Source organism: Sus scrofa, chromosome 11 (assembly GCF_000003025.6).
Source record: "Sus scrofa isolate TJ Tabasco breed Duroc chromosome 11, Sscrofa11.1, whole genome shotgun sequence".
Taxonomy (NCBI): Eukaryota; Metazoa; Chordata; class Mammalia; order Artiodactyla; family Suidae; genus Sus; species Sus scrofa.
The window spans coordinates 16,516,008-16,743,952 of NC_010453.5; the positions used below are offsets into that span (position 1 = coordinate 16,516,008).

At 45.3% G+C, this 227,945-nt stretch overlaps 1 protein-coding gene, 3 long non-coding RNA genes and 1 pseudogene across 7 annotated transcripts; 3 read left to right on the top strand and 2 right to left on the bottom strand.

Annotated features, from left to right (window-relative positions):
• LOC110255752 lies at positions 2,534-56,161 on the top strand. Of its 4 annotated transcripts, none has more exons than XR_002336542.1 (4): positions 2,534-2,810; positions 3,080-3,177; positions 3,839-3,909; positions 7,062-7,400. It is a non-coding gene; the product is annotated as an uncharacterized LOC110255752 (long non-coding RNA). The 4 variants fall into 4 exon arrangements; XR_002336540.1 differs by lacking the exon at positions 7,062-7,400 and adding an exon at positions 55,171-56,161 and having other exon boundaries at positions 2,537-2,810; XR_002336541.1 differs by lacking the exon at positions 7,062-7,400 and adding an exon at positions 32,630-32,859 and having other exon boundaries at positions 2,537-2,810.
• Positions 56,291-142,087, bottom strand: FAM124A (family with sequence similarity 124 member A). Its single transcript, XM_001925721.7, has 4 exons — positions 141,910-142,087; positions 132,860-132,891; positions 108,760-109,493; positions 56,291-60,097 (listed from the first exon to the last, which is right to left on the bottom strand). Exons 1-4 carry the CDS (start codon positions 141,972-141,974, stop codon positions 59,300-59,302), a joined length of 1,629 nt encoding a protein of 542 aa, XP_001925756.5. The 5' UTR covers positions 141,975-142,087; the 3' UTR covers positions 56,291-59,299.
• LOC110255754 lies at positions 77,508-81,759 on the top strand. Its single transcript, XR_002336544.1, has 2 exons — positions 77,508-79,651; positions 81,129-81,759. It is a non-coding gene; the product is annotated as an uncharacterized LOC110255754 (long non-coding RNA).
• LOC110255768 lies at positions 155,361-160,084 on the top strand. The gene is made up of 3 exons (XR_002336578.1): positions 155,361-155,611; positions 158,076-158,119; positions 160,004-160,084. It is a non-coding gene; the product is annotated as an uncharacterized LOC110255768 (long non-coding RNA).
• LOC110255773 lies at positions 161,697-162,220 on the bottom strand (annotated as a pseudogene).

A 227,945-nucleotide genomic window follows, 5' to 3' on the forward strand; every position in this document is an offset into this window, starting at 1 on the left:
CACAGCAGGGGGCTGCCAGGTACTGAAGATGAACTGGTCTGGATTATCTGACCCGGCAGCTTAGCGGGCCCGAGGTGCAGCAGCTGAGGGTCCTTCGGCTGAGCGGCACTAATTGTAAGGTCAGGGCAATGGCAGGTTCGGCGGAAGGTAGAGGTCTGGAGAGAAGGCCCCTCTGCGCCGTGTTATGTGAGTGTGTCCGTCTGCGGAGCTGCCATAGCAAAGGACCACAGACGGGGCTTCAGCGACAGAAACTGATTTTCTTACGATGCTGGCGGCTGGCAGTCTGAGCTCACGGTGTTGGCAGGGTTGGTTTCTCCTGAGGCCTCTGACCTTGCCTTGTAGTTGTCTGTCTTCTCCCTGTGTCTTCAGATCTTCTTTCCCTGGATGCATCTGTGTCCTAATCGCTTCATATAAGGACACCGGTCAGTTTAGTGCCCACTTGAAACGATCTTTAAATACTGTGAGATTCTGAGGGACTGGGGGTTAGGGCTTCAGCATATGAATTTGGAGGGGGTAGGACACGATTCAGCCCCCGTAACAGGGAGATCATTGGCGTGGTTACCAAAAAAGGCTTATCGCAGACATATGCCCTGTGCTGCAGCAGTAGCTGTGACATTTGGTATTTGTAAAATGAGCCCTTTCCCATCCTGGCTGTCAGTAAGCTTTGGCTTGGGGACCCGGAGTGAAAGTTATGCCCCAGGACTTAATAAGGAGCATGATTGGTACCCTCCAAATCAGGAAACTTTGGAGAGCGATAGACTATGGGGGTCAGCAGATAGGCTGGTCTGGCAAGCTGGTCATTGGTCTTTTTATTTATTTATTTATTTATTTGCTTTTTAGGGCCACACCTGTAGCATATGGAGGTTCCCAGGCTAGCGGTTGAATCAGAGCTACAGCTGCCAGCCTATGCCACAGCCACAGCCACGCAGGATCCAAGCCGTGTCTGCGACCTACACCACAGCTGACAGCAATGTGGGATCCTCAACTCACTGGGCGAGGCCAGGGATCGAACGCGCATCCTCATGGTTCCTAGTCAGATTTGTTTCCGCTGCGCCGCAACGGGAACTCTGGTCTTTTTATTAATAAATCATGTTACCATGCTTTTCTGATTCCAGAATCCTACACTGAGCTATGTCCCTGTATCACTTGCCTTAAACACACAAGAACTTCTGATTTGTTTGTTACGATTTCACGATATGCTTAACCATATTTGAATTCTTAGTGACAAGGAATAGAATCCAACCCTGGCTGCTCTGAGCAGAAATAGGATTTATATAAAGGGTATCAGTGGCTCACAGCATCTCTGGGCAGGGCCAGAGAATCAGGCTGTGGTACGGAGCCAGGAACAGTGCTCCCAGTACCACCACCGACCTGTCGTGAGGGTTCACCGGGTGCACAGAGCAGCTCGTGCTTGGATACTGCGCATCCTGGACACTGGGCACTGCCTCTGGCCTGGACCATTGTGCCGGTCACTTTGCTTCTCCCCTTCCTCCCTGTATTATGTTCTATTCTACACACAGCAGTCAGAGCGATGTTTAAAAACTGCAAACTGGAGTTCCTGTCGTGGCGCAGCAGAAATGAATCTGACTAGGAACCACAAGGTTGCAGGTTCGATCCCTGGCCTTGCCCAGCAGGTTAAGGATCCGGCATTGCCGTGAGCTGTGGTGTAGGTTGCAGACGTGGCTCTGATCCTGTGTTGCTGTGGCTCTGGCGTAGGTCGGCAGCTGTGGCTCCTCTTCGACCCTAGCCTGGGAACCTCCATATGTGGTGGGTGCAACCCTAAAATAAACAAACAAAAACTGCAAGCCATGTCACCTGTCACCTCCCTGGGCCTCCTGTGTGTGGCCTATTTCCTACTCCTCAGCCCCCTACTATTGTTCCTTAGATCCCAGCTGCTCCCGCTCCCAGGGGGCCAGGTTCTTCTTATATAATTTAGGTTTCTCCTTAAACGGCACATTCTCAGAAAAGAGGCCTTTTCTGACCGCGCAATCCACAGAAACCGTTCCCTCCAAATGTCTCCAGTCAAGATAATAACATGCTGGGTTATGGCTGCCCTTAGCCACGAAGTCTTTCATTTATTTGCTCACACGTTGGTGTCTTTCTCGGCTCTAGGCTGTTTGCCGTAAGCACCCCTGCTGTTCCCGGCTTGTCTCCTCCGCTCCGACACTGCCCAACCCAGGTGTTTGCTAAGTAAATGCTAGACTTCTCCTTCCACAAATGTTTGCGGAATAAATAAGTGAAGGGGCAGCGTTCATCCGGAGTGGGAGGGGCTGTGTGCGTCCTGCGGCAGCGATGCGGGAGCAAGTTGATCCTAAGGATGCAGGAGGCACAATTTTCTGCGGGAGGAAGGATGACGGTGCCTTCCAGCGCGCCGACACCCGTGCCCCGCTCCCAGACAATGGCTCAGGCTGGGAACAAGACCCAATGGAAGGCGTTTGGTCCGGAGCACAGAATCCTCACAGGCCCGCAGGCTCGGAAAACAAGGTGTCTGGCCCCGCCCTCTGGGTTAATTGCCCTGGGCGGGGCTTGGGCGGGGCCTGAGCCGCCCTGGTAGTAAAAGCAGGTCCTCGGCCATCTCAGCCTAGGCTGGAGGAGCAGGGTGGAGGCCAGGCTCCTCGGACCCTGCGGGCGCTGGTTGGTCAGCAGGGCTCGTACCCAGCCGAGCTCCCTGGGGAGTTGGCCTGCTCTCCGACCTCTCCTGAGTGGCCAGGATCTAGATCTGCTGAAAGATGTAATTTGATAGGGGAGTAGGGGCTCCATGTTGGCTTTTGTTTCCAGCAGCTACTTCTGGAGGGCCCCGCATCTCAAAGGTATGGGACTTACTCAGGCATGAGTGAGATTTCCATTCTGGTTTTGCTGGTGTGATGTTCGTGCGTGTGTGTGCGTTTTCTCTGATGGCCAGAGTTTCCCGGTTGAGGGGGTACAGCAGGGTGGGACACCCCCGTGTATCTGGTTCCCTGTCAAGATGTAGTCCCATGGTAATATATCAAAACCCCACTTCCCACCTGACACACGTGGGAAGCCCCTCTGTTCAGGCATGCCCAATCAAGCTGTTTTCCTTTCCTGGGTTTGTGTGTAGGTCTCAGATGCCTCTGCTCCCATATTCGCCTCCGTTCCTGCATTCAGTGACTCGGCTTTGCTGGGACCATGGGATACCCTGGACCTGGAGGATGCCAGGTAGGTCCTCTCAGTTCTGACAGTGTCTTAGAACCAAGTGAAGTCTTGTTCCCCCTCATTTGTGTCCTTCTGATGTTCACAGCCCCCAGCTTCTGCCTTTTGGGCCCTCACCTGAAAATTTCCAGCAAATTATCCTGAAACTATGGGTTCCATCCATGTAGAAATGGTGCCCTGTCTATTGTTAGGTCCCCAGCACTTAGTATCGTACCTGGAATGGTCATCTGTCCAATAAAGAACTGGAAGAGTGAGTGATCACCTGCCGTCTGCTCTCCAGTTCTGATGCCGAGCACATGGTCTAACATGGTTGTTGGGAGTAAGAGATAGGCTTCTGTTTTACCCATAAAGATGCTGGGCGGAACTGGACTTCAGTCCAGTAAAGAGGCAAACCTGGTTCCTGGGAAAACCTCAGTAATTAGAGGTTGGACCTCTGCAACAACAACAAATTTTTGGTTGAATTTACCAGCCATGCTCCCAATCAGTGATTCTTAATCCTGGTTGTACTTAAACATCACCTGAGAAGAGAAATTGGCACAACATTGTAAATCAACTAGACTTGAATTAAAAAATCCCCTGACAAATATTTTAAACTATAGATGTTGGGTTCCCATGCAAATCAAGGGAAACTTAATCTCTGAGGTCTGCGTCTTGGGTGTCTTTGCAGGTGATTCTGCAGCCCACTGATGGTTGAGAACTGCTGTTGTAAATAAGAATGAGATTGCCAAGATCTGGAGTGTGAGTTACTCTAGAAGCATCTTACAGAAAAGCCTGGGGGTGGGTAGGTTGCTTCTAGCAGGCCTTTTGGATTGTACCTGATGACTTAGAACAGTGGTTCTTAACGTGGGGTCCCAGGACCAGGAACTTGACCATAACCTGGAAACCTGTTGGAAGAGCCACTTCCCAGGCTCAGTCAAACCAACTGAAGCAGAGACTTGGGGGGTGGTGCCCAGCGGTCTGCAGTTTGACCAGCCCGCAGGTGATTCTACTGCAAACACAGGTTCGAGAACTGCTGGTTTAGGGCCCATCGATGACACCTGCAGCCAACTCTGCACCTCAGGGCAGGGGGTGGGGTGGGCGGAGCGGGGACAGGTCTGCTCCCCTCCACCTGTACCGTATTTTGACTGGGTTCATTATCAGATGCAAATCCATTCATGCAGCCAATATTAATCAAACCTCTACTATAGCTGGAGATGCCACGGTGGGCAGATTAGACAAGGATCGTGTCCTCCTGGGACGGACAGTCCATTGGGGAGGACAGATATTATTTCAAAACAATAGCCTGGAAATAAGAAACGGGAAACTGCTGTGCAGGAAAAATAGCCTATTCTGGGGGATTGGACCTCCTTTAAGGGGACAGCCTTCCCCAAGGAAGTGACTTTTGAGCTGGGACCTCAAGATGAGTAGGAGTTAGTGGGTTAGGGGTGTTTGTGAGAGAAAAGAGTGTCAGATACGGGAAGGGCAGGTGTAGAGGCTGTGCAGGGGGTGACAGAGGCCAGTGTGGTGGGAGTAGGGGGGCGGTGGACCCTGCACAGGCCTCAGCAGAGCAGGGAGCAGCTGTAGTGGCCATGGTGTGTGTGTGCGCATGCGTGTGCACACACACCCTATTGATAGTAGGTATATGTAGTGGTGTGTACGGGGCTGTAGTGCGCATATATATGTATAAATGTGTGTGCATGTAGTGTATATGTCAGATGTGTATTACATAATGCATAGAGCAGTATATGTATATATGGTGGCTACAGTAGTGTGGCCCCTGGGGCTCACTGGTTAGCTTCTAGTCTGATCACAACCCCCCATTATGCCCTAGACATGATCTGGCCTCACTGCCAACTCCACTACCTTGCTGCTTTTCTCCCACCAAGTTCACCTCATTGTGTAATAAAGACAGCCCCCAGGAAAAGCCCAGATCGGATTAGCACAGGGGGGACTGTTATTTCTTCTCCCTGGGGATCCACAGCTTCAAAAAGATGCTGCTGCCCCAGGCCCTCTCTTTAAATCAGCAACAACCTAGGCAGACCAACCCCACTGCTCAGGAAACGGGGCTGGAGTCAGTGCTCTGAAAATGCAGAGGTACTGGGTAAGAAAGAAAAGTTGATGAGTCTCAAAAGCTCCAACAGAAAACTAGAATTTATTGATTTTTTTTTTCCCACCTAGCCCTCTAGAACTCAGATTTCTCAAATTGCTATTAAAAACTGCTCAAATGCAAATACTGTAGTATTTCATCTTCCTGGAGTATTTTACTTTGTCAGGAGATGAAGTGGGTGGATCTTTTCCTCCTCTAAAAGTCTTTGAATCAAACTTTAAGGCTCTGAATTTTGAGCTCCTAAGAGTTAGGTGCAATGCCAAGTTCTAAGGAATCCCTCAGGGAAGTCGCAGAGAGGCAAAAGAGTGGTCAGAAATTCCCAGGAGCCCACAGAAAGCACTCACAGACACGCCTGAATGAAATATGTGAGGAGGACCTCCTGCTGTGGTGCAACGGGATGGACGACAGCCAATTGGGAGACCCTGGGACACAGGTTCGATGCCCGGCACAGTGGGTTAGGTTGCAACTGTGACTCCAATCCCTGGCCCAGGAGCTCCATATGCTGAAGGCCAAAAATCACCCCCCCCCAAAAAAAGAAATATGTGAGTATTTGGGAAGGAGGATAATAACTCTGATGTGTGTGTGTGTCGGTAATAAAGGAAGCATCTTTCCTTCTGGAGAGAATAGGGAACTGGATCTTGGCAAGCTCGATTTCCTCCATTGTTTTGAGTTGCCCTTTGAACCCACAGGATGTGGAGGGGAGGGGGGGAGAGCCTGCCGAAGGAAATTTCTGTGGCTTCTGTGCTTGAAAGGGTGATACAAGCAAGGAGAACAAAGAGTGAGGCAAAGCTGCCGAAAGATGCTAAAACAAAAAGTACTGGAGACGCGATAAGGCAGGAATCACCTGTTACTTCTTAGGTTTGAGAGGGCTTTTCTGTAGGGAATCACGTGGTAAAAGACAAATGGGTGGAAACTCATCATTGAAAATAATCCATTGATGGAGTTCACCTCGTGGCTCAGCAGAAACAAATCTGACCAGCATCCATGAAGACAGGTGTTCAATCCCTGGCCTTGCTCGGTGGGTTAAGGATCCGGCGTTGGCCATGAGCTGTGATGTAGGTCACAGATGCGGCTCTGATCTGGCATTGCGATGGTATAGGTCAGCGGCTACAGCTTCCAAGTCAACCACGTAGCATGGAAACCTCCATATGCCATGGGTGCAGCCCTAAGAAGACCCAAAAAAAAAAAAAAAAAACCATTGCCCCAAATGATAAACTGTTAAAAATGAATATTGCCACTATTTTTTCAGATACGCTTGTCTTACTTTGCTAGAGAAGCAATTTAGCAGTATTTTATGTTAGTAAGCAGTTCTGCTGACTTTGTACCATATTGAATTGTTTGAATAGATAGGGATTTTATTGCTTTCATAGTTCCAGTTTACTTTCAGGCATCTGTGGCTCTTTTACTTGTCAGTGTTTTCATGAATTCTTAAAATTTTACATTTAGCCGTTAGCGAATTCTCGATCCAAAAAAAAAAAATTTGTCACAAACCAATGTTTCTAACCACCTGCTCATATTTTTGTGCCATCTACAAAACTCTTGAATGCATGTGAAAGAAATGTTGTCCATTTTCTAAGTTATTTTAGAATGTTAATTCACTTTCAGTTAACAGGGTGACAGCTATCCCAGTTTGCCCAGGACAGAGGGCTTTCCCGGGATATGGAACTTGTGGTGCTAAAGCTGAAAGTGTCCAGAGCAGAAGGGGATGGTGGTCACTCTAGGCAGCAACGCCTGCAGGGCAGAGATGGCCAGGTCTCCCCCAAACACTCACCTGTTTCTTTCATGGTGTCACATCTTTGCCCAGACAGGGACACCTTTTGCAGCCTCCCTTGCATCCAGGTGAGACCATGTGATTGGAGTTCATCCGTGGCTGCAGTGTTAGCAGAAGTGATGCAGAAGCAGGTGTTTGTCTACCTGCTTCTCCTCTGTGACCTGGATGTCGACACCCAAGGCAGCCTTGGAAATGGGTGGCAGGGCCACTGTGGACCTGATTTAGTGGTTGTCCTTGTGTGACCAAGACCCCACCCCAACTATCCACTTTGCCACCACCGCCATGGGGCAGGTAGGACATGAGCTTCTGTTGGGTTAAGTCAGTGAGGTGCCAAGGTTCTAGCAATTGGTGCTATCAGAGTGAATAGAGCTGTCGAACCTTTTTTTTTTTTTTTTTTTTTTTTTGGTCTTTTTGTTGTTGTTGCTATTTCTTGGGCCGCTCCCGCGGCATATGGAGGTTCCCAGGCTAGGGGTTGAATCGGAGCTGTAGCTGCCGGCCTACGCCAGAGCCACAGCAACGCGGGATCCGAGCCGCGTCTACAACCTACACCACAGCTCACGGCAACGCCGGATCGTTAACCCACTGAGCAAGGGCAGGGACCGAACCCGCAACCTCATGGTTCCTAGTCGGATTCGTTAACCATTGCGCCACGACAGGAACTCCTGTCGAACCTTTTACACTTCTTTTTAAAAAACCATTTTGATTGTATAGTCTTTAAATTGAAAGCTAGGGAGTTTTACCATAAAAGTATTTTTTTTTTGACTACTCCATGATGCTCTGTAGTTGGCATGTGACAACTATAGAATATCATGACTTTTTGCTGTCAGATTTGATGGCTGAAACTGCCCAGTGTGGATTCAGAATCAGTCTGGACTTGGGCAGAGAGTTCTTAGGACAAAGTGGTGGCATCTCAGTGAAGGAAATGCCCATTGGCAGATTTCTTGGCTGAGAAGGAAGGTGAGGAGATGACTGCAGGAAGTAGTCTTTATTCCTACAACTGACGGTGTAATGCATTTGTTAGCCCTTACCCAAGTCTCGTGAAAACTACATCTTGACTCCAAATCTAGAATTTCTCTAGAAAGCTAATCGGAGGCTGGCAGCTCAGCAAATACCAAGAGTACCCTGTTTTAAAATCTGAAATAATCGTGCTTACCTTTATGAATTAAGTGAGATAATGGATTTTAAATAGTTAGCAATGCCTCACACTTAGTAGATGCCCGGTAAATCTTATTTTCCATCTTCCTTTGCAAAAACAACAATGGCTTTATTATTTTCTTCCTTTTACTAATGGGAGCCAGGTGGTTGAGGGTTGTGTATCCATCTGAGTTCTTGAGAAGCAGATGCTAAGGTGAGATGAGATGTGTGGGAAGGCAGGAGAGGGGAGAGCCTGCAGACTGAGCTGCCGGTCTGACACTTGGGAGAGGGTTGGGTAGGAAGAGCCTGAGAGTTTGGGGGCAGCTTTGAGAAGCTCTTGGCCAATCAGCAGGGAGCGGAGGCCTGGCCCTGGCGCTCTGCTGGTCGCAGGCTTCATCCTAACAGCCAGCTGCGTCCCCTGCAGCAGCTTCTCTTTGGAGGAAAGAATTGCATGGTGCATTCCCATAATTGCTAGATAGGGGCTCCCTCCCCCCAAATGTACAGAAAAAAACCTAACCATCAAAACACTTCAATTGAGGACTTCTCATAGATTTTAGTCAAGGCTGTAACCAAATGTTCAGCAGCTGAATGGAACAAACTGATGGAAAGTCTTGCTAAGAAAGCTTGGTTTTTGTGAAATAGCCAGTAGCGGGGAAAAGCCTCTGCTGAGAAAATTCAAAGTGGCGCAGCAGCCTGGGAATCCGGGCCCCCTGTCACAAGGTGGCTTTGGGTTGGGTCCTCCTGGGATGAGCTTGCAGTGTGTCCCTCCATGGAGGTCCTTGTCACCGAGAGAAGTAAGTCTTACGATGAATTCTCTGCTCTGAAGATCTAAAACGCGAAGTGCCCTGCCGCCTTGAGCGGACCTGCAGACTGAGGTGGAAGAAGAGTGGGGTGGGGGGGACCCCTTTTTGTTTTCTGTGCCCCAAGGAGACAAAGGTTGAGAAGCGTTAATGGGAGGTGTAGAGACCCGGGCTTTGCTTCCACCGGTTTTTCACTGGCTCCAGTTACGTGGCTGATGCGGGTGTCAGTCTTGAGTATAAAATCCAGATCCCCTGGGCCGCCAGTTCTAATCTTCCTATGAGAGACGGGCAAATTCATATTTTACATTCAGGAAGTTGCTGTTGTGGTTCTGTGATAACGAGCTCGACTAGCATCCATGAGGATGAGGCTTCCATCCCGGGCTTCGCTCAGTGGGTTAAGGATCTGGCCTTGGCCATGAGCTGTGGTGTAGGTCGCAGATGTGGCTCAGATCCCGGGTGGCTGTGGTGTAGGCCGGCAGCTACAGCTCTGATTCGACCTCTAGCCTTGGAACTTCCCTATGCCATGGGTGTGGTCCTAAAAAGCAAAAAAAAAAAAAAAAAAAAAAATTTACATTGATTGTAGGTGTCAGGTGTGAGTCTGGAGCCCGAGAAAATATTGAAAACAGATTAGGTAAGAAAGTACTTAGAATGAAGGAAAAAAATAACAAATCACAATTTGGAAATACTGGACAAATATTCCCACATCACAAAATCCAGGAAAATAGTCTAACATGTTAATGAACTCAGGACCCGTCCCACCACTGTGCTACTTTTTCCCTGCATTTTTTTTCACCCCTCATAACAATGATTTTGTAGTATTCTACCAAATCGTGTTCTTTTTTTTTTTTTTTTTTTGGCTTTTTAGCACCCACAGCATATGGAGGTTCCCAGGCTCGGGGTCTCATCGGAGCTACAGCTGCCGGCCTACACCACAGGCACAGCCACGCAGGATCCAAGCTGCATCTGCCACCTACACCACAGCTCACGGGCACATGACCTTTCTATGGAGAGAGTGGAAAGAGAATCCAGATTTTCCTCTAGCATGACTGATCACCCAAGTTTTCCAGTTTTATTGACACATGGCAGATATGTAAGATCAAAATGTTTTCCATTGAGAGTTGGGAGGCACAAACCATTGCCCTCACCTACTGAAGTATAAAGTATTTGTGCTTTTGCTATAGGTTTGTGTTTTATGGACACAGGCATTTTCGTAAATTCTGTTTTGTATGATTCCCGGGGAAATAAAAAAATCTGTGGTATGTTTATAACCGCCCCCATGAGCATATTCCTGACAAGAGAACCTTCTGTTTTGACGAGGCATCTGTGGGAACTGAATTCTCTGCTCACGTTTTTACATGTCTGGGGGATGAAAGGATTTTCACCAGGCAAGCTCCTGGCTTAGGACATTTCAAGCCTTGTTTCTCTTTGACCACCCAAGTATTTGAAGTGTCAGGTGCCAAAAGAACATGTTCTGATGCCAGGAGGGACCCCTGGTCCCGTGAGCTGATGGGCACTTTCTTGGAAGCCATTCCTAGCCTATGACCACCGGCTATGACTTAACATGGAAGAGACTGAAAAACAACACATAAGTATATCCCACTAGACCCAATGCAGTGTATCCCCAGTTTAACTCACTTCATTGGTATCCACTGAGCAGTAAAAGTGTGAGATCTGTGGGTAGAGGAGGCATTCGTTTCAGAGGGCTCAAAAATAATAAAATCGCAAGTCACATGTTTTTTCAGGCACAGTCTTTCTGTGCACACACATGTATATGTGTGTTATATTTTTTATTTTATTTTTTTGGCTGCATTTGTGACATTGGGAAGTTCTGGGGCTAGGGATCGAACCCATAGCACAGTGGTGACAATGCCAGATCCCTAACCTGCTGTGTTACCAGGGAACTCCAATTTATAGTTTATTTTTAAAAAAGGTATTATACCATTGTGAAATAGGCACAAAACAGCATACAAAGAAAATATTCTCTCACTCTTATGTCTTTCATACCCAGGTTTGCTCTTTTGAGAGAGAGAGAGCCAATAGTACTGGTCTCTTGTGTTTCACGTCTATTCATGCCAGAAATGGTGTGTATGTATGCATGTGTATCTATATAAAATCCTATTCGTACTTGCATTTAAATTTTTAACCATGTGCGTTTTAGTCTTTTTTCCTTCTTAAAAAATCAAGCGTACTGGAGGCACCGTTCTGCTCCTTGTTTTTCTCCTTTGATGTATCTCAGAAATGGTTGCCTGTCAGTAAAGATCCTCCTTGTTGCCTTTTTCAGGTGCATAATATTCCATTGTCAGAAATCATTTAACTAGTACCCTATTAATGGACATTTGGGTCGTTTGTGGTGGTTTTCCTTTTTTTTTAGGAATGCACCCATGGCGTGCGGTAGTTCCTGGGCTAGGGGTTGCATGGAGCTACAGCTGCCGGCCTATGCCCACAGCCACAGCAATGCCAGATCCAAACTGAGTCTGTGACCTACACCACAGCTCATGGCAACGCCAGATCCTTAACCCACTGAGCAAGATCAGGGATCTGACCCACATCCTCATGGATACTAGTCGTGTTTGTTACTGCTGAGCCGCAAAAAGGAACTCGCAATTTTTTCCTGTTACTATAGACATTGCTTCAGTGCATGTGTTATTTCGCATATGTGCAAGTATGTCTATAGGATAAATTATTTGGAGTTGCTATTTGATAGCAATACATATGTGTGATTTTTATTAGATAATGCCAGCCATCCAGAGAGGTTGTAGGAGTTCCCTCTCACCTTCGGGAATGACAGTGCCTCTTTCCCCACATCCTTGCTCATGAGGTTTGTCTTAAACACGTTGATCTTTTCCTCTGTGGTAGATAAACAGGGAGGTCTGCGTGTGGTTTTTAATGTGGATTTCTTTTGTTCTGAATGCATCTCTTTTATTCTGAACGCACCTTTCTGACCCCGCTTCTGTGCTGACCCTCTTCTGCCTCCTCCTACTTTTAAAGACCTTTGCGATGAGTTGGGCCTGCCCCAATTCTAAAGTCAGTGGAATAGCAACATTAATTCTGCCTGCATTTGGAACTTTTCCTGTGTTTCATCATTTGCTTTTGCTCTGTTGAATTTGTTGATATGTAGGAGATCTTAGTATATGAGGGAAATCAGCTCTTTGAGATTTGAATGACAGATGGTTCCTGGCCCTCCTTACAGTTTGTTATTGGGTTTGGTATTGCTTCTGATGATTTTTGGCTTGAAAAGTTTCAAATTTTACCTACTATTTCTTTTTGGCGCTCTTCTTGGTCCTGCTCCTGGTCCTCTTGCTCTGACGTTAGGAAGGAATTCTCTGGTGATTTCTTCTGCTTGATAATTTTATGTTTCGCATTTGACTGTTGTAACCACCTGGAATTTATTTTTTTTATTTTATTTTTTTTTTTTGTTTTTTTTGTTGTTGTTGTTGTTGTTATTGTTGCTATTTCTTGGGCCGCTCCCGCGGCGCAACGGGAACTCCTGAAACTGGGTACAGTCTTTAAAAGAGCTCTCACTCTTTTTTTCTTTTTTTGTCTTTTTCAAGGCCACACCCCCAGCACATGGAGGTTCCCAGGCTAGGGGTTGAATCGGAGCTGTAGCCACCAGCCTATGCCAGAGCCACAGCAACGCGGGATCCGAGCCGCATCTGCAACCTACACCACAGCTCACGGCAACGCCGGATCGTTAACCCACTGAGCAAGGGCAGGGATCGAACCTGCAACCTCATGGTTCCTAGTCGGATTCGTTAACCACTGCGCCACGACGGGAACTCCATGGAATTTATTTTTGCATGAAGTATAACATACGGCTCCAACTTTTTTTTTGCCCAGATAAGCATCCAGTTAATTTACCATTATTTTTTCCACACGGACTTGAAGTTTGTATTATTACAGAATAATTGCCTCTTGTATCTGGGTTCATTTCAGTTCTGTCTGGTTATTTATGTACCAGGCACACTGTTGAGTAGGCTTATGTTTAAATACCTGACAGGGATGGTTCTCCCTCATTATTTTCCTGATTATTCTTGTTCATTTGTTTTTCCATATGAACTCTAGAATCAACTCATCTGTTATAAAATCCTATTGCTATTTAATTGGAATCACACTAAATTTATGCACTAACATAGGAAGAACTGACGATATCTTTATGTTATAGAGACTTCCAATCCAGTAACACCGTAGACATTTCCATTTATGCAAATCTTTTCTGTCCCTAAGCAGCGATTTAAAATTTTCTTTATGCAGAGTTCCTGTCATGGCGCAGCAGAAACGAATCCGACTAGGAGCCATGAGGTTGCGGGTTCGATCCCTGGCCTCACTCAGTGGCTTAAGGATCTGGCATTGCCATGAGCTGTGGTGTAGGTTGCAGACGTGGCTCAGATCTGGCTTTGCTGTGGCTGTGGTGTAGGCTGGCAGCTGTAGCTCCAATTTGACCCCTAGCCTGGGAACTTACATATGCCATGGGTGTGGCCCTAAAAAGACAAATAAATAAATAATAAAGTTTTCTTTTATATAAGTTTTATAGTTTCCCCCTTAAGTTTATTTCTAGGGATTTTAAAATAGTTGCTATTGGAAACAGGATCTTTTCTTCCAGTTATTGGTGGTTTGTATACATGAAGGCTATTGATTTCTCTGTGTTAATATTGTAGGCAGCTACCTTACTGAATTCCTTTTTTCCAGTTTTGTTGATACCGTAGACATAGAACATTGTAGAATTGAAGATGTATGACATGATGATTTGATCCATGTATGTATTGTGAAATCACCACAAGCTTAGTTAACGTCTATCCTCTCACATTTAATGTCTGTCATCTCACATGGTTACGGAAATGTTTCACACCTGATTTCTGCTGGGTGTGCGGGTGCTTCCACACCACCAACAAGCAGGCAGTTCTTCAACATCAGCTGGGTATTGTACAATTCAACACAGTTCTGACACATCTACCTGGAGATAGAATCAGATTCCCCAGGTAGAGGGCGCAGAACCGCAGTTGAGATGCCAGTCACAAGCCCAGACTGTTACCTGTGCTTCTGATTGACCAGCTATTGGTTGGAGGATGCCGTGGGTTGAACTCATTGGCTTGAGCAGCTCACCCCTCAGGAAACCTGTTAACTCACTAGATTAATGATTGATTACAAAGGCTGGTAAAGGACATGAATCTACAGCCAAATGAAGAGCTACATGGAACAAGGTCCCAAACAAAGGAGTTTCTGTCCTTGTGGAGTTTGGTTCCTGATACACCTGATACATTGGGGCACATGGAAGTGTTGTGGTTCCCCAGTCTGGAAGTTCCCCTCCTCCCTCCATTTGGCTTTTTGTAGAGGCTTCAGTGCATGGGCATGATTAAATCACTGGCCATTGGTGATGAGTTCCACTTCCAGCCCCTCCTCTCCCATCTCTGGAAATCAGGAGGTGGAATTGAAAGTTCCATCCTTCTACTTATGGTTGGGTTTCCCTGGCAACCAGCCCCACCCTTAGGTGCTTTGCAAGACTCACCTCATTCATGTAAATCCAGTTGTGGTGGAAAGGGGCTTGTTATGAATAACATGATACTCATGTCACCTTGGTGGCTCTGGAGCAATTTCAGGAACAAGAGACCAAATATTATGACAAAAGATGCTCCTATGGCTTTAGCAAATGTCGAGGGTTTTAGGAGCTTGAGCCAAGAACCAAGGATGCAGACCCAATAAATATATGAGAAATCTACTTTGGTCATTAAAATGACCAAATTTATATGTCTTATAATTCAAAGTATCACAGTAACAATTTTTTTTTGCCTTGTGATGAGAACTTTTAAGATTTACTCTCTTGGCAACTTTCAAATATACAACACAGTGTTGTTAAATTCAGTCACCATGCTATACGTTACCTCTGAAGAACTTACTTATCTTAGAACTGGAAGTTTTAGCCCCCTTCACCCATTTCCCTCACCCCCATTCCTGCCTCTGACATCCACCAACCTGTTCTCTGTGTCTATGAGTTTGGGTTGTTGTTGTGTTTTAGATTCCACGTATATCTGAGATCATACAATTTTTGTCTTTCTCTGGGTGACTTAAACTTCACTTAGCATGATGCCCTCAAGGTCCATTCATGTTGCTGCAGGTGACAGGATTCATTCATTTTGTGGCTGAATAATATTCCATTGTACAAATACATATACACATATATACACATTTTCTTTATCCATTCTTCTGTTGGTAGACAATTAGGTTGTTGTCATGGCTTATTTATAATAAACAATGCTGCAGTGAATATGGAGGTGGAGATATATTTTTGAAGCTAGTAATTTTGTTTCCTTTGGATAAATACCCAGGAGGTGGAATTGCTGGATTATATGGTAGATCTGTTTTTAATTTTTTGAGGAACCACCGTATTGTTTTCCATAGTGGCTTTATGATTTACATTCTTACTAACGGTGTTCAAGGGTTTTATTTTTTGTGTTTCTGTAATATTCTAACAAGTGTGAGGTGATATCTCATTATGGTTTGGATTTGCATTTTTCTGGTGCTCCGTGGTGTTGAGCATCTGTTCAGGGACCCATCGACCATTTCTATGTCTTCTTTCCAGGGGTTTATGGTGACAGTGTGTCTCAACCTTTTTACCTCTTTTTGATGTCAGTTTGTTTTTTTTTTTTTCTCTCACCTGCCCAATGTGCAGAGTCACTCAGCTAGTTTCTGGATTTCTTTCAGAGAGAATTGTTCAGTGTATAGCTATAGATTTGGTGAGTTTTGGAGGAGGTGAGTTCAGGAGTCTTCTGTGCTGTTATCTTGGACCAGAATCTTTGCATTCTCTCTATTTTTTTTTTTTTTAGGGCCTCACCCACAGCCCTAAAAAAAATATATGGAGGGCTCCACATGGAGGTTCCCAGGCTAGGGGTCCCATTGGCGTTCTAGCCGCAGGCTTATGCCAGAGCCACAGCAACTCGGGATCTGAGCCGCATCTGTGACCTAACCACAGCTCACGGCAATGCCGGATCCTTAACCCACTGAGCAAGGCCAGAGGTCAAACCGGTGTCCTCATGAATGCTAGTTGGGTTCATTAAGCACTGAGCCATGATGGGAACTCCTCCATTCCAATTTTTTATACCTCCATGTTTTTTCTATTGGTTGATTGCATTGGCGAATGCGCCAGAGCAATGTTAAATAATTGAGGTGATAGTGGATGGCCTTGTCATCTTGTTTCTAATCTTTATGAGAATGCTTCTAGTATCTCCTCATTAAGCTGGCTTTGGGCTGAGAGAGCAAGAATGAGTTATTGAAGACATACCATCTGTTCTTTAAGAGTTTATATCGATACTAGGCATTGATGAATATGTAGCCTGGCTGTGTATTTGCGCATTTGATTGAGATGTCTGATTTGAAGTGAATCTTTATTCTTGAGTGGTGGCATGCCAAGTCTTCCTAGTATGTAAAACTAGGATGCTTGTACTTCGTATCTCTAGGGAGCCAAGAGGATTACACACTGTGCCCGGCCTGCCTCCCCCGCCCAGTTGGTGACAAGCATGCGCATTGCTCAGTAGAAGGATGATTATCAGTGGGGGGCGGGGGAGAGAATGGTGTCCCGGTTTCCTCTTGCTGCTGTAACAAACACCACACATCTAGCGGCTTGAAACAACGTAAATGTATTAGCTCACAGTGCTGTAATTCAGAAGTCTGAAATGGGTCTCACTGGACTACAAGTAAGACGTTGGCAGAGCTGCATTCCTTTCCAAAGGCTCCAGGGGAGAATCTGTTTAGCTTGTCTTTCTAGCTTCCAGCTACTCTCCCTGTTTTTCACTTAAGGCCCCTTTCTCCATCTTCAAAGCCAACCACGTAGCATGTCTCTGATGCTGCTTTCATCATCACATCTCCTGCTCTGATTCCTTTCTGCTTCTTTCTTCCACTTACATGGCCGCCTGTGAATACAGTGGGCTCACTCCAACAGGAAGGTCAGTTGATTGGCTACCTTGACCTGCAACCCGAGATCCCTTATACATGTAGCCTAACGTATTCAGAGAGTTTGAGGATGAGGACAAATTTGGGCAGCATTTTGCTCCCTACCACAGTGGCAGAAATTGAGGAGGGTCTGTGGGATCTGAGTGGAGGGGAGCAAACCTAGGCAACTGTACAGGGAGGAGAGGATGTGACCCAGCCCTGGTGCATCATAGACCCCAGGACGCCAAGTGGGGACCCAAGCCATACCTAGAGACTTTCCACTGACTGTAAAAATTGATAAATGTAACTTTTTTTTTTTTTTTTGGTCTTTTTAGGGTTGCACTTGAGGCATATGGAAATTCCCAGGCTAGGGATTGTATCAGAGCTGTAGCCGCCAGCCTATACCACAGCCACAGCTATGCCAGATCCGAGCCACATCTGCAACCTACACTGCAGCTCGCGGCCACGCTGGATCCTTAACTCACTGACCAGATCAGGGATCAAACCTGTGTCCTCATGGATACTGGTCTGGTTTGTTAACTCCTGAGCCACAACGGGAACTCCCTAGATTTAGTTTCTGTAGAGCATCTTAGGTTCACAGCCACATTGAGCAGAAAGCCCAGGGAATTTGCATTTGCCCCCATGCCTCCCCATACAGCGTCCTCTGGCCTTGAGGGAGCCCAGCCTCTCCCCTGTGCTGGGGAGGAGTAGTGGTTCTTCCTGTCACGACATTGGGGGTGAGTAGACAGGAAGCCTGCCCCAGCCTTGAGATCAGGATTTTATCCGGCCTTCGACATGTGGCCTTCCTTTTTCTCGTGGCCCAGGACCCTTGTCAGGGCCCTGAAAACCATGTATTCTTATTCGGTAGGGTGGGTGGCGGCAGTGGTGCTGAAGAAAAAGCCTCCGAAAAAGCCTCCAGTGCCGGTACTGGCCAAGGTCATTCCTACGGCACTCACCCCAGCATTTAAATCCCTACTTCCCAGGAGCTGGTGTGAGATAAAGGCGGAACGCAGTCACATGCCAAATAGTCGCACAGCTTGCCAACGAGCCCAGGTGACATCCTGGCTGAATTGCCTGGTAGTGGCTTAGAACTGCTGGTATAAGCTCCAAGTTCAACTCGAAGGCCACATCAGGCCTGGGAGGGGTTTAGGAGGCCCAGGGTTAGAGTTTGGATTGGACGAAAGTCAAACAGAGAGATGTTGAGGGCCTGGCAGGGTCTCGAGGATGCCACATGGAAGGCTTAGGGAGCCAGGTGCTCTGGCGATTGGCCGTGTGACATGAAAGGCCAGCTGGCTTGAGTCAGCCTCCCAAGGGGCAGCTGCCTTTGCGGATCCTTGAAAAGAGAGTGTGCGCCAGTGGAGCGTCGCGGGGTGCAGGGGCATGTGCTATTGGGGCGAACTCCGAGGGATGGTTTGGCTTCTCGGCTGCCCCTGCATTTGATTGCTTTTAATGCTACCCAACATGAATGGACTACTGGCTGGGGTTGTTTTTTTTTTTTTTTTTTTTTTTTTTTTTTGTGCTACTTGGAGATTTTTATTGTAATTGTTTTTGTGAAAAAGACTGTTTACAGTGCTGCCTTGAACCTATACTCCTTTTTTTCATCTTGGTATCTCTGTCACTTCTGAGACGGTCTGGTTGGTGACAGTGCGCTTTAACTGCTTTATGATGTGTCTTACAGGCTTTTCCTTCTCTTTTATTTCACAGCTTTGGCGGGCGGGGGGGGCGATCCCTGAACTGCACATGGAGGGAACAATCATGGTCTGTGGCTAAACGTGATGATCTTGGGTTGTTCAGTTTGCCTTTGATCTCCAGGAGTCTGCACGATGCTAAATGTTTTATTAATTGTTCATTTAAATTTGGGAGTAAGTGTTTTTTTATTGTTTGTCTTTTCAGGGCCGCGCCTGCAGCATATGGAGGTTCCTGGGCTAGGGGTCTAATTGGAGCTGTAACCGCCGGCCTACACCAGAGCCACAGCAACTCGGGATGTGAGCCACATCTTCAACCTACACCACAGCTCATAGCAACGCTGGATCTTTAACCCACTGAGCGAGGCCAGGGATCGAACCCACAACCTCATGGTTCCTAGTCAGATTTATTTCTGCTGCGCCACAACAGGAACTCCGGGAGTAAATGTTATACCTCATTAAACAGAGATGATGTTTAAGGATTTTACTTAATCCTTTCCTTCAGCCTGTCAGAGCACAAAAAGGAACAAATCATAGCTTTCTGGGCTAGGTTTTTGTTTGTTTGTTTTGTTTTGCTTTTTAGGGCTGCACCTGCAGCATATGCAGGTTCCCAGCTAGGGGTCGAATCGGAGCTACAGCTGCCAGCCTACATCACAGCCACAGTGATGCTGGATCTGAGCTGCGTCTGGTACCTACGCCACAGCTCACGGCAACACTGGATCCTTAACCCACTGAGAGAGGCCAGGGATTGAACCCATAACCTGATGTCTCCTCGTCGGATTTGTTTCTGCTGTGCCATTGCAGGAACTCCTCCTTGGGCTAGTTTTCTGAGTCCAGTTTATCAGAATGGCAAAAGGTTGTGGGTTCCATCAGGCTCTCAGAGTCCGTGCCATGTGAGCGTTTGGCTTGTCAGTGCGTCTGTCTGTCACTTTCTTGCCTGATGCCTCTGGTGGGCAAGTGTGGAGCAGAGGCCCCATTCAGGATGTAGAGCCTGCCTTGATTGAAAAAAAAAAAAAATCAAATGAGGTCCTACCCTACAGCACAGGGAACTCTATCCAATCTCTTGGGACAGAACATGATGGAAGATACTATGAGAAAAAGAATGCATATATGTATGACCTGGTCACTATGCTGTACAGCAGAAATTGACCCAACACTGCAAATCAACTCTACTCTAATAAAAATAAAAATTACAAAAAAATCAAAATACTGCCTGCTTGCTTGTTCCATGTGCCTTGTGCTTTAGCGTTTACAAGGCATCATTATGTATGATGTCTCGGAGACCCTTCAAGGCAGGAAATTCCTCGGTGCTCCTGGGAAGTCTTAATACACATTAATATGTAAGCAGGAAGGATGCATCCATCTCTGTAGCATTTGCATGATGATTTATAATTTACAAAACACGCATACAAATCGATCCTCTCCGAGAGGAAACTGCTTAGTGCCCCTGCTCCCTTTGGTATAAATAAATAACTGAATTGGGCTTCATAGCAACTGGATTGCTTTCCTCTGTTAAATTAGATCTTTTACTTAAAACGTGGACACCAGCGGACTTGGAGTTCGACTGAGGACCACGGATTTGCGCCCGGAAGGCCGGCGTTTTCCTGCTGTCACAAGACCTCTCATCAGCTCTTGCGAAGTTTTCCCTTGATGTGCTGATGATTTCTAGCAGCTGGAAGAATAGAAAGTGAAGCAGTTGCTCTTTAGCAAGCTGTCATTGCTCTGCCTGGATTCCTGCCCAAATACCTTCCTCTTCTTTTTTCCATTTTCTAAGCCACAGGCAGATGACTATCCACCGCAGATACCAGTCGCCGCTTGGTGAATCAGAGGTCTGGTGGAGGGACGTGCCTGCCGTAGGACTTCTTACACCTACAGGAAGCTTAAAAATTGTTTTTATTGGAGAAGAGTTGACTTACAATGTTGTATTAATTTCAGATGTACAGCAGAGTGAAACACGTATCCATGTACACATACCCATTATTTTCCCATATAGGTTATCACAGGCTAGTGCATGTATTTTCCTGGGCTGGATGGTACGTCCCTGTTATCTGTTAAAGATAGAGTAGTGTGTATATGTTATTCCCATCCACCTAATGCATCCCTCCTCTCCACAGTTTGCCCTGTGAAAACCATGATTGATCACAAGTTTCTGTTTTACAAATAAGTTCTTTTGAATCCTTTTTTTATTAGAGTCCACATGTGAGTGTTATCATATAATACTTGTCTTTGTCGGGCTTACTTCACCTAGTGTGATAATCTCTAGGTCCAGTCATGTTGCTGCAAGCGGCGTTACTTCATTTTTTTGGTGGCTGAGTAATATTCCATTGTCTCTGTGGACCACATCGACATGTCTGTTGAGAGACGTTTGAGTTGCTTCCATGTCTTGACTATTATAACAGTGCTGCAGTGAACATTGGGGCACATGTATCTTTGTGAATTAGTTTTCTCTGGATAGATGCCCAGGAGTGGGATTGCTAGATTATGTGGTAGTTCTCTACTTAGTTTTTGAAGGAGTTTCCATACTGTTTTCCGTAGTGCTTGTGCTAATTTACATGCCCACCAACAGTGTGGGAGGGGTTCCTTTTCTCCACATCCTCTCCACTATTTATTGTTTGTAGACTTTTTGACTACAAACCCGTTATGACTGATGTGAGATGCTACCTCATTGTAGTTTTGATTTACATTTCTCTAATAATTAGTGACATTCAGCATCTTTTCATATTTTTGTGCTTTTGTCAATCTGTGTGTCCTCTTTGGAGAGATGTTTCTTTAGATCTTCTACCTTTTTTTTTTTTTTTTTTTTTTTGGCTTCTTAGGGCTGCATCCACGGGATCTGGAAATTCCCAGGCAAGGGGTCAAATCAGAGCTGTAACTGCTGGGCCAAAGCCACAGCAACATGGAATCTGAGCTGTGTCTGTGAGCTACACCCTAGCCCACAGCCACACTGGATCCTTAACCCACTGAGCAAGGCCGGGGATAGAACCTGCATCCTAATGGATGCTAGTAAGGTTCGTTACCACTGAGCCAGGACGGGAACTCCCTGCCCATTTTTTGATTAGGTTGTTTGATATTGAGCTGCGTGAGTTGTTTGCACGTTTTGGAGATGAATCCCTCGTCAGTCACTTCGTTAGCAAAAATTTTCTTCCATTTTGTGGACTTTTTGTTTTGTTTATGGTTTCCTTTGCTTTGCAGAAGCTTTTAAGCTTAGTTGGGTTCCATTTGTTTATCTTTGTTTTTTGTTTTTGTTTTTGCTTTTTTTAGGGCCGCACTTGTGGCATTTGGAAGTTCCCGGGCTAGGGGTCGAATTGGAGCTGTTGCTACCAGCCACAGACACAGCAACGCAGGATCCGGACCGCGTCTAAGACGTACACCACAGGTCACAACAACATCAGATCCTTAACCCACTGAGCGAGGCCTGCAGCCTCATGGTTCCTAGTCGGATTCGTTTCCTCTGCACCATGACGGGAACTCCTATCTTCGTTTTTATCTTCACTATTCTAGGAGCTAGATTAAAAAAAGATATTGCTGTAGTTAAGAGCGTTCCTCTAGGAGTTTTAGAGTATCTGGTCTTATGTTTAGGTCTTTAATCCATTTTGAGTTTATTTTTGTGTGTGGTGTTGGAGAGTGTCCTGATTTCATTCTTGGGCATATAACTGTCCAGTTTTCCCAGCACTGCTTATTGAAGAGGCTTTGTTTTCACCATTGTGTATTTTTGCCTCCTTTGTCATAGAGTAGTTGACCGTGGTGCCTGGATTTGTTTCTGGGCTTTCTATCCTGTTCCATTGACCTATATTTCTGTTTTTGTGCTGGTTCCATACCATTCTGATGAGCGGTAGTTTCATAGTATAGCCTGAAGTCAGGGAGCCTGATCCTCCAGCTCCATTTTTCTTTTTTAGAGATCGATTTGGGTAGCTGGGGTCTTTTGCATTTCCATATAAATTTAAAATTTTTTGATCTAGTTTCTTGAAAAATGCCATTGATAATTTGATAGGTATTGCTTTGGATAGTGTAGTCACTTTGGTAATGCTGATTCTTCCAAAACAAGAGCATGGTGTAGCTTTCTGTCCATTTGTGTCATCTTTGATTTCTCTCATCAACGTCTTAGTTTTCAGAGTGCATTTGTCTCTTTAGGTTTATTCCCAAGTATTTCATTCTCTTCGATGCGATGGTAAATGGGATTTTTGCCTTAATTATTCTTTCTGATATTTCATTTTCAGTATATAGGAATACAAGAGATTTTTGTGTTTTAATTTTGAACCCTGCAACTTTACCACATTCATTGATGAGCTCTAATATTTTTCTGGTAGCATCATTAGGATTTTCTATATATTGTATCATGTCATCTGCAAACAGGGACAGTTGTACTTCTTTTCCAATTTGGATTCCTTTTATTTATTTTTCTTCTCTGATTGCCATGGCTAGGACTTCCAAAACTATGTTGAATAAAAGTGGTAAGGGTGGAATCCTTGTCTTGGTCTTGATCTGAGCAGGAAAGCTTTCAGCTCTTCACTGTTGAGTATGATGTTAGCTGTGTATTTGTTGTATACAACCCTTATTATGTTGGGATATGTTCCCTCTATGCCCACTTTGTAGAGTGTTTTTTAAATAAAAAATGCATGTTGGATTTTGTCAAAAGCTTTATGTGCATCTGTTAAGATGATCATATGGTTTTTATTCTTGAATTTGCTAATGTGGATTATTGCCCTGATTGACTTGTGCATATTGAGAAATCCTTGAATTCCTGGGGTAAATCTCACTTGATCATGGTGATCGTTTTAATATACTTTTGCATTCCGTTTGCTTACTCTTTCATTAAGGGTTTTTGCATTTATATTCATCAGTGATACTCAGCTATAACTGTTTCTGTGATATCTCCAGTTTTGGCATCATGGTGGCAGTAGCCTCATAGAATGATTTTGGAGAGTGTTGTTTCCTCTGCAAGTTTTTGGAATACTTTCAGAGGGATGGATGTTAACTCTTCTCTAAGTGTTTGATAAAATTTGCCTGTGAAGTCTTCCAGTCCTGGACTTTTGGTTGTTGAAAGTTTTTTCATCACAGTTTCAATTTCAGTACTTGTGAGTGGTTTATTCATATTTTCTTTTCTTTTTTTTCTGTTTCTGTCTTGAAAGGTTGCACCTTTCTAAGAAATTGTCCATTTCTTCTAGGTTATATGTTTTATTGGTGTATTGTTGCATGTAGCAGTCTCTTACTATCTTTTGTATTTCCATGGGGTCAATTGTAACATTTCCTTTTTCATTTCTAATTTTATTTTATTTAAAGAAATTTTATTATAGTTGATTTTACAATGTTCTGTCAGTTTCTGCTGTACAGCAAAGTGACCCAGTCATACATGTATATACATTCTTTTGTTCACGTTATCTTCCATCATGTTCTATCACAAGTGATTGCATATCATTCCCAGTGCTATACAGCAGGATGTTACTGCTTTTCCACTCCAAATGCAATAGTTTGCATATACTAAATTTCTAACTTTATTAATTTGCGTCCTCTCCTTGGTGAGTCTGGCTAAAGGTTTATCAATTTTGTTGATCTTTTCAAAGAACCAGCTTTTAGTTTCAATAGAGTCTTTTCTCTTGTTTTCTTTGTGTGTATTTCATTTATTTGTGTTATGATTTCTTTGATTCTCCCAACTTTGGGTTTTGTTTGTTCTTTATGTAGTTGCTTTAGGTGTAAGGTTAGGTTATTGGAGATGTTTCTTGTTTGCTTAGGTAGGCTTCTATTGCTTTAAACGTGCCTCTTAGAATTACTTTTGCTCCGTCGCATAGGTTTTGGATTGTGTTTTTATTTTCACTTGTCTCTAGGTAATTTTTTGATTTCCTTTTTGATTTCTTGAGTGATCCATTGGTTATTTAGTAGTACATTGTTTAGCATCCATGTGTTTTTTTCTTGTAGTTGATTTCTACAAATGTTGTTGGCATTTTTTTCTTTCAATTGCCTTCTAGTCTCAGAGCATTATGGTAGAAAAAGATGTTTGATAGGATTTCAGTTTTCTTAAATTTACCAAAGCTTGATTGATGGCTCAGAATATGATCTATCCTGGAGAATGTTCCACAAGCACTTGAGAAGACTGTATATTCTGCGGCTTTTAGATGAAATGTTCTATAAACATCATTTAAGTTCATCTGGTCTAATGCATCATTTAAGGCTTCTGTTCCTATATTGATTTTCTGTCTGGATCATCTGTCCATTGCTGTAAGTGGGGTGTTAAAGTCACCCATTATTACTGTGTTATTGTGGATTTCTCCTTTTATGGCTGTTAGGAGTTGCCTTGTATACTGAGGTGCTCCAATGCTGGGTGCATATTTACGATTGCCATATATTCTTGGATTGAGCCTTTGATCATCATGCAATGTCCTTCTTTGTCTCTTGTAGCAGTGTTTATTTTAAAGTCTCTTTGTCTGATAAGAGTATTGCTACTCCAGCTTTCTCTTGATTTCTATTTGCATGGAGTATCTTTTTCCATATTTTCACTTTCGGTCTGTATGTATCCCTAGAACCGAGGTGGGTCTCTTGTAGACAGCATATATAAGGATCGTGTTTTTGTATCCATTCAGTCAGTTTATGTCTTTTGCTTGGAACATTTGATTCATGTACATTTAAAGTAATTTAAAAATTTTTTTATTATTGTTGATTTACAATGTTCTGTCAATTTCTGCTGTACAGCAAAGTGAGACAGTCATACGTATATATCCATTATTTTTCTCTTATTATCTTTCATCATGTTCCATCATGATTGGATATAGTTCCCTACACTATACAGCAAGATGTAATTGTTTATCCACTCCAAATGCAGTAGTTTGCATCTACTACCTCCAAATCCCAGTCCATCCCTCCTTCCCCCTCCCCCTTGGCAACCACAAGTCTGTTCTCTGTGTCCATGAGTTTGTTTCTCTTCTATAAATAGGTTCGTTTGTGCCACATTTTAGATCCATATATAAGTGATACCATGATATTTGTTTTTCTTTCTGACTTACTTCACTTAGTAGGAGAGTCTCTAGTTCCATTCGTGTTGCTGCAAATGGCATTATTTTGTTCTCTTCTATGGCTGAGTAGTATTCCATTGTGTAAATGTACCCCCATCTTAATCCATTCATCTGTCAATGGGTATTTAGGTTGTTTCCATGTCTTGGCTATTGTCAATAGTGCTGCAATGAACATAGGGGTGCATGTATCTTTTTTAATGAAAGTGTGGTCTGGATACATGACCACGAGTAGGATTGTTGGATCATATGGTAGCTCTATATTGAGTTTTCTGAGGTATCTCCGTACTGTTTACCATAGTGGTCGTACTAATTTACATTCCTACCAACAGTGTAGGAGGTTTCCCTTTCCACACCCTCTCCAGCATTTGTTATTTATTTGTAGACTTATTAATGATAGCCATTCTGACTTGTGTGACGTGGTACTTCATTGTAGTTTTAATTTTCATTTCTCTAATAATTAGTGATGTTGAACATTTTTTCATGCACCTGTTGGCCATACATATAGACATTTCTGTTGAGGTCTTCTGGCCGTTTTTCAATTGGGTTGTTTGTTTTGCTGTTGAGTTGTATGAGTTGTTTTTACATTTTGGATATTAAGATCTTGTCATTTGCATCATTTTGAACTATTTTATCCCCTTCTGTAGGTTGTCTTTTTTTTATGATTTCCTTTGCTCTGAAAAAGTTTGTAAGATCTATTAGGCACTATTGGTTTATTTTTGTTTTTATTTCTATTGCCTTGGGAGACCTAAGAAAACATTTGTATGGTTGATGTCAGAGAGTGTTTTGCCTGTGTCCTCTTCTAGATGTTTTATGATGTCTTGTCTTATGTTTAAGTCTTTAAGCCATCTTGAGTTTATTTTTGTGCATGGTGTGAGGGTGTTTGAATTTCACTGATTTACATGAAGCTGTCCAGTTTTGCCAGCACCACCTGCTGAAGAAGCTGTCTTTTTCCCATTTTATATTCTTGCCTCCTTTGTCAAAATTTAATTGACTGTAGGTTTCTAGGTTTATTTCTGGATTCTCTATTCTGATCCAGTGGTGTGTTTTTGTACCAGTACCATACTGTCTTGATTACTGTAACTTTGTAATATTGTTTGAAGTCTGGAGAGTTACGCCTCAAGCTTGGTTTTGTTTTTTTTTCCCTCAGGATTGCTTCTGAGGATTCCCTTGGGTCTTCTGTGGTTCCATATACATTTCTGGATTGTTTGTTGTAGTTCTGTGAAAAATGTCATAGGTAATTTGATAGGGACTGCATTAAATCTGTCGATCACTTTGGGTAGTATGGCCATGTTAACAATATTAATTTTTCCAATCCAGGAGCTTGGGATATCTTTCCATTTCTTTGAATCCTCTTTATTTTCCTTGATTAATGTTTTAGAGTTCTTGGCATACAAGTCTTTCACCTCCTTGCTCAGGTTTATTCTTAGGTATTTAATTTTTGAGGGTGCAATTTTGAAATGTATTGTTCTTTTATGTTCCTTTTATATATTCCCTTGTTAGTATACAGAAATGCAACCAATTTCTGAATGTTAATCTTTTATCCTGCTACTTAGCTGAATTCTTCAGTTTGAGTAATTTGTGTGGAGTCCTTAGGGTTTTCTGTATGTAATATCATGTTATATGCTCAGAGTGACAATTATACAACTCTGCTCTTGGAGTTTGGTTACCTTTTATTTCTTTTGTTTGTCTGATTGCTGTGTCTAGGACTTCCAATACTATGTTGAATAAAACTGATAGAAGTGGGCATCCTTGTCTTGTTCCAAATTTTAGTGAGAAGCCATTCAGCTTTTCTCCATTGAGTATTATATTAGCTGTGGGTTTGTCATAAACTGCTTTTATTACGTTAAAGCATGTTCTCTATAACCACTTTTTTTTTTTTTTATCATGAATGGGTATTGGATTTTGTCAAAGGCTTTTTCTGCATTTGTTAAGATGATCGTGTGGATTTTGATTTTTCTTTTGTTAATGTGGTATATGACGTTGATTTGCATATGTTGAACCATCCTTGTGAACTTGGGCTGAAACCTGCTTGGTTGTGGTGTATGATCTTTTTTATATGTTGTTGGAGTCTGTTGGCTAAAATTTGTCGAATTTTTGCATCTATATTCATCAAAGATAGTGGCTTGTAATTTTCTTTGGTAGTATTTTTGTCTGGTTTTGGTGTTAGAGTGATGGTGGCTTCATAGAACGTCTTCAGGAGTGTTCCTTCTTCAACCTTTTGGAAAAGATTAAGAAGGACGAGTATAGGTTCTTCTCTGTATGTTTGGTAGAATTCACCTGTGAAGCCAGCTGGTCCTGGACTTTTGTTTGTAGGGAGTGTTTTTATTACATACTCAATTCACATCTAATGATTGGTCTGTTCAGATGATCTATTTCTTCCTAATACAGTTTTGATGGGCTGTATGTCTCTAGAAAGTTGCCCATTTCTTCTAGGTTGTCAGATTTTTTGGTATATAATTGTTCATAGTATTCTGTTGTTTATTGTATTTCTGAAGTATCTATTGAGATTTCTCCTTTTTCATTTCTTATTTTGTTTATTTGGGTCCTTTATCTCTTCTTGCTGAGTCTGGCCAGAGATTTGTCAATTTTGTTTACCTTTTCAAAGAACCAGCTCTTGGTTTTATTGATTTTTTTTTTCTATTGTTTTTTTGAATCTATTTTATTCATTTCCTCTCTGATCTTGATGATTTTCTTCCTTCTGCTGACTTTAGGTTTTCTTTGTTCTCCTTTTCCTAATTGCTTTAGGTGGTAAGTTAAGTTGTTGATTTGAGGTTTTGTTTTGTTTTCAGGAAGGCCTGTATGGCTGTGAGCTTCTAAGAGTGGCTTTTGCGGCATCCCATAGATTTTGAATGGTTGTGTTTTCATTGTCATTTGTCTTGAGGTATTTTTTAATTTCTGTTTTGATTTCCTCCTTGACCCATTGGTTTTTTAGTAGCATGTTGTTTAGTCTCCATATAGTCAGTTTTTTCTCATTTCTTTCCCTGTGGTTGATTGCTAGTTTCATGCCATTGTGGTCAGAGAAGATGCTTGAAATAATTTCTATACTCTTAAATTTGTTGATGTTATTTTTGTGCCCTAGTAGGTGGTCAGTCCTTGAGAATTGTCCATGTGCACTTGAAAAGAATATATATTCTGATTTTTTGGATGTAATGTCCTGAAAATATCAATTAAGTCTAACTGTTCTATTTTGTCTTATTGATTTTCTGTCTAGAGGATCTGTCCATTGATTTGAGTGTTATTCTATTCCTATAAATTTCTCCTTTTATATCTGTGAGTATTCGTTGTCTGTATTTGGGGCTCCTTTATTAGGGGCATTCCTATATTAGGGGTGTATATATAGACATGTAGTATTTTATTTTTGAATGGGTCCTTTTATCATTAAATAATTTCCTTCTTTGTCTTTCTTTATGGACTTTGTTTTAAAGTATATTTTGTCTGATATGAGTATTACAACTCCTGCTTTCCTGTCTTTTCCATTTGCATGAAATATCTTTTTCCATCTCTCACTTTCAATTTTCATGTGTCCTTTGCTCTAAGGTAAGTCTCCTGTAGGTAACATATTTGAGGCTCTTGTTTTTTTATCCAGTCTGGCACTCTATGTCTTTTGATTGGAGTATTCAGTCCATTGACTTTAAGGTAATTATTGATAAATATATATTTATTGTCATTTTAAACTTGGTTTTTCAATTGATTCTATGTTTCTCCTTTGTTCCTTTTTTTTGGTTGGATGATTGCCTTTTTATAAGGTAATTATTGATGTGTATGTTTGTATTGCCATTTTGTTAATTGTTTTGGATTCATTTTCTTTTTCTTTCTTTTTTTTTTTAAAGGCTGCACCTGAGGCATATGGAAGTTCCCAGGTGGTGGTTGAATCAGAGCTACAAATACCAGCCTCCACTACAGCCACAGCAATGTGGGATCTGAGCCATGTCTGCAACCTACACCACAGCTTACAGCAACACCAGATCCCCGACCTACTGAGTGAGGCCAGGGATCAAACCCGCATCCTCATGGATGCTAGTTGGATTTATTTCAACTGAGCCACAAGGGGAATTCCTGTTTGGGGTTTGTTATTGTTGGTTTTTTCCCCTGCCTGCCTCTTTAGTTCTCTTCTCTTTTAGTTTGATGACTATCATTAGTGCTGTGGATTGCTTTTTCTTATTTGTGTGTGTATCTCTTTATTTTTGGTTTGTGGCTGCCATTAAGTTTTGATAAAGAAATATATATATATGATTGTTTTTAAGTTGCTGGGCTTGGCTCTTATTGCAAATGCATCTCCAGTATCCTCCATTTGTAGCAGCCTCTTGTCACGATTGCTGCTTTTGATAGCGTATTTGTGTGTGGATGATTTCCTGTCTCTGCTGTATGTTTGCCTTTACTGGTAAGCTTTCTCATTTGTAGTTTTCTTGTTTCTAGTTGTGGCCTTTTCTTTTCTACCTAGAGAATTTCCTTTAGTATTTGTCATAAAGCTGGTTTGGTGGTGCTAAATTCTCTTAGCTTTTGCTTGTCTGTAAAGTTTTTGATTTCTCCTTCAATACTGAATGAGAGTCTTGCTGGATAAAATATTCTTGGTTGTAAGTTTTTTCCTTTCATCATCTTAAGTATATCATGCCATTCCCTTCTGGCCTACAGAATTTCTGCTGAAAATCCAGCTGAACCCCTTATGGGGGTTCCCTTGTATATTATTTATTCCTTGACCTAGGTGCTTTCAATGTTTTCTTTGTCTTTAATTTTGGTCAGCTTGATTAATATGTGTCTTGGGATATTTCTCCTTGGATTATTCTATATGGGACTCATTGTGTTTCCTGGACTTGAGTGATTCCCATGATAGGGAAGTTTTTGGCTCTTATCTCTTCAAGTATTTCCTATGGCACTTTCTCTCTCTTTTCTCCTTCTGATGCACCCCCTGTAATGTGAATGTTGGTGCATTTAAAATTATCCCAGAGTTCTCTTAGATCATTCTCATTTCTTTTTATTCTTTTTCTTTATTCTGTTCCACGTCAGTAATTTCCACTGGTCTGTCTCCCGTCTTATTTGTTCTTTTGCCTCCTGTATTCTGCTATTGATGCCTTCTAGAGTAATCTTAATTTCAGTTATTATATTTTTTATTCTTTAAATCTTCTAGATCTTTGTTAAACATTTCTTGTAACTTTCGATCTGTGTCTCCATTCTTTTTGTAAGATCTTGGATCGTCCTTACCATTAATACTCTGAATTCTTTTTCTGATGGATTGCTTATCTCCTCTTTATTTAGTTGTCCTTGTGGGTTTTTATCTTGTTCCTTGGAAACATAGTTCTCTGTTGTCTCATTATGGCTAATTTGCTGTGTTTGTGGTCTCCTTTCCACAGGCTGCAGGATTATAGTTCCTCTTCCTTCTGGTGTCTACCTCATGGTGGGTGAGGCTGGAACAGGGCTTGTGCAGGCTTCCTGTTGGGAGGTACTGGTGCCTCCCCCTTGGTAGATAGAGCTGAGTCTTGTCCCTCTGGTGGTCAGGGCTGTGTCAAGGAGTGTGGTTAGAGGGGGCTGTGAGCTCAGGATGCCTTTAGGTAGTGTTTAGGTTTAGTGTTTTGTTTTTTGTTTGTTTGTTGTTTTTTTGGTATGAGGGTTTTTATTTTGGATGCCTGTCACCTTTTTCCTCAGTGTATGCTGGCTGTTATCCCCTTGATAGGAGGTGTGACTGATGTTGTGGTGACAATAGCCTGCCTTTTCTTTGCTCTTTGGTTGTCACTGCCCTGCCAGGGCCAGGGTCTACTCCTAAGTTGTTGGGACGGGGCCCCAGATCTGTTACTGAGCTGTGTTTCTGCTCTGTGGTGCAAGGTTGGTGGGATTAAGTCCTTGCTTACCTAATAGTAGTACAAGTCCTACTCCGACTAGGAGAGGAGTCTCTGAATATCCCTCCTCTAGAGCTGTTCACCTGTGAATGAGCTCTGTTGTGTCACCCTTCACTCGTTGTGTGAGTACAGTCTTACTGGCACTGCAATGCCAGCAGTTGGCCCTGGTGTCTCTCAGGCATTGTTTTCGCCAGGCCATCAGTGCGGATCCACCAGGGTCAGGTCTCAGGGCTGTAGTAGTTGTGTCCCTGGGCCTGTTGTGGGAGCTGTGGAGATAGCTCAGACTCTGGCCTGGACCAACCTCTGTATGTATGTGCCCATGGATGCTAAAAGCAACACCCGTCTCAACTGCAGGAGCACTTGTCGCCCTTTGGGATGTTCCACAGGTGCTGGACTTACAAAGCTAGCATCGTAGCTGTAAATCTGCAGTTCGCACAGCTGGGAGGAGAGATTCAGCTCTTCTTCCTTATTCACTGGGCTCCTGGGTTTCAGCCTCACCTCTGCATGTGGGCAGCCCCTTGGAGACTGTTCGGGGTTGTAGCAGCACAAGAGCCTGTGTAGGAGGGAGGCAGGTCTCAGGGGGGCGGGTGGTGCAGCAGTCAGACTCACAGGGCTCGTTCCAGTGGGAAGGGGCAGAACAGAGGTTGGGTCCAGCAAGCCTCCCCGAATGGGAGACCCTCCCGGGGTCGGCAGGGGCAGGGGCCTGCATGGGGAAAAAGGCTGCAGTGATGGTCCCACCCCTTGCGTGGCGCTTAGCCTCTGTGGCCATCTGGGACTCTTCCTTGAATATTCCTGGTTGTTTGTGGGCTCTGTCCGCCAATCCCTTCAGACTGCTTCTGCATAGCCAACTGCAGTTCTCTCCGTGGGTCTGTTTTCTAAGCACCATGTTCCAGCCCCCAGCCCCCACCCATATCATCAGTCTCGTGTCTCAGTCTGGGACACGCAGGGCAGTCGCAAGGACCATCTGTGTAGATCTCATTCTGTCCTGCCTGTTGCAGACTGGCTGCCGTGTTCCTCCAAAGTTCCTTTCTTTTCCCAGCTGATGTCCCTGCTGGTGAGGGGGCTCCCCGCTGATGGTGGGAACCTTGCCTTCCCTTTGTCTCCCTCCCTGAGGTGCAGGTCCTGATCCATTTCTGCTTGTCTTTTCTTCTTCCCATTTTTTTTTTTTTTTACTTCCTTTCCCTCTGGACCTACCCAGTTACGTGGAGATCCCTCTTGGCCTTTCAGGTGTTTGAGTTCTTCCGCCAGAGTTCAGCAGGTGTTCTGTGAAGATGGCTCCATTTGCAGATAAGTTCCTGATGTATCTGTGAGAAGCGGTGAGCTCCACCTCCTCCTCTGCTGTCTTGTCCTCTGGGGACCATTTTTGAATTCAGTTGTATTTTGGAAACATCTTTTCCTGGCATTTCTTTTTTATGTCACCATGGTTTGCTAGAGATTGAAAGCATGATCAGATGCCAGATCTGCTCACATTCCTTGTCCCCCCACCCCCGTGCTGCTTACTGGGGGTGCTGACCCTATACCAGTCTCTCTCTTCTTTTTTCTTCCTGACACATTGAGTCCAGTTCAATCTGTATGTCATTGAATCTAGGATAATAGTATGTATTCAATGAAATCAGAATTATTTCAAATATATACCTCTCAGAGTGTTACATCATCTGTTCTACTGTTATGATTGGGTAACTTTAAGGAAAATTTTTTTTTGCTTTTTAGGGTTGCACCCACAGCATATGGAGGTTCCCAGACTAGGGGTCAAATAAGAGCTACAGCTGTTGGCCTGCACCACAGCCACAGCAATGCCAGATCTGAGCTGCGTCTGCAACCTACACCACACAGCTCACGGCAACACTGGATCCTTAACCCACTGAGAGAGGCCAGGGATTGAATCCACAACCTCATGGTTCCTAGTCAGATTTGATTCTGCTGCACCATGATGGGAACTTCTTTTTTTGTTGTTGTTGTTGTTATTTTTTTTGTTTTTTGTTTAAGTAAATCTGATGCCCAATCTCAAGAAACACTTTGAATTATACTTGTGGATAGTTTTGAAACAAAACATCCTCTGATAATCATTTTTCCTTCTTCCTTTCAGTAATAGAGCTGTGTGAGTTTTAGCTGGGCACCTGGCCACCAGCTCTAAACTACAATTCCCAGCCTCCTTTGCAGTGTGTACAGCCATGTGACTGAGTTTGGGCCACTAGGAAATAAGTGGGAGTGATGTGTGCAGCCTCTGCATTTGTACCTCGTGCTTCTTGCTCTAGCTTCTTTCTTTTCTCCTTCTACCACCTGGGAAAAGGCAAAAAAAAAAGGAGCAACTTTGCAGGCTGCATGTTGTGAGCTGCAGAGTTGACCCATCCCCCTTCTCCCCATCCCCCAGGTCACTCACCCATGGACTGCAGTGTTTGGCACAGCAGCTCGCTCTGTCCTTTAACTGATGGAATTGTTAAAATTGAGCGGTAATGTTAGAGAATACAATACATTGCAGTGAAAGCTCTGTATGCGAAGGTAGGAGTTACCATGACTAGTGATTGTAACTGCCCCCTGCCTTTATTCTCTGTTTTCTCCAAATGGCTGTCCAAGACGGGCCACTCTGCTGCTACAAATCTTAAAATCTTCTGTTGGCTCCCAAGGTACCTAAAATCTCAAACCTTTACCCTAGAGTCAAGATTATATTAGAATTGGGGCCGAAAATAATAGAATTTCTGACTAAACATAAGGTAAACATGATGGCTTTGGTTTTCTCTCATAACACAGAAGCTGGAAGAAGGCGTTTCCAGGGTGGGTGCTAAGCTCAAAAATGTCAGGACTCTGCTTCCTTTTGCGTCACTTCTCTTCAGTCCCCTCATGTTATAAGATGGCTGCAGGCGCTCCAGGCTTCACGTCCTCTTACCCATCCTGATGCAGGAAGGAAGGAACATCTTCTCTAGAACCCCCTGGCTAACTTCCTCATATCTCTTTGGCCAGGCTGAATCATATGCCTATGCTTTAGCTGCAAGCTGGCTGGGAAAGTGAAAATCTACAAGTTGGAAGGAAAACTTTTTTTTTTTGCCACTCCTGTGGCACATAGAAGTTCTCAGGCCAGGGACTGAACCTACTTCAGAGCAGTGACCCTGGCCGCTGCAGTGATACTACTGGATCCTTAAGCCACTGTGCCACAGGAGATCTCCAGGAACCCTGCTTATGATAGACAGGGAGCAGGCCTGGCTGTAGGGCCAGCAGTTGAGTGTGTGCTTTGAGAGACTTACTTTGCTGAAGCAAAAAAATATGATCTTAAGTCAAAATATAAAAAAAGTATTTCCTGGAGTTCCCGTCATGGCGCAGTGGTTAATGAATCCGACTAGGAAGCATGAGGTTGCGGGTTCAGTCCCTGCCCTTGCTCAGTGGGTTGACGATCTGGCGTTGCCGTGAGCTGTGGAGTAGGTTATAGATGCGGCTCGGATCCAGTGTTGCTGTGGCTCTGGCGTAGGCTGGTGGCTGCAGCTCCGACTCGACCCCTAGCCTGGGAACCTCCATATGCCGTGGGAGCGGCCCAAGAAATAGCAAAAAAGACCAAAAAAAAAAAAAAAAAGTATTTCCTGTGACCGTAAGGCCCATTACAAGCATTTCTTTTGAATTGTTATTGTGATGATTTATTGGTCAGAACACAGCTGACCAAAACAACACATAATACACATTTTGATAAATAATGAAATAGAGCAAATCGGAGTTTATTGGAAATAAACTTAATGCTATTAAAACATTTACAGCAGAAGAATATTATTGCTGAATGGGTTAGGGTGTAGCTTCAGTTGCATTCTGGTTTTTCATGTTTTTGGATTGAGGGCTTGAGTAATCTCACTTAAAAAATTAGTTGATGGAAACAGAAGGCATTTGATTGATTGATTGTCTTTTTAGGGCCACACCTGTGGCATATGGTGGTTCTCAGGCTAGGGGTCGAATCGGAGCTGCAGCTGCCGGCCTACGCCACAGCCACGCCAGATCCAAGTTCTGTCTGTGATCTACACCACAGCTCACGGCAACACTGGATCCTGAGCCCACTGCGTGAGGCTAGGAATGGAACCCGTGTCCTCATGGATACTAGTCATGTTTGTTACCACTGAGCCATGATGGAAACTCCCCGAAGGCATTTTTATAATTGCAAGATTGATCAGTTCTTTGGTCTCTGAGTTACATGCTAAAAAGCACCCCGTGATCCACAATAAAAGATAGGAGGTTTGGGATGAGGGAGAGGCATTCCTTTCCCTTGCAAAGGAGGTGAAGGCGGGGATGGGAAAGGGAGCCCTCTCTGTAGCTCTGCCAAGGGGCTTGTAGGGCAGATCAGCTGTGGGGAGCGGGCAGAGGAGGGTTGAGAGCTGAGCACTGATTCCCTGAAAACCATCTACGTGCAGTGCTGCTCTGGGAGAGCCCCCAGCATCCGTGTTCGCAGCTTCGAGACTGCTGGTGGCGAGGATGGAGTGAGGTACCGTCCACACCGCCGCCGTCGTGTGCTGTGAGCAATGTTACAAGTGACCTTCGTGATCATCACAAGCTTTGTTTTTCCAAAACAGTGATGACAGCCCCCGAGGGCTCTGAGGACATCGTGGTCTAAGTCCCGAAAGCTGCCCACTAACAGGTTAGGCAGCTTCCCGTGGGGCTTGCTGAGGACACCCCTGGAACAGAAGGGGGAAGGAAGAGAGGCAGAGGTCGCCTCTTGTGGCGACTGTTGGGTGGGACTGGAGAAGGTGGCGGTGGTTGAGGCAGGTACCTGGAGAGGGTGTCCTGTCCCCTGGCTGGAGGTCTGCTCTTCCGCAGTGATGGCTCGTCAAGTCTGTCTGTGGGAACAGAGGGTAGAGCCCTGGAGGGAGCCACTGTTACCCCCTTGCGGTCCCCATTTTAGGACATAGAGAAGATGTCATCTCCCCAGGAGGCCAGACCTCACTGGGGGCTCTAGGCTTCTTGGGCTGCAGAGTGGGCCAAATGCCTGCTATTAAGTCACCAGTAGGGACAGCCATGCCACAGGGTCACTGCCAGTGCTTGGGGGAGGTGCCTGGGGCTCTGACCTCTGCCAGCAGGGTTGGGGGACCGCAAGTTAGAATAGTGGTCATGACCAGTTGGGGGGGGGTGGCATCCTCAGTGCTGCTACCATGTAATTGCTGAGGTTGGAAAGGTCCTTGGCTTTTTTGCTTTCCTCTTGCTCTGATACCTGAAGAGCAGGCCCAGGCAAGGGGATGGGAAGGTGGGCCAGGCACCGCCCTCCGTGCAGGCCCTGCAGTGCTGCTGGGGTGTCAGCTCCACATTCACTGACTCGGTGCCAGTAGCTCCCCATCCACCTGGTGGGAGGGTTTACGCCGCAAGAGGGGCAGAAGCTACAAAGCTCTGTTTCCCCACCTCCCTTCCCAGTTGAGAAGGGTGTCAGGGGGTCTCAGTGTTCTTGGGTGGCTGTGGGGTGAGAGCACTGACCCCCAGCCAGTAGACCTCAGGGACCACCAGCAGGCTTGGTGTTGGTCCCCAGTCCTTGTCCCTTTGGAGAAGAAATTTGGCAAAGAGACTGAGAGTAGTGAGGTGAATAAAGTGTTAATTAAGAGAGGCAATGTGTGCCGAGAAAGCGAGGAGCAGGCTGGAGTTGGGGGCAGAGAGACAGACAGCAAGAAAGAGAGAAAGTGCCATGTGCTTTGGAGGTGGTTTCGATGGCTTGTATGGGGCCAGTGCTTCCAGGGTTCCCCTGGCCAGTCGTCTTGCTTTGTCTGGCCTTGAGTCCATATCTGGCCCAGCTCAGGGCCCTCCCCCTTGTGCATGCCCGTCTTTGAGCCACGATGGCTTCTAGCAAAAGGCTATTGGCTGTGGTCTGGGACACCTCCCTTCCCTGACACCTGAGGAATCTTTCTGTGCATGTGTAGTTTGGAAGGTCTCCTGGACCTCAGGAGGGAGAAATACGTGATCTCTTTATCTTTTCTCCAAGTAGGATGCATCACTTCGTTGCTTTTATCCAAGTAGGATGCATCACCTCCTTGCCATCATGTTTACCTTGAAGTATCTGTCCACAGGGGACAGATTTCAGTTGCTCAGTCTGGGATCCGTCTCTCTCCCCTCCACCTGCACACCACTGATTCTAGGGTGCTGGACCCAGATGCTGAGCGCATGGTGCTGGGGAAGGATGCGAGTCAAATAGGAGTCTGAAATTTTTTTTTTTTTTTTTTTTTTGGTCTTTTTAGGGCTGCACTTGCAGCACATGGAGGTTCCCAGGCTAGGAGTTGAATTGGAGCTATAGCTGCCAGCCTACACCACAGGCACAGCAACGCCAGGTCTGAGTCGCGTCTGTGACCTACACCACAGCTCACGACAGTGCCAGATCCTTAACCCACTGAGAGAGGCCAGGGTTGGAACCTGCGTCCTCATGGATGCTAGTCAGATTCATTTCTGCTGAGTCACGACGGGAAATCCAGAGTCTGAGATTTAAAAAAAGACAAGGCTGAGGCTGAGTAACCAAGATGAAACTATGTTCATAATTAAGTGATTGAAAAGCGGTGAAGTGGGATTAAAATGTCCTTTCAGGAGCCGACTCCCCAGCAGAAGAGTGGAGTTTGGCACAGTGCAGGGTGTGTTAGAAAAGTAATCCGTCTCCTGTCCTCATTCTGCACGTGGAGGCGCCTCAAGGTTCGCACCTCCACACAACCACAGACAGCAAAAAGGTCCATTTCAGTCAAGAGTGAACACGATGAAGGGTTGGGGTTTTGAAGGGTTTCCCAACAGGATCCAGTTGGCCTCAAGCTGTTTCCTTCCCTTGGGTTTTGCCACTGGGGCCTCTTGACCCAGTGGCGCTGGTGGGGTCAAGAGGCCTCGTGTTGCCTCCAGTCCTGGGTGGACAGACACCTGCCTTGGCCAGGCTGGTTCTGGCCTGAGAAGCAGATTCTGCAGAAGGGTCACCCTTCTTCCAGTACTTAGGCTGTTTCTAAGGATGAGCAGCTGAGCAGAGAATTAGTTCTTTTGTGGAACAGTATCCTTTAATGAGACTAATTGTTTTTATAATAGGACTTTCACAGGCAATGGGAAAAAACAAAACCAAAAACCTGTCTCATAAAAGCAAATGGATTCTCTGCTCAGAACACACATCCGCTGCCCAGCAGGTACCGAACTGCAGATGGTGTCTGCACACTCCCACCTGGGACTGAAGGAGGAAGGAGCAGGGTCCCGCTCCCCTCCCCTCTCTCCACCCTGAACACTGGGGATGCGCTTTCTCTGTTCATTAAGGTTCACGGGGTGGAGGGGGGATTCTATTTTAAACAAAGGTGAAAGATTGTAGATTTAGATGGAATTTCAATCAAGGGGAAAAAAGACGGCCACACAGTTGTTCCAGGCTGACGCTCTTTTATGAACCGAGCCTGTTGCCTATAAGCTTCCCACTCCAGGTGTGGACGGAGTTTGGCTGAAACAGTCGTTTAACCAGAACGGGATTGGTTTTTTTCTCATCTAACGTAGTCTGCCATGGGTGGTCTGGGACCGGTGTGTGGACCCAGGTCCCCTCTAGCTTCCAGAGCCTTCCTTAGCCTGGAGCACCTCTCCTTGGATTGGCAGGGTGGCTGTCCTTCCTCCTGCCATCTCGCCCCCGCTCCAGAGGTGCAGGCAGGAAAGAGGACGTCGAAGTGATGGGCCACCGTCTAGGGTGTGCGATCCTTGCCTTTTACCCAAGTGATGTTTTTTTTTTACCCAGACTTTGGTCCACACAAAAATCTGTACACAGATTTTGATGGCAGCTTTATTCATAATGGCCAGTTGGAACGAACCAAGCTGCCCTTTCGTAAGTGAAGGGATGAACTGGTACATGCGGTCAATGGAATATTATTCAGCTCTAAACAGGTGGAGCACAGGATTTGGGGGCAGTGGAACTACTACCTATGCTACTTTTAATGGTGGAGACCTGTCCCTGTTTGTCAAAATCCATAGAAAGTACACCACCAAGAACTAAACTGTAGATGCTGTGTGATAACGCCGTGTCAGCATAGGTTCATCAGCTGTAACAAGGGTACCACCCTAGGGGACCGTGTTGATAGTAGGGAGGGGGTTCATGTCTGGTGGCAGGGGGCTTATGGGAACTCTACTTCCTTCCTTTTTTTTTTTTTCCTTTTAGGGCCGAATCTACAGCATATGGAAGTTCCCAGGCTAGGGGTCCAGTCGGAGCTGCAGCTGCCAGCCTACAGCACAGCCACACCAGATCTGAGCTGCATCTGCGAAACCGCAGCTTGCAGCAATATTGGTACTTCACCCTCTCAGTGAGGCCAGGGATTGAACCTGCATCCTCACTGACACTAAGTCAGGTTCTTAACCTGCTGAGCCACAACAGGAACTCCAGAACTCTGTGCTTGGGACTCCATTTTGCTGTGACCCTAAAAGTTCTCTCCAACAAACAAACAAAAAAATAATAAAATTTCTGTCAAACAGTAGAATCTAGTTTTACAAAAGTGATGGGCCAGCTGAGTCTGTCCACTTTCATCAACAAAATAATAGCTTCCCTAGAAATGCCACATGGTGGACTGTTACTTGTACCTCCTGGCTGAAACTGGGCCACGTGATTACCCCAGGCTGTAAGAGAGTGACTGTTTTTATTTTTTTATCTGTTTCTTAGCAGTACTTGCCCCCAGTTTGAGATTGAATTGATATACAGCTCTGTATTTGTTTAGTGTACTGCGTCATGACATCTGTGTATTGTGAAATCATTACTGTAATACATTTAGTTATCCTTCTCATACAGTTACCAAAAAAAAAAAAATTCCATTTTTCCTGTTGTGATAAGAACTTTCACGATTTACACAAGCAACTTTCAAATACACACCATGTGGGAGTTCCCGTCGTGGTTCAGTGGTTGATGAATCCCGACTGGGAACCATGAGGTTGAGGGTTCGATACCTGGCCTCACTTAGTGGGTTAAAGATCTGGTGTTGCTGTGAGCTGTGGTGTAGGTTGCAGGTGTGGCTTGGATCCCGCGTTGAGGTGGCTGTGGTGTAGACCGGCGGCTACAGCTCTGATAAAACCCCTAGCCTGGGAACCTCCATATGCCACAGGTGCGGCCCTAAAAAGACACACACACATACACACACACATACACCCCATGTGGCAGCATTAACTCTAGTCATCATGCTATACCTTCCATCCCCAGTACTGATTTATCTTACAACTAGAAGTTTGCACCTTTAGAACACCTCCTTCCAATCCCCCCCACCCTTCGGGCCCCACTTCTCATAACCACAAATCTGGTCTCTTTGTGTGTGCATTAAGACTTTTTTTTTTTGTCTTTTTGCTATTTCTTTGGGCCGCTTCTGTGGCGTATGGAGGTTCCCAGGCTAGGGGTCGAATCGGAGCTGTAGCCACTGGCCTACACCAGAGCCATAGCAACGCGGGATCCAAGCTGCGTCTGCAACCTACACCACAGCTCACAGCAACCCCAGATCCTTAACCCACTGAGCAAGGGCAGGGACCGAACCCGCAACCTCATGGTTCCTAGTCGGATTCGTTAACCACTGCACCACGACGGGAACTCCAAGACATTTTTTTTTTTTCTTTTTGTCTTTTGTCTTTTTAGGGCCGCTCCTGCAGCCTTTGGAGTTTCCCAGGCTCGGAGTCTAATAGGAGCTACAGCTGCCGGCCTGCACCACAGCCACAGCAGCTCAGAGTCGGAGCCATGTCTGCAGCCTACACCACAGCCACACCAACGGTGGATCCTTAACCCACTGAGCAAGGCCAGGGATCAAGCCCACGTCCTCCTGGATACTAGTTGGGTTTGTTCATCACTGAGCCACGACGTGAACTCCTGAAACTTTTTGTTAGATTTCACGTATAAATGAGATCACACTGTGTATCTTTTCTCTGTTAGACTTCACTTAGCACGGTACCCTCGAGTTCCATTCATGTTGTTGCAAATAGCTGAATGGTAGTCCGTGTGTGTGTGTGTGTACATTTTCTTTATCCATACATCTGTCTGTAGACAGGTTATTTCCATGCCTTGGCTATTATAAATAATGCTCCCATGAACACGGGGGTGCAGACACTTCTGTGATACAGTGATTTCATTTCCTTGGATATATACCTAGAAGTGGAGTTGCTGGATCATATGGTAGTGTTATTTTTAGTTTTTTCAGGAACCTCCACACTGTTTTCCATAGTGGCTGCACCAAGTTACATTCCCACAAACAGTGCACTGGAGTTCCCTTTTCTTCTTCTTCTTCTTTTTTTTTTACAAAGTGATAGGCAAGAAATAGATTTATTAGGATAGGACACTTGGGAGAGGTGCAAGTGGGCAGGCAAGGAAGCTCTGCTAGAATTCCCTTTTTTTTTTACTTTCTTACCAGGATTCGTTGGCTCTTGTCTTTTGGCTAAGAGCCATTCTATCAGGCATGCATTAATCTCTCATTGTTTTGATTTGTGCTTCTCTAACAATGGGTGACATTTAGCATCTTTTCATATGCTCGTTGGCCATTTGGATATCCTCTTTGAGAAAAATGTCTGTTCAGATTCTTTGGCTATTTTTAATTGAATTTTTTTTTTTCTGCTATTGAGTTGTACCGGTTCTTTACATATTTCAGACATTAACCCCTTATCAGACATACGATTTCCAAATATTTTGTGTAGGTTTTCTTTTTGTTGACCATTTCTTGCATTGTGCATAAACTTTTTAGTTTGATGTAGTCCCACTTGTTTTTTTATTTCGTTGCTTGTGCTTTTGTTGTCATATCCAAAAGAATCATTGTCAACACCCATGTCAAGGAAACTTTTTCTTATGTTTTCTCCTAGAGGTCTTATGTCTTAAGTGAATATCCAGTTTCCCCCAGGAGTATTTCCTTTCCTTTTTTCTTTTTTTGTCTTTTTAGGGCCACACCTGTGACATATGGAGGTTCCTATGTGAGGGGTTGAGTCAGAGCCACAGCAGTGTAGGATCCAAGCCACGTCCGTGATCTACACCACAGTCCATGGCAACGCTGAATTCTTAATCCACTGAGAGAAGCCAGGGATCAAACCTGTGCACGTCCTCATGGATACTAGTTGGGTTCATTAACCACTGAGCCATAATGGGAACTCCTCAGGAATATTTCTTGAAGAGACTGCCTCATCCATTGAGTTTTCGTAGATCCCTTGTCAAATATTAGTAGACAGTATATGCCTGGGTTTATTTCTGGGCTCTCTCTTCTGTTCCATTGATCTATGTGTCTGTTTTTATGCCAGTGCCATACTGTTTTGATTGCTGTAGATTTATAATATCATTTGAAGTCAAGTAGTATGAAACTTTCACCTAAATTCTTCTTTCTCAGGATTGCTTTGGTTCTTCGGGTTGTTTTTGTATGTGTATTTTCTTTAAAATTTTAGGATTTTTTTCCTACTTTTCTTAAAAATGTCATTGGAATCTGGATGATATCTGCATTGAATCTATAGATGGCTTAAGGTAATATGGACATTTTAACAATATTAATTCTTCCAATTCATCTTTGCATTTATTTGTGTCTTTTCAATTTCTTCAATCCATGTCTTATAGTTTTCAGCCTGGAGATCTTTCACCTCCTTAAATTTATTTTGAAGTACTAAAAGTATTGAAGTATTGTTTTTGAAGCTATGGTAAATGGGATTGTTTTCTTCATTTCTTTTTCAGATAATTTATTTTGGGGAGTGATGATTTTAAAATAGCATGCAGTGGAGTCCCCACTGTGTTCAGTAGTTATGAATCCACCTAATATTCATGGGGATGTGGGTTTGATCCCTGGCCCCACTCAGTGGGTTATGGATCTGGTGTTGCTATGAGCTGCAGTGTAGGTGGCAGATGTGGCTTGGATCCCACACTGCTGTGGCTGCAGTGTAGGCAGCAGCTGCAGCACCAATTTGACCTCTAGCCTGGGAACTTCCGTATGTTGCAAGTGTGGCCTTAAAAAAAAAAAAAAGCAAGCAAATACTGTCCCTTCCCACTAAAACTCAAATATCATTAATAAGAAAGAAAGGGAAAATGGATATTAGGTAGGCAGTCTGAAGTTTGCTACACTTCCCCTCCTGCCAACTAGAAATACTTTCCCAACTAGCTGCCTGATACCCAAAATTGCCCAGTTAGTAAGTTATCACTTCTACTCAAATTATTGACTATTAAGGTACAATGTCTATGAGCACATAGCATGTAAGTCACGTTACTCATTTATTCAAGATGAGTAAAATTTCAGTTCTCCTAAAGGTTCAATTGCCTAGAAGCCCCCCACCTGGAGTGTGGAAACCCTTGAGCCTCCCTCTGTGGCTGTAGGACTGTGCCTCCTGGTCAAGGGATGCAAACCCAAGACCAGTTTTACTGCCCCCTAGGCTGGCAAAGAGGCCAGGTCACACTGAGCCTCTGTCGTGGACACTTGTGATGCATGTGGCCACCCAGATCATTAAACAATATTCTTGCAGCCTTTGCTTCCCCAAGGGAGAAGGCAGGGCTCACTTGCCAAGCTTTCGTTGGAAGCCAGGGATGGGCTGTGACAAAGACACCCACAAAGGGCTGCTCCCCATCAGGTCAGTGGGAGGAAACAGGGGTCCATTCCCTGGAAGAGACGGCGGTCAGGCTTTGGGAGCCGCGCTGTGTCTCAGGGCAGCAGCGGAGAGTCTTTGCCATAGCTGTTCCCCCGGGAGTCTGGGCTTGGCTTTTGGCTGCACGACCCCCTACCTGTCCTCTAGGAAATTCCGCAGAACTGATTTCTGTCACGCATCCCGGCTATTGAATCAAGCTAGAGTGGGTCCCGTTGTTGGTCATTTTAACCCCCCTGTGGCACCGCTTTCCAACCTGTCCTCCTCAGCCACTGTCCAGAGTGTTCTGTCCTCGTCCATGCTCAGGTGGTCACCGTGCTCTGCCTTCTCTCCCACCGGTGGCCTCCCCCCACCATGATTCTTAAAGAAACAGTGCTCGTGATAAGTAAGTTCCTGCCTCTCTGGCTCCCTACTGACCGGAGTGGAATCCGAGATTCTTCCAGCTTGGCCAGGACATGCGGTCCTTCTTCCTGCCCCAACACCTCGAGGCCAGTGTGTTTGAGCAGGTGTGGCCTTTCCACTCTCTACCTTTGTGGATGACATGCGGGCTTTCAAGTTCAAATCATCAGGTCATATCTTTTTTTTTTTTAAGGCCGAACCCAGAGCATATGGAAGTTCCTTAGCTAGGGGTCGAATCGGAGCTGCAGCAGCCAGCCTACACCACAGCCACAGCAGACAGGTACTGCACCTGTGACCTACGCCTCAGCTCACAGCAACGCCAGATCCTTAACCCACTGAGCAAGGTCAGGGATCAAACCCGAATCTTCACGGACACTGTGTCTGGTTCTTAACCCACTGAGCCACAACAGGAATGCCCATCTGGTCATATCTTTGTGTCCATCACAGCTTGATGCCCCAGCTCACGGGACTGCATGCACCTTGCTGATGGCTCGTCTGGCTGCCTTGGGTGGTTGATCATAGACTTTAGTCAGGCCCCACTCTTCCAGGGACCAGCTCCCAGACCACTGGTCCTCGCACTTGAAAGCCCAGCACTCTGCACTGCATATAGTGGGCCCTCAGGAAATGCTTGTTTAATGCTGTTTTTAGTGGATCTAAATCTTTTTGCTCCCCCTCTCCTTGTTTTCATCATTTTTGTATGGCGAGTCTCACCCTACCTTTCCAAGAAGAATATCCCTGCATGACATCTCCCAGCCCCTCTTTGCAACGAGGTGCAGCCACGTGATTGAAAGTCTACTACTGAAAAGCACTTGGCTGGGACGTGAATGGGAAGTGAGCAGTGGTAGGCGATGCAGGGAGAGGTCTCCTGGCAAGTGTGGTGGCAGAGCCTCTGAATCTTCTGGGGCAGTTTTAGTGGAGAATCTGATGGCCAGTCCAAGACACAATTGGTGGTTTTTCCACTAGAAAAATGCCCGAGAGCTCTTAGGCATCATTCCTGGCCGTGTGGCTGGCAGGCCGGGGCTTCTGCCCCTTGCGGACACTCTGGGATCTTCGCAGCATCTTTTAACAACTGTCTTTCTAGATTCAACCAGGAGACGGAATTCACTTGTTTGCAGCTGAGAATTACATCTGATCAAGTGATGGGGAGGCAGTGCATTGTCCTGATGAAAAGCATGGCCTTGGGAGTCAGACAGACCTGGTTGTCTTGACCCACCTGTTAGCTGGCTGTGTGCCGTAGGTCAGCTTACTTAATCTCAGTCCTCTCGTGGATACATAAGATGAAACCTATCCCATGGGGTTGTTCAGAGAATTAAAAAGCGAATATCCAGAAAACATGCAGCACAGTGCCTGGTATATGGCTGATGCTCAGTAAATGAAGGAGAGCTGTTCCAGGGAGGCAGGCATGCGTTTCCTCTTTTCACCTGTTCCATATTTTTTTTTCCTGTCATAAAGATGCAAAATAGAAGGTGGGAAATGGCTGGAGTTAGAAACTTCTCCTTGTGTCTCCCTCAGAGGCTGTTTCCCCATCTATCCTGTTTCTTGCGACATCTGGAATCCTCTAGAGCCAGCAGTGGGGTCAAGCGCTGTCTCTCCAGAATGTGGTGTGATCTTTCTACAGTGGGTGTTGGCTCTGTCACTGGCTCTAGTTAGGCTAATGCTACAGTGACCCTGCAGACAGGGACAGGAGTGGAAGACTTTTTAAGAAAATTCATAGCAGGCATGATTGCAGCAAGATTTTTTGCAAAGATATCACTTTCCCCCCATGTAATAGAAAAACAGAATATTAAGGTTCTGCTTAATTTATTTCTGTTTGTTCTTTCATCATACCTTTTTCCTTGTGTTCATATCTTTTGGGAGTTCCCATTGTGGCTCCGTTCTAATGAACCTGACTAGTATCCATGAGGATGCCGGTTCAATTCCTGGCCTCCCTCAGTGGGTTAAGGACCTGGTGTTGCTGTGAGCTGTGGTGTAGGTCACCGACGCAGCTAGGATCCCGAGTTGCTGTGGCTGTGGTGTAGGCTGGCAGCTGTAGCTCTGATTTGACCCCTAGCCTGGGAATGTGTATGTGCTGCAGGTTCGACCCTAAAAACCAAAAAAAAAAAAAAAGGAAAAAACCCAAACTTTCATCCTGGCCTTCCACTCTCTGTGCTCTAAATATCCTCTTGGGTTATTTCTGGTTCCGCTGTTGGGCACATGCTGATTTTCGGCACTTTGCTGGACGTCCGTGGTGGGGGAGGGAGCTGTCGGCTGCCATGGGGGACGTTTGCGATGCAGCAGCATCGCCTTGACCATGGTACCATCTTTGTGCTCTCGAGAGGTGACAGGATGCAGGAAGGACTCTCGGACAGTGTGGTTAAACAGACAACAGTCCAGACAGGCAGTGTGCTTGCTTTGAAGCCCCTACATGGGTTGCGTGAAAAACAAGCACTCACAGTCCCCCATTGATTGTACTTGGCGGGGGAAAAGCTGGGACTCGAGGGACCTCTGTGACCAGCTTGAGCCGTGCAAATGGCCCTCACTCAAGGGTGAAATCCACATGTGGGGCCAGGGACCCATTGACCTGCCCGCTCCAGACGTCTCGTCCTTGGTGCTTCATTTGTTCTGACGACCCTGGGGCTCGGCGTCATCCTCCCAGCCTTTCCCATCCCCTCCTTCCACGGGGAACACTGTAAATTAATACTAATTTTGTTTTGGAAATGGCATGGCCTTCTTTGACCTCATTGAAAATGTCACAGATCTGACTTCGGCCAACAGCCTGGGGTTCATACCGTCTTCCTTTCTGTGCCTGGCTGTCCTTGCTTTTGCTAAGAGTTTGGAAACACCTTGGCCTCCGTGGGGAGCTGGGGGGATGTCAACCCTGCCTCTGAAATCGAAGAGGATGCAGAGCGCTTGACGGGGGCGGAAGGCACAGGCCAGCGTCAGGGCCTCCCAGAAGCACCTGGGGCCCCGCAAGGCCCCCTCCCCACCTTGGGGGCCACAGCAGCCAGGCGCCCTGGGGCAGCTTCTGATTTCTTTGTCTTTCTTGCTCCTCTTACCTTCTAGGTGTTTTTCTTTTCTTCTTTCCTTTTGCTCTGAACTCGGGGTGGTGGGAAAACGCTCTGCTGGGGGTGGTGGGGCGGCAGAGGGTCATCCGCTTGCCCAGACCCCCTGGTTGCAGAGGGGAGAAGCTGGTGTCCTTATCAAGTCACAGGTGTGACAAAGACACTTCAGGGGGCCTCGGTGGCCCTGGGCGCTCTGACTGCCATGGTGAGGCCTGCAGTTTTGTACGTTGGACTTTCATAGAAGCAGGCCTTTCGTATGTGACCTGTGGACAGCCCCGACTGCTTTCCCAAGGCAGAGTCAGCCTCTTCCCCTGGCGGACTCCCGCCTCTATCTGATGCAAGCAGAACTTTCGCATTTCATAGGAGACCCTTCTTTATTGTTAGTCTTGATAATGCCCGTAATTAAATCATAGGGATGGAATTTTAATAGAATCTGTTTATAATTTCTGAAACTTGAATTTAGTCCCTGAGTTCCCGTCGTGGCACAGCGGAAACGAATCCGACTAGGTACCATGAGGTTGTGGGTTCGATCCCTGGGCTTGCTCAGTGGGTTGAGGATCCGGCGTTGCCATGAGCTGTGGTGTAGATCGCAGACGTGGCTCAGATCTGGAGGGGCCCTGGCTGTGGTGTAGGCCAGCGGTTTCAGCTCCAGTTAGACCCCTAGCCTGGGAACCTCCACATGCCGTGGGTGCGGCCCTAAAAAGCAAAAACAAACAAAGAATTTAGTCCCAAACAGCTACATGCTAATCCTGCCAGATTTTCTGTCTCCTCTCTCTCTCTCCCCCTCTCCTCCTTCCCCCTCTCTCCCCGCCCCCTCCCTTTTTTTTTGCCACAGCTTTAGCTTTGGCTTGGTATGGGATCTTGGTACCCAGGCCGTAGTGGTGAAAGCGCTGAGTCGCAGTCACTAGACCACCAGGGAACTCCCTAATTCTACAAGATTTTTACCCTTAGATTCATTAAGGAGTTGTGTCTGAGAAGAGTCTTGTGAATTGTGCTTACAATTACATATGCAAATAAGGTAATGTGATAAATTAATATTTTATTAATCATAAATGATAAAATAATAATGAAATGTTACCTTGAATGTTGCTGGTTTAAGAATTCCTCTTTGGGGAGAGTGTGACTTAAATGTTTTGGAGAGTTCCTGTCGCGGCTCAGCAGCAATGAACCCAACTAGTATCCATGAGGATGCAGGTTCAATCCCTGGCCTCAGCTTGGTGGGTTAAGGATCCAGCGTAGCTGTGGTATAGGTTGCAGATGCAGCTCAGCTCCTGCCTGGCTGTGGCTGTGACTGTGGCCGGCAGCTGCGACTCCAGTCTGACCCCTGGCCTGGGATCCTCCTTATGCCGCAGGTGTGCCCCCCTGCCCCCAAATACATGTTTCAGCTTGGAAGGACATTCTCACATTTTATTCTTTGCGCCTTTTCAAAACCCAGCTCGTGTGTCCGTTGCTTTCCCGGGAGTGATTCTGCCCTTGTCCACGGGAGAATGGTGCCCAGAACTTAGGTCACACACCTCCCTCCTCGTTGGGATGGGAGGTGAGGTTGGATGGGAGATGATGTTTGTATGTTGTTATTTTTTTAAACCTACTGTGCCGTAAACGCCTTAGGGGAGAGTTCCAGGTCTGTATAGCTTGACGTGTTCTGATAGCCCTTAACCATACCCAGTAGATTTATTTAAAGGAAATTTATTTATGACGACGTGATGAGAGTCTTCTCTTGGCTCGTTGTGGGATCGTGGCCGTTTCTTACTCTCTTCGCTGGTTTCCTCCTGCGTATCATGGGGATAACTCCACCTCATACACTCAAGATGAAAGGACTTAAAGAGCATGTATATCAAGCACTTAGCGCAAGGCCAGGTGCATAGAGTTCTCAGTCAATGTCAGCTGTTTGTTTTATCGCGATGTACCGGAGTGGCCTTTTCAGGAGGTCCCTTGAAGCAGGGTGGTTTCTTTGCTGACCAAGGGCCAAGTGGTAAAAGACGGGTACACAGGAGCCACCGTATTTTGGAAGAGCAAAGTGACGCCCATAAAGCTGGAGTGGCTTCAGCTGGGAGAATGACGCTCAGGTCCCATATGCAATAATGAGCAGGTGTCCGGAAGGACCCACTGTGCCTTCAGGCAGGCGTTCAGCATAAAAAAATCAGCTCGTCCTCGTTGCGAATTTGATCGACAGCCAAGAAAATATGTCCGCTATCAAGTGGATGCATCTTGTGCTGGTCACCTGCAATACAGGGGGCACATTGAGTTGCCTGCTGTTGTAAAAAGGACTCTCCAAGGAAGGTTAAATTCCTGCCTTATTTCTCTCTGCCTTGGTTCCCTAGAGCCGCCGAGGCCTCCGCCATCGGTCTCTCCCGCCAGCAGCCGAGGGAGGTTCGGCCAATATCTATCGGCAGTGATGCTGAGTCAGTTTCTTTCATGAGAGATTTCTTTACTCACCGTGAGAGCTGGATGCAGCGTTTCTCCCCTCCATGTTTTCCAACTTTTCCAGTTTCACCAAAGCTACTCCTCCGTGTCCCTTTTCTCTAGCATCGTGAAAAGCGTTCACTCATCGTCCCAAGCATTCTCCTCCTCCAGGACGCTTTTCCTGGTCCTTGGGAAGAGGTCATTGTCTTTGTCCACCCGTCTCTACCTCTGGACAACACAGGATGGTTCTTAATTGTGTCACTGTTACGACCATGATGTGGGGCAAGTGTATGTTTAAAGGCTTGTTTCTATTAGTTGACTGCGAGCCAGTCAAGGTGTAGCTTCTGTTGGTTGTAAGTTTCATGTCTTAATGTTGTAACAGGAAGGTTTGGGGACAGGGGGATGGGCAGCCGCGGGGCCTTCCGTGAGCCTGTCACACTCAGCACCAGCGTTTGATTCCGCTGGCCATCACTGCCACCACCGTGGACCTGGACCTGCCCCAAGAAGTCTGGTGGGATTGAAGCAGAGTCAGGGAGGCAAAGAGCAGATGGGAGATGAGGCTGGGTAGAGATGGAAGAGCCAGATCATGTAGAGCTCTGTGACCTGGGGGACAGGCAGTTGAGTTTTGTAGTCTAGAGGCAATAGGAAGCCACCAGGAGCTTTTTTTTTTTGTTGTCTTTTTGCCTTTTCTAGGGCCGCTCCCACGGCATATGGAGGTTCCCAGGCTAGGGGTTGAATCGGAGCTGTAGCTGCTGGCCTACGCCAGAGCCACAACAACGCGGGATCTGAGCCATGTCTGCGACCCACACCACAGCTCACGGCAACGCCGGATCCTTAACCCACTGAGCAAGGCCAGGGATCGAACCCGCAACCTCATGGTTCCTAGTCGGATTCGTTAACCACTGTGCCACGACGGGAACTCCCCACCGGGATCTTTAAGAGGGATGGTGACATGGCTCAATGCAGAGTCCATCACCAGCTCTTCTTCTTCTTGTTTTTACTGGGCTGTGAACACACTGCCAGCTCCTGCGGTGTCTGTCTGATTGCAAGGAGCTTCACTGCTTCCGGCTGGCCCCAAAGCCGTGGCCATGTTGAGAGGAAAGACGGGCGCTTTCAGCACAGAGAGGGAGCAGCATCCTTGAAACAGGCCATCGGCCCCCTCCACCCGCCTCTGGCCTTGCCCAGAGGGTAATCACACCGCATTTCCCTGCAACCTGATGTTGCAGAGTCTGAGAGTTTTCCACTTGGTTTTAAAAATAAGCAAATCAAAAAAATAAATAAAAATAAGCAAATAATTGCAGTCAGTGCACAGATATGATGAAAATGCAAAGAAAACGATGGAATTTGGGCACCGCCGCTCCAGGAGCTGCAGCTCCGAGATTCTTGGAGCACACCCGTGTCTGAAGGGACCCACTGCCGCTTTGTGGTACACGTGTGGCTTTGGAGGTCCAGGAGGCCACCCCCAAGGGACATTTCGGAAAGTGGTGATGGAAATGATTTTTGGTTCAAGGTAAAGAAACAGGTCGGCCCCCTGAACTCCCAGGCCGACCTTAAAAGGTAGGCTCTAATTCTATCCTGACAGACATTAAAGAGAGCACATGCCATGTCCGCGTTCTTCTTGAAACATGTGGATTTAAGCCAGTTGGGTCTGGCAGCCATTCAGTTTGTGCTTTTGCCAAAGAGTTTGGTGGGTGTAAAGTTTAAAAATAGCTGCGTACACATAGGACGCCTGTGGGGAAATGTGGGGAAATTCTAGGTTGGAAAAAGGTTCTGTGAGCAAGTGCCCTCAATGTTTAGCTCCAAATGTTTGCAAAGACGACACACATTTTGGTGTGTAACAACCGTGTCTCGCCCTCGATCTAAACAGGGCGTGTCTGGATCCAGATGTGGCAGTGGGAGAGTGACTCAGGATGGGGGGAACTAAGGCCCTGGGGGAAAATAAGTAACATGTAAGAAGAGGTTGGGGGGGGGGGGGCGACGGGGGGAATCCATACAGGTAGGCTTGCGAAGTCAGGATTTTTCATTCTGGAAGCATGAAGGCAGCAGGAATTAAAAGTGACAATTCAGTATGTGGCTGAGGTTCGGGTGAATGTTGGCCCCATGAGCTTTCCTCTCGCCGCAGTTTCTCCCCTGGGGCGTTTGGCTTGAGTAACTAACTATGGAGCGAGCAGCTTGATCGGTCAGGGGCTTTGGGGACGGGGCGTGAGGACGGGGCTGTCTCAGGAAAAGAGCACCAGCCAGGCCAGCCACGAACAAGCGCATCCCTCTCGCACCTACTCCTGCTGATCTTGTTGATGGAGCTACTGCTTGGACTAAGGACTCGTTTCTCATTTGTCTGGGTGGATAACCTTGTCTCCAAACAACTATAGGACTAAGTTTCCTGTGATCTATCCCGGGTCAGGGACAACCAAGACCAGCCCATGACAGCAGTAAGAAGGGTGTGCTGGCTTCCAGGAGGCAGTGTTTGCACTAGACTTTGGTGGACGGTGGGATTTTGATGGCAGAGAGTGGGAGGAATAGTTGGAGCTTTGGGGAGTTCCCATCATGGCTCAGTGGATAATGAACCCGACTGGGATCCATGAGTACATGGGTTTGATCTCTGGACTCACTCAACAGATTAAGGATCTGGTATTGCTGTGGCTCTGGCGTAGGCCGGCGGCTACAGCTCCCATTCACTCCTAGCCCGGGAACCTCCATATGCCGCAGGAGCGGCCCAAAGAAATGGCAAAAAGACAAAAAAGGGGGTCAAATGAGAGTTACAGCTGCCGGCCTATACCACAGCCACAGCAATGCCGGGTCCTTAACCCATTGAGTGAGGCCAGGGATTGAACCCACATCCTCATGGGTTCATTCCTGCTGAGCCACAATAGGGACTCCCATGATACTTTTTATCGTTTTAATTACTAGGTACTTTAAAGGTACTTGGCACTCTATGAAAAGCGGTCGCTGGAGGGCTGGGAGTAGGGTTAGTTCCCTGAGGATGAGATGACGTTTCTCCCCTTCAGTCCCAGGTCCCCTTGGCTGACATGCAGTTGTTCTATGAGGTTTGCTTATCAACTCATTTGACCCAGGGATCAAACGATGCAGTACTTGGTGCATCCTGGATTTTAAACTTTATTATTATTGTTAGTGAGCATTATATCAAATTTACCAGCATGTGAGTGGAAATGAAGATGTTATGTAGTTTTTATATGTTGCACTGTTTCTTTAAACCATCGTGGGACTCAGTAAATACTTGTTGAATAAATAAATCCACTCAGATCAGTGAAACAAGTGGAGGGAACTGAATTCCTGTCAGTTTTCAGGAATCTCAGTGGAGGGTAGGCTGAGGGAATTTATGACTTCTCTGGAAGGGCTTTGAAGTGCCAGAAGCCTTTTTAACCAGTGGGGAGTGAGGTTAGAGAATTGGATTGGCTTTGGACCTGCAGACTGTAGCCAGGGATGCAGGGGGCCTCTAGGAGCTGTGGGCTAGGACTGTGGGTGGGAGCCTGAGTCTCCCAGGAGGGTGCCTGCCTCACCACTTGTCCTCTGCTTGCCAAACTCTGCAGATCTGGTCTCAACGGACTGGAGGAAGCCAGCTTGCATGCTTTCTGCCCAGGGCCAAATTTCCCTCTTCCCACTACAGCTGGAGATGTTCAGGGAGCTTTTACAAAGCACGTGGCCGTGTCTTCTCCTCCGGGTCTTAGAAATGCCATCCTTCAATCAGGAAAGCTACCGACTTGGACCAAATTGGTCACCTACCCTACAGAGAAAATCCCTTATGAAAACCCCCTTCTGAGAAAGCAATTTTAGACATCTGTGCTAAGAAAAACCTGGTTTCTGTTGAGAAGGGGCATTGAGGCAAGCTAAATTACAATGAAATAAGACAGTGTCACTGACAAGGAGATCCTGCTGAATAGCATTGAGAACTTTGTCTAGATACTCATGTTGCAACAGAAGAAAGGGTGGGGGAAAAATGTAATTGTAATGTATACATGTACAGATAATCTGACCCCCTTGCTGTACAGTGGGAAAATTAAAAAAAAAAAAAAGTCAACTGCGGGAGGGAAAAAAAAAAAAGACAGTGTCACTGGATTCTCTCATCATCAATGAGAACCACTAAGCTGGTCACATTTCCCTTTTTGCTTTGGCTTCTAGGAAATTCATCTGCAGCAATTTTCCTTCATGGTTGGCGTTTTTTCTAGGCTCTTTTTTCTTTAGCCTGGATTTTCTCTTTCTGTTTGCATCGTCTCATGTCATCGTTATTTCAGTTGCCTCAGCACGTTGTGGCAATAAAATAATCAAATACAGAATAATTAGTGGAGGTGCAATGCCTCTGCGCGTTGATCAGGGCGGAGTCTTCTGCAGGGAAGAGAGCTGTTGCTGGCCCTCCCGCATGGCGGCCACTAGGTGGCACCAAAGCTTTCCCACGGCCACCCTCCGCCAGGCAGTTTGGCCTGAAAGTGTTTGTGTAACTGACCATCTCTTGGACTGCTTGATACATGTTTAGGTTGCTCCTGTCCAAAATGCTCTGGCTTTTGTTCTAGGGACTGGGCAAAGCCGACCCTAAGGGAGCCTGGCTGGTTTCTTTCAGATGCTCAACTTGTAAGATCCATGTTTCAAATAAGGCAGGGCAGCTCCCAACCAGAAGGGACCAGCTCTGGGCTGTTCATCTTCCTTGGAAGCAGCTCCGTTTTCTCCACCATCCGAGGCAGTGGCAGGAGGAGACTTACCCACAAATGGAGAGTTGAGGGTGTGAGTCGAGGGAGGGGGTGGGGGAGTACTTTTCAGCTTCCCCAAGCTTTTCAGACTTCTTTTTGGAATGAACATACTGCTCCTGGTTTGAGGCACAGAACTGGACAACAGTGAGCACACCCCTAAAATAGAAACTGTTAAGAACTGGTCGTGCTGACATTACCATTAACGTTTGCCTCTGTTATTCACTCGGGGAAATTAGGTCCTTTAAAGCTCTTCTGTATCTCGGCCTCTATGCCCAAGACGAGAAAAAGAGCCTTCAGGAGTTCCCGTCGTGGTGTAGTGGTTATCGAATCTGACTAGGAACCATGAGGTGGTGGGTTCCATCCCTGGCCTTGCTCAGTGGGTTAAAGATCTAGCGTCGCCGTGAGCTGTGGTGTAGGTCACAGACGAGGCTCGGATCCCACGTTGCTGTGGCTCTGGCGTAGGCCGGTGGCTACAGCTCCGATTCGACCCCTAGCCTGGGAACCTCCATATGCCCCAGGAGCTGCCCAAGAAATGGCAAAAAGACCAAAAAAAAAAAAAAAGAGCCTTCAGTAGAAGCTGGAAGAATGTAGTTATATAAAAATCTTTAAATTCATGTCCTCCCTGAACCCAGTTGTGACAGTAGTCATGACAAAAGCTGTTTCCTTTGAGAATCCATTTTTACTCATGGTGATTTCTTGTGTTGTTTTCTCATGCCTCTAATAGGATCTGATCAGTTGTATTTTCAGAGAATGAAAGAGAAGCTGAATCCTACAATCATGAGGGGGCATTTCCGTCCAGACCCGGAACGTGGCGTGCTGTGGCCCTGGGCGCAGAGGAGGAGGTGACCTGTTCAGCTCTTCCTGCTGCTCTCCTGGAATTCAGACTTGGAATCACTGCCAAGAACTGGTCATCGTTGTGTTCTGAAGACATAGGAGGGAGAAGCTCTCAACAGTTTTCTTTGTTCTGAAAAATCTCTTCTAGGAGTTCCTGCTGTGGCCCAGTGGGTTGAGAACCTAACTGGAGTGGCATGCGGAGGCACAGGTTCAACCCCAGGCCCAGTGCAGTGGGTTAAGGATCCAGTGCTGTCATAGCTGCAGCTCAGATTCAGTCCCTGGCCTGGGAACTTCCATAAGCCGTGGATGCGGCCACAAAGCAAAGAATCTTTCCTAGGAATGCTGAGTCTACTTGGGTACCTCCTACCTGATGGATTGGAGAATTCCTTCATCTACAGAAGGCCCGGTAGGCGGGTAGGGAGTACTTGCATTTCTCTTGGGCTTACATGGGGCTAAAGAGATCAGCCATGGACTCCACAGTCTGCTCTGTACAAGTGAACATGTGGCCGCACCCGGAGAGCACTAGACGGTGGCAGACCGATAGTCTTCCAGGTGACAGCTCCCCGTCTAAGGGTCTCAGGGTTCCAGCAGCACCCAGGGCTCCATCAGCCCTTCCACCATCACAAAAGCCTCCTCAGTGGCTCGCCACCCTCCCCCACAGACACCCCAACTGAGAGGGACCCCAAATCATTTCTGTAGGGCTTGGTAGGCTTGGGACCCCCAGAAGCACCTGCTGTTTAAAGCAGGTTCCAGGTGGTGTGTAGGGTGAGCCATGGTGGGGCCATGAGCTGTGATGTGGAAAAGAGGCAAGTAAGGGATGGGTGTGAGCTAGACCAGGGCACTTGGTACCAGCGGCCCCCCCCGCCCCAGGGCGGGGCTGAGGGAAGCGCAGGGTCAAGGAGACACGGCTTTTTGTCCATCAAATAATAAACGAGGGCTAAAATCTCGATATCCTCCACCACAGCTGAGTCCAGGAGAAAAATAATTTGAGACAGCCTCCGTGTTTTTTAATTAAAGAAATTTATTGAGCATCTACAGTATGCCGGCCTTCATCACAGTAATAACTCAAGATTCAGGATCCCCCCGTGGGTCTCCGGGCCCTCCTGGATGAGGACAGTGCTGGTGGGGGGTCAGAAAGGGAAGCTCTGCCCTGTCAGTAGTGTCTCTGTGGCTCCTTCTCCGTCTCTGACCAGAACACAGGGAGGGGAGCACCTGAATGTGGTCGGGGGTGGGCTTCTGTCCCCTTCTCCCCTCATGTCACTATGGGAGCATCTTGCATTTTCTGCTTTTAAGGGGTTCGCTACCATCCTTTGGGGCCACTCAGTTTGGTAGACTGTGCTGTGCTGAGGCCGGGGGGTGGGGGGGCAGTGAGAAAGGATGGGGTCGAGGCGCATCAGAGTTGGGCTCTAAAGCATCCGCAGGGGCGCGTGTGAATATTCTGGACTGAGGGTACTGCTGAAGGGTGAGGACCAGAGGTGCCATCACTTGGCTGCTGGTCCACTTGTTGATGCTGCAATGACTGTGCTACTCCTGAGCTGGCCTCCCGCGTGTTGGGGGCTGAGTCAGCACCTCTGAGTGATTAGCATGTGGTTTTGCAGGATCTGCCACTTGCTGTGAGTCATGTTTCTGGGCAGAAGGTGGACAGCCAGTGGCCTTCTAGGAATCATCTCTGCAGGAAGAAGCTCTGTGGTTCTGTCGTCAACAGCTTGGCTCCAGCGGCACATTTTCTTGGTCTCAGGCTCCACAGGAGCAGAGGGCTGCAACCTCCGTTCTTTATCATTGACCGCAGCTGGGATCTCTTACCAACCGCAGTCTGGCGCAGGGGTTGGCAACTGCGATACTTGGGCCAAATCTGACCCTCCACCTGTTCTTATAAAATACATTGTCTTGGAACTCGCCACCCCCGTTCCTTTACGCATCCTTGGCTGCTCTCGTGCCATGATGAAGACAGAGACCACATGGCTGGCGAAACCTAAAATATTTATTATCAAGCCCTTTAAAAAAGTCTGTTCCCTCTTGGTCTAGAATTTTAAAAGACCATATTTTTATTTACTTAAATCAGAGCAGAATATTATAATTCAATTCAGAGGCCTGGAATATCCAGGATGTCCGGGGTAGGAGGTAAGATTCTCATTACAGAGGCAGCAGACTTGAGGCTTCAGCTCGTCTGAGGACTGGTTACAGCTGCCGGGAGAAATGTGTTGACGAGGATTCTGAAGCTGTGTCTGGGCTGGTGTGGGTACCTTCAGAGGGCTGTGAACTGGGCACTGAGTGATGCAGGCAAGGAGCCCCAGAGAGGGAAGTGAGCAAGGCCAGTCCTGCCCTTCCTCCCCAGAGGTACAGAGCAACCAGGGACAGCTTGGCGTTGCCCCCAGTGCCAGCACTTGGCACTGCTGAGGTTGGAGCTGTAAACATACCCTTGCTGGAGGGGGAGAGAGGTGAGATGTAAATACCATTCACTCTGTGACAGAAGCAGGCAACGGCAGGAAAAGACAAGGTCAGGTTAGAGCTCCAGCTTTAATTAAGGCTCTGCGGCACTCGTGCAGCAGCGTTGGTTCAGGACAGCATTTTGTGTAAAGCTTCCCATTTGGAGAAGAAGAGAGGGCGTTTATTAATCTGCTCCATCAAAATGCCAGTTAAAATGGTTAGGAATTACTTAAAAATGAAAAAGGGAGTGTGACGATGCATGCTTACTGGAGAAAGCAGTATAAAATGTGGTTCATGTCATTTACATAGATCTCCATGTACAGCCCTTAGATTGTGGTTTTAAAAATTGAAGCATTCTGGAGTTCGTGTTGTGGTGCAGCAGAAATGAATCCGACTACTATCCATGAAGATGTGGGTTTGATCCCTGGCCTCACTCGGTGGGTGGGGGATCCAGCATTGTCGTGAGCTGCAGTGTGGGTGGCAGGCAGGGCTGGGATGCTGCGTTGCTGTGGCTGTGGTGCAGGCCAGCTGCTACAGCTCCGATTACACCCCTAGCCTGGGAACTTCTGTATGCCGCAGGTGTGGCCCTAAAAAGATAAAATTGAAGCATCCCAGGACTACCTACCCAGTATATCTAAAATCCTACTATTCTGTAACTCCAATGAGTTACAGAATGGTTCTTCCTCAGTGACCCAAATAAATCCAAGTAGTTCTGTAGACCCCACTTGCTACAATGAATGTGTTTGAAAGGTGTATGCAAATCTAGGTTTTAGAACTCAAATTGGATTTTTTTTTTTTTTTTTTTTTGGCCACACCTGAGGCATGTGCAAGTTCCTGGGCCAGGGATCTAACCTGCGCCACAGCAACAACCCAAGCCGCTGCAGTGACAACGCCAGATTCTTACCCCACTGCACCACGAAAGAACTTCCTCAAATTGTATTTTAAATGCACCAAGAGTCTGCTAGTCATGCGAAATCCTCATAAAGCATGTTAGCCTCCTTTCCATACATGCAGATTTTCCGATGCTGGGTGACATCAGAATGCGGCATGGCCGTGGTCTGATAGACGTTCCCCCTTCTATGGGGCTGCCTCCTTTCCTTCTGGACTCTGATGGTACCTGGAAATTCTCCGGGCCACTGCTCCCTGGTACGGTAAGTCCATAGGGAGAATCCAGTAAGCTGGACCTTATGTGCACGAATTGCTCTCCTAAGTCACTTGCTATCTTTCTCACAGTCAACCTTTTGGCTTTAATTGTTTCTTCTTCACAGCATGAAAAATTACCACATCAGCTCCAGCTGACTAGGTTTTCTTTTCATTTCAAATAATTATGTGAAGCATTTAAATGACACAAGTGCACTGGAATGGAGTATTCAAAAATATTTTATGACTTAAGTTTGTTGAGAATTGATTTGCATATTTTTCCACTGAGTCCCTAGACAGAGACCACCCGTCAGGTACTAGTGGGCGGTGTGGCCAGTGTGCTAACACCTCGGTGAGTCAGGGGACGGGATTCCAGACGGACCTGGGAAGCGGAGCGCAGACCGCGGGTGGGAGCCGACTCCGGGGCGGCGGGGAGCCGAGGCGGAGGGCGTTCAGATGTAGAACTCCTCCGCGTCGCTGTGCGCCGGGCCCGCCGGCGCCGGGACGTCTCTGCGGGTCTGCTGGGCGTCGGGCACATGGTAAGGGTGCTCTGGGGGGGACTCTGTGAGCGAGGAGGCGTCAGAAGCTGGGGGAGCGGCGGCAGCTGTCGCTGAGGAGCTGGAGGACCCTTGGGTGAAGAAAGGGGGCGCTGCCCAGGAGGCCTCCGCGGTCCCCGCGCCCCCCGCGGGCAGGGGTCCTTCTCGGGAGTCCCTGCGCTCCGACCAGTGGCTGCTGCACCTTCCTGAGGGCGGCGGGGCTTCCTCGGGGCTGCAGAAGCGACTGGGGGCGGAGTAGGCCGAGACCACCGACAGGTCGGAGGAGGAGAGCCGCAGCCCCGTGTCCACGTCGGTCTCCTGGGCCCCCTCCAAGTCGTCGATGGAGACGGGGTGGCCGGGCCGGCGCTCCGACGCCCTCGGCCCTGGGCCGCCTGCGTTTGCAAACCACTGTGGTTCAGCGGAGGAGGCCGGGGAGGGGTCGCCTGTGGGCAGGCAGAACAGGGACTTGCTTCTCTGGAAGGACCACGGGAGGCTGGGAGGGCCGCTGGCTTGGCTGGCAAATTGCTGCGGGCGCCCGGCAGCCAGGCCCGCCCGGCCCAGCCCTGGGTGCAAGCTGTCCAGCGTGGGCTGCGGGCCGCTGCCTGGTGTCCGGCTCGACGCGGGGGCGCTGGGGGAAGGCGTGGAACCAGCTTTCTGCTCCGAGGCGGGGTGAGCTCTGCGGGGTTTCGGACCCTTCCTGTGTATCCTCTGTGCCTGTAGGGGGAAGAGGGCACGTCACGTTAGTCCAGGACTCGGGGGTCACCTGGGGACGGGATTCATTGTTAAACACGGCAGGAAATACGCTTTCCGACGATTGGAAACTTCTGACAATGTTGGGGCAATAAAACATCATCAGAAGCTCCATTCTCCAAACTCTGAAGCGAAAACAGAGGTAGCGGAGCTTAGGAGGATACGGATCAGACTTCTACCTGAGCAGACATCCCAGAACCCAGGAGGAGATATCACACGAGGAGACAATTCTTCCTGTGCACACGTAAGGACTCCCAACAGATGAGCCACAAGCCCAAGGGCCTGGCTAAGCAGCAAAGAAGACAACAGTTATCATGAAATACAAAAAGGATGTTAAAAGGTTTGTTTCCCTCCAAGCTAAGCACCACTTTTTGGAAATACTGTTGATGGCAGCATGGAAGGATCAGGTGGGACTTGAGGCCCGTGCATGTGTGACTGTCAGGACACATCCTAGCAGTGGCCTATGATTCAGGACAGTACGTCTTCAAGGAGGGAGGGGCTATCAGAAGATGAACATTTATTTACTTACTTGCTTTTAGGAACCATTGACTCCTCTATTTTGCCTTTCAGAAACTGGGAAAGGGGGCAGCTGACTATTGACTAATGGCATGGATCCCCCCATAGAAAATGGACAAGCAGCCTCACCCTTGAACCCCTCACCCCACCCTCCTCCTCCCCCACCCTCCCTGCAGCTCCTCAGGAACCTATTTCTGCTGCAGAGAACTGGGGACCCTGCTTCTGATGCATCCTGGACCCACCCAGGGCTGCTGTGCTCAGATTCTCCCTCTGGTCCAGCTCACCAAGCCTCAGGCCGACCTTACTATGCAAGGTTTCAATTAAATAATGGTTTGGGGGCAGTGGGTCTGGTTCTCTTCAGTATAGGGTCATCTGATTTATGAATCCCTAAAATAAGAGCTCTGAGTACAGTTTACTAGAAGGGTTATTTCCTGGCACCCAGCAAACAAGACTCTGGCCCTCCCTGGACCACAAACACCCCCACGTCCCTGTTAAGCAGGAACCTGGTTTTCCCACAGCCCATTGGGAAGTTTAGTTCAATGTAATAAACACTTACTTGTACCTATTCCAGGTAAAGGAGAGAAAACATCAATGAGAAGGGCTGTCCTCAAGCACATGAGACATAGCATCCAAAGCAGAGATCTCAGATAAGAGAATGTGGTGAGAGGTACAATGATAAGGCTGGGATGGGGGAGACCACGCCTGCCTGTGGGAACAGAGGAGTCTTAGGGGAAGTGGCCCCACAGGTGAGCCTTCGAGATGGGCAGCTGCCATCCTAGTGGGTGGAGAGGAGGCTCTGCTCAAAAGAGAGGCCAAGGCTGTTGGCAGGTAAGCAAGGGACTGGCAGGGGGACAGGGGTGGTGGGCATGCGTTTTGGCTCCGTTAGACCCCAGGTGCATGGAAAGCAGTGTTGGAAGGTCCAGCTGGGAAGGGAGTCTAGTATTGGGGTCAAGGGCATCCTGACCACCTGGGTAAGAAATCCACACACTTCACCTTCTGCTGGGGCCATACTCAGTCTTCATTCTGTCTTTTTCCTGTATGCTCATTCCTTTCATGGAGTTCTATGATCTTTCTTTGCCTAATTTCAGAAATCTCTTAATCCTATAAAGATCGATTGACTCATTTTTTTCAGTCGACATTAACTGTGAGGATCTTTTATGCAGAGCTTCTCAACTGATGTGTTTCAGCCTTGACAGGGTTATTAAAGCTGGGGTGAGATAGGGGTCTCTCTGACTAGCAGCCTCTTGCCCGTGGCTCTGATGGGAAAAAGGTCAGGAGGACGAGGCGCAGATGATTTGGGGTAAGACAAGATCTTAGCCCCTCACGATGAACAGTGCAGCGTGCAGGTGTGGACAAATGAGCCACAGTGACAAACTGAGTGGCAAAACACAGGGCGTGTGGGGGCACAAAGAAGGGAGGGGCTGGTTTTACAGAGGGTGGGCAGTACAGGGAAAGGGTAGAGAACTTGCCTGGGGAAGTCATGCTTAGTCAGCAGCTTGGAGGTGGAAGCGGGGTTTGCTGACGTGGAGGGCAGTCGGGCGTGGCAGGGATGGGCACACAGGCCCAGAAGCAGCTTGAGCAGTGGCTGCAGGCATGAACCCAGAGCAAGAGGTGAGCCCTGAGCAGTGAGAGGAGCCTCGTCACTGGGGGGCGGGGGTAGGGGAGGTGCTGAGTTATGTGTAGACACGAGGCACCACCGCACGTCACAACCCGAAGGCTGGAAAGCAGGACGGTGGCTTGGCTAGATGTGTGGCAGTGGAGGGAAGGAGAAGGGACCAGAGGGCGTGTGGGCAAGGCTGGTGGGAGGAAGACCATTTAGAAGGTGGACACCACCGGGGACTTGCATATTTTAAGATTCAGGACAAAGGAGCCACGTTTTCAGCTCCTTGAATGACTTTCTTCTTACCAATCGATTTAAATATTCCGGATTTTCTGTAGATTCCCTATCCAAACTTCCTGATGCTCTTTTAAATTTTAAAAATAAAAGCAGAGTTGATTTATAATGTTGTATTAGTTTGAGGTATATAGCAAACACACACACATAAATACATATGTACACACACATTCTTTTTCAGATTCTTTCCATAATAGGTTACTGTAAGATACAGAATATAGTTCACTGTGCCGTAGAGTAGGTCCTTACTGTTTACCTATTTAATACAGGGTAGTGTAAATATGTTCCTCCTAAATTCCAAATTTATTCCCTCATTCTTGCCTTTCCCCTTTGGTAACCATACATTTGTTTTCTATCTCTGTGAGTCTGTTTTGGTTTTGCAGATAAGTTTACCTGTATTAGTTTTTTTAGATTCCACATGTAAGTGATATAATATTTTTCTCTGTTTGGCCTCACATCATAGGATAATCTCTAGGTCCATTCATGTTGCCATAAAGACATTATTTCATTCCTTTTTATGGCTGAGTAGTATTCCATTGTGTACCACATCTTCTATATACATTCATCAGTCAGTGGTCATTTAGGTTGTTTCTGTGTCTTGGCTTTGTAAACAGTGCTGCTAGAAACATTGGGAGTTCATGTATCTTTTTGAATTAGTTTTCATCTTTTCTGGATTTATGCCCAGGAGTGGGAATGCTGGATCATATGGTAACTCTAGTTTTAAATGGAGCCTCCATACTGGTCTCCATAGTGGCCGTATCAACCTACCAAGGATGTAGGAGGTTCTGCTTCCTCTACACCCTCTCCGGCGTTTATTACTTGTAAGTTTTTAATGGTCATTCTGACTAGTGTGAGGTGATACTTCAATGCAGTTTTGATTTGCCTTTCTCTAATAATGAAGGATGTTGAGCATCTTTTCATGTGCCTGTTGGCCATCTCTATGTCAGGAGAAATGTCTGCATAGGGCTTCTTCCCATTTTTTCATTGGGCGGGTTGTTTGTTAGATATTGAGCTCTATGAGTTGCTTGTACCTCTTGGAAATTAAGCCCTTGTCAGTCGCATCATTCACAGATATTTTCTCCCAGTCTGTAGGCTGTCTTTTGCTTTTGTTAATGGTTTCCTTTGCTGTGCAAAAGCTTTTAAGTTTGATAGGTCCCATTTGTTTATTTTTGATTTTATTTTTTTTGCCTTGAGAGAATAACCTAAGAAAATGTGACTGTGATTTATATCAGAGAATGTCTTGCCTATGTTCTCTTCTAGGAGTTTTATGATGGCATGTCTCCTATCTAAGTCTTGCAGTCATTTTGAATTTACTTTTGTATATGGTGTGAGGGTGTATGCTAACTTCACTGATTGACATGCAGCTGTCCAGCCTTCCCAACACCACTTGGTCTTGCCTCCTTTGTTGAAGATTAACTGACTGTAGGGGTGTGGCTTTATTTCTGGGCTCTCTATTCTGGTCCATTGATCTGTATATCTGTTTTTGTGCCAATACCATGCTGTTTTGATTATTTTAGTTTTGTAGTATTATCTGAAGTCTGGAAGGGTTCCTGGTCCTTTTCTTAATCCTCAGTCTCTAATTCTCTGTGTGGGGGGGTGTTTGTGTGTGTGTGGGTGTCCCCATGACCTGTTGATTCTTTTCCTGCCCATCAGGCTGTGTACAACCTACTCAAGTTCTGAAGCTTTTCTGCCAAGAGTGGCTTATGGAGCTGAAGGCGAAGCAATGATAGAAATTTCTGATGATCTAATTTACAAGTCCTTAAGGAAAATGATGCAAAGTGCTTTTAGTACAGGTTGCAACTGGGTAAGGTGTGGTTCTCCTAAAGATCACAGTCTACAAAGGCCGTTCCGTGTGCATTTTATGTGCCTGGGGGACATGCTGAATATGGTGAGGATGCTGGTTCCTCATCAGGGCTTGCTGCTCTGTGGTCCAGCGTCCCCTGGACGCCCAACCCAGCTGGTCTGATTCTGTGATGTTCTGCTCTGGTTAGTGACCCTTTTCCTTGCAAGGCTCTGTACTTCACGAGGGCGATTTTGCTCATCACGTGCCCTGCCCAGTACCCGACACATAACAGGAGTGTAGCCTGAATGAAGAGTCACAGCTTGAGGATGGGTAAGGAGCCGCCCACGTGTGCCTGGGAGGTGTTACAGCTGGGCAGCTATTGAAAAGACAAACTAGTTTTCTCCATTGTTTGAGTTTGGTTAAATATAAGAGAAAAGAAGTCATGAACGAGGCTCTGTAGAGAAGGAAGTTCTCAGGGAAGGAGGCTGCTTCCAGTGGTGGGTGGGGGCGGAGAATGTTTATCAAGTAAAATGCCTGACTTATTTTTCCCAAAGGCAGCTTCCCCTGAGTGCCCCAATGTCATTTTTCCATCTTTCTTTCTTTCTTTTTTTTTTTTCCTTGTCTTTTCAGGGCCACACCCTCGGCATATGGAGGTTCCTAGGCTAGAAATCAAATGGGAGCTGCAGCTGCTGGCCTGTGCCACAGCCACAGCAGATCCGAGCTGCATCTTTGACCTACACCACAGCTCACAGCAATGCTGGATCCTTAATCCACTGAGCGAAGCCAGGGATTGAATCCCAATCTTTATGGATTCTAGTGGGCTTCTTAACCAACTGAGCCACAATGGGAACTCCTCCGATGTCATTTTCTTACTTGCTAAGTCTGCACCTGAAACTTGAATCTTCAGAGTGTTATTCAAGGAGCACACTCTAGATGAGCATGTCTGCTGTCTGAAGCTGCCTGAAAAAGGAAGCCTCTGTGAATACTGCTCCCTGAGAACCAAAAGGCCAAGGTTCCCACACGAGGCGCTGCTTGGAGACATGTGAATCTTTCCACTGTCGGAGACAGAGCAGCATTAATTTTGACTTCAATTCAGGAACTACTGGCAGGGGACGAATACCTGGTGGTTTGGTAGAGATTTTCTTCACTGTGCTTATTTAACAGAAACCTATCTGTGCTGTTTTATTTTTACTGCATCATGAAGGCAGGAGTCCAGATAAACCCTAAAATCTGCTTGGAAGAGAGGTGGTACCCAGTGTTTTTCACTGGAGGGATGCCCATGGCACTGTGGAAGTGCCTGCTGCGTGAGTGCAGTTCTAGCTGGCATAGCGTCGGCTGGTAAGGATGCAGGGGTGGGGAGCTGGAGCAGGTAGCTTTGGAGGCTCTCCCCCAGCCCGTGGTGGGCTCAGGCTAATGCGCATGTGGGACGTGCCTGCAGCAGATCCGGTGGTCTTCTCCAGCCCTGCCCTGAGGCAGAGAAGTCAGCATCTCAAAGCAGGGTCTTGTCTGTCTAATGACAACTCATATATGCCAAGGATGATCCTTCTTTCTGTGCCCTTCCCTTGGCGGTCACTCTATTCTGGCCTCTCTTACCTCCCTATCTGACCGGACAAAGAACAGCAGAAGCTGAGAATGAACCATCACATTGATGCTTTCAAGAAGCTCTTTTCCAGAGTAAAGCAAAACCCTGTGCCTCGCTCCCCCATAGAAGCCCCCTGCCCCCACTTTTGGCTCTCAGGGCTGCCCTCTGGAGCTTCTCCGTGTGACAGCAGCAGTGTCCCACAGGGATGGCTTCTCACTGAAGGAGTGCAGGCTGGCTGAGTCACTGGCATCCTGGAGTTCCCTCTTTGCTATTTATGGAGCTTTCTCTAAGGAACAGAGGAGCATTACATCAGCGAATGTGCCAAAGGCAACCGGCCAGGGAGGTCTGATTATGGGCCTGAAATCACCACAAAGCTGAAATGCAGGAAGTGACCCATGAGCTTTGAGCACAGGCAGTTTGCAATGGAAGAAGTAAGCGGTCTGTTTCAAGGATCTGGCTGTCTATAGACGGTGGACAGAATCTTTAAGAAGGGTGATTCTGTCCCTGACCCAGGGGCCCTGGGTGTACATATATACATCATGGGTCGATCACCGTCAGGGAATTCTCCCACCCTTACCCCACCTCTTTCTGAGAAAGGTCATTTCCACTTAGTCTGTCCTTGGCAGAAACAGAACCAGTGTGGCATTGCTGTGCAATGAGCCAGTAAAGACCTTTTAACCCAGGGCCCAATAAGAATTAGGTAGGCTGACTTTGCACTTTGTTGCTGGTTTCCTTTTGCTGTGCTTTTTAGTTCGATGAGGCCACACTTGTTTGTTTTTTGCTTTCGTTGCCTTTGCTTTCGGTGTCACATCCAAATTATTATCATCAAGACTGATCTCCAGGAGCTGGCTGCTGTGTTTTCTTCCAAGAGGTTTATGGTGTTTCAGTCCAAGGAGCTCGCCCATTTTGAGTTCACTACTGTATATGGTGTAAAAGTGGTCTGTTTTCCCATGCCATTCATTGCCAAGACTGTCCTTTCCCCATTATATATATTTGGCTCCTTTGTCATAGGTTAATTGACCATATACTGGGCTCCACGTTCTGTTCCATTGATCAGTGTGACTCTTTTTATGCCAACACCACACTGTTTTAATCACTATAGCTTTGTAATGATAGTTTGAAATTAGGAGGCATGATGCTTCCAACTTCTAAAGTTGCTTTGGCTATTTCACGGTCTTTTGTGGTTCCAACAAAATTTAGTGTTGTGTATCTGTGAAAACTACCATTGGGATTTTGATAGAGATTGTAATGAATCTGGGGTTGCTTTGGGTAATACGGACTTTCTGATAGTATTGATTCTTCCAGTCCATGAGCGTGGAATACCTTTCAATTCATTTGTGTTCATCCATTTCTTTCATTGAGGTCTTAGTTTTCACTGCATAGGTCTTTCACCTGCTCAGTTAAATTTATTCCCAGGTACTGTACTCTTGATGCAATTGTAAATGTGACTGTTCTCTTAATTTCTCTTTCAGATAGTTTATTAGAATATAGAAACAAAACAAAATTTTATATGCTGATTTTGTATCCTGCACTTTATTGAATTTATTAGTTTTAAGTTTCATTTGTTTTCTGTATATACTATCATTTCACCTACAAACAATAACAGCGTTCCTTCTTTCTTTTCAATTTCAGAAGACTTTTTTTTTCCCCCCATTTCTTGGGCTGCTCATGCGGCATATGGAGGTTCCCAGGCTAGGGGTCGAATGGGAGCTGCATTTTTTCATGTTGAAGTACATTCCATGATTTCCCAGTCTGTTGAAAAGCCTTGTCATAAATGTTGAACTTGGTCACATGCTTTTTCTGCAAATATTGAGATGATCATATGATTTTTAGCCTTCATTTTGCTAATGTACTATCATATTGCCTGATTTGTAGGTGCTTAACTGGGCATGCATCCCTGGAATAAATTCCACTAGAACATGTATGATCCTTTTTTTTTTTTTTTTTTTTTTGTCTTTTTGCCATTTCTTGGGCCGCTCCTGGGGCATATGGAGGTTCCCAGGCTAGGGGTCGAATCGGAGCTGTAGCTGCCAGCCTACGCCAGAGCCACAGCAACACGGGATCCGAGCAGCGTCTGCAACCTACACCACAGCTCACGGCAACACCGGATCATTAACCCACTGAGCAAGGGCAGGGACCGAACCCGCAACCTCATGGTTCCTAGTCGGATTCGTTAACCACTGCGCCACGACAGGAACTCCCGATCTTTTTACTGTATCACAGAAATCACTTGCTATATTTCATTGAGGATTTCTGCATCTATGTTCAACAGGGATATTGACCTGTCATTTTCATGTGGCATCCTTGTTTGGTTTTGATATCAGAGTAATGCTGGCTTTGTAAAATAAACTTGGAAGTGTTCCCTCCTCTTCTGTTTTGTTTTTGTTTTGTTTTGGAAGAGTTTGAGGAGGATTGGGTTTAATTTTTCTTTAATTTCCTTTAAATTCACCAATTGAAGCCATTTGGTTCTGGCCTTTGGTTGGTTGGGAGGCTGATTACTTGTTCAGTTTCCTTGGTATTAATCAGTTTGTTCAGATTTGCTTCTTCAATACTGTGTCTTCATGAGTCAGTCTTGGAAGGGTGTACATTTCTAATGTATCTACTCATTTGAGGTTGTCCAAATTGCTTGCATATAACTGCTCATGGCTGTGTCTTATGATCCTATTTCTGTTGTGTCCATTTTAATGTTCCCTCTTTTATTTCTGATTTTGAGTCCTCTCTTTTTTCTTGGTGGGTCTAGCTAAACAGTTACCAATTTTATCTTTTCAAAGAACCAGCTCCTAGTTTTGTTCATCTTTTTACTCTTTTTCCGTCTCTATTTATTTCTGCCCTGATCTTTATCCCCTTTCTTCCACTAAATTTGGGCTTCATTGTTCTTTTCCTGGCTGCTTGGGGTGTGACATTAGGCCATTTATTTGAGATCTATCTCATTTCTGGATGTGGGCATTTATTGCGAAGAACTTCCCTTTTAGAACTTATTTTACGCTGTTCCATAAGTTTGGTATGTTGTATTTTCATTGTCATTTCTCTCAAGGGCTATTTTCATTTCTCTCAAGGTATTTTTTAATTTATCTTTTGGTTTCTTCTTTGACCCATTTTGTTGGTCAGTAACATGTTGTGTAATCCTTACCTACTTGTTTTCTTTCTTCTTTTAAAAATTTTATTGCAGGATATGTGACTTACAAAGTTGTGTTAGTTTCAGGTATACAGCAAAGTAAATTAGTTGCACAGTACATATATTCATTTCTTTTCAGATTCTTTTCCTGTATAGGTTATTACACAGTATCGAGCAGATTTTCTTGTGCTGTATGGTAGGTCCTGTTTATCTGTCTATTTTATATATAGGAGTGTGTGTATGTCAATCCCAGCCCCCTATTTTATCCCATTTCCCCTTTGGTAACCATAAATTTGTTTTCAAAATCTCTTGAGTCTGATTCTATTTTAGAAGTTCTTTTGTATGATTTTTTTTTTCTTTTTGTGGCCACACCTGTGGCATACAGAGTTCCCAGGCGAGGGGTCGAATGGGAGCTGCAGCTAAGGCCTGTGCCACAGCCAGGGCGACACCAGATGGGAGCTGCATCTGTGACCTATGCCACACCTTGTAGCAATGCTGGATCCTAACCCACTGAGCGAGGCCAGGGATCAAACCTGCATCTTCATGGAGACAATATTGGGTCCTTAACCCACTGAACCACAATAGGAACTCTTTTTGTGTTAATTGTATTAGCGTCTACATATTAGTGATCTCATAGGCTACTGGTCTTTCTCTGACTTACTTCACTTAGTATGATCATTTCTAGGTCCACCCATGTTGGTGTACATGGCCATTATTTCATTCTTTTCTATGGCCGAGGAATACTCTGTTGTTTATATATGTGCCACATCTTTATTCAGTCTTCTTTTGATGGATATTTAGGTTGCTTCCATGTCAAGGCTACTGTAAATAGTGCTGCATTGAACATTCAGAGGCATGTGTCTCTTTTTTCATTTAGAGATGCTGAAGTATAGTTGATTTACAGTATTGCGATGATTTCTGCTATACAACAAAGTGATTCAGTTATGCATGTACATGCATCCATTCTCTTGCAGATTTTTTTCTCCCACAGATGACCCAAGTATTCTGTGATAGAGTTCTCTGTGCTGTACAGCATGTCCCCACTGGCCAGTCATTCCATATACCACAGTGTGCATATTGCCAATTCCAAACCCCTAGTCCATGCCTCCACCCCTACCACCTGTCCTCTTTGGTAACCATTAAGTTTGTTTTCAAAGTCTGTGAGTCTGTTTATGTTTTGCAAGTAGGTTAATTTGTATCCCTTTTTTAGAATCCACATGTAAGTCATATCATATAATGTTTGTCTTTCACTAACTTTTAATATAATAATCTTTACATCATCCATGTTGCTACAAATGGCATGATTTCATTCTTTTTAATGGCTGAGTTAATATCACATTGTATATATGTATCACATCTTTTTTATGCATTCCTCTGTGATGGACATTTAGGTTGCTTCCAAGTCTTGGCGATTGTAAATAGTGATGCAGTGAACATTGGGGTGCATGTATCTTTTCAGATTATGGTTTTCTCTGGAATGATGCCCAGGAGTGGGATTGCTGGATCATATGGTAGTTCTATATTTATTTTTTTGAGGAACCTCCATACTGTTCTCCATAATGGACATACCAATTTACATTCCCACCAACAGTGTAGCAGGGTTCCCTTTTCTCCACACTCTCTCCAGTATTTATTATTGGTAGACTTTTTAATGATAGCCATTCTGACATGTGAACTGGTACATCCTTGCTAATTATTAGAGAAATGAAAATCAACTACAGTGTTGAGCATGTTTTCATCTGTTTTTTTTTTTTTTTTTTGGTCCATCTGTATGTCGTCTTTGGTGAAATATCTATTTAGATCATCTTACCAGTTTTTGAATTTTTTTTAATATTGAGCTGCTATTGTGTTGTTTGTATATTTTGGAGATTAATCTCTTGCCAGTCATATCATTTGCAAATATTTTCTCCCATTCTGTCAGTTGTCTTTTTTGTTTTGTTTATGGTTTCCTTTGCTGTAAAAAAGCTTTTAAGCTTAATTAGGTCCCATTTGTTTATTTTTGTTTTTATTTTTATTACACTAGGAGGTGGATTTGAGGAAATACTGCTGTGGTTTATGTCCAAGAGTGTTTTGCCTGTGTTTTCCCCTAAGAGCTTTATGGTATCCAGTGTTGTATTTATGTCTTTAATCCATTTGGGGTTTATTAGCATGTATGGAGTTAGAGAGTGTTCTGATTTCATTCCTTTACATGTAGCTGTCCAGTTTTCCCAGCACCATTTATTCAAGAGACTCTCTTTTCGCCATTGTATATTCTTGCCTCCTTTGTCATGGATTTGTTGACCGTAGATACGTGGCTTTATTTCTGGGCTTTCTATCTTGCTCCATTGATCTGTAGGTCTGTTTTTATGCCAGTACCGTATGGTTTTGATGACTATAGCATTTTAGTATAGTCTGAAGTCAGGGAGCCTGATTTCTTCCAGCTCCATTTTTCTAAGGATTGCTTTGGTTATTTGGGATCTTTGCTATTTCCAAACAAATTACAAAAATTTTTTTGTTCTAATTCTCTGAAAAAGGCCATTGGTAATTTGATAGGGATTGCATTGAATCTGTGGATTGCCTTGGGTAGTTATAGTCATTTTGATTCTTCTAATCCAAAAGCATGGTATATCTTTCCTCCATTTGTTTGTGTCATCTTTGATTTCTTTCATCAGTGTCTTGTCTTGTAACAGTCTTAAGTCGATTTTGTCTGATAGCAGTATTGCTACTCCTGCTTTATTTTGATTTCCATTTGAGTGGAATATCTTCTTCCTTCCCATCACTTTCAGTCTGTATGTATCTCTAGGTTTGAACTCTTATAGACTGCATATATATGCATCTCATTTTTGTGTCCATTCAGCCTGTCTGTCTAAATGTTGGAGCATTTAATTATTGACATGTATGTACTTATTTCCATTTTCTTAATTGTTTTGGATCTGTTATTATTGGGCTTTTTTCTTCCCTTCCTCTTGTTCTCTTGTGATTTGATGATTATATTTAGTGTTGTATTTGAATTGCTTTTTCCTTTTTATGAGTGTGACCATTGTAATGTTTTTGGTTTGTTCTGTCAGGTTTTTATATAGTATTTTATATATATACAAAATTGTTTTAGGTTACTAGTATTTTTATGTCAAATGTTTTTTCAGTATTCTGCATTCATCCCTTTTTCACGATTGCTGGTTTTGGTATATTTGTCTATAGATGAGTTCCTACTTTTATTTTATGTTTGTCTTTACTGATGAGCTGTCCCACTAGAATTTTCTTTTACCTAGTTCTGGCCTTTTTTTTTCTTTTCAACTTACAGAAGTTCCTTTATCATTTGTTGTAAAGCTGGTTTTGTGGCACTGAATTCTTTTAGCTTTTGCTTGTCTTGTGAAGCTTTTGATTTCTCTGTCAAATCTGACTGACAGCGTTGCTGGCTAGAGTATTCTTGGTTGAAGGTTTTTGCCTTTGATCACTTTAAATTTATCTTGCTACTCCTTTCTGGCCTGTAGAATTTCTGCTGAAAATCCAGCTGATAACCTTATGGGGTATTTTAGTATGCTATTTATTGCCTTTGCCTTGTAGCTTTTTTTTTTTTTTTTTTTTTTTTGGCTTTTTGGCTTTTTGGCTTTTTCTTGAGCCACTCCTGTGGCATATGGAGGTTCCCAGGCTAGGGTTTGAATCGGAGCTGTAGCCACTGGCCTACGCCAGAGCCACAGCAACGCGGGATCCAAGCTGCGTCTGCAACCTACACCACAGCTCACAGTAACACTGGATCCTTAACCCACCGAGAGCAAGGCCAGGCATCGAACCTGCAACCTCATGGTTCCTAGTCAGATTCATTAACCACTGCACCACGACGAAACTCCCCTTGTGGCTTTCAATTTTTTTTCTTAGTATTTAACTTTTGTCAGTTTGATTAGTATGTGTTTTGAGGTTTTCCCTGGGTTTATCCTGTATGGTACTCTTTTTGCTTCCTCTGTTTGACTATTTCTTTTCCCCTATTAGGGAAATTTTCGGCTCTTAATCTCTTCAAATATTTTCTTAGGCCCTTTCGCTCTTCTCCTGGGAACCTTATGATTTGAATGTTGGTATGTTTGATACTGTCCCGGAGGTCTCCTAGACTGTCTTCATTTTTTCTTATTCTCTTTCCTCTTCATTTAGTTCTTTTTGTGGGTTTTTTTCTTGTCCCCTTGTCTGATGCATATTTCTGTCATTTCATGTTGTGTGACTTTCTATGCTTGCGGTCTTCTTTCTGCAAGCTGCAGCTTTTAGTTCCTCTTATTTCTGGTATCTGCCCTCTAGTGGTAAGGTTGGCTTTTAGTTCCTCCTATTTCTGGTATCTGCCCTCTAGTGGGTAAGGTTGGCCTGGGGGCTTGTGCAGGCTTCCTGGTTGGAGGGACTGGTGCCTTCTCAGTGGTGGGTGGAGCTAGGTCGTCGTCTTCTGGTGGTCAGGGCCTTGTCAAAGGGTGTGTTTAAAGATGGCTGTTGGCTCACTGTGACTTTAGGCAGCCTGTCACTTCTTTTCTCCATGTATACTAGCCTTTATCCCCTTGATAGGAGGTGCGCTTGATGCTGTGCTGACCTGAGCCCGAGATAGGGCCTCCTGTTTGCTCTGTGATTGTCAGTGTCCTGTAAGGGGCAAGGTCTGCTCCCTAGATGTTGGAGTAGGAGCCCCCAAGTCTGTTTTGGAGCTGTGTTTCTGATCTGTAGTGCAGGGTAGGTGAGTTTCGCACTCCTGGGAAAGGAGCCACTGTGTATTCCTCCACTGAAGCTGTTCACCTGTGAGTGAACTCTCTTCTGTCACATTTTCTTCCATGTGTGGCTTCATAAAGTGCACCATCGTTGGCACTGCTCTCAGCCCCACCTTAACTGTGGGTCTCTCTGTAATTGGCCCTGGTATGTCTCAGGTGTTGTTTTCATTAGGTCAGCAGTGCATATCCACTGAGCTAGGACTCAGGATTATATTATCTGTACTCCTGGCTCTGCTGTGGGATTTATGGAAGCAGCTTAGACTCTGGCCTGAACCAGCCCCCATATGTATGTGTCCACAAAGCCCACAGCTGCTCAAGCCAGACACATCTCAGGTGCAGGAACACTTGTCTGTTCAGATGTTCCACCAGCACTGAATTTATAAGGCTAGCAGCAGAAGCTGGCAGCAGAGTGTAAATCTGCAATTTGCATTGTTGGGAGGAGAGATTTTAGTTTTTGTTGGTTGGTTGGTTGATTTTTAGGGCCTCACCCGAGGCATATGGAAGTTCCATGCTGGGAGTCTAAGTGGAGCTGTAGCTGCCAGACTACACCACAGCTCACAGCAACACCGAATCCCTGACCCACTGAGTGAGGCCAGAGATCGAACCCAAAACCTCATGGTTACTACTTGGATTCATTTCCACTGTGCCACAACAGGAATTCCTTAGAACAGATACTTCTGTTTCTTCATTTTCTTTGACTTTCAGTGTTGGCGTCTATGCATTAGAGAAAGCAGCCATCTATCCCATTCTGAAGTAATGGCCTCATATAGGAGATAAAATTATCATTCAGCTCAGCCCTACTATTGGTTGTCTCTCAAACCTTTACGCAGCCTACTTTATTCTTAGTGGCTCCAGGTAAGGGAGGGAGTTCCAGACCCATCAATGTCCCAAAGTGGAGAATCGCAGCAGCTTATAAAGAATGCAAAACAGATCTCTTTCAGGGAAGCCAGGCAATGGGCATTTCCATCTGCTCTCTCTGGACTGAGGCTTGGGGTGATGGCCATTTAATAACTGTTTTTTTGTTTGCCACTGTTCCATTAGCTTGTGAAACGCAAGCTTGGTTGACCATCAGAGCCAGACTATCAAAGGATGTGTCCTCAGGATTGCAATCAGTATTGATGATAGTGATTCTTTCAAGCCAAGAGCATGGTATATCTTTCCATCCACTTGTGTCATCCTTGATTTCTCTCAGCATCTTACAGTTTTCAGAGTACAGGTATTCTGCCTCCCTAGGTATTTTATTCTTTTCAATGTGATGGTAAATGGAATTGTTTCCTTAATTTCTTTCTGCTCTTTTGTTAATGTACAGAAATGTGAGACTTTTCGATGTATTAATTTCGTATCCTGAAACTTTACTGAATTCATTGATGAGCTCTAGTAGTATTCTGGTACCATGTCATCTGCAAACAGTTGACACTTCTACTCCTTTTCCAATCTGGATTTCTTTCTCTTCTGATTGCCATGGCTAGGACTTCCAAAACTATGTTGAGTAACAGTGGAGAGAGTGGACATCCTTATCTTGTTCCTAATCCTAGCAGAAATGCTTTCAGCATTTCACTGTTGAGTATGATGTTAGCTGTGGGTTTGTCATACATGGTATTTATTATGTTGAGGTAGGTTTCCCTCTGTATCCACTTCCCAGAGGGTTTTTATCAAAAATGGGTGTCACATTTCATCACAAGCTTTTTCTGCATCTATTGAGATGATGATACGGTTTTTATTCTTTGTCAAAGGAGTGTATCACACTGATGGATTTTTGTACAGTTTAGAATCCTGGCATCCCTGGGTTAGAGACCACTTGATCATGGTGTATGATCCTTTTACGGTATTGTTGGAGTCAGTCTGCTAGTATTTTGTTGAGGATTTTTGCATCTGTTGTTCATCAGTGATATTGGCCTGTGATTTCCTTTTTTTGTGTGTGGTATCATTGTATGGTTTTGGTACAGAGGTGATAGTGGCCTCATAGAATAAGCTTGGGAGTATGCCTTCCCCTGCAATTTTTTTGGAAGAGTTTCAGGGTATGTGTTAGCTCTTCTCTTAAGTGTTTGACAGAATTTGCCTGTGAAGCCATCTGGTCCTGGACTTTTGTTTTTTGGAAATTTTAAAATCACAGTTTGAATTTCAGTACTTGTGATTGGTCTATTTGTTTTCCTATTTCTTCCTGGTTTAGTCTTGGAAGGTTGTACCTTTCTAAGAGTTTGCCCATTTCTTCTAGGTCGTCCATTTTATTGGCATATAGTTACGGTAGTCTCTTACGATGTTTGGTATTTTCATGGCGCCATTTTTAACTCTTTCATTTCTAATTTTATTGATTTGCGTCCTCTCCCTTTTTTTCTTGATGAGTCTGGCTAAGGGTTTATCAATTATGTTGCTCTTTATCAAAGAACCAGCTTTTAGCTTTGTTTATATTTTCTGTTGTTCTCTATGTCATTTATTTTTGATCTTTATGATTTCTTTCCTTCATCTAACTTTGGGTTTGGTTTGTTCTTCCTTCTCCAGTTGCTTGGGGTGTAAGGACAGGCTGTTTGAGATGCTTCTTATTTCCCGAGGTAGGACCATATTGCTATAAGCTTCCCTCTTAAAACTGCTTTTGTTCCACCCCATGTTTGGATCATGTTTTAATTTTCCCAAATGTTTTGGATTGCATTTTCATTTTCACTTGTTGCTAGGTATTTTTTTTTAATTTCTTTTTTATTTCCTATTTCTTGAGTGATCCATTGGTTGTTTAGTAGTATATTGTTTAGTCTCCTATATGTTTGTATTTTTTACAGTTTTTTTTTTTCTTAGAGTGATTTCTAGTCTTAACATGTTGTGGATGGAAAAGATACGTGATATGATTTCAGTATTCTTAACTTACCAAGGCTTGATTTGTGGCCCAGCACATGATCTGTCTTGAAGAATGTCCCATGTGTGATTAAGAAGAATGAGTATTCTGCTGGTTTTGGATGGAATGTTCTTTAAATATCAAGTCAGTCCATCTGGTTTAATGCATCATTTAAAGCCTATGTTTCCTTGCTGATTTTCTGTCTGGACGATCTGTCCATTGCTGGGGTGGGGTGTTAATGTTACCCACTATTACTGTGTTATTGTTGATTTCTCCTATGGCTGTTAGCAGTTGCCTTATATACTGCAGTGCTTCCTATGTTGGGTTCATATATAGAATTGTTATGTCATCTTCTTGGATTGAGCTTTGGATCATTATGTAGTATCCTTCTTTGTCTCTTATAACTGTCTTTAAAGTCTATATTGTCTGATACTTATACTGCTACTCCAGCTTTCTTTTGGTTTCCATTGGTGTTTTTTCCTTCTCTCCTCTTTTGGTTTGATGACCATCTTCAGTGTTGAGTTTGGATTGCTTTTTCTTATTGTTGTGTGTATCTCTTGCAGATTTTGTTTTACGTTTCTGGTCTCAATTCCAAATGCCTTTCCAATAGCCTGCATTCATACTCTCTGAAAGATTGCTGATATTGATATCATATTTGTGTGTGGATGATTTTCTGCCTTTTTACATGTTTGTCTTTACCAGTGAGCTTTCTCATTGGTAATTTTCGTGTTTCTAATTTTAGCCTTTTCTTTTCTGCCTAGAGAAGTTCCTTTAGCATTTGTTATAAAGCTGGTTTGGTGGTTCTGAATTCTCTTAGCTTTTACTTGACTGTAAAGCTTTTGATTTCTCCATCAAATCTGAACAAGAGCAGTGCTTATTAGAATATTCTTGGTTTTGTAGGCTTTTCTTTTTCATCATTTTAAATATATCAGGCCATTCCCTTCTGGCCTGCAGAGTTTCTGCTGAAAAAATAGCTGATAATCTTATGGGGGTTCTCTTGTATATTGTGTTGCTTTTCCCTTGTTGCTTCTAATATTTTCTCTTTGTCTTTAATTTAGGTTAATTTGATTAATACATGGGTTTGTGTGTTCCTGCACAGGGCTAGCTGTGCTTCCTGGATTTGAATGAGTATTTTCCTTTCCCATCCTAGAGAAATTTTTGGCTATTATCTCTTCAAATATTTTCTCAGGCCCTTTCTCTCTTCTCCTTCTGGGACCCCTGTAATGCAAATATTGGTGTGTTTAATATTGTCCCCAAATGTCCCAAAAATGTTTTCTTTCTTTATTCAGTTATGCATTGGTAATTTCCACCAATCTGTCTTCCGTCTTACTTATTCACTCTTCTGTCTAATGTAATCTGCTATTGACTCCTCTAGAGTATTTTTCATCTGTTCCTTTGTTCTTTAAATCTTCTATTTCTGTGTTAAACACTTCCTGTAATTTCTCAATCTGTGGCTCCATTTTTTTTTTTTTTTTTTTTTTTTTTTTGCCTCCAGTGTCTTGCCCCCACAGTGAGCTATAGCTGACCCCTCCTTCCCCAGGAGACTCTTCAAGGCCCACAGGTACATCTGGCCCAGATTCTTATGGAGTCTCTGCCCTGGGACCCAGTGCACGTATGAAACCTTGTGTGTCCTCTCTAAGAGGGGAGTCTCTGTTTCCTCCAGTTCTGCGGAGCCCCTGCATTCAAGCCCCACTGACCTTCAATACCAAATGCTCTGGGGGCTCCTTTTCCCAATAGCAAACCCCCAGGCTCGGGAACCTAACATGGGGCTCAGAACTTACTCCTGTGGGAGAGTCTCTAAGATATAGTTTGTTTCCAGTTTGTGGGTTGCCCAACCAGCAGGTATGGGATTTGCTTATATTGTGAGAGTGCCCCTCCTAGCATCTCATTGTGGTTTCTTCTTTGGTAGTTTATAGTCTGTTTTGTCGATGTCTGTTCAGCTGTTAGTTGTGATTTTGGTGTTTTCGTGAGAGGATGTGAGCTTGAGTTCTTCCGCTCTGCTTTCTTGTCTCTGTGTTCTTGGATATGTGTTAAATTAGAAACCTCCTCCTCAGGACAAAGCTTTAAGGTAAGAAAATTGGTCTTGAGTACTTTTTAGTTTTCTGCCTCTGCTCAGGTCCTGGTATTTGGTGATTCTGCATAAGCCCTTTAAGAACTGTTGCTGAGATCACTATAGGTTTGTGGACACAAACCCCAATTGCTTTCAAAGCTAACAGAGTTAGGGGGTACTTGTCTCTCAGGTGCAGGTCTTAAAAGTTGAGGTTCAAACCCTTTCCTCAGGGGAAGGCTTAGATTTGTAAGGGCCTCCTGATGGTGGCTCATCATGCCAAGGTTCACAGCAATATTGAGTCCAGCCTCTCCTACCTACGCAATGTAGGAGTTGCTCAGCTAGTTCTGGTGTTTTCTTCAGAAGACATTGTTCCATATGTAGCTATAGATTTGGTGTGTCTGAGGGAGGAGATCAAGATCCCCCTATGTCACCATCTTGAATGGGAACCTTGGGCTTTTCTGAATGGGTAGTAGAAAGAGAGGAGGAGGAGGACTTAGGGGAAAAGGCAAGATTCACTCTAAAAGTAAACAAAGCCTTTACACATTTTGTCAAATCAGTAACATTTCTAGGTTGGAAGTCAGAAAGTTTTCAGAAATTTTAGGCCATATAGGATGGTGGTTTAAGCAAATCTTGGCTGGATAGTTATTTATCCATTCTTTTCCTCTTTGCCACAACGGAATTCTAAGACTGCCTGAAGAATTATCAGAGCAACATGCTAATTCTGTTCCTCACACAGAATGAAAGATAGGATAATGGAGAATCTAAGAAGAGTACTTACTCTGTAGAATTGGCAAAATGGCAGCAAAGTGATAACTAGCCACCTGGACTGGCTTCCTGCCAATAGTTACAATAGCCTCTCCAAATTCAACCCACATCTCTCTGAGTGACTTTTCTAAATACAAACCTGACCCTGTTTCTTGGCAGAAGAGACTCACTAGTAAGCTATTCAAGACCTTATCTACTCCATCAAGCCTTGGCTTTCTGGAATTGCAAGCTGCATCCTCCAGCCATTTGGAGCCTCCATCATTCCCAAGTAAACCAGGTTGGCTTATACCTTTATGACTTGATGCTACTCCTGATCCTGTCTGCCTAGAAAATACCTGCCCACCTTCAGAGACCAAGCTAAGGGTGATGCTATGAAGCCCCATCTGACCACTTCCACTCCCTTGTAAACAAAATGCACTCATTTCTCCTGGGCATGTAACTAGGAGTAGAACTGCTGGGACAAAAAGAGCAATTTTTAGTTTTAGTAGGTACTTCAAAACAAATGTTCCAACTGATTGTATCCATGTATAATTCTCCCAGGAATTTATAAATACTCCAGTTGTTTCACATCCTTACCAACATTTAGTATTATCATTCTTTTTAGTTTTAGTAATTTTGGCGGGTAAATGGTATTCCGTCATGACACTAATTGGCATTTGCCGAATGACTAACAACATTGATTATCTTTTTATTATTGGGCATTTTAAGATCCTCTTTAGCAATGTACTTTTTCTTTGTATATATTCTGATTTAATTCTTTTTTTGGATGTATGCATTGTAAATAGCATTATGGAGTCTGTGGCTTGCCATCTTACCCTCTTTTGGTGTCTTTTGATGAATATAAGTTCTTAAGACTAGTAATATTTGCTGTTCCACTCAGCAGCCATTCTGAACCAGAGGGTGGAGGATAGAATGAAAAGAAGCTTAGATCCCTGAGGGCTGTTATATATCAGAGAGGGAAATCTATCATTATTAAGCCTTTTTTAAGCTTATGTTTTTCTCAGTTGAACCCTAGCTTACAAATCACCACAACAAACAAGAAACATTTTGCAGAAAAGTACATTTAGCTATTTAAAGCAACTGGGTTTAACTGTAAAATTTTTATCTGGTACTTTAAGTCCTTTAGGTGCTGGGTTCATTGACCTCTAGCACCTGTATTTCTATCTGTATTTAAACAAGTAACAGGCACTTAATAAAATCCTACTGAATAAATACAGAAATACATAGTATATATTTTTACCTCATAAGATTATTTATGATTAAGGGAATTTTAAGGTGATTCTATATAAAAATAAGTTACAAACACCAACAGTTACCATTTGGTTTTGATGGGGAAAATGACTTCAGTATTATGGGAAAGTGGTGGCAATATCTAATGATGAAAAAATTTTAAGTCAAGAAATATCTGAGGGGCTGCCTTAGGAACCAGCTTTGTTTAAAATCAGTAGCAGCTCTTGGAAAAATGTGGCAAGCATCACAGAAGATACTAAATAGAGGGACTGTGAACAGCCCAACTGCTGGGACACAATCAGACTACTGCTCTCATATATATTTTAAAAAGCTATCCATTTAAGGAGGAACAGCAGAAAAAAGCAAGGTCATAGATCTGAGGATTAGGAGCTGAGGCCGACAGATCAAATGACAGAAGTTGTAAAACTGAAAAAGATGACTCAAAAAGTACAAACATATCACACCCCAGTGCAAGGCTTTCTCTTTGTATAAATTCTAAATTTCCCCCAAATATTTTTTTTCAGGATGAATTATGAATTACCCTGCCATTGGCTGTAAAACACAGAGACTGAACTGGGTTTTATATCAACAAAGGAGGACCAGAACTTAAGCATCACTGACTTAAGGAGTGTCAAGAGCAATATTCCTTGCCACAGCCTAATGAGTATATCTTACAAGTAGCTGACTGAAATAATTAGCAACAACTTAAGCAAGAATTTCATTTTTGAAATTAGAATGAAAAGGAGTGAAAAAAAACCATACATGAACTATGGGACACAATCCAAAGAAATAATAGCCTCACTTGAGGAGTCCCAGAAAGAGAAGAGAGAAAAAGAATTGTTATTCAATCTGGGGAGAGAGATGGCCACCCAGGTAGAGGAAACTCAAAGATTCCACCCTAAGATATCCTCAACCTCTCAAATAGCAAAGTCAGAATATTGAAAGCAGCAAGAGAAAAAAAATCACAATCACACATACCGGGACTTCTGATGAGGCTCTATATTTCTCCACAGAAATCTTATAGGCCAGGAGACAGTGGGATGATATATTCAAACAGAAAACCTCATTCAAGTATACTTTACCCAACAAAGCTGTCATCCAGACATGGAAGAGAGATAAGACTTTGGAAAACAAAGGTGTGAGGGAATTTATCACCATTAGACCTGCCCTACAAGAAATGCTAAAGGAAGATCCTCAAACTGAAACAAAAGGATGCTAATTCGTGATATGAAAACATACTGAAATATAAAGTTTACTGATAAAGTTGATATATAGTCAAATTCAAAATACTTCAGTAGTGGTGTGTAAATCACTTTGAAATCCAGCATCTAGGTTAAAAGACGACGGTGTTGGAAGTAACTATAGTTATGTCATATAAGTACATTATTTAAATATTTAATTGGGACATCAACATAAATCTGAGGGGAGCAGGTAAATGGGTAGAACTTTCTAATGTAGTTGAAGTTGTTATCACCTTAACATAGATGGTTGTAACTATAAGAAGTATTATGAAAGCCTCATGGTAGTCACAGATCAGAATGAGGTAACATGTAAAATAGAGATGACTAAGCATAGTTTCAAATGTATCTATTCTACTTGCAGATCTACATGCAGTGAAATATATCTGTGTCTTTGGGTCACATTAACAAATATAGTTAGCTGGCCCACGGTAAGAACGTGACTGTAGAAGGTTGGTTTATGTATAGTCACGAACTTGGCGAGTCTGCTAAAATGCTTGTAGGTGGCAGATAGCCTCCCCCACCCCAATGGCATAGGGAAGTTCCCAGGCTAGGGGTCCAATCGGAGCTGAAGTGGCTGACCCACAACACAGCCACAGCAACATGGAATCTGAGCCAGGTCTGCAACCTACACTACAGCTCACAGCAATGCCAGATCCAGCAACACTGGATCCTTAACCCACTGAGAGGTGGGTGGGGGGCCGGGATTGATCCTGCATCCTCCTGGATACTAGTCAGATTCGTTTCCCCTGAGCCATGACAGGAACATCCCTGCAGATAGTTCTCAGTAATCATTTTGCTCTGTGAGATAGACGTTAGTTACTTTGGTAAAGTTATCATTGCTATGAGCTTTGAGGTTATACTGAAAACAGTGGTGTCAGACAAAGATAACTGTGTAGGCAAAGTAATGGGGTGTATTTTTGTTAGAGTTTTATCTTAAAAAAATGAGGTAACATACAAATACCACATAATGATAAAAGAGAAAAGAAGCAAAGCAAATGACTACAAAAAATCATCAACTAACAGACAGCTAGAGGAACTAAGGAATGACAAAACCACCAGAAAGTAATGAACATACAAGTGACAGTAAGTCCTTAGTTATCAGTGATTAATGTAAATGGGCTAAATTCTCCAATTAAAAGACAGACTGGCTGAAGAGATGAAAAATAAGACCTATCTATATGCGGCCTGCAAGAGACTCTCTTAAGCACTATGGACCCTCATGAACAGAACATGAAGGAATGGAAAAAGATCCTTCAAGCAAATGGAAACCCAAAGAGAGCAGAAGTGATTAGACAAAATAGATGCGAAGTCAATAACTGTAAAAAAGACAAGGTCATTATATAATAAAGGGGCAATTCATCAGATGTATTCATTGTAAACGTATGCTTTAAACAGTGAGCCAATCTGAAGGGAAAAAATAGACAGCAATGCGATAGTAGTAGGGGGGCCTCAATGCACCACTTTAAACAATGGATAGATCATTTAGGCAGAAAATCAATAAGGAAATAATGGATGTGAATGATATGTCTGCAGGTCCACTTGTTCTAAAATAACAGGATATTCCATCCAACAGCAGCCAAATATGTTTTCAAGTGCACACAAAACATTCTCCAGAGTACAACATAGGACAGGTCACAAACCTGTCTTTGAAATCAAACCATTTATCTATTCTGACCACAGTGGTATGAAACTAGAAATCAATAATAGGCATAAAGCTGGAAAATTCACAAATATATGGGGATTAAATGACATACTCATGAAAAACCAGTGGGTCAAAGAAGTCAAAAGCAAAATAAAAAATACTCAGAAACAAATGAAAGCATAACACATCAAAACCCATGGGGTGCTGCAAAGGCTGGTTCTCAGAGTTTATAGGGATAAACATCTCAAACAGCCTCACTTTATACCTCAAGGAACTAGAAAAAGAAACTAAACCCAAACTTACAATAAAGGAAGGGAATAACAAAGATCAGAGCAAGTAGCAAATGAAGTAAGAGACGGAAAAGATCAATGAAACCAAGAGCTGGTTTGTTGAAAGATAAACTGACATTCATCTAGACTCAAGAAAAAAGACTCAAAATTAGAAATGAAGAGATACTAAAGTAGACATCACAGAAAAAGAGACTACTCTGAAAAACTATACACCAACAAACTGGACAACCCAGAAGAAATGGATAAATTCCTTTGAAACATAAAATCTACCAAAGACTGAATCATGAACAGACAGAAAATATGAACAGACTGATTACCAGTAAGGAGATTGAATTAGTAATTAAAAAAAAAATACCCTCCCAACAAACGAACGTCCAGGACCAGATGGCTTCACTGATGAAATCTATCAAATGTTTAAGGAATAATTAAAGACAATCCTTCTTAAACTCTTCCAAAAAACAGGAGAGGAGGAAATACTTACAAACTCATTTTATGAGGCCAGCAGTAACCTGGATACCAAAACCAGGAAAGAGGAGCAGAAGAAAAGACAATTGCAAGCCAATATCCCTGATGAACATAGATGGACAATTCCTCTATAAAATATTAGCAAGCCAAATTCAACAGTGACATTAAAAGTAGGAAACACTATTATCAAGTAGGATTTATCCCAGGGATGCAAGAATGGTTCAACATCCACCAATCAAGGTGACACACTTATTAACAAAATGAAGATAAAAAAATATGGTCATGTCCACAGATGCAGAACAATGCACTTGACAAAATACAACATCTGTTTGTGATAGAAATCTCAGGTGGATATAGAGAGAATGCACCTCAACACAATAAAGGCTCTATATGACAAGACCATAGCTACCATAGTCAATGCGGAGAATCAGAAAGCTTTTCCTTAACAATCACCATCAAGACAAGAATATGTACTCTTTCTACTCTTAACATAGTAGTAGGAGTCCAAGCCAGAGAAATCAGACAAGAAAAAAGAAATAAAAGGTATCCAAATCAGAAAGAAGTAAAACTGTCACTGTTTATAGATGATAATATTATACGATAATGATATGTAATGAAAATATTAAAGATGGCACCAAAAAACTATAGAACTAATAAATTCAGTAAAGTTGCAGGCTACAAAATCAACATACAAAAACCTGTTGCATTTCTGTTTAGTTCTAATAATGAACTATCAGAAATTAAGACAACAATCCAATTTATAATTGTATCAAAAAGAATAAAATGTCAGAGCTCCCATGTGGCTTAGCAGGTTAAGGATCCAGTATGGTCACTGCTGTGGCATGGGTTTGCTCCCTGGCTCACGAACTTCCATATGCCACAGGCACCACCCCCCCCAAAAAAAAAGCTGCTTTGCTCTTAAAAAATTTAAAAATAGCCAGGGAATAAATTTAACCAAGGAGGTTAAAGACCTGTACACTGAAAACTATAAAACATTGATGAAAAAATTGAGACACAAATAAATGGAAAGATTTTATGTCCTGGATTGGAAGAATATTGTGAAAATATAGCACCCAAAGAAACCTGCAGTTTCAATGCAATCTTTGTCAAAATTCCAATGACATTTATCACAGAAATAGAACAATCTCAAAATTTGTCTGGAACCACAAAAGGCCTCATATAGCCAAAGCAATCTTGAGAAATAAGAACAAAGAAGCACCATGCCTCCCAATTTCAAGCTATATTACAAAGCTTTGGTAACCAAAATTGTGCCAGTGGCATAAATACAGTCTGATCAGTGAAACAGGATAGCCCAGAAATGAAGCCATGTGTACATGGTCAATTAATTTATGTCAAAAGAGCCAAGTATATACAATGGGGAAAAGACAGTCTTGTCAATTTAAAAAAAAAAAAGTGTGTGGAAGCCTGAGATGACCACTTCCAAAAGAATGAAACTGAACCACTAATTTACTCCATACACAAAAAATGGACTGAAGACCTGAATGTAAAACTTGCAACCATAAAACTCCTAGGAAAAAAAATATTAAGCTCCTTGAGATGAGTCTTGGTGATAATGACTTGGATTTGACACCAAAAGTAAAGGCCACAAAAGCAAAAATAAAAAGAGAATACATCAAACTAAAACCTTTACACAGCAAATCAGTCAACAAAAGGAACATAAAACCTACCACATGGAGAAAATATTTGCAAATCATCTGATAGTGGATTATCCAAAAAATACAAAGAATCACAATAGCAACAACAACAAAAATCTGATTAAACAGTAATCAGAGAATCTGAATAGACACTTTTCTAAAGACATTCTGAAGGCCAACAGGTGCACAAAAAGGTGCTCCTCACTGATATTTGGGAAATGCCAATTAAAACCCCAGTGAGATAATCATCTCACACCTATTAAAATTGCTATGGTCAGACAATGATGCTGGGGAAGACATGGGAAAAGGGGTACCCCTGTGCACTGTGGTTGGGAATGTAAATTGGTATAGACACTATGGAAAATAATGTGGAGCTTCCTTAAAAAATTAAAGACCCTACCTCGAAAAGAGATCTTCACCCCATGTTCACGGTGGATTTATAACAGCCAAGACATGAAAGCAACCTAAAGACGTGGTGTTGTATACACACACACACAAACGTACATACACATGATGGAATATTACTTAGCCATAAAAAGAAAGAAATCTTGCCATTTTTGACAACATGAATAGACCTCTAAGGTATTATGCTAAGAGAAACATGTCAGAGAAAGACAAATACCATATGATCTCGGTTATATGGAGAATCTAACAAACGAACCACTACTTACGAAAAAGAAAACAGAGTGCATTTGATACAGAGAAGAGGGAGTTTATTGCCAAAGTTAAATTTCGGGGGTGGGGGGTAGGTGTGGGTGAAATGATTAAAATGGGCCCAAATTTATAAAATAAGTCCTGAGAATGATATGCACACAGCATGGTGCCTATAGGTAATAATACTGCATTGCATATACAAAAGTTGCTAAGAGAGTAGATCTTAAAAGTGCTTATAGAAGAAGAAACAAGTTGTAACTGTTAGGTGATGAATGTTAACCAGACTCACTGTTGCAATACATACAAATATTGCATGTTTTATACCTGAAACAAATATAATGTTATATGTCAATTAGACCTCAATAAAAAGAAAAGCCAGAGTTCCCATGGAGTTCCTGTCGTGGCTCAGTGGTTAATGAATCCGTCTAGGAACCATGAGGTTGCAGGTTCGATCCCTGGCCTTGCACAGTGGGTTAAAGATCCGACATTGCCATGAGCTGTGGTGTAGACTGCAGACACGGCTCAGATCCTGCATTGCTGTACCTCTGGTGTAGGCTGTGGCTACAGCTCCGATTCGACCCCTATCCTGGGAACCTCCATATACTGAGGGAGTGGCCCAAGAAAATGGCAAAAAGACGAAAAAAAAAAAAAAAAAGAAATAAAAGCCAGAGTTCCCATCCTGGCTCAGTGGAAATGAATCTGACTAGCATCTATGAGGATGTAGGTTCAATCCCTGACCTTGCTCAGTGGATTAAGGATCCAGCATTGCCATGAGCTGCGATGAGCTGCGGTGTAGGTTATAGATGCGGCTCAGATCTGACATTTCTGTGGTTGTGGTGTAGGTCAGTGGCTGCAGCTCCAGTTCAACCCCTAGCCTGGCAACCTCCATATGCTGCAGGTGCAGCCCTAAAAAGACAGATAAATAAAAAGAAAAGCCTAAAGACACCACTAAAAAACTATTAGAATAAGCAAACACATTAAAGGTGCAGGATACAAAATCAACATCAGGTGCATTTCTATGCACCAAGAATAAATTGTCTGGCAAATAAATTAAAGCAATTCTATTTACAATAACACTATAAACATCAAAATACTTAGGAATAAATTTAACCAAGGAGGTGAAAGACCTGTATACTCAAAACTGTAAGACATCAATGAAAGATTTGAAGAAAACACAAATAAATGGAAAATATCCTGCGTTCCTAGATTGGAAGAATATTGTGAACATGTCCACAACTGCCCAGAGTGATTGACAGATTTAATGCAATCACAATCAAAATTCCAAAGACTTTTTTTTTTTACAGAAACAGAAAAAATTACCCTACAGTATGTCTGTAACCTTAAAAGACCCAAAATAACAGAAGTGATCTTAAGAAAGAAGAACACAGCTGGAGGTACCACATTATCTGATTCAAGCTATATTTCAAAGGTATGGTAGTCAAAACTATATGTTTTTATGGTATAGCATATAAACAGACACACAGACCAATGGAACGAAATGGCGATCCCCGAAATAAATCCATGCATATATGGTCACCTAGTATTTGACAGAGAAGCCAAGAATACTTAATGGAGAAGAGACAGTCTCTTCAATAAATGGTGCAGGGAAAACTGGACATTCACTTGGAAAAGAGTGAAAGTAGACCCCTATCTAATAGCACTCACAAAAATTAACTCGAAATGGATTAAAGATTTGAACATGAATCCGAAACTATAAAACTCCCAGCAGAAACATAGGAAAAATCTCCTTGATTCTTGGCAGTAATTTTTTAGACATAACATCCATCTAAAGCACAAACAATAAAATAAAAAGTAAGTGGGACTATGTCAAATAAAAAGCTTCTGCAGAGCAAAAGAAGTGACTAACAAAATGAAAGGACAGCCTATGGAATGGGAGAAGATATTTGCAAAACATACATAAGGGGTTAATATGCCCCAAAATATAAAGAACTCATACAACTTAACAAAAACAACCAACAACCCACACAATCCAATTTTAAAATGGGCAAAGGCACCACCCCCACCTCCCTGGGAGTGTGCATGGGCCATGCACCTGTACGCCTCCTGTCAAGGGCATAGCATCCTCCACACACTGAGGAAGGAGACAGCAAGCATGCAAATCAAAAGCAGCCCTCAACTAAAAACACAATAAACACAAGGAAAAGCAAAAGGATAAACATGAAGATGCAACAACAACAACAAAAAGTCATCAAGATCATAAAATGTGGGGAAGGAGAGTAAGAAAATGTTGACTTTTTTAGAATGTGTTTGAACCTATATGACTATCAGTCTAAAACAAGCAGATATAGGAAGGGGTTGACATAAACAGGACCATCACAAATTGAAAACATACAATAGATTCACAAAAACCAAAAAGATGAGGACACAGGCATAAGATGACAAATCATCAAACCACAAAAGAAAAAGGAAGAAGAAACATAAAAGCACCGGAAAACAAGGTTTAAAATTGCAGTAAATACATGCTTATCAATAATTAAATGTCAATGGACTGAATGCTCCAATCAAAACACATGGAGTGGCAGACTGGATTAAAAAAAAAAAAAATGAGCCCAGAGTATTCTGCCTTTGTCTCTCGTAGGGCAAAGGACACACATAGATTCAAAGTGAGGGGATGGAAAAACATTTTGTGCAAAAAGAAAGAAAAGAGTGAGTGGCAATACTCCTATCAGACAAAATAGACTTTTTTGTCTGTTCTGCACAGCAAAAATTGGCAACACTGTAAATCAACTATAATTAAATAAAATATGAACACATTTTTAAATAAAAATGGGCAGAGAACCTGCATAGACATAGAAGCTAGGCAAATGGCCAGTAGGTACATGAAAAGGGACTCAACATCACTAATCACTGGGAAATGCACATCAAAACCTCAGTGAGATAATCCCCTCCTGCTTGTTACAAAGGCTGTCATCAAAAAGACAAGATAACAAATGCTGATGAGGATATGGAGAAATGGGAACCCTTGTGCCCTGTTGGTGGGAATGTAATCGGATGCAGCCACTATGAAAAACAACATCAGAGTTCCTTCCTTTAGTCTGGCCATCTCCCTCCTGTCCTTTCCTCAGGGCTCTGGCAACGGTAGCTGTGGGGCATCAAGTGCTGGCCCCTCAGTGGCTCAGAATGGCAGAAGGGACAGTCCCTAGTCCCCTAGTTCATGCAATCAGAAAGGGAATATGGTTGGGGACCCTCAATATTCTGGGAAGCAGAGGGGGTGTGTTCTCCCAAATACAGCTATTGTCCCAACAGCACCCCCCAGCCCTCTTAGATGGAGGTGGGGGTGCAAGAAGTTCTGGTTCTGCTGAACTGGGTCACCCGGCATGCCTTCTGGAGGGAAATGACTGGTTTTATACTCGGAGCTCCTGACCTTCAAGTGTAGGGTGCTTAGCACCTTTGTTTTTCTGCCCAGACTCCAATGACTCATTCAGAGATAACTGGGCACCCGGCACCACTGTCTGGCATAAATACAAATGAATTATTAAAACTCAAAGGCAGTGCTAGTGCAAGGCTGAGCTAGCTGCCCATCAGAAAAGCAACCACCCTTGAGATGAGGCAACACCAACGAGCCCTGTTTAGTGAAACCTTCAAACCTTCAAAACCTTCCAGTGGACTTGGCCGAGGTTACAATACTACCAGATTACTGCCTGTCATCACGGTCCCCTCCTGACAGCCTCAGCCTCGGCTGCCCCTCCCCACCCCGCCCCCCTTGTCATCAGGGTGGTGAACACACAGATGTGCCAGAACAGATACTGGCAGAGTCCTCGAGACAGAGGCTGTCATGAAATCACAGAAGTGAGAGCAGAAGTTATTGTATCGGGCAGGTCAGTAATTTGCAATTCTGGCTGCACCGAAGAATCATCTGGGAAGCTGTAAAAAACAGCCCACTTTAGAGTAACGGTGACAAAAATCTCCAGGGTAGGTCCCAGGCATCAGCTGAAAAACTGCCCAGGTGATTTTAAAGTCCAGCCAGAACAAGGACCTCTGTTTTAGGCCAGCTTCCCGACTTCCCCTTGGGCCTAGCTTTATGTTTCTCGCGTCTGGGGCATGTAACTATTTTATGGCTACTGAAAGGGATATTCTGAATGACTTGATTGCATATATTTTCATGCCTATATAGTCTTCAAACTTTAAAAGCCCTCTTTTTTGCTTTCTGTGATGTAAACTCTAGCCACCTTCTAGCTACAAATCTCTGATGGTGAAAACCGAGACCTAGAACACGGTGCCTCGTGTAACTGACGGTGAGAAAGCTGGTAGGAGAGGCAGAGCTGGAACACAGGAATGTGCTTTTTTCTCTTTGTCTTACCCCGTACCATGATAATTAGATTAGCATTCACTTTTTCCCCTCATTTTATACAATTATTTTGGCTAAAGTACACTGAACCTGTCCTCTCAATTAACCTTGGTCTGGAAAACGATACAGATAATGGAAATTCCACAGACTTTCCACTGCCACGTTCCCCTCTCAATAATTTTTTTACTTTGTTCTTATCTGCAAATATGTTTTAATAACAAAACTTGCCTTTTAAGCCTTGAATCCTCATCAGTTCCAATCACTGCTATGGCTTACATAAGCTTCCTCTTGCAGAATTATCTGTTAACTCACTTAAAAGAGACAGAAAGCTATTGAATATATCTGTAATGCTTCGGCCAGGAACACAAGGCTGCCTACATCAGAAGAGATCAACTAACTGCCCCACAGAACAAAGACCCGGGCTGAACAAAAGCTCAATCTAGGCTTCCCCAGAATACATGGACGTCACTGTCGCTGCAGATTCTAAAAGTGCAAAGACGATCTAATCTTTTTCATAAATCTGCCTCACTGGGGAAAAATGCTGATTGTTGAGATTAGTCTTGTAATAACAATGCCTCTACTCAGCAAACAGAATTGAGGACAGTGCCTCCAAGTTTCGTGAGTTAATAAGAAGCATGCCAGGAATATGTCAGGAACACACTGTGGCTATTATTCGCAAAGCAGCAGTACTCATTATGTCCTCAGGAGCTTTCCCAGCCAGAATTACGTGTGGCTTTCTTGGGTGGTGAAAAGTAAAAATATTTTCTAAAAAAATTCAGTCTTTGAAGTGCCTACTATTCAAGACACAGATGCAAAACAGAAGGATCTAAAGATGGGACAACTTGATAGATGTGCAATGAATATGTCAATTAAATAAGCATTTTCACTAAAGACAAGATAGGATGCAAGTATCTTCATATGCTGCAAAGGATGACTTGTTTCTGGTTTGCATATTCAGATGTGGCAACAACCTGAAGTGCAGTCACAGGCCATTTGCCTAAAGAAGCAACTGCCACTCTATCCTACTGGGATATCAGGGCTGGAAGACGAATATGGGTCACTGCTCTGGGCTGGCTGGGCCCACCCTGGAGGGGCAGAGAACCACTGAGAGGATAACTGGATCCCCGTTTCCATGTGATCTGAGAGAGCCCTGAGTCAACAGAACCTTCCCCAGTACACTGGAAGACACTCCAGAACTGTCTCACTGGTCCCAGGCTCATCTAGTTCAGTAGCTGGGTCCGTGGCCCTTCTACTCTCTTGGGGACCAGCCCTGGCTGTACTCAGACCAGCTCTGGCTGGGATTAAACTAACATTCCATTTGTCACTCAGTTAAAATCTGGACGATCCATGTAGGTTTTCTGATCTGCTTTTGTGCATAGAAAAACATCTAAAAACTGCTTTTGAAAAATTAATATCCAGTTACCCATTTCAAGCCCAAATTTTCCTTAAATTTACCAATTTGAGTTCAATTCCCAAATCTTATTACTCTACTAATAAATCTAGTAAATGTTAATAATTAACATGTATTTCTAAAAGGGCTCTTGCAGCTTCATTAATTTCCTTTAACATCTTAAATCACATTTATACATTTAATGTATTGATTTTCTTTTTAAGTAGTTCAGTGGTCTAATTAATAAACAAAACCTTTAAGTCCTTAAATAACTCTTGTAAATCTAATCAGTTAAGCACAGAAATGTGGAATATTAAATCCTCTTAAATGTTTCATGTTACAGATTTACTAACTTTACTCTTATATCCTTCAACTTAAAACTGCAAATATAAATCAATTCTAAGCTACATTTTAAGTTGGAATCAGAGCACTGATCTCTTGTTCTATAAACCAAATTCTCTAGAACACAACAAATTCTTTTTTTTTTCGGTCTTTTTAGGGCCACACCCATGTCATATGGAGGTTCCCAGGCTAGGGGCCGAATCAGAGCTATAGCTGCTGGCTTATACCACAGCCACAGCCACGCAGGATCCAAGCTGCATCTGTGACCTACACCACAGCTCATGGCAATACAGGATCCTTAACCCACTGAGCGAGGCCAGGGATTGAATCTGCAACCCTGCAACCTCATGGATACTAGTCAGGTTCATTAACCACTAAGCCATGAATGGAACCCCATAACAAATTCTTAAACTACCAAACAAAAAAAAATCAGTAAATCTGACATCACCAAAGAAAACTAATAAAGCTCTAATAACCTAAATAAATGGATATCTATGAAATGTCAGACAAAAATTCAGAATAAACCTCTTAAAGTTTAAGTGAACTACAGGAACACACAGACGACTACATTAAATTAGGAAAATAATACATGAACAAAATAAGTTCACCAAAGAAATAGCATCAATCAAACAAACAGAAATCCTAGAGCTGAAAAATACAATGACTGAAGAATTCAATAGCTTCAAAAATGGTCTCAACCACGCAGAAGAAAAAAAATCAGTGAACTAGCAGACACGATACTTAAAATTATCCAAAGGAGCAAAAATAAAAAATAACAAAAGCAACAATAGAGAAGAGTCAAGTTACATACAAGGTAACCTCCATAGATTACTGGTGGGTTTTGCAACAGAAATTTTTCAGGCTGAATTGGATTATATACACAAAATAATGAAAGAAAAAACCTGTCAACCAAGAATTCTATACCCATCATAGATTTCCTTCAGAAAATGGAGTAGAGATAAAAATGTTACCAAGCAAATGAAAGCTTGTATAAGGAAGATCACACCACTAACCCTGCCTAACAAGAAATGCCAAAGGTAGATAATTGATTGGAAGTAAAAGGATGCTATGGAACATTACAAAAGCATAAGGAGGTAGCGTGAAATTCACTGGTAATGGTGACTACATCCTCAAAGTTAGATTCTGTAATATGGCAATAGTGGTGTGTAATTCACTTACACCTCTAGTTTAAAAGTTAAAGAACAAATGTAATAAAAAAAAACTATATCTACAATGATCGGTTATGGAATACACCATATAAAAATAAGTAATGTGTAACACTGAAAACCTAAAATGTGGTGTTCCCTTATGGTGCAGTGGGTTAAGGAACCAGTGCTGTCACTGCAGCAGCTCAGATCACTGTTGTGGCATAGTTTCAGTCCCTGGCCCAGGACCTTCCACATGCCACAGGTGGAACCAAAACACACAAACCAACCAACCCTAAAATGTGAGGGGGGGGAGAAAGAAGTAAAATTATAGAGTTTAGGAATGCTATTACAGTTGAATCATTATCAGTTTAAAAATGAGGTGCTTTAATTCTAAGACATTTTATGCATACTTCATGATAACCCCAAGGAAAACCTATAGTAATTACACAAAGGAACATGATAAAGAAGTCAAGGCATACTAATCCAAAAAATATCAAAACCCAAAAACATAGCAGAATAAGAAAATGAGGAACAATGGATCTACAAAACAGCCAGAAAACAATTACAAAATGGCACTAAGTCCTTACTTGTCAATAATTACCTTAAATGTAATTATATTAAATTATTTAAACAAAAGACAAAGAATAGTCAAATGAATAAAAATATAAGATCTAAAATATATTGCCCACAAGAGACTGACTTCAGTCTTAAAAGAAGCATATAGACTGAGAGAAAAATGATGGAGAAAGATATTGCAAGCAAATGCTAGCCAAAAAAGCAGGTATAGCTATATTTCTATATTATATAATGATAAAGAGCTCAATATTTCAAGATATAACAACTTTAAAATTTAGGCTCCCAACACTGGAACACATAAATACATTAATTAAAAATAAAAGAATAGGAGTTCCCATCATGGCACAGAGGAAACGAATCTGACTAGGAACCATGAGGTTGTGGGTTCAATCCCTGGCCTCTCTCAGTGGGTTACGGATCTGGTGTTCCCCTGAGCTATGGTGTAGGTTGCAGATGTAACTCAGATCTGGCGTTGCTGTGGCTATGGTATTGGTCAGCAGCTACAGCTCTGATTAGACCCCTAGCCTGGGAACCTCCATATGCTGCAGGAGCAGCCCTCAAAAAGACAAAAGACAATAATAATAATAATAATAATAATAATAATAATAATAATAAAAGAAATAAACTATAATAAATAATAATTTAGATTTTTATTTTTATTTTTTGTCTTTTTAGGGCCACACCCATGGCATATGGAGGTTCCCAGGTTAGGGGTCCAACTGGAGCTGTAGTGCTAGCCTATGCTACAGCTACAGCTACAGCAATGCCAGATGTATACCACATCTCCAACCTACACCACAGCTCACAGCAGTGCTGTATCCTCAACCCACTGAGCAAGGCCAGGGATTGAACCTGCGTCCTCATGGATACTAGCCAGATTTGTTTCTGCTGAGCCACGATGGGAACTCCAATAGTTTAGATTTTTAGTAAAACACTCTCAACAATGGAATGATCATCCAGACAGGGCATCGACAGAAAAAGCCAATTTGAACAACACTGTAGACCAAATAGACCCAACAGACATATACAGAACATTCTGACAACAGCAGAACACACATTCTTTTCAAATGCACATGGAACGTTATGTAAGACAGACCATATGTTAGGTCCTAAAACAAATCTTAGCAAATTCAAGAAGACTGAAATTATACCAAGTATCTTCTCTGACCACAATAGCATGGAAATAGAAATCAATAACAGAAGGAAAACTGGAAAATGCTCAAATGTATGGAAATTAAACAACACTCTTCTGAACACCCGTTGGATCAAGTAGGAAATAAAAACAGAAATTAAAAAGTATCTTTAGAAAACTGAAACACAACATACCAAAACTTATGCAGCAAAAGCAGTTATAAGAGGAAAGTTCAGAACAATAAACCTACATAAGCAAGGAGAAAGCTATCAAATAAACATCCTTACTCTATGCCTCAAAAAACTAGGAAAAAGAAGACTAAGCCCAAATTTAAGTGAAGTAAGGTAATAATAAATATTATGGATCAGGGGTCAAGAAGGTAGAGGAGTTTCTCCCAGAAACACATCAAGAAAAAAAAATCTACATGTGGAGTGACTCTCACAGAAATCTACTGAACGTTGGCAAAAGACCTCAGACTTCCAAAAACGAAGTAGAACAAAAAGAAAAGAGAAAAGAGTGAAAAAAAGGATCAGGACTGCACCAGCACTCCTGAGATGGAGCTGTGAAAGTGGGAAGGAATCCACAAACTGGGAGGCCACCTAACTGGTGAGATCAGATGGGATAGAAGGGGATCCCCAAAGTCTCAGAGAAAAGTGCAGCAGCTAGTCTGAGGAGGGCAAAGCAGAGAAAGAGCTTCGAGAACCACTGGCTGGAGCACCCAGGCCTCAGACACCAAGGCAGGGGTTTGCTAAGATCTGGGCTTCAGAAAGTAAGAACAATATAAGCAAAATGAAGAAGCACAGGAACCATTCCCAGTTAAAAGGACTGGGAATGGTTGCCCTGAAGGAGCAAACAATGAAACAGACATAAAAAAGATCGTACAACACAACCAAGTGGGATTCATCCCAAGTTCACAAGGATGGTTCAATATATGCAAGTCAATGTCAAACACCACATTAACAAAAGTCAAAATCCACATGATCATCTCAATAGATGCAGAAAAAAAATTGGCAAAATTCAACATCCATTCATGATAAAAACGCTTACCAAAGTGGGTATAGAGAGAATATATATCAATATAATAAAAGCTGCTAGTGCCAAACTTGCAGCCAATATAATATTTAATGGAGAAAAGCTGAAATCCTTCCTGCTAAAATATGGAACAAGGATGCCCACTCTCACCACTTTTATTCAACATAGTATTAGAAGTCCCAGCCACAGCAATCAGACAAAAGGAGAAATACAAGGTATGCAAAAATGTAAAGGGAGGAAATGTAAACTGTTAATCTATGCAGATGACACGATACTGTATATAGAAAACCCTAGGGACTCCATACAAGAACTACTTGATCTGATAAAAGAATTCAGCTAAGTAACAGGACACAAAATTAACATTCAGAAATTGGTTGCATTTCTGTATACTAACAATGAAATATTAGGAATACCAAAAAATACCTTTTAAAATCACGCCAAAAAAAAAAAATACCTAGGAATAAACCTGACCAAGGAAGTGAAAAGATGTCTGTGCTAAGAATTAATAAACAATCAAGGAAATTAAAGAGGATTCAAAGAAATGGAAAACTATGCCATGCTCTTGGATTGAAAGAATTAATACTGTTAAAGTGGCCATACCACCCAAAGCATCACATCTGCAGATTTAATGTGATTCATATCAAATTACCCATGACATTTTTCACAGAACTAGAAAAAATAATCCAAAAATGTATGTGGAAATAAATACAAAAGACCCAGAGTTGCCAAAGCAATCCTAAGGGAAATAAAAGCAGGGGCCATAACTCTCCCAGACTTGAGACAATATTATAAAGCTGTAGTAATAAAAATAGTGTGGTCTTGGTACCAAAACAGACATATGGATCAATGGACAGAATAGAGTCCAGAAGTAAACCCACACACCTCTGGTCAATTAATCTTTGACGAAGGAGGCAAGAATATAAAATGGGAAAAAGACAGCCTCTTCAGCATGTGGTGCTGGGAAAGTTAAACAGCTGCATGTAAATCAATGAAACTAGAACACACCCTCACAGCATCCCCCAAAATAAACTCAAATGGCTCAAAGACTTAAACATAAGACATGACACTGTAAAACTCCCTGAAGAGAACATAGGAAAAACATTCTCTGTTTTATTAAGTTAGTCTCCCAAGGCAATAGAAACAAAAACAAAAATAAACAAATGGGACCTAATAAACTTACAAGCTTTTGCCCAGCAAAGGAAGCCTTATAAGAAACAAAAAGACAACCTACAGAATGAGAGAAAATAGTTTCAAGTGATGCAGCCAACAAAGGCCTAATCTCCAAAATATACAAATAACTCAAAAACAAACAACCCAATAAAAAAATGGGCAGAAGACCTAAATAGACATTTCTCTAATATGATGGCTATAGTAGATATTTCTCTAGTATGATGGCCATATGGATGGCCAGTAGGCACATGAAGGATACTCAACATCACTCATTATTAGAGAAATGCATGTCAAAACTACCATGAGCTACCCCCTCAAACTGGTCAGACCAGCTATCATTAAAAAGTCTACAAATAACAAATGCTGGAGAGGGTGTGGAGAAAAGGGAACCCTCCTACACTGTTGGTGGGAATGTCAATTGGTAAGACACTATGGAAAATGGTATGGCGTTTCCTTAGAAAACTAAAAACAGAATTACCACATGATCCAGCAATTCCACCCCTGGGTTTATAGCTGGACAAAATATAATTCAAAAAGATACATGCACTCCTATGTTCATTGCAGCACTATTCACAATAGCCAAGACATGGAAACAACCTAAATGTCCATTGACAGATAAATGGATTGAGAAGATGTGGTACATATGTAACAATAAATATTATTTAGCCATAAAAAAGAAAACAGTACCATTCTCAGCAACATGGAAGCAACTAGAGACTATCATACTAAGTGAAGTCAGAGAAAGACTATTTCACTTACATGTGAAATCTAAAATATGGCACAAATGAACTTATCTACAAAACAGAAACAGACATAGAGAAGAGACTTGTTGACAAGGGGGAGAGGGGAGGGAGAGGGATGGGCTTGGAGCTTGGGGTTAGCAGATGCAAACTATTATATTTAGAATGGATGAATGTGCACTAAATATAGTTACCTGTGCTACTATATAGCACTATATACATCTTGTATAGCACAGGGAACTATATCCAATCTCTTGGGATAGACCATGATGAAAAATATTTTAAAAAAGAATGTGTGTTTGTGTGTGTGAGTGAGTGTGACTGAGGCACTTTGCTATTTGGCAGAAATTGGTACAACATTGTAAATCAACTATATTTTAATAAAAGCAAGATTAGAACAGAAAGAAAGGAAATAGAGAGCAGGAAACAATAGAAAAGATTAACAAAATTCAGTGTTGTTTCTTTGAAAATATAAACAAAATTGACAAAACTTTAGCAAGACAAACCAAGGAAAAAAGAGAACCCAAATTTAAAAATTATAAATGAAAGAGGAGACATTATAACTAACAGTACTGAAGTACAATGGATTATATGCCAATTAACTGGAAGCTGCTATGAAAAACTATATGCCAATAAACTGGACAAGCTAGAAGAAATAGAAAAATTCTTAGAAAATACACTCTACCAAGACTGAATCAGGAAGAAATAGAAATCCTGAATAGACCAGTTTGGAGTTCCCGTCGTGGCGCAGTGCTTAACGAATCCGACCTAGGAACCATGAGGTTGCGGGTTCGGTCCCTGGCCTTGCTCAGAGAGTTAATGATCTGGGGTTGCCGTGAGCTGTGGTGTAGGTTGCAGACGCGGCTCAGATCCCGCGTTGCTGTGGCTCTGGTGTAGGCCGGTGGCTACAGCTCCAATTAGACCCCTAGCCTGGGAACCTCCATATGCCGTGGGAGCAGCCCAAAGAAATAGCAAAAAGACAAAAAAAAAAAAAAAAAAGAAATCCTGAATAGACCAGTTATTAGTAGGGAGACTGACTCAGTAGTTAAAAATCTCCCAACAAAGACAACTCCGGAACCAGAAACCTTCATTGATGAATTTTACCAAACAGTTAAAGAAAAATTAATGCCAATCCCCTTCAACCACTTAAAAGGGAATACCAACTCATTTTGCAAAGCCAGCATTACCCTGATATAGAAGCCAAAAAGGACACCACAAGTAAAGAAAACTACAGACCATATTCCTGATGAATACAGATGGAGAAATTCTCAATAAAATACTAGCAAACCAAATCCAGCAGCACATTAAAGGATCATTCACCACAATCAAGTAATATTTATCCCTGGGATGCAAGGATGGTTCAATATATGTAAATAAATCAATATGAGACATCAAATTAATAGAATGAAAGGAAAAATCATAATATCAGTAATAGATCCAAAAAAAGCATTTGACAAAATTCACCATCTGTTAATGATAAAACCCTGGTGCCCACTCTCACCACTCCTATTCAACACAGACTGGAGTCTTAGCCAGGGCAATCCAGCCCGAAAAAGATGAAAGTTATCAACTTTGAAAAGTAAGAAGTAAAATGGTCTCCCTTGGCAGATGATAGGTATTTATACAAAAAAAAAAATATACATTAAAAAAATCACAAAACTCCAGCTAAAAACTGTTAGCGCTAATCAGTGAATTCAGTAAAGTTTCAGGATACAAAATTAACATACAAAATTAGTAGCTTTTCTATGTATTAACACTAAATTAACTGAAAAATAAGGAAAATGATGTCATTTACAATTGCATAAAAATACAATATTAGTAATAAATTTAACCAAAGAGGTGAAAGTTCTCTACATTGAAAACTATAAGGCACTGATGAAAGAAACTGAAGAAGGCACAAATGAATGGAAAGGCATCTCATGTCCAAGCACTGGAAGAACTAATATTAAAATCCCCATACCACTCAAAGAGATTGCAATGGCATTTTTTACAGAAGTAGAAAACATAATGGTAAAATCCATATGGAATCAAAAAAGACCCAGAATATCCAAAGCAACCCCGAGAAAGAAGAACAAAAACTGGAAGCACCACACGTCTTGAGTTCAAGCTATATAAAAAGCTATAGTAATCAAAATGATATGGTACTGGCCTAAAAACACAGGCACAGACTGATGGAATAAATTTGAGAGCCCAGAAAGAAATCCTTGCATGTACATAGTCAACGAATACTTGACAAACAAGCAAGATATTTTTAGAAGGCAGTATTTAAAAGTGTCAAATAGAAACACTAAGAAATATTGAAGAAAAGAATAAACAGCATTATGTTATATTCTCATTAAGCAGATGTGAAACGAAGGCTGCTGCTGACTTGCTTCATTCCGGAGGTGGACTGCTGACGTCTGTGTGCCCAGGTGGAACGTCACGCTTGTTTTCACCAGGTTCCCCCTGCTTCCAAGTCACTGAGTCTGAAGCCCATTTAGAAAAGGCTCACTTGGCCAAGCAAGAGCCCTACCATAAGACACTATGGAGATGTGGCTCCATCACTTGTTAATCATGGTTACTCTTCAACCAGGAGATGCAAGCTTCTTGCATTTGTCCACATAGGGACTTGGCAAAGAGGCATCGTCAGGGGTGCAGTGAGAACCAGGGGGCAGGGGGTAGGCAAAGAACCCAGGAACCATTCAGGACCTTTTAGGGCTAGCTCAGCCATTTCTCCTTCTCATGCTTACAGAGTTTGGAAAGCACTGTCTGACTGATCTAGAGTCACACGTGGTCTCCTGGGAGCAGGGACAGCTTTGTGGCACATACGCCAACAGCTTTCGGCAGCAGATGGACAGAGTAGCAAATAGATGTGCATGGACATTGTCCAGGCTCTGCCTCTCATGACTGAGGCCCTTCATTCCTTCCTGCCTCCCTTTGGGGCCACTGTTTATCCCTCCCCACCCTTGGTGCACACAGCACAGGGAGAGGTCACAGCCAGAGGCTGCTCAGCTGGAAAGGTTAGGTTACCCCTGGCTACAGCAGAGGCAATAGTGGGTCCAGGAGCCCACTCCCCACGGCCAGGGTGGGCAGTTCTAAAATTCTGAGGCCATTTGGTGCTTGCCACACGGGGCTGTTGTTTTAAAAGCAGGTGTTTACTGCGTGCCCGCTGTGAGCAGGCACAGTGACAGCTGCATTTGGGTGCATATTAACTGGATCCTCATACACGTCCCATTCCAGACCACCTCGGGAAGAAAGGGACTCCTTTGAGGTGACAAAACCCAAACTAGTGGAACTCAAACTTTTTGGGTGGCAAAACTGTATCTGAGTACAAAGAGGGCAACAGAGATTCCCTGGTATAAAGGTCCAGAAGGTCCAAGGGTTCATTCTCCCAGCATGAAGCCAAGAATCCAGTAGAAAGTTCTTTCAAGTCAAAGCAATGTGTGACCTTCCATTTGAGTGGGTGGAAGGCTGCTGATGGGAGACGGAAGACTAGGTCTGAGGCCCTCTAGCAAAAGGTTCTTTTCCTACATTTTTGGGAGGAACAAGTGAGAAAAATAAGGGGGACATTTTTTTGAAAGAAAGCTGACATACTAACATATACAGCTTATATGACAAAAGAAAAACCAAAAAACGAAAACCCTGGAAGAAAATGTACCAGAATGCTCTGTTATGGTGTAGTAAAAGTAATTTTTTAGAAAAAATCACTAACTTCCAGAAATATTTTTGGTAATGTGGTTTGAATACTTTCTAATAAAAGAATTTTAAAAACAAAACTACCAAACTAAAAAACTAAAACTAGAACTACCATATGATTCAGCAATTCCATTCTTAGGTATATATCTGAAAAAAAAAAACAAAAACAAACCGAAACCACTAATTCAAAAAGATATGCACCCCATTATTTACAATTGCTAACATATGAAGGCAACCTATGTGCCCATCAACAGATAAATGGATAAAAGGAGATGTAGTATATATACACACAATGGAATACTACTCAGCCATAAAAAAGAATGAAATTTTGCAACTTGCAGCAACTGGGACGGACTTGGAGGACATTCGACTAAGTGAAGTAAGACACATACTGTATCATGTCACTTATATATGGAATCTAAAAAAATGAAACAAACTAGTGAATATAACAGAAAATGGAGACTCACAGATGTAGAGAACAAACTAGTGGTTACCAGTGGGCAAGTGAAGAGGGAGCAAGATAGGGGTAGGGAATTAAAAGGTACAAAGTATTGGGCATAAAATAAGCGACAAGGATATACTGTGCAACATGGGGAGTACAGCCAATATTTTATAAAGAGTATAAAGGAAGTGTACCCTTTAAAACCTGTGAATGACTATATTGTATACCTATATATCACCTATACTGCCATAAAAAAGATGCCAAATTGGAAACTAACAAAAAATAAATTCACACAGAGGGCAAGTTCACTGGACATTAAAGTAGGTGTTTTAGCCTAGAATTTGAAGGCTTGGCCAACCTCTCAGAGCCAGCAGGTCAGCAGGCAAATAGATTTGCTCTGGATCTGTGGGATCTTGCTTCTCAACTCCTATCTGTGGGCTCCCAGAAGGGCCTCCTGTCTTTCTGACCCTGGAGGGAGGCAGCCTCTGGAGCACACCCACCGCAGCCCACTTGGCTGTGCCATGGCTGCCCACATCATAGTCCACAAGATGGTCTGAACCAGCTGTGAACTTGCATTGCAGCGCAGGACTCTCTTTCCACCGCTGGCCCTGGCCAGAGCCACGTCTGGCTGAGAGGAGCTCACACAAAGCGTTGCTGACTTGAGCCGCTACGCACAAAGCGTTGCTGGCTTGAGCCGCTCCGCAGTGCTGGACTCTCCCCTTTGGTTGCAGTTTACTTACAGGCGCAATGCGGTTGGCCTGCAGGGGACCCGCCCTACCTGCTGGGAGCCGCTGGCCACGCACAGAAACAGCAGCCCTTTCTTCCAGATCCACCACCAAACCAAAGCCCTCTGGAAGCAGAGCCCTGCACAGACCAAACTAAAAGAAGCTACATGAGACAGGCAGGCCAAGGGGGGAAGCTGCTCTCAGGTTGAGAACAGAAAACTCTGCTTAAAATTCCTGTTTCCTTCCTCTGCCTCAAAGATCTGATTCCAAGTTCTGCCAAGGCCCATAATCATAGTTCACTTCTTTTTTTAACCTAGGAAATTACTCTTCCAGGCTTGAAAGAGCTATGATGTCATTTACACATTCTGCTGGAATATCCAACTCAGACGATGCTCTGGGAAGTGATTTTTGGGAGGCGGGGGAGGGGGGCGCTTTCAGCCACTCTGGGCCATCTGCACAGATAAAATCACCCCGGACAGGCAACGTGGTTGGTTGAAAACAGCAATTTTCTTCTGAGTCTGGACCAGGAGCCACAGACCCTGGGCGGGTGTAGCGAGCTGAGTGGCAGGACCTGGGACTCCCTCTTTTACCAGCTGTGTGGAATGGGTGTCCTCCAGGGACTTGGCTGGGAATAAACAAGCCCCAGTGACTGTCACCCATGATCCACCAAAAGCTTGGCTGAGGTTATCTGAAGGTGTATCCTGGCCTCCTGGACTAAGCCAAGGCCCGGGAGCTGCAGGCGGGGGAGCACCCTGTTCCACCCAGCCTCCCTGTGTGCGGGCACCCTGCCCACCCTGCAGGCTCCGGGAAGAGGTCTGGCTCTGGTGGTTCACGGTTGAGGCGGGCGATGACGCGAGGAGGTGGGGCAACACTGTCCCCAGGACTCAGAACCAGGAATAGCCGGGCATCTACGGCGCGGTTTATTTTTGCCTCTCGGACATCAAATCATAGTGCTGCTGATTTTCCGTTTTGTTTTGGCTGCTGGAGAACTCGAAATCAAATTGGGGGCCTCTTTCTGGGAGAATGCTCTCCAAGAGAACTTTGTGCCACGAAGCAGACGTTCTGCAGGTGTGCCCTCCCGCAGGGGGCCACCTGCCGGGCGCGGGGACTGCGTTCCTGAAGTGTATCCAGTGAGACTGAGGTTCTGAATTTTTATTTGAATTCACTTACATTTTCCATTTAAATGGCTACCTGTGGCTCGTGGCTACCAATTAAACAGCACAGCTCTCATGGAGGAAATGACAGGCATTCTGGAGGTTGCACTTGGTTTACCTGTCTCTCCTATCATGACTTCTCCTCTCCTTCAAGTTCCGTCGGTATCTACCTTTACTAACCTGTTTGTATGATCTATATCTGTCAGCCAACCCAAGCCATTTTTTGTTTGTTTGTCTTTTTACCTTTTCTTGGGCCACACCCACGGCATATAGAGGTTCCCAGGCTAGGGGTCCAATCGGAGCTGTAGCCGCTGGCCTACACCACAGGCAAAGCCACGGCCACACCAGATCCAAGCTGCATCTGCAACCTACACCATAGCTCATGGCAACGCCAGATCTGTAACCCACTGAGCAAGGCCAGGGATCGAACCCGCAACCTCATCGTTCCTAGTCGGATTTCTTAACCACTGAGCCACGACGGGAACTCCCCTTTTTTCTTTTTCAATGTGGGATCTACTTATAAATACAGAAAATAGACAACTTAGCCATATCCCCAACTTTTTTGATTGGGCACTTCCTCCCCCGCTTTGTGCTATACAGAGTAATTAATACGTTCATTTAAGGAAAGGGAGACCCAGGAGTTGGGAAAGAGAAGCCTTCTTCTGTTTCTGTCCCTGTTCTGTTTCTTCATCTGGGTGTCACTTATGCAAATAGTCAATTTGTGAAAATGCACTGAGCACATATGAATAGATCGTGTATACATTGTGGAGAGCTGCCAATCAACTAAATACTTTCACTCCAGTAGGAAGAGCAAGGATTACTGCAGCGGATGGAAAATATGCTGCATGTCAACGTCTATGCCTGTGATAAATACTTGATGAGCTCATACAATAAAACCTAAGATGCCAATAGATAGGATGGCTCAAACGATACCCATAACCCAAAAGGTTCTTTTCCTCAATGAAAAATAAAGAAACATATAAAAAGAATCTATTATGTTCAAAGTACAGCGTTAGTTTAGTTCTAGTTCACACAGGTCTTGGCTCCAGAAAGCTGAGGTTTCATTTCATCAACTTTTAATGCAAATCTCTAAGATGTGTTTTCTAGCGGGATCTTGGGTAGCTTCTGATGCTGGCAACTCCCCCTATCCCCACCCCCCAAATCAGGGAATTCCAAGAAAGGAGAGGTGAGTTTTTGGAGGTGGAAGGATTTCTTTCCATCTAATCAGATCTTAAAAACATTTCCAAATTCTTATAAGAGGCTGAGTAGTTTCCAGAAACAAACCTCTCAGCTTTTCACCTCCAGAGGAATTAAATGCCTAAAGGAGGTCTCTGAAATACAGAAAGTTAAGTCTATGGGGCAAGATGAAATGAAATGCAATCTAAATTTTAAGAAAGCAACTAAAAACTACCCAACCAAGACTTCCTTCAATGTATAACTACCCAATGTATAACTTCTTTCAACTATGCAATTGAATAAAAGCCGTATGTTTAAAATGAAACTTGAGAAACATACTGCTAAGGAGAAGGTGGGAAAAAGGGGAGCCTTCTTTCAACTCTGTCCCACCACCCCCCTCCATGACCAAAATGTCTTAATTTTGCTAAAGACTGAAACATAATTTTTTACTATAAAAATTAAAGAGGCGAGCAGGTGTATATCTCATGCTAGAGCAGAAGGCTGCTTTCTGCAGTGAGGCAGTAACAGTATCTGGCTCAAACAGTCATAATCAAGAATTATGAGGGAGAGTATTAGTCATTTCTGCCCACGTTAAATTAACTCTTTGACATATTACTGTTTTGAACAACGGCTTGAATTCCTGAGACCCACGATACAAATCTTTTTTCTTACTCTTTTCATACTTTGATGTTCTAACTTCAAAAGCCTGCATCTATACAGATTTTGTAGCCATTTAAATATGTCGCCCTTCTTTGAAATATTCTTTCAATGGTTCTTTTGACTGGTGTTCAGGCCCGCTTTCCTACTTTATTCTTTCATTTACGTTGTTACAGGGATCAAGAGAAAAAGAGTATTTTAAACACTGCAAAAAGGAAGAAGTCTCTCAGAAACAATCACGTTCATTTTGGTCTTTCAGTATAAAAAATCCTTTCATTAATTTTTTACTTATGCAACTGCATTATGTTGTGCATGAAGACCTGGCAGTCTTCAAGCACAGAAGAAAAAATTCCTCACATTTCAAAAGGGATTATAGAAAAATGCTAGCTAGCATGTAGTTCACAGAATAATAAGGCAATATTATGTAGTTTCTCATATGCATAGTTCAAAGGGGACTCTGAAAATTATCTAGTTCCAATAAATGTTAAATATCTCATACAGAGTGCTAAAAAGCACTTGGAAAGATGCTCATCACTAATTATTAGAGAAATGCAAATCAAAACTACCATGAGGTATCACCTCACAGCAATCAGAATGGCCATTATTTAAAAGACAACAAACAATACATGCTGGAGAGGGTGTGGAGAAAAAGGAACCCTCTTACATTGCTGATGGGAATGTAAATTGGTGCAACCACTATGAAGAACAGTATGGAGCTTCCTGCAGAAACTAAATATAGAACTACTATGTGATCCAGCAATTCCACTCTTGGACATATATCTGGAGAAAACCATAATTCTAAAAGATACATGTACCCCTATGTTCACAGCAGCCCTATCCACAGTAGCAAAGACATGGAAGCAACCCAAATATCCACTGACAGGACCTGATAAAGAAAATGGGGCCCATCTATACAATGGAATATTACTCAGCCATACAAAGAATGAAATAAGGCCACTTGCAGCAACATGGATGGGCCTAGAGATGATCATACTGAGTAAGACAGAGAAAGGAAAATAGCATATGATATCATTTATGTGTGGAATCTCATTTAAAAAAGGATACAAATGAACTTATTTATGAAACAAAAACAGACTTCAAACACAAGCTTATGGTTACCAACGGGGAAACACGGCAGGGAGGGATACACTGGGAGTTGGGGATGGACGGGTACACGCTATATACAGAGAAAAGGTAACCAACAGGGTCCCTAGTGTACAGCACAGAGAACTCTGCTCAGTATTCGGTAACAACCCATATGAGGAAAGAGTCTAAAAAAGGACCAGATATAGGTACATGTAGAATTGAATCACTTTGTACATCTGAAACTAATACAACATTGTAAATCAACTATACACCAATCTAAAATAAAAATTAAATTTAAAAAACACCTCAAGATGACCTTTCTGACTTGAGCGATGTGGTCTGGCTGTAGTTTGAACCGGGTATCTGTTGTGTGCCAAATTCTCACTTCACTTTGCAATATGTGGATTTGTTCTCGTGTTTAATGCCAAACCTAACAAAAACCATGAAACTTGACCTGCGACTGAAGAAACGCCAATCAGCACCTTTCAAGACAATGTCCCCTAATTTGCTATCAACTTTCTCCTCTCAGGTAGCCCTATGTGAAAACTGAGACGCTAGAGGCAGAGGTATTTCAGAAAGACAAAATCCTATACGCCTGGAACTGATTTACCTGTAAATTCTAGAAAGCCTGGGTCTGGAAAGCAGGATCAGGTAGGGCAGGTGTAGGACATTCTTAATTCTCTATGCTGAATTTTATGAAGAGCATATAAATCATGACCTCTAAAGAGTTTAGATGGTCACTGGAAGGAGGAGAAAAGGGTCCAGTAATTGAGCCAAGGTATTAACCACCGAAGCAACAGGACAACCTACTGCATCAAGTTCCTTCTACAAATTCACTTAGCCCTTCCCAAGCTTCATGAAACCAGCAACTCCAAAGGCACTATTTACTCCTTAAAAGGCTTATGAGAAAGTCATTTTCAAGAGATCACTGAATTTTAACAACCTACTGTCCAGTGGCAGAAGGGCAGAAGGGCAGAGGCACCACAGAGAAGAAAACAGCTATCTTCGCTACTGAATGGCGATATATTTTACAACTGTCGTAGATGGGTGTTCCTGAGGTTCCTTTGTGGAAGTGAAGAATGCATTGGTAAAAACTCCCTACTGGTGAAGGAGTAGAAGAAGGAATCTTTAATAAATTCTCTGGATGTCAGCTCATTCGAAATCCGAGGGAGCTGCAAGCACTTAGTGGCTGCTCCAACAGGTGGGTGTGGAGGCACTGGCTGTGGCTTGCCTGGGGTGTGTGGCCCCGGCAGCAAAGTAAAAATCATTTAGTTCAGAGTATGGACACCTTGACTTGGCCTAATAGCCAAGAGAGTCACTGATCCCACCTTTTTCTTAACCCATTATTCTGTAACAGGTACTAACTAGGGTCTCTAGCTGAGCCAACCTCCTTGTTTCTCTGTTCTCCGCAAAGCGAGACAGACAAAGACAGACACGGCCTTCCCCCAAGGTACCTGCAGAAGGATCTTGTTCCCGTCGTGGTCCTCCGTCTGCCAGCGCCCCTCACTGATGGGGCTGCAGGGATTGGGCAAGAGCGGCACCAGCTCGCCGATGTCCTTGACTCGGAACTCCAGCACCGAGGAGTCGGTGGGGACCGGGGTCTGGTCACAGGGCAGTCTTTTCAGGGAGAACTGGATGTCCACATCCAGATTGGAGAAAATAGGGAAGATGCAGAAGTCCGTCTTCCTCTGGCTGGGGCTCCGCCTGAGGATCAGCTCGTAGAACTTGAGGATGTCGGCGTAGTTGTCATGGCGACAGTAGATGGTGAAGCGCACGATTTCCTTGCCGTAGTGCACGGGCCGGATGGCCCACAGCGGCGTCCCGGGGGCCAGCGTGAAGAAGTCCTGGCTGCAGGGCAGGTAGGGCAGGAACCTGCCGGGCACGCGCTCCGTGTGGTGGTGGCGCCAGGGCGGCCGCTGCAGCGTGCGGTGCAGCTGCAGGATCTGCTCCTCGCCGTACTCCTCCTGCAGGAAGAGCACCACCGCCAGCGCCGGCTGCGCCGCCTTGGGGGCCTTCCTCCGTCGCCGGGACGCCCGCCTTTCAGAGACCCTGAACAGCTGGAGGTCCGGGTGGATCCAAGCCAAGACCTTGTCGATGGCCTCCTGCAGGGGCCGGGATTCCCCTGGGTCTGCGATTATGTGGATGCTCACCAGGAACGGGTCCTGTGCGTCCTCCACGGACAGCTCACCTAGCAGCACAAAACAAAAGCCCCAAACCGAATGGTTACTAGGCTATTAAGGTTTCCCATGATGACAGGCAAGACCTGGGCAGAAAGAGAAGCTAAATCCTAACGGAGCTGACACCCTGATCCCAAGTTGAACACCCTCGCAGCCCAAAACTTAAGAACTCCCACTAACACTGGCTCCCAAGCTGGGCAGTGTTAGGACAAGCTTGGTGTGGTGCATCACCAGGTTGAGTGTACATTCCATGGGAGAGCACAAAGTCAAATCTCCAAACCTCCATTAGCAAAGATGCTGGAGCATTAAGTGTTCGCCACTTAGAATTTCCTGAAGTAACGGCAGTGCCCTCCCCCACAAATGTTCCCTATATCACTACACTCTTTGGTTGGCTTATTTCACTGGTTTATTCATCAGTTTGTCCATTCAGGTAGCATTTATGGAGGTACCACTTCACACTGGTCAGAATGGCCATCATTAAAAAGTCTACAAAGAACAAATGCTGGAGAGAGTGTGGACAAAAGGGAGCCCTCCTACACTGTTGGTGGGAGTGTCAATTCGTAAAACACTATGGAGAACAGTATGGAAGTACCATAGAAAACTAAATATAGAACTACCACATGATGCAGCCATCCCACCCCTGGGCATGTATCTGGACAAAACTCTCATTCAAAAGACACATGCACCCCTATGTTCACTGCAGCACTATTCACAACAGCCAAGACATGGAAACAACCTAAATGTCCATCAACAGATGACTGGATTAAGAAGACGAGGTATATATACACAATGGAATACTACTCAGCCATGAAAAAAGAACAAAATAATGCCATTTGCAGCAACATGGACGCAGCTAGACACTCTTACACTAAATGAAGTAAGTCAGAAAGAGAAAGACAAATACCATATGATATCGCTTATATGTGGAATCTAAAATATGGCACAAACGAACCTACCTACAAAACAGAAACAGACTCACAGACAGAGAGAACTGACTTGTGGTTGCCAAGGGGGAGAGGGGAGGGAGAGGGATGGACTCGGATTTTGGGGTTAGCAGATGCAAACTATTATATTTAGAATGGATAAGCAATGAGGTCGTAAAGTATAGCCCAGGGAACTATATCCAGTCTCTTGATGGAAGAAAATATAAGAAAAGTGTGTGTGTATGTATATAAATATATATACATACACACACACACACACCTGGGTCACTTTACTGTACAGCAGAAATTGGCACAACACTGTAAATCAACTGTAATTTAGTTTTAAAAAAATGTTTAAAAAAATAAAAATCATTTTAATTGAGAAAAAAACATTTATGGCATCTTTTCTTCACAAGGCAGTGACTCTGGTACATCAAGCCCTGGCTGGTGGGGCATCCTGCCAGCTGTGTCCTGATGGTGCGGTGGCCGGGTGGTGAGCATCTTGGTGCTGGAGACACAGGAAGGACAACCCGGGGGGAGGGTGCGCACAGTGTTCTTGCTGCCAGAGCTGCCCGGGGCTGCAGGGCTGTGGCTGGGGGCAGGGGGAGCACATGGTGAGAGCATCCCTGCCCGGGTCGTGCTGCCTTTTGGGCCTCTCCTTGGGCCGTGTCCACCCCGAAGCCCACACATCCTGAATGGGGCAGTTCCCCTGTGTCCCCTGGCAGAACATCAAATTCCAAGTGTGAAGCTGACTGTTTAGCTTGGCAGCATTCCCCATGGGGTGAACAGTGCCAGCCACACTGGCCTATTGCTACTTCAGAAATATTCAGCGTATTTTATCAGATAACTTGTAAAGGCTAGTTCTTGTTCATGAAGGCTCTCTTTGCATTCATTTACAGTGTATGACCACCCAAGGGAAATCAAGGCATCTTTAAGTCTTTTGTGACTAGAGGGTGAGATTCATCTAGAATCTAGACCTGGCTCCACACACATGCCTCAGGATGCCTGCTAGGGCAATCGTGTGGTCAGTAATATTTGAGAAGCATGATGTGCTTTTAGGAACCATTATCTCGATCAGTTCACAGGATGAGAGGTGATTTTTTTGGTGGGTAAACAAGACATTCTAAGTGGACTTACGGGTACATTTCGTCCCAGGCACCCACCATAACATGGTCTTGATTTTGCTGAAACAAAGCCTGCCTGAATTTTCATCCCAACCCTGGTGATTAAATATCTCAAGTGGGAACAGTTAATTCGGCTTGTTGCCTCCTTCTTTCTCCCTCACTCATTTATCCACACATTTCTTGAGCAATGGATATGGACCAGGCCCGGGAAGACGAGGAAGCGGGCATCATGACTCCTCTGACTGGAACAGTGCCCCATAGAGTTGCACACGGTATGGGCAGCATGGTCAGAGGCAGCAGTCCTCCAAAGAACCATAAGCCACCCACGAGAACCTCATGACATAGCCGGGAAACACCGACATAAAAGACTAAAATTCCATCTGATATATGTCTATAGGAAATATGATAGAGGAGCATCTTAGGTTGGGGTAGATTCTAAAGTCACCATGACATAAACGTGAACTATAGACAATGTTACCACTGAAATCTGCAGTAGAGAAATGGAAGGTCTTAACTGGGAATAAGACTACATGGCCAGGAGTTCCCGTCGTGGAGCAGTGATTAACAAATCTGACTAGGAACCATGAGGTTGCGGGTTCGATCCCTGGTCTTGCTCAGTGGGTTAACGATCTGGCGTTGCTGTGAGCTGTGGCTACGGCTCCGATTAGACCCCTAGCCTGGGAATCTCCATATGCCAAGGGAGCAGCCCTAGAATAAGGCAAAAAGACAAAAAAAAAAAAAAAAGACTACATGGCCAGACAGATGTTCCTTTGGTTGAACACCAGATGAAATAAAGCCTTGCGGCATGGCTGTGTTACAAAAGAAGAGTCTTGCACCTTTAAAGCCCTGGCTCAGAAGGTTGTGCCTTGAGTGCTATGAGAGGCTCTTGGGAGCTGCAGAGGCTTTTGGAGCTGAAGGGTGACTAAGGTAACAGCTAAGTCAAATCTCAGTACTCCCACGATCACAGAGCAGAAGGGTGGGTGGAATTGTTTAAAATCTTTCTCTCCCCCTGGCTGAGCATGTATCCCTGAATTTGTATGTGTTAAATACGAGAATAATGCAATTTCCACTGACTAGCACATCACAAAGGAAGGAGCAACTTTTTCTCCAGAGGGCTCCTGAGAAGGCTTTCTGGAAGAGGCGCCAGGTGAACTGGGTCTCGAAGGGTCAGTGACATCTCACTTACAATGACGGCAAGTGTGGGGGAGATCCCTGCGGGAAGAAGGAAGACTGTTTACAAAGGCACGGAACTGTGCAAAAAACAAGCACATCTGCAAGGGTTGATTCTGAAACATGGCAATAGATGCAGCAGGAAAAATGGATTGCGGCTTAGTTGTACAGGGCTTTGGCTCAACTTGGTAGCAATGGGGGGCAATGGGAAGTTTGAATAGAGGTGCGCTGAGATCAAGTCAGGGGAGGCTGCCTATGGGCAAAGTAAGAAGTTACAGGATGAGTGAAGAGGCAAGGTCAGAGCTAACAAGGACCCGGCAGCGTGGGAAACTGCATTGCTGGCCCTGGTTCTTTATGCTGCTGCTTCGTTCAGCCATGTGGCTTTCTAGTTCCCCCCACTAAATGGCTGAAGGCATTTCCCCAAACTTTGACTTTGAATGAGACCATATGCCTAGCATTGGCCAACAGAAAAACCCAACGGTAGCAAGTGTTTTGGCCTGACTTCTTATGCTTTTGACATTTCCATGAGAAGAACATGCTCGACCCAGCCCACCAGGGCCAGAAAGGAAGACAAGCACAACGCAGAGAAGAGCTGGCCTAACTGGACCTGGCCTCCATCGGCCAGGCTCAGACAACCAAAGACACATGCTAAGAGCTACCCAGCTGAGCCTGGCCTGGATAAGCTGACCCAAGACACACGGGATATGATACTTGACACATGTTCTGAGACACTGTTTGGGGGTATTTGTTACACAGGGATACTTATAGATGCAGGCAGAGTCGGTGGGCATACAGAAGGGGCATAGTCTCACGGGCTATTGAGGTGGCAATTCAACAAGCCATGAAGCCCACAGGCCTGGAGGGTGGGAGCAGGAAGAGCAGAGAAGTTAATCTTCATGCTTTTGGCTTGAGCAACTGGGCTAATGCCGATGCTTAACTGAGATAGAAAACAGAGGAAGCAGGGCAGGCCTGTGGGAGCGAGAAGGAGATTCCCCTTAGCCAGGCCGGCTGGGGATGCTGGAATGACCTCCAGGATGGAGGTCCTATTGGCAACTGGACCTGTGTGTTGCTGAGGTCATGGGCTGAATTTAAGGATGGACCAGTTACCTTTAGGCCTGCTTTCCTGCAGTTATCTCGTTAAGTGTGTGCCTCTGTGTTGATTTGAATCCGTGAAAATTCCTCTTGATGGTTTAAAAAACAATTGGAATTCATGGATTATGCTGGTCCTTTTCTTTGCTCTTTCTGCTCACCTTTCTGTTTCACTGGGTATAAGCTACACTACAGGCAGAAGTGCAGCTGAAGCAGAAGTAGTGAAAACACAAACTGATGACACTTCCGGCCAGTCGGGAGCCCCAGTGGAGGCAGAGAGAGATGCCACAATCGCCTACAATGCCTATCTCACTTTTCCACGGCGCCCTCATTGCCCTCCCAGTGGAGACACGTGATTTCGCTGGACAGTAACGACCGCTCCCTCTCCCTGGACAGGGCAAAAAGGCTTTGAATAACTTGGGGGATGACGACATTCACTTGAGAAAATTACCAATGACTATCTACGAGGGGGAAAGGGACCCGTGGAACCGAAAGGGTGTTTGGGAAGAAAAGCTGTCAGAATGTAAGGCAGTCCCACCGAGATCCTGACCTCAATCTCAGGGTGCGCATGTGGCCACACACCTGGGGGTGGGGGGTTACACACAGATGGTATTCACTGGGGCCAGCGCCTTCTCCTTGTCCCTCGTGTATGAGCTCTTGGGATCCTCACAACACCCCAAAAAGGGGGGTTCGGTGCTGGTCTTGCCCTCGTATTAGAGGGCAGGAAATTGAGCCACACAGAGGTGAAGGGACCTGCCAGGGGGCACAGAGGGAGGGGGTGAGCAGGCCTTCGGCTGGGGCATCCAAGGTCTGCACACAGCCCCCCGCTCTTCTGCACAGAAGCCCCCGATCCCCAGCACAGGAGCAGCTGTCCCTCTCCAGCCATTTCTGGCCACCCAGCTGTTCTCTCGCCTCCCTCTCCTGCCCTCCTGCCTGCTTCTGACTGGCTGCCTTCTCGGCCAGCAGTCTGTAGCATCCTGCTGTGGACACCACTCGCATCTCTCTCTTCTGGCCTTGGGGCTCCGAGGAGAACATCCCAGAAGCCCCCTCCCTGGGTGCCCACGCCCAGGTCTCTACCGGGAGGCCTGCCTCAAGCGGAACTGAAGCAGGTCAGCACAGACAGCGACAGAAAGGCACAAGAGCGACACAGGAAGAGCAGGCCTGTGTGAGAGGCCCAAGGTAAGGGGGCTTCTGAGTCTTCCGTTGTCAGGGTGCTCAGTGCCGGGCCACCTCTATCAGCCACACAGAGGTTTCCCAGGGAGCAGGAACAAAGCCCAGGCTGGAGCTGCACGGATGAGTGAATGTGTCCAGCTCTGCAGAAGGGCAAGATGCCAGGCCTCCGAGTGGGCAGGGGGCTGAGAGGCGCTTGACCAAGCCTGGCTTGCCCAGCAGCTCGGGATGCACCCTGATCAAGCAAGAAGGGGGGACACCAACCCCACAGCTCCGTCTCCACTGTGGGAGCCACGGAGCCATAGGTGGCTAAGATCTTCCCCAAGAAGAGCCGCAGAATGGGTGGGGGTGTTAGCACGCTCCCGCTGTCACCAGTGTGTGCCCACTGCACGTGACCCTGAAATACAAAGGCACAGAACACAGCGCCAAGCTGTCACTGGGTGCTGGGATGACCCACGTGTGAGAGAAAACCTGCCTCCATGGAGCTAGTTGGAAATCAAGCATTTGAGGCGAAGGAGAGAAAATGTGAATAATTAATTGTCATGAAAAGCCTCTCTGCCTCCCTGAAGAAGCAGAAACGCCAGGACTGTAGGATATGCTGTTATCAGATCCATTACACGGCTTCCCAAAGGCCCTCAGAGAGCACCTGTTCCGTCAGGGCAAGACACAGACCAGAAGCGGCCCCCAGGCGGGGAGAAGACGGAGCAGCCCGTGCTTCCCAGCTAGCCTGTGCCTCCCAAGAGGACAAGGACCATTCTTTCCGTGTTGTATATATTAGATTTCCCCTGAGTAACGTACAGCACTGTAGGAGTTCCCGTCGTGGCGCAGCAGAAACCAATCTGACTAGTATCCCTGAGGACGCAGGTTTGATCCCTGGCCTCGCTCAGTGCGTTAAGGCGTGGCCGTGAGCTGTGGTGTAGGTCACAGATGCGACTCAGATCTGGCGTTGCTGTGGCTGTGGTGAAGGCCGTCAGCTACAGCTCCGATTAGACACCTAGCCTAGGAACCTCCATATGCTGCGGGTATGGCCCTAAAAACCAAAAAAAAAAAAAAAAAAAAAGGAAGAAAAAGGCACTGCATCAGTCCAGTCCAGGCCTTCTTATGAAGCAGAAACCTGCAGATCTGTTCCTTTTTCCCTAATATTTCACTCTCCTGTACATCCAGTTTGTTTGTTTTTTTTTTGGGGGGGGGGGGGGTGTCTGGTAACAGAAAATAGCATAGACAATAATAATCATGTACTAAATCCTTAGAATTTGTCGCAGTCATAAAAGCTTAATACATATTATTTAATATTTAAAACTCCACCATGACAAAGGCGTATTCTTTCTCCCCATCTTGCAGGGGAAATGTCCCCGGACTTGCCAAAGGCAAGGCTCTGTGCTCCTCACCATGTGCTTTTTCTCGCCTCGAGTCCACCAACGTCATAACCAGCCTGCCCTGAACCTCAGCCTGCCGGTGGAATGTGGGTCCTTCAGGAAATGTGGGTAGGGGATTTGCCTTGGATGGACTGACGGTTACCCCGGGGCAGTGTCTGGCAATCTGACCTGTGTGGACGTCCTAAGCGTCAGGCTGGTGGACGACGGGGAGGGGACCGAGGTCCTACTGCCCCTTGACAGATACCCTGATGCTGGCCCTCCCACACAGGTAACTCAATGCTGCCTGCGCTGGGACCCCCCCCCCCACTGCCACTCTCTGCACCCTGGGGCTTCACGCCAGCCTTGCCCGCACTGTCCCCTGCTGTCCAGTGCCCGCCAGACTGGCCCTCCTCCCAGACACTGACTTCCCCAAAGCAGGCACGTCCCACTGCAGGTCCAGATCTCTCATTCCAAAGGGAATGCCTGGCCAAGTCTCAGGACATGGCAAAGCTCAGGGACCCCTTTCTAGAATTTCTGGGCAATGGTTGACGTCTCTTGTCATTTTATCCCACGTTTATCACTGACAATTTGCAATTCAGTGGCAATTGCTTATTTAATCAAGGAATGTTTATTGAGCGCCTACTATCTGCCAGGCACCGAAGGATATAGCTGTGAACAAAACCATCTCTGCCTTCACAGAACTTATAATCCAGTGGGGGAGGCAGACAATAAACAATATATAAGAGGAAGCCAGGAACCCAAATGCAGTACACTCTTCACAGATCAAACCCATGCTCGATGAGGGGATAACAAAGGGTTTTCAAGGCAGCAGCCACAAACCGCTGCCATTGGCTGAATAAGGGGCCATGGACCACTCCGGTGCCGTAAGTGGTCCCAAACAACCTAGGAGGGCTCCAAACAACCCAGGAGGCCAGCAGAGTCTGCACAAAGACCGCTCCAGCTGCTGCAGGCTGACCGTTTAGGGAATCTGGTCTGCAGCTTAGCTTGAGCCCCTCTAACCTCAAATGCAGGAGGCTGAATAAACTCCTCATCTGCATTTCTAAAGCCTCACTCCGGGGCACCCAACAGTTCAGGGGCTTCCGTCCACCCGACGCAGGCACGTGATCAAGTGGCAGAAAACCCACGTGAGACAGTGGATCAGGTGTGCAAGACATGCCCAGGGCACAGGCTGCCACTGTAAGAAAGATGAGGTCAGAAAGCAGGAGGGAAAGAGGCTCCAGAACAACAAAGACAAAACCTGCTGTGCTGCCAAGTGCCACACAGGGCCAACCTCTCACTATTAAGCTGCAAGGTCTTCCCAGAATGCCTGAAGTAAATGCTCTCAGAAAGGGGCTTCCAAATTCCTTCCCAGGAGAACCCATTCATCCGGAATGTAATGCATAACCTGCCTTCAGCTCTTTTTACAGTTTTTTTTAAAAGCCAGTTCTTCAAATCCCTGAACCATTAAAAAATTGAAGCCATCTCCCTTGCCCCTGAACACACTTAAGATAAAGTCTCAGAACATTCTCAATTTTTAATAATTTTATCATTTTGACAAGGCCTCTGACTGGCTTGTAACTTTGAGCTGTGACAGGGGCAAGGCTGGTCCCCCATGCCAGCCCCCAAAGAGCAGGCAAAGTCAGACGCAGGGATGGGTATCTGGGGAGCCTGGTGGCGATGAGGTGACGTGCAGAGTATTTAACACAGGGGGTCCACACTGTGCTTGCAATATGGATAAAATGCTTCTCCTCTCGGCCTGAGTGCACAGGACATTCCTGTGATCGAAGACTAGAACACAGCTGAAGTGGCTGAGTCAAAACCTCTCTTCATTTGACAGAGGAGAGCACCACGGAAGCGTTGGGACTCTTAGGCCCTCTGGAGCTTTTGTAAGAAGCAGGGCTCTGGGAGTTCCCCTTGTGGCTCAGGGGTAACGAACCTGACTAGTGTCCATGAGGATGCGGGTTCCATCCCTGGCCTCACTCAGTGGGTTAAGATCCAGCGTTGCCATGAGCTGTGGGGTAGGTTGCAGACGAGGCTTGGATCTGGCCTTGCTGTGGCTGTGGTGCAGGCCAGCAGTTGTAGCTCTGATTCGACCCCTAGCCTGGGAATTTCCATATGTGTCAGATTCAGCCCTTAAAAAAAAAAAGACAGCCCCCTCCTCAAATAAATAGAAGTGTGGCTTTTCTATCATTGTACTGATTTGCTCTCTCAATTTTCATCACTGATAGCAGAAACAATGTCAGGAATCGGGATTCATATCCTTGAACTCATTCCAAAACTATTACGAAAGAAATAAGACGGGAAGTAAGGCAGATGTTTTTCCACTTGGAAGTGTGACAGCCACTTGACTTGCAGCGTATTCCTGGGCTTCACTGTGCTTTGCCCCTGGAAGGGAAGCAAAGGCCAGACACTAACCAGAGAGGGAGGACACAGCTTGACATCCATCCTGGACGAGGACATGGAAATTGATTTGTAATTAGTCTGAGATGCTTTAATTCAGCTAGAAACACCTAAATGGATCTAGCACAGACAGGGGCCCCAAGTCTTGGGGACCGTATGATGTTGCAGGTTTATGAGTAGGTGAGACAGGTCTGACGCACACCGGCGTCCAGTCCAATGCTCGACGGTGTACTAGGCCCCTTGTGCATAAAAGTTACAAGATTCAAGACGGCTGAAGAGACTCTAGTATGTTAAACAGAATCCATTCTTTTGCACAGTAACCACCACTCTTTCTAAACTACATCGTGCCCTGTCATTTCCATTGATGGCTCAGCCATCCTGAGAGTGGCAGGACCTCAGGAACATTCTGTAGGTTCAGAGATGAGGCAGCAGGGCTTGCAAAAAACAAGATTAGAATATTCGTCTTGTTTTAAGACGGGAAATATATCAATCAAAACAAAGCAGACAACGGAGGAGGATGTTAACCAAACCTATCCCAAGGATTTGTTCATCAAGGCTGCTCAGACTTAACACTGGAGCTAGCAGAAGGAATCCTCACAATTACAGTAATTAAGGTTTATTTTAGAAAGGGATTTGTTCTGGCAGGATGGAAATGAGACAAACCACGATTGGCTATTACAAGGGTTCTAGGAAAAAGCACTACGAATGGGCTTATAAAATATATCGTGGATGCATCACAGAGAAACCAGTGATTAAATGTGGCACTGATTTTGCTCATAAGCAAACTAGCAATGTGGGAAATGGAGCCTTTGGACTCATTTTTTGGTCTTTCCCTAAAATTTCATGAAATATGCAAAGGTGTGGCCAACTTGAGTAGGATACTGATATATCCCTGGCCTGTGTTTCCATGTTTCCTTAGAAAATATGTATCATACAGCCCATGGGAAGAACAAGCTTCCTGGGCATGATTAGAAAATTAAAGTGGGGAGGCAGGGAGTTCCCACTGTGACTCAGTGGAAACACATCCGACTTGTATCCATGAGGATGCTGGTTGGATCCCTGGCCTCGCTCCGTGGGTTAAGGATCCTGCATTGCTGTGAGCTGTGGTGTAGGTCACAGATGTGGCTTGGATTTGGCATTGCTGTGGCTGTGGCACTGGTCAGCAGCTGTAGCTCTGCTTTGACCCCTAGCCTGGGAACTTTCATACGCTGCAGGTGTGGCTCTAAAAAGCTAAAAAAAAAAAAAAAAAAAAAAAATTTGGTGAGGCATTTAGTCCAGCCCCTCGGGTTACAGATGACCTCAGGCTACTTGCCCAAGTTGACCAGTTAGTCATCAGCAGGTCTAGAAAGAGAACGGCCTCCTCAGCTCCCACTGTGGGGCCCTGGCTAGCTCTGAAGTGCTCACTCGGCTAAGGGCCCCAAGGAAGACACAGCAGGAGGGTCCCTTCGAGAAACCACAACCTAACTGAGGAAGCAAGGCGTTCACACGTGAGAAATATAGGAAAAGCACAAAATGGGAGACTTTAAGTTCTGAGTGACAGAGTGGTTGAAATTCAGCGCTGATAAGCGAAGTTTCCCTCCCCCACGCTGTCTCACTGCCTGGGGCTCTCCACCTGCCAACTCTGCTCTGTTCGGTGCTTCAGGGAGGGTGGGGTAGGGGGAAGATGGACCCATTTACCAAGTTTCTGAAGTTAGATTTTTTTTCAGATCACAGCAGAGGAAACAACCTGGAAGGGCCAGGCTCTCTATTGCAAGGGCTGGGATTCGGGAGATGGAAGAGGCTAAAAACCTAGAACAGAGGGTTCACCCACGAACCAGCGTGCCGAAGAACGTGTGATGCTATGGGGGTGGCTTTTCCAGCTCAGACAATGTCCATTCTGGGCTTCTGGTGGGAGGAAGAAGCCTGGAAGGGACCCGGCCAAAGGGTGGATGCCAGAAGGCTTCTGAGGACAGATGATGTACTGAACTCCTGGGATGAGTCCTACATGGGAGGGGACCTCAGAGCAGATCAGACCTCTGCCTTCATTTGCCAGCGGGGGAGGGAAGGGGCTCAAGAGTGAAGCTCAGCTGGACTGCAAAGATATAGAGCAGTTCCACTTTTACCCCTGAACAGGTTACTGTGAAAAGTCATATTCACTATAGTAGGAGGTTCTAATACAGAAAGTGTTATAATCCAACGGATGGCGACCCCCCCAAAGTGCCATCTCATAGAAAGACCCCCCAACTCCTGAGTCTAGGTTATCTGTGACCCACACATTTTAGGCTCCCTATGCTCAAGCTTGAGGCAATGGAATATTAAAGATGGAAGCACAGAGGAAGCCCAGTTCTGCCTGCCACAGACAAAGCAAAGACTTCTCAGGGCTCTTCTTGCTACGAAGAAGGAAAGATAAGTCTTTCAAGCACAGGTTGTACAGCCCAGCCTCCCTCCATTTTGGTGCCAGTATTCATGTCAGAAGGTGTCAGGGTGAGATAAGGATAAAAGAGTGAGAGCAGGTGGAATGCTCCTTCCCTCCCATAAGCAGTGTGCTGTGCAAAGTTTAAAAGTTTAGTAAACGTGGAGGAAGGAGAGAAGGTTTACAAGGAAGAAAGGAAGGAGGGCCCATGGGACCTCTTCGCTTTCCTCGCTGGTTCTGACGCTGCGGCCATCAGTGGATGTGACCTGGCTTTCTGCGCAGCCTTCCCTGAATACTTCCAACTTGTTTTCCCCTCAAAGGTCAAGAGCAATAATACTGATACTGAATAAAGACAGCAATTGGCTACGGGGTTGGGGGGGATACTTTCCATGAAGCCTGTGCAGGGCACTGATGGTTTGGGAGCCCTGTTACTGCTGCCTGAGGTTGGAGTGAGCGTATCGTCGAGGCCGTACTTTTAACAGGAGCTATGGAACAGACTTCAACTTGAGGATGTCCAAAAGCTGAGTCTTGGAGTTCCCATGGTGGCACAGCAGCAAGGAATCCGACTAGGAGCTATGAGGTTGCGGGTTCGATCCCTGGCCTCGCACAGTGGGTTAAGGATCTGGCGTTGCTGTGGCTGTGGTGTAGGCCAGCAGCAACAGCTCCAATTCAACTCCTAGCCTGGAACCTCCATATGCCGTGGATGCCGCCCTAAAACAAAGACAAAAAGACCAAAAAAAAAAAAAAAAAAAAAGCCGAGTCTCCCTATTTATAATCTGCTCTTCAGAGCACTTTTGCCCATTGTTACTGTGTCTGTTTGTGTGTATGTATGTGTGTATCCATCTTGGTTTTTTGTTCCTAAAATCCCAGTTTTTATAAGACCCCTGGCATTCTCATCCATGCCAACGGGAGAGTCAAATGGTGCCTTTGGAGAATGACCTCGCAGTAGGGATCTGGAGTTTTAGAAAGTAAATATGCTTTATACCTTGGCAATTCCACTTGTAGGGATTTATCCTAAGGAAATCATGAAGGCCATGCACAAAGGTGTATCATAAAAATATCCCTGGCAGTGCCAATTATCATAGTTAAAAGTGAATATAACCTATAGGATTAATAAGAGGGCGCTGGTGAATAAAGTATGGTGCAGACATACAACAGAATACCATATGGATAGTCAAGCGATTATAGGACTAATACTTTCTTATAGAAGTTTACTGGCACATAAACAACTTCCTAATATACTTAGAAAATTAGACTATAAAACTATCCAATACCATTTTTGGTAATAATATTCATATACAGGAATATAGATGCTCAGAAAAAAAAATCTATGAGGGTGGACATCAAATTATGACTTGTTTCTGCTTGGTAGCATTCTGCATTTTCTTCTTTTTGCTAATCTGTATTTTCTGGCTTTTCTACAACGACTATGTATTATTTGGATAACAATTATTTTAAAACTGAGAAAAGCACCAGACATGTCAGGGGACTGTATAATGGCAGATACTCACTTCTGTTCCCTCCCTTGGGATGGGGGGGGGGTGGTCCCTGACAACCCTGGTAGACCAGATGTCCCTGAGGTGTCACTTGAGCCTCTTGGGGAAAATGGGATTATGGGAAGCCTGCCTCTGTTTTTCTTTCCTCTCCTGGCTAGAAATGGCCACCTCCTATGTAGTTGAAGTCACACAATTAAAGTTTATCTTTGAAGCCAGAAGGACTACACAAAATTTTTTCTTTTTTCTTTCTTTTTTTGGGGGGTGAGGGAGAACAGATGTCCATGTCACAGAGCATCAGAGGAGTCGTCCATGTGGGATATTGGCCTTGGCCTTGGATTTCCTGATGAGTATCTTTGGTTATTGCTTTTTTCTTATCAACTGTCAAATAGTAATACTGTCTAGTTTTTCAGGTTCCCATTCAGAGGACTCTGAAAATACAGACCCTACATAATCAAATAACAGTCTAAGTGCACTGCCACGTTCAGCTCCAGTAGCTTCATTCATCTCAGGGTTCATTTGCTAATTTCATGATCCTACAGATAAGGCTGCCACCTGCTTCTCAAAAAAACCCCAAATACCTCTAGCTTGCCTGATAAAGAACAACGCTCATGTTTTAAAATAAACTGCTCTTAGAGGAGGAACACAATTTTCTTTTAAATTACCTATAAAATAACTTAAATATTAAAAGAAAATTTTTATCTATATAGTATACATATCCTAGAGCCTAGAGATTACACCATTAAAAATTAGCCTCTGAGGCAAGAATATACAATGGAAACAAAGACAGTCTCTTCAGCAAGTGGTGCTGGGAAAACTGGACAGCTGCATGTAAATCACTGAAGTTAGGACACACCCTCACACCATGCACAAAAATAAATTCAAAATGGCTTAAAGATGTAAATATAAGATAAGGCACCATAAAACGCTTAGAAGAGAACACAGGCAAAACATTCTCTGACATAAATCACACCAATGGTTTCTTAGGTCAGTCTCCCAAGGCAATAGAAATAAAAGCAAAAATAAGCCAATGAAACCTAATAAAACTTGCAAGCTTTTGCACAGCAAAGTAAGCCATACATAAAACAAAAAGACAACCTATGGACTGGGCGAAAATAGTTGCAAATGATGTGACTGACGAGGGTTTAATTTCCAAAATATGCAAACAGCTTATACAACTCAATATCAACAACAACAAAAACCCAATCAAAAAATGGGCAGAACATAGTTCCTGTCTTGGCTCAGCAGTTATCGAACCCAACTAGCATCAGTGAGGACGTGTGTTCGATCCCTGGCCTCACTCAGTGGGTTAAGGATCCAGTGTTGCCGTAAGCTGTGGTGTAGGTCACAGACACGGCTTGGATCTCTTGTTGCTGCAGCTCTGGTATAGGCCAGTGGCTACAGTTCCAATTGGACCCCTAGCCTGGAAACCTCCACATGCTATGGGTATGGCCCTAAAAGACAAAAAAAAAAGGGGGGGGGCAGAAGATCTAAACAGATATTTCTCCAAAAAAGTCATACAGATGACCAGTAGGCACATGAAAAGATGCTGAACATCACTGATTATTAGAGAAATAAATGCAAATCAAAACTACAGTGAGGTACCACTTCATACCAGTCAGAATGGCCATCATTAAAAAGTCTATAAATAACAAGTGCTGGAGAGGGCGTGGAGAAAGGCAAACCCTCCTACACTGTTGGTGGGAATATAAATTGGTACAGCCAGTATGGAAAACACAACGGAGTTCCTTAAAAAACTAAAAATAGGAGTTCCTGTTGTAGCTCAGCAGTTAGCCAACCCGACTAGTATCCATGAGGATGTGGGTTTGATCCCTGGCCTTGCTTATTAGTGGGTTGGGGATCTGGCGTTGCTGTGAGCTGTGGTATAGGTCACAGACTTGGCTCGGATCTAGTGTTGCTGTGTCTGTGGTGTAGGCCGACAGCTATAGCTCCAATTCGACCCCTAGCCTGGGAACCTTCATGTGCCATGGGTGCAGTGCAAAGAAGACAAAAAAACAAAACTAAACTAAACAAAAAATAGAGTTGCCATATGATCTAGCAATCCTGCTCCTGGGCATATATCCAGACAAAACTGATTTGAAAAGATACATGCACCCCTATGTTCATAGCAGCACTATTCACAATAGCCAAGATACAGAAGCAACTTAAGTGTCCACTGACAGACGAATGGATAGAGACTCTGTGGTATATATACACAATGGAATACTACTCAGCCATAAAAAAGAAAAATGCCACTTGCTGAAACATGAATGGACCTAGAGATTCTCATACTAAGTGAAGTCAAAGACAAATATATGATATCACTTACATGTGGAATCTAAAATATGATATAAATGAACTTGTTTACAAAACAGAAACAGACTCAGACATGGCAAACAAACTCATGGTTACCAAAGGGGAAAGCGTGTGAGGGATGAACTAGGAGTTTGAGTTTATCAGATACAAACTGCCGCATATGAAATAGATAAATAACAATGTCCTATTCTATAGCACAGGGAACTGCATCCCATATCCAATAATAAACCACAATGGAAAAGTATATGAAAAAGAATGTATATATATGTATAACTGAATCATTTTGCTGTACAGTAGAAATTTACACATTGTAAATCAACCATACTTTAATAAAATAATTTTTTTTAATCAGCCTCTGACAGCAAGAAACTTGGATAGACCACATCAATCAGGGATGAGTTAAGAGCAGTCTTATTCCTGAGGAGATGGGCTAGATCAGTGTTCTGCAAAATTTCAGTACAGACAACTCGCCTGACTCAGAATCTCTGGGGGTGGGGCCTGGGAGTCTGCATTTCTAACACGTTGCAGGGTGGTGCTGATGCAGTGGTCTGTGGACCACACTGTGGGTAGCAAGTTTTCTAACTGGCAACTTTATGTGCTCTGCCAGGCCAAGAATACCTCGTCGGGGCAGCTGACGAAAATGCAGACTGAGTAAATACCCCTGCCTGCACCAGTTAGCATTCTGTGGCTCTCAGCTTCTGCTAAGACCCAGACCTGCCAAAGATGACACTCCCCAGACTGCGGGCTTTCTATTGTGTTGCCTCCTAGCTGCGTGCTAAAGGGCTCCAGCCCCAAGAGGAAGGTCCAGGAACACAGAGTATCTCAAACACGAAGCCTTACTTGCCCCAGAAAGTCTCAATGCCTGGGGGCATGGGGAGAGCCCCAACACCAGGGCCCTTCTCCATAGGCAGGAGAGCCAGCTCCTATCTGGAGTGAGGCCAGGGCCTTCCCAGGAGGAGAGAAGCAGCCTTCCAGGTTCTTTCCCACTTGGCTACGCAAGCAGGAGCTGTCGGTATCCCGGATGCCCCACGCCAGGGAATGCACTAGATACTTTTGGGTAAAAGCTCTAATCCCACAGCCACTTTGGAAGGCAGGGCCACAGAGGGGGAGACTGGACAAGGAAATCAGATGGATATGGCCATGTGCATGACGTCTTAAAAGGTTTCTGAGGGGTCTCTGCAGCCATAGCCACTCAGCAGGAAGGACTATGTTCTCAGAGATACCTTCGTCCAGCACAAGGCCACTCACAGAGAGCTCGTCTTGGGCTGCAGAGTCATTCCAGCCACGCAGCCGCTTGCCCTGAACGTCCTCGAGAACAGCCCTGCACGTGAACATGACTGTTGTGCCAGCAGAGGGCCTGAAGAATAAAAACGGAAGGAGTTTTTATTTGGGGTTCGTTTGCTGGATGTTGCACTCTCCATCTCTTGTGGCACATCTGGAGAGTGGAACAGAAATTCAAAACCTCAGTTACCCTCCACGGAAAATGGGTATGCATGTCCCTGATGCCTTAATCTGCTTTATGTCAACGGCTGCATTTGGAGAAGAATATCAAAAAAAACATCATTAGTGTTAATAAGGCCTTGGGAGAGGAAGTAAAAAATGAATGAAAGGAGAGATGGCCATGAACTGAGATACTTTAGATACCTGTCAGGTTGGTCTCTAAAGACTATATTATTATCTATAAATAACTTTGTCTGAAAGGCAATATAGTCATTGAGAGAAAACTGGACTTTTTTGAGCTTTTATTGCAATAGGAGTGTGAAGCTGGGGATGGAATGGGTGGATTTTTTTCAGTCTTTCTGCAAACCTGTGTATATTGCCAACTGAATACTGACCACAAAATTAAGGAACTTTAATGGCTGAAATTGTTTATCATCAGAATTAGTGAAGAGATTTGAGTTCCGCCTAGATCTTACGGAGTAAGATTCTGAAAGATATTTGTTCTATAATCATAATGGGGAAAGCATCGTACACAGAAGCGAAAAATGCAAATCATGACATTTACAAATGGATCAAAGCAAAATTGGCTCCTACCACCTCTTCCAAAATACTGATATTCTTAATATCTACACACAATGGACTATTACTCAGCCATAAAAAATAACGAAATAATGCCACTTGCAGCAACATAGATAGACCTAGAGATTATCATACTGACCCAGACAGAGAAAGACAAATATCTCATGATACTACTTATATGTGGAATCTAAAAAAATTATACAAATGAACTTTTTTACCAAATAGAAATAAACTCACAGACATAGAAAACAAATTTATGGCTACCAAAGGGGAAAGGGTGGGGAGGAATAAATTAGGAGTTTAGGATTAAAATATACACAGCACTATGTATAAAACAGATAACCAACAAGGACCTACTGTACAGCACAAGGAACTCAATATCTTCTAATAACCTACAATGGAAAAGAATCTAAAAAAAGAATATATATATATATATACACACACACACACACACACATATATATAAGTGAATCACTTTGCTGTATACTTGAAACTTAACATTGTAAATCAATTCTATTTCCATGAAAATTTTTTCTTTCTTTTTTTTTGTCTTTTTAGGGCCACATCCAAGGCATATGGAAGTTCCTAGGCTAGGGGTTGAATTGGAGCTGTAGCCTCTGGCCTACGCCACAGCCACAGCCACTCCAGATCCAAGCTGTATCTGTGGCCTACACCACAGTAGTGCAGGACTCTTAACTCACTGAGAGAGGCCAGGGATTGGACCTGCATCCTCCTGTTTACTAGTCAGATTCCTTGCCACTGAGCCATGATGGGAACTCCTCAATGAAAATTTTTCATCTTCCTTTTTTGGATGTATGTGATAAAATCTGTCTCTAAAATGAGCAAACTCTGTCAATAAGTTATCATCTCCTCTGATAAAAACAGAAAGAAAATAATGAATATTTCATATTCCAAGTCTCAATTTAGCTCTTGGATATGGAGACACAAATCACATATATTCAAATATTCCCTGTCAGTGATATGTTGTATAGTATACAACCCTATCTTCCGAATGTGCTGCTGCTTTTAAAGCTCCCCATTTGTTTATTAATTAAATCACAATGGAAAAAAAAAAAAAAAGAGTTCCCATTGTGGCTCAGTGGAAATGAATCCAACTAGCATCCACGAGGACACAGGTTCGATTAAGGATCCAGCATGGCCGTGAGCTGTGGTGTAGGTCGCAGACGAGGCTCAGATCCAGTGTTGCTGTGGCTGCGGTGTAGGCCAGTGGCTAGGAGCTCCTGATTCGAGCCCCAGACTGGGAACCTCCATATGCTATGGGTGCGGCCCTTAAAAACAAACAAACAAAACCACACAATGGGCTTATCTTTCCCTCCACGGTGAGGGAAGGCACAGATGTGGCCACAGACAAAACCAAAATATAACATGCTTTGGTATCCTGCAACAGCAAGGACGTGATGACACTACTGAGGCATGAAAGAGAAAAGACAGCATTTACGTGGAAAGATGCGCCTGGGAAGAGAGGCAGCCTGAGGAAGGGAGAGTCCTCCTGTCACAGCGGCGAGGCAGACCTGACCAGGGCCTTGCAATTAACCAGGACACCCCGATTTTCCTATTTAAAAAACACCTGCCAGCCACCTGACCCTTCTTCCTGGAGATGGGAGTGTGTCCGGAGGCGCACGGCACCAGCCAGGCTCCTCGGGGCTGCCCTCAAGGGGCAGCTCATGTCCATGGCAGCCCCAGGAAAGCTGAGGGCACAGAAATCCACTAGACCTTCAGCCTGGGGAAGCTCAGGGCCGGGCAGGAAACAAGAAGGATGAGTCCCTGGGAGGGAACCATCAGGAGAGCAGGAATCGAGGCCAGTGGGAGAGGGACAGCGATAATCCTCGCCCACCAGGATATGTGCCTTTTTTCGCACAGCCTGCTCCATGCTCCTGGGCGCAAGTGAACAGGACACACTACCTGCTGCCACTTCTCCAACATTTCAGACACAGAGAATTCCGCAGGGCATTGCCAAGCGCCCTGTGGCTGCAACTCAGCTCCTCCCACATGTGCTTTGAAAACCCGCAAGGCGTTCCTGCTGTCACTGGGGGTTTAAAGGGCCGGGTGAAGCGCTAATGGCTCTCCTGGAGTTAGGAGGAGAAACAAGCTTCGGGCACAGTAAGGAAGGCAAATAGAGACAGAGACAGACAGTGCCTCAGACAAAACGAGTTAGTTCCCTGACCACCTCCTACTGGCATTTTCCTGGGGCTCGAGGTCCTCAGGGAATGTTACACTGTCCTGAAAACATCATTTTTCAGCTCCCAGCGTCTTCTAAGAGGAATTCTCCAAGTATGATTACAATCTTTCTTTGGATGAAAATATTCAATCACACATCATGGGAATTTCATTAGCCTTATGGGAGCACAGTTGATTCCAGCACCCTCCCCTGGCATAATTATTGTTTTTCTTTTATCCCATTTATAAAATTTCCCCCTTTTTATTTCAATCACTTAAGAATGCAAATTGCACACTGTGGCTTGATGATCTTCCAACCAGGTTTCTGGAAAAAAAACACCTAAAATTCTGAGTATAAATTAAATTCGCCTTCCTGAGGAAGTATTTTTGCATTACTGAGATCTCCCGAGTGCTAACGGTGTGTTTGGTTTTGCAGAAAACACAAAGATAAAGCCGGTGTGCCCAAGAATCTAAAAAAGACAAACGGACCAGTAGCAACTAGAAACAAATTCACCCCCACAAACCAAACCATCCATCGAAGACGACCCCTCAGCTGCTCCTCTGAGTTGAAAGGGACATTGGACACAGTTGTGGAAATGCAATTCTTTCATCCTTGAGGTCCAGGAGAAACAGGATGCTGGAGGAACCTCGTGCCCTTCCCCCCAGTTTTTCCTGGGGATAAAATGCAGCAGCTGCCCCTCATCACGATGCCTCTGCCACCACCAGCCTGTAGGCAGCCCACAGTGAGAAGATCAGGCTGATTCTCAACAGCCCTCTGTTTGGGGTTAATGCCACCAGAGAGGCGGCCCAAACCCTGGACAGTTATTCTGGGACCAAAGAAAAAGGGTATGGATTCCTCCAGCCTTCATTCCTTCTTTCCTCCACCCCTCCTTTTTTTTTTTTTTTGGTCTTTTTAGTGCCACACCAGGGCATATGGAAGTTCCCAGGCTGTGGGTCAAATCGGAGCTATAGCCACTGGCCTACACCACGGTCATGGCAACATCGGATCCTTAACTCACCGAACAAGGCCAGGGATCAAACCCGCATCCTCATGGATACTAGCTGGGTTCATTACTGCTTAGCCATCATGGGAACTCCCCCTCCCTCCCTTCTTCTCCCTTTTTAGAGGAGTTTTTAAGACAGTCACATCTTAGCATCCCGAGCTTCTGGAGAGGTCCTTAGAGGTCATCCAGCCCAATCATCTCATTCTCCGGAGGGGGAAACTGGGGCTCAGAGAAGGTAAATGACGTGCCTGAGAGCACACAGCAAATTCAGAGTGGAACCAGGACTAGGACCTGGACCCCTGGACCCCACACCACTGCCCGGGTACCTCCCCTTGGTGATGACCTCTCTTCTTCTGCCCCGGGGGTAGGTGGCATGAGGAAGCAGCCCCTGTGTGCCGAGAAGAAAACCAGCAACTAAACAGCGTGGTGCTCTTGCGGGGCGCTCTCCTGACACACCTGGTGACGACGAAAACCAGCTCTGGACAGACTCACCCTGACCCCAGAACACCCCAAGCAAGTGGTTAGGGCCCAGGGAACTCAGGAACACACGAGCATCATGAGAAGGTTCAGGGAGAACCACGCAGACAGAGAAAAGGCCACTTCCTAGAAGCGATCAAACCCCCATCAGGACTCCCTCCGAAACAAGCCATTTGGTGGCGAGAGGCTGACCAACAGCAGCGGAATGACAATGAGGGAAAGGGCTGCTTCCAGGACTGATCCTGGGCACCTGGGACCACCGGTCAGCCCTCCGGGCCCTGCTGGTCACACGGAGGGCAGCGGCATCAGGTTGGCTGTGACCGTGACAGGGAGTGGGCGCCCGGCACTGCACCTTTCAGAGAAACAGGACCTACGTTCACCTTCTCTCTGCTCGGGCCTCTGTGCAATTATCTAGGTCGTGGGGCGATGCCACTGTCAAAAGCTTCTTAGAAGATTATTGTTATTATTGCAACACGGTTGAACCTATGTTTTAAAGGACAGATTTAAGACCTCAGACTTCAATTTTTTTTCTTTTCAGAAAGGACCCCCAAGGTAACAGACTGCCTAAGGGGCCTTCTCCTGAGTGCAGCTGTGGCCAGGATCGATGCTCCTGGTGGGGAGGAGAGGCCGTTCCGGCAGCACACAGAGCCAAGAGAGCCAGGGGCCCACCAGTCTCACTCACCTCTTCCTCCCCCCAGAATGAGGACGTGATGGCTGTGGCAGAGACGGTCCCTCTGTAACTCTGAGGCACCCCGAGGATGAAAGCCAAGAGCCGCCCATTGTCTAACAGACCTGCACTGCCTCCTCTGGACTTCTTGTTTTTAAATTAGAGAAAAACCAACCCAAACTCTTCTTCTCTGTTACTGACCGTCAAATACGTTTCCTTACACATGAAACACTTCTACACCCTCGCTCACCAACAGGCCCCAAGAATGAGGCAGAAATCGCCCAATATTGAAAGAGAAAAGGGACCAGCCATAAAAGCCTATTGATCCCAGTTGCACTAAGAGAAATTCCAACTCCGAGATCCCAATTAAAATAATGGCGAGAAAAACATCCCAAACCAAATTACCGGTTTCGCTGACAAGAGAGGTGCTTTGTTGTGACCCAGAGGACTGCTTTGTGAGCTACAAATTGAGCAAAGGCTTCGGGCAAGTATTTTATAAAAATCATTCTTAGAGAAATGTAGCCTCTGGGCAAAACGGAGTGGAGTGAGAATGGCAGCGCAGGGAGCGAGTTCAAGGGCGCGGTCTCGGATTTTAGGGCGGCAGAGGCTTCAGGGAGTGAATGCAAATCACTGGAGCATTATTCTCATTATTACTAATGGTTCTTAATAACCAAGGGGCAATGCCGGGCCTCCAGTTGGCTGAAATGATCAGAAATTGCTCACTGCCGTTATACTAATAACTCAATATAATTTGACAGTAAATTACCATCCCACATATACTGCTTTCCACACAGTCTCTTATTGCAGAGGAAAACTAAGCCGGCACATCAATAAACAGAATAATGCAATTAAGTGTCTTTGCATTTGGGAACTCTTTAGAATCAAGAGCTTAACAGGATAGTGAGATAGGACAAAACCATTCAGTATTTACCGATTCCAAAAGTCAGGGCTTTTAGTATAAAAGACAATTTTTTTGTTGTTCTCTCATCCATCTAAACGGCTTTGTAGTGCCTGCCATCACTGTCAACTGCTCCTGGAGAGAAGGCCTAATTTCCTATAAACAGATTTACTTGTAATTCAATAAGCCACCTTCTTCTGTATGTGCAGCGTATGTTTATAAATACACACTCCTATTTTTTTAAACCATATATAATCACCTATGACATCTGCCTGCAGCTATAGCAACACAGGAGGGAATCTGCCCAACGGAGGGGTTGAGGCCACTTCAAGGATCCACTGAACACACTCGGAGCTGCTCGTCTGTGACCAGCAGGTAACTGATACATGTCTGCTGAATGCATGAGTCACCAGCTTTTTCAGAGAAGGTGTTTTCCAAGCATCTGTGTTCATAGAGCCTGGGCTAATTCCTCCAGGCTGAATTTCCATAAAAGTAGTGGCACGTCTAGCCCTGAAATCAAGGGACAGTCAAAGTCCCCAGGAAAAGCCTCCCCTCGCAGAGTCAGAGGATCCTGCATCACATGCCTTGGCAAGGACACCCTCCGGGAGTCTTACTATCAAGGCAAGGGTTCCGAGGATGGTCCTCTCTACATGCAGAGCTGGGGCTGAGCCCAGGGCTGAAGGACAATTAAGCCGTACTTACTGCTGGTGGAGGACATGTGGCTGTAGTCGGACCTGAAACACAAAACCTTCGTATTAGTAGGATTAGACATTGTTTTTCTCTATTCAAGTGATTTCTTCAAGAGAGAATTTTAGTCCGTGGTAAGTAGCATTTTACTGGTCAAGAAATGTCACCCATCAAACCCTGTCATGCTGAGGGCTGTTTTGTGCAAAATCAGGTTATGTCTGAATTCGAAACCACAGCTTTTTTATTGATTGATTGATCTGTTTGCTTTTTAGGGCCACACCTGTGGCATATGGAAGTTTCCGGGCTAGGGGTCGAATTGGAGCTGGCTGCTGCCGGCCTACACCACAGCCACAGCAATGCAGGATCGGAGCTGAGTCCAGGACCTACACCACAGCTCATGGCAATGCTGGATCTTTAACCCACTGAGCGAGGCCAGGGATCGAACCCACATCCTTATGGATACTGGTGGGATTTGTTTCCACTGTGCCCCAACGGGAACTCCCTGAGAACCTAACTTTAAAGGCATCTGAGAATCTGGGGTCCTTCACAGGGGCTCTGTGAATCTCCCAGATGGGAGGCCAGATGAGTCCCGAACCTTCTAACGTTACTGGCAAATTTTTGAATGGAAGCTTATTTTTTTTAGGGAGAAGGCTCCAAGTTTCCAATAGATTCTCAAAGGGATTCACAACTCCCTGAACGGTTAAACCACAGCCAACAAGCGCCTTTCAAATGCTAGCGCCACTCCACGGGGAAATGTGTCTTTGCTGATGTCAGCAGGGGCAGGTGGACCCTGGCGAGGGATTCCAAGGCCTGGCTGGGGGGGCTTCCACTGTCAAGGGCTGGCTGACCGTCAGGAAACACAAGGCACAAGGAGGGCTGATTTCGGTTCCATCTGGGGAGAAATCCTGCTAGATATTAGAGTAACAGGATGAGGGCTATGATCTGGAAAAGGAAAAGTCAGGGTTAGGGCCAGGGTGAAAATACCCATCGGTGTCTATGCTGAAAAAACCCGCTGCTGGCATTCGGCCTCTGTGAGAATGGGAATCTGGCCAAGAGCCTGCCTGCTTAATCTCCACTAAGTTCCTGCTCTGCTTGTGCGGCTCTTAAACTGGCCCTCTCTGGCAACACACGTGGTATGGAAGCTATCGGTTTTGTCCCCGCTAGTGTCCCTAAGTCCTCTCAGTAGGAAATGAATGTCTCTGGCGAGGATGGATTTATCCTGCCAAAGTGGTAGTGAGGGGATGTGGTTCATTACGTTTAATTTGAAAGATATACACTCCTTTTATTTAGTCTCATGTTGCCTTTCTTGAATCATCCAGTTTTCACTGTATTGAGTTTCTTAAGCCACATTAAAAAGGTATATACAGAACTTTAAAAAAAACACCATAAAAAGCATGGCGTCTGCTAGTTAACCTACATCTCTCATACAAAACGATGCATGGACCTGTTGGGAGAGGAATAAAATGGAAGAAAAACAGCGTGTGGTTTCCCTCTTTTCGAATGAAATATTTTAGTCGTCAGAGAATCACTGAAGTTTAAAACTGGAAAGAATAACAACTACTACCATTTGCATATCCTTCTATGTATCACCAACTGCGTTCACAGAGATCTCAGCCAATGTTTTACATTACTGATCAGGAAACTAAAGAGAGAGTATTTGTAAGGAGACCAGGAGGTAGGAATGATAAAGGCAAGAACGGGGGTGGTGGCAAGGGAGGCGTTAGAAGGGAGACTGGGTTGGCTGGGCTTGGAGACGCACTGGCTAAGGGAAAAGGAAGGAGACTGAGCAAAAGATAGCATCAGGGACCAGTAACATTCTGAAACACAGCATTTGTAACCCCAGCATCAGTGCATTAAATTCTTTCTGGGACCAGGCAGGACATAAATAAACTTTAGGACAAAACTTAGTAATGCAACTCTATATACATGCCGCGGGTACTCAACCAATATCCACTGCGGTAGATGCAACAGCAAAACAATTCCATTACAATGTGGTCATCCTAAGATGGCCAGGCTTCAAAGAAATTTCATGACAACTCAAATAAGACATTCAATAAGAATGTGTGATCGTATTTATTTAATTATTAAAAACTTGTTGTCATTTTCAGCTAGGATTTTCCAAATACTCTTGAAGCATATGGGTTTCACACATGCATACATTTGAAAGATGTGCATCCAGATGGATATGTATGTAGGATGAAATTTACATTTGAAACATACTTCAAGAATCTTAAAGTGCAAAGGGAGTATAATAGGACAGGTGCAGCATAACAAGTGTCCCTGCCGTGAATCTCTCCATATTTCTTCCACGTTTCTTGTGACAAAAGGCACAGCCCAGGTCAGGCCTGCCAAATGGTCAGTCTTCTGACTCTCACTCTTGCTCTGCTCCAATTCCTGCCTCATATAGCAGCCCATCTTTGCAAAGCACAAAGCTCTCTGGATGAAATTCAAGCTCCACAGTGTACAACATAAACCCCTCTTTCTATGACTGATGGCCTCTGCCCAGCTCTGCAGTTTCACTTATCACCCCAACTTCCACCCCTGTCCACCATCAAAACAGAAATCAAACAGAAAGACACGTCACCTAAAACCTCCCACCCCTCTCCAGCCTCTAGTCCTGATGATGTAATTTGTACCCAGTTGCCATAATGACAGAGATACAATTTTAACCTGCTCTTTTCACTAAACTCCATCATAAAACACTACTACAAGGTTCTTCTAATTATAATTTTAAATAAAGTGATGTACTATAATTTAATGAAATATTTCCCTTTTGTTGACTATGTGGTGGTTCCTGATTGTTCACTTTTGCAAAGCACATGGTGATGAGGTATTTATAAATGCAGTTTGATACTTAATTTCCTTAGAAAAATTATCATAACAGGGAATAGGGAGGGACTGAGTCAAGGTATGAAAACTTTTATAGATCTTAAAATACATTCCATGAACCACCCCCCCAAAAGATTATTTACTAGAAATATGGCCCGGGGAAGACACACTGGAAAGCGTGAAACAATTTTCTGCATAAAGAGGGTCAAACAATTTCAGATACTGACTACAGTTCTCTGGAGGGGTGTGTACTCTCAGCTTTTTGAGGGAAGAGGAAGCAAGCAGCAGGGTATCTGTCTTGGGAACCTTGTGTAATTGGCCTCACATCCTAAGAATTTATCCAGCTGGCTCTGCATAAGACATTCAACTCTGCCTGAATGAAGCTGGAAAGGTGAACCCACACATTTTAGGATGAAAAGTGTATGGACACGTGCTACAGATGAGCAGAAGAAATACAAGGATTAAATATATATACACACACCTGACACGCATGTAGCCATGAATCCAAACATTACCTTGATTTAGCATCTGCGTCAATAAGGAACAGAAAGTAAGATCTGGTCCCTTGGTTGTGCTTTCATTCTAGCTACACATGTAGGGATTAAATATAAAGGGGTCTGCACTTGAGAGAGCTTAACAACTGTCAGCAGCCTACTTGGCAATTTAGGTATGTAATGGGCACCTTCCTAAATTCTCCTTTTCAGGAAAATTCTCAGCTAAGACTTGATCTTGGCATTTCAGGAAAACTGATCTTGACACTTCTGTAAGACATCAGCTCAATGCACCATGGACCTACCTCATCTGTTAACTCAGAGTCCCCTGAACCCGCTGCCATGGTAATTTAAAGCTATCTAACTCCACCCTGGACACAAAGATAATGCAGCACCTAATGGATCATTTGTCATCTATGCAAGAGTTCCCCATGTACTGTTCTTTAAACTTAGCCCTTTTTAAAATGCATTCCGCCCATCCTTCCCATCCACCTGTTCATAAACTCTAGCCCTGTGAACTGTTTGTTATCTCTGAAACTGCAGGACGCATCAGATGGAGGTCCCCCAAAGATAAAGGGCAGGGTATGACCCTATGTTTGCAGACGCTCAGGGACAGCTGACACAGATGCAGAGATCCATTAATGCAGGTCAGACTTGTGAATGAAAATAATCCATCCGCTCCGGTCATGTTTGAAAGAGTGACTTAGAGGCCAAATCTGGGAGACACCACTAAGGAAACCCTCTTTATAAAGCACGCATCCTAGCCTTCTGTTTGGATCACAACACCGCTTGTCCCCTTAAGAGATTCTGTTTTGTAAGACAGTTGACCATAGTCAGTAGCTGACCTGCCAGTTTTTTTCTAACAGAAAGTACACAGAGGCACAAGGCTTGCTTTCAAGTGGATTTGGACAGTGGTAATTTCAAAATGACATCCATCACTACGGAAGGATGCTAATTTGCCTTTCGTCTTAGCCTGTGTTGGGGGATCAGGCAGCCAAGGCAGCATTTCAAGCAAAGAAAATGAGCAGAAAACAAGAATTAACAACAGACCGAACAGGTCCTTGAAAGGCAACTTCACTAGGTGGGAAGCGTTCTGGAGACCCTGGCTTCAATCTATGCCACCGATTAGGCACGCATGCTCTGAACCTCCGTTTCCTCATCTTTCAAATAATAATTATCATATAGAGACATGTCCTAGAGTCCTTCAGATGTTCTCAACAATGATCGTATTGATTAAAGCATCTAAAAGCATGAGTGCCTCCCCTGTGATGAGTGTGAGAACACGCGGTCTTGGTGCACCTAGAGATGTACATTTCTATTACATAAAACTCTAAGTCCACCATACAGAGTGTTTTGCATGAGAAACAATAACGTACTGACAATTTACTTACGCCAGGCACCGTTCTAGAGGCTCTAAATGTCTAGGATCATTTCATCGTCACAAGCGCCCAATGAGGTATTATTACTGTCGTCCCCATTCTACAGATGGGAAAACTGAGAGCAGAGAGAGGTTGAGTACTTGGCTCAAGGTTCCCCAATGCCTAAGTGGAAGAGCCAGATTTTGAACCCCAGTAAGTTGGCTCTTTTGACTGTAACTTTTGAACTGATCAAGCACAGTCTGCTCACTGGCAGCAGGACCCACAAAGGTTCTTGGGACCATCTCGGCTAAGCTCTGGAAGGATCAGTCTTCAGCTCAACCCACAGCCCCTCCCTCCTTTGCTCCCATATTCTGTTCACACCAGCCTGGCAACAGTCCCTCTCCCCCAAACCTTGATGATCCAACTCCCCCCCCCCCCCCCCCCCCCCCCGCCCCAGCTCTCCTCGCCTGCCCCGAGGCGGTTGAACACTGCAGCGGGAAAATAAAGAGCGAGGTAGACTGCACCTTCCTGTCAGGGAAGCACTAATCACTCACCATTGCCCCCACATCATGTCAAGTCTCCATTCTCCTGGAAATGGGGGCTGCATCTGCACCCAATAGAGACCCATCTTCCCTTCTTTCCTACGGTTGCAACAGGGAAGAGGATCCAAAGCCAATCTAGCCACGAGGTCTGGAGTCCAGCCACCTCCACCTTCTCAGAAAGGTGACATTAACGATGGCGGTGCTCCTCCCATGCGTGTACCCTTTCCTGCTCACAGGACACCTCTGTGAGCGTGTCCTGCCCAACCACTGCCTCCATTTCAGGCAACCCCTGCCTCAGCCCACATGCCCTCCCAGCTACCGCCTCTCCTCACCCCTCCCTTCCCGGGACAATCGGCTCCACCTTCGCTTCCTCCCCCTGCTGTGGCTTCTGCCTCCACCTCTCCTGGGGCAACTACGACCCTGCCAGCTCTTCATCATCTCCATTTAAAAAGAAGACACCTCCCTTCCTCATCCTGACTCATTCCACACGTATTTTTTGTTCATTCCGCACCTATTTTTGCTCAGGCTCCTTTATCAACTGATCCTCCTTTACCTGGTCTTTGTATGTTGTAGTTTTTCAAGGCTGGTCTTAAATAGAACCTGCTTCCCAGAATTGCTAAAGGATTAAACGAGTTCATGAAATATGGAGCATCTTAGAGTGGTGCCTGGCGCAGACCAAATGCCAGGCACGTGTTTGCTGTGACCTTTAGCTGATGCAGTTCATGCCTTGGGCGCCCATGGCCTTTTCTCAGCTGACAGCTCCCAGATGCAAAGACAGGGTGCAGACTTCCTGGCTGACCTCCCCTCCAGGCAGGTGACTTGACAGCTGACTCATCATCTTTACTTGGATGTCTCCTAGTGCCTCAGATCAGCATGCTGAAAATGAAACTTCTTCATTTTTGAGAGAACAGGTTTGGTTTCGAGGGAACAGGCTACTATGAGAATCGGACGGAAAAAAAAAAAAAATAGCATCTTCTCCTAAACCTTCACAAAGCCCATAAATCTGCGTACAACTTGAAGCAATTTGTGGACCCTAAATTAAGGGCCCCTGCTTTAGTGGATGTGTCACTTGAGCTGAATCTTCAAAGAAGAGTAGAGTTTCACCTGGCGGACAGACATGCCAGGTGGAGAAGGGCCTACCTAGCTGGCAAAGAGGGCAGCTTGACACAAGCAAGGAATGAGAAAAAAATCCAGCTGATATGGTCAGATGCAGGGTGCACGGATGGGCCTGCCAAGGCCAGAGACAGAGGCCGGGGTTGCAGGGGGAACGATCCCATAACATTGAGGCTTGCAGGCCATACTAAACTCTTTGTACTTTATAGATGACAGAACCACTAAAAGTTTGCAAGGCAGAGGGATGTGATCAGATTTGCATTTTTAAAATGATGATGATAGCAAACATACTGAGTGCATTCTGTGTGCTTTACACACAATATGAAAGCTGGATAGGATAAGAGGGTGTAAGCTCTGAAAAAGCAGAGGAACTATGGACAGGTTTTTATTTTTTGTTTTTTTAGGGCTGCACCCTCTGCATGTGGAAGTTCCCAGCCCATCCGAGCCAAGTCTGCGATGTACACCACAGCTCACGGTAACACCAGATCCTTAACCCACTGAACAAGGCCAGGGATCGAACCCACATCCTCATGGATAGCAGTTGGATTCTTAGCCCACTGAGCCACAACAGGAACTCCCTGGACAGCTTTTTAATAAGTAAACTCAACTTTAAGGGATATATGAATCTGTGGCAAATACAAAACTAATAAGCATACGTTCAAACCATTCCGTTTAAATGCATGCCACTTTACCTTTAGCTTAAGAATGTGACTGAGGCAATAAGAATTCTTCAAGCAATCCTGGCTTGTTAAACTACACACTTAGTAATAGAGGCAGAGAACAGAAGTGACAGTGTGAGTATGCTCGCTCAGCAAGCCCCTCCCAGGAGCCCTGGCAGCTACCATGCTGTTTGTAGGGATCCCGGGGTGATGTCACTCCTGGGTCAGAGGGCTTCCCCTCCATTTCTCCGAGAGAGGGCCCTTGCAAAAAAAGATCTGTTTTACGTGAGCTCTGCAAATTGAAAACCAATGGACCAGCCGGTGCTTTATTTAACCCAGCTGAAAATGAGCTGGTTAATTTTGCTTTGTTCCTTCTATGCATGGTCCAGCTAACTGGGGGTGGAAGAGCCACAGATCTTCAATTAAAAATGATACATGTGGAGTTCCCGTCATGGCACAGCAGAAATGAATCCGACTAGGAACCATGAGGTTGTGGGTTCCATCCCTGGCCTCGCTCAGTGGGTTGAGGATACGGCGTTGCTGTGAGCTGTGGTGTAGGTTGCAGAGGTGGCTCAGATTTGGTGTGGGTGTGGCTGTGGTGTAGGCCGGCGGCTAGAGCTCCAATTAGACCCCTAGACTGGGAACCTCCATATGCCCCGAGTGCGGCCCTAAAAGGACAAAAGATCAAAAAAAAAAAAAAGGACATATATATGCCGCACATACAAAATGTGGGAGAAAGCCAGAGAGTTCAGTATTTGGTCTCAGGCTGCAACACTGGAATGAAGTTTGGTTCTGTAGTGAACCATAAATGATGACAAGTGAGGATAACTGGGAAAGCCCATCGCAGAGTAAATGCCCTGGGCTGTAACATCCCAGATCCTGGCTGAGAGTGGGTGGAGGCTTCAAGGAAGGAAGGGATTGGGCGCCCAGGATGGGCCGCCCTTGGGAGCCTGTCTCCAGGTCAGGTCAGACACTGGGCCCATTCTGGGCCTAGACTCTTCCTGTCCTCACAGGGTTGCCAAATCCTCAGATTAGTCTAAATCTCCCCACACTTCCAGGAACGAGGCTTTCTATGGTCTGGGCAGTTCCAGGACCCCGCCCGGGGTTACAGCGGATAGGAAAAGACACCCTTTCCTTCTGGGTCGGTACCGGCATCCTGGATGCAGTGCTGACTCTGCACAGGGAAATCCTCTCGAGATAGGGGCTGGGCGGAAGCCTTTACAATGACATTTGTCTCCTGAAAGACATTCTGTCTTTTGTCCCACTCAGGAAAAGTGTTGTTGGGAGAGGGTTAACGAGGCTCCAAAGCTTTAACTCTGTGAGTCCGTTGAAGCGAAGAGGGTATTTTTTAAAAACGGTTAGGGCTAGGACACAGCACCATCTTCTTCCCACCTGTGCCTAAGGCAAGCGGTTCCAGCTGGGACAGGTGCGCAGAGCCCTAAGAAAGTTGGGCGGGGCAGTGGAGGAGTTGGCGACAGGGTCTCGGCCAGCACATTAAAGTCATAAAGTGAAAAAATGCCATCCTCTTAGACGACTTCTTTAAGACTTTTAGGTCTCGAGCGTTGTACCCGCCTCCCCGCTTCTCCTCATCCCCCAACCCCCATCCCCAGGCTCCAGGGGGCTCCGGAGCTGCAAGAAGAAAGTCCTCGCCTCAGGCGGAAACAAGTGCAGGCGCATCCCTGGTCCAACACGCTCATGCGGGGGACCCCGCAGCTGCCTGCACTTGCAGCAGCTCAGAGACAACGGAGGCCAAGAGGGCTGGGGCGTGGGGGGTTACTCTGAACTGGAGTCCTTCCACTGTCCTGCCCTCCGGGGTGGGGCCCGCCCAGACCCGGGCAGCCGGCACCACGCGGCTCTGCCCTCAGGGCGGGCCCGGGAAGGAGCGAGCTCGCCACGGCCCCTCCGGCTTCCCCGCGGGACCCGGGCAGGAGGGGCAGCCCCGGCGGCCGCGTCCCGCCAAAGCCGCTCCGGCTTCGGCTCCGCCTCAGGGTCCAGGAAGGTCCCGGGTCGGGCAAGGGTCGCCGCGTCACTCGGAGACCGCCCCCCGCCCGCGGCCGGGCCCGTGCGGCTCACCCTCCGGTCTCGGCGCCAGAGTCCACGCAGTCCTCCTCCTCGCCGCCACCCGCCTTGGGGTCCATGGCGCGCTCCCTCCGGGCCGCCCAGCGCAGCCGGGCCCGAGCTGGCTGGGCTCCCTCGGAGCGACGCGCGGCCCGGCGCGCGGGGAAACAACTCGGGCACCACCCCTCGCCGCGCCCTCTCCTGGCCGCGCCCAGCCGGGCACCCAGGCCGCTGCCGCCCCGCCCCTCGCCGCTGGGCCGTGAGAGCGGGTGCGCGCGAGGGTTTGTGCGTGCGCAGGAGGGGGTGTGCACGGAGCGTGGGCGCGCGGGTCTGTGCACGTGAGGCAGTGTGTGCGCGCGCAGAAGGGTGCGTGCGCCGGGTGTGAACCTGTGCGCGAGCTCTCGCGGGCCCGCGTGTTGGGCCCCTGTGTGTGACGGTCGGTGCATGAGGGGGCGAGGTCTGTGTGCTCGCGTGCACCTGTGTGTGTGGTTTGCTGTGGGTGGGTGGGTGGGGTATGTAAGGGCACGCTTCTGCGTGTGTGATGAGTGCGTGTTCCCGTCTGTGCTTTGTGATCGCGTGTGATGTGTGAGTGAGCCGCCCCTTCTCTCCCCTGGGGGCACAGTCCCGGAATTCAGGATCCTAGGGATTGCCCAGAGGTTTCTCTCCCAGGCGTTCCGAGCCCCGCCGAGAAGCACCCACGTCACGGCGAAAGCAAGGAAGAATCTTTTACTTTTGGATCAGTTAGAACACCTAGGTGCTTTCTTTATAGTTTCCTCTGAATTGCCAACACTGAAGTCAGTATCACCTTTCTTAGCACGAGTCTGAGTGGCTTCCCATTACCCACCTGCCGGTTTACAATCGGTGTCAAGCATTCTTCTGCTATTTAAAAAAGGATGCCTTTAAAAATAACTTAAAAGACCATTGCAAGTACCTGCTCTGGGTGGGTGGTGCAGTAGGGGGTAATGGAGGTGTGTGAGGACCCCACCTCAGCACCTGGGGTGAGTTAATGATCTCTATTGGAGGGCCTCACCTCTCCTTAATAGAGGCTGGACAGAACTTGGGGGGCAGAGAGTATCAAAACAATTTGGATTTAATTCTGACAGCCCTGTCCAAGCTGTTGAAAGGCACTTCTTTCTACTTCCTTCTGTTTTAAGGCAAATTATTTAACCTCTTTGAGCCTTAATTTACTTATCTGTAAGATGGGACTATTGATATCTACCCCAGAGCCTTATTGGGAGTTTAATGAGATCACACGTAAAAATACTTAGCACTGGTCCTGCCCTAGTCCCAGGCAGCTACCATTACTTTAAAAGCATGAGCTAGCTACATCCCAGCCTCAATTTGCAAAGCAGTGACAAGTGGTGTGTGAAGGGGACTCTTTCTTCCCTCCCTCCCTCTCCTCTTCCTCTGTTCTTCCTTCTTACTTACCTAAATGTCACTCCTTTTGATTCTTATCTTAATCAAATTACACAAAAGAGGAATCCAACTAAACAAAGGACTAGACATGCAATCTTTCATCATTAAGAAAAAACACAAGTAAATATGCCAAGCTCAAATCTCAACTGAATTGTCCTTACTGAGCATGAAATTCTTAGGCAAAACAACTGGATATATTCCACTCAATTTATGCTCATTAGCGGAAAGCAAGGAGCATGCCACTTCTTCAAAGGAGACACCCCCCCCCCGCCTCCCACCCCATATACTGATTTCTGAAAGAAGACTCTCAGATGAGGCAAAAGGAAAGTTGTAAGATATTTCCATCACAATGCCAATAATGACCATCTTAAATCTGTCATTACATTCAATAACCAAATATCAGACAGGAGGTTGAATTCTGAACATATAAATAAGGGAAAACCACAGCAGATATGATGCCTGCCCTTGTGAAGCTTATAATCAGGACAAGGAGACTAATTAAGCAAGTACATCTTAACATATAAAACACAAATGGAGATGAATGCTAGGAAGGAAAAGAACAGTGTGCCCCGAGAGAACAGAATTCAAGTTGGGATGTCAGGGAAAGTGCTCTCAGAAAGAGATATTTAGCCCTCTGCAGTCTCAGGGCCTTTGCACTTGCTGTTTCTTCTCCCTGGAATAATCTCCTCCAGATTTTCTGCAAGGCTCCTGCCACATGTCTTTCAGGATTCTGTTCAAATGGCCCCTCAGCAGAGAGCCCTTCCCAGCTCAACCTACACCCCAGTATCCCCTTACCTCGCTCTGCTCTTTCTTCTAACTCTACCAGCCTCTGACACATGACAGGTATATCGACTAATTGCCTGCTCTTCCTTCCCCAATCCTACCCCCGGAATGGCAGCTCCGGGAGAGCAGGAACTCTGTTTTGGTCACTGCTGTAGCCTCAGCACCTGGAATAATCCCCGAGCAATAAATCTGTGCTGAGTGAATGAAAGGGAAGCAGCCCCAGAGTGGAGGGGGTAGTGAGGAGAGCTTCCAGGTGGCAAGAGCAGCAAGTGTGAGGCAGGACAGGGCACTGGGCACGGGATTAGAGGGGGAGGGAAGGCGAGCTGGGGGAGCGGAAGAACACGGAATGGCAAAGATGTCAGTGAGGCGTGTCTGTATGAATGTGACATCTCCGTGAATTCAATAGACTATTATAGCCTATTTGAAAAGTAGAAGAACAAATGCAATGTCAATGAAACCAGACGAAAGGGAACGATAAAAGTGGCCAGAGAGGTACCTATAATGAACATCCTGCCATCTTGCTATCCTTACAGCCATGAGGGAACCTGCCTTTGTCTATTCTGGGCAGGAGCAATTCATATGTCTCACCTCATTTAATCTTCAGCAAAGGTCTTTGAAGTAGGTTAACTTTTACATTTTGCAGTCAAAGAAACCAAATCCTAGTGAGGTCAGGTGCCCTACCCCAGGCCACCCAGTGAGTGAGTGGAGGAGACAGGTGGCCCGTTTAATGTGGGTGGGGTCCTTGTCATCTACCTAGAAGGCTGATGCTGGGTCCAGTCACAGCCTCAGGAAGATGACACTAAGCAAAAGGGCAGAGAAGAAAGAGTGAAATTAGCATGGCCTTTAGAAAATGAGATGCTGGAATTCCCGTCATGGCTCAGTGGTTAACGAATCCGAACAGGAACCATGAGGTTGCAGGTTCGATCTCTGGCCTCGCTCAGGGGGTTAACGATCCAGCATTGCCGTGAGCTGTGGTGTAGGTCTCAGACACAGCTTGGATCTGGCGTTGCTGTGGCTGTGGTGTAGGCTGGAGGCTACAGCTCTGATTCGACCCCTAGCCCGGGAATCTCCACATGCCGCGAGTGTGGCCCTAAAAAGACAGAAAGACAAAAAAAAAAAAAAAAAAAAAGAGAGATGCTGCTTAAACTACTTTAGTCTCGCTCAAGTATCCAGAGAAAGATCAGTCCAGCAAAAACCTGGCCTCCTTGCAAAATGATACGTTGATTCAGGTCTCCTCACCTGCAGGGGGCAGTTTTTTACCACTGGCACAGTCTAGTGGTGCCTCAATTTTAGGAGCCTCTCTTTGTCATTGTTTTGGTAAAAGAGCTATTAGCAGCTATATAAAAAGAGCCCCTTGTAGTGATCACCTTGTGTATTTCACCCAGGAGCTTTCCACAGTTCCTGGGCTCCCCTTCCAGATATTGAATGGTGATCACTTTAATTATGGGGGTGTAACAGCCTCCCACCCACTCCCCTATAAGAGGAGGGCAGAGGATTGTCACCAGTCAGCTTAGAGTGCCCTGCCTGCTGCCTTAAAGATGTTGCCATCCGGGTCTGAGGCCCGTGCCAGGGGCACTGAGGTAGAGTAATAGGCCAGGAAATGTGAAAGCTGAGTTCTGAACCAGAATCCATCCTGTCACTAGAGGAACAGGGTAGGGCCTCAGCTGTCGCAGAAACTCGAGGTGGGGGCCTTATGCACACGCTCTTTTTAATCCTCACAAAAACCTGGTAAGGCTTCCAACTGTCCTTAAAATGGGGCATGGCTAGCATCAATCTCACAGGAGACTCGAAGCCCTCTAGAAACTGTGAAGCATACAGATACAAGATGTCACTGATTTTTAAATGGCTTTTTCTCAGACAGAAACGAGGACACTCTCATGTTGTACTTCACCTAGAATATTCGCTCCAGCCTCTGCGGATGCTGTCGCCCACTGGGATGCCTTAAAAAACAAGAGCACTTGTTTATTCGTTGAGCATTCGCAGTGTGCCAGGCAGTGGCTGGGGCCAGGGACACACTGGGGGAACAAGTCAGAGACAGTGGCTGGCCTCATGGAGCTTTTGAGGTTGGGAGAGGGCACTTTATCTTGTTCCAGACCCTGTGGGCAGGGCTGGCCTTCCCACCAAGCCCAGCATCCTTAGAGGAAGCCCCACATGCCCCTGACAGGCACCCTTGGCCATTAGAGTAAAACTGGAATATCAAGGCCTTTAGAGGAGGAAAAAATTCGAAATAATCTCATAGTAAATAGTGTCAGCTTTGCAAGTGAAAGAGGTACACTCGTAATCACGAAGGCCCAAAGTTCTAAACAATAGACTTTACCTTCTACTTACGTAGCTTTAAGATAAGGCATTTAAGGGCTAGCGATTGGAAACACAGAAAAATCTTCTGGGCACGGGATTTGCTTGGGCTTGAGTTTCAAGATAGAGGGAGGCTGGGCCCCTTCATTGTGTGAGTCTAAACCTTCTGGATCATTTGCTGTCAGGCTAGCCTCCTCTAATACTGCTCTTTAAACGAAATACTAGTTTAAGGTATCCAGGAGCAAATCAAACTGGAAGATGTGTTGGTTTGGGAAGTGTTGTTCTTTTGTTTTTATTTCATTCTGTATTAAAAAAAAAAAAAAATACATTTCCCAGACTTAAACATTTCAGGTTAAAGAGAGACATGAAAAAAAAATCTCTTTCTTCCAAGTCTCCAGAAGAGTTTGTCTGATGTGAAAAATAAATATTATGATCATGACGAGAAAAATTATAAACTATTGACAAATCTACTTAGACAAAGAAAGCCACTAGCCTTACAGGCAAGCATAAGGGGACCAGATGGCAAAGGGATAAATGAAACTAAAGATAAACTGTTGAGTTGGAAAATAATCTTATTAAAATATAAATGACTCCGCTTGGATAGGGGAGAGCAGAGAGAGTGGTCCTGCCTTGCAGCCTTAGCCTGCAGTTTATGGTCAGATCTGAAGTCCAAGGCCAGAAGCCCCACTGCGTGCCCATGGCTACCCCTCCAACTGCCAGGTGGTGGGCAGAAAAAAAAATAGATGGGAACCCAGAAGACCCCTGGAAAAGTGCTGTGGCAATTTACAAATACAGGGCAATGCTAGACTCAGGACACGGCCTCCCAGCCCCTGAGACGATGGACTTGCCCTCTGGGAACTGTGGTCAGTCACCTATTTGTCATATGAACGTTGTAGACTCACAAAGGCTGGCTCTCCGCCCTCTTCTTATGCTCACACTTTCCTTCAGGGACCCAGTCTTCCACTGCTCCAGGTGCCTGGGCTCATGTCTTAGGGCTGCCGGAACAAAATGCCACACACCCGGATGGTTTCAACAGCAGGAGTTTACCTTCTCACAGTCCTGGAGGCTCCAAGTCCAAGATCAAGGTGTTGGCAAATTCAGTTCCTCCTGAGATCTCTGTCCTTGGCTTGCAGGTGGCAGCCTTCTCATTGTGTCCTCACGTGGTCATTCTTGTGTGAGCATCCCTGGTGTCTTTGTCCAAATGTCCTCTTTTCGTAAAGACACCAGTCAGACTGACTCCCCTAATGGCCTCAGTTTAATTTATTTTCCTGAAAACTTCATCTCTAAATATGACCACATTCTGTGGTAGCGGGGATTAGCATTCCCATATGTGAATTTGGAGGCATGATATTTAGCTCATAACACTCCTTTGAAGATGCCTCATGTAGGAGGCAGGATAGTCTGCGTAGTGAGTGGGTCTGAGTTTTGATGCTGGCCAGACTGCTTGAGTTCAAACCTCTCTTACCAGGTTTCTGATCTGGGGCAAGTTTTGCAACCTCTCTGAGAGTCAGTTTCCTTGCTTGCATCACAGGCACTCTTGCGAAGATGAAGTTATTACATAGAGTGCCGAGCTAGTGCTGGGCACGTGGGAAGTGTTGCATATTAATTAGCATTTGCTCTGCCTTCAGTCTGCGGATCTCTCTCTCACTTTGTGAGCTCTCTCGGGTTTTGTATCTGACTGTCCAAATGCACCTGCCCTTCTCCACACCAAAGCCACGCATGCACGCTCTCCTCAAAAGATACTGACTTGGGGATCCTGCTGGATTTGACACAAAGAAGATAGAGACCCTGCCCTTGAGCCCTGACATCATGACTGGGGAGTCCAGGCAATTAAACTAAAAACCTCGATACAATGTAATTCATGTTATTATGATAGACACGTGACAGTTTGGTTTGGGAAGATGTGTAGAGTGCGGTTAGAGCCAGTGGAAGCGAGGAAAGAGTACATCCTGAGCCTGGTGGGAGGGGAGCAGGGGAACGAGAAGAAAGGGATGGGGCAAAGTTTCACAGAATAGAACAAGACTTAAGGACTGAAGAGAATTCACCAAACAGAGAGAAAGAGGAAGGGCAGCGACCTTTCTTCTTTGAGGTTCAAGCTATTCTGCCTTCCCTTCCGCCTCCTTCCCACCCCAGCCCCGTGCCCTTGCTTCTGGTGGGTTGATATTACAGACCTCCTAGTTCGTCTGCAGGCCAAGGAGGACGTTGGCCTTTGGCTCACAATCAGCCTTTCCACCCCAGTACGGCCTTTATTTTACAGCTGCTCCAGCCGCAGCCTAAAACTCCAAGACACAAGTTTATGTTCCAGTCCTTCCTACTCCTGTTTCCATCTCCCTACCTGTTCCTTAACCTCATTCGGCCTTCTATTTACGCATTTCAGAGTTGAGCCACCCTGAAAAGTCTCTGGATAGATCCGCAGCTTTAAGAACATCCATGGCTACCATCTACTCACAGAATCTGGGCAAACACCTCAATCCCGGGCTGATCCTCCATCCAGGCTCCCTTTCCGGTCTCATTTCTCTCTCCGCGCCCCTTCTTTCCACTGCCGTGAGGGATCCTATCCTCCTGGTCCGTCAGTTAATTGCTCTGTATCCGGAACAGCGATAGGTACTGGGGACCCAAATAAAAAGGCATGATTCTTGCCCTTAGCAGCGAAAACGTAACCCGACAGTTTGAAAACAATGTGATAACCTCTTTCCAACCCAAAGTCAGGAGAGGGTCCTCCTCACCCCCGTAAATTTCTGGACCTTTTATGTAACACAATTGGTCACCTCGTTTGCTAGCTTCTTTGCCAGAGCTGTCTGGGCATCCAGAGCCCCTTTTCATGCTATAGGTTTCCAAGTACTGTGGGTCCCTGAACGAGAAGGCTGCCCCGCTGGGCAGGCTGCAAGGTGGCTGAGCAGAGCCTCAGGCTCAGATCCCCACTCTGCTGGGTCGACCAGTAGGCAGCACCCTGGCTAGAGCAGACGCCTTAGGGTGGCAATGAGAAGAGATACTGACTGCGTCTTTGGGACTCTGATGCTGGCAAGAGCGCTGCTTGCTGTGGCACTTGTGTGGGTTGTCAACACCCACAATGACTGTCCTCAAAATAAAATCCCTCCACCTACAGCTCTTATCCCTTCCAGAAACTACTGCTTAGCCCTTCTCTCTGCTGTGTCTTCAGCCTCTCCCAAGGTCTCCCCCACTAACATTTAAATAGTCATCTCTCTCATGTTAAACAAGCGGGGGGCAGGGGGGGGCGAGAAGCTTTTGATCCCCGTATCCTCTGTCATCACCTGCCACTCCTTCACTCTGCACATTTCCCCAAAGCACCGACAATATTTGCCCTCTCTGCTTCCCTCCCTTCCAGATGGGTTACAGGTTCCTGAGACGCTGGTGCCACCCTTCTTCTGGGGACAGTCACTTCCCTTGGATCCCAGAGTATAACACTCCTTGGTTTTTGTCCCATCCTCCGGTCCCATCTACTTTGTCTCCCACGCAGCCTCCTCTGCCGTCTTCATGGACTGTGTCCTCGAAATCTGTTCCTAGGCTCTCTTCTCTTCTTTGTACTCTCTCCCTCAGCGCACGATTTCAACTGATGCACGTAGGATTCCCATTGTAACCCCCGGCTGCGCCACCTCTTCTGTACAATGGATTCGTTCATCTTACCATCTCCTTGACATACGTTCTTAGATGCTTAAAAGACTTCCGATTAAAGTCAGACAAAACTGAACTCGCGATGGCCACTTCCATCCCCTGCAGCCCCTCACCCTGCCGTGATTCTCGTCTCTGTCTCGCATCTCAGTAAGTGGGATCATCACTAATCCTAGGATGCAAGCCAGAGGTTTCATCCTTGAAAACTCCCTTTCCCCTGAACCATTTATCAATCCATCACCAAGTCCTGCCATTTCTGCTTGCTGCATGTGCCCTGAGATTGTCTCCTGTCTTCATCTGCACTGCTGTCATCTTGGTCCATTCCTCCCTTCTCTTAGGCTCGCTTATTATGCTAATCTTTCAAACGGCTCCCCGCAACCATTCTTGTCCCTCATCCAGCCAGTGTTCTGTAACCAGCGTGCTCATCCTGAAAAACAAATCTAGCTGTGGCAGTCTCTGTACAGCCTGAAGGATTGCAAGAGCTTCCTGTTGCTCTGAGGATGGAGACTAGAACTGTACCAAACCTCCAGCCATGTGCGATCACAGGTCCCCACCCCAGTTCTCTCTGCATTCTCTGTGCTCAACCACACTGGCCCATTTTAGTTCCTTAAATGACCAAGGCACTTCCTCTCCAGGCACAAAGTCCTTGTCATGCCAGTTTCTCTAGCTGGGATTCTTTTCACCTGCTTCACTTGGTCATCAGATGGCCTCTCAATCATTGCTTCCTTCCTCACTAGATGGAGCTCCCTATTTATGCTTTCTTAACAAAGTGGCTATTTTGTATTTGTTTATATGCTGCTTTGATCCTTCCCTCTTTCCACCTCTGAATAATACGTGTCACCAAGATCAGACGATTCCACTCTCCACCATACTTTCAATCAATTATAGTGATTGACATAAGATGTTATTACAGAGGCATCTATGTCACACAGATGCCTCTATGCCTAGCACTTAACAGTGAGCCTAGTATACCGTAGGTGTTCTGCCAGTGCTGCTGAAAGGGTGATTGAGCACATGGTTGGGCTGTGGATGTTCTGATGCCTTTTCTTATTCTTTGGCTGTGCCCACTCACAAAAAAGTTCCTGGGCCAGGGATTGAACTCATGCCACAGCAGTGACCATGCCAGGTCCTTTAACTGCTAGTGGCCTCTGATGCCTTTTCTAATCCCTTGGAGGAAACTAGAAAAATGTTCAAAGTTATCCACTCTCATTTAAAAAAAAAAAAGACTTAGTTTTATTAAAGCATTCATCATGGGCACAGCTGAATATGTACCAGAGCAGACACAGTTCAAATAATTTTTATCCCACTGGGAGATCTATTTACTGGAAGAAGCATGAAAAAAGAGTATACTGAGTGACAGAAGTTAAATCCCACAACTCCTCCAGAACTGACTTAAGTGATCTCTGGACACTTCCTGGCTTGAGTAATCTAAAGTGGAAAATATTAGATTGTGAACTGGCTGGGTTTTGATGCTTTCACTTTTCTGTAATATTTTCCAGAATTCAAACTATTCTATCTGAATCATGTGTAAGTGAATCTGGTCATTTTCTTCCCAGTGTGTTTTTGACTAGGCATCTCCTCCTCTGATGGGAGTTGATGCCACGTCACCCAGGATTCTCACAGGGAAGAGGTTGCCAAGCCCTGCCAATTGTTTACTGGAGGTGGTAGAATCTCCTCTTCTGGAGGGGAAAGGAGCTGTCTTTTCAACGCAAGGATTCCTTAGTTCTTCAGGATTACATTAAACGCTCTCCTGCTGATGGGGAGTGAAATGAGTCCATGACTTCCGTCTCCCTCTGCATCATGATTCCGTGATCCTATTAACGTTTGACAGAAGGGCAAGTCTAAACGCGCAATTCCGTATAACCCCTGAGTTTCCTCCCGGGGATGAAATTGAATAGAAAATGGAATATATCATAGTGATGGGAATCTGGCTGTGTGCTTTGGAATAGTAACTAGCTGCACAGCTTGGTCACCTAGGAAACAAGCAAAGCCCCATGTGAGGATCTCGGAGGGCTTATGCTACTGACTCAAAATGTATCTGGATTTGGCTTCATGGTGGGAGGGAATGCATGTGATATTTTATCTGTGAGTCTGGGAACACTGACAAATGGTGTTCTAAGTGATTTAAGAAACCATTGGTGCATAAACCCAAAAGATCATGGTGCAACCACCCGCTTTATGTTAGAAAGGTGGCAATGTGGGTCAGTGAGCTGTGTGCCAAGTTTTAGGTTGCATTGCACATAATGCTAAATATCCAGATGATTCTTGGGGAAGAAAAAAAAAACAGCCAAACATCTGCCCATGTGGTTTACATGATGCCAAACACTGAAATATTTGGAAACATGCAGATGTCTGACTTTACAATGATGAACTTTTTGGATGAACAATTATGTGGGTTTTTTTTTTCCAATTCTCTACTTTGATGCTGCATAAATCATTTTTGAAAAGTTTCCTTATTATATATAATTTGGATATACATTGCATTTCAAGCCATAACCTATGGCTATCCAGAGAGTTGTTTTTTTGGTTGGTTGGTTGGTTGGTTTGGTTTTTTGGTTTTTGTAATAAACATTTTCCAATTCTCTTATGGAATTTTTCCCAAGAGAAAGATTAGAGGCACTTCAACTTGACCTCTTAGCCACAGGACACACAGTGGCCCTGCACCCGCCCTAGAGCCTCCCCTTCCTTCGACATCAGCCCTTCTGGTCCTCCTCCCACAGCTCTGGACCCTGCTTCTCAGATTCCTTTGCCAGATCCTACAGGACAGTCTGGCTTCTTGCATCGGACTCCCTCTGTTCTAGTCCTCTATTGCTTTCTTTCTCTTCTCATTCTCTAATCATTTCCTGGATGACTCTATGCATGCCCACGAACCCAAATACCATCGACAGGCTGACAAGGTCTAAATCTGTGTCTCGGACCCATTTCTCCTGGCTAAGCTCCAACGCTGACGCCAATTCCCTACACAGAATCTTCTCTTGGATGTCTCAGAGGTGTGTCAAATCCATCACGTCCAAAAGAAAAATTATGACCTTCCTCCCCAAACCTGCTGCCTTTTCATTGTGAACGATCCCATCATCCACCAGACACCAGGGTCACCTTTGATATCTTCATCTGTCCCGCCTTTCACATCCAGTCATCACAAATAGACCTCATCTATATCTCGTAATTGTTTCTTCTCTCCCTCTCCAATGGCATCCTTTGGTCTGGGTCAGCATCACGGCTGATCTAGGTGACTGTCGTAACCTCTTGCCTGGCCCTCCACAGCCACTTCTGCTCTCTAACAATCTATTCTCTACACTGGATAGAGAACTCTTAGAGAAATGCAAACTGGATCATGTTTCTACCCTGCTTAAAGCTCTTCCAGCATCCCCTGTGCCTGTGGGAGCAGCAGGAAGAATGGGCTGGCAGGGCGAGAGACTATGAACTACGTCTTAGAAACACTGAACCTGAAATGCCTATGGGGCATTCAGTTAGGGTCTGCTAGGCAGATGCAGATAGACGTCACAGTAGCAGATGTAACTATGGTAATTGCTGCTATAACTAAGAACCAAGGGGATATGTTATAAAGGTAAACTAGCAGGTGCAGTCAGGGGTCACAGAATGGCAACCACATTGGGTATGACCATAGCATCCTAGAGGCTGTAGAGGGTGGGGAACCCTCATTTGCTTGGGCTCCCAGAATTAAACTAGTGTTTTAATGGCTGTGTTATATACATATAACTCACAAGAGATTGATGTGCAAACCACCATGTCAATTCATTAATTTAGAGTGAGAAATAGAAATACTCAATTCTCCCCCAAGACTTAAGTTCCCCTCTCAATACATACTCTACCTGTAAGACGGATTATAACTAGCAGGCTGCTTGGTGAGCATAAAATCCAAGGTAGGGAAGTGAATGAATGATTCCTATTGATTGTTAGTCCAGGATACTCATGAACATGTTTCCAGGTACTGTCGAGACTGTGCCTTTTTTGTGCATTGCTAAACTTGTGGTTGGGATTAAAAACAACAGAGCTGTTTTGATTTATATATGAGAGTTATTTTCTACTAATGGTTTTTGCTCCTTTATTTTTTTTTTTAAAAGGCAAACAAATAACTTAAGGAAAACACAAGGCTATGGAAGTGTTCAGGATTTAGATAGAAATATTTAGCTCAAAATATGTCATAATTCAAAAAGTAACTTTGCACTCTCCATAGGAACCAGCCGGAAGAATGTTCTCATTAAACTTTTTGCCCTGAGGAAGACAAACCATTTAGCAAATAGTCATTTGATTCCTCCTTCTGCTTGGGTCTTAGAAAAAATAACCAGAGAGAGATAAGCCCCATGCTTCTGATGCAATTGCCTTGGGGGAAAAGAACTGATGCGAAGCAAGCTTGGTTCTCGTAGTGGAAATTGGGTGAGGCGAAATGAAGTTCCTCGGAACTGGGACCATGGTATTCCTCCTGCTTCTTCCTGCCCATTATGATGATATTGAGAATTTAACTCGCAGCCAGGCACTGTCCTGGCTCATTGAGTGTATTTACCCATGGAGTGCTTAAAACCCTGTGAGTTAGGTGCTCTGTTTATCCCCAATGTGCAGGTGAGAAAATTGAGGTACAGGGAGGCAGGAAACTCTACAAAGGCACAAACCAGTAAGCGGCGGAGCTGAGATTTGAACCCAGTTGGTTTGATTCCCAAGTTCACGGTCTCAAGGTCCCAACCTCTTCCTTTTGCTCTCCCTGGAAGCGAGACTCCCAAGTTGATGGTCGCAGACGAATTGATAACATCGCATCTGTGCTAAGTCACAGTCAGCTTGTGGAGCCTGTGCCTGCTCCCAGGGAGGGTCCACCTGAGGACAGGGTAGGAGAGGGGCTGGGATGGGGGCTGGGACATCAGTGGCTTTTCTATTTTTCTTTTTTACCCACATACCCCAAATGGGATTCTTTCCTTAAGCCTCCTGGCTAAGAAAAATAAGCCACTCACTTCAGGCGAACCGTGGAGAGGGGCTGGAGTGGGGGCGGGGAGAACAGAGCATGAAGCCTGGAGGCGAGCTCTTCGGTCAGAACACAGGGGTTCCCTCCCCTCCTGTCTGCGCGGTGGACACAGGGCTGCCCGGATTTGTTAGTTTTTCTCGAGGCCGCCTTCTGACCACATCTTTCTATTCAAGTCTTTCTTTGGGAAGAGCAAAATATGATTGTTCAGATTTCAGCTTCCTTAGCTAAAAACCCCACTCCAAGCGTGCCTCTTGGAGGAGAAGTTACTCCTACGCCACGTGGTCTGGGCTTGGACAGACACAAATAGCATCAGTTTTGTATTTCTTCACAGTCTCCTCGTTTTCTTCTGTATATGATTAACATTATCCACAGCAGGTGACATTATTACTTATAAATTACAAGGATGATGGGAGAGGGGATGGATGTGGAATGAGCCTCCCTTCTCCCTCTGGATTAATGTAGCGAGAGTGTGATGAGCATTTAAGTGAGAACCAGTGCCGGGAGAGAGAGAAGAGTCAACGCAGACGCTGCGAACATCACTGTTAAGGGAGAGACAGGGGAAGGAGGAAACGACGAAAGATCTGAGTTGAGTGGGAAACTATGTCATGGAAGCCGGAGGTGAGAGTTTGGGGAAAGGGTTTAGTCATCAAGAGTGTCAGATGTTATGTGAAGGTCGAGTCAGATGAGATCCATGAAGAAGGATCTAAGAATCAGAAAGCCCTGCAGAAAAGTGAAATGAGGTGTCAGTACAGTGACAGAGATGCTATGGCTTAAGGTCAGACATGCTGAGAAGCAGGTGACAGGGAAGTTTATGGATTCCAGACCCGGGGTTGCAGACCCTAATCAGACTTTAGAATCAGGCAATGTGAACTTGAGGCCAAGTGTATGAGCTGAAAGATGAATCCATGAGACAGGTGTGAGCTGTGTGTCCTCACTGGGGTAAGGCTTATAAAAGGGCGCTTGGGTCTCAAGGCTCAGGGTTGCCCTGCGTATCTGCACCTTGTGAAAAGCAAGTTTGTCAGAGGAATCACTCAGGCTTTCTTGGAAGGGTCATCTCAATTCTCTTGGGTATTAACCTCTGCTCCATGTCCGTTAGGGCCGTCATCTCCACTGGCTTGAAGTAGCAATATAATCGTTTGCTTGGTTAGTGTCTTTAACCCTGGGAATTAAAGAAATGGTGATATTGATCAAATCTATTGTGTTCATATTCCTGTGTTAAGCTCAGGAACGATCTATGTGTATTTGAAATGTGTAGTGTAGATGAACTGAGCATGTTATTTGATCAACACACCCCGTCTCAGGGCCTTTGCACTTGATACTCTTCTGCCTGGAAATCTCGTATTCCCAATAGCCTTGTCGCTCGCTTTGCTAATTCTTTTAAGTCTTTACTCAAATATCAACTTATCAATCAAACTTACCCTAACCACTTTTTGAAAAAATTACACCTCACCCCTCTGCAACTCTGCTGAATTTTTTTCACAGCACCAGCCACCCTCTTACGTACTATATACATTTTAATTTTGTATTTGCCCCCACTGTGCACCAGTTACTGCTCTAGTGCTCAATATACAGTGACAAAAAAAAAAAAAAAAAGAAAGAAAGAAAAAAAGAAAACACTTTTTGGAGCTGCTTGGCATCAGGGTGAATTTACATGGGCATAGTTGACTAGCAAAAGATGACTGAAAGAGCTCAAGAACAATGAAACCGAAGAGGAATAAAATTGCCTAAAAGGATTTCAATCATCTTAACACAAATTATTTTATTAAGTTGTATTAAGTTATTGAGTTAGGGCTATGATTTCACACACATGACACTTATAATGTTATAAACAGATGTTACTTCAATTTTTAAAAATGATATAATTGAACAAATGGTGTCATCAGAAAAAAATATATGCATATGGTAGCAAATTTCAAGCAGAGCAAAACCATTTACGATGAAAAGTGAGGCTCTTTTTCACTCCAAATTTCTTATCTTTTCACCCTAACTCCCTCCCAACAGTTTTTCCTGCTTCCTTTCAGAGATTTTTCCATGCATATACTCACATACACGAATATATTCTTTTTGACCAATTTGCAACATTACAGGTTGCATTGCCATGATTTTTCTCACTTAAGGTATTTTGGAGATATCCCTATAAGAAAACACACAGGCCTGACTCCTTTTTTAAAAGGCTTTCTTTTGATATTTCATTTCATGAGTGGCCACATTTTAAGCTAGTAACATTGATTAACCCTAACAATACCTGGGTGAACATCCTTATAAAGCTATCTGTTCATTTGTCCCTGTATAGGTCTAGCTGTAGGATAAGTAGTTAGAAGCTGAATTGCTGATTATCTGAGGGGGTATGACATGAGTTTAAAGTCTTTCTTCCTCAAATTCTAATTTGGCGAAACTAACTTTGGTTTCACTTCCAGCATATCCCACTCTGTTTGTCAGACACAGGGCTGGATACTCATCCCTTGCTGCCCAATTTCCTATCCTAATAACGGAGATATTTAATAGCTATGCAAATACACTAGAGACATAATGTATTAAAATAGCAGCAGAAAGTACCACTTATGCGTTGGGAGAATTGACTTAATAATGGAATTCCACAAGCCTTTATTAAAGGCTCAATCCGTAGGCCCACTTCATCCTTTTGGGCACATCGAGGTCACATTCGAGGTTTTCAGCCACTGCAGACAAGAGAACGGAGGGTGCCTGCCCTGACTTTCTACCTGAAAAGGCAGCAGTGCTGGGCCTGCTGCACATGGTTTTAATGGCCCAGTGGTGGCCAGCAGGAGAGCTTTCTATGGATGCACATTGAGTAGAAAAAGGAAAACCTCTCTTTCTTGGGGGATCGTGGGGACCCTCAGCCCCTCCTGGAACATCTGGGCTTGCTCCACCTCTACCTGTAACTTGGTGGCAGGGTCACTGCAGGGATGGGACAGCCCATGTAGAAATGCTAGAGGAGCATATTAGATCAGGGAGAACCCGCCTATGGCTCTTGGAACATCACAGACAGGCCCTGAAGGAAACTTGGAGGACAAACTGCCAAAAATTCAAACTTTTTTCTTTCTTTCTTTTTTTTTTGTAATAGGGCAGAGAGATTACTATCAAGAGGGAAAGCCACATATTTCACTGGTATGTTAGTAAGCCATTTCTCTGGAGTGTGTGTGTATGTGTGGCGGGGGGGAAGCCCTGATTTTTACAGTGCTTGCCAATTTCCATGGTGTAAATACTTCCACCATGGCTGGTTGGGAAGAGATATACACCTTGGGAACATGTGCATCGTAAGCCAGTGTGAGCTGGCCCTGGCTCCCCACAGCTTGTTACTTTTGTACAGAAGTAAGAGAACTGTCCATTTCTCTATTTTCAAATATTCCCAATTGTGTCAATACCACCACCTGTCCAAATGTTTGAGAAAATAGGAATCTTTTTATAACTAACATTAAAGAGTCTTAGTGTTCTGGTTACTGCTGCTGCTAACAAAACCCCAAAATGTAATGGTTTCAAAAACCCATCGTGTTATGCTTGTGGGTTTTGTGGGGCAGGAGTTTGGGGAGGGCAGATCTGGGGATGGCCTATCTCTGTTATATGATAGAGAAGACTCAGAGGCTGGGTTTACTTGATAACTGGAGCATGGGAATCAACTAGAAGTTTCCTTGGTCACTGTCTGATGGCTGATACTGGCTCTCATCTGTTATAGCAGCTGAGGCTGTTAGCCAGAACACCTACCCAGGGCGTCTCCATGGGTCTACCTGGGCATCCTCATAGCTACATGCTAGCTGCCAAGGGCACCAGGTGAAAGCTGTATTGCCTTTTATGATGGAGCCTCGTTTCTTACTTCTCTTTGTTCAAGGGAACTTGTAAGACAGCATCATTTCTGCTAAATTTATAATATCACCTGGATTGAAGGGGAAGAATAGAGACCCTATCTCTCCAGAGGAGGGGTGTCAATATCACTTTTAAGAAGAGCATGGGGAATGGGAGGTGTTTTGTGGCCATCTTTGGAAATGATAACTGATCAGAGTTGTCTCTTGGGGCACTCTTCAGAGAAGCAGACTGAAAATAATTCCCATGCAGCTTTTCAGAGAGACATCCAAGAACTTTAAGATTCACTTTCTCGAGGTGTTCTAGACTCCATGTGTTCTAGACCCTGTCACCAAAGAACAGTGTAAAGGGGTCTATTAGCTTAAGAAACCAGAAGAACCATATTCCTCCACCCATTCATTCAACAAATATTTCTCAGACACTTCTCTGTGTTCAGCACTGGGTTAGGTACTTAGGAGAACAGATAACTATGATGGTCCTGCAAGCTCAGTGCTGGGGTTTTGTGGAGGAGACAAATAGCAAGTAAAGTAACAAATAAAGAAGCAAACTATTGCTAGCTTGTAACAAGTGCTACAAAGACAGTAACTGTATGTGACTGAAAATGATTGGCTGGGTGCTTCTGTTAGGCAGGGTGGACAGGGACAGGCTTTCTGTAGAAGTGACTTTTAACATGACAAATGAAAGAGTAGGAAAAGACGTTAAGTGTCTTAGAAACCCAAGACAGCGTTTCTAAAGTCCCCAAGGTAGGGAGGCGTGAAGTGTGTTTTAGGGGGTGTAGGGAGAAAGGGGAAGCGAGACAGCAAGAGGGCTGCGTGGAGATACTCTCAGCACAGAGATGCATTTCATGCTGTGGGGAAGGAAAAGAGCCCCTGGACAGGGTGTATGCTGGTCAGACATGAGAAGAGCCAGTGCACAGCGGAAGGCGTGCAAGCCCAAGTCATTTATTTTTATTGACTATTTCTTCTCCCACTCTGTCACTTGCCTTCTTGTTCTCTCCGTGGTGTCTTTTGATAAAGTTCTTAATTTCAGTGTAGTTCCATTTATAATTTTCTTTCTTTCATATGCCCAAGCTCATGAAGAAATTCTCTAATATAATCCACCAGAGTTTTATAGTTTGCCTTTCACATTTAGATCTACAGATGATTTTTTGAATATGGGTAGTCAGGTCATGAATTTTGTTTGTTTTTTCCCCAGATGGCTATCCAGCTCTCCCTGGCAATTTATTAATGAGACTCTTCTGGTGTTCCCGTCGTGGCGCAGTGGTTAACGAATCCGGCTAGGAACCATGAGGTTGTGGGTTCGGTCCCTGCCCTTGCTCAGTGGGTTAAGGATCTGGCGTTGCCGTGAGCGTGGTGTAGGTCACAGATGCAGACTGGATCCCGCATTGCTGTGGCTCTGGCGTAGGCCGGGGGCTACAACTCCGATTCGACCCCTAGCCTGGGAATCTCCATATGCTGCGGGAGCGGCCCAAAGAAATAGCAAAAAGACAAAAAATAAAATAAAAAATAAAAAAAAATAAAGAGATTCTTCTTTCTCTCTTCTCTTTTTTCCCTCTGATTTAATGCAGGTGAGACTTTCTTACTGTAGATTTTTCCTATTTCTTTCTTTTTTAAATTTCCCCAGTACATTATTTTTTTTCTACTGTACAGCATGGTGACCCAGTTACACATACATGTATACATTCTCTTTTCTCACATTATCATGTGCCATCATAAGTGACAGTATGGAGGTACCTTAAAAACTATATATAAAACTACGATATGACCCAGCAATACCACTCTTAGGCATATATCCGGACAAAACTTTCCTTGAAAAAGACACATGCACCCGCATGTTCATTGCAGCACTATTCACAATAGCCGAGACATGGAAACAACCCAAATGTCCATCGACAGATGACTGGATTAGGAAGATGTGGTATGTATACACAATGGAATACTACTCAGCCATAAAAAAGAACAAAATAATGCCATTTGCAGCAACATGGGTGGAACTAAAGACTCTCATACGGAGTGAAGTACATCAGAAAGAGAAAACAAATAGCATATGATATCACATATCTGGAATCTAATATATGGCACAAATGAACATTTCCACAGAAAAGAAAATCATGGACTTGGGGAATAGACCTGTTGTTTTCTCTACTAAACTTTTTTTTTCAGGCAATGACTGTATTTTCAGTGACTATAACCAACTTACAGTACAGCAGACTAAATCATAAAGACTTTTGTTACATACAAATTGAGGGAAAGTAATAACTTCCTGAGGTTACAAAACTTTGGCAAATTAATACAGTCCTTGTGGATATAATAAAACCATATTTAGTGATCATTTTCACTCCCAAAATATCATCTAAGTACCAAATCAAAACACTGTGGTTTTTAATGGTAGTTTATAGCAGGGCAGGTTATATTATACAAATTAATGTGCCTTTAAAACTATACAATCTCTCCTCTGAAAGGAAGTTCCTTCAAGCAAGCTGTTGAAGTTAACCACAGTGGAGTGATGGTGTGTATATGAGAGGTGGCTCTGCTTTGTTCTGAGGTTGGTCCCAAGCCAGATGAAGTGCCAGTGTGGGAAACGCTTTAAAATCCTACCTTAAGAAGATTAACTACACCAATTTGAAGATATTATTTCAAAAACTGTTAAATTTTTCACATGGATCCTGGAACCCTCAAAATTGGATAAATATTTTGGATTACACTAATTTTGGATGATCCCTGTTATATAAAAGGTTTGCACCTGTTCGTTCTGGTCAGAAGTCATATAGCCCTTCTTTAGGTTATTAAAAAAGTTCTTCCTAAATCGTAGTTGTATTTTTAAAATAACAAATACATAAATTGCCAGCTTAAAGACACCTGGGGGACCAGATGTTGTAAATCAATTTTCATGATGATTTCTCTGCAAATGCTGCAGCTGCCATGGGACTCCTTATCTTCCTCTTGCTGAAGCGGTCAGCTCTTCCAGCTTAGCATTCGATTTATGCGTTACCCATTCCACGGCCTCTCAGCCTTTATTAGCATTTGAAGATATCATTCTTGCCCTAAGTCCTTCTGTGTAACTGCTAAGACTGACTCCTTTCAGATATTATGACTTCTTGAGTGAAAATAGTTTTTCCTGGGTCTGGAGGATGTGGTTTGTGTAGGTCCCAACAACAGAAACCGTATTTGCCAATGAAATATTTGTAGACCTAAGTTCCATTATTTACTTTATAGGATCAACTACATACTGTACGCATGTTTTGGTTCCTGCTGCACCAGTAAATGAATTCACAATGGAAGGCAGCTCCCACTCTGAAGGGGTCTATATGCCTGTCCATACATCAACCCCAGGTGTACTTGGTTTCCTAGGGTTTCAATGTATCTGCATTGCAGCCGATGTAGCAATTTCCCACGGATGGCAAAAAGACATGCTGTGAAGCTGAAGTTCAAATATGCATGGTACACACTGTTTTTGTGTGTTTTCCGTTTACTGCCTCTATGTAACATCAAAATATGCAGTGCTAAGGGACCATGAGCAAAGAGGTGACACCTGCTCTCATCTCCTCACCTCCACCTCCGCCCCCCTGGTCTTTGTAGCTGGTACCACTATGCTATGCTTTTTAATCATGTCTCCTCCAGTTCACTAATTCTCTTCAGTGGTGTCTACTCTGCTGTTGAGCCCATCCATTTAGTTTAAAACTGTATTGTTTTAATTTTTAGAAAATTCTGTTTTGGTCTGCTTTATCACTATGTGTATGTGTGTATGCATAATATATATATTTACTATTCCTTCAGCGATCCTCGAGTTTGTTTTTTATGTATTCAAACACAGTAAGCATACTTACTTTAAAGACTCTGCGGTAATTCCTACATCTAAGTGTTATGAATCTGTTATCTGCTGCTTCTGCCGGTTCTTTCTAGCTTCCTTGTGTGCCTACTTATTTCTGACTGGATATTGGATGTTTTATTTTTTTTTAAATGCCAGAATTATATTTAATTCCTTAATTAATTAAGAGCATCATCCAGATAGGATTTGTCATTGCTTCTGCCAGGTAGCAGCGCACCACCAGCTTCGGATCCACTTAAATCAAGTTCAAGGCTTGAGATTCACCAGATGAAATTCACCACGTGGTGAGAGATGAGCTTCACCAGATTCACCCAGAAAAAAAGCTCAGGTTCTCCCCTCCTCAGTCCCAGGGCCTCACCCACAGACTCCTCTCTCTGACCCTCTCCCTCCTCTCCTACTCAAGACTCCTCTCAAGTTCCTCCCATCTTTGATGCAGGCAAAGTCCTCAGGTGTAATTCTGTATGAGGACTGACCCGTTCCTGGAATAGCCTTACCCTGGAGAGCCTTTAAGTTCTCAGCTTATTGTGGGGAGAATTTCTTGTTATATCCCCGTAATGTTTACATTCACAAGGAGAACCTTCTTTCGGAAGGTCTGGGCTTTGGAGAGCTGTGATATTTTACCATATGCACCTTTTTTGGTGCTCTTCCATAAAATCTTCAGTAGGAAGCTCAGATGTGATGGCATGCTTAGGTAATTTGATTTCCTGTGGCAACTGCTGAAAGGCCGAGTTGATATTTGGGTGGATTTCAGCCTGAATTGGGGTCAAGAGGCATGGATGAGAGAGACTACAATGCTGACAGACAAAAGATTTTTGCTTACACAGCGGGAAATTGGCCTTCAGGGTGTCAAACATGAACAATTGCTGCTGGTGGCCTAGTCCAGGGTCTCATCATGGGAGAGATGACTGAAAGGGACTGGCAGTGCAGGTGTTTGGAAGTGAAGACGCGGAAGCAGAATTCATTCAGAGCAGCCCTCACACTCTGATTATCATTGCTGACTCCCTCCCGCTATCACTACAACAAGCCAATCACTGTTTTTGTGTGTTTTCTATGTACTGCCTCTATGTAACATCAAAATACGCAGCTGGAAAGTGGAAAATTGAGGATCCTTAAGAAGATGGTTTGAGTAACGCCAAGCATCCAGCATTGGGTAGATAAAATGTCAAGGTGATTGATGAATTGCCTTTATCTAGACATTTTGAAGTCAAGCAGGAACAACCAGAAAATGGATATTGGCAGGTAATTTCCTAGAAATGAAATTTGAAGTTGGACTAGGTCATTGCGTCTAGCCTGAGAGCCTACAGAAAATGGGTCTCCATATTAGCCAAAAATTAAGGCTGGCCCAAAAGACGAAAGGCAGACAAGAGCCTGAGAAGTCTGTCAAAGGAAAGATTTTGAAAATTTAGGTAGCAAGAGATGAATGACAAGGTCACAACTAAAATGAAATAGCCTCAGAAGTAAAACCTACATGGGAAGCAAAGGTCAAGAAATACAGGAGGCAAAAGCTCAGGGTACTCACACAGTGCAAGCCTGAGGGGAATATGCTTCTGAAAAGAAAATAAAAGGGGACATCAGAGAGGCCTTTGCAAACATAAAGCCTTATTCTTACCTGTGGTCAAAGATAGGATTTCAGTTTTATTGGAGCCAAGTACAGATGAAGAATAAATCAAATTTAAGGGGACTAGATAACCTTCTTAATGATGTAGAAGAAGTCAGAATTTTGGATAATGGGAAGGGAGAAAAGAGGAATCAGTTCTGTTGACCATGCTCTGCAGATGCTTCTTCGACCCTCATGTGCATAGAATCACATGGGGATCTTGGTTGCAGGGTTTGATTTGCTACGTCTGCCATGGAGCAGGACAATCTGCATTTATAGGAAGCTCCCAGGCGATGCCTGTGTGGCTTGTCCTCAGTCCACATTGCGAGGGACAAGGCTGTAGAGCAGAGGTTTCCACATCTGGAATCCCAGGAAAGCTCCACAGGGAATACTGATATGCAGCAGGATTTGGGACCAAAGCTAATTGTAAAACTTGTTGGAAATTAATTAATGCAAGAAACAGAGGAATCAGGACCGTCATAAAGTTTCTTCAAATAAAACTTTTTTCCCCCTCAGCAACGTGTGCAAAAATAATATCGTCGATGTTTGTAGAAAATATCTAAAGCAACCATCAAAAATTTGGGGTGGGCATGATATGTTTTTAATAAATCGTAGAGTATTTGTTTTAAAGGTGTTGAAGGCCTGGATTACAGAGGATAGACGAAATCTACAGACACATGAACACTTTTGTAGCTTCTTTAATCATACTTTCGTTTGGATAATAAATATGGACAGTAACTTCTAGGTATTTAAGGAGCTAGAGAGAGAGAGAAAATGAGAATCTGAGTCCATGCATGTATGAGTGTGTATGTGTGTGAATTCTGTGTTTAAAAGCATGCAAATGCAAGTGTGTGTATGTGTGCTCACGCGCACACATGCACACACACACACACATCCACTGGGAACCCAGAGCCAAGAAATGCTGGCATCCTGCCTGAGTGTCATATTTTGTATTACATTTGGAGGGTGAAAATAGGACACTCTTCAAGCACCTACACTCTTCCAGCTTCGCCAGACTCTTCCTCTAATTTTTGTAGACTCCTGTCTCTCTTCAGGATTCAACAGGGTTCAGTCTCTGCTACATCCATTTTTGTCCCTTTTAGTAAAACGTAATTAGATGCAAATACAAATCACAACTATTGTCAGAATTCAAATGGGTTCTGATGAGAATTAATATTTTCCATTCATAGAAGCACTGATTCAGAGCACACAATAAGGCAAAAATTCAAAATTAGGCAGAAACCATTCATTTCTCAAGCAGAAATAGCCGTATTATATTCATCTTATAGAGATCAGAGTTTTGCAATCCAGATATCAGAGCTTTATGTGATAAATGATTTCTTATCCTCCCTCTCAGGTTTTACCCTCCATAATGACAAGTGACTAAATGAATATGTGAATGAATTAATTGAATGCTATTGTCTTCACTTTACAGTTTTAATTTCAGATCTTGTCTCATTAACACAATTATCCAGGATAACATTATGTTAAAGAAACATACAACTGTGATGTACTCTATGTATTAATCAGAATTTTTGTGTTTGCAAGTGACAAGCTCAACTCATACTGATTTAGAAACAAAGGATAATGAACTTATTGACTCATGTAACTATAAAACTGAGGTACACTTCGGGTATAATTGGACCCAAAGAGTCAATTTTTCACTTTCTCTCTTCTTTTGTTTCTTTTGAGTGTTGGTCTTATTAACGTCTATAGAAGACAGATTTTTCCAATCAAGAAATGTGTCTCAAAGCAGCTTGAACTTAAAGACTTTAGGACTGGAGATCCCAGAAGAAGAAAAAGACCCTTTCCCCTTATCCATGGCAGGAACATCCTTGGGCAGCCCATGATTTCAGCCTGGCTTACATGCCCATCTCTGAAACCATCATTATGACCACAGGGTTGGAAGCTTCTATTGGCCTTACTTGGGCCACATGCCCACCTCTGAGACTAAAGTGGTCAGTATTGTTCCCACCTCGACAACCTTGGATGCAAGAAGGATGTTTCCCCTGAAGGAAGGGGTGATGGGCAGATTGATCATAGACTCCCACTCAGTTACAGGTCTAGCTTAAATGGTGGGTAAGATGAGACTCACGGGGCTGCTGTTGAGGACAGGAAGCAGGAAGAGAAGTATCTGGAAGGGACTCAGGGAAGTTTGATGGACAAGACATGTAAAGAACTGAGGAGATCTCAAATTAGCACATATGTGTATGTGTGTATAGTGAGATTTGTCTTTCTTGCTAGTGGATGTCAGACAAGCTATCAAGGCTATAGTGACCTGTATTAGAGTATAAAGTTATCTGGCTGCAGTGCGTGGTCCCAGGAGATTTAACAAACATGAAAGCATTTATTATTAAGTGCAGAAATAGTTCACTTCTTTACCGTAATAGGATAAGCAGGTGGCCAAACCCAGAGTAAGCTCCCACACCCCTCTCCCCCACCCCATTCCACTTTTGCCCATGGAATGTGAGCCTGGCAGGTTCAAGTGGATCAGTGCAGACCGGGAGCTCCCAAACACCTGGTTCCTGCAGTTTTGTGGCTCCTACAGTTTGATGGATCATAAATAAACATGATCAGAGTCACATTTAACCTGGGGGTGGAGGGAGAGGGAAAGGGAGTACCCAGAGTGGAAAAGTACTACATACTCAAGTCAACCTCTTGCTCTGTCTCTTGTAGGTCCTGCATATGGGGAGTTGGACCCAAAGCCTTGATCAGACACATCTTTAATCCTTTTGGCTAGACTACCGGGTGATCCTGTGTTCTTCCCCGCCCCTCCCCCCAGCTTATTGAAATACGATTGACCTCTAACATTGTGTAAGTTTAAGGTGTACGTTGATACACGTACACATGGCAAAATGACTATCACCACAAACGTAGTTAAACACCTACATCACATCACATAATTACTGTTTATTTTTTGTGGTGAAAACAATTAAGATCTCCTCTGTACTGTCCCCACTATGCTGTACATTAGATCCCTAGAATTTATTTGTTTTATAAGTAGAAGTTTACACTTTTGAGATGGTGCTGTGTTCTGTACTTAGATCCATGAGTTCACTAAGGTTTGGGAATAGTTGGTATTTTAGTTCTATCACTTCTAGCAATTTACTTATTGTAGAACTCTTCATAAAGAGATATTTCTCACTTACGATTTGGTTACAGAGTGACATAGTTTATACAGAAGGGCAGGATGAGCTTTTTTCTTTCCCTTTACTTAGTTTTTTAGGATGATAAATTGGTTTCCTATCATTCTTGAAGGTGAGCAATTAGATTTTTAAAATACCATTATGAACCCATTGATTTAATGGACTTAGCGAATTGCAATTGTTCCTTTAAAGCACAAATGGAGCCTCTTCGAGTAAGTTTCTGCGTATTAAAAAAAAAGTTTTATTGAAGTATAGTTGATTTACAATGTTGTGATGATTTCTGCTGTAAGTTTCTGTGTATTTTTTAAAATGACCTTGGTCTTTGGTAGCCTCCTTGTTACCTGGTATTCTGGGCTCATCTTATTCATTTCCCACTCTAGACCTAGAATCAGTAATTTTCCCCCAATAAATTCTATTATGACCATACTCTGGGTGTTAATTCTTCCTAGGTTTTTAGTAGTCAGAATTAATACATGTCTCTGTATACTACATGTTATATAATCTCATGAGTTCGTACTGACGTTTATTTATTTTTAATTTTTAATTTTTTTAATTAATTAATTAATTTTTTTTTTTTTTTTGGTCTTTTTAGCTATTTCTTGGGCCGCTCCCGCGGCATAAGGAGATTCCCAGGCTAGGGGTCGAATCGGAGCTGTAGCCACCGGCCTACACCAGAGCCACAGCAACACAGGATCCGAGCCGCGTCTGCAACCTACACCACAGCTCACGGCAACGCCGGATCGTTAACCCACTGAGCAAGGGCAGGGACCAAACCCCCAACCTCATGGTTCCTAGTCGGATTCATTAACCACTGTGCCATGACGGGAACTCCTATTTTTAATTTTTTAAAATGTTTTTGTCTTCTTAGGGCCACACCTGTGGCATATGGAGGTTCCCAGGCTAGGGGCTGAACAGAGCTGTTGCTGCCGGCCTACGCCACAGCCACGCCAGATTCAAGCTGCATCTTCGACCTACACCACAGCTCAGGGCAACACCGGATACTTGACTCACTGAGCAAGGCCAGGGATTGAATATGCAACCTCATGGTTCCTAGTTGGATTCATTTCTGCTGGACCACGATGGGAACTCCACACTGACTTTTAAAATTACCTGCTCTAGGAGTTCCCTGGTGGCCTAGTCTTCAGGATTCAGCTTGGTCATTGCTGTGGTCAAGAACCATCCCTGGCTCAAGAAATTCCACATGCGTGGGTGCAGCCATAAATAAATAAATAAATATTCACTGACCACTTTCTATCTGTAAATGACTATGCTAGGTATCATGGGATAAACAATGAGGGACGAGATGGCTAATTCACAGTCAAAATGATGCCAGATCACTTAAGATAATCTCTTTGTATTGTTTTTTTTTTTTTTGTTTTGTTGTGTGTGTGTGGCATTTTGTCTTTTTAGGGCCGCACCTGCAGCACACGGAGGCTCCCAGGCTAGTGGTCCAATTTCCACTGCACTATGATGGGAACTCCTGTATTAGAGTTTACACCAAATTTCCAAGCTCTGCGTGGGATTTACTGGGTCTATAAAGAACTAACTGAAAACAATACTGTAATTTATCCCTGAAAGCTGCTGTGAGAGTTGAGCTTTAATGTTCTCACCATAACAACAGCAATGAAATGGTAATTATGTGAGGTAAAGAATGTGTGAACTCATCTTATTGTGGTAAACATTTTGAAATATACACCCGTATCAAATCATCATGTTGTACTCCAACTCACACGAAGTTGCATGTCAATTACGTCTCAGTAAAGCTGGGGAAAAGGAGTGAATGTGAGATATTGGTTATGAGATACAGATTATTTTCCATGAAGTGATCCATCAGAAGGACAAAGCAATTATACATTTTGGCAGTGTTTATCATTTATTCATTTTTTAATTAAATGGGCACTTATGTGTCAACTATGGTGTGCCAGGAGCTCAAAAGAGAGTACTAACCCTGAAGATGTGTCTGGGGAGCTCTTGGGTGTGTGCTAGTGACTGAAGATACGGCAGTGTTCACGGAGAGGTTGTGGAGCAAGAAGAGGAGCGAGCTTCAAGGACCGTCCACACTGAAGATGAAGAGTGTAGGGGGAGCTGGCAAAGGAGAGTGAGAAACTTGGCCAGAGAGGAAGGGAGAAACAGGAGAGCGTGATGCCACAGATGCCCTGTGGAGAGAGTTTTCCTAGCGACTGTCAAGATGAGTATTAAAAAGTGTCCCCTAGATTTAGTGAGGTCACTGGTGAATTTGGTGGGAGCAGATCTGAAAGAACATCTCTCACGGGGAGTCTCGGGCATCTGCATTTAATGCATTTCACAGATGGTATGAGAGCCACTGGTCAAGCCCTTTCACTTGTTTCCTCCTTTGGACAGGCTGCCCAGCCATTTGATTCTCTCTCACTTGGCTCACCCCTTTGCTAAACCCTCCACAAGCGAGGCCCTCTATTCGAGGCCAGTTCAGGTGTCCTCCTTATCAGATTTAAGTCAGCATTCCCAAGTCCCACTTGTTAGGGAGTAGAAACCTGATACAGGAAGAAGTTAAAGATAATGTTAGGATCCAGCTAGCTCAACTGAGTGGATGGTGATACCATTAACCAAGATTTGGAAATAGATTTAGGCAAAATTTTCATTCAAAAAGATACATGCACTCCTATGTTCAACTGCAGCACTATTCACAGTAGCCAAGACATGAAACAACCTAAGTATCCACTGACAGATAAATGGATTTAGAAGCCATAAAAGAGAAGGACAAATACCATATGAGAGCAGAGGTAGTATACCTTCATTTTATTTGGATTCTGTGCCTTCATTATATCTGGAATCTAATATATGGCACAAATGAACCTATCTATAGAAAAGAAACAAACTCATGGACATGGAGAACAGACTTGGGGTTGCCAAGGGGAGTGGGAGGGAGGGAGATGGACTGGGGGTCTGGGGTCAGACCCCCAGTCCATCAATAGATGCAAACTATTCCATTTAGAATGGGTGAGCAGTGAGGTCCTGCTGTACAGCACAGGGAACTATATCCATTCACTTGTGATGGAACATGATAGAGGATAATGTGGGAAAAATAATGTATATATATATATATATGTATAACTGGGTCACTTTGCTGTACAGCAGACATTGACAGAACATTGTGAATCAGCTATAAGAAAATTTAAAAATAAAAAAGGAACATAAAAAAAAATAGATTTAAATTTTTTTAAAAAGTGACCTAAGAGGAGCAAAGTGATGGGCTAATGTGTTCAAAGAGTTCAGAACCAGGTAAATTGTAGAGTAAGTATTTTCTAACATCTCTCCAGGGTAGAAGGTGCCATGATAAGGAGATAAATCTAATCTGCGGAGGCAGGGTCATCCTTGTAATAGAGAAGGTTGATGCATTGAAGTCACCAATGATTAGCAAATATGACATAATTTTATATACTATCCACATTCACGCTTAGTCTACCTTTTACTAAGTAACATTCTGATTGTTGAATTTACTTTTTTTATGATTAAAGCAATAGTTGTTCATGGTAGAGAACTTGAAAAATTAGGGAAATATATCAGAAAGAAAATAAAATCACACGGAAGCTCACAATCCAAATAAAATGAAAGTCTATTACTTCTGAGTCTTTTAATAATATTATACTTGGGTTATTTGGGTATACATATATTATCATTCATCAGATAGTATATTTTAGTGACTATAAAATGTTGTATTTTGGATATATAGATAATTAAAATGTTTTGTTATTGTAACCGATATTGACATGAACATTCATGTCACAAATTTGTGTCTGCTTTTCTGATTGTTTATCTGAGATAAACCCTAAAAGCTGAACTACTTGGTCAAAGGGCAGTAAAAAATTTTAAACCTTTAATACAAATTGGCTTCCAGCAAAATTGCAGCAGTTTAATCCTCGATAGCAATTTTACCAATGCCAGGTCTTCAACATTCTGTCTAGGCAAAGACATTACCTGTTTTTAAAATATTGGCAGTTTGGGGAAAAAGCTATTACACGGTTGTTTTAATTTGCAATTTTCTGCTTATGAGAGAGTTTGATAATTACTTACGTTTTTATTAGTATTTGTATGTCTTTTACAACAAACTACATGTTCATGCCTTATGCTCATTTTTTGGCATAGATTTCAGTTTCCTCCATATTGATTTACTCCATAGCATTTACATATTAAAAGTATTAACAGAAGAAAGGGTGGGGGAAAAAACTGTAACTGCAATGTATACATCTAAGGATGACCTGACCCCCTTGCTGTACAGTGGGAAAAAAAAAAAAAAAAAAAAAAGTATTAATCCTTTGCTCGACATATTAACCACAGTATTTTTCTTGCTTGTTGTTTATTGTTTGGTTTGTTTGTCATTCTTTTATATCAGGTTTTGAAATTTTTATACAGGAGTCTATCGTGTTTTATCTTTGTATTCTAGAGTTTTAAGCTTAGAAACACAATTTCCTCTTTACAAATATGATACATGCTTACTTGCTAATTTTTCTTATGTGTTTAACATTCACCTCAACTCATCTACAGCTTATTTGAACATGTCTTGATGAATGATAACCATTTTTTTTTCAATCACTATTTTGCTGATCATTTACTAACTGCTCTTTCCACACTGAGTGTCTGTGGAGTGGAATGGAGTGGAATGCCAATAGGAGAACAAAGCCAAATAAGCAGACATCTGTGATAAAAGCCAAATGAGAAAGTAAGTATTCATATGAACCCCCAAATGCAAGAGGGGTGGCTTGAATTACACAGTAACCAAACCTGCTTGATATCAGCAATAACAGGTGGAAATGGAAGGAAATCAAAGGAGTTTCTGAGAGTTCTGGAAGCTAAAAACCTCAGAATCACCCCCACATTTTCATAGGAAAGTGCAAATGTCTGGTTTGAGAGCAGAAAAACTTGAGTGTTTTGCAGTCTTCAATTTATCAGTAAGTGCTAGCAGACATCAGCTCTGTGCACTCAAAACCAGCAAACTTCAGCTCCCTCGCAGGACAAATCTGTGCCCTGAGGAGAAACCGCTGGGTGTGGAATCCAAACAGAGCAGGATGGAGACGATAAGTGCAAAAGAAAACACTTCAGTTTTATTTGGGATGGGTCCCAGGGAGCGGGAGAGTTGCAGCGATGGAGTGAACTGGAATAGTCCAGTATATGGATGCAGCAGCTAGCTGACTACCCCACAGGAACCTGGGATCCAATTCCAGCAGAACCTACTGGGGAATTGATGGTGATTTACTGTGTGGCCTACAATATGCTCAGTTTTCAAACATGCTTCATATGTACTCTTCAGAGATATTTGGAGTGATAATTTTGTTTCTCAAAATTCCGCTATCAATTTTTTGTAAGCCTCTTCAGCAACTGCCATTATAGGATTCTTTGATCAGATTTATTTTTTGCTGTGAAGCTTAACTGAGAATACTTCAGACCTGTAGACTCTTTTTGGCTGGAAGAGGTGAGCCGAGGATGGCTAAGGGTGAGAGGAGAGAGTTGAAGACTGCCAGATGCTGTATTCTTCCAGTTTCTCATAACTAAAGCTAGCAAAGGAATTTTAAGACAAGACAATTTTAAAAGATGGATACATATATGAGGTACATATGATAGGTACAGATATGTGAATATAAATAGACTTGTCTATTATAGCACATATCTGATATTAAATTAAAAATTAATAACAAGTGTTCCCAGTAATGGCCTTTTAAGTGTATTTTAGTAGATATTCAAGTTTGGAGAGTGAAATAGACTTTGCCTATGAAATCACAACTGCCTCATAAAGTGCTGATTATTAATTAGTTGCCAGTGATGTCAACGCTAAGAAGAATTTGTCCTGGTCTTACTACTGCCTGTGACAGTCATATGTGTGTCATACATACACGCATGTATATGGCTATTATGTGCAATACTGACATATGTAAATATATATTAAATATACATGTTCATACATTATACATCATGATCATTATGTATATATTATATAATACAGGTATGTGGGTATTACATGATCTGTATTATCATGTATGTATATGTACATATGATTATCATATATATGTTCATGATTTTTTTTCTGGTTTACAGATTGATCGTGCAGGAGTATGGATAGTGTGAACTCGTTACACAGTCACAATCGCCTGTGGGACATTAATCCCTGAACCCTGGGTATATTTTGGGAGGTTCCCCTCTTTAATCGCTACTATATAGATGGCCACGCCAGGGAGCCATCTGCTTATTTGGTTTTTTGGTTTTGTTTTCATCTTTTTCTTACATGCATGCTCTATTGTAGAAACCCCGAGACTCAAGATTCTTGAGACAGGATCACGAGTATCATTTAAAATTGTATTGATGAAGGCACAAATATGGCACAGTTGTAAAAGTCTATTTTAATACAAGGTGCATGCTTTCCATGTGTAATTTAATTTACAATCCTTCGAGTGCAGGTTCAATTTGTACTCATTTCAGCTGGATATAGGGTTGGCTGTCTTCATGAGTGGTCACGGAAATGGAACTGAGCAGTGTCTTTTTCCAATCTCTTTTTCATGACAGATGCCATTCAGAGTTTCCCATATTTCAGGTGAATCAAAGCCAATCGATTGGTTGTGTTTTTGTGCGAAACTCTTGTTCCCATCCTGCTGTGGTCCTGAGCATTCTAATTCAGTCAGCTGTTCTTTTAGTACGCAGCCCAGAGGAATTGATTGAAGGGCTGCCCTTGGGCGAGAAGACGAGCAATTCAGTGGCGAGGACTCCGAGAGATGAGTTTGGCACAACCTTCTTTTGAAAGATGATTTAGGGTTTTACACAACAATCGGAACATTGCTTGGGTCTTAAAATGAAGATCCTAAAGGAAAACGGAAAGAGGGTTTGAAGGTAGCAGGCACTGTGTGGCAGAGACCTCGTTGCCTGAGTAAAAGTAATCTTTACTGCTTCCCTTAAAAGCAGAGAGCATTGAATTTTTTCTGGGCTTTCAGCCCTATTAGCCTCTATCCTCAGGCTCCTCCCCCACCTGTGAAGAGGAAATTATCCTGGCTGAGGGCTTTCTTGGCCACTCTGAAGACTGAGTGTGGTAACCGAGATATTTGTCAAAGAGGCTACAGAGGTCCTTGATGAATTAAAAAAAAAAATCAGGAAATGGGAACACTTCCTTGTCCTCACCCTCAGGATTCAGCTGTAGGGTAGGCAAAATGGAACCATGAGCTTCAAGGCATGGACTTGTCTCCCTAACCAACTCGGTAGATAATTCTGCTTTGACAAAGAGCATGCTGAGCCGGTACGTGGGGAGACGTCCCATAATAATAATAATAGCAGCATCAAGGGTAATAACAGTTACCACCTAGTAAGCACATTCCAAGTGCTAAGTGCTTTACAAAAATCACCTCTAATCCTCTCATAAGAAGTACTTTCCTTTTCACTAATACTTTCTAAACACAGAAACACTCTTAGGAAGTTAAACACGTTTTCCAAAATCATGGTACTGATGTGAGGACTAAGCCAGGTCTGCCTGATACAAAAGCTCAAGTTTTTAACCACTTCTGTTTTCTGTCAGGGTGAACAATCCTAACCTCTATTTAGTCAAGTCAAGTGCATTTTTACTAATTTGGCAAAGTAGTATTACCACCATCCCCATTTTACAGATGGTAAAACAAAAGCTCGGGAAGGGGTAATCACTTGCCCACAGCCACACAGCTAATCTAGAGAACTGGATTCCACCCCAGATGTGGGGGCTCCAAGACCCACTTTTCCCACCAAAGCCAAGGGGACTTCTGGGTCCAAGGACCTTCCTGGGTATGAAGAGAAGTGAGATCAGGGAGGGCAGAGTTTCCTGACCTTCCAGATGCAGCTGGAATTAAATGTCAACTTTATCTAGGAAAATTTACAAAAGACAAAGAAAGAATGTAACATATGTTCCTGGAAGTGGAATGCCTTGAGCTTAATGGATCCCGTGTGAATGCAGAATTTATCAGCCAAGACAGATGGCTGGCCTTGTGGAGGCAGAGAGTGCAAGGAATTCTGAAAGCCCAGCATCATTCAGTTCTAGGGGCTGAATTTCACAGCTCGTAAAGGGAGTATTTGGGGAAGTGATGGAGAAAGCAACTCGCCTTCAGACAGAACGTGGAGCCGAGTGATTTCTGGCTGTTGATGTGTGTCTTTATTGTTATTCCTGATGTGGGTCCATTGCATTTTAATGAACCTGTAGATGGCCCTTGGATTGGATCAATGGTGTGTGTGCTGCTTGGGCAGGTGTAGGAACTCAGTAAATCAAAAGCTGCATCAGAAGCCTGACTTTCCCCCTAAAGGTATATATTTCTACTTTGGAAAATTCGGATCATACCACAAAGAACTTGTTGGGACAAAGAGAGGATAAAATAGACCCCTTGGATCAGAGGCAACATTTTCATAAATGTTTTGTCTTCTCTTTCAGTGAGCAATGAAAGGGCTTCAGTCCCTAGGACTGCCTTTTCATTATTGCTATTCAGCAAGGGAGCGAGCTGTGGACTGGAAGACATCACTGTTACTCAGCTTATCACCTGGAAGTTAATTAAAATCCAAAGTCAGTGAGTGTCATTTTGTGGGGCTCTAGAATTCTGAGGGTGCTAAGGGTCGAAACTCAGGATAAGAGCCTAAAGAGATACGTGTTAGTGACGTGATGGGAGTAATTTTTAAATTAGATGGCTTGGTTTTGTCCTGATGAGCTGTATAAATTCCTTCTGTATTTTGGACATCAATTCCTACCTGATAAAAGATTTGCCAATATTTTCTCCCATACTGTAGGCTGCCTTTTCACTTGTTAATTGTTTCTTTTGCTGTGCAAAAGCTTTTTTGGTTTAATGTAGTCCCATTTGTTTATTTTTGTTTTTGTTGCTTGAACTTTTGGTGTCCTATCTACGAAATCGTTGTCCAGATCACTGCCGTGAAACTTCCTTCGCATATTTTCTTCTAGGAGATTCATAGTTTCAGGTCTCACATTTAAGTCTAAACCACTTGAAGTCGATTTTTGTGTATGGTATGTGACATGGGTCCAGTTTCTTTTTTATATTAAAAATGGGCAAATTGATATGTATATCAATTGATGTATATATCAATTGTTGTACAATGGTCATCATAACCCAATGATACGAGTCCAATTTCATCCACATGAAACGGCTGTCTAGCTTTTCCAACACTATTGAAGAGACCATCCTTTCTCCACTGTGCATTCTTGGCTCTCTTGATAAAAATTAGCTGACAGTATACACGTAGATTTATTTCTGGGCTCTATATTCTGTTCCATAGGAGTAAACTTAAATAAGGAGGTAAAAAATTATATGCTAAACGTGGTAAAACATCGATGAAAAAAACTGAACAGGAAAAACAAATGGAAAGCCATATTCAAGGATCGAGAGATTTAGTATTGTTAAAATGTTCATACTACCCAAAGCAATCTAAAGATTCCATGCAATACCTACAAATATTCCAAATCTTGTTTTTTTTACTGAAATAGAAAAAAAAATTCTACAATTCATATGGAACCACAAGAGACCACGAATAGCCACATTAATCCTAAGAAAGCAGAACAAATCTGGAGGCATCAGGTGTCCTGATTTTAAAATATGTTATACAGTGATCCAAACAGTGTGGTACTCGAGTGAAGACAGACATATAGCTGGATGGAAAGCCCTTTTCTTTTAAGGGAATAACCTAGAAGAAGCTCCCACCTCTACTTGCTTCCCACTTGTCAGAACTTTGTTACATGACTGCACTTGTTGCAAGGAAGGCTGGGAGATGTAACCTTGATTTTGGGAAACCATTTGTTCAGCTAAAATTGAGAGTGAAAGGAGAATGATTACTGAGGGATAACTAGTGATCTCTGGTTTACAGGACTTTACCAGCCATTGGGAAACTGCTCATCTGATTTAAGTAACTGATAATCTAAACACGTCTTATCTTTATCTCTTACTAACTGGACCTCCCACAGATGTGTTTTCCTATTTATGAAACAGAGATTAAAAAAAAAAAGGAATTAATGTTTATAAGGTGTCAGAGCATCTAGTGTATAGCAGATGATCAATGATGAGGGGCCCGTTTCTTCTCTTGCTAGGAAGTACGAAGTTCTGGAAATTCCATGAGGAAGGCTGTAGTGTAGAGATAACTGAAGGTTTAGAACCCTCATTTTTTTAGAACCCAGATTTGATTTGTTCATAGGAATTTCATCTTCCAGCTGGACACAGTGAGAGGCAGCAGCTGGAGAGCTTAAGATAAATGATTTTGAAAGCTTCTCTCTGAGCATACAGAGATAAAAAAATAAAAAAAGCCATAAGGCAGCAGGATGTGCACGACATCCAATGCCTGGGAATCAAGTTAGAAAAGTGTGTTATTGTCCACCATACCTAGTTGGAATCAGAAAGCCCTAGAGTTGATTAGTTGAGGCCCAATCAGGCATTTATCCACCCAGAAGATTAAAAATAAATAAATGGAGCACTGAGGCTTTCTAATCATGAAAATAGAATTTAAAGGCCATTTGTCACTTTCCTGTCATTCTGTGTCACACAGAGACTTGCAGTCCCCATGGACAAGCCTATGTATTCCCTCGTCCTGTCTAGCAAGCAGTCCCCCCTGTCATGGCTGCAAGGAAGGGGGCAGGTCTTGAGTGGCTAACTCCTTAGGCTCTTGATTTCAGGGAGAGATTTGGAGAATCCTAGATTCACGGATTTTATAACGGTTGCCACCAGACAAATGTCTAAACAGGGCTTTGCAGCTTTAGAAGGTGGCTTTAATAGACTTTCCTCTAGAAATCCACTCCGTCTGAGACAGGCTGGGACCTTGCAGCAGTGGCTGCAGTGCTTGCACCTGGACCACCATCTCCTCCAGCAACAAAATACAATGGAACTATAAGGGACGAAAAATAACTGCATAATGCAGTTGGGGCAAATTACTGGCAAAAGATACAAGAAAACCAAAACCTAGCCGCCACTTCTGAAGCATGGAGGGCAAAAGCAGGATGTCGGGAGCCCAAACAGGGTGCTAGGCATGCCCTCTGCACACAGTACCACCAAAGGGTATTGAGCCCCTCAGTCATCCCTGTGACTCGACCCCTGGACCTGCTTCTACCCTTGCCTGGGATAAGGGACCAGCTGTCCCCCAACCATATCTCCAGCTCCCCACCCTATTTCCAGGGAGCAGGCAGGGAAGGGAAAGTGTTGTTTGTTTTTGCTCCCCCCCTGCTGCAGCAGGGGCCCCTATAAAGGCTTGCCCAAATTTCTTGACTGGCTTCTTATCAATTTTGACTGATTAAGGAAGACTACAAACCCAGACAGGTAAAATGGCCTCTGACTTGTCCAAAGACACAGAATGCTAAAGTGTGTGTGTCTACACTACCTTGGAGCCCACATGAAGCAAACTCCTGGTGGGTTTCTTGGAGAGAGTTACTTGATATTTGAGTTTTTTCTCTTAGTCCTGGACAAATATTGGACAGTTGAAGTTTCATATTTGAATACAGAATTGAGACTTGCTGTGGCAATCCTGTTTTTCACATAGAAAGTTTAAAGTCATGCTGGATTTTTTTAAATAAATTTTTTTTTTTTGTCTTTTTCCAGGGCCGCACCTGCGCATATGGAGGTTCCCAGGCTAGGGGTGCAATCAGAGCTGTAGCTGCCAGCCTACACCACAGTCACAGCAACGCAGGTTCCGAGCCATGTCTGCGACCTACACCACAGCTCACGGCAACGCCGGATCCCTAACCCACTGAGCAAGGTCAGGGATTGAATCCGAAACCTCATGGTTCCTAGCTGGATTCGTTAACCACTGAACTATGAGGGGAACTCCCTAAATAAACTTTTTAATTGTAAATTAATTGTTTGCTATTTGGAAGTCCAAAAAAGGTACTGGAAAAAATAATGGTTTGGTTTTATTTGTTTGTTTGTTTAATTCTAGCTCCTCTCCTTCCTGGCTTTCTGAACTTGGAAAAAGGAAGTAACTTCTCTGTGTTAAAATCCCTTGTTTGCATTCCAGCAACAGAATGAGAATTCTATTAAAGCAGACATGTTTTTCTCTCTTGATTACTTTTCTCTCTTGATTATCCCCATTGGTTAGAAGAGTACTTAGTTAAATGGGAACAGTAATTCTGCCTCATGGGATTGTAATGAAATATGAAATGATATATATGTAAAGCACTTGGCCCTGAGGCTAGCTCCTCCTTCCTGTTTAATGGTGACAGTCGTTATTATTTGGGACATCGTTGTCACCATGCATAGTGGTGTGCTGATTAAAGACATGGCTTAAATGCAGTTTTACAGCGCATTTTTGACACGCTATGACTCCTTGTCACTGTTGGGAAGAGACGGGCAGCCTATGCCCTCCTTGCCTATCCATGACCATGCCGCCGGGGGCATTCCCTCTGCCAAGGGGATCCATGGCTTCCATGCAGCGAACCCATTGTGCAGTCTCAGTCCGTCCTTGCCTCCCGGGGTTTATCAGTACCTTTGATGCAGCCGGTCATTCTTCCTAAAACGCTTTCTTTACTCGGTGTCCAGGATGCTGCACTTTCTAAACGTTTTTTCCCTGCCTCACTTGTTGCTCCTTCTTGTTTCTTTTCTTCTTCCCAACCTACTAATATGATCGTCCCAGGTCCCAAGTCCCAGCCCTGGAGCCTCTTCTCTATCTCTAGTCTCTCTGTAAGGAGGGTTTAGATAGGAAAAATCCTGGTAATTTGAGGCGCATTTAATAGCAGAATTTTGTATGAAGATGTGAACACAGTTTGGCAACATCCACAATCAAAAATCCAGTATCCTGGAATTAGAAACAGCGAGAAGCAGGAGTGGTTACTAGTACCCAGAGGGGTAGCTGAGCAAGCGGACCGACGGATGGGAGGCATGGCCTCTGAGGCAGGTGGAAGCACAGGTGGGAGGATTGATCTAGATGAAAGGAGACTAAGACAGGGTGACAGACACGTGAATGTCTGAGCATTAATGGGATCCTAGATCTTTAAAAGCAGCTATCAACAACCTTTATTAGAACATTTAGGGAAATTTGAATATGGATTGCATAATGTTGACATGAAATTTAGGGGTGTGTTTTCTAAAAAACATTTTGTCTGCCAGACAAAGGTCACGATTGGCTCTTGCGCTGGTCTGAGTTCTACTGCACTTGGTTCTTGAAGATCCAAGAGCAGGTGCACATCTTGACAAATACACAGTACAGTGAACTGCTGGGAATCAGAACCCTGATGTTTATGAGCTTCCTCTGTTCTGCTGACCATTTAGGCTTCCTGTTCCCACTCACTTCACTTAATTACATTATTCGTGTGGCTCTGGCTGGTGCACTCAAGAAGATGGGGCCTTTTGCCTGTTTTATTCATACTAAGTGCTCAATAAGTATCTACTGGCTCCACGAAATGGATAAAGGAAGCTAACTGATATTGGCATCTTGGTATTGAACAGCAGTGTGCAACGTGCTTGTTAATCCTACTTACTTATAAAGTGTCTCTTGAGTTTTCTTTTTCGGACACTCATATCAACTGTGAAAACTGCCAGTCTGTTTCTTTGTTCCCAATCTTTGCAGATTTTCTTCTCTTTTTCTCACTCTGCTGGCAGGATCCTCAATACAATGTTGACTAGAAGCGCTGGCCCCAGCTTTCCTTGCCCTGTTATTTCAGAGAGAATGCTTTTAGCAGTTACCAATATGAATAGTATTCTTTGTGGAATGTTGGTAGACACTTTAAAAAATTGTTAAGGAATTTTCTATTTCTAGTGGGCTAAGAGGTTTTTGTTTGTTTGTTCTTGTTGTTTGTAGCTGCCCCTGTGGCATTTGGAAGTTCCTGGGCCAAGGATGGAATCTATGCCACAGCTGCAGCAGTGTCGGATTCTTCACCCACTGCACAGGGTCAGGGATCAAGCCAGCACTGCCAGAGGCAACACCAGATCCTTAACCTGCTGCCCCCACAGTGGGAAGTCCAAGAGGGCTTTTTGTTCTACGTTTTGTTGTTTGTTTTTTTTTTTTTCTTTTTTAATATCCTTTATGGGTACCCCACTCATTTTACACCTGCCACTTTGAGAGATGTTCTTTGAACCCCACCGAGAAATTGTCTGCTTCCCAGTGCCTCAGAGTCAAATTCACAATTCCTCATTAGTTTTCCGTGAGGGGGGCTCATTTCCTGCCTTATCTTTTGGGCAGGATATGGAGGAGCAAATCGAATTTTTAAAAATCGGCAGTGTGTCGACTCAGTCTTCATGTCATGGTGTGTTACGTGTGAGTTGCCAGGAAGGAGACATCCATGCAATATAAAACCATAAAAATGCAAAATACACATCGCATATGCCAAGTCAGCTGACTTAACAGAGCTGTGTGGTCAGGGAGCCCCTGGGTCCCTAGGATATTTCCCTCTTTATCGTATGTGAGAATTTCAGTTGTGCCGCTAATTACAATAACCCTGAGATCTCAGCAGCACAATGGGATTGATGACGGCAGCAAAGACTCAGAGAGAGAGAGAAAGAGATGGATTTTTTTTTTTTTTTGAAAGGCAATAAAAATTCAACTATCATCTGTTTCCTGAAAAGGGGTCACCTAGCTCGCCCCTCTGTGGCCGGAGGAAGCTTAAGAACTCAGCAACTCAAAGAAGGGTTTCGGAATCCTCTGGCCTCAGCTCCCTTTCGATTCTAGTCGTGCTACACCCCCTAAGCCCACTCGCATCGCCCTTCCAATCCTCGTCCTGACATCTGGTTTTTTCATCACTGTCAGTGAATACAAGCGTGGCACTGTCTGAAACCCACAAAGAGCAACCTCCCAGGAAGAAGGTATCAGTCATATAGGTGTGTGACTTATCACCCCCCCAGAGCTGGCACACTGTCGACTTGCACAAGCACCTGTATTTTCATTGGATGCTGAAAATCGGCTTTTTATGTGTCTAATTCCGGGTGGGGTGGGGGCAGGGTAGATAAAACACAAGGGTTTCGGTGACTCAGAACTGGCAAAAGTCTGCGTGTGGGGAGAGAAAGATTGGTGGATTCATTCTGGCATCTAATCTGTCCCTGGGAGAAGTAAGAAAATGGAAAGGGAGCCAGCTTGTCAGCACACTGACATGCAATGGGAGCCCCTAAATACTCCCTCATTCCCTATGCAGGAGGAGCCACGGGGGAAAGCCAGTGTCACAGGAAAAAATCATTTGCTTGAACCTTCCCTTTAACGAGCAGATTCATTCATTTTCTGGGGAACACTATCATTTTGTCTCTATCACATGGAAAGGACTGGCTGGTGCAATCAATTCCACCCAACACCCATCAATTCAGTTAAACAACCAGTGGGAGGAAAAAAATCCAGAAATCAATAACAGTTGTTTCATTGAATTGATGGGTCACTTCAAGCCCTTTAAACCCATCTGCTGGCTTGTGTGCTCAATTGCTGCCTTGCCTGCAAAGCGTCATGCAGGAACTTCGGGCCGAGGCAGACTCGCCTGGAAGTCCTGCCAAGTGCACGGTGACAGACAGAGGAGGCATGCTCACTGTGGCCCCTGGGGCCTTCTTTGCCCAGGGCTGACCGTGCTGCCACGTGCAGCCATTGTCGTCCTCATGGGTGGCTTGTCTCTAGCAGGCACAATGGCTAATCGTTTTTCTAGCCACCTATGCCGAGGGCCTTCTCTGAGAGAGGCGCTTTACAAACAGTATTATTTACCCTTGAACAAACCAGCAAGGCAGGGGTTGTCGTCCCTCCCTGCTCTTCTCTTGCTTGTGGGTTTCAGAGACGCCATTCAGGTGATTAGCCAGCAGAGGGAGCTGCAGAGGCAGGATTCGAACCCACCTCTGTCCATTGTCAAAGCTCACATTCTTTTCAGGATCCCACCAGCCTCTCTCTGCGGAGCCTGGTGGCTGAGAACACAGGTTCCAACATCCAACACAGGTGGAGGCGGATCCTGGCACTTCCACTTACTGTGAGACCTAGTGACATTGACAACTTTTCTGAATTTCCATTTTCCCATCTGCAAAATGGGAATAATATCTGTTCACTGCAGCAACGTATAGACCGAGTCCTCGGTGTAAAGAGTGGGAGGTTATAAATGAGGAAAGGGCTGGGTTTTTTCCTTAACCCTCATTCTTAGTTATATCAGTAAATAGTGACGTGAGATTTCTTAAATTTCTTTTATGGCTACGAGCCTTCCCCTTACCTCATCCTTGCCATGTACAAATCCTTGGCCAGGTCTCTGTGAGAGGCGGAACGTGGGTGTCAAGATTTGAATTGCCCACCTCCACGGTGCAGGGAAGGTTTATTAGCATACGACACGCTGAAGTGTCTACGAAGCCAGCTTTATTCATTCAACGTTGAAAAATGCCCGAGGGTCACTTAGTCCCCTGCCTGGAGAAGGCAAGGAGCACCCATGAAGATGCTGGCAGGGAAAACCTGGAAATCTCACTTCTATGAAGTTCAAGAGCAGGCAAAACTAATCTAAGACAAGAGAAGTAGACGAGGGGGCTGCCTCAGGGGCTGGGGGGTGGGAATTGATGGGGAAGGAGCAGAGGGAGGCTTTGGGGGCCTGGAAATGTTCTCTGCCCAGATCTAGACATTTGCACACATAACTTACGAGCTGTCCGCTGACCATTGCGCCCTTTACCGAACCTGTGCTCCACCTCCCGTTCCGGAGAATTTAAATCTTAATCGTACAGAAGGCTGGAAGCAGTAAACTGTACTCACTCACCTACAGCACCAGGTAACAGACGGACTGCTGGTCCCTGACAGCAGAGTGAGCCAGTCTAAGTGGCAGCTGGCCCAGGGAGGAGGTGACATTGTGGGAAATGGGACCACGCCCCATCCCTAGACTTGCAGGGGAGCTGAATGCCTTTCGGAGTCACTCTTGTTCCTTAACAACTGTGACAACTACCTTTGATCGAGTATCTATTTTGAGCTAAGTATAGATAACATACGTACTTTTTTCTCTAGTCTTTCTACTTATAAGGTAGGTATCTTTCGTTCCATTTTACATCTGAATTCATAAAGATACCTTGTAACAAGTAAGTGGTGAAAAAAGATTTTAACTCTGGTCTGTCTGGCCTCTTGGTTAGAAGCAGAGGCTCTACATACAGAGTGCCTGGATTCCGAGTTTCCTGGCTGTGTATCCCTGGGTGAGTTCCCCTTGACCTCTCGGTGCCTAACTCATCGGCAGAAACGCAGCTAATGATGGCAGCGATGTGTCACAGGGATATTGTGAGTTAATCTAGGTGCCGCAGTTGGCACACGGTCAGGGCTAGAAATGTACCAGCACTTTTTCTGCTGAATGACACAATCTCTCAAAAGTGGAAGGGCTAAATCCTGTGATTGTCGGAGATATAAACAAAATGTTCAGGCCTAGCAAAACCAGTTTGCTCTCTGCCTGCTCTCCTGTAGGATAAACAGCAAGACACCCTAAGCAGCTGGTCCTGCCTCCCTCTTTCTCCAGGAGACCTCCTGGGTCACAGCCACCGGTGGGCTTAGGGTCCCTTGCCACATCAGCTCTCTGATCACACCATTGTTACCCTCAAGGTGACCCAAAAGAAAATGTTGCTTTGGGCCTGAAGGTAGTTCCTGCGTTCCTGTGGGACACAAAGGAGTCTGGAAGCTGACGGAATGGAGATTTTCCCAGCCGGTGCCATCAGGCTCTGCCTGGATCTCCGAGCCCGTTCTCACCTTGACTCTGCACACTGCCCCCTTCCCGAGGCACAAGGTGACTGTGGGCCTCGTGGAAACAGGACCCCGCCTCTGAGGTCACCTGTTACTGGCCCAGAGGAGCCACTTCCCCAGAAATCAGGGTTTGGAAGAACAGAATGCTCATGTCAAATTAGCTGGTCTTTTGCACGGAAGAGTGGTGAGCTGAAGCGTGCAGGCGGCCACTTTCCCTTTGTGTTCTGGGAAATACCTCGAGGAGAGAGAGGGAAGAGCAGGTACAAGGGGCAGAAACGCAGAAAAGCTTGTCTGAGACCCGAGACCACCGTGAGACATGAAGCATCTTAACTGTAAATGACACGGCTTTTTCAGTGGGTCACCACTAGTCCCCGAGGAGGCCAAGCAAATACACCTGGGCTGGATAACTAAGAGGAAGACAATTCATTAAAAACATTTTCCTAAGAAGCCTCTCCTGGATCCTCTAAAATTTATCAGGACCCCCTCCCCTCACCCTTGATGTTCTCTTGTACTGTGGGTTTAGCTTATCCTTGCCCAAGCCACAGTCTTCTTAAAGTTTATATCCCATTAAACACATGTGTCTGTAAAATCCTTAAGAAGTTTCCAAAATGCAGTCATTTGATTATAATCTCGAGATTTTTGTTTCATCTCGAGTCATGCATTATTTGTTTACATTTTAACTTAGATTTCATTGATTTATGTTTACCTAGTTTTCTTTTTATTTAAATGGAGCCTCACCCTAAGAAATATTTAAGAATTGAGGGTTTGATGCACTAGATGTATACTTTAAAAAATATGATAAATAATGCATCTACTTAAAATAAAAGTTTTATGTACTACCTGAAATCATCTCATGAACCACTTTGCAAACTTGTGCCCTAGTCTGTCGGATCCTAGAAGGCAGGGATGGGGACCCATAGCAAGCTTAATTCCATCTCAACCTTAACTCCTCTTTGCCAGGCAAGGTAACACACCCATAGGTGTCCTGGAGATTAGGATATGGACATCTTTTTGAGGGTGGGTCTCATGCCTCTGTCTACCACGATGCTTGAATTCAGAGCTGAGTTCAGAGCCGAGAGGTCCTGAAGAGCATAGGATTCTATGGCTTGAATTTCTTGTGGCCCCTTTGGTGACCCTTTTGGGATTTCTTTCATTCAGCCAGAATTCTGTCTGACAGCTGACATCTCAGAAGCTGTTGGGAGCCCCTTGATTCTCGCCATGTACACATGGGCCAGGTCTACACAAAACCAAAGAATTTGGTTCACTTCAGCAAGCACTGGTTGAGTTTTGGTTTACATGCTGGGCCAAGAACTAGGATGGAGAGGTGATCTCTGTCCCTGGGCTTACTGTGAGCATCTTTCTGATGACACAAGGTGTCCCTGCCACGCAATCAATGGGCTCATCTGAGTCAGTCCATGTCACTGACAGGATGGCCAAGGCAGCTTTCTGGAGGACCAGAGGCTCCATTACACAGACAGTCTTCTTAGAAGATGCTTGTAGCTCTGCCGAAAGTGTATGCAGTTTACACAGCATGTGTGCCAGATTTGAGCTGATATATGCTGTAGTCTGTGATCAGGACTGATAAATGTGTTCAGGGAAGCACATTCTTAAAAGTTTAATTTAAAAATGTTAGTTGTGGCCAAATACACATAACGTTTACCCTCTTCACCACACTTGAGGGTACAGCTCAGTAGTGTCACGTCCATTCACACCTGTCGTGGAACCATCACCACCGTCTGTCTCCGGAGCGCTCAGAAAAGCACATTGCTTCAAGGCCACCTTCCCAAATGACTGACGTTCTGATTTTACTCCCTAAGAATCTCTTGAGCTTGTTCCCAGCATGTAATGAACATGAAACCCACTATCTGTTCCCTGCAGTGTTCCCAGTAGGCAATCCCTAGGGCTATAAATTTGAGTGAAAAGGGTGAAATCTGATGACCAAGCACTCCAGGAGTTTGTTCCCACAAGGGCCAGGCGCCCAAAGGCCACTTGTCCAAAATATCCCCCATCCTGGGGAAATGGGAGGGTCTCTGCAAACAGCTTTCCAGGAAATAAAAGTGTGAACAGCGAAAAGTTTATCATGCACTTTTTGTTGTTGTTGTCTTTTGTCTTTTTAGGGACGTGCCCACAGCATACGGAGGTTCCCAGGCTAGGGGTCCAATTGGAGCTGTAGTGGCCAGCCTACACCACAGCCACAGCAACGCCAGATCCGAGCCGCGTCTGTGACCTACACCACAGCTCATGGCAACACTGGATCCTTAACTCACTGAGCGAGGCCAGGAATCGAACCCACAACCTCATGGATCTTAGTTGGATTCATTTCTGCTGCGCCATGACAGGAACTCATTTTTTGTTGTTGTTGTTTTGGTCTATCATGCACTTGTGTCTCATAGTCAACCTCAAAGCTTGCTGATGACACCTTTTGTGGCGTCCTATGAAAGCATTTCAAAAAGAGATTCCCTCCTTCCTTTTTTTGGCCACACCCATGGCATGTGGCAGTTCTGGGGCCAGGGACTGAACCTGCGCCACGGCAGTGACAATGCTGGATCCTTAACCAGTTACGCCACCAGGGAACCCCGACAAGAGGTTTCTTTATAACAGGTTTGTATCTATGAAAACTTTACACTTCAAAAGATTGAGTTTGCTGGTCAAGGATTCTCTTTATACATGTGAAGTTCTAAAATGCTGTTAACAAGTCTCTCTTATACTGTGTTCTAGAGAGATCTGTTTCTTGTGCCAAAATGTAGACCCTTTTCATTTTTGTTCTGCCTGACACTCTTTCAACTGCCCAGAAATGTCCAAGAAAGCTTCACCGTCCAATTCCCCTGCCCCACCCCCGGGGGGGGCCTTCTTGCTTTGTGTGTCTGGGGCCTGGGTTGCTCAACCAGCAGGCTGCAGTTGACCAAGCAAAATGAGGACAATGACCAGCCCAAAAGGGTTTTTTTTGGCACAATTGTCCAGAGCTAAGGTCTCTGGCCTGTCTCAAGAGGCAGAGCCAGCAGGAGCCCTTTCCAGAATGGCTCTCTATTTACAGGAATCGTTTCCTAGCTGACCCCATTTGTATCCCCACTTCAGATCTGCCAGGTTTCTTTTGCAAAGAGCTTCACCCCCATTGCAGTTGCGAACTAAGGAAGACACAGATGATATCCGTTTTCCAAGGGCTTCTCCCATTTCAGCCCAAGGCTACTTCCCATAAAAGAAAAGCTATCTGTGCTTTGAAAAAAAAAAAAAAAAAATTCTGAGCTGCCTTCAGAGCCAAATTAAATGATTGGAACTCTGAGTTGTAGAGATCACAGACCCCATCTAGTGGGAAAATAGGAAGCTGCCACTGCAGTTATTGAATGAAATTTATAGGATGGTTGACATTCCTGCCCAGCTCTTCCTGTGCAGCCCAAGGGGGCCTCCATCCAAAACCAGCGGCCTTTTTCTGTGGGTGTGTGGCGCAGGAGCGGGCCCTCAGAAGGTGCTTTGTCAAGGGAAGGAAGAAAGGCTTTCTCTGTGTGGCGTGGAGGATGCCTCTGCAGAGTAAAGGGAGTCAGGAGCAGTGAGCCTGCAGAGGAACCTGGAAGATTCCAGAAACCCAGGGACCTCAGCCTTGGGCAGCTACAGCGTGGCCGTGCCAGCCGGGAAAGTTAGGGCTGGTCTGGCCCGAGCATCAGGGGCCCTGATGCCAGGGGTCTAAGGGGGTTTGTGCCCTTGGCAGTGAAAGGGTTTTACTCGCATTTCCTGAGGCAGGTCTTTCCCCGGGGGAGTGGATTCCCGTGGATAAGCCGGAAGCCCCGCCACGTGGAGGAGGGAGAGCTTCTCGTCCTCCTCAGACACCACAGATCTGGCCCCGCGGGGGTCATGCGCGCCCAAGCCAGGCCCGGGTGCATCCACGCAGCGTGTTGTCCATTTGTGAGTCTCCGGCTCTCGGCAGGCCTGCTTCCCTTTCAGTTTATAGCTCTCAGCTTAAATGTCACCTCCCCTGGGGGGACGTTCACCACCGCCTGCAGAAGCCTTTACCATTGTTCCCCGCTGGCCCCCCCGCAGGCTCGCTCCGCGGTGCTTGTCACAGGCACCCTAAGCCGCGCGTCCTTCCGCAGCACAGTTTGCCGTCTCCGCACCAGGCGGGGATGGCGTCTGGGGGGGAACCTGACCTAGATTAGAGGCTCAGCCTTTGCAAGAGGAGCGACAGGCTGAGCCCCAGGCCCGGGAGGTGGAGGTGGCCAAGGATGGTGAGGACCCCTCCCCGCCGCAAGTCCGAGCAGCCGCACGATCCGCCGCCCGGGGCGGTTAAGGAAATCGCAGGGGGCCGAGGGCTCCGCAAACGCAAAGCGCTCTCAAGTGCCGTTTGCTTCCATTTGCTTAGTTCCATTTACTCTAAGTGCTTCTTCTGCGTTCCCGGATCCCTTTAAAAGGAACGAAGGTGCACAGCCTGGAAGGAGGGCCCGGAGCCCCTGGTAAGGGGGCAATTTTCTTTGTTTGAGGGGACACAAGAGGCTTGGTTTGCTCATGATGTAGGGGTGGGAACTCCCTTTGATGCACGTCAGGGTGTTGGCCGAGATGGCGGTGGGGTCTCCGAGCTCTTGCTTCTGCAGATGCCCACTTATTAGGGGCTCTGAGTGTCCGCTAAGGAGGAAGAGGCCACCTCTGCTTTTGAAACACCTGCTACAGAAACAACTTAGGAATTCCAAAATGAGCGAACAAATCAGGGTGCATTTTACGTGTTTCTGTTTAACAAACAGATGCTTTTAACACACACCCAGGTGTGCAAGATGTGCCCCACCAGGCAGCCCTCAAAGGAAGAGTGGGGCAGCAAGGCGCTGGACCACACCGTCTGCTCACCACTGTCTCCCCGCGCAGAGCATGCTGGGCGCTGGTTTTGTGTTTTCTGGGTGACAGCAGGCCCGGTCCGCGTAGTCACCCTCCTGGCCTCACACCCCCCCTGACAGGACCGTCTCTCCCCCAAGGTCTGGGAGGAGGTCTGCCTCCGGGTGCCCTTTACTGTCTGGTTGGTCCTCTTCCTTAGTGGGGACTGACTCCAGGATGCCTCAGGCTCGTTTGGGGGGGGGGGGCGTGAGATCCCCGAGGGTGAGGCCCTGGAACCACCTCTATAATCAGCAGCTTCTGCAGTAGGTGGCCCTCCTGGGAAGCAGCCTTTCCCCTCTTTTGCCAGCTCTTAGTTAGAGACCTGCCCACATCCCTCGATCCCGGGGCCCAAGACTCAGGAACTGATTAGTTCAAAAACTCGTCACAGAGCCCAGGATGCTGGGTCCAGGAAGACAAGGATGCGTGAGGAGCAGCTGGGTTCTCTGGAGCACACATCCGCTTGGGTTCTGGATCCGAACTGATCTGGGTTCACCTCGCTTCTGATTGGGGAGTGGGGTGGGGTGTTAGCTATGTCTCCCCATCAGTGGAAGGAAAACAAAGCACCCTAGGGTGGTTGGGAGGGTCACAGGAAATAGAGGAAAGTGCCCGACGATGAGCGGGTTGCAGGGTGGGTGCTGACCCTGCAGGCTGGGGGGCGGGGGTGGGCAGCGGGGCTCCTCCCAGTGACCCAGACCCTGGCTCACTGAACACAGGCCTCCCCAGCCCCTCCCCCTCCGCCCCCAGGAGTGGAGGCGGCTCCCTAAGTGAGCATCTGTGGTTTGCCCGAGTCACGTGCGTGCCTTCTTGCCTCTTCCGTCCCCGAAACCAGCCCCCCTGTTTTAAATGTGCAAGTCCGTCCTATGCTTTGGTGAGATTCAGAGGGACAGAGAGGGGGAGTGCTATAGAATGAAAGCAGTGAGAGGAAGTGAACCACCGGGACTCAGCCGGGGAGGGAGATGTAGGCGGACGCCCCTCCGGCCCTTGCAAAAAGCAGAGGGGCAGGAACCTTGCAAAGCAGAGGGGCAGGGTTCCAGGAAGGAGGGCTTGGAGGTTTGCAAGTGAGGAGGCAGAGGCGGCTGGGGGCTACGGATGCTGAGACACCCCTCCTCCCTGCTGCTTTCAGCTTTAGTCGCTGGGGCAACCCGAGGAGGAGCAGCTACCCTCAGGACAACCGCGGTCCCGCCTCCTCCAACCCCGGACCAGTCCCCGCGTGGTACCGGCATCCGGCATCCCAGGGCCCGGAGGGGTGGGGCGGGCGAACTTTGAACCGAGGAGGCAGGAGGTGGGCGGGGCCGGCAGCGCCTCACTCCTCCTCCCTTTTTGGGGCCGCATCAGGGCCTGCTCCCTCGTTCTTGTGGACAGGGTGGGTCCGGTGCTGAACTCTGCTTCCCTCCCGCCCTGCTCCCCATCGCTTCCCGGGTTCTCACTGCCCTGGGGGCCGAGGCTGGACCGAAGATGGGTGGTTTCCTGCCTGAGCAACTGGGCTGGAAAAGCAGGTGGAGGCCAAATCTTAGAGCCGCTAAACGGCATTTTAAGGAGCTTAGCTTAGATCCACCTCATCGCTGCTGTTAGGATCGACTGAGTCAGTGCATTGCCCAGAGCGATTCCTGGCGTGTGGTTAGAACTCTGTAGCTGGAGGTTGTTATTGCTTCACGAGGCATCCACAGTTTCCCTCCCACTCCTCCCCGTCCCCCCGCCCCCGTCTTGTTACATCCCGCAGAAAGCTCAGCCCTCCACACCTCCTGGAGTCATTTGTCATATTGGTTATGTCCGGCCTTGGTCTTTGTCCATCCCAAACCCAGCAACCGCCAATCCCAGGCTTGGGCCAGAACCGCTTGGCAATCCTCTCCTGTCCCCCGTGGCCCTCGGTCCCCTGGAGGCCACTTTCCAAGCCAGGATAATGAAGTCAACACTCTCGCAAGTCTCTATTTTAGACCTTGAGAAGGGCTTTCTTTTTGCACAACACCCTCCCTATGCAAATACATTGCTGTTTGCAAATAAAGCATCACAGACCCGTTGGGTGCATGTGGACAATGTAAAAAGCGGAACAAAACAGAAGCTGATGCTTTTAAAAATTGTAGCTCAATTCAGAAATGTCCTAACTTCAATAAATAATTTGAATATTCTCCTCATTCCTTTGTCACCACCAGATCGCTAAAGTAGGGTTTTGTGGTTTTTTTTTTTCCAGAATGCAATTGCTTTTTTTCTAATGTTATTGTTAACAGAAAAGATGCTTAATAAGCCAACTCAATGGGGATCAACATGATGAGAGGGAAATGCTTATTTATGTGTTACGACAAATGCATTTCATTGGCATTGGTCTTCACGTAAGGGACTAGTTACAAATCATTCCTTATTAAAAGAAAAAAATTAAAGCAACAAGCACAATTTGTAGCATGTGGTAGGTGCTCAAGAGTGACCACACATTTGCTGCAAGTTACAAGACGTAAATATACACATGTAGTTCCATCCATTCACACGCATATACACACAGGCACAGACATGAAATTTGGACACACTAACTTGGACAGGTTTCCTTTCCCTCCAGTTTGTGCTCAGCCTGATGACAGCATCATGGATTATCCTTGCTTTGCTGGCCCCACTGCCCAGAACTGTGGGTAAGTGTGTGCACGTGCTGCCCTCTGGTGGAACTTTTAAGACGTGCATGCTCAGCCAAATGAGAGAGATGACAATCACCACGTTTTAAGAGCTCAGTAAATCTTAACTAATTGTGCTGTGGTTGTATTTATAATGACCAACAGAGGAAGCGGAAACTATGAGGGAGACAGAGAAGAGGTAGCCACAGGAAAATCCCCATGGAGCTTAGGTCAGTGATGAATATGGAATAGCCTCTGGTAAATATTTGTTGATTGATTGAAAAAATAAGCCCAAAGTCTGTATATTGTTGGGGGGGTGAGGGTGGTAAAGGGGTGGAGTTCAGTGCCTGCCACTGAGGTGACCTGACTGGTTCCACACATGCAACCGAGAATCCTGCTGAATCTGGACATTTTTCAATATTCACTTCCAGTAATCGCTTAATCCACCCAGCACTGTGGCAGGGGTGTGAGGCAGCTCTCCATCAGACCTACGGGTTTCAGCGTTGACCAGCCAGCCATTTTCCACTCAAAGGGAGTTTCGAGGGCTTAGAGATGAAATATGCATTCTTGAACAGTGCAGCCTCTGCCCTGGGAACCTCCATTCAAGCAGGCATCAAATATTTAATGCACAGTAGCAGTTTTACTCTGATTCTAAAAAGAGGAAAATAACATGCTTTGCTAGAAGGGGCAGGCCTGGGAGCAGAGAATTTAATAAGATAATTCAATTATAAGTCAGGATGTTCAGGCCCCTGGCACGTTTGCCCATCTTCTTGCAAACCTTGAAAGACTGCCTGCCTCTAGCTACACCTGTTCCTAATGTACTTGTCACAGAGAAGACGGGTACCTCTGCCCCGGAGAGAGGCCGTCACTGGGGGGAGAGGCAGGCAGGCTGCTAGCGGGCCCTCTTCAGAGTCTCTCTGGTCCCCTTTTCCAGCTAAGAGTCGAGGAAGGAAAAAAAAATTGCTAATCTTACATAGAGGATTTCCTGCAGAGCAAAAGTTACAAGTTTCTTTGGAGGAGGATTAAAAGGCAAAACTCTCATTTACCTCTTAGGCAAAAGGAAGGCCCTGTTAAGACCTTCTGCGCAGCCACAGAAGGTTTCAGATAGGAATGAGGGTTTACCGGAAGTGAGAAGTTATTGGGAGAAGGAAAGACGTTGCGGGGTGGCGGTGGGGGTTCATGGAAAGAGCTGGAAGGGCAGACCGAAACCCTTAAGTGAGGGCTTCTCTAAAGTTTGGTAAGAAACTGGTATAATTCCCCAAAATCTCTGGATAACCTCCCACCAAATCTGGTCCTTGCCAAGAAGCCCAGAAATGATGGTGAAACTTGTGTCTGCTCTGGCCCCGGGGCCTCCTGAGCATGACTACCTGTCTTTACTTCCACCTTCCAAAGCTCCATTCCACTGGGAAACTAAGCTAAATCCATACAAGGAATGGGATTCTGGGAAAGGAAGATCCTCTAAGAAGTGACAGTGGTATCACCGATGACAACCAGCAATATAACACAAGCCTGCAACCCCTGAATCCTGATTTGCTTCCTCATTGTGTGAGACAGGTTCATCCATCTGTAGCAACTACTTTCTATGTGCTGGGTGCTGAGTTAGGGGATGGAAACAGATTCAAGTAGGTAGGGGAATTGGTTCTTTTTCTCATTGTACTGAAAGAGGAGGCAGGAGGTATGAACAAAGCATTAGGATGCACAGGTGGTCCAGCTCTCCTCCGGACCATGCTAGGACTGTACTTCCCAGGTGCTTGGAAGCTGGGAAAGGCCATGCAATTTGCTTCGGTCCATGAAGTGAAAGCATAAAGGAAGCATGTAACTTGCTCTGGGAAGGGTTAGGAATGATGTGCCTTTCGCCATGGGAAACTTGTTTGGATGGAGCATCTGTCAGCCTGAGTCCTCTGGACACAGAAGAGCAGAACCCGTGGCTAACCCTTGATGGATCTGCCTTGTGGTTGAGAGCAAAATTTGTGAAACGAGCCAACCGGAGTTTGGGGGATTATTTATTACTGCAGCAAAACCAGCCCAGGCTGACTGACACATAACACGTGAGTGTGCACAGTGGGTGGGAGGAGGGCAGGTGGGGGTGGGGAGAGAGGGAGTCTCATTTCTGGATTGTCTGCTGTGCTGACTTGTCATTCACCTCAGGTGGCTTTGACCGGCTCACGCCCTGGGGATGAGCAAAGAGAACTGATTAGTGAGGGAGATACAGCAGTGAACACACAGGCCTCAGAACAAACCCTCCTCGGTGCCCGCTGTCTCAGTGGCACAGCCCCTCCCCCTGGCCTGACTGTAGATGACACTGAACTGATGGATACAAGATGGGTGAGGATCACGTAAGAAGAGGGTTTTGAAAAAGTGGGTTTCAAAACACTCGTCCGAAACAAGCACAGAGCTGAAAGAAAGAGGTGATCCGAGTACAGATCCTCTGAGTCCCAGGATATACGTCCAATTTTAGGACTGGCTGGGGAGCAAATGCATCATAGATGATCTGGGAGAGTTGATAAGCCCCTGGGGGTGTGGCAGAACACCTGTTGGTGGTGGGCGCGAGATAATTAAAGCACAAAACTGCAGAGCCAAGCCTTTAGGACAAGAGGATGACGGGCTTCAAAAACTGGTTTGTTTTTTTAATTTATAAAATCCTTCACTTTCTGATCATATATATTCTACTCATATCCATTTCTGATATATATTCTTTATATAGGTATGTAAATATATAGTCAACAATTGATGCTATTTCTATTTTCCAACTTCCCTTTTCTCTTAGACTGAATATTTCTTATGTATTTAGATACGTTCTCTATGTGACCTAAAAATAACACATTCGTACTTATAACAAAAATGATAACACATTTGTACTTAATACAAAAGCAATGCCTGGGGCATTCATTACACAGACATACGCAAAAGGCAGGATATTACACACCCTGTTTGACGTTGGATTCTTCACTTGTTACAATGTAAACATCTTTTCTTATTATTAACTTATTCTAGGGCATCATTTTTTAATAACTGTGCTATGTTCCAGCACATGTGCATAATTTATTTAGCTAATTTGCCGTTATAGGAAATTTTGGCCAAATATTTGTGCACACGCATGATGTATCTTTGTAGAATAAATTACTAGAAGTGGAATGGCTGGATCGAAGTGAATATACAATTGGGGGATTTTGATATGAGTTTCTGAACTCTTCTGATAAAAGTTATTCAATATGCACCTTTACTAATAAGTTATTAGATATCTTTTTTTATTCCCTTCAATCTTTCCCACCTTCATGACACTTTATAGTATTTTTCTCAAAGTCTCTTCAGACAAGTAATAAATGTTATTTTAATTTAAATGTGCTTGGATCCCCACAGGGAAGTCTGCTATTTGGAATAATTCCATTTTTTCCATTGCACAGTTCAAGGCCTCTGGGCTCTGGATCTGCCTAAATCCTTTGCCGCATCCCTCAGGACAGTTTCAGGCCTTTGGGAGTGCAGGTGGGTGATTCCTTATCTTGCCCTCAGCCCTGAGCTCAGCTACCAACCTCCCCAGCCCATGAGGCACAGGAATCCATAAACCCTCCCCCTTGAAAGGGCAGGAGAGAGGAGGGCTTTTTTTTTTTCTTTTGGGGGGGGTCTTTTCAGGGCCACACCTGTGTCACATGGAAGTTCCCAGGCTAGGGGTCGAATCAGAGCTGCCGGTCTCCACCACAGCCACAGCAGCACCAGATCTGAGCCGCATCTGCGAGCTATGCTGCGGCTTGAGGCAATGCCAGATCCTTAACCCACGCATCAAGGCCAAGGATCAAACCCACATCCTCATAGATACTAGTTGGGTTCTTAACCCACTGAACCACAACTGGAACTCTGAGCAGGGCATTTTATTGAAGAAACCAAAGGCTTTCCCAAGGACACAGCAATAATTGAGCCATCTGAAACTAGAACTCTGATTTTCAGTCTCCACTCATATCTGGTGCCTTTTTCAGGGCCTCTTGAATCAGAGGGACATGAAAGGGGTCTTGGGGGTGGTGGAACCAGGGTGTCAGATCTAGAGGCTTGGCATGCCACCCCCAATTCAAAAAAAGAACATTCTCCTGGGTTTGAGACCTTTCTTGTTGGGCAAATACTCAGATAACGCTCATGGATGGCCACGAAAAGGTTGAATCATTGACTCAACCCATGTTTGTTGAGCACCTACTATGTACCAGAGTGGCTAAAGCCATGAGCAAGAGAAACAAAAGCTCCCGCCCTCCTGGAGGTTCTTATTATCTCGTGAATACGCCAGCTTCCAGTTCATGGCATCTGGGGTCCACATCTCAGCTTTGCCAGGCAATGGATTCAGGATGATGCTGCACGTGTGACTAAACTGTCGGTTCCAAAACATTCTCATCTCTACAACGGGGACAACAATCTCACAGCTAAGGGTGTGAGGATGAAACAAGAGCACACACGTTAAAAAGAAAAAAAAAAAAAAAAAAAAAAAAAAAAAGCCCAGCAAACCTAGCAGTGCTGGCCAATGTGAACTACAATAATTACGGTAATTTTCACATGCACACTCTGCCCAGGAAACCATTACATCATTCATAACAATAGCGACTATGACTGAGCGAGGATTACTTGAGAGGCCATCCATCAGGCGTGGATGCTTTACATCTGTCCACTCATCAGGAAGCAGCGGTGTTTCCCAGACTTCCCTGATGCTAATACTCTCCAGAATGTCCTCTTAAAAAATAAAATTTCCAGGTTCCCCAATCTCTCTGAGTCAGGATTTCCCCCAAAGGGGCTTGGGAACCTGTTTTTTAAATGCAAAAAATAAAACGTACAAACATGACATTTACCTTTTTAGCCATATTTAAGCCTACAGTTGTTGCACAGCCAACTCTAGAGCCTCTTCATCTTCCCAAATCAAAACTCTGTCCCCATTAAACGCCACCTCCCCCTCCCCACAACCTCTGGCCACCCCATTCTACTTCTGTCTCTCTGAACAGGACTCTTCTAGGGGCTTAAGTGGAATCATACACTCTTTGTCCTTTTTGGGACAGGCTCGTCTCACTCAGCCTCATGTCCTCAAGATCCATCCATGTGGTAACACGTGTCAGAAGGTCATTCCCTTTTATACTTAATAATATTCCATTGCATTTATATATCATCTTGTTTTTCCATTCATCTGTGGATGGACATTTGGGTTGTTTCCACCGTTTGGCTGTTTCCTTCTGACTCCACACAACACGGCATCCTCAGAGAGAACATTTCTGGCTGTTTGGGCAGTAATTAGACACAAGTAGGCTCTTTTTCAGCATTTTACACCTGTTGACCTCACCCGTGAATGGAGTGATTCACCAGTTTGAGTGAAGAGCCCTTAATTCTCACCAGACAATTCTCTCCCAGTGCATGCCAGTGCTATTGATGGAAATGGCTCTGAAAACTGCTGTGCTCTCCCCTTGGTGCCTGGAGGCTCTGCCCTCCACACACGGGAGCCACAGGGCACATGCTATGTTTGGGCATGAGGATCACAGGGCTGCCGGCAGCGGCTCTGGTACCCCAGGCTCCACGGTGGTTTTGCAGAAGCTATAAATACAAAGCTTTCTTTTGGGTGCTATTTATATTATGCCAGAGACAGTGAGAGATGAACTGGCCACACGGACACCTGTGTGCCCAGATGGGGTCACCTAAGCGTCTTCTGAGTTATTGCCACTGCCTCAAGAAGAGAGTCACCACTGCTAATCAATGCAAGCACATCACTGAGGCAGCCTTGAACCACCTCCTGGAATGCTCCATGAGGGCAGCTGTAGTGTTTTGTCCCTGTCTTGGCTCACTGCTGCTTCTGGGAAACAACTGCCAAGACTTAACCTGCAGCGAATGCCTGGCTCTAGTCTGAGAGCCCCAGGAAGCAAGCAGTCTGGGATGGGGGGAGCAGGGAGCAGTGAGGAAGCTTCTTCTGCAAGATTGTTGCAGAAGAGGCAGCTGGAAGCCCATTCCCTGTCTGGAAGGAAAATTCAGAAATACTTTCATCTTCTTGCCAAAGCCTGGAAGGTAGTCTTTTTTCCCTGTACTTGAATCCTCGAAGGAGAAAGTTTCTTCCATCTGCTTTTCTAATACCATAAATGAAACCAAGCCATTCTCACAGAGGTTGCTGGTGGCCCCTGCTGCAGCTGCAGCTGCAGCTGCTGTGGCAATAGAAGCTGGAGCCATCACCACTCCATCGAGTGAAAACCCACACTGCCCGGTGTCCTGTGCAACCACAGGCAGCCAGGTGAGTACATTCTGGGAGGTGAGTAAAAGGGAAAGGATTTGCACACCTTTTTCTTTCCTGTCTTTGGCCAAAATAAAGGCAACTAACTTTGCATCATCTTCACCCATGCAGCCAAGATTCTAGGGAACGAGGAGAAACAAGATGGGGGGAACCTGGGCCCCTGAATGGCCATGTGGAGCAGAGGCATCGGCCCTGGATTACCTTCCCCAACGTGATACACAGAGAAAGGAATGTGCACATTTCATCTCTGTTATGGAAGCCACACTGATCCTCTAGTATAAGACCTTCCAATTGGAGAGAAAAGGGAAGGAGGAAAAAATGAAGTGTGAGGCGAGTGTGGGGAAGGAAGAAGGCAGAAGGCGATGAGGTGCAGAAGATGGAAAAACCTGGCCAGGCAGATATTTCATTCCATTCCAACCCCCAGCACACTGTCAGGCTTAGCCTTCCACTTGGGCTTTGGAAAAATCACACCCCATTTTTCTGTTGCTATAGTACGTTGGATAAAGAAACGCAAGTCTTTGTGAGAAGACTTTTTTTCTGAGTCCTGATACATGCTGCAATATGTCACCAGGAAAGTAATTAAGAATAAGGTCTTGTCCCTAAATTTATCTTTCCAAGCATTATATCATTCACTCGTAATTATCCACATTCCTTTTCTATTTTAGGAAAAATGAGATCTAATCCTAGAGTGATTTATGATGCTTGATTTGGGCTAATGTTATCTAGTTTGCCATTAATCTCAGCTGAGTGGACTTAGGAAGGTAAACGGACTGGGAGAGAGAAAACACTCCAAGTCAAACAGAAATGACTTGGGGATGATTCTTAAGAGAAACTATTCACTGACTGCCCGCCTCCAGTGAGGTAAACACCCTTCCCCCTGGCTGGTCACCACAGCTCCCTGGCAGACGGTGGCAGCGTATTACAGTGGGGCCTAGAAGAACTGTGGCTCCTGGTGTTCATAACCTCGTGGGGTCCCCTCCCCTTGATCTGAGCTGCTCCTGTGATTTGACTTAATCAGTGGAATTAACAACAGGGTGCTCTTTCCCCTCTTAAGCCTAAAGGCTCGGCAGCGCCTTCGCAGCGTTGGAAGCCCCGAGCAGCCATGTGGGATTTCTGGCTACCCTGCAAAGGGACCCCATGGAGAAGGCAGGGCTGTGCCCTCCCAGCCCCAGCCACTGAAAGTCCAGCTAAACTGTAGAATTGTGAGCAAAGAAAATGATTGCTGATTGAAGACCCTAAGTCTTGGGAGGGCTTACACAGAGTCATAGAGAAAGGAAGCACTAACTTTCCTCAGTCCGACAGAGCGCCTGCTTAAGGTTTCTGAGTGGAATTTCTCGCCATCCCATTTGCCACACCATCTTTTTCTCTACGGTCTTAACCAGTCCAGGTTGTCATGTACAGTGACACGGGTTGTGCACTGCACCAGGGTACCCCGCTAAGGGCCAACGAGGACGGCTTGCCTGGCCTAGAGAGGGCAGGCTCTCTAAATCACGTGATGATGTCCTCTGACCAAGAGTATGCAGTTGGATCAAATCCAAAGTTGTTGGCCTGGCCGCCAAGCCTTCTCTAGCCGCCTGATGCCACCCACCTTCCTTCTGGCTCTGACTTTCTCCAGCCCACCTTCACATTGCTGCCTCCAGTCCTGATCCGGCTGAGGGCCCTGTCCCCGCCCTCAGACACACCCATGGGCTGCGGTTCCCAAACTGGGGGCTTCCAGAGGAGGGCACAAGGGCAGCCTCCAGCGCTCCGTGTCCTCAGCCGCCAGGATGCTTTTAGTCTTGCCAACCTCAGAGGAGCTGATGTTTACTCGCGAGCACACTTTGTAGGGATTTCCAAGCATATTAAAGTAACAAGGGGGGAGCAAAACCACTGTAGTTGTGCCCCAGATGTGGCAAGGGAGGGGAGGTGGGGGGACAGGTGCAAGCACAGGAGGGTAGCAGCACCTTCGCACTTCCCGGGCTGAGCTCCAGGGAACAGAGGTCCACAGGCACAGAGCACAGCGTCTGGGTCCTGGAAGCCGGTCTCTTGGGGGAACTTCTTTTCCTCGCAATTCACAGCACAACCAGAAAGTGGAATGTTCCAGTAGGCTGTGCAAAGGCACCCGCGTGATATGGGATACACGTTGTCGAACTTTGTAATCTTACCCGCTATTAAATATTCAGCACAGACGATTCGATCCCTTCCTTTTCTCGGCTTCCCCCTTTTCTCCCTGCATCCCCCCCCCCCCCCCCCGCCCCCGCCCCCCGCCCGGGCTTCGCTCCATCTCACCCGCCTTCTGCGTGGCAAGTGCGTGTCAGGGACGCGGCCAAGGGGATTTCTAGACACCCGCATCTCAGTGTACAGATTGTTTTTCTTTGACTCCAGATTCTCTGACGGGACTGGAGGAGCAAGTACATTGAGATGTGTGTCCCTCTGAGAGCATCCTCCGTCCCCTGCCCACGCCCAGCGCCTCCACTGCCAAAAGGACAGTCAACGACTGTCACCGGCGCACGCGCGTGTAGGGGAGGAAGGTAACAGGCTGCTCCCTTGACGTCCTGCTGGAAGGGGATCCTGTGCTAAGCAGGGGGGCTGCTTAGGACAACTAGCCCCTTTGTGAAGCATGGCATTTTTCAGGGCACCAACCTAAACTAGCTTTTTTTTCTTTTTCTCATATTATCTTTTTATCATTACTGAATGAATTTATTACATTTATGGTCGTGCAATGAGCATCCCAACCCAATTTTATAGCATTTCCATCCCAAATCCCCAGCAAAACTAGCTATTTCTAAACTCATTGTTGCTAGGCTTGTCCACCTGAGCCTTTGATCTCTAAAAATATTGATGCATGAAAAGCCTGGATGCAAAATATTTGCCTGGGACAATATGGAAGCTGCAAAATAGTAGTAGTAGTAGTAATACTATTTTTATATTTTCACAAAAGTAGTAACTGCTACTTTTGATTGAACAAATGTGACCTGTTAAGTGGTCCTTTGTATAACCTCATTTAATCATGACAACTCCCTGAAATGGGTAGCATCTACTTGTGACAATGAGACGGACACACAGAATTTAAGTAACTTTCCCAAAGTGGTAGGTGCTGGATCTGGGACTTGAACCCCATCTAAGCGGTCTGTGAACATCACCAAGGCTCCAGCAGCACAGACAAGGCTCACTTGGGAGCTGACAGAAGCTCGGTCGCCCTCCTCCATGCTTCCTGCAAAAGCACTTGTCATCTCTGCTCAAGGTCCAGGCGCACCTTCTCATTTGTGAATTGAGGACCAATAATGGTGCTGATGGATATGATGCTTCTCTCTCCAGGAATCCACGGGATTCAATACACTAACACATGTGGGACTGCTCCCTCAGCCCTAGAGCTCGCTGCAGATGTAAAGCATAAGGGCTTCTACGTATTCAGGGCCATCTCACTGCTGTGTCCGGGAGAATCGCTCCCACAGAGGACAGACTCAAGAAGAATAGAGTATCCTTTTTATAGCTACATGTAAAAAGGCATGGTTATTGTTCTAGAGTAGGATATAAACATTTAAAAATTTTGTGTATCATTGATCTCTTAACATTTGTTAACACCATGAACACTTTCTGAAAAACAATAACCAAACCCCAAAACACCTAGCAAATATAAACCATGCTTATATATCCCATAATATTTTACTACAATTTCTGGGGGCTTGGAGTTTCCTCTAATGCTCATCTCAGCTTTAAAAAATTGCCTGTGCTGGGGAGTTTCAGGCTTCAGTTCTCTGAAGTTTGGGAGAGAAATAGACTGCATAGAAAAACGAATGCAGTAATGATGTTTAACCTTTGCCTGGCAAAAATTCTAGAGGGAACATCCTTGAGATTCGAATGTACTCAAATGATGCTCTTGAAAAATTAGTTCGCGTCTGATTATAGCGAGTCTATTTAAATGAAAATGTGCTCGTGCTCAAGAATGGATCTGCCCCAGATACGTGGCCAGCCTCAGCTCACCGAGGCTTTTGTGCAGAAAGCTGTGGTCCGGATATCTGAATCCTCCGCCTCCACAATGGGCTGCTATCCAGTAACTGCAGCGAGGTCTTGTTACCGAGGGGTGAGGCGCCTCCGGGGCGCTGGGATGCTGCTCAGAGCCCAGCTTATCGGGTATCTGAGAGCCTCCTGCCAAGGGCCCCGGCTGTGTCCACCCAGCGCATCTCAGGGGACTGGATTTTACTGCAAGCGACATGCTATTTTTGGCTTGGTGGTGTCTTTGCAAAGTAGGATTTCACTTGGGAGTTCAGGACCAGGGCCAGCCCAGCCGAGGTGGAAACGCAAAAAATCCACACCCAAGATCAAGTCAAACCGAGTGAGACCACATCCAGAAATGAAAAAGGAAAAGGAAAGAAAATAGCTGAGCAGGAAACGCAATATCACCAATATCACGCTTTCCGCATCCAGCTGGGGCCTTCAATGCAAGAGCGTGAGCGCAAAGCCAGGCAGGGATCTTGCTTTTAAGTGCACGCTGCCCTCCCTCACGTCCTCAGGTGGTTTATGGCATCTTGGTTGTTGGATGTCAAGGTCCCCCCGATGAGAGATGCCTGGGTCGCCCGCCTGACCGAGCCCACGCTGGCTGAGATTCGGGACCTCGGAGGCGTCCTGGAAGGCAGATGCGGGAGGCCGGCCCGCTGGCTCCTGTGCCCCCAGCTAGATCAGGTGGCGGCGCCGCGCAGGAGGCTGGAAGGCACCCGCGGAGGGACACTGAGCACCATGCTCAGAAAGCTCCACTCGGTCTTTCACTCGGGGCCGCAGAGGAAGGCAGAGGTGGCCGAGGGTCTTTACTACGACGGAGCCAGCCCCGGGGTTCGGCTGATCCGCAGCAGCTCCATGTACGTGGTCGGGGACCACGGAGAAAAGTTCAGCGAGTCCTTAAAGAAATACAAAAGCGCCAGCAGCATGGACACCAGCCTGTGCTACTTGCAGCAGGAGGGCGACCGGGCGTGGATGTACTCGCGCACCCAGGACTGCCTGCAGTACCTGCAGGAGCTGCTGGCCTTGCGCAAAAAATATCTCAGCAGCTTCAACGACTTGAAGCCCAGCCGCGCCCCAGGCATCTCCTCCTCGAAATCCTCCAGGGGAGGAAAAAAGTACTCCTCCAAAGACATAAAGGTAAGTGCCACCGAGAAGGGCAACGGGCACGAGCGTTTGTTCCGGAGCGCCTCCCAGGCCGCGTGGAACCCTGGCTCGTCCACACCCAGCACACTCCGAGCACGTTGGAGCAGGCGCTCGGTGGACCCCAGGGTCTCTCCATTGCCACCTTCCTGCCTGGAAAGGGGGGCTGGTCCCAAGTTGAGTTTTCACCGGGAGGCCACGGGGAGGAGCCAGTCCGGCATCAGCAGCGCAGCGATGGGGGACCTAGGGCTTCGGGTCTGGCAGACTGCTTGCAGGGCCCATCTGTCACTTCCTGCCCACTTCCTGGGTGACAGCAAACCACTTCTCAACAAGGTGTTGTTTTTATCATTAAAATCACACCTAAAATCCCGGGGAAAGTGAACACTGGATTGGGAGGCTTTGCTTTGTCCAGTGGGCCCAGGTATGGGGGGGTGGGGTGTGAGCTGGGTCACAGCCCCACAGTCTCCTTCAGAGACTGGAAGGAGATTGACAGCTTTGCTGGGCACCGGAGGCTCCCGGCCCAGCGATATGCAGCCAGAAATTAGTGAATGGAAACCTGAACTTATCTCCTCGTTTGTACTTATCACAGCGCTTGTACACACATTATGCTTTTTGGAGAGAATTCCAATAACGCTAGAAGAGAAGGTGGGAGAAAGTCCCTCTGGATGGCAGAAGAGCAAGCTGGGGCTTGGTGACTCTCAACTCATTGTTATTCCTTCCTTTCCTCAATTATTAAAAAAAAAAAAAGTGTCAAGTTTGAGGCTGTTTTAAGTTCCCATCAGTTGTTCTCCTGAGGCTTAGGCCCTGAGGTATTCAGAGCAGGCCTGTCTGGCCCCATCCTGGCCGCCTCCCAGAGTGTCCTGCAGGCCTGCAAGTCCTGTTAACACTGAATGACTGATCACTGGTTGGTTATCAGATCTCTATGGCTTGGCCTCACTCACCTGGTTTCAACCGTCTGTATTTTATCCCAAGTGGGGGCAGTTTAAATAACCATTTCATCTCTAAAAGTATGTCAGTGTCCGGGGCCCTTACAAAGTGTCCTAGCACCAATCCTGTGGCCAGCCACTTCTCCTTTGGGGCCTCCGATAACAGAGGGAGCTGTAGTGACTTCTGGGCTTCCTCCCGGCCTGTGGATCCTGGGATGCTCAACTTTGGGTAGATTCCCTCTGGACACTGCATGTTCCTGGTAGAACCCAGTTCTCTTTCTCCCGGCTCCCTGCCTAGCGCAGTGTCTGAAGACAGAGGAAGGGGTTAGAGGCAGAACACCAGCTCAGGTCCTGTAGGAATGGCTGGAAGAGGGGCCCCGGTGCCCTGCAGAGTAGGGATTTCCTCAGGGGATGCCTCTGACCATGGTATAACCAGGATAGAGCTTTTTACTTGGTTTTTTAATTGAAGTATGGTCGATTTACACTATCGGGTTAGTTTAAGGCATCCGGCATAGTGATTCAGTATTATTTTACAGAATATATTCCATTATAGATTATCACAATAATTCCCTGTGCTACACAGTAAACCCTGGTTGCTTATCTAGTTTATATATAATAGTTTATATCTGTTAATCCCATACCCCCAATTTGTCCCTCGTCTCATCCCTCTCCTGCTGGGGAGCCATGAGTTTGTTTTCTATACCTGTGAGTCTCTTTCTGTTTGGCATATACCTTCATTGTATTATTTTTTCACTTCTTTATGTAAGTGCTGTCATACAGTATTTGTCTTTCTTTCCTTTTTTTTGGTCTTTTGTCTTTTTAGGGCCGCACCCATGGCATATGGAGGTTCCGAGGCTAGGGGTCTAATCAAAGCTGTAGCCGCCGGCCTGGGCTAGAGCCACAGCAATGCCAGATCTGAGCTGCATCTGCGACTTACACCACAGCTCGCAGCAACACCAGATCCATAATCCACTGAGTGAGGCCAGGGATGGAACCCGCAACCTCATGATTCCTAGTTGGATTTGTTTCCACTGTGCCATGATGGGAACTCCAGTATGTGTCTTTCATTGTCTGACTCATTTCACTAAGTGTAATTAATATTCTCTGGGAGAAAAGGGAACCCTCCCACACTATTGGTGGGAATGTAAATTGGTGCAGCCACTACGGAGAACAGTATGGAGAGCCCTTAAAAGGCTAAAAATAGAACTTCCATATGATCCAGCAATCCCACTCCAGAGCATATATCTGAAAAAAACATGAAAACACTAATTTGAAAAGACACACATGCACCCAATGTGTCCTGGCAGCACTATTTATGATAGCCACGACATGGAAGCAACCTAAGTGTCCAGAAAACAAATGCTTAGATTAGGAAGATAGGTGTGAGCTATATATATGATGGAATATTACTCGGTCATAAAAAAGAATGAAATACTGCCATTGGCAGCAATGTGGACGGACCTAGAGAATATTGTGTGTAGTGAAATAAGTCGGGAAAGAGTTTTTCAATGACTTTGAAGTCAATCAGACCAAGGCCTGAATTTGAGCTCTGCATTTATCAGCTGTGGGCCTTTGTCAAGTTCAGGCACCTCTCTGGGCCTCTTTTGTTGGAGTGTGCATGTGGAAATAAGAACGAACCTTGTGGGGAGGGAGCACGGTCCGGCCTGTGACAGGATGTGGCACTACCGGGCAGCCCAGTGTTTGCTGCTCTGACATGTGAGGTGCGGGAGGCGCATGGGGACAAGCTGCTCTCCACTCCTGCTGCTCCCAAGGACACCGTCCGCTGGGTGTGCCCAAGAAACGGACGGTGCAGTCTCTGTAGCTGGCGAGGTGGCCTTCCTGGCTCTCACGCGTGGCAGTGGCAGGGGGCCAGGAATGTCATCACCTTCTGGAATGTCATCACCTCCCTTTGTTGGTAGAAAGCGCTCAATATTCTGACTCAGGGCACACTCCGTTCTTCGCCCGGACCTCCTCCCGTGTGCTGAATCGTCTCCCCCAAATCTTATGTTTAGGTCCTGTCGCCTCAGAAGGTGACCTCGTTTGGAAGTAGGGTGGTTGCAGCAGTAATTAGTTAGGGTGACTTCAGGTTATTGGGGTGGCCTCCTCATCCAGCCTTTCTGGTGACCTTCTAAGGAGGAAGAACGGGGACTCGGGAACATGCCCCGCATCGTGCCGGGTGAAGGTTGGCGTTACGCTGCCACAAGTCAGGGCAGCACTGGAAGCTGGCAGAGGGCCCTGGAGCACCCGCTTCCCTGGGGCTCTCAAAGAGGGCATGGCCTCCAGAACTGGGTGATGCCAGAGCCTGCCCGCATTACTGCGTCCATGGTGCCTTTCCCGAGGAAGACGTATTTTGAGCTCATGTATATACATCAGGATGTCAGGAGGCTCCGTTATCCTGCCCACCTGGGCCAGGGAGAGTCCTCAGGGGGAGCCCTGCCTCCTGCCCCACATGGGTTCTGGGCTGGGCTAAAGCTCTCTGGTGGGACCTGGCCCGGGGCTCCTGATCAGGGAGGAACCTGGACCAGAGGCGTGACTGGAAGGCGTAGTTGAAGCCCTCCCTGCTCCCTGATCCACAGGGAAGAGCCCCTCCAGCCTGACCTCTCCCCATGGCCACCTCTGACCCCATGGTCACTCGTGCTCTCCTAGGCACTGAGATATTGAGTTCGTATTAGCGACTCGTGCACTAGGGGAGACTGGCGAAATGTGAACACGGCTGCAAAAGGAACTTCTTAATGAATAGGTGTCTTGTCTTTGAATGCTTTTAGCAGAAATACTTCCATCCTCCCTAACTCATTCTGCAAGGGGTCTGAGATGAGCCACACACACACCAGGATAAGGAAGTGCCAGAAATTAGAAAATTGCGAGAGGAAAATCAAGACTACCCGCCCTCCAAAAAAATGCAGATCCTACAGCTAGGTTTGGCTCTGCACGTCCTGGAAGCTGCAAGAGAAAAAGAGCTGGACTCGTTTCAAAATTCTGCCTCTCTGAGAGGAAGAACCATATACACTGCTTAAGGGAAGTGAGATTTTTCACAGCTTTAAATTCCAAAATTTCTCTTGTGGGACCTGACGTGGGGAACTGTGCGTGATGTGGTTGGTAGTGTCCTCACCAGTATTTTAGTAACAATTTGTCCCGAAGTCTTTCCTTCCTTCCCTCCCTCTTTCTCCCCTCCTTTCCTTCCTTCCTCCCTTCCCTCACCAACACGTATTTATCAGGCACATACTACGTGTCAGCAACTCTTCTAGATGCTGGTAAGCCAGTTGAAGTTCCTGTCCTCATGACCCGTCACTCTTGCGGGAAAGCCAGGCAGGCAGTCACCCAAGACACAGACTTCTGCAGGTGAAGTCTCAGGGCCCCTGCTGTGACAGCCAAGGGCGAAGCGCTGCAGGCATCGTCCGTTGTGACAGCCTGGGGTCAGCCCCTGAGCCCTGAACCCCTGCAGGTCCCTGCTGGACCCAGCGGAAGATGCAGATGCCAGAGGCACACGGGCAGAGATCTTTGTCAAAAGTCCTCCGAAGATGTGGCTCACCCTCTGAGAGGGAAGAAACAAAACGGTCCCGAAGTGTTTCTTGCTATTTATTTTTTCCCCTGGCTCTAGCATCTTGAAAAGCAAACCGCTCCCCTGCCACCTGGCATGGGTCTTGTCTGGTACATGACTGGCCTTGGCCTTGTGCGTTTCTCCCCTCACCTCGTTCCCATGGTAACTTCTTGACGCTGCTTCAAGGGCTTTTGGGTTTTCTCTTTTCACTCATAAGCAGTACTTCTCTCAGCTTGGCTTTTTTTTTTTAAGTGGTAAAATAAATATAATATAGTATTTACCATTTTCAACATCGTTCCTTAAATGAGTGCTTTTTAGTGGCTTCAGCTCATGGGCAATGAAATCTATCACAGCTGGTCAATTAAGAAATTAAGTACTTTTCTTTGATATTATATCAATTTCTTGTAAAGAAAAATGTGTAACCCTGGACACCTTTCAAATGGTTGATTTCCAGACAATAATCAGAGTGCGTGAGACTTCTGCGAGCTTTTCCAAATGATCATTTATATAAACCCATAACATTCATTCCAAAGACTATTAGGGCCTAATTAATATCTTCGCAGAATACTTTTCAAAAGCATGTAAGTAGAACACTAGAAAATGAATTTCTTAAGAGGTCAAGGAGGCTCTAAAACTACTTCATTTAGGAATTAGGAGAAGGTTTTTGTAAGAGCTTTGACAAGTAGCTTTTATTTCTTAAAATGTAGAATTTTTAAGGAAAACACAGCTTTAATTTACCATTTTAAGCACTTATTTCCTGCCACACCCATGGCATGAAGTTCCTGGGTCAGTTAGCCAACCCAAGCCACAGCAGGTGGCAACACCAAGTCCTTAACTACTGGACCACCAGGGGACTCCCATTTTAACCGTTTTTGAGTGTAGGTTTCACTGGCATGAAGCAGAGGGTTGTGCAGCTCCCTGCTCTCCACCCCCCACAGCTTTGTCATCATCCCAGACGGAAAGTCAGCCTCCATCGACCAGCGACCCCCCCCACTCCCCAGTCTGGTAACCTCTCTTCTCCTTTCTCTATGAATTTGCCTGTTCTTGGAACTTCCTAGCAGTGGAATCATACAGTATCTGTCTTTCTGGGACTGCTGCCTTTAGTATAATGTTTTCAAGGTTCATCCATGTGGTAACTTGTGTCAGAACTTCTGCTTTACAGCTCCTGGGTCTTGATAGGAGATGAGGAGGAAAAATTTGAGATGAGGCTCTAACTTGCCTCGAGTGTTCAGCATTTGGGGTCCTCACTGAGGATGGCTCCCCATGTTTTTAGGGCCAGATGAACAGGTAAACAGCCAGCTTCCCTTTGTGAGAACTGGGCCACCTGAGTGGAGGTAGGCAGACGTGGCGAAGAGCCTCTGGGAAGCTGGCCACGCATCCAGCCTGTTGGTGGGTTGGGGGGCAGTCGGGAGTTGGCTGCCCAGAAGGTTGGGGCTGACATTTTCCGAGGCCAGTCTTCCTCACCAGCCACCACAGCCAGGGGAAATTGCATTACTTCTCCCATGGAGCATCTCCATCTGAGCAGCATGGATTCCTGATAGACATGTCTGCCAGGATGAATTAGCTGCAAAATGTACACCCCTCTTTGCCCCAGCCCCTCCTCCAACCCCACCCCAAGAAATCCACCTGCTATAAGAATGATTTAAACACCACCAGTGGAAACCTGGAGAATGCCTGCCAAAAGTGATCCATTTCTATTTCAAGTAGTTTTGTTCTGACAATTGTTAGCTTTCAGAATCAATTTTCTATCGAGGCCGTTCAGTCCTGGTTCATGAAATAAGACCATGTCAGCAGCAAAGAGATTTTTTTTTTTTTTTTTTTTTTTTTTTTTTTGTCTTTTTGCTATTTCTTTGGGCCGCTCCCGCGGCATATGGAGGTTCCCAGGCTAGGGGTCTAATCGGAGCTGCAGCCACTGGCCTACGCCAGAGCCACAGCAACGTGGGATCCGAGCCGCGTCTGCAACCTACACCACAGCTCACGGCAACGCCGGATCATTAACCCACTGAGCCAGGGCAGGGACCGAACCCGCAACCTCATGGTTCCTAGTCGGATTTGTTAACCACTGCGCCACGATGGGAACTCCGAGATTTTTTTTTTTTCCCTCCTCTATGGTAGAAAGGTCTGAATCCAATTCTTCTAAAAGATTCCAGATCACTGGTGTCTAAATTGCTTATGTGATGCGGAGCAGCTTCTGGATCTGTTCTGTGCCACTGGGAATTGTTTTTCAGGTCTGTTGGGGAGGCTCTGTGGACACACAGTGATATTAAAGCAGGTTTTTTGAGAGCATCCATTACTGGAGGTCTCTACTGGTTGGCCTGTATCTGGTTTGCAGAGGTGAAGGGCTGCAGAGAATATTCCATTAGGCTTGGCAGAGCTCCCCAGAAGATGGCAGACAGGGACACCATGATAGGTAAGAGGGCACCCAATTCCTGCAGCCCCTCAGTCAGCCCACAGGACAGGGAATCACATCTTCCAGTCTGTCTCTCAGACAATGAGCTGTTCACTCGGCCTAGAAACACGACTTCCTCCTCCCCTTTTCCTCTCCACCAACATGCCATTCGCCTGGCTAACTTCTTGTCTTTTAAGACAGCAAAGCAAGCACTGCCCCAGGAAACCATCTCTCAGGCCCACAATCTCCCTCCTCTCTGGGTCTGACCCTTATCTCAGCACCCAGCACCCAGGACACGGCCCCGTCATTGTCTGTCCATTTGCTTTGTCTGCTGCTACTGGCCATGAGCTCATCGAATCAGGGCACCATATTTTATCTCTAATCTCTGGTGCAGCTCCAGGCATGCAGATGCCTAAACTCATACCCTGAGAAACTCCAGTTGTAATTTAAGAAAGAAGCTGTCACAAAGTTTGATGGATGATCTGGAAAAAGCAATAGGTCTGTGGTTTTCAGTGAGTGGAAAGTTATCTTGTTTTTAATGGCCTAGAATATAGTTTGCGTATTTTCAATGCAATCATAGTCCAATAAATTAAACATCCCATGTGTCATGGATCGGAGTTTTCCATCAAAAGGACACTTTTTTAGGTAACATTTTTTCTGATTAAGTTTTATTTGCTAATGAAATTTATGAAACACAGAAAAGTATAAGAAAGCAAACATAGTTTAGAATCCTGCCATCCAGAGATTTTCACTATAAAATATTTAAGTATATTTTCTTTCAATCATTTATTTCTTGAATAGTTGCTGATAGGTATATTAGGGTTGCCAGACAAAATAAAGGATGCTTACTTAAATTTGAATTCAGACAAAAGATGAATTTTTTTAAGTTTAATTATGTCCATAAGATTTGGAATAGATTTTACTAATATATATTTTTTGAAAGCTAACGTTTTGATGGCAAAAAATTGTCACCTTCTTTAAACAATTGTTAAAGAATATACATTCATCTTACTCTGTTTTTTTTAGCTGTGATTTCTAAAAGCGTCAAAGGTTAAAGGTCATTCATTAAAAAAACCATCTACATATTATTTTCCAGAAATAGTTTATAATTTACACTTGTGTTGACAGTGAATTAGAGGTCCTTCTTATTGCATTTTATCAGCACCTAGAAGTGTCATTAATTTTCAAAGTTTACTGATGTAATAGATAACCTGCATTATTTTATGCACTTTTGATTACTGCTTGAGCAAAGAATGATCCTTTTATATTATCAAACCAAGGTGTTCTTGTTTAATAGATTGCCCATTCATGTCTTTATAAATTTTCTGGCTCTATTAAGGATTTTTATTTTTTCGTATGGACTTCTTATATTGAAGCTATAAACATATTGTCTGCCATATGCGTTAAAAATATTTTCTTAAGGTTATGCATCTTTTATTTGAGAGTACAATTTTTCCTGTCACTACAAATACTACTGATTTTCCTGTAGTCAAATATGTCAAGTTTTGTCTTTGATACCTCTTGCATTGCTTCATGCATAGAAAGTCCCAGGTCTCAAGGTCAATTGCGTATTTGCCATTTTTCTTCTCTTTTATGGTTCCATTTTAAGAAACCCAACCCTTTTATCAGCAATTTATTTTTACCCATAGTGGGAAGTGAGAATCTAACTTGAAATTTTCCCAAATAGTAAACTTTCAACACCATTTATTAACAAACCCATCTCTTCTTTTTTTTTTTTTTGTCTTTTTGCCTTTTCTAGGGCCGCTCCCGCGGCATATGGAGGTTCCCAGGCTAGGGGTCGAATCGAAGCTGTAGCCACCGGCCTAGGCCAGAGCCACAGCAACGCCGCGTCTGCAACCTACACCATAGCCCACTAAGGGAGGCCAGGGATCGAACCCGCAACCTCATGGTTCCTGGTTGGATTCGTTAACCACTGCGCCACGGCAGGAACTCCCCAACCTCTTCTCTCTTTGGATTATGATGTTTTGCTTTTTGTAAGTGAAGATTTTACATTATGTTTCAGGGACATTGATTCAGTTCTTTTAGGCTTCTATAACAGTCTGATAAACATGAGCAAAAACTTTCCACGTAGTGTTTTGAAAGGATCATTTAGGTGCCATTTAAGGGGAGGCGTTACAAGGAAATAATGGCCTTAACATGATAAAGCTGGAGAAAAAGCCTAGGCCTATGAGACTGTGTGTCTACCACATGTTTCCAAAACAACTGCGATATTTATCGATGACAGGCACCTCCCAGGTTTAGTTGTCCTACGGTTTGTGACAAACCTCATCTCTCTTTTAATCTCTTAGGGCCAGTTTTCTCAGCTCTATTGTCCATGTCACTATTTTTTTTTTCCTTCGGCTCTAATAAGCCTACCATGTGGCTTATCTATTGAAAATTTGGATGTGGGTAGGTGTACCTATTAATTTAAATTTCATTGATTAAACCTTTTTCCAGGTTGTTTCTCAGACATAGAGTTCTTATTTCTTAAACTCCCATTCTTTCATCACAAACCCCTATTCAATGGTGGGTATACATTTCCTTAGGTGTTTGGAATATACAAGGGGTAAGATAAGCATCCCTTTGCACTTGGCCCTGAATAGCCATTCCCAGGATGGTAGAAGCAAAGAGGATACAGTAGCGCCTTCAGGGTTTATCCTTAAAAAATCTTATTTTGAGGAGCTTAAATTGCTCGTAGATTAATTTGAGCTATTCTGCATTTAATTTCACCTGGCTGAATGAGCCAAAGGAAAATGATGCCTCCAATCCATATTCATTCCACATTTGAGCCTGGAGATTCCATCGCAAGGTACTGACCTTCCGAATCCCAGGTATCATTAACTTAAGAGAGTATTATCAGTACTCCATAAAAATAAGCATACAGTTCTCGAAACTTGCAAAACTAAAAGTATACATTAGCAACATGAAAACTGGTGGGAGACTATAAACGTTAGATAATGAGAGCATCTATATTCATTCATTCAACAAACAACTCTGTGTCAGGCACTGAAATAGGTGCTTGACATTCATAGATGGAAAGGCGGTCCCTCTGGGTCCTCTGCCGTGATGCAGCCCATAATCTAAAGCTGCAACTCTCAGCATCATTGCCTGGACACCCCCCCCCCCCCCGGTGTATTGCTATTCCTTGGAAGAGAAACAGGGAGAAGTGTGTCAGAATGTTGGTTGCTCCTACAACCTGTCTCATACAGGCAGCGCTGGCAGTGAGCATCCATCCAAAGACAGTATCTCTGAGTGTTATTTGTCAAAGCGATCTCCAAAAAGAGGTTAAGGATCACAGGTCTAGTGCAAGGCTGTGAGAGTATACTACAGCGTTGCTGTCCCCACAAGGCAGGACTAGAGCATGAAAAAGATGCACACGGGTCTGTCTGCTGCCATGAGCAATGGCTGCAAAGAGGAAGTGCCATGCGACCTGGCCCTCTAGGGAGGTGAGGGGGAGGTTGTTAGATGGTTAGTGATGTCCTCTTGGCTTTAGGTGGGTTTAGAATGTCCCCATACTTCAACCTCTGGCAAAAATGTTACTGTTTACAGTTGGAAGTTTTGTAGCATCTTGTGGCATCCAGATCTCTTGCAGACAACTCCTGACAGATCCCAGAAGAAGGCAAACAGACTGGAGTACCAGGCAGGGTGGCAGCTGATGTGAAATGCAGAAAAATTAATTGCCTTGGGGGCCTCCAAAATTAAAATGAGAAATTCAGTGGCGTTTGGAAAAATGCAAAGGTTCTGTCTGGGAAAAGTAATTGGAGACCCAGGCCTGCTTTGAGGGGGCAGAACAGGGAGGCGTGGAAAAGGATAACCTTCAGGCCACCGAGGGTAAATGTGAAAGGTGAACTGGAGTGAAGTCGGCAACGCAATACAGCTGCTGTCAGAGAACGCTTCGCCCTGGGGCTGCCCCGAAGGAACAGGAGCCCCAGGAAACTGAAACTCTGGCCCGAGCTGGTGCCATGGGAAGCAGGCTGCCTTACATGCACCCTTTGTAAATAAGGACCTCCTAAGTTCCGGGCTAAGAAAAAAATTGATCAGGAGGGAAGCAATCAAAATTGTTTTTTTTAAACTTCCGAGTTCAGAGAGGGAGGGATATTTTGGGTCTCACGCGGAGGTGTGGGTGACTGACTTCCATTTTGTGCCACCCGTTTTGTAAAGTAGATTTTCTGTGATATTAGCTTGGGCCCTGAACCCTGAGCCTCAGTGGATGAGCCCCTATTCCAGTGCTCTCAGCTGGGGACCAAGAGGATGTCATAGCCGAGGTGAGATTGGCCTGTGGAAGTTGCGAGAAAGGGAGGAAAAGTCTGAACTGGCCTGAGTTTAAACTAAGGCTTGAAAAGGCCCAGAGAGCCTGGGCCGGCAGCTTCAGGTTCATCCAGCTGATTCGCGGCTAGGCCAGATGCTGAGACCTCGAGGTTTGCAACCAAGCGAGGAGACAGAAGAGCAAATTCGAATCCGCCTCCCAGAAGGCAAGGGCCTCAGGTATTTATGGGGTAAAGAATTAAGCACAGGGAACTCTATCCAGTCTCTTGGGACAGAACGTGCTGGAAGTTACTGTAAGAAAAAAAATGTGTATATGTATGACTGGGTCACTATGCTGTACCGCAGACATTGGCACAACGCTAAATCAACGGTATTCTGATAACAATTAAAAAATAAAGCTATGCATTTGCTACAAATGAAAAAAAGAAGCAGGGCAGTCTGGGGTGGGAGGAGTGTGGGTAGAAGTCATTGGAAATAAGGAAAAGGTGGGATAATTGTCATTCTGTCCGCGTGTCACCAAGCTACAGGCCTTTGCACAGTCAGAAATGGAGGCGCTCAGCAGCATCTGACGGTGTAGTTCTCTGACCTCTGATGTCAAAAGGTCACCTAGAGGACACTTGCCCGTGACCAGTTGGAAGGTCGGTCCTATCCACCCTTAACTGGCTCAGTTTGAACTAGACACAGGTGACTCCAAGCGCCCAGGAAACAATTCAAGCAAACATCTTATTCGTTAGGCTCCGTGCTGCTTGGAGGACCCGCAAGTTTTTGTAGCAACAATAAATGACCTTGATTGGCAGGCAGGTTCCAGGTGAAAGGGATTTGACCTAGGGCCCCCCAGTTTCACTGGTACTCAGGAAAATCATGAAAAAATTCACTGGGAGCCACTAAAGAGTATGTTTTATAAAGTACAATAGAAGCTCTGTGAACCAGATCTCAACTAACTTGCTAGATGACCTGATGCTTTTCGTTCACTCTGTAAAGCGTACTCACAGCAAGCTGAGGATTCCCAATTAGCAGCCTATCCCAAATCGGGCTATTATTTGAAAATGCAGACTGATGTATAGATAAGGACCCATCGCAATAGCAAAAGGTCGCAACCAACCAGGAAATCTAACAGCAGTGGAGTACTTTGTCCTCGCAGTGTGTGTGTATGTGGGTGTGCAAGCACACGCACGCAGTGGGGAGCCGAGCAGCTGTTCACGGAGGAGGAGGAGCTCTGTTTACTGAGATGAAGTTATCCTCTGGATACGCTGGGTGAAGGGAGCAGTTCGCGAGTGGATATTGTCTGCTACCTTTTGTTTTTTTAAAGAGGGGATTAATATACATTTGCTTATGTTTTCAAAATGAAATGATGGCGAGAGAAATAAAAAGCTTGATGTCTAACCCAAAGGAACGTTAGCAGAGATGAGTGCCCAAATGAATTAAACCCAGGAAGCACACAAAACGGCATGAATACGAGCAGAGGAAATGCCCCCACCCCCACACCCAGGAGGTGATTTAGGCCACGTTTGGGGACTGGGTGGGAGAAGATGTTGGGTGCACCCCTCTGGGTGGGATGCCCTCCTACCTGCAGCAGGTAAGGGAAGGGGGCAGAGGGTGGGCGGGGTCCCTTTGCCTGGTCTCTGGGTGCTGAGCAGCAGGAAGTGCTCAGGGACCTAAGGGGTCAAGGTCTCATAGCCCAGGTGCTTTGCCCTCTTTTTTCAGTGACCTGCGTCCTATCCCTTCGTGTCCTTATTTTCATGAAGATGATCCTGTCTGCTCTTGCAAATCCAGGAAGTCACACTGGTATTTACGGTTTTCATCCTAAACCAGACCCCCCAGGTTGGGGGTGGGGGGGATCCACAGGCTCTCTTGCTCCCTCCCTGGCGCCTGGGTCCTTGGAGAGGTTTTCAACTGCTCTGTATTAGAATCTCCTGATTATCTAAATGGCTGGGTCTGGGGAAGGGCTAGGTGTAGCGATTCGGTAAGAGCAGCCCATGGGAGGCCAGTGTCCAGCTGGGACTGGGCTGCTCTGTTAGAGTCTTGCGGACAAGCACGAGGGGGAGACGTACCACTGTTCCCTCCACCCCCTGGTTCGGACTCCTTCAAGGGGTGTTGCTTTCATTTGCAGGGCAGGGAGGCAGAGCTAAGGGAGCAGGAAAACCATTGTTTGTTCTTTTTCATTCGAGTTCCTCCCTCACTGCGTGCCGAGTTTGGGGGAACTGACCAAGGTCATTGAGGCAAGAGCTCTTGTTTAGATCAAATTGTCGGGTAACCCACGTGGAAAAGAGTCGGGTGCCCACGAGCAAGGTTGAAGCTCTTGCTTTAAGCCAAACACTGATGGGGGTGGCTACCAGAGACTCAGAAATGCCCCTTCCATGTGGAGATGGGTTTTGAAATGGGAAAACCTACAGACCTCGCATTCCTATGAGACAACATTCACCTTTCCTTGGGCGCTCAGTCCAGATCATGGAGTTTTTCCATTCTTTGTTTCTCTCTCTCCATTTCACACACACACAAATCTCTAACATGATACAGGGCATCATGGAATAAGATGAGGTATGGAGGACCATGGAGCCTGGAGGAGGGAAAGAGCCCACGAGAAGGTGGTCTTTCTGGAGAAGGAACCGTCTCAGCCATGTCTTGATGGATAGAGAGGAGCCAGCCAGACGAGGCAGTCAAGGCAGACGGAGCAGCAAGAGAAAATGCGGGGAGGATGATAAAGAGGATGGACCAGCCTCCAGAGACGAGCCTTCCTGTCACCTGCCTGCAGGAAGGATGCTGGTGGCCTGGCCCACTGTGCTCATACAGACTTTCAACAGCCCCTCAGTTCTTCATCCCAACCCTTGGTGTGCCTGGTGTGGCCAAGTCTGCACCATTTCTGGTTCCAAGGGTCAAATTATTCCCCTTCTGAGCCACGTCCCCTGCCTCGGGGTACGCTGGGAGGCCGACCCCTCTGCTGTGACATCAATCCCCTCTTCAACTGCCTTCCAACTGCAAGGAGCTCTGGGCCACCTCCTTCACTGATGGCCTTGCTCTTGTTCTCTGTCCCTTTCATCTTAGTGGGCTCTTTGAAGGAGACAAGGTAACTACATGAGAATGGTTTTCCACTTCTAACAGAAAAGGTTCAGTATATGTTGTGGTTCTTCACCATTTTCTCTATGAATGCTCCTTACAAATGTGAAAGGAAAAAAAAAAAAATCCTCCATTTAAAAATGATTCCTAGTGGCACAAAATTCATACCTTTCACCCAAATCTAACGCATCCTTAACTCAGCCTTTAGTTTTCCTAACATGCAAATCTGTAATTAAATCACTTTCCGTGAACACCATTCCACTTCCAAAATGCCCACAGAAAAGAAAAGGACTCTACATTTGGTCTGAATGTAGCCCAGGTGAACACATACTGTCTCTCCCTTCCCTCCGAGTTCTCTCATCTCCTAAATTCTTTATTAGGAAGACTACGAAGCAGCTTTTCCTAGCTCACACCATGAATTCTGTGCCTTTCATCATGCGTTCTCCATGGAATTCCACCACGTGGCCTGAACTTCCGTCATGTCAGTCACTGGTGACCGACTGTGGGCTATTGTGAAGTCGATGATGGTGACATCATCAAGGACATTGAGTCAGGACAGAACCTGAACCTAGGTAGGCACTCAGTAGGTTTTTAAAAGAACTTTTTATTATTCCTTACACTTTTCAAACAATCATAGCAATTTGTCTTTAATTTATTCCATGCTCCAACCCAAATTTGGCCACTTGAGCTACTGACTGCTCCTCTGGAGTGTTTTATTTTCAGCATATCTTGTCTCCTCTTTCCTGCCGTGAGCATCTCTTCACCTACCTAAGGAATTGTAACAGTCTCATATTTGGGTTTATCAGCAGGAAATCGGTCGAAGGAAGACTAATTATTTTGCCTAATGGTTGGGAAAAGTCCCTGACCAAGAAGAGGCAGATCTCACCCTCTCACTCCCCCTCCTTGAGATAACTGGAAATCCATCGACCTACAGCAATCCTCTTCCTCCCAAGGGCGCTTGTTCAAATTTACTTCGAAATTTGTAGCTTCACATACATTTAGTCCTTGGCAGCATCACTGGTGTGAGGACGCTCGAGGCTGGCTCAGGCAGCTCCGCCTCCTGCCCTCTGCCCTTCTCCTCTAGAAGAAAGCAACCCTGAAGAAGTACTCGCAATTCAGCGCGGATGTGGCAGAGGCTATAGCCTTCTTTGACTCCATCATCGCAGAGCTGGATATGGAGAAGTGGCCGCGGGCTGCTGAGACAGACCGGCAGAATGAAGACGTGGACTTCGATGGTGAGTGCCGCCCCGGGGGGGCAGGCGGCAGGAGTGGGGGGATGGGTTGGGGTCTCTGGAGTGAACATCAAGCCAGAGCCTGGCCCCCAGCTTGCTCCACTCCTTGGGGCCCTTGCTTTCGTTGTCCCTGCTGTGGCCACTCCAGGCTACCCCTTCAGCCCTCCAGGCTGTATTTAGACAAAAACTCCTCCCTGTGGTCTCTTTAGCACAAATGGGATGGGGTGGAATTTTGTAAGCCTCCAGGAGGCAAAGCAATAGGGCAACAATTAAAGAAAGGGATGAGATGGGGAGTTGTTAAGTGGGTAGAGAGCTTCGGTTTTGCAAGATGAAAAAGTTCTGGAGATCTGTCCCACAGTGATGTGAATATACTCGACACTACAGAACTGGACACCGCAAGACAGCCGAGATGGTGAATTGTATGTTACGTGTATTTTACCACGATTGGAAAAGAGGAAGGAAAGGGAATAGACAAATTATATTGAAAAATCGAGCTCGTGACCCTACCTCAGCTAGCTTGGCCCCGGGTAGTGCTGTCTGCTGGACCGGACTCTGACCCTTCACCCACTTCACCACCCCTCTGCACCCCTGCCCCAGCACTTCCTCTGTGACCCTCACAGCCACCACTCTGCAAGGATGTGTAGGACAGGAGAGAGCCAGGGTGCTTGCTCAAGCCCAGCCTGGATATTTGGGGAGGGAGTGAGCAGCGGGCTGAAGGTGATGCTTCTCTCCTTGTCAAGGTGTATCACTGGCTGTCTCCTGATGGAGAGCAAGTAACTTAAGCCCATTCTTGAGTTGAGTCTACTCAGCTGTCAATTTCTTTCATCCTTGACCTGCCCCTCATGATGTAATTAATGTTTTAATTTAGGGATTACTAGCCCCTGGTTATTGAGGTAACAGCGTTACTACCAATACTAAATAATTCTTGAGTACTTCATCTGATGTTCAAAATTACATTTTCTGTGTTGTTCTGGCCCTGATAGACGTGTATCTGCGAGATTTCAGTTCTCACTGGGTTCTGTGGAATTTCACAGAAGGGGACTCCCACTCCCCAAGCTCACTGGACCCTGCAGGGTCACTGGCTCACCTTCCACCACAGCTGCCTGGTCCCTGACAAAGATCAGCCCTCAACTCGGGCGTCAGGCCTGGGAAATCCAAGACATTGGTAAAAGGATGACAAAATCTGTTGCGAACAAGTGTGTCATCTTCACAGTTATATATATATATGTATTTTTTTCTTTGCTTTTTGCATATGGAACTTCCCAGGCTAGGGGTCGAATCAGAGCTACAGCTGCCGGCCTATGTAGGCCACAGCCACAGCCATGCTGGATCCCCGACACACTGAGAGGCCAGGGATTGAACCTGTATCCTCATGGATACTAGTCAGATTCGTTTCCACTGCACCGCAATGGGAACTCCCCACAGTTATAATTTTTTAATGGAAATGGATTCATGTTTTTTTCCTCTGATAACAACAGTGTGTTCATTGTAAATCCAGTGACTCAAACAACACACCAAAGTATAAAGAAGGAAAAAATTTGACCTGTATTTCTACCACCCAGAGATAATCATCGCGGGTGATCATCAAAAAGGCTTTAAACACACACAGATTATTCTTTTTTAAGCAAAAATAGGACCTTTTTGCTAATTTGTCCTCTACTCTGTTCACTTAACCATTTACACTCCATCATGGGCATCTTTCCAAGGGAGTAAGTGCAGGTCTAGGTGCTTGTCTTTAATATGCACGGGAGATCCCATCGTCTCCTGGTGCCGCATTTGCAGAGTCGAATCACCCCCCTTGCTCGGCTCTCCGGCCTTCCTAAGACTGCCCTGTTTGGGTACGTGTTTATTGTGAGTTCTCATCCAGACGTGCCCCCTCGGGCACCTACTCCTCCCCATGGTTTGTCCTCCCTCCCCCGGGTCCCTGCTTCTCCCTGCTAGTGGCCACCAGCTCCCGGGAGCACAGCCTACACTCCAACTGGATCCTGCGGGCACCACGCCGACACTCAGAGGACGTCACCGTGCCCGTGACGGACAGCCAGCTCCACAGGACCACAGACTGCAGGACCACTGGCACCCAGAGGAGGCTCGAGCGGCACCCCATTTACCTGCCCAAGGCCGTGGAGGGAGCCTTCAGCACTTTGAAATTTAAGCCCAAAGCCTGCAAAAAAGAGTGAGTGTTGGGGCCACATAGTATAACCAAGATGCTCTCAGGTCCACTGGACTTTTGGGGTGCTTCTTAGGTGGCCTGAACACCCATTCTGCATGGAAAAATTCTTGTGTTTTGGGGAAGCAAGCTCTTAGTTAAAAAATTTTTTTGATTGTCTAAACTCGCAGTCTAGCTTGGTTCACTGATGTGGCCATTCCTGACTGTCCCTTCAGCTCTAGATCTGCCCCCCTTTCTTTCTGGCCCCTTAGCCCTCAGGCTTTGTGCCATCCTCGCTCACTCTTGCCCCCAGTGTCACTGACACTATCTGTGCTACATTTTTTTTTTTTTTTTTTTTTTTTTGCCATTTCTTGGGCTGCTCCCGCGGCATATGGAGGTTCCCAGGCTAGGGGTCTAATCAGAGCTGTAGCCGCCAGCCTACGCCAGAGCCACAGCAACGCGGGATCCGAGCCGCCTCTGCAACCTACACCACAGCTCACGGCAATGCCGGATCCTTAACCCACTGAGCAAGGGCAGGGATTGAACCCGCAACCTCATGGTTCCTAGTTGGATTTGTTAACCACTGCGCCACGATGGGAACTCCTGTGCTACAGATTTTTAATGAGAGTTTGGGGTTGAAAAAGACAGAGCTGGAACCACATCAAACCAATTAGGCGGCCCTGCCTTAGGCGCTGGCTGGGCTCAGATGGAGAACCTGTCCCTGGCTGGGCCCCTCCTGGCCCTCTTGCCATCGTCTCTTGGCCCTCTCCCTCCGGCTCCTCCTCTCCCAAGAAAGTTCCCATCTCTAAGCCCCAAGTCACCAGGACTCACTCCTTCAGAGAAGTGTGTGCGATCCTGCTCTGGCCACCCCAGGCCGTGCTGCAGGGAGCCCACCTCTCACACACAAGGGCCTGACTAGGCTTGGCCACGTGTCTTCCTTGGTTTCCATGGACCATCCAGCTCTGACGGATTCAGGGGTTTTCTAAATGGTGTTTTCCTTCTGTAATAATCAACTATGGACTGGACATATCAAAACCTGGAGCCAGCCCCCATCACCCATCCTTCCCCTCCAAAGCCAGGCCCCGCCGAGGTCCACCCACAGCCCCCACGAAGACACTGCCTTGTCCTCCGAGGCCCAGCTCTAGGGGAGTGTCGGATGGGCAGAAGGGTAAACTGGAGCATCCTTTCTCTGTGCGGCAGCCAAGCCACCCTTAACCCCTCTGCCTCCTTCTTCCCTTCCAGCCTGCGGCGCTCCAGGCAGATCCTCTTCAACTTCTCGGGAGAAGGCACAGACTGGGATGCGGAGCTCTTTGCGCTCGAGCCCCTGGTGTCCCTGGCAGAGGAATCTCCCGAGGCCGAGAACCCCAGAGGCCAGTGGCTGCTGCGGGAGCGACTCTGGGAGCGGACGGTGCCCTGACGGCCTTGGCCCTGCAGCCTGGCTCAGGCTGGGTCCCCCAGCAGGTGGCTGCGTTCAGCACAGAGGAGGTGTGGACAGAGCTAAAGGAAAAATGGAAACGGTAACAGGCCACGAGCTCACTGTCTGCAGGTGCCTGGACGGTGCCAAACACGGCTGCCACTTCCTTGCCGGGACCAACACGCGGGCAGGTTGGTCTGTCATCACAGCCCTGCTGGTCCTCAAGAGCGGAAGGAACGGAAGGTCCGGGCGCCCCCTGCCTCCCCAGCCCTCCATGCATCTGTCCAGGTGGCCTCGAGCATCGCACCTGGAACAGGAAACCAGGAAACGCACCCCCACCGGGATCTCTGGGCCACAGTTTTCAAACAGACAGCTCCCCTCTCCACGGGCTGAGAAACCCTTGGGTCATATACTGAGGTTGCCTCCTTTTGTGTAGAATGCAGTTCAGGAAGCAGTTTTTCACCGTAACCCTTTTCACAATATTCTAGAAACTTCTGCCGGAGTAGGCCAAAGATGCAGCCAGTGCCTGGGCAGTGGGATGGGGGAGGGCTGTGTCAGGACCAGCCTCAAAACTCAGCTCTGCTTCCCACAGAGAGTGGGCTTATTTGTGGAGAGAGAGAGTGTAATCCTTCTTTTTTTTTTTTTTTCTAATTCTCACCCCAAATCCGAACAGCTCCCCATGCAGCCATTGTGTGACGAGCTATGCTTCTCCCTTCCCCCAGTTAGGAGGGCAATCGTTGAACCTTTTGGAGCAGAAGGGATTTCTGATTTCCATTACCTGTCGGAATCAGAATTATGTCTTTACCACATTCTCTGCATTTCTCACGTACTTTTTGCACGTTTGCCTATAGTCATGGCCACTCAAGTTTGAGAATCCCCTGCGTGCAGAATAACACTGCACTTTGTCCAGCCCGACGGATTTCTTCTGGCATTTTCTTATAAGAAAAAAATTAGTCACCTGGGGGTGAGGGGAGTGTTTGTGGGGATAAAGGAGGGAGACAGACTAGGAAAAACCAATAATCCAGATTAAGCCAAGGATGCTTTAGGCTAAGGTCGCTCTGAGAACCGAATAAAGCTTCCCTTCTGTCCACGTGATGATATTCTCATTATTCAAGTTTTTCAGAAAGAACCTTTTATTTGTATGAAGATGACTCTGCATTTAAGTATTTGTAACGCTTATGAGGAAAAAACCGTAATAATTTTGTGGCATCCTTAAATTGTATTTTTTTCTAGTTTAAAGTGATTTTTTTTTTAAGGTCCCAGGTGATGCTGATTCTGCTGAGCTGGGGTCCATACTTGGAGAATTGATGACTTAGAGGTTTCAGTGTTGAAAGAGGAACACATGGTGGTGGGAGGGGATGCAGAGCAAGATATTTTAGATCAACACATTTTCAGAATGAAAATATATTGGAAATGTTTTAATACTTGCCTTTATTTTTTGGGTGCCGATGTCAATGTTTGGGAGTTTTTCATTTTGTTGCTTATATTAAGCCCGCTATAGCCAGAAGCTTGTCTGAAGAATAAATGTTTGGGAGATTTGTTTTATAAACTGCACTCATGCACAGCGAGTTACATCACCATGTAGAGCCTTTTCTCCGAACTTCGCTTGTTTTGAAGCCCCACAAATGAGCGTTCACTGCAGGAGTCTCAGAACAGAGGCCCCTCCCTCCGCCTTTTATCCAACCAGAGTTTACCATAGATCAACCCTGATATTGTGCAGTGAAGGCGGTATATATTTTGCCTATGTAGATAAGAAAAAAAATAAACAGGAGAGAGAGGATGTTTGGAGTCTTGCTTTTGGTTTTTGGTTTTAGCCTTTATTGCTTAGGGGACATGAAGCTGTGCCTTTCTCTTTTGCTTCATGTTTTGTATACTTTTTGCCTTTAATGAGACTATATACCGACTACCTGAAAAAAATCCCATGATTCAGAGACATCAGGCTGTCTTGGGGATGATTTTAGGTCTTTGAATTTGGTGATAAACCCCCGAACCTGGGCTCTGTCTTGAGAATCCTGAGATGGTGTCTCCTGGGTTCTTTAGATCAATAACATTTGAGTCAATGAAAGTCAGTTTAGTAAAGTCAGCTGACGTGATTCTCTTGCCCCTGGAATTGACGAGATATTTAAGCAGTTCATCATTGGGCAACTACGCTAGTGGTGCTAGCTTTCCCAGGACTGTCTCTATTTTGACATATGAAAGGCTGCCTATTCCTAGACAGAATGTCCAGCTAGAGGATGGGAGTCCCTCTGCCTAGTTCTTTGGGTGGGTTTCTAGCTCCCACCACAAATGTCTTCTCCTTAACGAGGGAAGAGTCATAGGAGCCTTTGGTTTGAATTGAATACATCCAGCTGTTTGGCTGGTTGCTAGGCAACTGAGAACATGGCTGCCAGCCCAGAGGCCTCTGGTACCCACTCGTGGAGCCTGGAGTGGTTCTAACCACAGTCCCCTTGTCATACGGAGGGTTAGTTACCTGTAACTAACAAATTACTGCAGATTTGGGGGCTAAAACACAGGTTTGTTCTCTAACTGTCTGGAGGGTCAGAAGCACCAAAATTTATCGGGATAAATCAAGGTGTGGGCAGAGCTGGTACCTTCTGGAGGTTTATGAGAGGAGAATCCAGATCCTAGCCTTTCTCTGCCTCCACAGGCTACCTGCATTTTTGTGATGTGACTCCTTCCTTGCATCAGCCCACCCTTTTGCTCTGTCCCCATATCTCCAACTACTCTGATTTCCTGCTTCCCTCCCACCTGGATGATCTGTACTCATCTTCCCATCACCAGACTTCATCAAGTCTTTAAATTCCGTTTTGCCTAATAAGGTAATGTCCTCAGGTCCTAAGGATTAGGACACAGACGTCTTTGGGGGCTACTACGCAGCCTACCACACATACCAGCATGAGGTGTTTGAGTTCTTAGTAATCTGGCCCGATTTTCTTTTAAGCTTGATTGTAACCACGCGCTCTCCACGGCAAACTCTGACTTAGCTTCCATTTCCAAATTCCTTTGGTTCTCGCTGCTACCCTGTCATTTTGTTAAAGTCAACTTCTGTCTTGTCTGACAGGTACCTATTTCAGGAAGGCTTTTTTTTTTTGTCTCTTTTTTAGGGCTGCACCTGTGGCATATGGACGTTCCCAGGCTAGGAGTCCAATCGGAGCTGCAGCTGCCGGCCTACACCACAGTCACAGCAACACGGGATCCGAGCTGCATCTGTGATCTACACCACAGATTATGGCAATGCCAGATCCTTAACCCAGTGAGCAAGGCCAGGGGTCGAACCCACAACCTCATGGTTCCTAGTCAGGCTGCGCCACGACGGGAACTCCAGGAAGGCTTTTCAATTGTACAAAATTCCCACTTGGGAGAACCTAGCACTTCAGCCCTGTAAGGATGGGGAACGGGCTGCAGTTCCCAGTCAAGAGTGACGTCTTCCTTTATTCAAGCCATCAAGTCTCAGTTAAGCACCTGCTAGGCTCCAAGCAAAATAGTCTAAGCCTCACGTTGTGCCCTTGGGCCACTGGCAGCCCCAAGGGGGAAGATAGGACAAACTCGGGTCCAAGAGTGTGAGCGCTCTGGAAGGCTGGCATACCAGGACGGGAGCAGCATGCGGAAGGACAGTCATACGACAGTCTCAGAAAGCAGACTGAAGGGCAAGACTGCTACTGAGTAGCCATGGCAAGCCAGACGGGATAGACTGGGGCAAGTCAAAAGAGAGCCGTAACGTTGATCTGATGGGAGGACTCCAAAGCTCCACTTTGAGAAGCCAGACATGCCCCCGTGATCATAGCAGTGCTGCTGACAACAGCCAAGACATGGAAGCAACCCAAGTGCCATCAACAGATGACAGGCTTAAGAAGATGTGGTATGGATATACACGATGGGATATTACTCAGCCACAAAAAAGGAGAAAAAAAAATGAAATGTTGCCATTTGCACAACATGGATGGACCTAGAGAATATTATGCTTAGTGAAGTCAGTCAGACAGAAACAAAAATTATATGAGATCACTTACATGTGGAATCTAAAAAATAATACAAATGAGTCTGTATACAAAACAGAAACCTAGACATAGAAAACCAAATTATCATCACTGACGGGGAAAAGGGGCAGCGAGGGATAAATTAGGAGTATGAGAAAGAGACACAAACCACATACTTAGAATAGGTAAGTAACAAGGATTTCCCATACAGCGCAAGGAACTATCTCGGAATAAGCTATCACGGACAGGCACAGGAGGCCGTGGTGGCAGCGAGGGGCACACCAGTTCACAGGGCTGTTCTGCTTGACCTCGAGGACCTTGGAGGATGCCCAAGCCTGCGGACGTTCTCTTGGGGGAATTGCCCGTGTTTGTTTATCCATTTATTTGTCATCTGACAAAGAATGTCGAGCATGCCCTACGTCCCAGCCCTGTGTCTGGGGAAAGAACATAAACAGAGCCTCTCACGGAGCTTTCAAAGCGCTGGCGGAGACAGGCAGGAGTCAAGGGATTCCACCATTCATGCGAATCGTGCTAAGAGCTATGAGGGAGTCCCTTGGGGTCACGGGAACTCGTACAAGGGGGTCTGAGCTGGTCCTGGCAGGGTGGCTCGGCGAGGACTTTCTGGACCCCGCCTGGCTTCATTTGTTCCACTCAAATTCTCAAATGTCACCTCCTCGGAGAAGACTTTGCTGAGCACCCTGTCTCAAGCATGGCTGCTCTTCATCTCCTCTGGGCTTAAGCTGGCTGCACTGGGTTTGCCGTAACACAAGGGCACATGCACATCCCTGTTGGACCGTGAGCCCCACCAGAGCAGTCACGTGGTCCCTCCTGTCCATGCTCCAGCACCCAGAACGGTGCCCATACCAACCACTGTTTGTTGACTGAATGCCTGACTGTCAGGTGGCATACACGGATGAAGTGACCGTGAGCTGAGATCTCCAGGAGAAAATGAGGCATCACAATGTAAAGGGACGGGGCCGCAGAGGGAGATTCAGGCAGAGCAAGTGTCAAGGGCAAACCCAGGCTGGAGGGAGCACGGCACGTCTGAGGGAATTCAAAGACGTCATTCATTTATTCCTAAGGTGTTATGAGCACCCGGGCTTGCCCGGAATGCTTCCAGGCCCTGAGAGCAGAACAGCAAGATAAGATCCCTACCTTCAGACCCTATAAATGTGGGAGGACGAGTGTACAGGTAATAAACAATTACATATTATGTGA

What these genes read in the sequence shown, in the direction of transcription:
- FAM124A (XM_001925721.7), bottom strand. Translation starts at nt 141,974, where the DNA reads ATGGACCCCAAGGCGGGTGGCGGCGAGGAGGAGGACTGCGTGGACTCT. An exon ending in TCTGGCGCCGAGACCGGAGG is followed by an intron (nt 132,892 to 141,909) that starts GTGAGCCGCACG and finishes TTTGTGTTTCAG; the next exon opens with GTCCGACTACAGCCACATGT. An exon ending in CCACATGTCCTCCACCAGCA is followed by an intron (nt 109,494 to 132,859) that starts GTAAGTACGGCT and finishes TTGTGCTGCTAG; the next exon opens with GTGAGCTGTCCGTGGAGGAC.